At 42.5% G+C, this 288,358-nt stretch overlaps 1 protein-coding gene, 1 long non-coding RNA gene and 1 pseudogene across 2 annotated transcripts; 1 reads left to right on the forward strand and 2 right to left on the reverse strand.

Annotated features, from left to right (window-relative positions):
- Positions 1 to 28,459: 28,459 nt before the first annotated feature.
- LOC132658859 (uncharacterized) lies at positions 28,460 to 30,163 on the reverse strand. The gene is made up of 2 exons (XR_009598943.1): positions 29,711 to 30,163; positions 28,460 to 29,155 (listed from the first exon to the last, which is right to left on the reverse strand). It is a non-coding gene; the product is annotated as an uncharacterized LOC132658859 (long non-coding RNA).
- A 141-nt stretch (positions 30,164 to 30,304) lies between these two features.
- Positions 30,305 to 32,433, forward strand: SOX3 (SRY-box transcription factor 3). The gene has a single exon (XM_027963360.2). It carries the CDS (start codon positions 30,314 to 30,316, stop codon positions 31,667 to 31,669), a length of 1,356 nt encoding a protein of 451 aa, XP_027819161.1. The 5' UTR covers positions 30,305 to 30,313; the 3' UTR covers positions 31,670 to 32,433.
- A 10,176-nt stretch (positions 32,434 to 42,609) lies between these two features.
- On the reverse strand, positions 42,610 to 42,906 carry LOC101114684 (U6 snRNA-associated Sm-like protein LSm3; annotated as a pseudogene).
- Between the last annotated feature and the right edge of the window lie 245,452 nt (positions 42,907 to 288,358).

A 288,358-nucleotide genomic window follows, 5' to 3' on the forward strand; every position in this document is an offset into this window, starting at 1 on the left:
AAAAATACATGTGTGAAAGGTTAGCTGGGGAATTAGTAGAAAGCCACAAAAGTTAATGTTGGCTAATAAGTGTCTTAAAAAATGGGAAAATAAAGATTGCATGCCTGCATGTTCAGTCGTGTCTGACTCTTTGCGACCCCATGGACTGTAGCTGGCCAGGCTCCTCTGTCCATGGTATTTCCCAGGTAAGAATACTGGAGTGGGCTGCCATGCCCTCCTCCAGAGAATCTTCCTAACCCAAGGATCGAACCCGCATGTCTTGCATCTCCTGCATTGGCAGGCATATTCTTTACCACTAGTGCCACCTAGGAAAGCCCAAAATAAAGATTACTACTGGCTTCCCTGGTGTCTCAGATGGTAAAGACTCTGCCTGCAATGTGGGAGACCTGGGTTCGGTCCCTGGGCTGGGAAGATCCCATGGAGGAGGGCAGGGCAACCCACTCCAGTATTCTTGCCTGGAGAATCCCATGGACAGAGCCTAGTGGGCCACAGTCCATAGGGTCACAGAGTCAGACACGACTGAAGCGACTTAGCCTGCATGCGTATGAGGCAACAGATTTAGGAAGACTGAAATCCTCATATTTCATCTGTTGATGAAAAGAAAAATATGTGAGGATTTTAGTCTTGCTCTGCCACCAACTATGTGCTGTGTGACCTTAGGCAAACAGCTTGCCTTTTCTGCGCTTCGGTTTCTGCCCTTATTTTGAGATAGTCATATCAGATGAGTTCCTTCTAGTGTTCACAGTCCATGATTCTCTTTTATTCAGTCTGGAAATGGGAGCATGGTCAATGGGAAGGCCTGTAAGGGGACAAAAAACAGAATCAACTGAGAGATGTTTGGAGTAGGTGGGGATAGAGAGCCCGAAGAATAAAATAGCAGCAAAAAGTGAAACTTAACTCTTTTGGACTCATGCCAGCCATTCAGCTTAAAATAACAGGACTTCTGGAGTAAAAGAAGGTTGCAACAGTGAGCCACCCCACACACTGCAAACCAAAGTAGGAGGATGAGTGGTAGGATGATAATCAGAGAAGTTCACTCTCTAAAGAGGAAGGACAGTAAGTAGTACTTGGGTCCAGCCAAGAATGCAACATTCATTGAACTATGAGTGACTGCTGAGTACCAATGACTGCACTCAATGAGGATGTGTCATAAATATTATGAATTATGACTATGTACTCATTATTGTGCTTCCCTGGGGATCAGATGGTAAAGAATCTGCCTGCAATACAGGAGACCTAGGTTCGATCCCTGAGTCAGGAAGATCCCCTGGAGGAGGGCATGGCTACCCACTCCAGGATTCTTGCCTGAAGAATTCCATGGACAGAGGAACCTGGCGGGCTACAGTCCATGGGGTTGCAGAGTCAAATACAACTGAGCAACTAACACTTTCACTTTTTTCACTCATTATTAACAATACATTATGCAAAATAGAAATGAAATAAGTCATAGTCCTTTTGCTTAGCATCTAAATAAATCCGATAGATTAGATTCACAAAGGAGGGAGCTGGCCATCTTGCAGAAGGGGAAGACCCCCTATAAAAGCAGACTCCTGAGGCTTGATCTCAAGTTGTGTGCAAATGGACTAGACAGCTGTACCTGAGCTGAGCAAAAGAAAATGGAGAAAGCTCCTGGCAGGGAAGAAAGTCAAGGGCCAGGAAAGAGGAATCAGAGGAGAGGCCAAAGCAGGAGGCTGGAGAGACAGGAGGTAGGACCCCAAGTCTACAGCAGATATGAGAACCCAAGGTGATAGGAAAATAGGGTCTTTGCAGGAGACACAAGGTGGAAGTGTATGTTTGCTCAGTCGTGTCTGACTCAGCAGCTCCATGGACTATAGCCTCCCGGGCTCCTCTGTCCAATGGATTCTCCAGGCAAGAATACTAGAGTAGGTTGCCATTCTCTTCTCCAGGGGATCTTCCTGACCTAGGGATCGAACCAGGGTCTCTTGCATTTCCTGCATTGGCAGGTGGATTCTGTGCCACCTGGGAAGCCCCTGACATGAAAGTGGGACTTGAAAGTACAGAGACAGGAGGAAAGGGAACACGTGAGCCCAGATGGAGCAGCATGGGTGGGCCTCAGCAAGGCACTCCTGGGGGCCAGTGACTAAGTCCTGGGCTTCTCTGTCCTCACCACCGCCCCACCCCGCTCCAGGCATAGAAATGGAATAGACAGCGGAGGCAGCAGGCAGAAGCCATCACCGTGGAGGAGGGAAAAGTTCTAGGACGCTTTAAAGGTGAATTGCGGAAAGTTCACAGGCTCTGAACACTGAAAAGAAGTGAAATTCCTTTGGATACAAATGACAGGTAGCCATAGCGCAGGCGCCTACAAGGAGCGAGCAGGTGGAGGGGCGTGGAGCCGGTGTGAAGCACAGCCCTTACTATGCAAAGTGTGCTCCAGGGACCCACAGTGGGTATCACCTGGGAGCTGGTTAGATGCAGACTCTCAGATCAGGCCCCAGACCTGGTGAATCAGAATCTGCATTTGAAAAAGCTCCCCAGGGGATTCATATGCACATTAAAGTTGAAGAAGCGCTGCACTAAACAGGGGTGAGCAAACTTTCTGTTAAGGGCCTGATATGCTAGGCTTTTCAGCCACCTTCCGTTTTGGTCCCTGCTTCCTCCGCCTCCCTCTTCTTCTTCCTCCTCCTCCTTCTCCTTTACAAGCCTTCAAGTTGAGCCCACAGGCCTGGGTCCCCACCCTGCCACAGGGCTGAGCTTGAGGAGGGTAGTGTCAGGGACCGAAACCAAAGTAAATAGAGTTGAAATTCCCAGGGCAAAGTGTGAGCTGCCCATCTGTCTTAACCTCTCTGTGACTCAGTGTGCCCATGTGTAACACGGGGCTGCTGGGGCTACTAGGAGTAGAGCATCTCACAGAGCCCTTGAGGGTAAACAGTAATCAGTGTTAATGGACTTTACAAACTATAAGACTATCATCTTGATCATTTTTGGTTCATTCTAAGTGAAAGAAGAGCTGGCTGTCCTGGCATGCGGTGGGTTGGATGACAGCTGTTCTCCTCGACCCAGATCACCGATAGGGGGAGCTGGCTTGTCAGCTTGAGGTTCAAAAAGCTGAAGCAAAACCAAACAAATAAAACAATCAGACCTGAAGCTCACTTCATTTTTTGCTTTGGCATTATCCTCTTTTTTCCCTTCTGGCACATTCTAAAGTTCTTTTAAATTGGCATTTCCCTTGGATTCACCTACAACTAACTAATTCAACTTGGGCCTCAAATTCCCAACCGCCTGATCATCTGAGTTGGAGCTGATGTAATAATAACAGAAATAAAGTGCACAATAAATGTAATGTGCTTGAATCAACCTGAAACAATCCCCCACCCTGTCCGTGGGAAAACTGTCTTCCATGAAACCGGTCCCCAGTGCCAGAAAGTTTGGGGACCCCTGCTGTAGACCACAGAATGCCCTGCATCATGTTTAGGCTTCACCATATACTTTTCACTTGGGCTAAATGCTTTATATACATTAAAGTATTATCTTCATAACAACTCTGTTAAGTAGCTATTATCAGACATAATATTTTACAGATGAGAAGATAAAGTCAAAGAACTAACTAGTCCAAGGTCACACAGCTGTGAGATTCAAACTCTGCCGTCTAAGTCCAAACCCCATGATCTTAAGAGAAAAGACTTACAACTAAAGAAGAAAATGAATGTTAGGGTATAAAGATACTAAATAAACATGAGAACGGACTTTAGGGAAGTCTTTTTCAATACAACAATATCGTCTGTGCAGATTGTGAGTGGTCATAATGGTGTCTAGCATTTCTAACATACATGTGCAGAGGTGACAAAAGGCAGGAGTTTTTGGTTCTTTGGTTTTGGTTTTTTGTCCTTGTTGTTTGTTTTTTGCCATGCCATGAAGCTTGAGGGATCTTAGTTTCCCTGACCAGGGATTGAACCCAGCTGCCAAGCAGTGGAAGTACAGAGTCCTAACCACTAGATTGCCAGGGAATTCCCCACGATTTGTAAAAAGGAAAACGCACGTGTATAATGCATCTCACCTTTCTGCCTATGTGGCCTAAACTTTTCAAGCTCTAGGTGGTACATTTGTTCTATCTTGTATCCACTTTTCAAGCTCTAGGTGGTACATTTGTTCTATCTTGTATCCATCTCCCCAAGTCTAAGGCACTTAGGTTTTCTTGTCCAGAAGCTCAGAGGTGGCCAAGGCCCACACATCACGAGGTGTTCACGGGAGCAGGGCTACGGTGGAGAACCAGCAAAGCACACCAGGCCCAGGAAGCCACAGCACCCTCTCCCCATGGTTGGTCAAGGTTACTATTTTGCCTTTTTGACATACTATCAATTATGCTGCTGATAGAGATACTGGACCTTTAGTTTTCTTATAAAATAAGAAACTGAGTTTAATTAAACCATCAGTAACTTGGACCTAATTATTTCAGACAGTATTTAATTAATGTTTCATAGGTACCTAATGTAATTAAGGTTCCTTTAATAAGACCTTCTGTGACATTAAAATATATGACCTTTATCTTCCTTATCTACCCCATTCTGACAACCGAGATTTGTCATTTTCACTAAAAGGTATAGTTTGATTAAATAGAACAGACCATAAAATTAATCTGGCAAATTATACTTGTTTGTTTCTTTTTTCCTCCCCCCCTCGAGGCCTAATAAGTTAAGTCTTTTAATTAGCTGTGCAGATACAAGTGTTCATGCTACCATTCTACTTTTAATTTGCCAAAGTGTTTCTTTTGTACCTGAATTTTTGTGACCAAAGCAGATAACAACTATCATTTATTAATCATGGTGAAGGGTTCAATCTTTTAAGATATGAAAAATAATGAGCTGTTCTTTACTTTAACAATGACTGGTGATTGCTTTAAGATGTCCAGCCGTTAATAAAAGGGTTTAATTCCCGATACGAATAAGATACTCTAAATACAAAAACTCCTACTGGCATTGCAAACAAACTGCATCCTAAAATCTAAGGTGATTCAAAAGGTGCTCATGACCTCAAAAGTCAAAAGATCTTCATGACCCCACGACCAAAATTAGAGAGGTCTCCATGGCTTTCACCCCAAAAGATGCAAATATTCAAGACCTGATTGGGAAAGGGGAACAAGTTAGTCTCATATTGCCTAAGTATATAATTTGCTAAGAAATTATATTGTTGGACAAAAGCAGGGAAAGGTAGACTAAGAGAATTATAATTCAGGCAGGTATCCTAATATTGCCTTGCCACTTTCAAGACCCCCAAAGACTAGACTGCCTTCTATTTTAGCAACAAAGAGAACAAATTTCTTTTGAAAGACAAGACCTGCCCCCACCTTCAAAAAGAAGAGCCAAAGTTAGGAAAGGAAAAAGAAACAATGAGACACTGGCTGCTGCTGCTGCTGCTGCTGCTGCTGCTAAGTTGCTTCAGTCGTGTCCGACTCTATGCAACCCCATAGACGGCAGCCCACCAGGCTCCCCCGTCCCTGGGATTCTCCGGGCAAGAACACTGGAGTGGGTTGCCATTTCCTTCTCCAATGTATGAAAGTGAAAAGTGAAAGTTAGCGACCCCATGGACTGCAGCCCACCAGGCTCCTCTGTCCATGGGATTTTCCAGGCAAGAGTACTGGAGCAGGGTGCCATTGCCTTCTCCCGAGGCACTGGCTACAGAGTTGCAAAGTAGTAGACATAAGGAAGGAAGTGGGAGCCAAGCAGCAGCATCCTCAGAGGTCTGCAGAATCTGGGGTGCACCTCAGTCTGCTGAGTGAGATTCCTAGCACATAGCATGGAGGCTGTCACTGGTCTAGACCAGCAGGATCCAATAGAACTTTCTGCAATGACAGAAATGTTCTATATCTGCTCTGATCAATATGGTATCCATGGGCTATTGAACACTTAATCTGGGGTTACTGCAGAGGAGCAGCTGGTTTTTCAGTGTGACTTAATTTGAAGTAATTCACACTATAGTCACATGTGACTAGTGGCTACCTTATTGGACAGGGTGGCTCCAGATAATCTCCCTCCTGGCCCCACCCACTCACAGAAGGGCAGCCTCCTTTGCTGAGCACTGCAATATCTGCAAGTTCAGTTTATTTGCTCAGTTGTGTCCCACTCTTTGCGACCCCATGGACTATAGCACACAAGGCTTCCCTATCCATCACCAACTCCTGGAGCTTGTTCAAACTCGTGTCCATCGAGTTGGGGATGCCATCCAACCATCTCATCCTCTGTCATCCCCTTCTCCTCCTGCCTTCAAACTTTACCAGCATCAGGGTCTTTTCCAATGAGTCCATTCTTCACATCAGGTGGCCAAAGTATTGGAGCTTCAGCTTCAGCATCAGTCCTTCCAAAGAATATTCAGGACTGATTTCCTTTAGGATGGACTGGTTGGTTCTCCTTGCTATCCAAGGGACTTTCAAGAGTCTTCTCCAACACCATGGTTCAAGAGCATCAATTCTTCAGCACTCAACTTCCTTTATGGTCCATCTCTCACATCCATACATGACTACTGGAAAAACCATAACTGACTAGACAGACCTTTGTTGGCAAAGTAATGGCTCTGCTTTTTAATATGCTGTCTAGGTTGGTCATAGCTTTTCTTGCAAGGAGCAAGCGTCTTTTAATTTCATGGCTGCAGTCACCATCTGCAGTGAGTTTGGAGCCCAAGAAAATAAAGTCTTTCCCTGTTTCCACTGTTTCCCCATCTATTTGGCATGAAATGACGGGACCAGATGCCATGATCTTCATTTTTTGAATGTTGAGTTTTAAGCCAGCTTTTTCACTTTCTTCTTTCACTTTCATCAAGAGGCTCTTTAGTTCCTGTTTGCTTTCTGCCGTAGGGGTGGTGTCATCTGGATATCTGAGGTTATTGATATTTCTCCCAGCAATATCTACGAATCAGCTCACAAATCCCCAGCTACTCTTCTGAGCCTGAGTATATTGCCTCACTTTGACACTGCTTCCAGTCCATACTAACTCTTTCCTTCCACAGTGGCTCTGGGATAATGTCCCTATGGAAGGACTTGCCCTCATGCTGCCACTGCCATGTCTCACTGGTTCAACAGATGATCAAACTACTACGCCTTGTGAGGTAGAAAGGGGACGCAGAGAAATAGCAATGCCTAGAGGCCACTATCCTGCAGAAAACAAAATATAAAGGTAGAAAGGGGACGCAGAGAAATAGCAATGCCTAGAGGCCACTATCCTGCAGAAAACAAAATATAAAGGGAGAAAGGATAGCATTTTGGAACATGAGGACACGATTCTGTAGGTTTTCCTGCTCTATTAAGTAGCTTGGAGGTCAGACAGATCTAAAGTAAAATTCAAATACCTCTACTTTTTGGCTGTGTGATCCTAAGCAAGTCATTTCACTCCCTGAGTTTTCGTACCCTCCTCAGTGAAAGGAGAATAGCCCAGGCCTTTCAGAGTGACTATGAAGACTCAAGAAATTAATGAGGAAGAAAATGCTCTAGAAAATGCTAAAGCATTAAATCAAACTACATATGGTTATATCTGCTTCCCTGGTGGCTCAGATGGTAAAGAATCTGGCTGCAGTGCAAGAGCCCCAGGTGTGATCCCTGGGTCAGGAAGATTCCCTGGAAGAGGAAATGGCAACCCACTCCAATATTTTTGCCTGGGAAATCCTATGGATAGAGGCTACAGTCCGTGGGATGGCAAAGAGTCGGACATGACTGAGAGACTGACACTTTCATTTTGTTAACCAGTTTAACACTGTGCCCAGGATCATGGGTGAAAATGGTTCTTTTTGCTCTTTTCCCAGATCCCGGATTGAAACTTAGAAGGCTGGGCTGAGACCTGGGAATCCTGGCCCTCAGGCCATTGCTCTGCTTACCAGCAGGTCCTCTGGACTTGGACTCTACAGTCTAAGAGTCAGAGGATAATAGGCTATTTAGGAGCTCCAATTGCTTAAGAAAAGAGACTGCAGAAAAGTCACAGCAAATCCAAAAAATATATATATTTTGTCCCCCATCCCCATCTGGGTGGTGGCTGCATATCATTGTTCAGTGGCTCAGTTGTGTCTGACTCTGTGCAACCCCATGGACAATAGCCCACCAGGTTTTTCTGTCCATGGGATTCTCCAGCCAAGAATACTGGAGTGGGTTGCCACTTCCTCCTCCAGGGGAATCTTCCCAACTCAGGGATCGAACTGCAGCTCCTGCACTAGCCAGTAAGTCCTTTACCGCTGAGCCCATCTCCAGGTGGCAGCTGTGAGGGGAGAGATTTGAGGTTTCCTGGGCATCAGATTATTGGAATCCCTGAGGCTTATGACAAGAGAGTGGAGATGTTAAAGATGTGAGAGAGGAAAAGCTAGAACTTTAAGAAATAAATGGTAAAATTTCTTGCAACTCAGCTCCTGGCTCAAAAAAATGGCTGAAACCAAAATGTTTTGAACTCTCTGTAGGTTATCCTCGGCAAGTTGAATTACATAAAAATAGAAAAGGAGCAAGAAACGTAAAATCATAACAGAGGAACTCTGGTAACGACTGATGACTTTTTTTATCATCGCTGATTGAATTTCCATGAGAAATTGTGTTGATCAGAATGATTAATTTAAGAAAATAGTTATGGGACAAAGCTTACATGTAATAAAGCAGTTCTAAGACTCTGACATTAAATACAGAGAAAATATTTCCAAGATTTGGACTTACAAAGTGATCCTTTTCCCATGAATTCCTGAAATCAGAGAATATTTGCCATCTCAGTGGATTACCTGAAGAAACAAATAGCTGTTTTTGCTTATAACTTCTTTCTTTAAAAGCTTCTTCATTTTAAGAATGTGGGAGCAGGGCCACGATGGAAAACTGATCATCTTAAAAAATTAGGTAGGGATAGGAAACATAGACTCCCGTGTATGAATTAAAAAAAAAAGTCTAATAGCTACAATGGAATATTTCATCACCAACACAAATCAGGCATCGTTTTAATCAAATTGAATTTAGATTATAGACTTTCATGTAAAACCTAATTTACTTTGAATTCCCCGGTCATGACTTGTGCGCGCCTTACAGGACAAGGTTAAAGAGATTACATCAGGGTTCATGTCAGCAGCATCTGCTGGTTAGTTCTCTGCATGCTGATTTAATGAGAGGTTATGCACAGTCTGTCAGAAGGACTTCTGTTCCAGGCAGGTGCTTGAGAGAAATCTTCACTTCCATTACAATAACTAACGGGCTTTCAGAAATATGAACTGATGCATGCCTGCCCTCTGATGTATAATATAGTATGATATTTTCACCACTTAGCTAAAACTTACAAGCAGAAATTATGACCAGATCCATTTTTCTTTTGCAGTTCCAAAAGAAAGTAGCATTGTCACTCTGAAATGTAGCTTTTCAGAAAACCGATTTATGCTTATTTTCCTTAAAAGGACAGTCACCCTAAAGAGGTATATTTCTAGGCAACACAATGCTACACATAACTGTATAAATAGTATGCAGATTCTAGAAGGAAACTGCGTTAAAGACTGCTTATGAGCAGGGAGGGAACACACAAATCACTCCTCCTGAAATTTCTAATACGAATTTGTAAATAGTTTAAATTCATTAAAACATTTTCTATTTCAATTCAGAAGTTCTTAAGAGAAGAGCTTAAAGATGTTTCTGTAATTATTGTAACAGGAAGGTATTCTAGCCATTAAAATAATCTTTGGCAATTCAATGTGATTCTCCTTATTTATGCAGCATGCTTTTCTGAGTGTGTCAAAGTTCCCTTTTGCCTTTGCTCAAATGGTCACTTCTAAGCGGTGTATCACAAAGAGGTTCAAATTCCAAAATCAATCAAGTCATTTTGCCAAAGAAGAAGGATTTAGAATCGAGTAATCCGTAATCATATGGATGCCTTACAATAATTGTCTTCCTTTGGAGCATATATTTCTGACCAGGGGTGTCAGAAAAAGGGAGGGTGAGGATGGAGGTGGTTCTTGGTATTATATAAGGGTGAGACTGAAAAATCCCAAGCTTTTATCTTTATATTAAAACCTCTTTCTGCATATGCCCTACTCATCTACCATTGTGCCAGCCTAAGGACTGGACATAGCTCTTGACATATCACAGTTGAATATTCATTTTAAGTATGCACAAAAATTATAATAAGAAGATGGGCAGTTTTCTCAACAGACTTATCATAATCATGAGGAGAACTGATTATTCTTTGTAGGGGATACAGAATAAACAGGTGTTTGGGCTCAAGAGCATGCATTAATTTCTCCAATTTCAACAACTGGGATCTCTTCTGAAGATGAGAGAAGTTTTTTCTGGTGGCTGTGTACTGGACGGAAGCAGGCATGAGCACCCTAGGGTAAACTGGAGTTGTCCTGAGGCAGCTCCACACGTGGGTTTGCATCTGCTTTGATATGTATTGACTGGTGCTTGTTTCCCACTGACTCATTAGTGAATTGTAAACTTCTCATCAAGCTCCCCATCTCCGACACAGAGAATGTCACCAGAATCCTGGTGGCTAATACAAAGCTGGAGAGAAAACAGAAAGAAAATGGCCTCAGCCTCAAGGAATGTGAAGGATTAGGACGTTTAATGACTTAGAAGCTGAGTGATATTGACAATTCTCCTGGTATTTAATCACACACTGAAGAAAACTTGAAGAGTCAGACAGAGAGTAGTTTAATTTGAGGACAATAAAAGCAAACAAACTGTCTTGTCCAGACAAGTCAATTTCTGGTAGAGTGACAGCATGTCCGCGATAGTTTCTCCTACCCCACAGCTACAGTAGTGGATAGATTCAAACAGCCAGATGCTCAAATACACATTGGCCTGAGTTGATCCCTTGCCAGTTTGATAATATATGTAGTGAGAATGAATGACCTTAATGGAGATCTATGACTATCTTTTGGTCCTCACTGGTATGTACATTAACTATTAAGGCAGACTCATGATTATTTACATGTCTAAAATGTATCTTTTGTGATTTTCCTAGTACCTCTCTGGATGCTCACAGGATAAACTTGGGTAATAAACTCAATTACAAACAATGTTATGGAAACAAGGGCGAATGACTTTTCCTGTATAAGCAAGGATTTCTCGGTTTGGCGGAAGTCTCAGCTCTTTAGTCAGCCTACAGATCCACTGCTTGTTGGAATTCTGACCATTAGGGAAATTACAGGACAAAAATTTTAGAAACAGTTTTTCAAAGGTTTCCTCAGAGGTCACAGAGGTGAGTGGCGTAGGTAAAACCTAGGGTGAGCAACTTAGAATTTGCATGCCAATAGATGAGTTTACCATACATTAACACATTGGCGGGTAATGAACCATTGTTTATGTGTTAATGAAGACATTTTCCTGATGATGGGTATGCATTTTTGCATAACTCTCAGGTAGAAAGTTGGTGGAAAATTTGACTTTCCCTAAGCAGTGAGGGAAAGTAAAATGGTGATTTCCCCCAGTAAGGAATTGAAATATACCCAGAAGGTGGCCAAAGCAGAATAATCCAGCACGTTAATAACTAAATGGGCTTCTCTGGTAGCTCAGCTGGTAAAGAACCCGCCTGCAATGCAGGAGACCCCAGTTCAATTCCAGGGTCAGGAAGATCTGCTGGAGAAGGGATAGGCTACACACTCCAGTATCCTTGGGCTTCCCTGGTAGCTCAGCTGGTAAAGAATCCGCCTGCAATGCAGGAGACCTGGGTTCAATCCCTGAGTTGGGATGATCCCCTGGAGAAGGGAATGGCTACCCACTCCAGTATTCTTGCCTGGAGAATTCCATGGGCAGCGGAGCCTGACGGGCTACAGTCCCTGTGGTCCCAAAGAGTCGGACACGACTGAGCGACTAGTACTTTCACTTTCAATAACTAAAACGTCTCTATCAATCAATCAACCAGAAGGCTGGGGAAAAAATATTTTCTTCGGCTGTGGCATGAAACTGTGGTTTTCAAAGTTGGAAAGATGTGTCCTTCTGAGCACGAGGTTGTAGATTCAAACACGAATCCAGGCTCTTAGCACGTTAGGAAGGCGACTGCCTAGAAGATACTTCCAGGGACATGCCTTCCGGGCATAGGATGGGGCGGAGCGGGGTGGGGGTGTCGGGGGGCGGGGGTTGATAAGTAAACTAAGTACCTTGGACAGAGCTTTGAGCTTGTGCTCCAGAAACCCTAGTTCCCCCAAGGCCACATTCACCTAGACCTGAAGTAATGCTCTAAAAGTCTTTTGGGTGAAATGACAACTTCTTCCCTCCCTTCCTCAAATCTAAATAAGCATCTGTTGTCTGCAGGGCCCACCGCCAGGCACTGAGCACACATGCCATCAAGGGCTCACATTCTCAGGGAGGGGAAGAGGGGTGGGGAGGGAGCTGACAAATAGAAAAGGAACAGAAACCATGGCCACGAACCTGGTCTGAGATCAGGGGACTTGACACACCTCCTCTCCGGGTGACTTCATGTTTTGGGAGAGCTAAAATGTTATCTCTCTCAAAGCTGGAAGACACCTAAATTATATATGGGGGAGTTTTCACTCGGCAAGGGAGGCGGGAACAAGTAGAAAAGATGGGAACCAGGTGGAAGGGCGTCCACCCACCTACCCCCAAACTCCTTTCAAAGCATTAACAGAGTGGTGTGGCAGGGGGCTTTGCAAAGAAACCCAACTTTTGCCAAACTAGACGACAGGGTGCCTGTCTCTTTTGTTTAGACTGTTTTAATAGCGCTTTACACAGTATTTCTTACTTTAAAACACGGTATCCAAACATTTGCTTCTTTTTTCCCCAGTGGAATCCCCTTGCCTCCCACCCAAACAAAAGCTTCCGTAGAATCCCCAGAATAAAAGAGATGGGCAGGGCTGCTGCTGTGGAAGCCAGGAAAGGAGGAAAGGCATTCCAGGGCCACTCCTAAGGGTCTGTGGGCTCCACAGCCTGCACGTGACAACTTCTGTCCCCAGCAGTCTCCCGACTAGACTGTGAGACCCTCAAAACAGCAACCGTATAATATCTTCCTTATGTTCCTATTTCCAAGAACAACCACATTGCCCAGTAAATAGCATGAACTGAAGTGAACCAAAGTGAAAAGGAATGCAAGAGAAGGAGAAATAAATGGTGTGTGTCAGGAGACAAGGAGAGTAAGTTACTCATCATCCGATGTGGTGAAGAGAGGAAGAATAGAGTTGAGATACAAAAATGAATAATGCCTGTCTCTGGTAGCTCAAAACACAGCCCAGGGAGAGAAAAGCAAGCAAACCATCAGGAGACTATAATTACAGCAACATTGTATACAGAATCCACCAAGGCAGGAACATAGAACAACACCAGGTGTGCAGGGGATGGAGGAAGTAAAGCTTGAGCTAAAATGTAAATATCTGCTCACAGGACTGGGAGGGAAGGAAGAGAGAGGCAGGTAGGGACCAGATCAGGAAGTCCCTGAAATGCCACTTTCATGGGTCTAGCTTTACTCTACAGGAACTGGACAGCTGCTGAGTGATTCAAAACAGGTTAAGTGACAGGGTCACGTCTGGATATTAAAAAGCTTAGAGAAAAGGAGGTGGTGAGGCAGTGGTTTGGGTATGGAAAGGAGACCATGAATTTAAGAGCTATAAATCGAAAGAGCAGGAGGGCTAGAACTTGATAGCCCTCTCTGGTTATTTTTGGTTTCTGGAAAGCAGAGTGTCATTTCTAGCTGGATCTCCATCTCAGCAACAACTAGACACTCAGGGGCACTGGAGGACAGAGGGAGGAAGGACTGGGTCCAGGACATCTAATCTGCCTTTCTTCTCTGGGCCCTGTTCTACATTTTCCAAGTCCCTGCATCCTCCTCTCCTCCTTCTATACAATCTGAAGGCTGGGGCTTTCCCTTCTTACTGCTTCCAACTTGGACACGTGTGATACTTGTTATTGACAAGTATAATGGGAAAAAGCTAAAAGGTCCAACCACTCTCATAATTTCCTTAATATTGTCCTTCTCTAATGAAGGGGCACATGACTTCATCTTTTAAAACTGAGGGGTTTTGGGGGGCACCACCCCATGCACCTTGCAGTTCCCTGACCCAGGGGACCCACCAGACCACCAGGGAATTCCACAAAACTGAGGATTTTAATAGAGGGGCCCCTCTATTATATATGATAAAGCTTGACCACCAACCACATCACATCGATCTGCCTACTGCAGCAGCTAGTGAGAAAACTTCTTGAAAACAGTCGCATTTTGAGTCCACTGGGGACTGCTGATAAAACAATGTCACCAAAGGCAATGGAAGAGGAAACACTGCGAGCGCTTGATAAGATACTGCCAATCGGAAAGACATCAGCAATCCCCAACAAGGCCATTTCCCTCCCACTCTTACTTTTTCAGAAAGAAGGATTTCCTCAGTCAGACCCATTGCTTATGCTGAGAGCATGTGTTGAGGACATATATTTTCATTACTAAACTCCTTCCACCACTGGCCCTAGGCAGAAACGCTTGGCAGGAATCTCTTTTGAAATCCACCTTTATTGAAATGTTCTGTTCTTAATGAAAAACAGTTCTTTACTTACAGATAGTATCTGAGAGTTTACAAATGGATCTTCTCTATTAAATCGCTTGATTAACTGAACTATCTGAGAAGGCCATGGACATCCCCCTACCAGGGAGGAGCAGGCAGGCGCCCATAGAAGGGAAGTGACTTGTCCGAACTCAGACTCAGGTCTCAGGCTTTCGGGTGCAGTACCTCAAGCTTCTCCACACTGCTTCTCTTGTGCACTAAGGATTACCAAGACATTTTCTTTTTTGGATGGGGATCTCAGAAGAATTTTTTTTAAAGCCCCAATTTCTCCATTGCAAAGTTATAATTGATTTGGGGCATCATTATAATGATTACCATTTTGTCTAAAAATCACTGTATGTAAATCCTACCTGAGGTGGGCAAAGGGATGGGCTGGGGTGGGGACCACTGGTGCTTCATTGTACAGAGAATGAACTCAAAGTCTTCTGCTTGGCCTTCAATGTCTTCCACAATTCAACCCTAACTCCTTCCCCTCACCTTTACACTGTGCTTCCTTCCAGCTCTAAGCCACATGGATCTTACCATTTCCCAAACACATCTTGCACTAACATATTTAATGAGCTTTTGTGCTCATTGCTTCCTCATCAAGGATCTTTGCCCATCTGTGTCTTACAGTGCATAGTTCACAACACAGAGCCCACCTTCTCCAAGAATCCTTCTAAAATACCCCAGACAAAATGGCACCTTCTCTCCCCTCTACTCTTACAGCACTGGACACCTTTGTAAATGCCCTGAGGATACCCTGGCTTTTGTTTCAGCTGCTGCTGCTAAGTCGCTTCAGTCGTGTCCGACTCTGTGCAACCTCATAGACGGCAGCCCACCAGGCTCCCCCGTCCCTGGCATTCTCCAGGCAAGAACACTGGAGTGGGTTGCCATTTCCTTCTCCAATGCATGAAAGTGAAAAGTGAAAGTGAAGTCGTCAGTTGTGTCCAACTCTTAGTGACCCCATGGACTGCAGCCCACCAGGCTCCTCTGTCCATGGGATTTTCCAGGCAAGAGTACTGGAGTGGGTTGTCATTGCCTTCTCCATTATTTCAGCTACTCTTCTGATAGACTGAGTTCCTGGAGGGCAGCATCTACCTCTTCCACACTGTCCAAGATAGGGTAACTGATCTTTTAAAAATGGGCATTTACACTACAGAGAACAGTGTGGAGATTCCTTAAAACACTGGAAATAGAACTGCCATATGACCCAGCAATTCCACTGCTGGGCATACACACTGAGGAAACCAGAACTGAAAGAGACACGTGTACCCCAATGTTCACTGCAGCACTGTTTACAATAGCCAGGACATGGAAGCAACCTAGATGCTGATCAGCAGACGAATAGATAAGAAAGCTGTGGAACACATACACAGTGGAATATTACTCAGCCATTAAAAAGAATGCATTTGAATTAGTTCTAATGAGGTGTATGAAATTGGAGCCTATTATACAGAGTGAAGTAAGTCAGAAAGAAAAACACCAATATAGTATATTAACACATATATATGGAATTTAGAAAGATGGTAATGATGACCCTATATGCGAGACAGCAAAAGAGACACAGATGTATAACACAGTCTTTTGGACTCTATGGGAGAAGACGAGGGGAGTATGATTTGAGAGAATAGCATTGAAACATGTATATTATCATATGTGAAACAGATCATCAGTCTAGGTTCAATGCATGAGACAGGGGGCTCAGGGCTGGTGCACTGGGATGACCCTGAGGGATGGGATGGGGAGGGAGGAGGGTTCAGGATGGGGAACACATGTACACCCATGGCTGATTCATGTCAATGTATGGCAAAAACCACCATAATATTGTAAAGTAATTAGACTGCAATAAAAATAAAATAAAATAAAGAAAAATGGACATTTAACAAGACTAAGCATCAGCCTAGCTTCTTGACTTAATACAACTAAAATGGCTGAACAATCATTTATATTCTTCCTGCCAAAATGAAAGTTTATTGATGTCAGATAATATGCCTAATCTCTATCTGAACTTTGCATATGCCCGCCTTTGTTCAATGCCCTGTGGGGCCTCAAAAGTCAGAAGTAACTTTCCAAAATGAGGACAAAAGGTAACCGCAAAGCCGGTGTCTGCTTTCTCATGTACAGACTTCTTCCTGGAGCCCACTGCTATAACTGCCTCTTTTCAGAGAAAAGCATCATGGATTAAAAAAAAAAAACCCTAAATCAAATGAAAATTATGTCAGGTAGACAATATTAAAGTTCCAGTGACATAGACTGGAAGACAAACCAGGTTATCTGGTCATGGAGCAGAAAAAAAGAAGCAAAGAATGAATGAATGAACAACTAACAAATAAAACAAATAGATAACCTGCATTTTACAGCTGAGGAAACTGAGAACCAGGGGGAAGCAAGTGATACCTCTCAGGTCATAGGCACTTGAGCTGATCAGAAAGAACTGAACAACCAAAAGAAGAAGCATCTATCAGGTACTATCCAGTATATCAGAGGTTTTCAGAGATATTCAACACTCACAAGTCTCCTTGGCAGATATAGTCAGCAGCCAAGATGACATTCCAATGCACAAATCCAGATTGGCACTCCCCCACTAAAAAGTCTTCAAAGAGATTCACAAACTTTGGGAAGTGGCTTGGAGAAGTCTCTAACCTGGAGAGACTTCTATTAAATGAGTCAAAATTAGCAAAGATAAGTATTCAAAAACTCCAGGAGATCAAAGGCTTATAGCAAACTGAGACGCATTTATTCAACATGATCCCTTACCTTCGGAATCCAGAGCATTCAAGCAGATGCTGCCCCCACCCCCTGCCTTCCCCCTTCACACACACAGCGACTTTACAGATGTGAAAGTCAGATTCATATCATTTAAATGACACCTGAAAGGCCACTTGAGCCCAGAATAACTTGACTCCAATTTTATCACTGCCTCCTGACCCTGGGCATGAATGTTGGTCAGCTGAGAGGAGAGACTGCAGCCTGTATCTCTCTGTATTACTACAGGCACTCTGCCTGCTTTGCATCCCTAGTTTGGACATTCCCCATCTCATCAGCACAGAGAACACCTCTCTTGTATGGATCCAAAGACTGCTCCCACTTCTTTTGTGCTGGAAAATTGAGGACAGACCCACGATGACAGTGCCAGGCCTGAGAGCACTAATGCACACGAGTATCCACTCTTCTGCTCATCCTGGGGCCCAAAACATCGGGGCCACCAACTAGATCATACGACTCCTCTGTGCCAGTCAGAACAAGGCACCTCCTTGTGTGCAAGCAGCTTGTAGGTTCACGGCTTAGTGAGTGAAGAATGCCTTTGCAACAGAGGAAGAGAACCTCTCCCTCCACAGAGATGCAGGCCAGTGCCAGGGCACACAGGTCAGCAAGGAGAGCATGGAACGTATAGCCATACATGCTCCTGTCCCCTCTCATACTACCTTCATGGATAGAATTGGGAGGATGGCCAGAGTACCGGCCACATCAGGTGGGGGAGGAAAATCAATGTCACATTTCTGAAGGTGCCTCTTGCTCCATGCTTTCCCAGCGGTCTCCCTCAAGCAATGCCAGAGCTGATCCCCAGAGGCCCAGCTACTCCCTACGGAGCTGAGAGCTCGTTGGGGGCACGATCCAAATGTTTTTTGGCTCTATGAAATCTCATTTCGGTGTCTACTGTGGGTGGTCCTGATCATATGCTGTTGTCACACACTTTGTGCCCCCATAACCCTGGCTCTGGGCTAGGCGCTGAAAAAGCCAAAACAAAAGAAGAAAGTCCCTGCCCTCAAGGAGGTCACAGTTAAGGGATGAGGTGAACAGATAAACCATTGGTGGTTAAACAGTGTGGCAAGAGCTCTAAGAGAATAAACACATTGTGGGGTGGGGTGGGGGGGATCTTGGGAGCATCACGGAAAGGCACCCAATCCAGCCTGAATTGTGGGGCTGGGGGAGAATCAGGAAAGATGTTCTAAAAAACAGGCAACCTGGGCTGAATCTTGAGGACTGAGTAACATTTAATCATTTAACAGAAGGAGCAGGGGAGGGCAGTTAAGGAAGGAGTTCCAAGCAGATGAAGCAAATCTGTGAAGACGAAGGCCAAAGAGTAGAAACTGATCAAGAACACTAAGGAAGTGATTCCTTGTAGTGCATTAGAGGCAAGGCGAGGTGAGTCAAGAAAGATGAGGCTAAAGAGATGAGAAAGGGGCAGGCATGTGATCCCTGGCTTTCTCTACCTCCTGAAACCCACCCCAAGCTCCTGGAAGGTGTGGTAGGTAACTAGCAGTGGGTGACTGCTCCAGGTCACCTTGTTATCCTTGTACTCTTCCAACCTGTCTTGGTCAGTTCGGGCAGGCATAACAAAATACCATAAGAGACTGGGTGACTGAAAAGACAGAAGAGTATTTCTCACAGTTCTGGAGGCTGAGAAGCCCAAGATCAGGGAGCCAGCATGGCTGAGTTCTGCTAAGAGCAGGCTTCCTAGTTGAAGACTGCCCATTTATTGTATCCATCTTCAGCAGAAAGAGAACAGGCTAGCTCTCTGGCCTCTTCTTATAAAGCACTTACTCCCGTCCCCATGAGTGCTCCATGACCTTATCACCTCCCCAGAGCCCCACCTCCAAATGCCATCACTCAGGGGATGAGGCTTCAACATACAAACTGGAAAGGGACACAAACATTCAGTAACACAACTACACAGGCTCTCCTCCAGCCCCAGCCCACAGCAGATGGGGATGCCTTCTCTTGTGGATAAAGCTCTGGAACCTAGCTTCCTCAGCTTGGTTCTGCTTCTCCAAGAATTTGCTTGCTGTCAGAGGTGGTGGAGCTGATGGCTCTAACTAGTACACCTAAGAGAACTGCCATTTCAGAAGAAAATCCAAGACCACTTCCATTTACTTACTATTAAAAATGGCATCACATGGAAAGTTTTGGAATCTTCAAAATCTTTCAAGCGAAAGGGCCCTGAGAAAGCATCTAGTCCAATGCCCGCATTCCTCACATGGGGCAAATGAGATCCAGGGAGGATATTCTTTGTCTAAAATCACACAGTAAGGGAATCAGGCCCTCCTAGGGCAGTGTGGTGGAAAAAAGCCCATCATTTCAAGATAGAGATAAAATCTCAAAGCTTTGTTACTCTGTAAGGTAGCCTTAAACAGGTTGCTAGGATTAAACAAATACCATAACATCTGTAAAGACCATGTACAGTGTCAACCTATAGTGATCACCATCATTACAATTTTCTGGAATCTCTGGCAAACCTACCTTTGAATGTGTATGACATAAGCCAAGAGATTAACTTGAACCCTGGGCAAAGTGGGAGGCTGAGTCGGATGCTTTATCATCAGACTGCTTTGGTATGGCTTTCAATGTGAGGCCTACCTGACAGGGCTGACTAACAAAACACAGAATTGTTTTGACTCCTAAGCATGAAGGGAAATAGGCGTCGCCATGAGAGATTAGGGTGTACTCTCTGAGAAGCTCACACTGGCATAATGGTTTATCTATTTAATCCTGAATCTGACTCAGTGTCAGTTTTAATGTTTCTAATTTGAGTAGTTTGAGAACTGGTGGTGTCTCTCTGAAGCCCTCCTCTGCGGGAACAACCTAGGGCAGGTAGAGTCCCTCTTCATTCTTCCTCTGCCATTTGTCACTGTTCACTAAGACATCTGGGCATCATGAGGGGCTTTACTTAAATATACTTAAATATAGGAAGAAATGATATCCTTCTTAATATGGTACAACAGCACTGTAGGCTTTGCATTTTAATGAAAATAATACTCATTGACAAAGTGCAAGCAAACTATAATTTGGTGGATACGTAAATAGACAAGGAGTTAGGAGGGGTCCTTTCTATGGCTGCTTTTGGTTACAATACGCTCTGCCGTTTTGAACAGGACACTAATCCTTCTAAGCCTATTTCCTCATCTGTTAAAATATAAGTAAGTTTGTCCCTATCTGTGTATATAGCTCACAAGATTGCTGTGATGATGATAAACTAACATCTACTGAGTCCACACTGAGTTTGGTACTTTACTTACATAATCTTGTTTATTTTCCCCAATCATCTTAAGGTGTATAATCAATTCCCACTTTTATAGATGAAACTGAAGCTCAGAGAAGTTAGGTAACTTCTAGTAAGGGCCAGGGCAGGATTCAAACCAGGTCTGGGCTCTTGACCTTTCCTCTGGGCTGTACTTTTATCCAGCAGAGCCCTCCCTAGTCTTTCAGCAAAAGTTGTAACTAGGAGTCAATCAAGGTTTCATGCCAGATCTATTTCTTCAAATGCAACGAATGCCACAGACTAACTATAGAATTACTCTTAGTTTGAACTGAAGTCTCTCCAATTTATTTATTTTTAAAAAATGGTTTTGGTGATTCTCTAAGTCTTTTTAGAGGCTGCTGTAAGGAATGATAAGACTCTAATCTCTGCAGGTGATTAGAACTACTTTTCTTTCCTTGGCTTGGTCGACTGTGCCTATTTCTGAGACCTCAGAGAAAACATAAAAGCTATGAAATCAGAACAAGGCTCTTGCTTCAACACGACTCCTGATGCAATCTGTTGAAAGAATATCCTTTCTATTGAGCTCTGAAGGAAAAAAATTAAAACTTACATTTTAGGCAAAAATAAAGGATGTAAGACCCATGTGACACTAATTGTACATTTTTAACAGGAGGCATGTCTCTACTATTAAGGATATTTTATGTTATCTCAGAATTAAACACAAGAGGCCCCTCTGTCACAAACCAAAGCCCCCCTCATGTCAGTGAGTGCTCTCTAGACGGCCCTGACGGAAACAATCTCAAGTGATGGGCTGAATGTGGGAGACTGAGATGCCGAATTGGAACCATGGAGTAATTAGTTCATTTTTTTCCTCTCATTCAAAAAGGACTTCCTCAAGGACTATGATTCATTCCAGAAACATCTGTGCATAGCCATGTAAGGGGGAAGAAAAGTGACATGGGCCCCTCTCCCCCACACTAGAGGAATTTTCAATCCTGTTTCACAGGAATAAGAAAGCCCAGTTGAAAAACAAAATAACTCTTAATTGAGGGTGCTCTGTGCTAGACAGAATGCCAGATGCTTTCAGTTGTATTATCTCACTGAATCTCTACCCTAAGCCACTGAAGAAGGCCTGACTACCCACTTCTTTCAGATGAGACAACTGAAGTTCGGGAAGAATAATAAATGTGCCCGCTACAGTTAATAATACTGTATTGTGTATTTGAAAGTTGCTGAGAATAGATCCTGAAAGTCCCCATCACAAGAAAAAAAAAAGTACCTATGTATGGGCATGGATATTAACTGAACTTACTGCAGTGATCATTTTGGAATACACATAAATATTTAATAAATCATGTACAGTGAAACTAATATAATAGTATACGTCAATTATCTCTCAAAAAAAAAAAAGAAAGAAAGAAAGAAAAGAAAACAATCTGCTGAACTCATTCAGAAAAGTGTAAACACCCAGGCTCCACCTCATGTCAACATCCAGAGAAACATTTCTTTCTATATTCCCCTTCTGAATATATTGTCCCATTCCAAAGCTACTGTAGACAGACCTTCAGGCCTCTCTGCAGACAGTTTTTGTACTTTCCCCCAAACTTCAGCTCAACTGCCCACAACATCACACACCTGAATCTTTCTTCAAAATAAAAGCCAAGTGCTGTAATATAGAGTTGGACCCATCAAAATAATCATGCAGCTCTTGGTCTGGACAACTTTCAGTTACCGATCTGTGATCACACATTGCTGACCTCTGCCACAAAACCTCGCCTTGGCAAGTTGATGATTTCCAACCTGTGGAATTCTTTCTGAAAACAGACACCATCTCATGGTCTCACGGATTCAAGGGACTTTATGGCCAAGAAAGAGTCCTTTCTTCAGCATGCATGCGTGCATGCTCAGTGGCTCAGTTGTATCTGACTCTTTGTGATCCCATGGACTGTAGCCAGCCAGGCTCCTCTGTCCATGGGATTTCCCAGGCAGGAATACTGGAGTGGGCTGCCATTTCCTCCTCCAGGGGATCTTCTCAATGACATGGCAACTCTGTGCTCCTTGGCAAAATGCTTCTGGTAACTCTATTCTGACATCCATTTGAACAAAGTAGCAAAGAAGCAAATGCTCAAGAGTCAAAGCAAACATAATAAATAATTTCCTTGATACAAAAAATATGGTAGAAAACCATTGAATAGAAGCATACTCAATAAGGAATACAAGGAAACAGGAGCATAAACCATTTGGGTACCATTTTTTGTAGTTGCTCTTTGGAAACACTTTGAATAATCATCCTAGTGGCTCTACTCTTGTCCATTCCTTCCTTCTACATTGGCAGACTATCTCTAGGTTGTTTAAAGGATAAAGGGAATGACATCCTTCACGGACAAGTTCATGGTTATTGTGTTATTTTGTTTAAATGATTTTATAGTTAGGTAAAAAACATTAGTTTTACTGTGAGCAAATCAATCCTCTTTGAATTTTTAAAAATAATTTTAAGTCCTTTTATGAACACAACACAAATCTGCAAGTTCCCAGACTAACCCTATAGTATTGCCCTATTATTTAGTTCTCCAGAGAATTTACATAGTGATTCACAAAGATCAGATGATAAGTATTTTACTTTCAAGGGAAGCAAAGCCTTCCCAACCCATGACTCTGCTTTGATGTTTCTAGAACATGCAGCCAAAGGCTTATTAAGACTCTTTGGTATTATTACCAAATATTTTTCTCATATTTTTGGTTTATGTATGTTGAAGATTTTATTTTGTAGCACATCCTACAAATGGGATTTTTTTCTTCCTGCCGACTAGATAATTTCATCCAAATGGTGGAGACGTCATAATTTTTTTTTAATGAAATTATATCTAATGACACCAAACCAATGGGGTTGGCAAATTTCAAGATGCATATTTTAAAAACACAAAGATGTATAAACCAAATTATGGTCTACAGGGCACAGAAAAATGATCTGGAGATGGATTTAGCTCTCTGAACAATTAGAAACAATCCTGAAAGCTGCTCATTTATGTCCCTCCCCTGTCATCACCTCGTCTGGGTCTTTCAATAATGGGCTAAGAAATATAGGAAAAAAAAACAAAGCAGGGTTTTCAATATGGTTTTTCTTTGAGGAACAATAAAAACATTAAACTTTATACATTTAAGTGTCTGTGCACCGAATGGTAGCCCTTTCATGGGAGTCCAGCTTGGGTTTTGTCTGGGTGGGGAAGGGGGAAGAGAGTCTGTGAATACCCTCAGAGTCATTTAAAATATATAGTATTAGCTAATTGATGAGAGGACTAAAAACAATAGTAAGTAGGTAGCCTGGCTGCATGCCAGGAGCAAGGCTTTATGGTGAAAGCGAGTTTACATTAGAGGCCTGTTTTTCCCCTTTCCTTATATGAAATGAACAGCTGTAATTGAAAAGCAAGGAGCTCTATGGTTTATAGAAATAGGTGTTGTGAAGAGCCTTGGCCGTCTAATTTTCTTCCTATTGCAGGGCAGGCTTCCATTGTCTGTTTTTTAGAGCTAATTTCTTTTCTGATCAAAAGGCCCACGTCGTTGAAAAGGTAGTAATGACTATTCATTTGGCTGAAGCCGCCATTCTCCAGACTGCAAGCTTTATTTAGAAATGGCTATTTCTTTCTAAAAGGAAAAGCTCATTTATGTCCTCTATAATGTCAATTAAAGTAGAATATATTTTAATTATTTATCCTGAGGAGAAACCTTTTAGGAACTTAATTTAGTATGCCTATGCTATGCAGACACTACAATATGTGAATGTGGAATGATATCTAGGCACATGGGTTTTATTTTATTTTACCACTAATGAATAGTTTATTTGCAACTAATTAACAAGTTAAATCGGCACAATTAGTATCGGATTTCTTTAATAATATAACTCATAAAGGGATAGCCATTGGAACTAGAAAATAAGGTTGGTTGTTGGCTTTGTAAAGAAACCATTCCACAAAAGGGGCAGTTTTTTTCCCATTAGGAAGGGTTATCGCGACGTTCGGCCCGTTGCTTGTTCAAATGCGAGCCCGGCTGGGCTGGGGGAAGAAAGATGTTGGGAAACGAGGGGAGACGGTGTTAATGACACAAACATCACCTTTGCCCAGCCTCGGGGTCGTAACCCGGCGACGCTTTCCCGAGAAATGGAATCGGGGTGACCGCAACCGGGGCGCCAAAACGCCGGCGCGGCCGGGCCTCGCCGCAGACCTCGCCCTGTCGCACCGTCTGACAGCCAACCCGCGCGTCAACGGGGCGGCCCGAGGCTCGGCGGCCTCCGTACCTGGCAGGCGGCGGCCCGCTCGCCGTTCCCGGACCGCGCGTCCTCCGCCCGGCTCTCCGTCGCCAGCAGCCGCCCCGGAGCCTCGCTCGCCCGCCACTCGGACGACGGCGCCAGAGCTCCCGGCCCACGGGCGCTTCTGCGTCTCAGCCGCTCGGGCCACGCGGCTCCGCGCCGCGGAGGGGAAAGCGCGCGCGGGGTGGGACGAGCGTGGCCCTCGGCGGCCGGGGCGCGCCGCGGTCCCCAGCCCTCCGGGCGCTCCCCCGGGCCGCCGCCGCTCTCCGCTGAAGGACGCGGAAGTGGGGGGCGGGGTGGGGCGGTGGTCTGCTCCCGCGCCGGGCAGCGCCGGGTAGCCCATAGTAGGTTGTGCGGCCGAGGTTTAGTGCCAAGAAAAGCAATGACGGCCGGCAAGGCAGGGGAAGAGAACGGAGAGATTCCGCGCATCGAATTCCACAGCTCTCCTCTCTCTTGAAAGAAAGTGAAAAGGCGAAAAAGAAAAGGAAAAGGCGGTGGGGGGAAGGAAAACAGCTGTCTGCTGTCTTGAGATTTAAAATTTGCTCCAGGGCGCGCTCTCCCCAAACCCCCAGCCCCGCTATCCCGCGCCCCCTAGGGCTGGGGCCGACGGGCCGGCCGGGTCCCACGGGAGGTGCCGGGAGGTCCCGTGACCAGACGGGCATCCTTCCCCGGGAAGCACCGCCCGCTCGATGGAGCCGCGCCACCACCTCCTCCCCGCAGGTCTCGATAAGCGTGTAGATGAGATACGGGGAAGTGGAATAACTCCAGCCACGTTCCATACAGATAACGATTTTTTGATTGTTTCCCCAGGCCCGATTTCTGGCAGGCCACCTCGCCGCCGGAGAGGGCCGTGCCTTTGCAGCCACAGAAGGAAGGAAGGAAGGCGACTGGCCCAGCGGGAGGGCAGGGTAGGGTGCTGGGTGCCGGGAGGCTGCTCCGCGGGGGGCGGGTCCCCGCAGCTCAGAGGGCTGAGCGCGTGTAGGGGTTGGGGGCGAGGCCGGCAGATCGACTACAGTGACCCGGAAGACGCTCCGCCAGTGGGACCCAGTTCCCGGGCAGATCCTCCTTTCCCACGGGGGAGGTGGCTGTATTCGGGTGGCGTTTGGCAGTGCTCGCGTTTTGAGGTCGGCAGAGAGGGAGCTGAAGGTAGAGATTGCCAAATTCCTGGCAGTGGCTCGACACCTAGTGAAAACGGCTGGCATCCTCGTCGTCACACCCTGCAGGTGGACAGGACTCTGCAACTGAGCGCCAAGGTCTGGGCCAAGGGGATTCCCCGTACCCACCGACCGCAGCTCAGCTAACTCAGGGAAGCCAATTCGGAAACTCTTTTAAAAGTACACCCTCACTCCTAAAAAGCGCTACATCAAAGTGCGATAGAATACAGTTGGCCCGCCCACTGGAGACTTTTTGGTACCCTGAGGACCGTGTCACCGCACACCTTGGTGGCTCCTAGTAAGCTTTCCTTGGAGAGCGTCAACTAGGCTATTACTGCAAACTGCACCGCCAGCCTAGGACCGTCAGCTCCTTCCCAGATTCTGAAGGACGAGAGCTTTATTGGGAGCTGCAGGGGGGGGGGGGGGGGGGGGGGGATGAGAGGTGCTGCGGGTATCAGACTGAGACCTCGACAGCTGCGAGGTGCTCGGCTGTCTCTTCGAGCCTCGTTGGAGATCTGGTGACCTTTGCGACCTTTTGCGGGAGATGATTCTACAACAGACCTAAGCTCCGGATTTCGTGGTCAAGGCCCTCGATCTGGGGCCTAAATACACCCTCTTGGCCAGGAGCCAGAGCAAATAATGAAGGGTTGTTCTCAAGGAAGAAATAAGAAAAAAGACTGTCTCTAGACCGGCAAACTTCCCCCACCCCTTGCTGGCAAGCAAAGCTTCTCTGAGGGTCTTCGGGATAAGTTTTTCGCACTTCCTCAAAGCTGGACCCCTCGCTGGGCTCGACTGCACTTGAAAAAAGGCGAACACTTGACTCTATTGTCAGGCCGCAGCTCCCGGAGCGGACACTGATACACACCCATTCCATCCCACCCAGCACGCAAAGGGCACCTCTTCTAAGAGGCGGGGTCCTAATTGAGCCGAAGACTCGGGGAAAAAAGCCCGCCTTGAGCAGTGGCGGAGCAGGGTTCCACGGGGGCACCCCCGCGCGAGCCCTGGGACAGCCCCTCCCCTGCTCGACTAGTAGCTCTCAGGCCAAGTGCTAAGGAGTTCACTTTGCAGATACGACGCTCCTGGGACACTGGATTTCCGCAAACCGCAGGAAGGCAGAGTTGGAAACGCCCTAGGCACCCGGAGCCTGCAGGGCCACCCACACTAGAGCCTACCCCACCCCCCCGAGTTTTGCCATCACCAGCCCTCTAAGGAGAGTCCCACTTCTGCCCGCAGCGATGCAGCTGCCTCTCCTTGGAGGGTTGGGGCGACCTCGAAGCCCCGTAGGGAGAGAAGGGGCGCCTATAGGTGAAGTTTCCAACTGAAGCCAACAAACGGCGCTGTTGCCACGCCCTGGGTCCTGGAATCCCCAGGCCCAGCCCCAGTCCGAGAGAGCCAGAGCTCTCTCCAGAGGGTGGGGAGAATGGGGACGGCGTGCTTGGCCGAGTTCTCTACCCGCCGTCCGGGGGGCTCTGTTTGCCGCCCAAGGGCTCCCGGAGGCCCCGAGGGAGAGAGAGCTACCGAACACGCTCTCCTCCAGCAAAGAGTGGAAGGGACTCTTCCCGAATCACGCTGTGTCCCTCTGCTTTCCTCGCGGGGTGCAGGTGCGGGTCGGAGACACCGGTTGGGGCTCCACCGGACGTCTAGCTTCCCCGCGGGCAGCGCCTGTACCGAGCACCCTCGGGCGGTAGTACCTGCCGTGAAGCTTCTCCCGACCCGAAAGGAAAGTCGTCGCTTGGCCGGTGCCTGCGCCGGTACTGCTAAGAGAACTGTTTCCTTCTGCCTTCCCTCCATCTCCCCACCCCCATGATGGTAATCTCGCTTGATTACTGAAATGGTAGTATGGGCTGAGAACGTGTCCTCTAAAATGTTTCGAAGGTACGTCGGTGTGACACTTGACTTGGGGCTGGGCAGACAACCCCAGAGCTACCAGGCACAGAGATCGGTTTAATCGTCACCTCCGAGGGAAGCCAGGAGTGTGGGAGAGGGTGTCTGATCCTAGCAAGATTGCCATAAATCTGGAAGAAGGACCTTAATGTGAGAAGGAGCTTACCTAAACCGCGGGATGGGTGTGAGCAAGCGACAAACAGCTGGGAGCAGTGACTAGTTCCCCCAGATAACCTGCTGCGGCGAGAAGCGCCGGCCGGGCACCGCACCCCTTGCCTAGGCAAGTAGGCAGCCCAGGCGCTGTCACCACAACGGCTTACTTGGGTCCTAAAACTTGGAAAGAATCCTGACATCTGTCAGGCTACTGGACGCCAGGCTGCGCGTCGGTTGGGTAGTTTCCTAAAACGCGCTTCACTTAGCAACAGCCTCAGAGGCCCAGAGAACCTGAGAGAGCTTCTGGAAAGGCGGCCAGAAGGGCAGGGCTACTGCACAGTGACTTCTTGGGGAGAAGGTGGGTTTGCCCAGGAAATTTTGTCTGTGTCACCCAGTCTGGCAAGAAAACAGTTGCAGGTGGAGACTGTCGAATCACTTCTGTTTTCTGAAACATGCCTTCCAGTCCATGTCAACTTAAGTGCACATACCCGTGCGCGCGTGCGCGGGCGTGCACACACGCGCACACACACAGGACTCATACACAGAACCATTCCACATAGTTTACTTCAAAAGCCTAAATGCGTAGAACCATTCAAACGATCGCAGCAGCCCTTGACTGTATACGTTCGCTTCCTTCCGCCCAGAAGAGCAACAGAACCAAGTGGAACCCAAACTTAAGAGGCGGGTTTCGAGACCCCAAACTTCCAGGAGACGTTGTTGCTGGGAGCCAGGATTCTGGTGCTAGCGGTCCGTGGGCCCCAGGGCGGGCTGGCCTGCTCTGCGTCCCCCAAGTCACAGCGGGTTACTTTATAATTTGTGCAAGAAACGGGGAAGCAAGCTCCTGGCACACAGGCTTCCCAGGATCGCTGGGTCTTGCATTATAAGGAGCTAAAAACCTCGGTTTGGAGCTTTTTTTTTTTTTTTTTCCCACACTTAGGATATACGCCTTTCTTTGGGTTCCACATCTTTCCACGAGGCTAGGGGGGGTTGGTGGGCCACACAGTGGGAACACTTATTTCAGTCTCTGCCACCTCTGCCCGGGGTTGGCTTTTCCTTCCCACCGGTCGCCTCGGGCGTCTCCGGGAGTTGCAAACGCTGAGCCACTAGCTTGGGCTGGAGGCGACGATAGTCGGGGTGCCAGCTACCCGCTGCCGGGCTTCCCCGCGCCGCTATTCTTCGGCAGACAACCCCGACAAGCGGTTGAATGTGGCGCTCCGAGTCTCGAGGCTCCGGTCCGGAAGGCTATTTAAAAAAAAAAAAGAAGAAGGAGGAGGATGGCATCCGTTAGCAGCGCCTGCTCCCCGGGGAGGCGGCGCGGCTGCGCGGCGAGAGCAGCGCTCAGTGGTCCCGGCAGGTGCGCGGCCGGTGGAGGGGGCGCCCCAGGACGGCCTCGGCTCCTCTCGGGCCACCATCCCCCCCCTTCAAGAAACTTTTCTTTCACTTAGAGAGGCTCTGTGTTGCCATGAAAACGGATTTTCCAAGGGGCCCGACCCTCCCCCTCAGGGGCATCGGACTGGAAAAACCGAAATGGCCAGAGAGCAGAGACAAAAAGGGGCCGCTAAACGGGGGCCGGGAGAAGAGAGCTGAGGCCGGTTCACTCCTCCGCCCCCAGCCCCAAGCACTCCCCGCACCACCGCATGGGAGCGTCTCGGCCCGGCCCGGGCGCCGGGCAATCCACCGAAAGCTCGCAGCCCCAGTGTGCCCCGCGGTCCCGAAGCCTGTCTCCCGAGCCCCGCTCCCTGACCCCCGCCCAGCGCTGGGCGCGCTGGCCCGGGGCTTCCCGGCGGAGTGTCCTACCGAAACGGGGCCGATTCCAGGGAGGGCTTCTCGGAGCCCAGCACCGGAGTACCTCCACTGCGCCCCGAGTCTCCAAGGCCGCCTGGGTAGCTGGCCATGTCCTGTGTCCCTTAGCGCTGGCAGCAGAAGCGGTCGGAGTACCTCCGCGCAGACAGCGGGAAGCTGTGCAGGGTGGCCCTGGGACCGGACGCCCCCGGCCTTGACACAGTTGTTTTCGGAACCCCGTGGGCGCCCCCTGCCCCCTCCCCCCAAACCGGCTCGCGCCCCCTCCCCCCTCCGTCACCTCCTCGAGTTTCGTTCTTTCAAACTTTTTGAGACCCTAATTGGTGGTCCCTGAGCGGCTGTCCGGGACTCCCGCCTTCTGAATAACTCTCAACACGTCACCAGGCCTCAGAGAGGCGTGGGGGTGAACGAAAGGACTCCCCGAACTTTTTTTTTTTTCCAGCCTGGCCGAACAAGGGCTCCGTGATGATTGGCCAGGGCGCATCACTGCAAGCCTGTCAATCACCGGGCCTCCGGGTGGCGAGGGGCGGACCGAGCCCCAACCCCGGGGGATCCGAGCAGGTATATAAGAGGCCCGGCGAGCGCCCGACCAGACTGCGAATGCGACCTGCCCGAGACCACGCATCAGGTGCCAGCAGCCTGCTGGGTCCCGCTGACTTGGCGCGGACCACTGCGGCCAGCCTGCCCTTCCCGCCCGACCCGCGGGCCCAGCGGCCCCCAAGCGCCCCTCCGACGGAGTCCCCAGGCCTTTTCACCGTGGCCGCTCCAGCGCCGGGAGCGCCTTCTCCTCCCGCCACCCTGGCGCACCTTCTTCCCGCCCCGGCCATGTACAGCCTGCTGGAGACTGAACTCAAGAATCCCGTGGGGCCACCCACCCCAGCGGCAGGCGCGGGCGGCCCGGCAGCCCCGGGCGGCGCAGGCAAGAGTAGTGCGAACGCCGGCGGCGGCGCGAACGCAGGCGGCGGCAGCAGCGGGGGCGCGAGCGCCGGGGGCGGCGGCGGAGGCGGCGGCGGCGGCGGCGGGGGCAGCGATCAGGACCGCGTGAAGCGGCCCATGAATGCCTTCATGGTGTGGTCCCGCGGGCAGCGGCGCAAGATGGCCTTGGAGAACCCCAAGATGCACAACTCCGAGATCAGTAAGCGCTTGGGCGCCGATTGGAAACTGCTGACGGACGCCGAGAAGCGGCCGTTCATCGACGAGGCCAAGCGGCTGCGCGCGGTGCATATGAAAGAGTACCCGGACTACAAGTACCGGCCGCGCCGCAAGACCAAGACGCTGCTCAAGAAGGACAAGTACTCCCTGCCTGGCGGCCTGCTGCCCCCCGGCGCCGCGGCCGCCGCGGCCGCCGCCGCCGCCGCCGCGGCCGCCAGCAGCCCGGTGGGCGTGGGCCAGCGCCTGGACACGTACACACACGTGAACGGCTGGGCCAACGGCGCGTACTCGCTGGTGCAGGAGCAGCTGGGCTACGCGCCGCCCGCGACCATGAGCAGCCCGCCGCCGCCGCCCGCGCTGCCGCAGATGCACCGCTACGACATGGCCGGCCTGCAGTACAGCCCCATGATGCCGCCCGGCGCCCAGAGCTACATGAACGCCGCGGCCGCCGCCGCCGCCGCCTCGGGCTACGGGAGCATGGCGCCCTCCGCCGCCGCCGCCGCCGCCGCAGCCTACGGGCAGCAGCCCGCGGCGGCCGCCGCCGCCGCCGCCGCCATGAGCCTGGGCCCCATGGGCACGGTGGTGAAGACGGAGCCCAGCTCGCCGCCGCCCGCCATCGCGTCGCACTCGCAGCGCGCGTGCCTCGGCGACCTGCGCGACATGATCAGCATGTACCTGCCGCCCGGCGGGGACGCGGCAGACGCCGCCTCGCCGCTGCCGGGCGGCCGCCTGCACAGCGTGCACCAGCACTACCAGGGCGCCGGGACTGCCGTCAACGGCACGGTGCCACTGACCCACATCTGAGCGCCCGCCGGCGCTCGCCGCCCCTCCGCCCCACCCCGCCCCTGCACCCCCGAGTGGGGACGCCTTGTTGTTTAGCTTTGCTTGCCTGGGACTGTTGCCTTGTTCCGATGGTGGGGAGGACGGAAAGTTTGGCTGTAGCTGTCGGGGTTTGTACGAAAGCTGAAAGGAGTCCGGAGCGGCGGAAATGGGACTTTCTCGAGCTCGCCGTCCCCTCGCCGCCTTCCCTCCCTTCCCCTTCTGTAGGCTGGGAATCCGCTGTGTTGTTTGCTAAGAAAAAGCCTCCCCCCACCTCCACCTCCTCCTCCTGGGTTACTGGGTTTTTCTGTTGCGTTTGAAAATGTTGTCGCGTTAGTTTGCTGTTAGCCGAGGAGTGAGTGAATGGGGCAAACGGACTTGGGTGAGGCTGGCCTGAGAACTGCAACGCCTCCTCCCCCAGTCGCGTTGCATCTGTTTTCCTCGTGGGCTCGGGGTGGGGGGGTGGGAACTGACCGCCGCGGCGCGGCAGCCAAGGCCGATGTTAATTTATAGCCAGGTGTGCGTATGTCTCCCGCCTCGCCGCCCCTGGCCGTGGGACAGCTTTCTGTCCAGTCCGCATTTAAGCTGTTGAGTTGGTGATTTCTGCCGTGATCTGTTTGATATTTCGTCGCGCTAATGTATGTGGATTTCGTTTGGGTGGTAGGGCTAAGGGGCTATTTTGTTTCAGGGTTTTCAAGGTTTTACTCAGTTCCTAAATGAGAGATCAATAAATTTTATAACCAACATAATGGAGTCGTGGTAATTTTGCGGGCCTGAAACTTTAGGTGCGGGTTAGGGAGGGAACCAGTCCTCGGTACTGCGACCGTGGTCGGGTCCCGGGGCCGGGGGTGGGGGGCCTGGGGGGAGGCGAGCGTGATCTGGAACGGTTTCTTCTGTAACTACTGGTGATCGCAAACACGGCGTCTCCCGGTATTTTCAACTGAAACTCCAAGGAGAAAGCGATTTGTCTTTCCGGGAGCGAGCACACTCAGGCGGAGTCTAGCACCCCGCGGCCACGCACTTGTTGATCGCGGCGGCGGCAGCGGCCACGCGGGGCGGGGAGGGGCGGCCGCGGAAACTGGCCCCGAAAGGGGGCACATTTACCTTTGTGCACTGGGGCGGGAAGACATTAGAGTCAAGCCAAATGATTTACAAAACGAAAACCCTTCAGAAATCTCAGCCTATTAAACAGAAATAGTTCAGGACTTCCTAGCAGGAAACGAGTACATTTCAACCGAGGTTGGCTGAAGCGGCGGAGCCAGCATTCAACGCTGGAAGCTGTGGTTTTCAGTAGTCCACCTTAGATCTTTGCAAAGATCTCTGAGACTCCTCCGATGGCTTTCTCTTTTTGACTTGTCACTCCGGCCCACTGACTGGTTTTTTAGAAGAGGCTCCCTCTCAACCCGAGCCTCTAGCTAGTTTTCGACTCCCTCCCTCCCCCCACTCTGCCTCCATCCCTGACCCTTGGGATTTCCACTGTGCCCCCCGAAAGGCCTTTGGTTTCGCTCCTGGCCACTCGGCCCCAGTGAATCTGTTTGAGGCCTAGGAAGAAAACAAATAGAACCAGTGTTTTTTTACCCCCTCCTCATCTGTTTGAGGTGATTTCCTTAATCCCTCTAATCCTGTTACCTCGCTATCCCAGAATAACTAAACTCGGGCTTTCCAGTAAGCGCGGCCTGGTGAACTGTGTTTTATCCTCTTCCACTCCTGACCACAGGTTTCTTTGCTTGAGGTCTGCTGGACTCGGGGCGACAGGAACTCCCGTTAAATTGGTCCGAATTCCACATTTCCAGCCGGCTTCCTTTGTGCGGGCTGACCATTCACCTGCGAGCCGGGGCGGGCTTCGCGGGGGGTGGGGGGTGGGGTGGAGGAGGGGCGGGGGCTTTCTGCGGCTTCGGGGGTCGTGCCCGCTTTTTACACCTCACTGCGGATCCCGGAGACTTAAGCTCACCACGCCTCTTGGAGAATGGTCGGGTCTCCCTGGAAGGCGGCACAACCCCTCCCCCGCAGGCGCTGGCACTGGCCTCCCCCGACGGTACCGCACAGGGTAGGAGGGCTCCTGGTCGTGATGCACCGACCCCGGCTCATCGCCCTCCACCGGGTGCTCCTCCCCGGCGCCTGCTGCGTCCGGTGTGGCGAGGCCTCACTACCTCTCGCTCCCCTTCCCGTCCCACGGATCCCGGGCCCCGCCAAGTGGGTTGGCGCTGCCAGTCTTGCTGCAGTGACTGGAGAGCAGGGTCCCAGGCTACCAGGTTCTCCGCCACCCGCGATCCGCGTCCAGCGGGGAGGGGGTGGGGCGGGAGGCAACTCTCTGGTCATATCCACCCCCTATTTGTATCTTTCACAGTGTTTGGGCGTCCGTAAAAATACCTGTCCGTCGGTTACTCTGGGTTCAAATTGCTACCAATTGTGGACCCAAGTTTGGTCTGAAAGATTCCGGGCAAGGGAGGGTTGAAAACAAGCAATTCCGCCCCACTGAGGGGGCGGTGCCAACGCGGGAATAAATTGACACCGCTTCTTTCCAAGAGTCCATTGTGCTGCTGCCTTCTTAGAAGTGCCAGGGTCACCCTTTCAACCGGTCTCACACGCTACTGGCCCCCCCTCTCTAAACATCCACGGCTTTGTGCGCTACTTTGTCCGATTTCCAAATTGCCTTTAAGAGAAAGGATTTCATCAATCAGCACATCGGAGGATTTAAATATAGATGAAAGATAATTGTTTTTTAACTTCAGCCACAGGGAAGAGAACTACACTGGAGTGCAACTTCCATCCCCTGGGCCAGAGTTTCCAGACTAGCGCAACCCCCACCCCCGCCCCCACCTCTTCCACTGCTCCCCCACGTCTATGGGGACAGTTGCCCCGCAATCTGTTTTCTAGCTTAGGGTTCTGGTCAAATTTCACTTGAAATAAGGGTTCTGAGGCTGAAATGGCAACAATAACAAAGTCTGGTCAAGCCCCAACTCCTGCCTTTGGGGGCTTGTTTTACACATGAGAAAACTGGCCCCTGCAGGGGAAGTGACAGCGCTCAAGGTTGTTTAGCTGGTCTCTGGCTGCACGGGGGAACCGGACTCCCAGGCCTGGTGGACGCCTGACTCTGCCACAAGATGGAGAGCAACTGATGAAATTCCAGCTCCAGCTGCCTCTCAAGCCCTTAATCTAGTGGGGTCTCTATAGAAAAGATGTAATTCCTGACATACAGACACCTAGTGGCCAATGCTTGGCGAATGGTGAAGTGATGGCTGCATCAGGTCCTTACAGAGGGAGAAACACAGTCCATCTTTAGCGTCTCCTGACAGGAGCAGAGTTATCTTTTGATGGGAATTATCCCAGGAACAGGGGAGCCTGGTGGGCTGCCGTCTCTGGGGTCGCACAGAGTCGGACACGACTGAAGCAACTTAGCAGTAGCAGCAGCAGCATCCTACATGAAGATGTTCTTTCCTGGCTTGTCTGTATCTCTCCCCTCATTAATCTCCTGTCTAGAAATCTACAGGGGGAGAGGGCATCCAAAACGCAGGTATAGATTTATAAACAAAGACTTTCATCACAGACCTGCTTGCGATAGTAAAAGTTATACCCAACCCAACTGTTCAACAGATAGGAAAAGGTTATGTAAAATACCTTTCCCCCCAAAAGACTACTTTGCAGATATTAAAATTGTGCTGGGAGAGATCACAATGACAAGAAAATGCTTAAAACAGATCTAAAAGAGCAAGACGTGCAAAAGTATATTCAGTACGTGTGACCTATTGAAGTATATATGAGTCGAAAAACATACAAAAATGCAGGGTACTAATATGAATACTGGTTAGTGTTCCTTCTATTTATTCGTACTTCAATTTTCTCTGATAGGATTGTATCCCTGCTATCATCAGAAAAATCAGCTTTAAAATATATTCTCTCCCAGTCACAAATACGGAAGTGTTTCTCCTTGTGGAAGAAGAAAGTTCAAGCTTTCCCTTCATTTGTTTGAGGTAAGGGGGGTCAGGAGCCCCAGCAGCAGTAATTCCCCAGCTCTCCTCCAGATTGGGGGCTGCAGAGAACACAGCAGAGCAACCCCCTGCCAAGTGCCCTCATCAGTCAGCGGGAGCAGGAGCAGATTAGTGACGGCTCTGTCATTCTTCGGACCCACTCACTGGAGAAAAAGACCTCCTTGGGAGCCAAGCTGAACAGCTTGGACCGCGGGAAGCAGGGGCCATTGAGGAACCAGAAAGTGCACAAACCCAGGAGCCTGCAACTCACTGCCCTCTTGGGAGGCGGGGTTCGGAGCAAGCCCATGGGATGTGTCCTGGGCCAGGAGAGGAGGGACTAGATGAGCACCCAACTCGCACCCACACAGCCGAATGAACAAACACGGTCGGTTGTGTCCCTTCTCCCCGTCACTGCCTGCTGGACCACTGCCATGGCCTCCTACCTGTTTTCCCTGCATCCACTGTGCTCCTCACCAATCCACTCTCCCCGGAGTATCCCATCAACTTTTCAAACAGAAATCCTATCAGTGTCACTTCCTTTCTTCATAACCTTCTGGTGACTTCTTATTGTCTGATCAATGCTGTGTCCTTCTATGCCTCTCTCCTCCAACCCCCACCTCCCCTACTCCCACCTCAGGATCCCCCTGAGAAATGTTTGTTAAATAAATCATGGTTCTGGATGGTTTCATATCTAAATAAAGTTTGAAGTCCAGTAATTTTCCCAGATACAGATTATTATGCACTGTGCTGTGCTTAGTCTCTCAGTCGTGTCTGACTTTTTGCGACCCCATGGACTGTAGCCTGCCCAGTTCCTCAGTCCATGGGGATTCTCGAGGCAGGAATACTGGAGTGGGTTGCCATGCCCTCCTCCAGGGGATCTTCCCAACCCAGGGATCGAACCCAGGTCTCCCATACTGCAAGCAGATTCTTTACTGTATGAGCCACCAGGGAAGCCCTTACTATGCACAGTGCACATTTCTTCTTGCATCGGCAAGATTCCCCCAAATCTCCATATCAAGCACAGATTTCTTGGTGATTAAAAAAATCTACTAGCAAAAGTACATAAATTCTTCCCTGCCCCAGTGCTTTTGAATGTGCTGTTCCTTTTTCCTGGAATGTTCTGCCCCAAGCTCTTCCCTCAAATGGTCCAATGTTGTCTGCAAGGTCTCAGCTCAAACATCTCTTCTGGTGAAGGTGTCCATGAAGCTCTCCTCCAGAACAAGACAGGTGTCCTGTTTTAAACTCTCGCAACACTGGACCCTCTTCCTAGCCCTGATACCAGTGGTCATTTTACATTTATTTGTGTCTCACTCCTAGTCTGTAAGTTCCTTGAGGACAAAGACAGTGCCTGGTTTGTTCACGAATACTGAGCACAATGCCTATTCCATATTAGGCCCTCAAAAATACATGTGGAGTGTTTACTGTGTGTTTAAGGAACAGGGGCTCTGAGGACTTGATACTAACAGGATGAGTGCAAGCCTGTGGAAATCATCAAGAATGAACCTGTCACCTTGGCTCCATCCCTTACCAGCTGTAGGCTGTTGAGGACACCATTTACATGGAGCTTCAAGTGGGAACAATAATGTCTCTGGTTTGTTCTGAGGGTTCAAAAAAAAAAAAGATGCTTTGAGTGCTGAGCACAGTGTCTGGCACTCAGTCTTGTGCAGTATGTGTTATCAAGTTAGTGATGATTGTCACTTTCCTTAGCAGCCTCTATTGACTCTTCAGGGAGGAGCTAGTGCTTTCTGGTCAAACTCTGTATTTCCCACCATCACAAGGGATGTTTCTCATTGCTGAGGCCAGTTCTTGCTACAGAAAGAAGGCAAAATAAAAGATCACCATTAAAAATGAATGGATCCTATGACACCAAAAGCATAAGCACAAAAGAAAATAATGAGCTGGACTTCATAAAGATTAAACAGTTTTGCTTGCAAGGGCACCATCAGCAAAGTGAAGAGAAAACCCACAGAATAGGAAGAAATATGTACCAATCATATATCTGATAAAGGAATTATATCTAGACTGTATAAAGTCTTAAAACTCAATAATAAAAAAATGAAATTACCTAATTAAAAATGGGCAAAGGAAGTGAATAGTTTTTTCCAAAGGGAATATACAAATAGGCGACAAGCGCATAGAAAGATGCTCAACATCATTAGTCACTGAGGGCATCAAATCAAAACCACGATGAGATACTACTTCATGTCAACTAGGATGGCTGTCATAATTCTTTAAAGATAGGCACTAACAAGTGTTGCCAAGGATGTGGAGAATTTGAATCCTTATATAATGCTGGAGGGAATGTAAAGTGGTAAAGCCACTTTAAAAAACAGACTGACAGTTCTTCAAAAAGTTAAACATCAAGTTACAATATGACCCAGAAATTCTACTCCTAGGGCTAACATAAACATAGGTTCACACAAAAATGTGTGCCCTAATGTTCACAGAGGCATTATTCATAATAGCCCCAAAGTGGAAACAACCTAATTGCCTCTGAACTGATTAATGGATGAATAAAATGTAGTATATCTATGCAATGGAATATTATTCTACAAATAAAAAGGAATAGAGTACTGAGACTTCCATGGTGGTTCAGTGGCTATGACTCCATGCTCCCAGTACAGGGGGCCCAGGTTTGGTCTTGGTTAAGGAACTAGATCTGATATACTGCAACTAAGAGTTTGAATTCTGCAACTAAAGATCCCACATGCTGCAACAAAGACTGAGTGCAGCCAAATAAATAACAAATAACTATTAGAACGGAGAAGGCAATGGCACCCGACTCCAGTACTCTTGCCTGGAAAATCCCATGGATGGAGGAGCCTGGGAGGCTGCAGTCCATGGGGTCACTAAGAGTCTGACAGGACTGAGCGACTCCACTTTCACTTTTCACTTTCATGCATTGGAGAAGGAAATGGCAACCCACTCCAGTGTTCTTGCCTGGAGAATCTCAGGGACAGGGGAGCCTGGTGGGCTGCCATCTCTGGGGTCACACAGAGTTGGATACGACTGAAGTGACTTAGCAGTAGCAGCAACTATTAGAATTTTTTAAAAAAAATGAGTACTCATATCAATATATATACAAGGTTAGTATTCACACATGTATTACCTAGTTCTGCCAGCAGTGAGTAGGCCCAGAAACAATGACATCTCAGTAACAACGAACACATCTAAGTATCCAGGTCTTGGTTTCTAATATCATTCTTCAGTGAAAGGAAGTGGGGATCTTTGGGAAAGTGGCTGATTCTAGAACTGGGGCCAGAAATATACAAAGTGAGTCTAGAGCATCCTGCAGTGCCAAAAGGTAAGGAAAGGTAAGAAAGAAGGCAAAGAAGGAAGAGAGAAAGGGAGGAAGGAAGGAAAGATGAAGCCCAATAATGGAAGTGAGTCAAAAGGACATATTGTTTGTTTGTTAGCTGCTTAGTCATGTTTGACTCTATGCGACCCCATAGATGATAGCCCACCAGGCTCTTCTGTTCATGTGATTTCCCAGGCAAGAATACTGGAATGGGTAGCCATTCCCTTCTCCAGGGGATCTTCCCAACCCAGGCTTCGAACCTGGGTCTCCTGCACCGCAGGCAGACTCTTTATGGTATGAGCCACCAGGGAAGCCTCAAAAGGACATAGGAGCCACCTAAAACAGTTTCCAATGACCAAATCTGAATAAGTTTGAGCAACAAAATGAATAAAGTAGTACTGCATTATAATGCGGAGAAGGCAATGGCACCCCACTCCAGTACTCTTGCCTGGAAAATCCCATGGGCAGAGGAGCCTGGTAGGCTGCAGCCCATGGGGTCGCTAAGAGTCGGACATGACTGAGCGACTTCACTTTCGCTTTTCACTTTCATGCATTGGAGAAGGAAATGGCAACCCACTCCAGCGTTCTTGCCTGGAGAATCCCAGGGACGGGGGAGCCTGGTGGGCTGCCATCTATGGAGTCGCACAGAGTCAGACACGACTGAAGCAGCTTAGCAGCAGCAGCAGCAGAATTATAACCCAAAGATACAACAAATAGGCATCATCCACACTGATATAAATAAATAAGCAGGGACTTCCCTGGTGGTCCAGTGACTAAGATTCCATGCTCCCAAATAAATTAATATTTTTAAAATAAATAAATAAGTAAATACATGAATGAGGGAAGGGGAGGAGACAAATCTGTGCATAACTCCCCACACCTTAAGCGTGGGTTAGTCATAGTGACTACCTTCCAAAGAGAGCAGTATGGAAAGGGGGAAAAGAGTTAACATTGCAGCTGAGAAACTGAACAAACACTACCTTAGCCAAAAGATTAAAGTCAACATTGGCAATTACAAGTCATGTTGACAGTATGTACCTTGACATGATGTGACAAAAATGGCACTTTTCTGCTGTGGCCCCAACCCCATAATCAATCTAATGATTAGGGAAACATCTGACAAATCCTGACTGACGATGTTATTATTGTTTAGTTGCTTAGTTGTGTCCGACTCTCTTGTAACCCTGTGTATGGTAGCCCGCCAGGCTCCTCTGTCCTTGGGATTTCCCAGGCAAGAACACTGGAGCGGGTTGCCATTTCCTTCTCCAGGGGACCTTCCCGACTCTGGAATTGAACCTGTTCACCTGCATTGGCAAGCACATTCTTTACCACTGTGCCACCAGGAAAGTCCCAACTGAGGATACTGTACCATATATCTGACCAGCAATCCTCAAAACTGTCAAGGTCATAAAAAACAAGGAAAGTCTGAGAACCTGCCATAGCCAAGAGTAGCCTAAGGTGACATGATGATTCAACATAATATATGATGATTTAAAGTAATATAAATGTAACATGGTATTCTGGATAGGATCCTGGAACACTCAAATGACTTTAGGGAAAAACTGAAGAAATCTTAATAAAGCATGGGTTTATTTAGTAATAATGTATCATTGTTGGTTCATCAATGTCAAGCATGTACTATACTATTGTAAGCTGGTAATTGAGGAAACTGGGTACGGTATATGGAGAGTCTCTACTACAGCCTCAATTTTTCTGTAAATCTAAAACTGTTCTAAAAAGTGAAGTTCATTTTTAAAAAAGAAATGAAGTATTGATACATACTACCACATGAATGAACCCTGAAAACATTATGCTAACTGAAAAAGGCCAGTCAAGAAAAACTACACATTGTATGACTCCATTTATGAGTATCCAGAATAGGCACAACCACAGGGACAGAAAGTAGATTATGAACTGCCTAGGGTGAACTGTGATATTGGAGAAGACTCTTGAGAGTCCCCTGGACAGCAAGGAGATCAAACCAGTCAATCCTAAAGGAAATCAACCCTGAATATTCATTGGAAGGACTAAAGCTAAAGCTCCAATACTTTTTGGCTATCTGATGTGAAGAGCTGACTCATTGGATAAGACCTTGATGCTGGGAAAGATTGAGGACAGGAGGAAAAGGGGAGGACAGAGGATGAGATGGTTGGATGGCATCACTGACTCGATGGACATGAGTTTGAGCAAACTCTGGGAGATGGTGAAGGACAGGAAAGCCTGGCATGCTGAGTCCATGGGGTTGCAAAGAGTCACACATGATTGAGCAACTGAACAACAACAAGGTCAGGAGGGATTGAGAAGAACTGAGGAGTGACTGTTAATGGGCACAGGGCTTCATTTTGGCATGATGAAAAAGTTCTAAAATCAATTGTGATGATGGGTGCACAACTCTGAATATGCTAAAACCCACTGAATTGTACATTTTGCACAGATGAGTTTTATAGTATTGAATTATATCTCAACAAAGCAGCTATTTAAAACAACAAAAACAAAATGTTCTGGTGGATGACAGTAGGAGAGGTGTTTGGCAGGCAGCATGTCCAGTCCTAGGGGCTGCCATAAACACCAGGTGCAACCTCAAAGTCAAATGTACTCTCCGAACCAAAGCTGTTAGGGCAGGAAGAGTACTCAGTCTGGTGTTCTCATTTTATTGCTCCATCAAATTTAATTTGGGTTTGTATAGTAATAAAAGCCAATTCCATCTACTAATATTGCTAAAAGAATTCTCTCTGTTCACTGCTTTATTAATTGCTCAATTGAAATACCATGGATTATTTACAAGCACACAGTTTGAAACACTCAGAATTAGCCTGTGCACTCTATTGTAAAGCGACCTCCAAGGTGCCTTCTACCTTAAAGAATCTTGTACGAGTTTCTCAGTGCAGGAACGGGATATCTGTAATGTCAAAAGCCCCAAGCAGCTCAGCAAAATTGGAATGGTAACAAGCTTCTGTGCTCACACCCTGGGTAGGATAGTAGTGTCAACACCTCCAGCAGAGCTGATAGAGCTGTCTTTCAGTCTGTCTGCAGGCTCTGTTTACATTCTGCAGGTTAGCTGGAAACACTCTCACCACCTCCACCCCCTGAAAAAGATCTCTGGGTCAACTTGACATCTCCTAGACGCTCCATGTACTATATTTCTTCCTGTTACAAGCTCTCCTGCTATGTTGCTTTATATGATTTCTTTGCAAAGAATAAATTAGGCTGAGTGTGTAAACAACATATAAACTCTAGAGATGTTGCCAATAATTACAAGCAATGGAAATCACCAGCAGATGTGCATAGCAGTCTCTCAACTGGAGCTTGTCCTATTTGGAGAGGCTCAGGTACACCTGAAAGGTGGAAGGGCACGGACATTTGGAATCTTCAGTGAGGTGAAACTGGGTTGCAAATATGGCTGCAAAGTGAAGGGAAAGTATTTTATTTTTCTGCATCTTGGTGATCACATTTATTGGAAGGGGTAGAGGAAAAGTAAAAATGCCATATAGCTTAAGATTTTGTGAGTTATCTGCAAATCAGTTTATTTCAGGAGTGGAAGAATTCTTGGTTATTCCTTAATATAAAAATGTAGACAGTTTCTCTTTTGAATATCTTCTATGTTTAAAGTGGCAATCATACAAAATCTCCTGCTTTCCACCCTGGATAAATTCTTTGTTTCAGTCAACTGTAAATGGTGGGACCACTAGCACAACACCATCTCCCCAGACAAAGAGCATCAGAATTTTCCATTTTGTTTACTTATGTATCCCTTGAAATGCTTCTCCTTCACTTTCTATAGTTGCCACATTTCCCAATATTGTTCTTAAATATTGATCATAAGCATGTAACCTGCCTCAAAGTTCTCTGTTGTTTCTCCTTTTCACATAGATTCTTTCATCCAGGCTGAGCCTGAGAAGATCCAGGGGCTCTTCTATGGTGTTGGTAGTTTGTTGCCAGTCCATGCGGTCTGCCATGTTTGAAACCTGGAAAAGTATTTTGGAATGAGAGACAACTGCTTGGGAGAAGAATACATAGACGAAACACATACACACTCACCAACAGTTTTGTGATGATACAGGACAGTCTTTTAACTGCTGAACATCTCTAGGGTCTTGGCCTTGGTCTCTGCACGTTTAAGAGTCACCTCTCCATTGATCTTCCCAAAAGTTCAGTCTGTATTGTTTTCCTAAGCCTCAGATCTTTAGACCCAACTGCCTCTTGACTGTAGTACTGTGTACAGTCCATCAAACTTTGACTGGACCAAACTAACTTATCATTTTCCTCCCCAAACCAGCACTTCTCTATTTTCCATCTTGATTAAACAGAACCCCTGTCTGCCTAGACATTTCTTTCCCCCTCACACTCTATATTCCAACCAGTTCTGGAATCCATCTGTTCTTTATTCTCATTCTCTTAGTTGAGGCTTGGTGTTACTTATCTGTTGCTGTGTAAGAAACAACCCGAAATGTTAGCAGTATAAAACAACAGATAGTAACTACTCACCATTTCTGTGGCCAGGAATCCAGGCCCGGCTTAGTGGGCTCCAGGTTTCTCACAGGCTGCAGTCAAGGTGGTGGTTGGGAGGAGAGCTGGCTCCAGGCTCCAGTGGGGAAGGATGTGCTTCCAACGTCACTGACATGGCTGTTGTTGGCCTGCCTCAGAAACTCCGCTTCCCAGTTAACTCAAGTGGCTGCACATCAGCCTCTGGTCCCCACTGGCTTTGACCACAGACATCAGTGATTTGCCATCTGGGCCCCTCCATAGGACAGTTCATCACATGGCAACTGGCTTCAGAAGTCACAGTCTTTCTGTAATCTGATCTTGGAAGCAATATCCATCATCTTTGCTGTACTGTCGTAATTGGTCTCACTAGGGCTAGCCCGCAACCGAGGGAAGGGATTCCACAGGGCCTGAGTATCAGGAGGTGGACAGCATCATCCGCCAGAGGGCCATTGTCCTTTGTCTGGACTCTCCCTTGTGAACGAGCATCCTAACTCCTCTCCAGGCCTGTAGGGTCTCCTGCACTAGATCATCCTCCCCACTGAGACTTGGGTGACAGTCCCACAAAAGCCATCTGATTCTGCAATCTCATTTCTAAACAACCCTTGTTGGCAAACTGTGCTGCCATAGGACAAAGTCCAAACTCCTTGACCAGCCATTTGAGGCCTCATTCCTCACCACCACGCACATCCCGACAGAAATACCCAACTTCCTGTGGCTCCCAGGTTCCCAGAAATGAGCCAGGTTCCTTTTGACTCTTTCACAATTTCAGGTGATTCAGAAGAGCGTGTGGGCCTCTCGCTGCCTGCTCTTGTTTTCTGCCGCTCATCCTCCTCAGCACAGCTTCAGAGGCACCTCCTCTGATACGCCCGCCTGGACTTTCCCTGTCTTTGTGGTCCCCAAGCCCTTTGGCTGTAGCTTTACTTGAGGAACTTGCATAGTGACAGGCACATACGATGGGCACTTGATGAAGGCTTGTCATTTTCTTCAATGAAATCAAATAACACTAGAGCTGTAAGCACTATTAAAAAGGAAAAAAAAGAGCATATAGCACTGAAGTTCAAATGAAGAAGGACTCAAAGGGCCTGAGAAGGGAAAGGAGAGGACTAGTCCAAGGCCAAGCAGAGCTGGAATAACCAACTTGCTTAGCCAGACCTGCTCACTTCGACTCGAGGGCATTTCTACTTCTCCCAAGTACCTTCACTGTTTCAGGCTCCCTGCCTCCACCCAAAAACTCCAATTCTCTGAAGATGTTTAATAATAACTGCAGGTAATGTTTCTCCAGCCGTCTTTGGGTCCACATACGTCTTAGGGCCATCTCAAGCTTGTGTGAACATGAACTTTCTTTATAGGAAGAGAGTTAGAATCAAACCCTAATCTTAAGTAAAGAAATTTGAGGCAGTTGCATGCTTTCAGTTTTTTAGTGGCAGGGCTGACTTGGTGGCAGATGCTGGGAGGGATTGGGGGCAGGAGGAGAAGGGGACGACAGAGGATGAGATGGCTGGATGGCATCACGGACTCGATGGACGTGAGTCTGAGTGAACTCCGGGAGTTGGTGACGGACAGGGAGGCCTGGCGTGCTGCGATTCATGGGGTCGCAAAGAGTCGGACATGACTGAGCGACTGAACTGAACTGAACTGAACTGAGGACCACACTGGAGCTTCCCTGGTGCTCAGGCAGTGAAGAATCTTCCTGCAGTGTGGGAGAGCTGGGTTTGATCCCTGGGTTGAGAAGATCCCTTAGAGGAAGGCATGGCAACCCTCTCCAGCATTCTTGACTGAAGAATCCCCATGGACAGAGGAGTCTGGCAGGCTACAGTCCATGGGGTCGCGAAGAGTCAGATATGACTGAGTGACTAAGCACAGCACAGCACAGGACCATGCTGGTCTTCCCTGGTGGCTCAGATGGTAAAGAATCTGCCTGAAATGAGGGGGACCTGCGTTCCATCCCTGGGTTGGGAAGGTCCCCTGGAGAAGGGAATGGCAACCCACTCCAGTATTCTTGCCTAGAGAATCCCATAGACAGAGGAGCCTGGTGGGCTACAGTCCATATGGTTGCAAAGAGTTGGACATGATTTAGTGACTAAACAACAACAAAGGACAACGCCTGGGCCTCTCCCAGTGTTGCATTCGTCTCCATTTTCAGTGGGTTCACTCAACACTCTCCTGGCTGGGTATGTGGATTTCCATGTCCAGAGATACCAATGCCAGGATACACACAGGGAGAAGTACACGTACTGGCCACAGAAGGTTTTTGGTTCCTTCTTATTTTTCGACTGAATAAATCCTTAACATACCAGAAAGAGCAGTCCCAGAGATAACAGGGACTTCCAGCATGTGCTGCCTGAGTAGCCACAGCAGCCAGGGCCAGTCCAGTGACAGTCCAGTCCCCGACATCAGCAAGAATGAGGCATCTGACAGGAGGTGCTGAACAGGAATATGCTGCAACAGCTCAAGAGGTGCTGATGGGGGGAGGGCCGGGGCAGGGCAGCTGGTTGTGTTTTAAAATCCTAAAGATATGGCTGGGTCCTTGCTAGAGACTGTGTACTTTCAGTCGGCAGAGGAGAGAACTGAGACTCAAACTACAAATCCAACCAGTTAAGTCCTCCAGAGCTTGGTTGTTCTAATCAGACAAACTTCAGAGCTCAGCTCCTCTCCAGGTCCCTACATTAATAAAACTTTCCTCAAAAATGTTGTGCTAATGTCTCTGAGACTCAAGTGACTCATCTGTAAAATGGAAATAAAGCAGTACTTATGTTATAGTATTAAGTTTAACTAGGATAATGCATGTAAAGGGCTTATCATTCAATGCATAGAAAATCTGACCTTTATTATTATAGACCTAAGAACCAAAATGTCCACATTCTAAATGCATGTTATACCGTACAGCCTCTAATATATCAACTCATGGAGCTTCTCAAGCCAGCTACTCCGCTTATTAGCTGTGTGGCCTCGGGCATGTTTCTTAACCTCTCTGAGCCTCCAATTTCCTTATCTGTAAAATGGGGATAATAATTGCATTGACTTTACAGAGTCGTAAAAAAATTCAGTAAAGAACTTAGCACAGTGTCTGGTATATAGCATGAGGATTATTCTATACATAATAAGCTTCATCAAACCTGGGTTTATTCTACTGCTGCACAGGCTTATTATCAGGCAGATGTTAAATTTATTTATTTTGTTGTTGTTGTTTGGTTCTTTTTGGCCAAGCCATGTGGCATGTGGGATCTTAGTTCCCCGACCAGGGATCAAACCTGCGTCCTCTGCAGTGGAAGCATGGAGTCTTAACTGCTGGACCATCTGGGAAGTCCCTTCCCGAGATATTTAGAATGTAGATTCCAGAGCCCCAGAGCCTGGGATTCGCCCCAGCTCCATCACTTACTAGCTGTATAATCTTGGGTAGGAACTTTAACTAGAAGTCAAAGATTCATCTCAGAACCTTTGCTTATTAATACATTTCAACTGCACACTCTGGACATAGAACATTCTTAGGCAGGTTGGAATGAAAATCTTAGCAGTGTGTTTATTTTCAGGAGTGCTTTCTGTAATTGTGTAAGCTTTTTACAGTCCCTGTGCATGACTTTGACCTCCCTGTTCCTCAGTTTCCTCATCAGTAACATGCTGATGATAACAGCAGACACCTCAGAGTTGTGCTGTGGTCTTCTACCCAAAGTTTGGTCCCAATATCAAGACTGATGTTGTTAAACACACATACAGAGGGTGTGAAAAGGGTTATTAATTATATAATGGGGTTTTCTAGGGAAAGCAGGGCAGGGTTCCCAAGCTGGTCCAAACATGGCTTGGGAAAGCAGGGAAAGAAGGGGTTTTACCTCTGATTAGGGGGTTGGCAGAAGTGAAGGTTCCCACAGGTGTACAGAGCCTTGTGTGATTGAACTCTCCTGCTGGGCACTAAATGTCGGAACACCCAAGCTTTCTTATCAGCTTGCCCAGATGTGGGGAACAATGGCAAGGGGAGGAGGCTGAAAAAGCTGTCAGGAAAGTGAGGGGTCGGACTAGATGTTCTTACAAGCTCCCCACGGGTCTAACAGTGTCTGAGAGCCATGGTGGTTGGCCCACTCATAAAGTGATACTGCTACAGAATGAAGAATCATCTTTTTCAGCCCACTTTCTACCATATTCCAGATGTTGTTACACCCCTTGCTATTTGTGCCTTTAAGACAGAGTTAAACTGACAGGGTGAAAAAATTAACCAAAAATAGAGACTGATAAGACTAATTCCAGCTTAAGTCCCAAAAGATCTACTATTGTTTCTCAACTATCAGAAAAAAATGCTACATGTCACCCTTGTCTGAAAGAACCCAATTTCACCATTTTACAAAGCATTCTGTCTTTACTCTAAAGACATGTCCACTGAAAAAATAATTCATTTGGAATGAAAAAGGATGGAAGAGATGGGAAAAGAAAAGTTCTAGAGTAATAGAAAAATTTTAAAAGCCATTCCCAGAAATTAAACATTACCTGTCACCAGCATAAATGACTATTTCTGTCCAAAGAATGTTTCTACTGGTGAGCGAGCTAGCACTCCCATGTATGGAGTGGGTACCAGTTTACAGGACAAGACACAGAATGGCAGCAAGTCTTCGATGGCCATTTCTCAGGGACAAATGAGGTTCAAAGACGACTTCCCAGGAGGAGCTTGTTCACTCATCCCAGTTCCTGATGTCTCAACACTCAGATGTCTAACCCTCAACTCAGCCACGCAGAAGAACACTCTTGTCAACAGTAAGTTTCAATCAACTTTTGGTCACTTTCTTCAACTGCACTTCATCCGGGGAGGATGAAAGGACCTAGACTATGGAAGGGCACAGCTGACAAGGAGGTAAGCCACTCTCAAGAAGGCATCATTTGGGATCGTGCTTGCTAAAGAAATGGTGACCATGTGGACTTTACTCAGGACCACTCCATCTTCTTTGGATGAGATTGTCACAGGATGTCTCTGTGTCCTTTGGAGAAGAAGATGTACACTGTACAAGTTTTCCACATTTTTTCCTGAACCTCTCACTTGAGATATATGACTATATCTACACATCTACAGAACTGTGTAGGTGCCCTGGACCAGACACTCTACTCTTTCCACATGTTGAAGAGCGTCATGTGTCATGTGCCATGCGCCATGGATCTCAGGGCCCCGTGCATGTGATATTTGAATCTCCTCTTCAGCATCCCAGCCAAATGGATGGCCAGCTTGAATACCTCCGGGGATGAATGGATTGCTATCATGTGGGGCAACCTGTCTTCTCTTTGGAAAGCTCTCATTGTTCTATACTGCACCTTTCATCCACTCCTCCTGGTTGGGTCTTACCGAGGTCACTCCCCATGTGTTCTGGGGCAGCCCTGTGCACCAAGGCTGTTTATCTCCAGGCCACTCACTCTCCTATCAACTTTTTCTCATTTGGAAGGCTCTAGGCTGGATGGCATCACCGACTCAATGGATGTGAGTTTGAGTGAACTCCGGGAGTTGGTGATGGACAGGAAGGCCTGGTGTGCTACGATTCATGGGGTCGCAGAGTCACACACGACTGAGCAACTGAACTGAACTGAACTGAACTGAACTGAGGTGTTCCTTAGAACTCTCGTCAGAAAATTTTGCAATATGTATTTCTCTGTTCGACAGCCCAGGGTAGCAGCCAGATGCCCCTGGGTGGAGTGTGACTCGTACGTGGCAGTGCAGAGCTCACTCACTTCCCCACTCAGAGAGCAAGTTTCACCTAACCGGAAGTCCACAGACATGCTTGTTGCACTGTTGACCCACCTTCAACTTCATGTTCATTAATTTAGCTACTCAGTCCAGCTTTCATTGTCAGGTCCTACTTCTGTCATGCAACATAGCCTTCCCAGCTGTTATTCTGTGGAGGTAGCTTTGCCTATATATATATATAAAATATGTATAGGATACGTATTTATCACAACATGTATCCATTTGTTGGCTTCCCTGGTGATTCAGCAGTAAAGAATCTGCCTGCCAATGCAGGAGACATAGGAGACTTCAGTTGATCCTTGGTTCGGGAAGATCCCTTGGAGCAGGGCATGGCAACCCACTCCAATATTCTTGCCTGGAGAATCCTGCAGACAGAGGAGCCTGGCAGACTACAGTCCATAAGGTTGCAAAGAGCCAGACATGACTGAAGCGCCTGAGCACACATGCTTGCACGTATATATTTATACATATACATACATACACGCATATACATATTACACTGAGATTGCCACTCAGAATCAAAACATTAAAGAAAGCTAATTCTGGAACTTCCCTGGTGGTCCAGTGGTTAAAACTCTGCTTTTCAATGCAAAGGGTATGGGTTCAATCCCTGGTTGGGGGACGAAGATCCCAAATGATTCACAGCCAAGAAAGAAAACAAAAATAGGGGGAGAAAAGCTATTTCTGGCCCCTGGGTAAGAAGTATCTATTTATATCTTGATTTATCTTATTTTGACAATGGAGTGAAGGAGACACTGGCTTCTAATCAGATTCACCTTTTAAGTTTGTGTATGTGTGTAAGCTGCCTCTGGACCCATTCAATTCCTGGCATGTCACCAGGAGCCCATCCTTCCCACTCTGTGCTGTGCTGTGCTTAGTCACTCAGTCCGACTCTTTGTGACCCCATGGACTATAGCCTCCCCAAGATCCTCTGTCCATGGGATTCTCCCGGCAAGAATACTGGAGTGGGTTGTCATGCTCTCCTCCAGGGGATCTTCCCAACCCACCCAGGGATCGAACTTAGGTCTCCCGCATTGCAGACAGATTCTATACCACCTGAGCCACCAGGGAAACCCAAGAATACTGCAGTGGGTATCTGATCCCTTCTCCCGGAGATCTTCCCCACCTAGAAGTTGAACAGGGATCTCCTGCATTGCAGGCAGATTCTTTACCAGCTGAGCTACCAGGGAAACCCCATCCTTCCCATATCCATACCAAACTCTCCACCTGCACTGAAGTCAAGGGACCACCACTCTGGACTCTTAGGCCCCAGGCCCAAGGATTTCAGTTCGAACACTCACCCAGAGGAATTGTGTTGGAGAAGTGACAGGGAGAGTGAGGGCTGTGCAGATTCTCATGGAAGTTCTCTTCAGGAAGGAATCTAGAAGGAAGGAAAGAATCAAATTCTTACACACACCTAGACCCTAGAGAGCTACTAGAAAATAAGAGAAGAATAAGAATAATCCCGCCAGCTGTGTTGCCTCTAAGCCGTGACCCCCCACCTAGTTCAGAGCCACTGGCCTATTTAATAACTCAGGGCCAGATTGAAATCATAACAGACATGGCCGCATGTCATAGATTATGATTTTAAAATCTGGCAAGTCCATGAAATTCCAGAATCTGATTTTCAGAGGGGCTGTTAAATGGAACAATCTACAATACTTTTGGTCCCAAATATTAGCAACAGCCTCCAGGCTCGAGTAAACAGGGAAACTACTTGCTAAAACCGTTGCTTCTCAGCACATCTTTTGAATCTAACAGTAGCTGCCAAATTCCAAGAGCCTCTACTCTTGTGATTCACTGACCATGTAATTGACCATGGAATTTATTCAGCCTTTTCTTTTACTTGTATCTCAACATATAGGAAAGAACGTTTCTTTAGCCGTGCCGAGATTAAATGTAACTGTTTGGCTTATATGCTCTAAGGGATAAAGCATTTTTATTTCCCAAAGTAGATAAATAAGACACACACACACATTTATAGCATTCTATGGAAGGGCCAGAGATGTCATATTCTAGTTGAAACCCCTCCTCTTACGTGAGAAATAGAGTCCCAGCAAGGAAAGGGATTTCATCAAGGCCACACCAGGAGTTGGTGGTGGAATGTGCACGACAATTTAGGGCTTTTAACTGCCAGCTCAGAGTTCTTGCCTCCATTCAGTGCTAAAAATTAATTCAAAAATAAATATATATCTTTGTTGATGACTGAAGGGAACTCTGCTAAGGAATATTGACACTTCATCCAGAGTAAGAAACACCACTTTCTTTTTCCTTCCTTTCTTTGGGAAAAAACTAAATATTCTTCAGAATTCATTTTGAGATATATTTATTCACTTATAAAAATTAACTCCTGAAAATTTTAAAATGTATTTTAAAATGAAATATGGATGCATAGTGGGTACTCAAGAAATACCACAATACGTATAGAAATATAATAGCATGTATAATTCTGATCCTGAATTCAAATGCTCACTATGCCCATAAGTACATTTGCATTTGACAGACAGTGAATTCTAACTTTTGCTTCAAATCTGTGGTTATCATTTACATACCTTTATATTATGATTAATATAATCCATATAACATGATAATGTTATCTAGTGAAAGTTAAAAGAATTAAAACGCTTGGCCCAGATCTTCATCTTAGCAGAAGTGAGAAGTGGTGTTAAATTCTCTGGTTTTGTTTTCAACTTCTTTCTTTGCATGCTTTTTCTCAATTAAGGGTGTTTACTGACCCCAAATTGGCCCTGGACATCTACCCATACGTTGGCAGAAAGAAATACAAATGACCAGAAAAAGTTTAACAGACAGCCAGAGGTCCTTCTCATTAGAGAAGTAAGGAAACTAAAAAAGTCATTTTTCCTCATGTTGCTCGGAGAAGGAAATAGAAACCCACTCCAGTATTCTTGCCTGGAAAATCCCATGGACAGAGGAGCCTGGTAGGCTACAGTCCATGGGGTTTCAAAGAATCGGATATGACTGAGTGACTAACATTCATGTTACTTAGTCTCTTATCAGCAGCCACCGAGCACAGTTGAATTCTGACTCCATAACTGCCCATTTTCTAGTTGGATTTTTATTATTACTGTCATTACTATTATTATTTTGCTGTTGAGTTTTGAGAGTTCTAGATAGTAGTCTTTTGTCAGATATCTGGTTTGCAAATAGCTTCTCTGAGTCTGTAGCTTGTCATTTCACCTTCTAAACTGGGTCTTTCTCAAAGCAGAACTTATTGGTTTTGATGGGGTTCAATTTATCAATTTTTCCTTTTATGAGTTTTGCTTTAGTTATCAAGGCCAAAACTCTTCATCAAACCCTAGATTCGAAAGATTTTCTACTGTGCTTCTTCTAAAAGTTTTACAATTAAGCTTGTGATTCATTTGCATTAATGGCAGCATAATGTTCTGTGAGGCTAAGGGAGATTTAATTTTTTTTGTCAATGGATGTCTCATTACTTCAACATCATTTGTTGAAAATGGTTTTTGTTGAATTGCTTTTGTAGCTTTGTCAAAAATAACTTAGGCTTATTTGTTTGAGTCCATTTCTGGATTCTCTATTTGCTCAGTGTATCCATGCCTCTGCCAACTTCACACTGGCATGACTGCAGCTTTTTTAAATTGGAAGTACAGTTGATTTACATTATTGTGTTAGTTTCAGGTGTGCAGCATAGTGACTCGATATTTTTGCGAATTACATTCCATCATAGGTTGCTACAAGATAATAATTTCTGCCTTCCCCCTTCTTCTCCCCTTTGGTAATCTCAAGCTTGTTTTCTATATCTGTGAGTCTGTTTCTGTTTTGCATATAGATTCACTTGTATTATTTTTTAGATTCCACAAAAAAGTGATATCATATAGCTGAGGCCATCGATTTGAGACTTTTCTAATACAGGCATTTAGTACTATAAATCTCCCCCAGGACTACTTTCTTAGCAGCTTTCCACAAGTTTTGTTATGTTGTATTTTCATTTGCATTCAATTCAAATTACTTCCTAATTTTACTTTTGAATTTTCTTTAACCCACAGCTCATTAAAAATATTATTTGGTGTTTAAATATTTAGAGAATTTCTGGAGATCTTTCCATCATTGATATTTATTTTAATTTTTTAAACTTTTATTTATTTATGGTTGCGCTGGGTCTTTGTTGCTGTGCATGGGCTTTCTCTAGTTGTAGCAAGCAGGGGCTACTCTCTAGTTGTAGTGCACAGGCTTCTTATTGCATTGGCTCCTCTTGTTGTGGGCTTCCCTAGTAGCTCAGATGGTAAAGCATTTGACTGCAATGCAGGAGACCTGGGTTCTATCCCTGGGTTGGGAAGATCCCCTGGAGAAGGAAATGGCAACTCACTCCAGTATCTTTGCCTGGAAAATCCCATGGACAGAAGAGCCTGGCAGGCTGTACAGTCCATGGCGTCACAAAGAGTTGGACACGACTGAGCGACTAACACACACTCTCTTGCTGCTCACAGGCTCCAGAGCATGCAGGCTCAGTAGCTGTGGCTCTTGCACTTAGTTGCCCTGAAGCATGTGGGATTTTCCCAGGCCAGGGATCAAACCTGTGCCCCCTACATTGGCAGGCAGATTCTTAACTACTGGACCACCAGGGAAGTCACTCTATCATTGATTTTTTATTTAATTCTCTGGTCACAGAGCAGATTTTGTATGACTTGAATCTTTCTAAATGTATTGAGATTTATTTTATGGTTCTAAATTTGTCTGCCCTGGTTCATGTTTCATGTGTACCTGAAAAAAAATGTGTAGTTAATGGCTGTTGGGTGACATGCTCTATAAAGATCAGTAGGTCAAGTTCATTAATAGAAATGTTCAGATGCAGTTTTTCTGTTCATTTATTCTATGAAGATTGAAATTCACATCTAAGTCTTACCCATTCTTAGAGCTGAGCCAAAATGATCACACATACGAGACCTGTACAGACTTAAGTTCAAATCATGGTTCTACCACTCATTCTTTGTGTGCCCTTCAGTTCAGTTCAGTCACTCAGTTGTGTCCAACTCTTTGTGACCCCATGGACTGTAGCATGCCAGGCTTCCCTGTCCATTACCAACTCCCAGAGCTTACTCAAACTCATGTCCATTGAGTCAGTAATGCCATCCAACCATCTCCTCCTCTGTCGTTCCGTTCTCCTCCTGCCTTCAATCTTTCCCAGTATCAAGGTCTTTTCCAGTGAGTCTGTTCTTCGCATTAGGTGGCCAAAGTATTGGAGCTTCAGCTTTAGCATCAGTCCTTCCAATGAATATTCAGAACTGATTTCCTTTAGGATTGACTGGTTTGATCTCCTTGCAGGCCAAGGGATTCTCAGGAGTCTTCTGTAACACCACAGTTCAAAAGCAATAATTCTTCGGCACTCAGCTTTCTTTATGGTCCAACTCTCACATCCGTAGATGACTACTGGAAAAACCAGAGCTTTGATTAGACGGACCTGTGTTGGTAAAGTAATGTCTCTGCTTTTTTAATATGCTGTCTAGGTTTGTCATAGTTTTTCTTCCAAGGAGCAAGCATCTTTTAATTTCATGGCTGCTGTCACCATCTTCGGTGATTTTGGAGCCCAAGAAAATAAAGTTTCTCACTGTTTCCCCACCTATTTGCAATGAAGTGATGGGACTGGATGCCATGATCTTCATTTTTTGACTGTTGACTTTTAAGCCAGCTTTTTCACTCTCTTCTTTCTCTTTCATCAAGAGACTAGTTCCTCCTCAGTTCCTGCCATTAGGGTGGTGTCATCTGTATATCTGAGGTTATTGATATTTCTCCCAGCAATCTTGATCCCAGCTTGTGCTTCATCCAGCCAGGCATTTTGCATGATGTATTCTGCATATAAGTTAAATAAGCAAGGTGACAATATACAGCCTTCATGTACTCTTTTCCCAATTTGGAACCAGTCCATTGTTCCATGTCCAGTTCTAACTGTTGCTTCTTGACCTGCATACAGATTTCTCAGGAGGCAGGTAAGGTGGTCTGTTATTCCCATCTCTTTAAGAGTTTTCCACAGTTTGTTGTAATCCACATAGTCAAAGGCGTTGGTGTTGTCAATAAAGCAGAAATAGATGTTTTTCTGGAATTCTCTTGCTTTTTCTATGAGCTAATGGGTGTTGGCAATTTGATCTCTGGTTCCTCTGCCTTTTCTACATCCAGCTTGAACGTCTGGCAGTTCTTGGTTCATGTACTACTAAAGCCTAGCTTGGAGAATTTTGAGCATTACTTTGCTAGCATGTGAGATGAGTACAATTATGTGATAGTTTGCACATTCTTCAGCATTGCCTTTCTTTGGGATTGGAATGAAAACTGACCTTTTCCCATCTTGTGGCCACTGCTGAGTTTTCCAAATTTGCTGGCATATTGAGTGCAGCACTTTCACAGCATAGTCTTTTATGATTTGAAAGAGCTCAACTGGAATTCCATCACCTCCACTAGCAGTGTTCATAGTGATGCTTCCTAAGGCCCACTTGACTTCACACTCCAGGTTGTCTGGCTCTAGGTGAGTGATCACACCATTGTGATTATCTGGGTCATTCAGATCCTTTTTGTATAGTTCTTCTGTGTATACTTGCCACCTCTTCTTAATATCTTCTGCTTCTGTTAGGTCCATACCATTTCTGTCCTTTATTGTGCCCATCTTTGCATGAAATGTTCTCTTGGTATCTTAGATTTTCTTGAAGAGATCTCTAGTCTTTCCCATTCTATTGTTTTCCTCTATTTCTTTGCACTGATCACTTAGGAAGACTTTCTTATCTCTCCTTGCTATTCTTTCAAACTCTGCATTCAGATGGATATATCTTTCCTTTTCTCCTTTCCCTTTCTTTTCTTTTCTCAGTTATTTGTAAGGCCTCCTCAGACAAGTCATTTCACCCCCGAGCTTCAGTTTCTTTATCTGTAGAATGGGCTTAATTACTGTGGGATTGTGTGAGAAAGTATCAGAGAGCTAGCTACATTTCATGTGGAGTGTCAAGGGTTAGGAATTGCTTCCCACAAATTTTCTTATTATTTGAAAAGTTAGTGGGGTCATGAAAGTACTTGTCAGTTTTCAATTTATTCTGCCCATCTTTGTTTAAGATTGTTTTTTATCTGGCCATGTAGTCATCAACAATTTAACCAAAAAGGCTGTAGTTTGGGTGTTAAATGTTTGTAGAGCAACAATTATCTATAATATGAATAGATTTGAAATAAAGAATAGTTGGCCATTAATAGCTCTCCTCTATCTCTAGCCCCACCCAAAAAGATTCAGAAATAATGGGTTTAATAAAAAGAAATGCAGACATCACAAAGAACTCAATGATTGTGCTGTTTTGTTATTGCTTACTTTCCATTCTGGCTATTACAGACATATCCTGGCAACAAGTTATCCATTGCAACTTAGGTCAGAGTGCATTCGAATGAAAAAAACCAACAAACAAGCAGAGACCTTTCAAGTGGGCTTTCAAAAACCAAACTAATGAGAAATTGCAGATAAAAGATAGTCACTCTCTCTCTCTACTGAAAAATAGCCTCTCAAACAGATCATCATTTTCTGGCATCCAGGGAAAGTCTGTTCAATGCAGCGTAGTGAGGGTGCCTTTGAGCATGAACTTTAAAATCAGAAATAAATGGAACTGAATTCCATACTTCACAGTGCACCATTGATATGACCTGACTTAGGCAGATCTCATATGTAAAAAATGGAGCTAGTGATACTCAGCTCCCTGGGTTGTGGTGGGGTTGCCTGAACTGATATTATCTAGAGCCTAGCTCTCTGCTTTAGAAAGGAGGCCCTTAAGCTTTCTAAGCCTTCTTTTTATTAACATCTGTTACTAATGTAATACTCTTGCTTGGGTTCTTAGGCCTTCTGCTTCTATGCAACATATATCCTTTCAACTTTTTTTTTTTGTCACTTCTATATATAGTTTCTTCCAGAGAAAGATCATACAATTGTATAGACTTGTGAATTACAAGATCATCTGGGCCCACAATCCCAGCCTGAAATCCCCTGGCTTTTGATCAACTTTCTATCCTGCTTAACTTTTCAAAACCTCACCACACAAACACAAGCCCTGTCCCTACTGCCATGTCTGTGATTCAGGACAGTAGCATGAATACACTCTTCTTTCTGGGACCTGATGGAGACTGTGACCAGTAGGTCCTCCTTTTCTTGTAAGTAGTGGCATTTCCTGGCAGTAGATTACAGTTCTCTCAGACAGGGCATACATACAAATGCCAAGAGAGATTTGCTATAAGCTGAAGTGGAGCTGCCAGGGCAGTTCTCTAAGTTCAAGCAGTTCAAATCTGATCCTTCCTGAGTGGATTCTTAGAACTATGTCCTTATAGTGTGGGCTTTCCCACACAAGGCTTAAGCCAACAGCTCCAATTTGGAGACTGATGGACAGACCTATTCTCTAGGTGGAAGTGGCCATATCCTACTTTAATAAGGGATTTACCTATTCCTTATGTGCAAACCAGGAATCCTGCATTATTTTCTCAGCAAACATTTTCAGGCCTGAGTGAAAAATTTCCCAGCATTTCAGGGTTGCCCAAAAAATATCTTGGGAAGAATTATAATGGCATCACAGGGCAGAAGGGCCTGATTCCTTAGTTCCTGCCAATTCCCTGAGTAAATCTTACTGGAAGCAGATCATTTGGGCTGGGGACCAAAACACTCTTTCCCAGTCATTGTATACCCTCATTTAGAAGTAATAAAAACTAAATATTAATTTCTCCAGCTTTCCCTGAAGTTAGGGCCACCACATACAATTCTAGCCAATGAGTTATAAGCTTCAATCTGATGGGAGATTCTGGGGAAATTTTTGCTTTCCTGAGAGCAATCTCTTTTCACCTTCTAACTTCCTTCAACATGGACGTGATACTGGAGCCATGTGGCCATGTTGGGACTATGAAGCAATAAGCATAGAGATGAAAGTGAACACAATCAGGATGATGACTATAAAAGACAGAGCCTGAGCTCCAAGAGCACTGTTGACCTTCTGAACCAAAGCCAGAAACTGCTTTCTTCAGACTTCTTGTTATAGCGAGAAAAAAATATTATTAGCAAATTGTCTGCTACTTATAGCTGATGTATTCCTAACCAGTACTCCTTACATGGTTCCCTGCACCCTCAGGAAAAGATCCACTCCTTAACATGATAAATAAGACCCCACTTGATTTAGCCCGCTGCTTATGTGCCACGCCTTGTCCCTCCCACATTTGCCCTTTGCTTATAGGATCTACTTCTGTTGCCCTAAGCATGCCTTGCTGTCTCAGCCTCCTAGCTTTATCTTTGCTGACAGGATACAAGCAAGAACTGTCTTCCTCATCTGGGGATCCCCAAAGTGTAGCACAGTGACATATAATAAAGAACTGCAGCAAAACACTACTGCCTGACTCTCTTTTGATAATAAAATAATAATTTGAAGGCACTTGTACATTTTATGCATCATTTAATATTTCCACATCTCCTCATGTACGCAAAGGAGAGTGCCAGGCTGATGTACTGACATCAACCGATCTTATAGCATAGTGTTAATTTAATAAAAGAAACCTCAGAAGAACACACCTAGTATGAGCCATCAGTGTAAAAAACAAAACCCAATGGAACTATGTTTATCTATCTGTGTGGACGTGTGTATATAATATAGCTAGCTAGCTATATGTGTATAGTACAAGCACGGAATGAGCCTTGGAAATACAGATAACAAAATGTTGACAGTGATACGCCACAGGAGCACCAAAGCCAGGGGAATTACACTTAAACAAATTGTTTATTTATTTATTTTTGGCTACACTGGATCTTCGTTGCTTTGCACAGGCATTCTCTAGCTGTGGAGAGCAGTACCTATTGCTCTTTGCAGTACATGGGCTTCTTCTTGTGGTGACTTCTCTTGTTGTGAAGCACAGGATCTAGGCATGAGGGCTTCAGTAGTTGCAGCTCGCCAGCTCTATCACACAGGCTCAGTAGTTGTGGTGCACAGGCTTACTTGCTCCACAACATGTGGGATCTTCCCAGACCAGGGATTTAACCCGTGTCTCCTGCATTGGCAGGTGGATCCTCATCTACTGTGCCACCAGGGAAGTCCCCTACACTTTTTACTGCATAAAAATCTTTATGGCTTGAATTTTTACAGCATGGATATGCTCGCACATAATTAGTGAAGTTAAAAAAGTAAACTTAGAAAGGCAGAAAGAGGCATACCAAAGTATATGGGAGATGAAATTGAACAAATTTAGACTCAAATCCCTACTCTGCCACCAAGTAGCTGTGTTGCCTCGAATGATACACTTTACCTCTGTGAGCCTCAGTTTCTCATCTGTGAAATGGTGATTCACTCACTCATTCTTTCATTTACTCAATAAACATTTGTTGAGCGCTTACTTACATGTCAAGCACTGTTGTGGGAACTGGGGATCCAATGATGAATATGTGAATCTCTGTCCTCATGGAGGTACTATTTAGTGGGACAGGTAGAGAGAAATCAAACACGTAGACAAATCAGTGCAAAATTGTATATGTGAAAGGAAAAATCTAGAAAATCCAAATAAGAATTTGATCTAATCCAGAAGATCAGAGAAGTGGGTGGTAAATTTTAATAAATGACACAGATTGGCTTGAAGTAGGTGAAGAATAAGATTTCAGGAAAGGGGAAAAGCATGTAAAAAGGTCTTATCATGGCAAGAACACGACTGGCTTAAGATTCTAAAATAAAGCTAGTGTGACTGGTGTGTGTGTGTGTGTATGTGTGTTGGGGTGGTAAGGGAGGCAATACCAGTATGAAATAAGACTAGAGAAGGAGGTTGGTATCAGACCGTATGGATCATGAGTCTGGCCTCTAACCTACCAGGAAGAACTTGAGAGTTATGTGATGCCATGGGAAGCTTTAAGCAAGATAAGAGCATTCTGAAATTTGAGTTTGAAAAAGGTAACTCTAGGTGCTGTGAGGAGAACAGATTAGATGGGGGCCAGGGCAGAAGCAGGGACACCAGTTAGGAGGCCACTGCATTGGTCCAGGTAACAGATGATGTAGGCGTGGACCTCAGCAGCAGTAACGGAGATGGGGAAGCACATGGCCTCATGAGTAGGAAATAGAAGACAGATGCAGCAGAACTTGGTAATGGATTAGACCTGGTGATAAGGGTGTGGGGGAGGGAGAGAGAGTTCAGAGTCAGGGATGACTCCTATGTTTCTGACTTGCATCCAGTCAATAGATGGTAGGGTCATTTCTTCAGCTTGAGATCACTGGACAAGGATTAGGTTTTCAGGAGGCAGTCATAGGTTGGATTTTGAACTTGTTGATCTGGAGGTATTTTAGAGGCCCACCTCTCCTCCTCCACCTCCTTCACCTCCCCAATTCAAACACCATCATCAACAAGGCCTTCTCTCCACCCCCAACCTAAAAGTTCAGCATCTCTCCAATATTTGATATCAGACTTCCCTGGTGACTCAGATGGTAAAGCATCTTCCTACAATGCGGGAGACCCAGGTTAAATCCCTGGGTTGGGAAGATCCTCTGGAGAAGCAAATGGCAACCCACTCCAGTACTTTTGCCTGGAAAATCCCATGGACAGAGGAGCGTGGTAGGCTACAATCCATGGGGTCGCAAAGAGTCAGACACGACTGAGCGATTTCACTTTCACTTTCTATTTTATTTATTTATTTTTTTACCTTACCTCTTCTCACTATCTAGATATCGTTCTTTTCTTTCTTACCCACTAGAATGTAAGCTTCAGGAGAAAGGGAATTTGGTCTTTTTTTCTTTTTCTGTGCTTCAAGGCATGGGTGATCTTAGTTCCCAAACCATGGATCAAACTTGTGGCCCCTGCAGTGGAAGCACAGAGTCTTAACTACTGAACTGCTAGGAAAGTCCCTACTTTCTAAATCCTTAGCATCTAGAACAGTGCTTAATACATAATAGGTGCTCAACAAATATTTACCAAGTGAACACACGAATAAATTCAAGAAGTCAAGTAGGCAAGCAGAAATCCTACTCTGGAGTGCCCAGAGAAGTCTGGGCTATGGAAAGATGCTTGTCACCCCCTGGAAGAGAGGTCCTACCTGCAGCTATGGGTGTGGCTGAGATTACACAGCACAGGGAATGAAGTAAGGGAGCAGAAGAGTACCCGCCTCAGAGGATTATTGTGAGGATGAAATGAAATAATGAAAGTCAAGGATTTAACATGGTACCTGGCACCTGGAATGCTTCCCTGGTGACTCAGATGGTAAAGAATCTGGCTGCAATGCGGGACACCTGGGTTCGACCTCTAGGGGTGAAAAGATCCCCTGGAGAAAGCAATAGCAACCCACTCCAGTACTCTTGCCTGGAGAATTCCATGGACAGAGGAGACTGATGGGCTACAGTCCATAGGGTGGCAAAGAGTCAGACATGACTGAGTGACTAACACACACACACTGGCACCTGGAAGGTGGGCAACCATTGCTAGCTCTTCTTAGTTTTGTTATTACAGAACCATGGACTTGAAGGGTGGCAGACTGAGTGGGTGGCAGGAGGTGGCCTCTAACACTCTCACTGGTGAGCTCTCTATTTTGCTAAGTGGGAGTCAAAGGAGTCCCATCTGGGGCAGAATTCAGGTTCTGTTACTTGCTCTGCTGTATGAGTCCATCAAATTACCTAAGCTTTGTGAGCCTCACATTCCTCACGGTTAGATGACTCCTCACAGGCCTAAGAGAATGTGTGGGGCACCATGTCAATTCCCAGTCCCCAGTGCATTGCCCAGTGTCACTGGCACATAGTCCAGGCTCAACAGGTCACCACTGGTGGGAAGTGCACTGGGCTTGGAGTCAGAAGATACTTAAAAGCTCTTTGATTTTGCCCAAGCCACATACTCTCTGAAGGACATCATATCTAAGGAATGTTGTGAGCATCAAGTGAGGTTGGTGTATGGCAAAACCAATACAGTATTGTAAGGTAAAATAAAGTAAAAATAAAAATTAAAAAAATATATTATTTATTTATACTGTACATCATTTGGAAAAAAAAAGATTTGTAATGGCTCACAGAGGTATAGCAACTTCAACAGGAGGGGGAAAAAATGGATGAGAAAGCCGAGGCAGAGATAAAACAAGTGTGGGAAAGTAAGAAGGAATCAGAGCTAAGAACAATATATAAAGTCTATTCCAGGGGAATTCAAGTCTAATAAAATCATGTGACGAGTCACAGCCCATAGCAGTGGCTGTCCCTCTCCAGTTTGCCTCCCCCACCCCAACTCAATACAGACCTGCTGGAGAGACTCAGGTGGTGTTTAAAATAAACCCACCCTAGCCCCACCCCGTTTCTTGCCAAGATCCCTGAGGGTTTTCAGCAGAAGGCTAGGGTTGACCCTCTATGTCTGCCCTCTCCCTAGTGGCTCCTTAGGCTGTTCCCAGCAGATCTCAGTGGCCCACTTCCTCTCTCATATCTGCTTGATGTCTGGAGTGTGCTTTTAACCAGCTCCTGTGCATGTCACGTGGCTGCTCTCATACCCCAGCTATTCCACTAGTTCCACTAGTTGTAACACCGAGGATTCCACCCCTGAAAAAAAAAAAAAGCCCCTTTCAAACATACACTCACCACAGCTCAACCCTCGAGGGGGACCCCCAACTCAAGGGGCTGTTTGGTAACAGTAGACCTTGTAGGGTCTGAAGCTGTTGGGGCATTGTTGCAACTGAGATTGGCACCCTGAACTCTGGAGCACCCAGAGTGGCCCCAGGATCTTCAAGGAAAGGATTCAAGATAGTCTGATCCAACTTCATTGAGCACTTGCCATGTGCTCGTCACTAAAATGAAAAGATGCAATACCAAGATTAACTACACTCCCTGGCCTGCCATAGCTCACAACCTAGGGTGTTACAAAAAGAGTTATAATTTATTGAGTGCCTACGATGTGTCAGGCACTATGCTTTCCATGGATTGTCTCATATCATCCTAAAAATAACTGCTAAGCAGATGCTATTATTATTTCCAGTATAGAGATGATGAACTTAAGGCTCAAAGGGTGAGTAGCTTTGCCTAAGCTCACAGAGGTGGTACGTTTTTCTCAGTCTGGTCTCCTAACTCCCCCAAAGTGTCCTTGGCATAAAAGGAAAGGAGAGCTCGAGTCTCTCTGGTGGCATGGAGATAGCGACAGTGGACATGCCCCAGGACTCAGGATTATTGCAGGAGCACTTTGACCCTCACCAGTTGATTGGACTAGGTCAAAGGCAGACCTGAGGAAGGTCCCTGTGGGGGGTGGTACTGCTCCTAGAAAGGCACAGAGGCAGGAAAATATGGGGCATGTGTAGTGAAGTGGGTAGAGAGCAAGACGGAAGCTAGGGAAAGCAAGCAGATAATGGCAGTGACATTGGAAAGGGACACTGGGGCCAGATGTGAGAGTGTGTCCTTTTCTTGAATGCCCAAAGTAAAAAAAGATGAACATTAACTGCCCTAGGCCTCAAAGAAGACACTCACCTGGCTGACTGCCTCACACAGACAAGGCCCCTCTTGGCATCTAGACAGGTCCAGGTTGCCACAACCAAGTGCTTTCTCTTGGGCCACCTGTTTCAGGGCCTGTGCCCCAGGCAAGTTCCTTGACTTCCTTCAGAAGCCAGATGGCACCTCTAGTGGTGAGGAGAGCTGCTCACACCTGATGGGTACCGCTGCTGTTCCTTTTGGACCATCCTCTGAGCTACCCCCTCCAGTATTCTTGGTTTTCCCATGTGGCTCAACAAATAAAGAATCCGCCTGCAATGCAGGAGACCTCATTCGATCCTGGGTTGGGAAGATCTCCTGGAGAAGGGAAAGGCTACCCCACGTCCAAGGAGCAGTGGCTGCATGTGTGCAGGAGGGCCGAGAGGAGCTACTCCACATTCAAGATCAGGAGAGGTGGCTGTGAGGAGATACCCCTTATCCAAGGTAAGGAGCAGCAGCTGCGCTTTGCTGGAGCAGCTGTGAAGAGATACCCCATGTCCAAGGTAAGAGAAACCCAAGCAAGACGGTAGGTGTTGTGAGAGGGCATCAGAGGGCAGACACACAAACTATAATCACAGAAAACTAGTCAATCTGATCACACTAGGACCACAGCCTTGTCTAACTCAATGAAACTAAGCCATGCCCTGTGTGGCCACCCAAGATGGGCGGGTCATGGTGGAGAGGTCTGACAGAATGTGGTCCACTGTAGAAGGGAATAGCAAACCACTTCAGTATTCTTGCCTTGAGAACCCCATGAACAGTATGAAAAGACAAAATGATAAGATACTGAAAGAGGAACTCCCCAGGTCACTAGGTGCCCAATATACTAATATGCTACTGGAGATCAGTGGAGATATAACTCCAGAAAGAATGAAGGGATGGAGCCAAAGCAAAAACAATCCCCAGCTGTGGATGTGAGTGGTGATAGAAGGAAGGTCCGATGCTGTAAAGAGCAATATTGCGTAGGAACCTGGAATGTCAGATCCATGAATCAAGGCAAATTGGAAGTGGTCAAACAGGAGATGGCAAGAGTGAACGTTGACTTTCTAGGAATCAGTGAACTAAAATGGATTGGAATGGATGGATTTAACTCAGATGACCATTATATCTACTACTGTGGGCAGGAATCCCTTAGAAGAAATGGAGTAGCCATCATGGTCAACAAGAGTCTGAAATGCAGTACTTGGATGCAATCTCAAAAATGACAGAATGATCTCTGTTCGTTTCCAAGGCAAACCATTTAATATCACAGTAATCCAAGTCTATGCTCCAACCAGTAACACTGAAGAAGCTGAAGTTGAACGGTTCTATGGAGACCAACAAGACCTTTTAGAAATAACACCCCAAAAGATGTCCTTTTCATAATAGGGGACTGGAACGCAAAAGTAGGAAGTCAAGAAACACCTGGGGTAACAGGAAAATTTGGCCTTGGAATATGGAATGAAGCAAGGCAAAGGCTAATAGAGTTTTGCCAATAGAATGCTCTGGTCATAGCAAACACCCTCTTCCAAAAACACAAGAGAAGACTCGATACATGGATATCACCAGATGGTCAACACCGAAATCAGATTGATTATGTTCTTTGCAGCCAAAGATGGAGAAGCTCTATACAGTCAGCAAAAACAAGACTGGGAGCTGACTGTGGCTCAGATCATGAACTCCTTATTGGCAAATTCAGACTGAAATTGAAGAAAGTAGGAAAAATCACTAGACCATTCAGGTATGACCTAAATCAAATCCCTTATGATTATACAGTGGAAGTGAGAAATAGATTTAAGGGACTAGATCTGATGGACAGAGTGCTTGATGAAACGATGGATGGAGGTTCGTGACATTGTACAGGAGACAGGGATCAACACCATCCCCATGGAAAAGAAATGTAAAAAAGCAAAATGGCTGTCTGAGGATGCCTTACAAATAGCTGTGAGAAGAAGAGAGGTGAAAAGCAAAGGAGAAAAGGAAAGATATAAGCATCTGAATGCAGAGTTCGAAAGAATAGCAAGAAGAGAAAAGAAAGCCTTCGTCAGCGATCAATGCAAAGAAATAGAGGAAAACAACAGAATGGGAAAGACTAGAGATCTCTTCAAGAAAATTAGCGATACCAAGGGAACAGTTCATGCAAAGATGGGCTCAACAAAGGACAGACATGGTATGGACCTAACAGAAGCAGAAGATATTAAGAATAAGTGGCAAGAATACACAGAAGAACTGTACAAAAAAGATCTTCAAGACCTGGATAATCACGATGGTGTGATCACTCACCTAGAGCCAGACATCCTGGAATGTGAAGTCAAGTGGGCCTTAGAAAGCATCACTACAAACAAAGCTAGTGGAGGTGATGGATTTCCAGGTGAGCTGTTTCAAATCCTGAAAGATGATGCTGTGAAAGTGCTGCACTCAATATGCCAGCAAATTTGGAAAACTTAGCAGCGGCCACAGGACTGGAAAAGGACAGTTTTCATTCCAATCACAAAGAAAGGCAATGCCAAAGAATGCCCAAACTACCGCACAATTGCACTCATCTCACATGCTAGTAAAGTAATGCTCAAAATTCTACAAGCCAGGCTTCAGCAGTACGTGAACTGTGAACTTCCTGATGTTCAAGCTGGTTTTAGAAAAGGCAGAGGAACCAGAGATCAAATTGCCAACATCTGCTGGATCATTGAAAAGCAAGAGAATTCCAGAAAAACATCTATTTCTGCTTTATTGACTATGCCAAAGCCTTTGACTGTGTGGATCACAATAAACTGTGGAAAATTCTGAAAGAGATGGGAATACCAGACCATCTGACCTGCCTGTTGAGAAATCTGTGTACAGGTCAGGAAGCAACAGTTAGAACTGGACATGGAACAACAGACTGGTTCCAAATAGGAAAAGGAGTACGTCAGGCTGTATATTGTCACCCTGCTTATTGAATTTATAGGCAGAGTACATCATGAGAAACGCTGGGCTGGAAGAAGCACAAACTGGAATCAAGATTGCCAGGAGAAATGTCAATAACCTCAGATATGCAGATGACACCACCCTTATGGCAGAAAGTGAAGAGGAACTAAAAGCCTCTTGATGAAAGTGAAAGAGGAGAGTGAAAAAGTTGGCTTAAAGCTCAACATTCAGAAAACGAAGATCATGGCATCTGGTCCCATCACTTCATGGGAAATAGATGGGGAAACAGTGGAAACAGGGTCAGACTTTATTATTTTGGGCTCCAAAATCACTGTAGATGGTGACTGCAGCCATGAAATTAAAAGATGCTTACTCCTTGGAAGGAAAGTTATGACCAACCTAGATAGCATATTGAAAAGCAGAGACATTACTTTGCCAACAAAGGTCCGTCTAGTCAAGGCTATGGTTTTTCCAGTGGTCATGTCTGGATGTGAGAGTTGGACTATGAAGAAAGCTAAGCACCAAAGAACTGATGCTTTTGAACTGTGGTGTTGGAGAAGACTCTTGAGAGTCCCTTGGACTGCAAGGAGATCCAACCAGTCCATTCTGAAGGAGATCAGCCCTAGGTGTTCTTCGGAAGAACTGATGCTAAAGCTGAAACTCCAGTACTTTGGCCACCTAATGCGAAGAGTTGACTCATTGGAAAAGACTCTGATGCTGGGGCGGGGGGGGTTGGGGGCAGGAGGAGAAGGGGACGACAGAGGACGAGATGGCTGGATGGCATCACCGACACGATGGACAAGTGAACTCTGGGAGTTGGTGATGGACAGGGAGGCCTGGCATGCTGCGATTCATGGGGTTGCAAAGAGTTGGACATGAATGAGGGACTGAACTCACTGACTGACCCACTCCAGTATTCTGGCTTGGAGAATTCCATGGAGTTACAGACCATGGGGTCACAAAGAGTCAGACACCCCAGCGACTTTCACTTTTACTTTCTGAGCACTGGGCATTCTGACTGCCTGGCACGCCCAGTGCCACCCCTCACTGTTCCTCCAGGGCAGGGTCCCAGGTGCATTCATCTCTGAGTCCCAATAGCCCAGCACACTTGAAGGTTCAACACCCTGCTCTGGAAGGAAGGAACACATGGGAAAGTCTCTCATCCTGATAGCCTCTACCATGACTCTTAACAGTGAAGACCACAGGGGCATGTGGCCATCCTCCCGACTCTGCACCCACTGTGTTTCATGGTTAACAACATCCCCAACAATCAAACCCGCTTTAATTCAATGAGCAGTTCCAGACTGCTATAGGGCTAGACAGACACAATTTGGGCTGGGGGCGGGGGCCGGTGGTAGAGGGACACAGCACTCACCCAAGTAGACTCTGGGGATCAGATACATGCAAGGCTGTGAAAAACTGGGCTCTCCGGCTGCCAGTGCCCAGCTGGCTCACCCTGGACAGCTCAGCCTTGCCCTTGTCTCTGTTCCCAACTCTCTGTAGGCAGCCACACACACTTGTGGGGCACAGTGGCTGTTCGAGTGGCAGTGGGCAGGCGGGGCGTGCCTTCCCTCCCACAAGTGTTCCAGCGACACAAAGAGAATTGGTGATGACTCACTCCCTGCTTCCCTTGACTCTTCTTCCCAGCCTTTCACGGCTCAGAAACAAGGCCCAGGAAAAGTGGCTGCAGTCAGGGGGGGCCACTCCCCCCTCCTCCATCAAGACTCTCCCCGCTAAGGGGAAGGGGCTCAGGGCTGAGGTTGAAGTAGGACACATGAGTCCCTGGAGTTCTCACAGAACATTTGCCTTCGCTAAAGCATTCTCCCTGCTACAGAGGGGGAGGAAACAGAGCTTCAGAAAGAGGAAGGTCATCCGTTACGTGAGGGAGGATCTGAACTTGTCAGGCTCCTGGCTCCAGCAGTGCGGCCCCGAGCCTCGGTCTATACCCCTGGCCATAGCTGCAGGCTTAGCGGATGCTCTCCACTGTACTCTGAAGTCCGGTACCCACACTGGTGAGGAAGCTGAGGGCCAGGCCACCGACTAACCTGCTCTAAAAGGGGAGAATGGCCTATAGAAGATGAGGAACTTGGTTCTGCTCCCTTTTTGTTCTCACAGTCATTGCCTGAACCCCACACTCCCCTGCCAGCCCACTCAGGACCCTGTCCCCCAGCAGGGAGTACTGAGAATGATGGGCAGCCGGTTGCAGTCAGAAGGGTACGGCCTTATTTTCATCTTGATTTTTTCAAAGTTAAAATGGCTTTTTTCCTCGGATGAGTCAAGTCATGCACTTAGCTGTAAAAACACACGAACAAAAAAACTATAGAAGATGACAGAAGAATAACAACAAAAATCCCTCCTAAGCTCACCGTTAATGGCCACGGTCAACATTTTGGGCTATACTTTCACAGGCATTTTTCTAAACACAATAACATGTTTGCAAAAATGGGATTATACCATTCATAACATTTGTAGCCTGCCTCATCAAAAATTTCACAATGCATGTATTATTTCATCTATTCCTTACAACAACCCTGTGTGGTGGATATCACTGTCCTCCTTATTAACTGAAAGGGATGTAAGGCCTGGAGAAGCCATGCAACTGCTACCTGGTACAGCTAGAATTTGAACTTGCTGCCTATTCCTAAAACCCATTTTCTCATTCATTAAAAAGTACAGTTTAGCACACATTACAACCCTGAAATGATTAAAACACGGTGGCACAGGTGTCAGAGTCACCAGACTTCTTCCAGTCATTTGTATCCTAGGAATGGTTATTGGGCACCTCCTAGATGCCAGGCCGTATCCCAAACCCTGGAGAGAAAGCAGCAAACAAGACAGGGACCGTCCTCCCTGAGGCAGGCAGGGAAAAAACCCTGAAGTAGATGCGCCATGTAACATCAAGAAGTGGGGCAGGGGGGTGGTGCCTTGAAGACATATACATTTAAGGGGACACAGTCACAAGGGGGGCTCTCTTGTCCCCTCAGAGAGGGAAGACCTCTTTGAGGAGGTGATAGCAGAGCAGTAACCAGACTGAGTGAAGAGAGCAAGCTCTGTAGCTATCTGGGAGTAGACGGTGGTTGCAGGAAAATGGAATAGCCCATGTGAAGACCCTGAGACAGGAGTATGGTTGGCCTGTTTGAGGACCAGCAAGGAAAGCAGCAGGTCTGGAAGGTGGCTAACAAGGAGAAGAGCAGGACAAGATGGATGATGGAGGGGATGCAGGCAGAGAATCAGGTCAGGCAGGGCCCTGCAGGCTATGGTCAGCCTTCTAATTCTGTTCCAAGTCTCAACCAGCGTAGGGTTTGGAGCAGAGGAGTGACATGACCTGAATTCCTTTATGAGAAGGCCACTCTAGCTGCAGACTAGAGACAGTAAGACAGAAGAGAAACTCAGAGGCAAGTGATGAGGTGTCTGGTGTGGGAAACATCAGCTCTACATCTAACAAGTGACTGAATTGGATATGGCTGCACTGTGAAGGGGAGAAGGCAAAGGCACCCCACTCCAGTACTCTTGCCTGGAAAAATCCCATGGATGGAGGAGCCTGGTAGGCTGCAGTCCATGGGGTCGCTAGGAGTCAGACATAACTGAAATGACTTAGCAGCAGCAGCAGCAGCAGCAGTGCTGTGAAGACAAGTACTACATGGCTGCTGCCCCTGCCCAGCTCACCGGGGAGGAGACGAGGCCAGCCATGCCACACGGGCCAGCTCAGACCACTTCTATACAAGGAGTGCTGGAAACTTCAGGAGAGAGTGCTTCCTTTTGCCTGGGGTCCGAGGTGAGGGAAGCCTTCACACGGGAGGCTGGATTCGGGAAGAATCCTGAAGGCCACACAGGAGATGGGCAGGAAGGAAGAGAGGAGGTGGATCCAGGTAGAAGGATTGAATCAGCGAAGGCTCAGAGGGACACACTCCCCAGTTCACCTTTCAGGGTTATGCCCAATCTGCTCAGTTTGACTATAAGCAAACAATCAAGTCAGCCAGTCTACTGACTTTATTTTCCTCTCCTGTCCAGGGACTTTAAACATGGTAGAACACTTTAAATCACAAACCACCAGCTAGTGCAAGGGTTGGCAAACTTCTTCTGTAAATATGTGAGGCTTTGTGAGCCATATGGCCTCTTTTGCAACTACTCTGCCATTGTAGGAGGAAAGCAGTTGAGGGAGCTATGTAGTGAATGGGCATGGCTGTGTTCCAATAAAACTTCAATTACCAAATCAGGCGCTGGGCCAGCTTTGGTCCAGGGGCTGTAGTCTGGCAATCCCTGAGTTGTGCTCAATGTCCCCCGCCCTTACACCACAGGTGCCTGTTGAAGGGACGGGTGGCCTGACCTACAGTCATTCATTCTGAGGAGCAGACAGTTATCAGTCCCTTCTGGAGGTTACTGATGCCACTCAATCAGTTTTAAAGAAAAAGGTGCAAATGGGGGTATTTTATGCCAAAGAGGATGTTAATGCTTATAACAGGAGACTGGGCTAAGATATTGGCCCTAAGAACCGCGTCTCAAATAAACTAACCATTATTATCAGGTAGATGAATCAGGAGATAAAAGGCACATACTTCTCCTTTGATATTTAATCTGGAATCTACATACAACCCTGACAATGTCTTTCTGTCTCTCTGTCTCTATTTTAAAGTTTCAACGTAATTTCAAAGAAATTTCTTAAAGTACAGTATTGAAATAGGATCACTCCAGTAACTGCCTATCTATCTATCCAGTTCATTTCCCAACTATTAAGGAAGACAGAAGAAAGAAATATTTATAGAGCAATGTTGATTTCAGGGCACTAATCTTTGTAATTCCCAACATGATCATAACAAAACCCAGTTCTGCCCACAAAAAGGCAGGCTCTGCAAAAGCCAGACCTTGCTCTTGAAATGGACTGTTAGCTTCCATACTGGGCCATGTATTGATTAGTTGCCATAGTTTATTTGTCATTTTCCTTTTAATTTCATCCTAGAGCATCACCCTTGGCTAAATGTCTTGAATGGCATCACTTGATCAGACATGCTGTCAGTTCCAAGATTTCCAGGGACTTGATGCCCAGAACAGCGGATTTGTCTTTTCTCACATTGGTCATGTTGAAGACCAATGGCTTTGCATTGGAGACATTTTCTTCACGGTCTTGCCACAATGCCTCTCTGAGGAAAGGATGGCTATTTTTGAGGAAATCTGAAAGAATTCATTTGGGCAGAATGAGAACTTTCACACAAGGACAAAGCTCCAAACTGACATCATCATCTTTGTCATCACTCTCACTTATAGGTGCTTACTCTGTGCCAAGCACAGCTCTATGCGTCTTCATATCTTTCCATTCATTAAAGTCTTACAACAACCCAGAAGGTATTAACCTCATTCTGCTGAGACATGAAAAGGTTACGTGATTTGCCCATGCTCTGACAGCTCAAAGGTGGTTGCCAGGCTCTGAACCCAAGCAGTCAGGCACAAGTCCACGCACTTCACTGCTAAACCAACCAACACTGCCTTTGGTTGAGTTTTAGAGAGGATAAATCTTAGTTTTGATTTATTATCCAAACTTATACTAAAAATAATATTATTAAGTTCCTTGTGATGTCTTGAAGTTTTTCATGTAGTTAAAACTCAGTTAGGCAAAAAGCAGGTTTTCTTTTTCCTAAGGGAGAGGTATACCTTCTCTATAAAATTTCAGGACATGTGAAACCTCCCCTAGATTTCCAGGTCTTATTTCTCATAAATTCTATGAAGAATTTTCATGTAAGTTATCTCAGTTGATACAGACCACATGTAGGTGAGGTAACTGATGCCCAGAGCAGTTAAATAACTTGACCATAATCACAAGTCAGTAGGTAACCAGGCCACACTTTTCCTTCTACTTGACTGGCTCCCTCCTTGGGCTCAAGTTGATTTAGAATGTACCAGAAGTGTCCTGTTCAAGTGATTGGACTTGATTGATTTTACTACATTTGTGAAAATTACAATGCTGGTATCTTTGAAAAGGACTATAGTTTTAAATGTGTAAAATTATCCCAAATTACTGTAGGATTCAATTATTATTTATGCTTCAGTGCATAAAGGGGATCATCATCCAGGTTGGAACTTGGTCATCTGTGAGATCACATCTTGTGTTTTCCAGGAACCATGAAAACCAATGTAGCCTGCATGATTTTTTAATTTATTAAACATTTTATTATGGAAAATTTAAAACAAAGCTACAGAAAATAGTATAATTGAATCCCCTTAATCACCTAGTATAATAATTGTGAAAATGTTTTCAATCTTGTTTTATTTACATGTCCCTTCACTTGTTTATATGCTGGTGAGTATTTATTTCTTATCGAAGTATAGTTGACATAGAATATTACGTTACTTTATCCATTATTCTCTTTTCAAATTTTTATTTACCTTTAATTGAAAAAATTAAGATGATTAATATACAACATTATATTAGTTTCCAGTGTACAACTTATTGATTCAATTTTGTCTGCATTGTGAAACAATCACCTTAATAAGCCTAGTTAACATCCATCAACACACACAGTTACACTTTTTTTTTCTTTTCTTGTGATGAGAACTTTTATGATCAACTCTTGGACCTCCCTTGTTGTCCAGTGGTAAAGAATCTGCCTGCCAATGCAGGGGACATGGGTTCGATCCCTGGTCCTAGATGATTTCATATGCCACAGGGCAACTAAGCCAGTGCATCACAACTACTGAGCCCATGCTCTAGAGCCCATGGTCTGCAACAAGAGAAGCTACGGCAGTGAGAAGCCACCACACCACAAGTAGAGAGGAGCCTCTGTTCTCCAAAACTGGAGAAAGCCTGCAATAAGGACCCAGCACAGCCAAAAATAAATAAATTAAATCATAAAATCTACTCTTTTAGTAAGTTTCAAACATGCAGTACAGTATTATTAACTGTGGTCACTATGCTGTATATTACATCCCCATGACTTACTTATTTTATAACTGGAACTTTGTATGTTTTAATCACCTTCACCCATTTTGCTCACCCTCTGCCTCTGACAGTCACCGACCTCTTTGCTATTCCATGAGTTTTGTTTGTTTGTTTTAAGATTCCACACATAAGTGAGATCATATGGTATTTGTCTTTGTCTGTCTGACTTGTTTCACTTAGCATAATGCCTTCAAAGTCCATCCATGTTGTTGCAAATGGAAAGGTTTTCTTCTTTTTTATGGTCAATAATATTCCTTTGGATATACGTACCACATTTTTTCTTTCCTTTTTTTTTACATATGAAATTTATATGTACATCAGCTATATCGCAAGTAAAAAGCAAACAAAAGAATAGCCTCTTATATAATCATAGTATAAAAATTAAATTTCAGGAAATTTAATACCCATACAATGCTTTTATCAAATCTACAATCCACAATCCAATTTCATCAACTGTCCTGTAATGTTCTTCATAGCATCCTTTCCTTTCCAGCACAAGATCCATCCAGAGTCACTACTGAATTCCATTGTCATACCTCTTTAGTTCCCTTTCATCCAGAACACTTCCTCTAGCTTTGTCTTTCATGACACTGAGATTTTTGAAGAATACCAGTCATTATTTTACATATAGGCCCTGAATTTGGATTTGTTGATGTTTCCTCATGATTGTTGTTGTTTAGTCGCTAAGTCATGTCCAACTCTTTTGCAATCCCATGGACTGTAGCCTGCCAGACTCCTCTGTCTAGGGGATTTCCCAGGGAAGAACACTGGAGTGGGTTTCCATTTCCTCCTCTAGGGGATCTTCCCGACCTAGGGATTGAACCTGTGCCTCCTACATTGGCAGATGGGTTCTTTACCACTGAGCCACCTGGGAAGCCCCTCCTTGTGATTACATAAAGGTTATATATCTTTGGCAGGAACACCGCAAAAGCATTGCAGTGTCCTCCTCAGCCAGTCATACCTGGAGTCACATGATATTGGTGTGCTCCTCATGGTGATATCTATTTTGATCACCCTGTCAAGATGTTGTCTGGTTTCCCCATCATTCTAGGGGCCATAAAAATGCACAACTCAGATCTCTGGATGGGAGGAACCTAACTGAGGACCGTCCCACCTGTTGTGCTCAGAATCCATTTTCATGGAGACCACATTGACTGCTCTGGCCAATAAGTAAACACAGCAATGATCATAAGGCAGGCTCATTTCTGCTAGACTGGTAGCCCTCTGATGGAGTCCCACCAGCCAGGCTGATTCCTCTTAGAACTGGGCTACATCTAAGACTCCCCTACCTAACACTTCGTCTTCTCCTCCCTACTTCATGAGGTCAGACCGGCATTGTCTGACAGCCCTCCCTGCCTCCTCTGGCTCACTCCCCTTTTTCCCTCACAGAAGCCCCCTCTACCCTCATATTCTCTTGTGTTTCTCTTCTTGTCTTGGCACCTGCCTCTTGGAGGGTCTGAACTAACATAAAGTGATATTGAAAAAAGTGGTTGAAAACAGGTGGTAAGATGAACTGGTTAACTCATCACTGGTGAAAGAGGATACCGTCTTGAATGGTAGGTGGGGCACACGGTCTCTGATACAAGGTGGTGGCCCAGTTGCCAAAGATTTTACTGTCAGTGACCTGGGAATGCATCCTGACCACATTTTCTTTATCCATTCATACACCAATGGGCACTGAGGCAGCTTCCATGTCTTGGCTATCATATTAATAAATAATACTGTGGTGAACATGGGAATGCAGATGTTTTTTCAAGCTAGTGTTTTTGTTTCCTTTGGATAAATACCCAGAATTGAAATTGTTGGAGCATATGGTAATTCTATTCTGAATTTTTCTGAGGAACGTCCATACTGTGTTTCATGGTGGCTACACTAACAGTGGAAAAGGGTTCCCTTTACTCCATAGCATCCCTGGTACATGTTATTTCTTGTCTTTTTGATGATGGCCATTCTGAGAGGTTTGAATTGATATCTCACTGTGGTTTTGATTTGCATTTGCCTGATGATTAGGGGTACTGAGCACTTTGTCATGTGCTTGTATGTCTTCTTGGGGAAAATGTCTATTCAAATGCTCAGATTATTTGTTTTTCTGTTATTGAGTTGATGAGTCCTTTATATATTTTGGAGAGAATGCTAGGGTCCTGATCACCTTCACCCACCACCAGCTTGTAGGGCACAGGTTACACACTGGGAGGGGGAAACTGAGAAGACTTGGGGGGGGGTTCGGTCCAAAAGAACACATAGTTCTGAAGTGCCCCCCAAAGGACTGTCTCATTCTTCTGCCCCATAGTACTAACCAGATGGAGCACGAAGACACTGGCTGTGTCACTCCAGCAGAAGTCTCATGAATACAAACACAAGCCCAGAGAAATGGAGGAGCCTACTAGCAGTGATCACCAGCTTAGCTCAGACCAGAGGTGTAGTACTCAGCTTTCAATATCGTTCAGTTGTCACTACTGAAAGCTCTAGGAAGGGGTTTTCTTCCTTAGCAATGAATGAAGAAGTAAGAGTAAAGATAGAATCTAGACAGAGAAAGTCAAACTGTTTCAGAGGGCTGTGCCAAGAACTGGACTAATCAATGCAGGACAGCCATCAATTGTAACCAACTTCTAGATAGCATATTCAAAAGCAGAGACATTACTTTGCCGACTAAGGTCCGTCTAGTCAAGGCCATGGTTTTTCCAGTAGTCATGTATGGATGTGAGAGTTGGACTGTGAAGAAGACTGAGTGCTGAAGAATTGATGCTTTTGAACTGTGGTGTTGGAGAAGACTCTTTGAGAGTCCCTTGGACTGCAAGGAGATCCAACCAGTCCATTCTGAAGGAGATCAACCCTGGGATTTCTTTGGAAGGAAGGATGCTAAAGCTGAAACTCCAGTACTTTGGCCACCTCATGCGAAGAGTTGACTCATGGGAAAATACTTTGATGCTGGGAGGGATTGGGGCCAGGAGAAGAAGGGGACGACAGAGGATGAGATGGCTGGATGGCATCACTAACTCGATGGACGTGCGTCTGAGTGAACTCTGGGAGTTGGTGATTCACAGGGAGGCCTGGCGTGCTGCAATTCATGGGGTCGCAAAGAGTCGGACACGACTGAGCGACTGAACTAAACTGAACTCACTTTAAACACAGAATTTTAAAGGAGCATCTCTGTGGTCAAACAGAGATTAAACCTCAGAATCTTGATAGAGCACCTGCATCCAGGTATTAATAAAGTGTAAAAATGCCTCCTCTCTTGCACCCCGTCTTTCATACATGCCTCTCTCCTCTGTTAAGACCCAAGTTTCAGACCACAAGCACCAGCAGAATTATTGGTGTCCCTTTGAAAAACCAATGGGAAAAAGGTTGACCACTTTTGGTCAACTGCTAGTGTGAAGATACAAAGACTTACCGAAATAGTTGTCAGTGTGGGGTTAGGTGGGTCTGCCCACACAAAGGTAGGCAAACTTGGTCATTCCTCACCAATGAGCCAATGGCCAAGGGAAATGCTGCTTATTTGAGCAGGCCCATGTTACTGTCACTATGACCAAAAGATGCTGTCCAATGTCTCAGTGCAGATTATTACTGAAAAAAAAAAAAAAAAAAAAAAAAAAAAGCTCTGCCAGAGAATAAATTCCTTTGTAGTTTGGATTCTGGGATGCTGGAATTGATTATTCATCCATCCTATCACTCACCTCCTCCATGTTCTAATATTGATTTCTAAAGTGAAGGTTGAATAAATTTATTTTTGTTTGGGAACTTTCTTGAGATTTCCTATGATGATCACTGATACTGTAAAGTGAGGTGGAGTCCTGATCTGGGTTTCACGTTTTTGGAAGAAGGGAAAGTGTGCAAACGTTTGCTGACTGTCCCCATGTGAATCAGAAACTGAGCTATGCACTTCATATGGGCTCTTTCCATTAAGCCTTGAAATAACCCTGTTTTCCAAATAAAGCCATCAAGGCTCCAGAAGAGTCACAAGGTCACCAGGCCATCACTGATAGAACTAGAATGCAGTCCCGGCTCTGGTTCGCCCTAAAAGCAGGCTCTTGCTCACTATCCCACCACACTGTTCTCTTAGTGACTAGATGCTTAAGAGAAACAAATCTAGCCAAAGGTGGCCTGTGGCTTCTCCAGGTCAATATTCTGGAAGGTCATTGATTCAGGCAGCAATTGTTTCAAAACAGCTTTTAAATTTGCAATGCAGTTGTAACTGGATTTCCCACTAACCAGAAAAGAATGGCACATTATATGCACTACTTTAATTATCACAATGCGTGAAGTAAATACTACATAATTTCAACACCTTTCCTTATATCTCAAAACAGAGAGATAGTGATGCACTAATGGAGTATATTACATCAAGGCCCATTTAGGCTTTTACCAAATTCATTGAATTATAAGTCAAACACTGAATGGAAGGACTTAGGGAAACACAGTAAAAATGCATAGCTTTCCTGACAGGTGGATGTTCATAAGTACATGTGCAGGTGCTATTAATTTTTAATTTATCATCTATAGAGTTTGTACCTCCAAAGAACATGTTTGGAGTTTCTAATTGGGAAGTGTTCCAGGATGAGTATTGGGGTGAGATAGATATTCCAAACCCATACCTGTTCAGATAAATGGAAATATCATTAGCAAAAAGAAGTAAGTGATCATGGCTTCTCTCATGGTTTTTTTTTTTAATATAAATTATACTAAATAACCATAATGCTGCAATTTAGTGGTCCAAAGTTCATTCTATTCAGCAGGCCATCCATAGTCAACAGTTTAAAGAAAAGGGACCTGCTGAGAAAATAGTGGTCTAATCAGATGCCTTAAAATCGAGCTGATGAGATGAGTCCCATTTCTTTTTTTGTAAGGGGATTCTAATGAAGCAATGCTTGAAGGGGATTCATAACTTTGGGCCCCCTGTTTCATTATTCAGGTCAGCTGCACCCAGTTCCAAATGAAGCTAGGGAATCTTAATTCCACAGACAATTCATAGATCTGCTGGCTTGTGCAGGCGACTTACTAAATCCCAAATTCCTTGCTGCCAAATTGTATACATTGTCTTGGTTCCTATAAGGATTATGGGAAAGCTTTGAAAAGGGGGACAAATCAAAGGGAACAGTAATCAAATTAGAAGTACCTAAGGATGGTGCCTCGAAAACTAATTCATAGATGTTGAAACTGGGAGACAAGAGGGCTCCATTTGTGTACAGGACCATAAGAGCTCTCACAATGAGGTAATACCTCCGAGGCTCAGGTGGGCAAACACAGGCTGGTTCAAGAGGGAAGTTTCCACAACACATTGAGTACACCTTCCTCTTTGGAAAGAGCCTGTGGAGGGAGGGTAGTGCAGGGTGACCATCTATTAATACCCACTGCCAGTTAGGCCCATGGACCTTGAGACTTCATCCCCCTGTCACATCAGGGACATGAAAAGTGCCCAACCGGTAGTTCGTAAATTTATCCATTAATACTTTCCCACTGGAATATAATTTCTCACAGTAATTATATTTAAAGCAACTCCAACAATGTGGTAAGTAGGAAATGGGTATACTTCCTTTTGGCAGCACTGACTAGATTTGGGATGTATTTTTAATGTCCACTTTCGGTACTAGAAGCCTGACAGTGGAACTGACTGCTGCTTCCTCAGATTCCTGCCCTCAAACACTGGGCTGTGTCTCACTTTCTTCCAGGAGAAACTGAGGCCCAGGAGAGAAAAGAGCTCAAGCTGTTATTAAGATTAAAGGAGGCAATGCATGCAAAGCTCTTAGCAAGTGCTTGGTATATATTTAATATGCACTCAATAAATGATTGCTAATATTATTACTGCTATTAATGTTATTATTACTATGACCATCATAGGAGGAAGGAGATCACATTTTTATTCATTTTAATATTTATTTTTATTTTATTTTATTGTGGGAAGAACACGTAACATGAGATCTACATTTTAACAAAATTTAAGGGTACAACATATTATTGTTGACTATAGGTGCAATATTTTACAGCAGACCTCTAGAAGTTATTCATCTTGCTTGAATGAAATGTTATGCCCATTTGATTAGTTAAGTCCCCATTCCCTCTCCTCCCAGCTGCTAGAAAATACCACTTACCTCTTTGATTCTATGGATTTGATTATTTTAGATACCTCATATAAATGTAATCATTGCAATATTTGTCTTTCTGTGACTGGCTCATTTCACTTATTATAATGTTCTCAATGGTCACCCTGTTGTCAAATATTGCAGAATTTCCTTCTCTTTTCAAAGATAAATAGTCTTCCATTATTGGTATATACCACAGTTTCTTTATTCATTTATCTGTCAACGGACATTTAGTCTGTTTCCACATCATGGTTACTGTGAATAGTGCTACAATGAACATAGGAGTCTTAGTATCTCTTCAAGCTACTGATTTCAATTCTTTTGGATAAATATCCAGAAGCAGGATGGCCAGATCATTTGGTAGTTCTATTTTTTTTTGGCGGGGGGGGGGAGGGGAACTCCATACTGTAGTGGCTGTATCACTTTGCATTTCCACCAACAGTGTACAAGGGCTCCAGTTTCTCCACATTCTTCTTCTTCTTCTTTTTTAAATAAGAGACATCCTGATAGGGGGTATCTCATTGTGGTTTTGATTTATATTCCCCTGATGACCACTGACATTTAGCATCTTTCATATATCTGCTGGCCATTTGCATGGTCTTTTTTAAAGAAATGTTTATTTCAAGTGCTTAGCCCATTTTTAAATTGGGTTACTAGGGTGTGTTGGGTTTTGTTTCACTACTAATTTGTAGACATAGTCAAAAGAAATCACTAACACTGCTCCTGGGTCTGACTTCACCCAGAGGATGAGGCAAAACATGGAAAGAAATTCCATGAAACTACTTCCACCATTACACTGACCCATCTGAAGGTGATGTTAAATATGTCACATGTGACCCCCAAGACTATGGAAGTGAGGAGGGGACACTTTCGATTGCCTTCCCTGGTGACTCATAATTAGACATCATTCCAGCATATATTTATTGAGCTCCTACTATATTCCAGGGGATACACAGTGGTCCCTGCTCCTGGAGCTTACATTCTGTGACTAGCCTATCACCAGCTAATGGTGGTGATCTCATATTTTGTAGAATATGCTGTGCACAGTGGAAAGAGATAGTTAAATAAAGATGGAGGTAGACTGGAATTGTATGCCAGGCATAAAGAGCAACAAATGCAAAGGCCTGGAGACAAGAACAAGCTTGGAGCATATAAGTGACAGAGAAGAGGCCAATGGGATAGGAGCCTGGTGAGTGAGGGAGAGATTTGTGGCAGAGGAGGACAGAAAGTTTTCTAGCTTGTTTACCTGAATATATGGTGGCATCATTCACTAGGAAAGGGACCATGGAAGGAAGAGGTCATAATAAGCTGCCACGGTTCTCTGCTCACTGTACAATTTCACCACATGACTATCCTAGGCTTGAGGTCACTAAAATCATTCCCAGCTTAAGAACAGGCAAGTCTTCAAAGTCTATTTGTAAAACAACTGTTCAAAACCCAGAGTTTGTTGTCCTATGAAGTTATATGTAGCCAATAGATGGGCTGTTGTGTTGGAAATTTCATTTTCTTGGGCCCAAGTGTATGGCTGGAGTAAACCCAGACTAAATATTGTTTGTGGAGGGGATCTGTCAGCATCAAGGCCCTGAAGAAGCTATTGACATCACCTCAATAGTGCCTGTAGCTCAATAGCTGTTGTTGTTGTTCAGTCTCTAAGTCATGTGTGACTCTTTGCAACCCCAGGGACTGCAGCACGCCAGGCTTCCCTGTCCTTCACTATCTCTCAGAGTTTGCTCAGACTCACGTCTATTGAGTTGGTGATGCCATCCAACCATCTCGTCCTCTGTTGCCCCCTTCTCCTCCTGCCCTCAATCTTTCCCAATATCAAAGTCTTTTCCAATGAGTCGGCTCTTTGCATCAGGTGGCCAAAGTATTGGAGTTTCAACTTCAGCATCAGTCCTTCCAATGAATATTCAGGACTGATTTCCATTAGGATTGACTAGCTTGATCTTGCAGTCCAAGGGACTCTTAAGAGTCTTCTCCAACACCACAGTTCAAAAGCATCAATTCTTCGGTGTTCAGCTTTGTTTATGGTCCAACTCTCATATCCATACATGGCTACTGGAAAAACCATAACTTTGACTATATGGACCTTTGTTGGCAAAGTGATGCTTATGCTTTTTAATAGTGTCTAGGTTTGTCATTGGAGAAGACAATGGCACCCCACTCCAGTACTCTTGCCTGGGAAATCCCATGGATGGAGGAGCCTGGTAGGCTGCAGGGCATGGGGTCACTAAGAGTTGGACATGACTGAGCGACTTCCCCTTCTCTTTTCCCTTTCATGCATTGGAGAAGGAAATGGCAACCCACTCCAGTGTTCTTGCCTGGAGAATGCCAGGGACGGCGGAGCCTGGTGGGCTGCCGTCTATGGGGTCGCACAGAGTCGGACACGACTGAAGTGACTTAGCAGCAGCAGGTTTGTCGTAGCTTTCTTTCCAAGGAGCAAGCGTCTTTTCATTTCATGGATAGCTCAATAATTGTTCATCAGATATTGATGTGCTCCCCTCATTTCCCAGCCCCCTTTTAGTTGTGCAGGATCATGTGATTAGGTCAGGCCAATGGACCATGAGCAGAAGCAATATCAGTCAACTCTTGACCAGATTATTTAATGGCTGGTAAGCAACTCTCTTCACAGATGGCAACCAGAGGCCATGTGTTCCAGATGATGTAGCCATAAGATGGAGGAGGTTCTGTCAGTCTAGGTTTCTAAGTGACAATGTGGCCTCCTCTACTCCCTGGCCACACAGCCTGGCTTTTAATAACTGCTCCCCACTGCCTACTCAGCTTCATGACATATTTGCATGCTCTTCTCTGGCTTATTGACTTTCAGTCTATTTGCTTCTCCTCTCTGACCACTCTCTTGGTTTGTGCGTCTTTGAAGCTATATCCAGGATACTCTCATCCTCTGCTCCCAAACCTCACTGAGCCCCCTCCCAGTGAAAACTTAGACAATAGTAAAGAAGGTAACCAATGGATTTTACTGGAGAAGCGATACTGAACATGAGGTATATAAGGCAAAGCTGACCCAATGAGATATGAGGTCAGAAGCCAGGAGGACTGGGAACCAGTGCAGAGTGTGAAATGGCTCAAGATCAAGCCACTGAATGGTGCCTGGCTGACTGAGATAAACTCCCCAACCCACTTCTTCATGTGGTTCCAGCTGTATGGTGTAGGGGTATGCCTACAGCTTAAAAACAAACAAACAGAAAAGGTAGAATCTGATATCTGTAACACTCAAGATACCAGATAACATGATTTCTATGAGAAAATGTTTCTAGAGTTGTAGCCTGGCTTGACAAGAGTACACCTCTGCCCTGCTGCTCTGGTAGATGCATGGGGAACAGTTCCACCCCAACAAGCTGAAAAAGCAGGAACCCCTGGCGAGAACTTCTACAGCTGATAGCAGGTGCCATTATTGGGACCTGCATTAAAGTCTTGAAACTTTTTTTCCCCGTCTCTAGTCCACTGTGTTTGTATCTAAGCTAGTTTGGGGTCAGAGCATACACACCAAAGTTGTGGGCCTTCTCATGTACAATGTCTTGATGACTTTTGCATAGGGAGCTTTTCTTCTCTGTTGAAGACAGATACTAAGCAAGACAGTGAAAAAGGAAATGGATAGTCTTGGGACCAGAAACAAAGGACACCAAGAGATACTAGCTTCAGACTGGAAAGATAAACATCTCTAGGTCTAAACTGTCATCTCTCATTTCCTAACACAACCACTTTCCCTGTCATAGATGTATGACCTAACTTCTTTGCAGGAGGAGCAAAAGCCACTGTATCTTTTTAAAAATTAATCAATTTATTTGGCTCTGCCATGTCTTAGCTGCAGCATGTGGGATCTTTACTTGCATCATGTGGGATCTAGTTCCCCGGCCAGGGACTGAACTGGGGCCCCTTGCATTAGGAGAGTGGAGTCTTAGCCACTGGATCACCAGGGAAGTCGCATCACTGGATCTTTTTTCCTTCTACTCTATCTCACCATAGCACTCTGCATGTAGTAGTTGCTGAATAACATTTGTTGCCCTGAGATTTTTCCATCTGAAGAGCAACCAACCAAGTGCATTTCCTTCGCCAATGTGTTTTTCTTTCTTTCCACCAGCCCTAGAAATCCCAGAACACTGCCTATACAGTGATAGTACTATGATTTCAGAAGGAATATATGCTTGCTGTCTTCCTCCGTAGAGACTCATCAGGACCAAGGGGAAGAGTCAGTTAGTCAACTAACAATTATCTACTGGACACCTACAGTATGCCAAGCAGGCCGCCACTGCACAGTAGTTATAGTTCCTTGGAGAAAGCTCCAAACCCAAGAGGATATTGCCATTGATAGTTTCCAATGTCATTTGCTTTCCCCCTATGTTAAAGTGCTGCTGCTTCTAATTACTCAGCATGTCATCCTTGCTGTCAGCTTTATGTTTCTCTGTCTTCATAGACAAAGCTAGTCTAGACATTATAGCAGGTAACAGGCTAAGAAAATTCAATTTATTCTGATTATCTATCATTTGTTGAACAATTTCAAGATTTTATAAAGGATATGCACAGCGCTTTCCTGTAGGGTCCAGTGCCAAGTACCTGACAAGCCACAATATATTGAAACACAGCAAACTATGGCCCATGGGCCAAATCTTACCTACTTGTTTTTATCAATAAAGTTTTATTAGAATACAGCTAGGCCTTTTTTTTTTTTTTAACATCTTGTCTATAGCTGTTTTCATGTAGGATAGCGGTGCATGGAATAGTTTCCCTGTCTCATGGGCCCAATATTTGCCATGGTTGTCACGTTCATTATTTCACATGATCCATACAACCCTTCCGACGTAATAATAGCTGACATTTATTGTGTTAATCAGTTGTGTGCTTTATCTGATGCCCATATGTTAAGTTGGGAAAAGATTACGGGTTCCATTCACCTGTAACTGAAATCAAGCATTCCTTCCACTGTGAATATAGATAACAAATCAAAGTCCTACTAGCCACACCTGTGCCTTCATCACCATCCGCAAGATCTCAGGTACTTGTCCAGCACACGGCAGTCACTGAGTTCTCACAATACCATTTCCATTCATTATTACCTTGAAATAGTGGTAGATATAAGACAGACTCTAAAGCTGTTATTTATTTCAGATTTAGAGGTGTATGTGCAAGCACATATACCACAAATCTGTTTTAAAAAATGTCAACAACTTTATTTCATTAGAACTCGTTTCCCCTTTGTAATCTATAAGTACTGGATTTCTGCATTTAAGAGTATTACTCTGAGAAGGGGGCCCAGAGGCTTTGACAAACTGCCAAAGGAAACCGTGTGCAAGAAGGTTAGGTAGCTCTATGCCAAGTGCATGGTGAGTACTTTCACCACCTGGGCCACGGGTGCTATAATCAGCCCCTGCCCCACCTCCTTTCATGGGAGTATGGTGGGGCAGTGGGGAGAGAGCAAATACAGTGCCTGAAATCACACAGCTAGTAGTAGGGCTGAGATTGGAAACCAGACAGTTTGAGCCCAGTGTCTATGCTCTTCTTTGTCAATATCCTATACGAACTACCTTCATTGATTAAGTGTCATTATTCCCATTTTACAGGTGAGCAAACTGATCCTTTTTCTAAACGCTGAAGGTGATGGATATTGTGAGTCTTCAGTTCAGTTCAGTCGCTCAGTCGTGTCCGACTCTTTGCGACCCCATGAATCGCAGCATGCCAGGCCTCCCTGTTCATCACCATCTCCCAGAGTTCACTCAGACTCACGTCCATCGAGTCCGTGATGACATCCAGCCATCTCATCCTCTGTCGTCCCCTTCTCCTCCTGCCCCCAATCCCTCCCAGCATCAGAGTTTTCTCCAATGAGTCAACTCTTCTCATGAGGTGGCCAAAGTACTGGAGTTTCAGCTTCAGCATCATTCCTTCCAAAGAAATCCCAGGGTTGATCTCCTTCAGAATGGACTGGTTGGATCTCATTGTGAGTCTTAGAAAGTAGTAAAAAGCATTTCTTGAGCACCTACTGTGCTAGGTGCTTTTCAAACACCTTTCATTTTACCCTCTTAATAGCTATCCTCAGGGTTTTGACTGATGAGTGAACGGAGAACTGGGGAGGATAAGCAACTCGATCACCATTGCGCTGCTGGGGGTCATGGAGACCATGTCTGCTCACTTCCAGAGTGCCTCTGTCTCTGTCTCTCTTTCTCAACTACACTGTGCTTACTAATTAGTATGTAAATTATCTCAGGCAATCCTGAGGTCTTATTTCATTCATCGGTTTTTCAGTTAGGGAAAAACTATTGCAAGGAAATGTTCTTGCCCTCTTTCCTACTAAAGCCAAAACAATTTTTCATCAAAATGGATGGGTTAAATCAGGATGGATTTGCGTGGTGGATTTTTAAGGAAAATATTTCAAGTGAGGTTTAAGAATTCCACAAAACCACATGTAAGAACTAAATTGAAAAATAAAGTGGTAGATTGATATGCATTATTATGATGGATGTTTCAAAATAATATCGGCAAAGGTTACTTCCAAGCAATCCTCATAAAGACCTTTTTTTAAGGAATTTCAAGAAATTCTGGTGCAAACCTGTTTTAAGGGTTTCGCATAAAATGGCTTAAACAATACTGACTTAACCTCAAAAAGTATACTCTTACTTAATTACTTGGCCTGATAACCTCAGTACACTTCAAATCATGGCAAAGTTTCAAGTATTTTGTATCAATCCCAATTTAAAAGTCACGGAAAGCAGCTACGGATGGGGAAATTCTTTTCCTGGGTAAGAGCTGCTTTGCTTGGATCTGAACTGTTTATACTCACAAATCACAGTGTCGTTCAGACAGGGCCTAAGCTTTTCCTTGGCAATAATGCTTAAGTCGGCCCTAAGAGAATGCAGAAACCCCGCCCCAGAAAGCCGTTTCATTAGCAGCCTGGCTCTTCCTGCTAGGAGAGCTGCGTTTCCCAAGGCTCTCTGTGGTCGCAAACCACGTTTCTAATGCAACTAAAAGATTCCTCTTCACGGACACTTAATGATGCCGAGTGTGTCATTACGACAAAAACAAACAAAACCTTGTGTCTTCAGAAAGGAAATCTAGGGCCTCATAGTCCAGCAATGAACACAGAGGAGTGAAATGAAATAGCCCGTGTTTGAAGAAGCCCTTCAGGATTCTATGGGGCGTAGGAGAAGGAGGCCCCGCATTTGCATTTGGCAGAGTTCAGTCCTGGCAGAGCGACGCTCAGCCCCTCTGAACCTCAGCCACTTCATTTGCTCAGTGGCACGGGATGCCACCAGCGCCACATCCAGCCATGTATTTATTCAACTCCGTGTGACAGGTCCTGAGCTAAGCATGGGGTGGTCGCGGTGATTGATACATGGGACCTAGGTGTGGGAGAACAGTCGGCTACTGGGATCGCGTGAGACTCGCATCAGTGTTACGGTATCACCGTCTCAGTGTCTCTGAAGCCTCTCCTCTTCAGTCTGTTTCATTTCTATTGTGAACCGTGTTTGTTGAGAGTTTCCCTAATAACAGAAATGATTTGTGACCGTGTTCAATGATAAAGAAAACACTCTCAAAACAAAGGGAAAATATAAAAATATCCATCGTCATGTTCAAATGAGACAACGCCACCTGGTCCCATGAATTCCTTGGACGAGAACTAAGGAAGCCGAAACCCAGCGGGCTGAGCCACCCGTGTCTGCACGTGTCCTTGCCACCGTCCCTCCGATCCACGGTGCCGGGCCCCGCGTCGGTGCTAGGCATTCCGCATCCCCTGACCCACTGGATGCAGGGGGCGGGCGGGGTGGAGTTGGGGCGACCGATCAGGGACCGCCCGGGCGCTCCTCCATCTTTGCCAGAAGAGGAAGAGAGGACGGCTTTGTCGCGGCCGCTCCCCACGGGAGACATTCCTCGCCCGGCCCCTCGGCTTCCAGGGCACGCTCCACGTGGAGGGCCTCAGCTCCCGCGGGCCGGGAGAGCACTCGGTTTCTAAGAAAAGCGCCTCCCCTGCGCCAGCCGGCCCCCCGCCCCTCAGCAGCCTCCCGCTCGGCCGCTCGGGGCACGGATCAATGCGGCGGAGCGCTCGGAGCCGGGCCTGCATGCCCTGAGCTCTCCCAGCCCGGGGCCTCGGGGGCCGAGCGTCTCAATTCAGGCCCACTGAACTGTATTTCCCCGGCCCGGCCCGCCCCCGGCCTTTGTGCCGAGCCCGGCCCGCCCCCTTTGCTCACTCTCCCTTCATGCTTTGTTTGGCAAACACAAAACGCCCGGCCCGGCGGCGGGCCCTTTTCAAGCTTCGCAGGCAGCCCTTGAACACGCCGCGAGGCTCGAGTACCTGGGAACACCTCCAGGGGCCGGGCCGGGTAGACGCTGAGGGGCCCCGGCCCCCGCCGCGCGCGGCCCCGCACCCCCAGACGGCCGGGCTTCCCCAGCGCGCCACCCCGGATGCCCCGGGCACCGCGACTTCTTGCAGGCGCCGGCGTTCCTTTTGAAAAATCCGGGGCACTTCGGAGCGGTTGGGGGTGGGGGGTGGGGGGCCTTCGCCTCGCCTTTGTGTTTTAAATGGCCCCGAATTTCACTTGACACAGCATTTAGAAGCCTGAGAACCGGTTTGGACGCTGCAGCCCGCCCAGGCCACCGAGGACTGCAGAGACTCTGGCTGGACAATCAGTAAGAACAGCAGAGACTAAGAGCAGCTATCGTTTACTGAGCGCTTACTCTGTGCCAGGCGCCAAGCTAAGCGCTTCCCAAGCTTGATGACAGTTAGACTTCCTTTACAACCTGGGGATGTGGAGATTGGGGCTTCCAGCACTGACTAGGAAGCTAGGGATCAGAGGGGCTGAGAAGCGCCCTCCTGAACACCCAACGCATACTTCCTCAGTGGACTGTTCTTCTTCCTTCCCTGGTGGCTCAGTGGTAAAGAATCTGCCTGCAGTGCAGGAGAGCCGGGTTCGATCCCTTGGTCGTGAAGATCCCCTGGAGGAGGGCATGGCAACCCACTCCAGTATTGTCTGGAGAATCCCCATGGACAGAGGAGCCTGGCGGGCTACAGTCCATAGGGTCACAAAGAGTTGGATACAACTGAGCGACTAACACTCAAGATTTTCACTTTCACACCCCAGTACTGGCATACTTCCTCAGTCTATTCTCTTTACTTAAATAGTGGAATCTATTGACATCTTTTGGCTCCCAAGGAGAAATTATTTTTTCCCTTCCTGAATATACCATGCTCTGTTGTGTTTTTGCCAGTTGCCTTCGTAGCCTGAGTTGAAGAAAGTTTTTACGTGTTGTCACATAATCATTACCAGGGTGGCCACACTTCGCTGAAGATTTCTGGTGTGCCAGGTACTTAACTAAGTAATTAAATACACCCTATCATTGGATCCTCACGACCATTATCTGGGGGTGGGTTCTGCTAGTTTCTCCTTTTACAGAAGGGAAAAATCAGTAAACTGAAGTAACTTAGCCATGGTCACACAGCCAGTGAGGACCCAGCAGAACCAAGGCTTGTCTGAAACAAATGCTTGTCCTCTAAATATGACCTTGTCTTCAACTACTACTAGTTATGTTTTGATTTCCACAGTTCTTCAAAAGATAGCATTTTGTTTTCCAAAACTTGCCTTTCTAGTAAATTAATCAGCAGTCAGTTGCTTCATGTTACTTTATGTCTCTTTGGAATTAGTTTTTCCTTGAAGAGACTAAAATAGCTTTAAACTGGAATAACACTGGAGGGAAGAAAGGGGACTGCGGCTTCTTACTTGGGTAAGTGCAGCCATCAACAGGTGTCTGCTGGAGGCATGCCAAACTCAAAAGTGTTAGAACTTACCATCTCATTTTTAGAGCTGGAGCAGAGTCTCAATAAAAATGGTGGCGCTAGCCACTTGCCTCTCAGTGCTAGAATTATCTAGCACTGGAAGAAACTTCAGAGATCAGCTGGTTCAACTCTTTCATTGTACCAGTGGGGAAGCTGGAACTCAGAGAAGAGTGGGACTTTCTCAAACTTAAAGAGCCCCTACTGGAATTCAGATACACTGACTCCTTGATATATTAATTCCTGCATGGAGTCACCAGGTATTTATCAAGCTTATAGTGTACCAGGTACCAAGGTCAGGTAGAGTGTTTAACAAGATCCCCACCCTCACGGAACTTCCATTCTAATGAAAGAGACAGACAATTAAGAAAATAAATCAGTAGCAAATCACAGTTCTCAGTGTGGAGAACTTATTGGGAAGCCTAGTAGATCTTGCAAAACAACTGATAAACTATTGTAGTTGTCCAAGCAAGAGACTAAGGATGGTGACAGTGATTTTCCACCAACTTGTTGTTTGCCCAGGGGCTGTCCATGTAACTTCTAGGGTCCTCAGTCTCTTCAGCTGTCTACCTCAGAGAGGTGTTATGAGGGTCAATCAAGAAAGCACTATCCAGGGCTTCCCTGGTGGCTCAGTGGTAAGGAATCTGCCTGCCAATGCAGGAGACTCAGGTTCCATCCTTGATCTGAGAAGATCCCACATGCCACTGGGCAGCTGAGTCTGTGCTCTAGAGCCCGGGATCCCACATGCCACAGCTATTGAAGCCCACACTCCCTAGAGACTGTGCTCTGCAACAAGTGAAGCCACTGCAATGAGAAGCCTGAACACTGTAACTAGAGAAAAGCCTGTGCAGCAATGAAGACCCAGCATAGCCAATAAACGAAAAAGAAAGCACTATGCAAACATACCTGGGTTTTCCAGGTGGTGCTAGTGGTAAAGAACCTGCCTGCCAATGCGGGAGAGCTGGGTTAGATCCCTGGGTCGGGAAGATGCCCTGGAGGAGGACATGAAAACCCACTCCAGTATTTTTGCCTGGTGAATCCCATGGACAGAGGAGCCTGGTGGGCTCCAGTCCATGGGGTCACAAAGAGTCAGACATGACTGAAGCAACTTAGCACACACACATACAAATGTAAGCCATCTATTTGCTTTAACAATACTCCAGGTTTAGTGAGTTTCAATCTTAATGAAATAATATCCAGCACTTTTAATCATGTGATGACAAGGCAGAGCTGTGCCTTTTTTTTTTACCTGGCTGTTAAATATACAAGGAACACCTGAAAAAGTTCTCCCTATAAAGACTCAAACCATTCTAGATAAGGCTAAAGTCTCCCTTCGGAGAAGGCTATGGCATCCCACTCCAGTACTCTTGCCTGGAAAATCCCATGGATGGAGGAGCCTGGTAGGCTGCAGTCCATGGGGTCGCTAGGAGTCAGACACGACTTCACTTTCACTTTCACTTTTCACTTTCATGAATTGGAGAAGGAACTGGCAACCCACTCCAGTATTCTTGCCTGGAGAATCTCAGGGATGAGGGAGCCTGGTGGGCTGCCGTCTATGGGGTCACACAGAGTCGGACACGACTGAAGCGACTTAGCAGCAGCAGCAGCAGCAATGTCTCCCTTGACTTCCATCCTGTATCCTGGTTCCTACTTCTTTCTTCACAGGAAAGTTTAAAGTGCTGAAATGTGAACTTCAGAGATACAGAATGATAATACAGACCAGTCATGTGTAGCTGAATACATCTAGAAGCATAATGTTGGAGTCACCTGGCAACACCTAAACAAAGGCCTCTGTCTATTGGGGGCACCAGCTTTATAACGGACAGCTGTGTTCACACTTCCTCTAACCACTGTGGTCAAAGATGAGGTGAATCTCTGCAGGGTGGAATGTCCCCAAATTGTACTTTAAAACAAAGTGTGACTTTTTTTTATATGTCATATATCACTGCAAAGATGGTTGTGTTCAAGTACAAATATTCTGTTTCTTGAACTCGATCATACACTGAAACCAACACCCAAGTCAAAGCCAGGGATTCTCTGGTGGCTCAGCTGGTAAAGAATCCGCCTGCAATGCAGGAGACCTGGGTTCAATCCCTAGGTTGGGAAGATTCCCTGGAGAAGGAAAAGGCTACCCACTCCAGTATTCTGGCCTGGAAAATTCCATGGACTGTATAGTCCATGGGGTCGCAAAAGAGTTGGACACGACTGAGCGACTTTCACTACCAGCAGCTCCAAAGCCTTCTCTGTGACTACTCCTCCTCCAAGGCAACCACTGTCCTGACTTCTACCATCATAGATTAGTGTTGCCTGTTTTGAACTTTATATAAATGAAATAATACAAGATGATCTTTTTGTGGCTGGTCTTTTTTGCTGAACATTAGGCTTGGGAGATCCATCCATGTTCTCTGCATATGGCAGTAATTCATTTGTTAAACATGTCCTATAGTTTTCCACTGTGCAAATATACCTCAGTCTGTATCCATTCCACTGTTGATGGACGTTTGAGTTATTCCCAATTTGGTGTCACTTGGTTCTACTTTATATATATAATTTTTAAATTACACCTGAACAGGGTTTTCTGCTTTAAACTTATACTGACATGAGAATGGTATACTCACAAAACAAAGCTGATCATTCCACCCTCTGAAAATGAAATTTCTATGTGCAATGCACCCCCCCCCAAAGAATATTTATTCCCTCAGAATAAAACCTGAATTCCTCAGGACATCATTCAAGGCCTCACCACCTGTATCCCAAATTAAATCATGAGCCTCCCCTCACCACCAAGCTTCAGCTACTCACTTCTCATTGTTCCCCAGACACCCCCGCCCTCTCCTGACCCCTGGGCTCCTGCTGTGGCATGTGGGTGCTTTCTTCTATACCTGGAAACCTTGGACTATTCCTTCAAGATTCTGCTCCGATTAATTGGTAGGATTGAGTGTCACCTTTCTCTGGGTTCCCCACTACAATCAATCCCCGTATTGATTTTGTTCTAATTTAACAAACACACAGTATTTAGTGCATGCCAGCCACTGTTCTAAGCACTAAAAATACTAACTCAGTGAATCCTCTGGAGAAGGTGATGGCACCCCACTCCAGTACTCTTGCCTGGAAAATCCCATGGATGGAGGAGCCTAGAGGACTGCAGTCCATGGGGTCGCCAAGAGTCGGACATGACTGAGCGACTTCACTTTCACTTTTCACTTTCATGCATTGAAGAAGGAAATGGCAACCCACTCCAGTGTTCTTGCCTGGAGAATCCCAGGGACGGCGGAGCCTGGTGGGCTGCCGACTCTGGGGTCGCACAGAGTTGGACACGACTGAAGCAACTTAGCAGCAGTGAATCCTCTGAACAACACCTATGAGATAGGTACTATCAAAAAAGTACTCTCGCTCTTTGAAGAAATTGAGACAGAGAAGGTAAAAAATGGGAGGTTGCTGTAGATGTAGAAAGTTCCACAGCCTAGATCCAATCCCAGTCCAGCCCCAGAGCCCACACTCTTCCCCACTCTGTCACCCTGCCAGGCTTACTGAGGTGGTACCACCCACCCTGAGCTGGGACAGACCCACTGGTGGACACCCACTCAACTCTGTTTGTCCTGTGCAAGTTCCTGTCTCTTTCTCCTCCGTGTCCTGAGACTTGCTGAGAGTGCTCAATAAAATGAATTATTTCCAGAACACAAATAATTTAATAATTAACAGAACAGAATGTGTTCTATTATAGAAAGAGAAACACGTGTAGAAACAAAAAGAAACAGTATGATTGGTTTCATGAAGATGAGTGGTTCAAAAGAAACTGGGGATTGCTAAGTGTGAAATGCAAATAGGTTTACCAAGTAATTAACTCAACACGTTAGCCCAGGTATAAGGGTTAAAGGCTTACACAAGATAATAGGTGTAAAGCGATTAACATAGTGCCTGGAACATGGCAAGTGCATGTAAATGTTACTTGGCACCACACTAACAAGAACAACAGCTCACTTTTAACAAGCAATTACCACGTACTGGGTGCTGCTCTAAGTGGTTTAACTCATTTAATCCTCATGATAACACTATAAGTTCTATTGTCCCCACTGCATCAGTCAGGGTCTAAGCTGTAAAACGGAAACCACTTCAAGTGTAAACAACGAGGAATTTAGTGGAAGGAACTGGTGACATAGGTGAGTGATGAGCTGAGGAACCAATAGGATGAAGAAGCAGGCTGGGCCTCAGCAAGGAAGCCGAAGGGACCGAGGGAAGGGAGAGGGCTTTGGAGCCAAGGTCATCCAGTAGAAGCTGGGACCACAGTGACTGTCTTTGGGACTGGGGAGGGAGGGGTCCTCCAGCAAGAACTGGAGCCACAGAAGAGAGAAACTGCTTGAAGCAGAGATGGAGGGACCAGCCATCCTGGGTTTCCCAGAAATACAGGGTTTACTGAGATGCCGGACTTTCAGTGCTGAAACCAGGAGAGATCTGGACAAATTGGGACCAGCTGGTTACCCCGGGACATGGAGAAAGAGGCAGCAGAAATTTCTTGGCTTCTCCCTTCCTCTTTCTTCTTTATCTCCAGCCAGTACCACCCACTGGCTGGAGCAGGTATGAGGTCATTTTGGGAAATATCCTGCAGGGGTCAGACCCACTGTCGTATAGAGCAAAGCAAGCAAAAAGCTAGAGATGGACTTGTGGGATGGTGGGCCCAGGACTGGCACAGCCATGTTACAGGTGGAAAAACTTGGGTAAAAGGGCAACAAACCATTGCAGCCTGGCTCTTTGTGTAGCCCCAATCTCCAGGGTGGCGCTTGGGCAGCCAAGAACTAGCTTGGGCTGCATAAGGCCATTTTCACCCCAAAGGGCTGTGACTATTCCGTGACTGTGTTACTTGCGACTCCAGCCTCTATTGTGACACAGTCCTCTTGCCCTGGAGGCTCAGCTCGGTCCTGCATTAGGTCTAGCCTGATGCTGAACAGCCATGACGACCAGGGCTGCTGGGCACAGGGATGGCACTGAGTTAGAGAGTTTGTGCCAGTGTAAATTGATGGCATCACTAAGCATGCTGTTTAGTTCAGCTGATAATTTATTTGCATAGCAAGACCATTTCAATGAAGCAAGCAGCACACTGATTTCCATTATGGCACTAGCTCCTTATATTGTCACGAACCCGTGACAAAGAGTTCTAGGACCCCACTGCCACCAGTCCTTGGGCCACCCTATTGGTGGTGTCCTCTTTGGAGAAGCTGCTGCTGCTGCTAAGTCACTTCAGTCGCGTCTGACTCTGTGAGACCCCATAGACGGCAGCCCACCAGGCTCCCCCGTCCCTGGGATTCTCCAGGCAAGAACACTGGAATGGGTTGCCATTTCCTTCTCCAGCGCATGAAAGTGAAAAGTGAAAGTGAAGTCACTCAGTCGTGTCCGACTCTTTGCGACCCCATGGACTGCAATCCTCCAGGCTCCTCCATCCATTGGATTTTCCAGGCAAGAGTACTGGAGTGGGGTGCCATTGCCTTCTCCCTTTGGAGAAGCAATGTAGTATAAAAGTAGAGAAGAAAAAGCACTGGAAAAGTAGCTTGATAGCTACTGTGCTCTCTGTGTGGGTAAATCACTTACCCGCTCTCTTAGATCAGTTTCCTCCTCTGAAATGTACCAACCCAAGCTGCCCTGTTGTCCACACCAAGCAATTTTGAGGCACTCAGGCAGGCAAGGAATCCTACACGTCTGAAGATTGTTTCCTTTATAGTAGGGCTGAATCAACGATTGGTTGGGAGAGGGGCAATTGTATCCTAAATCTGCCATGATGGCTTGGAGTGTGGAGGCACAGGACTACAGGGGAACAGCTAAGCTCAGTGACAGAGGGCACTGAGGAATAAAAATAGCTCCCAAAGAGATGTCACAAAACACAACCCAGCAACACTGGTTTTATGACAAACTGTGTGAGTGTGTGTGCATGTACACGTAGGTGGGTGAATGTACTGGGAGACCGGCGGTAGGGTCATGTGTAGAGGGAAGAGGAGAGGATTGAAGAGACAGGAGTGGGCTGCTGCGCCTGCGAGAGCTGTCCAAGGGAAGGAACGAACAGATGATGTGAGTACAAGGGGAAGGGCTCAAAGATCCTTGAGGAGAACTGCCTCTGTGGGGGGTGTACCCACTGGTAGATGTCATGTGTAAGCCACTGGTGTTTCATGCCAAGGGTTCAGTGGAAGGGGTGAGAAGGCAGTGCCTGCCGGGGCTCACATCCTAGAAGAGGCGCAAGGTCGGGAGCCGGACTGGCATGCCCTCCAAAAATGTGGGCAGGGCCTCTGGGGCCTGGCCTGCAGCCCTCACCTTGGCCAGGAGTGCAGATGAGGGGCAGAGCCCCCCCCACACCATGTGCACCTGTGTGTTCGCTCACGACAGCTGGGACACCCCTTTAAGGGCAGCCTTGTATTCCTCTGGTCAGAGGCCAATCTGCCAGCTGCTCTGCTGGGAAGGGACTTAAGCCATTAGTTAGGACAGAAGGAGACAAAGGGGACCCTCTTGTGTCTCCAGCTCCTGCGGCTCCCTAGCTGTTCCGACGGGCACAGATGTCTGCAGGCTCTGTGAACCTTGTCTGATAGCCAAGGAGGGCAGTGGGCCAGGTCAGGGAACCGGGACTCCAGCCAGCACTGTCTGCTCTGGAAGACTGCCCAGTCTGGGTCCTTTCTGCCAGAATCGACACCAAGGGAATGTCCAGTGGCAGATTCAAGGATCTCAGGCTCTCCAGGCCCATGATGTCTTCATAGAAAAAAACACTATGCGTATTTTGAGAGGGCCTGGTATCTTGTACTAAGGCCAGATGTTAGAAGCTGGCATCTGGAAGCTGCGGCTAGAGAAGAGTGTGCTTGGGGAGCCCAGAGCCCATCTGGGGACAAGGAACATGCTTAAAGCCCTGGGGAGTTCTGGGGACAGCTCCAGGCTTAACCAAGTGTGACTGGGCAGCTCCCAGAAAGGACAGTGAGGTATGAGGGGCACAGACCCTGGGTTTGCAAAGAAGCCTGGGTATACCGCTTACTACTTTGGGCAGGTCAGGCAAACTATCAATATTTAACTCTAAGGTTCTTCAGCTGTTATGCAGAGACACAAATAGTACCCATCTCATAGGATTGTTGTGAAAAATGCATGAGAAAGTGAAAGCGTTAGTCATTTCCGACTCTTTGTGACCCCATGGACTGTAGCCTGCCAGGCTCTACTGTCCATGGGAATTCTCCAGGCAAGAATACTGAGTTGCCATTTCCTTCTTCAGGGGATCCTCCCATTTCATAGGATTGTTGTGAAAACTGCATGAGAAGAAGCAAGTAAAATGCTTACTTAGCCCACTGCCTGGCACATTAAAAGCGCACAGTAAGGGATGGCTATTATTACTATTATTGCTGAGGTTGTATTAATATATGTATAGCTCTACAAGCTTACATTAAGTTTTGTCTTCTGATGAAGCTTTGTTTGAATGCCCTAATTGAATGATTTTTCTTTCCTCCTGCAGCCCAGCCCCTGGCAATTATATGTTGTCTTCTGAGTTGTTTCAGGTGTGTGTCCCCTTTTCCCTAGGTGACTGAAAGTTCTATGAAGACATGGGTTATGTCGTTATTTTGCTATAACCTGCATAGCAGCTAAACACAGTGTAGGCCCTTTGCAGATGCCGAGTTACTGTTAACTAATTGATTGACTTAGATCAGCAGGGATTCAGGGGTGGTGAGGAGTGTTCATCTGTGTGTCCAGCCTTTGAATTATCTCAACTTATGGGATCGATTTTTTAAAATTAATTTATTTGTTTTAATTGTAGGTTAATTACTTTACAATATTGTAGTGGTTTTGCCATGCATTGACATGAATCAGCCATGGGTGTACATGTGTCCCCCATCCTGAAACCCCCTCCCATCTCCCTCCGCATCCCATCCCTCAGGGTTGTCCCAGTGCACTGGCTTTGAGTGCCTTGTTTCATGCATCAAACTTGGACTGGTGATCTATTTCACATATGGTAATATATATGTTTCAGTGCTATTCTCTCAAATCATCCCACCCTCGCCTTCTCCCACAGAGATCTAGCTATATGCTTGGTATCACTTTTCAAAAGCAATAGCGTTGGGACTTCCCTGGTGGTCCAGTGGCTAAGATTCTGTGCTCCCAGTGCAGGGGGCCAGGGTTCAATCCCTGGTCAGGGAACTAGGTCCCACATACCGCAGCTAAGACTTGAGACCATCAAATGAATAAACAAATAAATAAATATTTTAAAAAAGCAATAGTGTTTCATTGAGTATTGTTTAGGGCTTCCCTGGTGGCTGAAATGATAAAGAATCCACCTGCAATGCAGGAGACCTGGGTTCGACCCCTGGGTTGGGAAGATCCCCTGGAGAAGGGAATGGTTACCCACTCCAGTATTCTTGCCTGGAGAATTTAAATCATCTAACTACCACACTATGTACACACACTGCAGTAAATAACGTTCTATTGCAAACGGGCTAGATTAGATCATATTTAAGTGTTAAACTGATTCTGAAGATTAAAACATGCCCTGAGTGGGTGGATAGGAGAAATGAACTTAAAGGTGCATTTAGAATCAGACTGTGAAGGGAACTGTGGTCCGTTCATGCTAAGGATTTGAGACTATGTCTCATAGGCCTGGGGGGCCCCCAGTAGAAGCCAGAAGATTCTGCTGCTACTGCAGCTTCTCTGGTGAGTTCACTTTCCCAGCCTCATTAGTAGAGGGCCTGTAGGCAGCATCGTTTTTCTAGCTGTTAATTGCTGGTTCCAACCACTACTCTACCCTGCCATTTTTCTTTCATCAGTCAACCTCTTGGTTACTCTTCAACATCATGGGAGATTGTAAGCCCTGATCCTTTGGTGACAACCCACCCACCTATGCCTCTCATTCTCCTGCCATTATCTACAGGGGCCTTTGCTCCCCTCCACCCAAGCCATGCACCTAAGGCCACAGCTTAGTCTGTGGGCTTTGTTTGCCTTTTTTTTTTTTTTCCTAGTTCTTTGCGATGTAAAATCAGGTTGCCTGAGATCTTTCTTTTTTCTTCATATGGGCATTTTTTGCTATAAACTTCCCATATAGAACTGCTTTTGCTGTATCCCATCACTTTTGGTATGTTATATTTCCATTTTCAGTTGTCTCAAGATATTTTTTAATTTCCCATTTGATTTATTCTGTGGTCCATTGGTTGTTCAGGGAGTGTGTAAATTTTTGTGAATTTTATAATCTTCCTCCTCTTGATTTCTAGTTTCATACTGTTGTGGTCATAAAAAATACTTGATATATACTTTCTACTTTCTTGAAATTATTGAGACTTGTTTTACAGTCCAACATATGGTCTATGTTGGAGAATGTCCCACTACACTTTAGAAGAATATGTAGATTCTGCTGCTGTTGGATAGAATTTTCTTTATATGTCTGTTAAATCCAGTTGGTATAAAGCATATTTCAAGTCCATTATTTCCTAATTGGTTCTTATTGTCTGGATGATCTGTCCATTGTTTAAATTAGGGTATTGTATTCCCCTATTATTATTGTAATTTGTCTATTTCTCCCTTCAAATCTGTTAGTGTTTCCTTAGTATATTTAGGTGCTCTGATGTAGGATGCATATGTATTTATAATTGTTATATCCTTTTAATGAATTGACACTTTTATCATTAAATAATGACCTTTTTGTCTTCTGTTAGTTTTTGACTTAAAGCCTATTTTGTCTGATGTAAGTATAGCTGCCCCTACTCTCTTTTGGTTTCCATTTGCGTAGAATATCATTTTCCATCTTTTCAGTATCAGCCTATATGTTCTTAGAACTGAAGTGAGGCTTTTGTATATCATATAGTTGAGTCTTGTTTTCTTGTTTTTTTTTTTTAAATCCATTCAACTACTGTATGCCTTTTGATTGGAGAACGTAATCCATTTACATTTAAAGTAATTATCAATAGGTAAGGACTGTGAACTCCGGGAGTTGGTGATGGACAGGGAGACCTGGCGTGCTGCAATTCATGGGGTTGCAAAGAGTCGGACACAACTGAGCAACTGAACTGACTGACTGACTGAAGGACTTACCAATGCTATCTTATTGTTTTATAGCCTGTTAATATTTCCTTTGTTCCTTTCTTCCTCTCTTGCTGTCTTCCATTCTGAATTGATGATTTTGCATAGTGGTATGCTTTGATTCCCTTCTCTTTATCTTTTCCATATCTACTGTAGGTTTCTGCTTTGTGTTTATAATGAAGCTCACATAAAATATAACATTCTATTTTAAGCAAATAACAATATAACTTCAATCACATACAAAAACTCCATGCTTTTACTTCCCCCTGCCTCACATTTGGCTTCCCTGATAGCTCAGTTGGTAAAGAATCCGCCTGCAATGCAGGAGACCTTGGTTCAGTTCCTGGGTTGGGAAAATCCACTGGAGAAAGGATAGGCTTCCCTTGTGGCTCAGCTGGTAAAGAATCTGCCTGCAATGCGAGAGACCTGGGTTTGATCCCTGGGTTGGGAAGATCCCCTAGAGTAGGGAAAGGCTACCCACTCCAACATTCTGGCCTGGAGAATTCCATGGACTGTATAGTCCGTGCGAAGAAGGCAATGGCACCCCACTCCAGTACTCTTGCCTGGAAAATTCCATGGATGGAGGAGCCTGGTGGGCTGCAGTCCATGGGGTTGTGAAGAGTCAGACACGACTGAGCGACTTCACTTTTACTTTTCACTTTCATGCATTGGAGAAGGAAATGGCAACCCACTCCAATGTTCTTGCCTGGAGAATCCCAGGGACGGGGGAGCCTGGTGGGCTGCTGTCTATGGGGTGGTACAGGGTTAGACACGACTGAAGCGACTTAGCAGCAGCAGCAGTATAGTCCATGGGGTCGCAAAGAGTTGGAAACGACTGAGCGACTTTCACAGCCACACATTTTATGCTGTTGATGTCACATTTTACATCTTTTTATATTGTGTATCCATTGACAAAGTATTGTTTTAATACTTACATCTTTTAACTTTTATACTAGAGTTAAAAGTGATTTACATACCACCATCATAGTATTAAGTTTCTGGATTTGACTAATCTACTTACCTTTATCAATGACTTTTATACTTTCATATTTTTTCATGCTATTGCTTAGCATTCTTTTGTTTCAAATAGAACTCCTCTAGCATTTCTTGCATGCCAGGTCTAGTGTTGATGAACTCCCTTAGCTTTTTGTTTTCTGGAAATATCTTTATCTCTGAAGAACAGCTTTGCTCAGTATAGTATTCTTGGTTGGTAGTTTTAGCACTTTGAATATATCATTCCACTACCTCTTGGCTTGCAAGGTTTCTGTTTAGAGATCCACAGATAGATTTATGAGGATTCCCTTGTAAATGAAGAGTTTCTTTCCTCTTGCTAGTTTGAAAATTCTCTCCTTTTCTTCGACTTTTGACAATTTGATTATAATGAGTCTCAGGGCTAGTTCAAGATCTGCAGTCAGACAGAGATCAATAGGTCTGCTTTGAGGGCACTGATGTATGTGTCTCCTGCTCTGACCCTGGGTGGGCAGGACTGCACCTGGACTGCAGCCGGGAGGGGCTAGAGCTGCATTACAGGGTCTTTTGGGGGAACTTCAGTGGGGCAGAAGTTAACAGGTATACCTCCAGGGGCTTGGACAGACATAACTCTTGGTGGTTTCCTGGGAGGGCAAGACTACTTTCAGTCTGCAGCTGAATTCCTCAAAGCTCTCACAAAAGCACTTTTGTCCATGTATGCTGCCAAATTCTTGTCACTGAACAGGAAGATGAACAGGGGACCTCCTATTTTGCCATCTTGCTGACTATCTTTCAGCATTTTCTTTATGACTACTATCCTATTACCTCCACTATCATTCTCCCTCACCCTCAGTCTTTCTAATTTACGAAAAAAAAAAAAAAGAGCAATCAGGTAGAACTTCCTCAACCCTATTCCTTTCCTCCCCACCACACACAGTATTTATGTTTAGCTACACCACTCCTTTCTATCTCATGGAAGAAGTATGTCCTATTATTCTTAAGGCTACTTTCTTCCCTTGTGCCCCGAATTCTTTCTCTGCTCTATGACAATATTTCCTCTCTTTCCTATTTTCTCCAACATCTCCCTGAATAACCTGTAAATATATTTATTTACCATATTAAAACAATAATCCCACATCCCTCCCAAGAATACCAATTTCTCTCATTCTCTTTTCCTGATAATGGTAATGGTTTTTGTTGATATGTTTTATGGTTATATATATATATATATATATATAGCCTATCCATACTGCCCAATAATGGATATATACATACATACATGCATACATACATACATATATATATATATATATATATATATATATATATATATGTATGTATAAGCTTCCCTGGTGGCTCAGATGATAAAGAATCTGCCTGCAATGCAAGAGACCCAGGAAGATTCACTGGAGAAGGGAATGGCTATGCCCTCCAGTATTCTTGCCAGGAGAATTCCATGAACAGAGGAGCCTGGTGAGCTACAGTCCATGGCGTTGCAAAGAGTCAGACATGACTGAGCGACTAAGCACTAGCATATAAATATATATATATATATATATTTGTATTTATATATATTGCACACACTCACATATGTATGTATGTTTTCCTTTCCTAGTAACAAAGACCATCCTGGGTAAATGACTGTCTATCTAGTTCCTTTACTACATTGAGTTCCTGAGTTACATGGGAGCAATCTTCAAAGGTCTCTGCCATATTTTAATTGCCAGTTAACTTTTCCTTGGTTAGAATTAAGTCCTTCTGCTGCTGCTACTGCTGCTAAGTCGCTTCAGTCGTGTTTGACTCTGTGCGACCCCATAGATGGCAGCCCACCAGGCTCCCTTGTCCTTGGGATTCTCCAGGCAAGAACACTGGAGTGGGTTGCCATTTCCTTCTCCAATGCATGAAAGTGAAAAGTAAAAGTGAAGTCACTCAGTCGTGTCCGACTCTTGGCGACCCCATGGACTGCAGCCTACCAGGCTCCTCCATCCATGGGATTTTCCAGGCAAGAGTACTGGAGTGGGGTGCCATTTCTACTCAAGGAAAATTGTACTCTACTCAAAAGAACATTTTACCAGATGCTTTCTTGTTAGTCAACTAGTATTCCTGGCAGCCTCTTGCCATCAATAGCTCAGTTAAAGAAATATTTTCTGAATGCATAGTACATGTCAGGCATGGTTTGTAGATTCTCTCTCACAGTTTTGTGATCTGTACTGGGAAAATACTTTTCATGGCCTCTTTCTGGTCAGTCTATAGTCCATATCCGCAAGGATAATAATAGCTTTATCAGATGATCCTAATGCCTTGCAGTATATCTATTTATCTAACTTAAACATGTAGGAGAGTTAGTGCCCTTGTCGGATGGGAACCAGGTATATAAATGTCCCTTCCTCTCTGTGCTCTGATGGGACACTTCAGAGGCATGTCACATTAGTCTTCTCAAAGGGAATTCCCAAATAGGATTCTGCCCCACTTGTCCACGGTGGTAACCTGCCCATTAGTGCACATATTATTGTTTTTTTTCCCTTCCTGCCTCACTACTCCCAACTCATCGCCCATGCTACCTCCTAAATAAATCACCTGCAATGTTCTTGCCTGGAGAATCCCTACTACTGCTACCTAGTAGTCCTGATTTTAGGCAGAGCACAAACTGAAAGAGTGACTAACACTAAATGAGCACTTACTATGGGCCAGGTATTGTAATATTTCCTTCATATTCCTTAAGATAGTAGTTGGGAGTGAGATTAAATTAGTTAAAATATATAAAATGCTTATAATAGGACCTAGCAAATAGTAGGTAATCAATAAACATTATATAGTATACAATACTATATAGTATATCAGTCAGGGTCCATCAGAGACAGAGACCATACCAGTTTTACAAACAGAGAGAATTTAGTATAAAGAATTCATAACTAGGGATGAAAAAGTTGTTTCTTCAGTTCAGTTCAGTTCAGTTCAGTCGCTCAGTCGTGTCCGACTCTTTGCAACCCCATGGATTGCAGCACACCAGGCCTTCCTATCCATCGCCAACTGCTGGAGTTCACTCAGACTCAGGTCCATCGAGTCCGTGATGCCATCCAGCCATCTCATCCTCTGTCGTCCCCTTCTCTTCCTGCCCGCAATCCCTCCCAACATCAGAGTCTTTTCCAATGAGTCAACTCTTCGCATGAGGTGGCCAAAGTACTGGAGTTTCAGCTTCAGCATCATTCCCTCCAAAGAAACCCCAGGGCTGATCTCCTTCAGAATGGACTGGTTGTATCTCCTTGCAGTCCAAGGGACTCTCAAGAGTCTTCTCCAACACCACAATTCAAAAGCATCAATTCTTCAGAGCTCAGTCTTCTTCACAGTCCAACTCTCACATCCATACATGACCACTGGAAAAACCATAGCCTTGACTAGACGGACCTTTGTTGGCAAAGTAATGTCTCTGCTTTTCAATATGCTATCTAGGTTGGTCATAACTTTTCTTCCAAGGAGTTATTTCTTAGGTAACTGAAAAGGTAAAAAAAGAACTCAAGTATCAAAAAGATAGCAACTGCAGAAAGTAGCAACTACCCCTGGGAAGACAGAGAAGAGGCTGAAATGATTAAAACTTAGAGTCTTGGTGCAGGGCCCCCTTGGAACTGAAACTCAGACCTCTGAAAGGAGAGCACTGCTCGGATGGGGCTGCTGACTTCAAGCTTGGAGGGCCAACCTGGTGAAGCTGCGACACAGAGCTCCAACGAGGCTAGAGTTAGTATCTCTGAGAGGAGTGTGATAAGGCTGGTTTTACAAGTGCTAGAAAAATGAAAAAACTAGATTCAGCTACTGCTTCTGGTAGAAACTGCAGCTGCTGGAATGAAGAAGATTTGTTAGAATAATAAATTATGAAGAGGCTGTGGAGAAAAGGGAACCCTCCTACACTGTTGGTGGGAATGTAAATTGATACAGCCACTATGGAAAACAGTATGCAGGTTCCTTAAAAAGCTAAAGATAGAGTTGCCATTTGATCCAGCAATCCCACTTCTGGTCATATACCCAGACAAAGCTCTAATTAAAAAAGATACATACACCCCAATGTTCATAGCAACACTATTCATAATAGCCAGGACATGGAAACAACCTACATATTCATCAGTACATGAATGGATACACACACACACAATGGAATATTACTCAGCCATAAAAAGCAAGAAATAATGCCATTTGCAGCAACATCAATGAACCTAGAGATTATCATATTAAGCAAAGTAAGTCAGAAAGAGAAAGACAAATATCACATGATATCACTGACACGTGGAATATAAAACATGACACAAATGAACATATCCATGAATCAGAAACACACTCACAGACATAGAGAACAGACTGGTGGTTGCCAAGGAGGAGGAGAGTAGAGGAGGGAAGGATTGGGATTTTGGAATTAGCAGATGCAAACTATTATATAGAGGATGGATAAACAACAAGGTCCTACTGTATAGCAGTGAAAGAAAGTGAAGGTGAAAGTCGCTCAGTTGTGTCAAACTCTTTTGCCCCATGGATTTTACAGTCGGTGGAATTCTCCAGGCCAGCATAATGGAGTGGGTAGCCTTTCCCTTTTCCAGGGGATCTTCCCACCCCAGGGATTGAACCCAGGTCTCCCATATTGCAGGAGGATTCTTTACCAGCTAAGCCACAAGGGAAGCCCAAGAATACTGGAGTGGGTAGCCTATCCCTTCTCCAGGGTATCTTCCTAAGTCAGGAATTGAACCAGGGTCTCCTGCATTGCAGGTGGATTCTTTACCAACTGAGCTATTAGGGAAGCCACTGTATAGCAAAGGAAACTATATTCAATATCCTCTGATAAATGATAATGGGAAAGAATATGAAAAAGAATATATATATGTATAACTGAGTCACTTTGCTGTACAGCAGAAATTAACACAACACTTTAAATTAACTATACTTCAATAAAATTGGAAAAAAAAAGTGTTGTTAGGGTGAAATATATATATGAAACCCACAGGAAGCACCAAGGTAGAAGCAAGTCCCTTCTTCCTCCTCCAGCCCTGCAGTCAGTCTTCCTCTGGTGTCTCCATTGGCAGAGCCTAACGGGAAGCCAGCTGGCAGAAGAGAAATGCAGTTTGTGAGTCCCTGTTCCAGTATCACAAAACAGACTATGGATGGATGGGTTTCAAGCTGCGAGACAATAGTTGAATAACTGACATGTGTGGTCTCCACAACAATCCTTTGAAGATATCCTTGAGTTTAGCTCTTAATAGATTTTATTTTTTAGAGCAAAATTGCGTGAAGAGTTATTATTCCTGAGTTTTGATGAGGAAACTTGGACTGAGAGTTACTGGTCCAAGATCATACAGCTGGTCAGTGGTGACGTCAGGATGACAGTCCAGGACCTCAGCTTCCAGAGCCCACACTCATACCCACTCCCCACCTAAACAAATCTTCATTTCTTTCTCCTTTCATCCAACCGCACATGCTCTTCAGTATCATTCAATATTCTAGAACTTTAACCTTTTATTCATTTAGTTAGGACAACCCTCTCTTCCCTCCCCCGCTCCCCATCTTTTTCTAAGTTAGTGGCTGTTTTCTACACTCTGGGATCACAGCAAATGAGGTGTTTATCAGGACAATACTCAGAACATCAAATAGTTTTGATGACCTTGGTGTTCTGTTGGTTCTATTGACAAGCACGACACACTGGTGATACTGTTTAAATATTTGTTTGCACCCAGTTGGCACTTTCCCTAATGTAGTAGGCAGAAGATGAAATTAGTGATCATGAGATGCTGCTTGCAACATCTGGTAAGGAGGAACAATCCAGTCATATCTAGTTTTCACCCCTGAGATAGAAACCAGCTGATTTTCCTTCTTGGACCAAGCTCCCTCATGACAAACAGCTTGTTCTCTGTTGATACTATCTTTCTCTAGATCCAATTTCTCCTTCTCATCATTCCTAGTTATTATGCTAGGTTCAGAAACACTGGGATTGAGTTTGAAGGGTAGGTGTGAGGTCACCAGAGGGTCACTAATACCTCTCAGCAAGTTGGGGAATTTTGAGACAAGTGATTGTCCAATTGTGAAACCAACACCTGATAGCCTTCATGCTAGAGGGTAGAGATCTCTACAAGGAAAACTGCAGCTGGAATCCTTCTCAGGGGCTGCCCTTCAACAGGAAGTCTGGTTTCACTCAGCACAGCAGTGTTGACTCTGGTCTGGACAACTCATGTGTGACCACATTTTAGAGACAACAGTTATCACCATTGTCTAAAGTTGTGATATTTCATGGTGCAGAAGTTCTTCCTTCCTTCCCAAGAGGTAGGAAGCTTTCTACTTGCCCAAATCCCCAAGGAAGAAATTTCTAATATTACCTTATAGACAGACTTAAGCTTGGCATGAGACAGACTTTACTCTAAGGATGTGCTTTGTAGGGCAAGAGCCTCAGTTCAGTTCAGTTCAGTTCAGTCACTCAGTTGTGTCTGACTCTTTGTGACCCCATGAATCACAGCACGCCAGGCCTCCCTGTCCATCATGAACTTCCGGAGTTCACTCAAACTCAGGTCCATCGAGTTGGTGATGCCATCCGGCCATCTCATCCTCTGTCATCCCCTTCTCCTCCTGCCCCCAATCCCTCCCAGCATCAGGGTCTTTTCCAATGAGTCAACTCTTCTCATGAGGTGGCCAAAATATTGGAGTTTCAGCTTTAGCATCAGTCCTTCCAGTGAACACCCAGGAGAGAGCCTAGATGTCATAATTAAGGCTGTCTAGAGATACTCAGTGATATGTGACTGACATTCTAAGTTTCCTAATTGTGATGAGGATTTAATGAAATTTATGTCTAGGACAATATTTTCCCATCATGGTAATCAGCAAGCTGGGCCATCCAGACCTTCTCAAGCTGTGGCCACTAGTCAACTACAGACATTTCATGGTGATGGCTCCCATCTTTAGCAGCCCACTATTAGTGCAATGTAGTTATGTAGACTAATGATTCATGAACAAGAGAAGTGAATGATAAACTCACACACCTATGGTCACCTAATCTATGACAAAGGAGGCAAGAATATATAATGGAGAAAAGACAGTCTCTTCAGTAAGTGGTACTGGGAAAACTGGACAGCTCCATGTAAAAGAATGAATTAGAACACTGCCTAACACCATACACAAAAATAAACTCAAAATGGATCAAAGACCTAAATGTAAGACTGGATACTACAACACCCTTAGAGGGAAACATAAGCAGAATGCTCTTTGACATAGATCGCAGCAAGATCTTTTTGAATTCACTTCCTAGAGTAAGGAAAATAAAAACAAAAATAAACAAATGGGACCCTATTAAACTTGAAAACCTTTGCACAGCAAAGGAAACCATAAACAAGATGAAAAGACAACCTCCAGAATGGGAGAATATATTTACAAATGAACTGACTGACAAGGGATTAATCATCCAAATATACAAAGAACTCATGAAGTTCAGTATCAAAGAAACAACCCAATCCAAAAACAGACAGAAGATCTAAATGGACATTTCTCCAAAGAAGACATACAGATGGCCAAAAAGCATGTGAAAAGATGCTCAATATCACTAATTATCAGAGAAATGCAAACCTAAATTAAACTCACACCAGTCAGAATGGCCATCATCAAAAAGCCTACAAATGATAAATGCTGGAGAGGGTGTGGAGAAAAAGGTCCCTCCTACACTGTTGGTGGAATATAAGTTGGTACAGTTACTATGGGGAACACTATGGAGGATCCTCAAGAAACTAAAGACAGAGCTACCATATGATCCAGTAATCCTACTCCTGGGCATATATCTGGAGAAAACCATAATTCAAAAAGATACATGTACTCCAGTATTCATTGCAACACTATTCACAATAGCCCTGACATGGAAGCAACCTAAATGTCCATTGACAGATGAATGGATAAAGAAGATGTGGTATACATATACAATAGAATATTACTTAGCAATAAAAAGAATGAAATAATGCCATTTGCAGCAACATGGATGGACCTAGAGATTGTCATACTGAGTGAAGCAAGTCAGACAGAGAAGGAGAAATATCACATGATATCACTTATATGTGGAATCTAAAAAATAGTGCAATGAACTTATGTACAAAGCAGAAATAGAGTTACAGACGTAGAAAACAAACTCTTGGTTACCAAGGGGTCGAGGGGAGGGAAGGATAGATTGGGAGATTAGGATTGACATATACACATTACTATGTATAAAATAGACAACTAATAAGGACATACTTCCCCGGTGGCTCAGTGGTAAAGAATCTGCCTGCTATGCAAGAGACCCGGTTTCTATCCCTGGGTTGGGAAGATCCCCTAGAGAATGGAATGGCAACCCACTCCAGTATTCTTGCCTGGAGAATTCCATGGACAGAAGAGCCAGGTAGGTTACAGTCCACGGGGTGGCAAAGAATCGGACACGACTGAGTGACTAACACTATATAGCACAGGGACCTCTATCCAATACTCTGTAATGACCAATATGGGAAAAGAATCTGAAAAAGAGTGAATGAATGTATGCATATGTATGTATATGTATGATTCACTTTGCTGTACACCTGAAACTAACACAACACTGTAAATCAACTCTACTCCAATAAAAATTATAAAGAAAATAAGAGAGATGACAATTTGTATTGTCTTCCACTCTGAGGAGAATATCAGTTCCCAGTACCTTCTATCCCTTCTCAATATTATCCCAAATCCTAACTCACTTGGTCAGGATTTAATCTTTCAGCTCACTCCAGATGGAAATTTCTGGAGCACCACACAATTTCTGATATGTTAATAGGACCTAGATATATCACAGGACCTAGGTGGACTCATGCCGCAGTTTCAATTCCAGGGTCCAAAACTGAGGGAGAACACCATATTCATGAAATCGAGGAACAGAAAAAAAGAGGATAACTGCAAACTACAGCCATTGGAGAACATCAGGAGCCAGGAGCTAGGAGGAACTTGAACAGAACAGAAGCTAAGTGGGGAATCAAGTCAGAAGAATCAGGAGATGGTACAAAACAGATCTAAAGTATCTGCATTTACGTGCCACTGTCTGAACATGGCATGGATAGGGTGGGCTGGCTTAAGGTACAGAGTCAGAGCAAGTAGCAGTGAACATGTAGGAGTAAGGAATTTCAGTCAATACGGCCCATAATCCATTTTAATCCATAGGCTGCTCATTTGTAGGCTGAAGTTTGAAAAAAATTACATAGAGCAGCCTCTAGGTTATATCATGAATGAATTTACTGATGACATTGATGTCTTCCCTGAAATAAGGACATTATTTCATTAATTTTAGTGAAGTTTTACAGGTGGCAGCAGGAGGAACAGGTGTTCCATAGAGGTGTTGGATCCACCAGAGTCTTTCACGGACCGAGTGGGAATAACTTTCATCTGCATTGCCAACCTCCTCGACCAACACCAACAACATCAACCTTGAAAGATTCAGCGTCCCTCTGAAATTCTAACATGCTTGCTCTATTTGTTGTTGTTGTGATTTTGGTGTTCCAAATATAGTTCTTCAGAAGGTAACTTTTGTAATGGCACACTTCCTAGCTTAATCCCTTACCACAGAAATAGTGGAAACTAATATTCAGTTGTCGCTTTGTTGCCACTGAAGGTTTGTAATGATATGTTACTCTTGGAAGGAAAATAAAAGATGTTCTCACAAAGACTGGGTATTTTATTTCAGTGAGAGAGGAACATAAAATATCTTCTCAACTTTACCTGTTTGACTACAGTTGACTGAAGTAGTATAAGATATTTACCAAAGTTCTACCATTACTGAGGAATATAAAATCACTACTATACATACAATGGCCAGTTTCTAGGAAGGAGGTCCAGCAATTACAGTCTCTCCTTTCATCCATAGATATTTGATTTGAATTGCTGTAGTTGTAGGCGTATCCTAGTTGTAACACACCTCCATATCCAGGTCAGTTTTTAAAGACTTACTTAGCAGCCACAAGGTATTTCTTGGAAAGAAAAATAAATCTCAAATATTTAGAAGCCATTGAATAAAAAGGAGAGTTTACCCTCAGTTGGTTTCTACAGTTTGGCTAATTACTGTAAAAATTATTATTATTATTTACAAATTTAACACTTTAAATGTATTATGTGACATAACATGACATGACTCTCATACTTGAAATATTATACCATTTTCATTCCAAAATCTGAAGATGCCTGACCAGCAATACATAATTGCTTAGGCAAATTTCCAAGTGTACTGCAGAGATGAATAATAATAGTGAATATTTAAGTACAAGTATTATCATCCCATTCTACAGATAAAGGCATGAACCTATAGAGATGTTAAAACATCAATACAAGGGCACATATGTACAAATAGCATAGCTGAGCTTCAAATCCAAGGCAAAACCCTTAGACAAAGCCTAAGACTTTAACCATGCTCAGTTGAGTTCAGTTCAGTCACTCAGTTGTGTCCGACTCTTTGCAACCCCATGAATCGCAGCACACCAGGCCTCCCTGTCCATCACCAACTCCTGGAGTTCACTCAGACTCACGTCCATTGAGTCAGTGATGCCATCCAGCCATCTCATCCTCTGTCGTCCCTTTCTCTATAGAACTGTAAATTGCATTTTGATCAAAGTCATCTCACGCTTTGAAATTACAGGTCTAGAAATCCTTTCAATAATTTAGATATCTACTCCAGTATTCTTGGGCTTCCCTGGTGGCTCAGACAGTAAAGAATCCATCTGCAATGTGGGAGGCCTGGATTCTATTCCTGGGTTGGGAAGATCCCTCGGAGAGTGAAATGGCAACCCACTCCAGTATTCTTGCCTGGAGAATCCCCAAGCATAGAGGAGCCTGGTGGGCTACAGTGCATGGGGTCACAAAGAGTTGGACACTACTGAGCAACTAAGCACAGCAATTTATACAGTTAGTTTATGAAACAAGTAAAAACAAGCAAAAAGTGTCTCTATCAACCAATATTTACTGAGTGCTTCCTCTTAGTCTTCTATGTTTCAAACTCAAGAGATCACCATATCCAAAGCACCTTTCAACATATGTTTTCTTATTGTACATCCAGACTACTCGATCCCAGTGTGGCGTCAAGGCAGTTTCTAGGCTTATCCTCTGTCAGTAGGTGAAGAAAATGAGAGCTGAGATAGCTCTCTCAAGGTACCACAAGCAGTCAAAGGCTAAGCCAAGATTGGAAACCAGCTCCCCCAGTTCCAAATCCTGGGCTCTGCCCTCAGCCCAGTGAGAACACGCTGCATATCCTTTGACTTCTTGCCTGGAAAGGTGTGTACGTGCAACAATTTAGTCGAGTCTATGTCCCCACTATGCCACAAAAGAACTTTTCTGGGTTGCATTCTGACTTTCACGCTTCCTAGGTATTTTTGCCTTTGTGGGCACCTTTTTTTCATAAAAAAAAATCAAAACATATTTTACTACTGCATTGATGTCAAAATGAATATGTTACAGTATTTTTTTGTGTCATAGTTCAATTTTCTTCTGATTTGAGAAATTGAAGACATTATCCTTGGATTTCTGAAGCACTGTAGGTGCGTAGGTGCCCAGGCTACGCGCCTCCTGGGCCTAATGGAGATGATGGCCCTGGATGTGTTTCTGGGGAATGAGAGGAAGCAAGAGAAGGAGGACTTCCTAGACTAGGAGTTCTTAATCTGAGGTAAATGGACTCCTATAACTGAACCCAATTAAGTGACACAGAAAATTCTGGACATATGTAAAGGCATGCACTTTTCTGAGGAGGGGGTGCAGAGTTTACATTAGATTCTCAAGGGGATCTGTGATCCAAAGACAGATTCAGAAGGAGACTGTCCGTTGTAATAAAGGTGCACAGAGGAATCCATCGCAAGGCTGTCTTGAGAGAATCTCTATGTCTGAGGATTACAGAAGCAGTTGCATAGGTTTTGATGCTCCTTGACTCAAGCATAGATACCGCCCCTTTCCCCATGACACACAGTCATGGTCAAATCTGGAACTCTGTACTAAGACAACCCTGAGGGAACGGTCAGGTGAGTACTCTAGCATCTGAAGCTGGCCTCCAGGATCCCAGGATTAAACCTCCAGTCTACTCCCTCCTCCACCAACTTCTGAGGACAGTGCTGTGAATCAGGAGGACATTTACTCTGAAGCAAGAAAGATTCAAAGGCTGTGAGCTTTGGCTGGGGGACAGTGGCTGATTGTTGGCAGAGTAAGATGTCAGGTGGTGTCACTGGAATGCCCTCAAGCCAGCCCTTGGCAACGGGTCCCAAATTCCTCAACAGAAGGCTCCGTCAACTAAAGGAGCCACAACACCCTTTAGGAAGCTAATAAAGAGCCGCAAACATTGGCAGAGAGAGAACTCACCCACACATTGGCAAGAGCCACAGCCGTGGCCAGGAAAGGCCTACAAAGGCTGATGAGCAGGAGCACAGATGTGGCAGCTGCTAGTCGGGGCCGGCAAGAGGCTGACGGAAGTGACTTTGCTGCTGGCTGCAGAAGAAGGCAAGAATGCCCGCTGTTACAAGACAAGGGGACAGGCTGGAGAGCCTGGGGGCTCCCAACTCTCTGAAGATGTGAGGGCTCCGAGCCCCACCCCCACCTCCACCACAGGGGACTATCCAAGTGGAGCAGGCAGGGTGGGAGTGGGCAGCTCCACAGGAAGAAGCATCTTCTCAGTGACATTCCCTAGAATGGTTAGGACACAATGAACATGAAAAGCAGATCCACTTTTCCTCAGTTTTATGATTGCTTTTCAATTCACCACAGGCAATGTACCCTGTCTTCCCGTTACTGCCTGCCCATCACCCGTCCCTCTTTGGTACACCACTGTCCCAGTCCCTGAGGCTGAGCAAGAATGAGGATGAAATGAGCCTACTACTCTTAAGGAACTGCAAAAGAACTCTGACGCTCCCAGAGGGAAGGCCCGGCCATTTGTAGTTCCTCCCACGTTAGGTCACAGGAGGTGAGTGGGCAGAGGCAGAACATGCTGGGTCAAGCCCTGGCTGGAACCATGGCAGCCAGCAGCCCACAGACAGGGAGAGCTCCTTTCTGCTCCCTTCTCATCACTCACTTCAGACACAAAGGACATCAATCCATGTGGGCTGCAGAAAACACTCACATTCGGGCACAGTACCAGATGCTTGGTTCTTCGAGAGCTTACACTGAATGGAAAAATACGAGCAGACCTTTCATCAAGTCCCATTCCAATTATCTCGCCATTGAGGGGGTCGGGGGGCAGGCAAAATCTGCCTTCTTAGCATCCTAATAAAGATCTCCTGTAGAAGTTTCTTCTAATGACTGGGAGAAGTATCTGCCTACTTTCTTTGCATTTTTCTGCTCTCAACTTGTATTCCCCCCTGTTTTTATACTGCTTTTCTCCTCTAGCCTCTCCTTGGAAATACAAGTTTCCATTGGAGTGTCTATTTGAATGGATGCTGTATCTCTTTAACTCATACACTAGAAACTTAGAAATCTCTTTTGTTTTTTTTTTTTTTTTCATTTCAGGAGGATATTTTGGGAAGAGTGGAAGGGGTGGGGGGAGGAGGACATTTATTCACTTGTCAATCAAATGTGTATTTGCAAATACTTGGTTCGTATCAAACAGTACAGACTTGGATGGGAAACAAATGTATTATACTCATTAATTTTTTTTTTTTTACAAAAAGATGTGCCAGAGAAAACATATGCATTCATGTGTGTTCAGCTACTTTTATTTTTATGATATGATTTATTCTTTTCTTTTGAAAAATATCCTTTACCTTCGAGCTTATAAAAATAATAAATTATTTCTTTCCATGTCCAAGTTGATTCCCTACTGTTTGATTACTGTTACACAAAAAGGAGAATAAATACAATGTGTGTCATTAAAGTAATTTAGTGCAAATTGGGCATAACACAAAATTACATTATTAACAGCTGTTAAATGACTATAAAATGTAATTAGACACACTCAATTCACTACTCATGAACTGGACCTGATTTCTAAAATATCGATTTGGAACTTTGATGATTCACGACAAAAGAGAACATATTCAGATTCTAAGTTTAAATTCCTGGTAATGGATGTATCCCCCTAAGACCTTTATTGTGATTCCAAATAGGAGGAGGAAACAGTTTTTATGCGCAGAAGGAAGGGGATGTTGAGTTATCACAGAGGTGCCGGCCGAGGCCGAATTCCCACTGAATCTCTGCCAGCTGCAGTGAGGCATGAGTTCCTTGGTTAAATTTTAACTCTCGGCTTACAAAGAAGCAACAAAGCCCAGCACAGATAGTTCTCCTATAGCTGTTTATGACCATTGCTCTTCTCAGCTTCCTCCCTTTCTTGGCTGCCTTTTCAAGCCATTTTGTTCGTCTGTTTAATACAAAATAATATAATAAAATAAAGTAAAAGAAAGCCAGCAAAACAATATGGAGATGTTCATATCTGCCCTTTGCTTCTTTAAGGCAGAATGAAAGCAGGGTGACACGATGTCTAATAAATGCTTTGGGATCTTCAAGTAAAACATAGCGGGTGCTCATTCAGAACTCCTTACTCAGTCATCCTGGTCCCTCGTATTCTGTCCCTGACCTATCTTCTCAGTCTGATCTCTAGCTTCTCCTCTCCCCAACCAGGATGCCTGCTGTTTAACCAGATGTTCCTGGGCTCGATGACTCTTCCCTTTTCACAGTTCACTCTTCCCTTCAAGGTACGGTTCCACCTGCATCTACCTTGCCTCCCTAGAGCTTGATTAAATCCCCCGCTGGAGGTCTGCTTTTCCTCCTCAAATTCTTTGTAGCCCTCAGTCTGGGTTTCTTTTATGATCACGGTGATACTGTGTTCTTGGATGAGACAGTAGGATGGTTCAGTGGTTAAGGGCATGGACTCTGGAGTCAAGACAAAACTGCCTTTCAATCCTGTTGCTTCCCATTCCTGGTGGTGAAATTACAGGAAAGTTGCATCCCTTTTCTGAGCTTCACTCTCAGTGTTTATAAAATGGACACCATCATGGTATAGTTTCCTTATCCCTAAATCCTGATGCCGTGAGTTTTGGAATTCAGAAATTTGGGGATTTTAGAAAGTACAGTACACACTTTGTGTCCTACAAAACACCCCCCACCATGGGTTCTGGGGTAGGGCTTAAAAGCAAACATTTTAGTATTTTAACAGTGAAACAAATGAATAATTACACAAAGTGGAAAAAAATTACAAATAGCCTCATGTCAGTTCATGAAAAAGTTCAGGTCTGCTTTTGCTGTCAAATTAAGTATGAAAAAATCATATGACTCAACTCTGGGTTTTTAAAGTGTTGTATTTTAGATTTGAGGGTAAAGGACTGTGGACCCAAGAGAATTAAATGAAATATGTATAACATTATGGCACCAGCACATACTAAATGCTATGTGAAAGTCACCTATCATTAGCAATCATTCATGCACTTGGTTTTAACGCCTTACTGGCAGCGAGGTCTTGGAGAGGCAGAGGTTGTGTCTCAAATATCCAATGCTTCACACTGCACTGTAGTTTGTAGGAGCTTAATAAATGACGTCTGACTGCATGAAAGACATCACCTCAATGCTTGAATACATTTCTGGTCACAGAAATGTCTAACTTTATACAAGGATGAACAATCCAAAGACTAGGCCCAAATTCCTCTAAATGAAGTTGACAGTCTGGATCACCAAGCAGCGAAAGAGAGCAAAATGAAGCCACATGGATTTTTTTTCCAGGAAAGGCTGGATTGCGTCATTTGTCATGACATCAAACCACATGACCAGCTTTCACAGAGAGTGGGAAAAGAATGCCGTTGGGATGAAGGGCATGATCCACACCCTGGCAGGGGAGTGAAAGCCCAGGCCAGAGAGAGGCATTTGACCCAGGGGTCATGCGAAGCCGGGGTGGGAACTGAGAGGGAAAGCAGCTGACTCCTGGGTGGGATGAGCGCTTCAGTGGCACGAGTTGGTGGTCTGAGGGCAGTTCCTTTCCAAAGGCAGCCGGCACAATCCAGACTAATTGGTCTTTGTTGGCAGCCTCAGTGCAGGCCCCCCATTTGAATAGGCCTCCTTCTCTCAGGCTGACACCCCTAAGAGGATTCAGCACTTGTGAGTAAGTTGACCAAGCTTAACTTGAAGCAATAAAAGCTTCGGAGCCCTTCCAAGTTCTTTCCACAAGGAAGAAAGATCTTGCCAACAGGTTAGAGGGGTCTGTCTTCCCTCCACAGGGGGAAAGGCCTCAGCAAACCATATGTGAGATATTCATACAGAGGAAGGAAGAAGAGATCCCTGTGGAGAAAAATGAGCTAGCTTCTATATCAGCTGAGATATGGTTTATTGAATGGCAGGTCACTTCGCCTGGATGATCAGCCATTTGTCATATGTGACTAGAGGCCCCTGGGAATCAGAGCCTGGGAATATGAAAGGAAGCAAAGGGAGCTCTGGCCCAGGGAAACCTTTTCCAGCACAAATTCATTCATTAATTCCTTGAAAGCATGCTTTTGTCTTCTAACCTCAAGGCCACCTCTGAGTTCAAGATGGCCCCAAAGCTTGAACCAGTCCTGTTAACAGGACAAAGGCCTACCAAGAACTAGCTGGTAGAGGGTCATTTCTCCTACAATACTCCGCACAAAAGTAGTCATACTCGAAGAGGTTCTGTATGTACATGAGACTCTGTAAGTACATATTTGAAGAGACTCTGTAAGTTCATGTGGCTTCATTCTGCTCTTTCACTGCTTGGTGATCCAGACTGTCAACTTAGAAGGACTATTTGGAGTCCTTCCAAAGTGAAGATCTTGTAGCTAAAGCTATACCTGGAAAGTCATGAGCCCAGATGCTGCTGTTGTCATTTTAGCAAATGTATATTAATTAAGCTAATCCACGTGGTTCTAGCCACTTAGCTCAGTGATGTTGTCACTATCAAAACCACTTTTGAATCCCCTTCTGGGGGAGTATTTCCAGTTTGCACCATATACTTAAGAATCTCTACAATGGTGACAAACCTGTGTATTTGGAATTTGATTTTTGGATAGAAACCATATATTACCCAAAGACAAAGGTGAAGTAGGTAGTACAGGAAATTCCATTTGAAAACAGAATAATGAAGAAGCAATGCCTTTCTTGAGTGACTAACCCTATAGAGAGAAGAATGAATGTTTACTAAGCTCCCACCATGTGACAGGTATCTTTATATGGCCTAAATCTCATTTCTTTTTAAAATAACCACCTTGAGGCAAGTATCATTACTTTCATGTAGAAATTGAGACTCAGAGAACTCAAATAACTCGTGCAAGGTCACACAGCATATCAGTAGGAAAGCCAAGATTGATGGCCCTTTCTTCTATTTATCTATAAACTAGTGGGTGCTCTTCCTGTTATAGTCATTAATATAGGTGAAAAGGAGTAGGCCTTTCAACTTTGATACACTCGCAGAATGTCTTTATCATTTTTTACATCCTGAGAATTCTTTGATAAATGTGATAATTCTCATGGAAATGACTTATTTTCCTGAATTAATTTGTATTTTAACTTCCAAGTACACCTCACAGTGCTAGTGGTCCTCAGAGAGTTTTCATTCTAGTTGGGAAGAGAGACCCACCCTCCCCCATAACCACACACACACCAAAATCAAATAAACTGATGAAAAGCAAGTAAACAGATACTATAAGTTGTGATGAGACCTGTGAAGAAAACAGCTAAGAGGCTGAGATATAAGGGTGCCTAATTTTTAGGCTTCTCTAAAGCTGACAGGCTGAAAGGACAGACATACAAAGCATGAAAATAAAGAGCATTCCAGAAAAAGGCAATAGCATTTGCAAAGGCCCTGAGGCAGGAAAGAGCTTGGTATGTTCAATGGACAGCAAAAAGATCAATATTATGCGAGTATGGTAAATAAAAGGAAGCAGTGGCACAAGATAAGGCGAAAGGGAAAATTAGAAGCAGATTATGCAGAATTTTCTAAAGTGATAAAGACTGAATTCTATCTCAGATGAAGTAGGGAGCCATAGGAGAGTTTGGGGCAGAGGGATGACATGATATGATATTCACTGAAAACAAGTAACTGGCTGAAGTTGTAGAGACGGAATTGGACAGAAGCAAGAGTGGAAGTGGGAAGCCCTTCATAGCAGGTGTAAAGGAAAGTGATCCTTGTGACTTGGACTAGGAGGGGATCACAGTAGATACGGAGAAAGGGGGATGAATTGGGGAATAAATTTAGAAAAGGATGCAATGGACTTCCTAATGAAATGGATGTGGGGCCTAAGGGAAAGAGGCTTGCATTACTCGGTGAATGAATGGTATCCACCGAGCCAGTGAGGACTGGAAAAGGAGCAACAGCATGTTGAGGGAAAATCAACACTTCACTCTCAGACATGCTATGTTTGCAAAGGCTTTTAAATATCTACATGGAAATGCCAGTTAGGCAGTTGAAGATGTGAATCTAGCCTAAAAATATAAATTTGGGAATCATCAGCATATGTTTTTGTTTATAATCACGGGTCTTGATGAGATTACCTAGGGAGAGCATGTACACAGTAAAAAGAAGATGGAAACTGACCAAACCGGGAGGTTTTCCAACTTTAAGAGGCTGAGCAGAGGAAGGGAGTCAGCAAAGGAGACCGGGATCACAAAGGAGACTGGGAAGAGGAAAGAGCCATAATTTCTGACCTCCTAAACTCTAGGACTCCAGAATTCTAGGATAAGGTGGATGGGAGCTGTTACCTACCCTTACAGCACATGGACCTCAATGGTTACTATAAAGTAACAGTGCCTGGTTTTCGTGCTTGATAATCAGTATGGGGTCCTGGCCTCAAACTGTTTCTTGGGGTCAGCTCCTCTGCCAAAATATCTGAGAAGCTCTCTGTATGGTTAGTGTACTTTCCTGGTGCCTTGAGCGTTAGTGAGCCAGGGCAGGAAGTGGCTCACAGGCAACATTGTTAAGTATTGCCAAAGCCACGGCTTTGGGACTTACAAGCATCCACAGGGAGGTAGCACAGAACGTGAATATTCAAAAGATCTAACAAGAACTTGCCCTCTAATGTCCTTAAGAATTCCTCATGCCCACTGGCTGCATCTGCTGGTTGACAGGCCCTGCCCCATACAGGCTGAGCTGATTGTGAAGTGGGGAAGGAGCACGAGCAACTAAGACAAACCCATCCTAATGTTCACAGCCAAGTATGAATACAAGCGCTGGACTAGCGTCTAACATTGGCAAACTTGGCCTCAGGCCATGTGGGTGTATAGGCTGACCTCCCCAGAACTGTGTTATACTCACTTATTGTCTGTCTCATGTACTAAACATGTCCCCTTGAAGCAGGAATCGTGTTCTGACATGTTCCCCACTTACCCCCCATGTCTAGCACAGGGCCTGCTCGTGCTGATGACGTGACTTATGACATGACCCCCGCTTATCACAGCAGTGGGGGCTTGGAGTGGGTTGATAGTTGGGCCTGATGGAGAAGGAGGCCAAGTCTATAAATTCCTGGCTTCCCAGAGACCACTAATATTGGGGTTCTCTAGGTGGGCACCAGCTCCAGCGGCTCTACAGGCAGCCTGAACAAATTTATTCACAATGTTTAGCGAAAGCGAGGTAAGCTATAGACCTGAGACTGGGGGCTGTCCCATGACCATGAGGCCTGACTGTTTTCCAGTGGGGGATAGTCAGCCTGTACACCTACTCAGCCTGAGGCCAAGTTTGCCAATGTTAGACACTAGTCTAGCGCTTGTATTCACACTTGGGTGTGAACATTAGGATGGGCTTGTCTTAGTTACTTGTACTCCTTCCCTGCTTCACAATCAGGCCAGCCTGTATGGGGCAGGGCCTGTCAACCAGCAGATGTGGCTAACGGGCAGCCCACTTGGGATGCATGGACAGTAGGCCACAAGTTAGCCTTAGATGCCTCTCTGTTAAAGGAGAACAGCTCCGTCCAAAGTAGGGACTGCATGGGACCCATCTCAAAGCAAGGGGCTCTGACCAAGAGGATCCACAAACATCCTCACTCCAGGCCCAGGCTCTGCTTGACAGTCCGGGGCTAACCTCTTCCTGGCAGAGGAGTCAGCAGCTCCTAGGGGTCAGCAGCTCCCAGGGGGCACTTATACACCCTGAGAGAGATCTGCATGCCTGTTGGGCTTTCCTGAGGGCACTACCTGGCAGCCTATGTGGAATTCCTTTTCTCCACGCTACAGTCACTTAAGAAACTGAAAGTGCCATTCAATCCACCTAACACAAGAATAACTAGTTGCTGTGGTCATAAGAGTGTCTAAATATGTGAAGAAGTTAGATAGCAGCACCTAGCAGTTAATAGCATGGGCTTCGGTGCGAGATGGAACTGGGTTAAAATCTCAATTCTACTCTCAGTCAGGCTCTGAGCTACTTATTTTATAACATTTCTACTTTCAATGACCATGGTGGGGCAACAGGAGCAGGGACCTCCCAAAGTTGTTGGGAAGCTGAATGTCATAACATACATACAGTACTTTACCTGCCACACAGTAAATGCTGTAAATACTTTGAATGCTGTAAATAGCTATGATTATCACTATTATAAAAGCAGCAATAGGCAAAATGGTCAGCAGTCAGTCCAGCACCAGTCTAACCCAGAATGAAACCCTGGCTGTGCTCTTTTTTTTTCACTAGATGACCTTGGGCAAGTCATTTAGCCTCTCTGAGTCTCAGTTTTCCTATCTATAATGTAAGGGTAATAAATGTTCTTATCTCGAGTTCAACTGTTCTATGCAGATTTAAATATTAATAGGTATGGATGGGTTGGGGGAAAACAAAAGAAGGAAAAACAGAAAAAGGAAAATAAGTTTCAAAATCACTGTATACTATTCATCCCTAGAGAGTTGCAATGCACCTAACAAAGGACTAAGGGCTCTTAACAAGTCTTGCAGCAAAGCAAGCCATTCAGGGTTACATAATTCCCATGTTTCTCCAAATTATGTGATCTAGAACCCCCTTTCATGACACGTATATTAATGCCTGGTAGACTAATACCCAGAGACTACTTAGAAAAATACCCACTACCAAATAATGTTTCAATCAGTTCAGTTCAGTCATGTCCGACTCTCTGCGACCCCATGAATCGCAGCACGCCAGGCCTCCCTGTCCATCACCATCTCCCGGAGTTCACTCAGACTCACGTCCATCGAGTCCATGATGACATCCAGCCATCTCATCCCCGGTCGTCCCCTTCTCCTCCTGCCCCCAATCCCTCCCAGCATCAGAGTCTTTTCCAGTGAGTCAACTCTTCGCATGAGGTGGCCAACGTATTGGAGCTTCAGCTTTAGCATCATTCCTTCCAAAGAAATCCCAGGGTTGATCTCCTTCACAATGGACTGGTTGGATTTCCTTGCAGTCCAAGGGACCCTCAAGAGTCTTCTCCAACACCACAGTTCAAAAGCATCAATTCTTCAGCACTCAGCCTTCTTCACAATCCAACTCTCACATCCATACATGACCACAGGAAAAACCATAGCCTTGACTAGACGGACCTTAGTCGGCAAAGTAATGTCTCTGCTTTTGAATATACTATCTAGGTTGGTCATAACTTTTCTTCCAGGGAGTAAGCATTTTTTAATTTCGTGGCTGCAGTCACCATCTACAGTGATTTTGGAGCCCAAAAAAATAAAGTCTGACACAGTTTCTACTGTTTCCCCATCTACTTCCCATGAAGTGATGGGACCAGATGCCATGATCTTCGTTTTCTGAATGTTGAGCTTTAAGCCAACTTTTTCACTCTCCTCTTTCACTTTCATCAAGAGGCTTTTTAGTTCCTCTTCACTTTCTGCCATAAGGGTGGTGTCATCTGCATATCTGAGGTTATTGATATTTCTCCTGGCAATCTTGATTCCAGCTTGTGTTTCTTCCAGTCCCCAAAAATATTTAATAATATGCATTAATTCACTTGGAATTAATGTGGTGCCACCAATGTGGTGGGTGGCAGGGTCTTTGATTTTCTCTGCTTGGGTTTTCTTTAGTAGGTAGGCATCTCCAAGGTGCAAGGGGAGGGTCGCTGGGTCTCGAAATTGCTTTTCCTTGTAGTCACTGGAGTGAACACTTTGTGGACCACCACGTAAGTCACGCATAAATCAGAGACCTTAGAAGCTTACGCCTCTTTTCCTTAACTCTCTATTATCCAGGGTTTGAAGCACCAGTAACTCTCATCCAAGGTCAATGGAAAAGATACCAAGGCTAGCAGTGTACCCACCTCACATTCCTGCTTGAGGGTTGTTGTTATTTAGTTGCTCAGTTGTGTCCAACTCCTTGCGACCCCATGAGTTGCAGCACGCCAGGCTTCCCTGTCCTTCACCATCTCCCAGAGCTTGCATAAACTCATGTCCATTGGGTCAGTGATGCCATTTGACCATCTCATTTTCTGTCACCCCCTTCTCCTCCTGCCCTCAGTCTTTCCCAGCATGAGAGTTTTTTCCAGTGAATCAGTTCTTTGCATCAGGTGGCCCAAGGGCTCAACTGTTATTCCTTTACCCCCACCCACCCCATCCATCCACACAAAGTACCCAGTCACCCCATATCCTCACCCCAGCAGGACAGTCAGTGAATACCCAGTAGAGGGTACCTGTACCCAACCACTGGCCTGGGAGTTGAGAGACCAGGCTTTTCCTCTGGTATGGCCACTAATTGGCCCTGTAACCTTAGAAAAAATCCTAGCAGAGCCCACATCTGTAGGCTTAGACTTCAGACCAGCAAAGTTGAGACGCTGACTTAGATAGTTTCAAAACTTCTGTGTATCTTCAGCCTTAGCATTCGAGATATACTCTGCCTTAAGACATCCTCCAAACAGGTTAATTTCCTGGCCTGCATTTATCCTTTATGTTGTTCATCGTTTTCTATGTTGGGTCCTTCCTTATTTTCTTCGTTTTTCTTAATAGGCACTGTATGTTTTTTCTCACCTATTACCTAATTTCCCCTTCCTTTTGAGACCACAAAAACAGATCTCCATGCTGTTACAAGGTGGGTCTTTGGCTTGGGTTTCACACCTGAAATTGAACAGCTTTCCTTTCTGATCCTTTGACCAGGAGCCTCAATTTCTCTAAGGTAGTGGTTCTGTAACTTGAGTGTGCATTCACAATCACCTGGAAGGCTTAGTGGAAAACATTACTGGGCCCTACCCCACAGTTCCTGATTTTTACAAGCTCCAAGGTGATGCTACTACTGATGGTCCAGGGTCTACCCTTAATAAAAGAGTTCCAAGCTGCCACCTTGATGTTCTCACCATCACAGCTTAGTGTCCATGTGGGCCTCAGCTCTAAAGAAGCCCATTGATTTGAATCAGAAACAACAATCAAAAATGCCATTTATTTGGGGAAACCCCATCCAAAAGTGATTTTGATCACGCTGATTGACAGGCAACGTTTTCATGGCACACTACCAATTCCAAAGCTAACGAGTACACTGGAGTGCCAGTAATGAGACAGTGATGGGAGTGAATAAGCACAGCCTTGCTTTTGCAGATGACACCTAGAAAAGGTTCCTGTGGCATTTTTCTACTCTCCGATCAAGAATATGCCTTGTTGTCTGGTTTGTGGTTTCCTTTCAAATCACTGAGGACCAAAGTGCATGGAGAGGGAGTGTGTGAGATGTGTGCTAGGAAGGAGGTCTAGGGATTTGCAGAAGCCAAGTTTCAGTCCTGGCTCTGCCAGTATCCAGCTACAGGAATGTGGCCAGTCCTTTCCTTTCTGGGCCATGCTCTTCCAGCTCTGCAATGAACTCACCGGAAGCATATATTCCATGTAGATATTAAGAAATGTGGCAAGTTTGGGGAGGAAAAAAAATAACAAAACAATTCAGTAATTAAGATATGTTTGAGACTCACTTCATTTTCTATGCCCTTCTTAGAATGTCACCATGGACCTTGACATAAGGCACCAGTATACCCTAGGTTCATCCACCTCATTAACACTCAGAAGCTTTCCTTTTTATGGCTGAGTAATATTCCATTCTATATATGTACCACAGCTTCAGAGTGAAGTAAGTCAGAAACAGAACAACAAATATTGTATGTTAATGCATATATAAAGCATCTGCCTGCAATGTGGGAGACCTGGGTTCGATTCCTGGCTCAGGAAGATCCCCTGGAGAAGGAAATGGCAATCCACTCCAGCACTCTTGCCTAGAAAATCCCTTGGATGGAGGAGCCTGATAGGCTACAGTCCATGGGGTCGCAAAGAGTCGGATACGACTGAGCGACTTCACTTTCATTTTCATATACATATATATGGAATCTGGAAAGATGGTGCTGATGAGCCTGTCTGCAGGGCAGCAGTGGAGACACAGACATAGAGAACAGACTTGTGGACACAGTGGGGGTGGAGGGGGTGGGACGAATGGAGAAAGTAGCATGGAAACATAAACACTACCATATGTAAAACAGATAGGCAGTGGGAATTTGCTATATGACTCAGGGACCTCAAACTGGGGCTCTGTGACAATGTAGAGGGGTGGGATGGGGTGGGAGGTGGGAGGGAGGTTTGGCGGTGGGGGCATCTGTATACCTATGGCTGATTCATGTTGATATATGGCAGAAACCAACACAATATTGTAAAGCAATTATCATTCAATTAAAAAAAAAAAAGGGCACCAGTAATCTCTGGGTGATCTCTCAACTTGAAAATGCATGACATCACAGAGATTGGGGAATGCCTGTGACAGCAGGGGCTCATACCACTCCAAGCAGGGCTCTCTCAGTCTCTGCAACTTAGACAAGGCCTTCTGTAGGTGTGTCTTTCCTCACAGTGAAGACTATGTCCATGGAGGCCTAGATCCCACATGGTGAGATGCGGTAGTAGCTTTCTGGGGGTTTTAGAAATGGCCTCAGACTCACACTTTCACTTGGTGCTAAAGAGGCATGGGCTACCTCCTGCTGGTAGATGACCCTTCACTGTGACCTCATCTATTGCACCTGGGGTTTTCCCACTCACTCTGTACCTTGGCTGTGGTGTCTGCCCATTTCTCACAGGCCCATCAACTCTATGCAGCTTCAGTGTTCTCCACCCCTCTAGCATGAGTGACTTTGCTATTTCATCCAGCTGATCTCTTAGAAGCATCACTGTGTCCACAGGAAAAAAAAAACAGACATTTTCTTCTCCACATAAATAAGTGCAGTTTGGGACACATGCTATTGTAGTTAGTTCAGTATCCATCTCCTCCTAACAAGCTGTAGCAGTCCTGAGGATTGAGAGCATATTTTATCCATTTTCTGAGGAAGACTATTCTGGACTAAGTGCTGTGGAGCCTGCAAGTAAAAAGATGAGGAGTATGAAGAGTCTAAAAAGTGGTACAAATGAACTTATTTACAAAACAAAAATAGAAGTCATAGATGTAAAAACCAAACTATGGTTATGGGGAGGGGAAGCAGCAGAAGGATAAACTGGGAGATTGAGATTGACATATACATACTACTATATATAAAATGGTAGCTTGGTGGCAAAGAATCTGCCTGCCATTGTAGGAGACACAGGAAATGCTGGTTTGATCCCTGGGTCAGGAAGATCCTCTGGAGCAGGAAATAGCAACCCACTCCAGTATTCTTGCCTAGAGAATCTCATGGACAGAAGAGCCTGGGGGGCTACAGTCTATGGGGTTGCAAAAAGTCAGACATGACTGAGCATGCATGCATCCATGAAGGACCTACTGTATAGCACAAGGAACTCTACTCAACCCTCTGTAATCGCCTATGTGGGAAAAGAATCTAGAAGAGAGTGGAGATATATATATATCACCTGAACTAACATTTTAAATCAAATAAACCGCAATAAAAATTCATTGAAAAAAAAAGACGAGGAAGACAGTCAAGAGAGAAATCTGGAGCAGTAAGGAGACAATCACATTGCAGTGTGACATGGATTGGGCAAGAGGGAAGCACACAGTGCTGTTGGAGAATTTGATTGTTCTGGGGTGGGCGGAGAGGTGTTAGGAGTTGGGAAGGCTTTGCAGAGGATGTTCCCTTTGTATTAGAAGCATCTGTACTGGATGTAGGGAGGACAAATGGCAATAATACTCTAGTAGAAGCAAAGGTCCAGAGGTCTGTAAGTGGAGAGTATGTAGCTGGAGGGGATCTCAGTCTAAGCACAAGTGGAAATAAAAAGCTAAATAGCAAAACTTCAAAATTTATGACACATGCTAATTCCTGATTTCCTGGAGTGTTGTGCTAGCGATGATTGTTCAAAATTGAGATATAATTCATATACCATAAAATTCACCCTTTTAAAGTATGCAACATGTATAGTGCTAGTGTTTTCACAGAGTTGCGCATCTATCACCAGGATCTAATTTTAGGACACTTTAACCACCACCACCCCCTCCAAAACCCCCTATTCATTAAGTAGTTACTCCCCATTTTCCTCTCATCCCAGCCCCTGGCATCCACCAGTGCCCCTTCTGACGCTATGCACTTGCCTCTTTCAGAAATTTCACATAGACAGACTCACACTACGTGATCTGTCTCTGACTTCTTTCACTCGGTGTAATGTTCTCAAGGTTCATCCATGTTGTATTGGTACTTCACTCTTTTTTACAGCTGAATGATATTCCATTGTGTGGGCATACCACATTTTGTTTATTCATCATGAATTCTGAGGAGGATCTGAGGCCAACTCAAGAGCAGCAGGGACAGAGCTGTGGCTGTGGATGTCTGCCAAGGCGCTGGGTGAAAGAGGGTGACAGGCCTTCCCACGGGCCACAGATTTTTTTCATCCTGCTAACAGAGGATTGGTTTATTTGCAACTACTGTCTGATACCCAGTATGATTCAAGAAGTCTAACAAACTGATAAAATTGCATGCTTTAGGAAACATGGTACTGAATAGAGTATCTTCAAAGAGATTTCCAGATATGTTCAAGGTCCTAAGAAGTCAGAGTTAGAAGAGAAGGGCGGCCAGGGATCATCTGAGCTCTCCTTTTTGCTTGCTTTTTAAAATAATCAGGGGACTTCCCTGGTGGTCCAGTGGCTAAGACTCTGCATTCCCAATGCAGGGGGCCCACGTTTGATCCCTGGTCAGGGAACTAGATCCCACATGCCACCACCGAGAATTCCCATGCCGCAACTAAAAAATCTTATGTGCTGCAACTAAGAACTGGTACAACCAAATAAATTAATAAATAGAAAAAACATAGTTTTAGGGGTTTAAAAATAAATTAAAATAAATACAATTTTTAAAAGTAACCAATGCCACCAATAGCCTTTCTAAAATGACATCATTTCTGTTTTACATAATAGCCTGGAGACTTCTGAACACAGACAGATATTTTAAACAAACCAGGGGAGAATGCCTAAAAAACCCTATGACAAGTAGAGATCCAAGTAGATGTGCCAGGAAATGCCAAGGCAAGACAACAGCAAAAGAAGGATGGCCTGGCTTCCTGGTGGCTCTTCACTTCCTGTCCCAGAGTTCTGTGAGGCTCCTGTAACCCTTACAATGCTAAATCATGAGTGTTTCTATTATTTGCAGCAAGACATCCGAAACTCCTGGGAAAGTTTTTCCAGCCCACATTATTCGGGCTCAGGAAAGCTCTGTAGACTCAAGCCTGTGTTCATGCAAATGACCCCTGGGGACCAGGATTCAGATACAAATTCAGAGATGCTCATTTATCACTGGTATGTAGAGAATGCTATTCCCCACTTAAAAGATCCAGAAATCCTGCTTAAAGATCCACGTACCCATCACTGAACATCCTTAACTTTCTCTTGGAGGGCTCATGATGAATAGACATTTTATAATACTTGGATGGAGGAAAGTGAGAATAATACAAACTTGTTGTTTGAAGAGCTAAACTATAAGTTAATCCAAAGATGAAAATGATATACAGATTTGGAAATGCAAAATACTAAACAACCAGGAAAACAGTGAGAAAAGTAATCTCCATGCAAAAAGCCCCAGTTCAAGTGGCCTCAAAGGAAAACCCTATAAAATGATCCTGGTTGTGTGCCTCAAACTAAGATGTAAATAAAGACACATAGAAACATACATTGACCTCTTAAAAATAGACTAAATGTGGTGAAAAGAAAACTACATTAAAAAGAAATAATCTCTTTCTTAGTGCCGATAAACTTAGTTTTATTTTACCCGCAGCATTTCCAAATGAGGGTGGGAATAGGGCAAAACCTAGGCGAACTTTTTCAAAAACAAAACATGCAGAGGCCTTCTCTTCTTTGAAAAAAGAATCAGTGCTGACTCTATGCAGACACCTGCTACCTGGCACTCAGCCAACTTGCTAACCAATGCTGTTTCAGTCTAATTAGCCAAGCACGCGTCATCCAGAATGCATTAATTATTCCTGGTGATTTTGCAGAGTATCTGGCGGGATTATTCAAGGAAAGGTGAACATAACCTTCTTTCACAAGGATCTTTACTAAGGAAACCTCTTGTATGCATTCTTGAAAATCCCAGGGACATCTGTACAAATGCATAATGTATGTTTACAGAAGTTTATGGATGTACAATGTACGTTTATCAAACTCTAGAAGGAACCTTCGAGAGTCTCATTATCCATGCCCCTCATCAAGGGGAGAAAACAGGGTGCTCCACAAAGCTTCCAACAAGCTATGAGTAGAGAGAAGATAAATGCAAAAATGAAAATCGTTTAAATGAAGTTATTATTTCAGACACACTGCAAGGATGGAAGATACTTGTCATGGAAGTTTTGAAAATTAAGTGATAAGAACTCACTTATTACTTTGGTACTGGATACAAAATGGCAGAATTAGAGGTGACAGAAACTGATAGTGTCAAAACCTTGCCTGTCATTCCTTCTTAGAATCATTCTTGTACCTCAATGTCTCCATCTGTAAAGTGGGCAGCAGGGAACATTGTGAGTTTGATATGAAGTCATCATGATTACAAACATAGGAGCTCTCAATCTGTCTTTGCTTTGGATATGAAGGTGCATTTAGTAGGAGCACGTGGCTGGCTTTTTCCAATGTCAAGTCCCAAAGATTAGTAATATGCTTCACAATTGCCTAATTTTCCTCCCTAACATAAAGGGATCAGATATTAGATAATGACAGCCAAACAATTAGAAAAAACAAGCACAATATTTTATTCTGATTTTCTTTTCTAAATATTAATACTGGTTGTTATTTATTGAGCACCTATAAGTAAAAGATAATGGGTGAAGCACATTCCCTACTTTATTTCATTGATCCTCCCAGCCACCCAATCGGGTAAATTCTAGAATGATTTCTATCTTAGAGATGAAGAAATGACTTGCCCAGGGCCACTCATCTGAGTGGTAGAACTGGCTGAACTTTTTCCAAAATTTACAATTCGTTGTTCTGGATTTAATGTAAGACTTCTTGAGATCTCTAAAATATGACATTTAATTATAAGGCATAACACAGAATATTAGTTCAGCAAAATTCAGAATATCTGGAGTGTTACCATTACTTCCCAAACTAGACTGAAGGTAGATTGAGGTTCAGGGCTTATATGTAATGAAGAAAGAAAATGAGTCTCCCATTTATTTATTCCTTAGGTACTAGGCTCCCCTTCATGGACCACAGCCTTGTCATGGTAAAGGGACTTTCATAACTCAGTGAAGCCAAGAGTCATGCCGTGCAGAGCCACCCAAGATGGACAGGTCATAGTGAAGAGCTCTGACAAACTGTGGTCCACTGGAGGAGGGAATGGCAAACCACTCCAGTATTCTTGCCTCCAGAATCCCATGAACAGTATGAAAAGGCAAAAAGATGACACCAGAAGATGAGCCCCCCAGGTTAGAAGGTGTCCAATATGCTACTGGGGAAGAGGGGAGGGTAATTACTAATAGCCCCATAACTTATATGGAGAGGACATCATGTGAAATGCTGGGCTGGATGAATCACAAGCTGCAATCAAGATTGCTGGGAGAAATATCAACAACCTTAGATATGCAGATGATACCACTCTAATGGCAGAAAGCGAAGAGGAACTAAAGAGCCTCTTGATGAGAGTGAAAGAGGAGAGTGAAAAAGCTGACTTAAAACTCAACATTCAAAAATTTACAATCCTGGCATCTGGTCCCATCATTTCATGGCAAATAGAAGGGGAAAAAGTGGAAGCAGAGACAGATTTTATTTTCTGGGTCTCCAAAATCACAGCAGATGGTGACTGCATCCATGAAATTAAAAGACACTTGCTCCTTGGAAGGAAAGCTATGACGAACCTCGACAGTGTATTAAAAGGCAGAGACATCACCTAGCCAACACAGGTCCACCTTGTCAAAGCTATGGTTTTTCCAGTAGTCATGTACAGATGTGAGAGCTGGATCATAAAAAAGGCTGAGTGCCAAAGAATTGATGTTTTCGAACTGTGTTGCTGGAGAAGACTCTTGAGAGTCCCTTGGACTACAAGAAGATCCAACCAGTCCATCCTAAAGGAAATCAACCCTGAATATTCATTGGAAGGACTGATGCTAAAGCTGAAACTCTAATACTTGGCCACCCGATGTGAAAAGCCGACTCATTGGAAAAGACCCTGATGTTGGGAAAGATTGAGGGCAGGAGGAGAAGAGGGTGTCAGAGGATGAGATGGCTGGATGGCATCACCAATGCAATGGACATGAACTTAGGCAAACTCCGGGAGATAGTGAAGGACAAGGAAGCCTGTTGTGCTGTAGTCCATGGGGTTGCAAAGAGTTGGACAGGACTTAATGACTGAACAAGAACAACAGCTAGGCTACAGGCATGCCCCCAGGAGATTTGAGGGGCTCTCATGTGCATTATCTCACTTAGTCACCAGGAAAACCATAAAAAGTGTCATGATTTAAATGTGCAGATGAAGAAACAGGATAAGAGAGTTCACGTAACCTGTCTGAGGTCACACACCAAGTAAAAGGCCCAGTGGTTACTGGAACCCAGATTTGTGATTCCAAGTTCATATTCTTTCCACGATACCATGTTGCCTTTTCATACACTCATGTGAACCTCATGTAATGTATCATATGCCCTGAAGCATTGCCTACACATATTAGGTATTTAATCCAGTGGCTGCTTGAATATAGCATGAACAATTACTGTGACATAGGGAGTGTTTTAAGGTTTCTTTACAGGTTTCAAACACTTTTTGTCTCACAACAATCCTGTGAGGTTGGTTCTATTATTTTAATTTTACAAATGAGGAAAAGAAGGCTTACACTGGAAGAACAACTTCCCCAAAGTCATTCAAACAGGAATTTGTTTATCTTCTTCCAAATTCTGACTCTTAATTTTTGGTGATCTCTGCAGGTAATGAAAAGGAGTCTCTTTTCCTTTGGCATCCTGCTGATGGTCAGAAGGAAGACAAGAAGAAGGAGGAGCCAGTAAATACAAAAGACGTAGTTCTGCTCTTAATGGAATGGAGGGTGAGGGTGGACAAGGGTGGAAGGAGAGGACACTCAGTACCTAGAAGTCAAGTCAGTCAAACCAGAGTTCCATAGAGAGCACCTCAGTAGCACACTAGAGACTGTGCAAACTTTCACCAGCCACAGATGGTGGTTTTGTCCAACTGCACCCTTTTTTGTGGCAGTCACTGCTAACTTTAGCAAAGAGAAATTAGGAGAGTGGAGGGTCTGTTCCTTCAAGTTAATCTGGATTTCAGCAAAAGGCATATGTGAAGTGCCTTCCCAGGTAGTAGATTTGTTACATAGAGTGCCTGTGATTCAAAAACTCATTCGTTCTTTTAAAGTTATGCCCCTCGGCATTCTTATCACTTCCTTCAATTCCATTCTTGTCCCTCTACAATTTCCATAGAAAATTCTGTTGCCAATGAAAGTCAGCATGATGGGAAAAGAGAGTTGCTCTACAGATCTTGAAGGCAACAGACAACACTGTGCTTGTCAAACTGATCAAAATGTTAGATTTAATTACACAAATGTAACAACTTAGTGGCCTTTCATAGTACTCTCTCCCCAAGGACTGTTGGGTCGGAGGGCCAATTCATTCTGTCAGCTTGACTGCTTTCAACTATTAGAAACGGTTCCCTTGGGAAGAGCAGGAAATCAGTTATGATCTTTTGTCTCTAATCTGAGGTCCAGAAAAGTCACTATTCTAGTGACTGAGCCACAGATTTTCCCCTGATTTCACTCTCAATTCCTCAATTAGGTCACTATTACCCATGAAAGCTGCTGAGACTTAACAGATGGAGGCTGTCCTCAGAAGTGGCTGAGGGATGACAGAGGCTCATCAGTGATGGCACTGCCCCCATAACATCTGGATGAGCAGTTAGCTCCTAATTCTTATCATGGACCAGCTCCCCCTTGGGTCTCTGGCCAGGAACCAACGCGAGAGTGTGGCTTCTGGAAAAACAGAGATGTTCATTGGACTCTAATAACCCTCTCCCAATGGCTGGTCATGGACACTTCTGTTTCCCCATCTACAAAGATGACAGCCACCTCTTGCATAATGAACCATCCCTACTGTGTGCCTAATTCATACACAGCTCTGCAGATGTGATCTGCTTGTATCCACTAACTAAATGGGGCTAAGGGCGCCAAGGAAATGTACAGACATCCTCTTTTGCCCCTAGAGACCAGGCATGCAGTCTGAGAGCTGCATGGTCTTGGAGGGAGGGCGGGCGAGGCTGCACAGGAGGAAGGGTTCTTTTCTCTCTGTGTCTCATATTCCTCCATGGGAGAGCAGAAGGCTCATTTCTTTTTAAAATTGTTTTAGCTTTCATGTATTCTTCAGTGATGTTTAATACATTGACAGGGTTGTACAGTCATCACCACAATTCGAGAACCGTCTGTCAGCCTCGAAATATCTCTTGCTCCCATTTTCCCTATTCCCACTCCCTGCTTTTCTTTCTCTATGGATTTGCTGTTTCTAAACATTTCCCATAAATAGAATCATAAAACATGTGGTCTTTCCTCACTGGTTTTCTTCCCTTAGTATAATATGTGAAGGTTGTAGCATATATATGAGTGGTTCATTTCTTTTAACCACTGAGTAGTCTTTGAAAGCTATTTCTTAGCGCCTTCCCCCTCAATTTCCTCAACTAAATAAGGCCCAGAGGTGCGGCCCTGCCCAATCCAGCTGCTGCTCACTTCTTCATCTCTTACCACTCCCACTCCCCACGCCACAAGCATGTGCTATGTGTGCCATACTTAGTCGCTCAGTTGTGTCCAACTCTTTGCGACCCCAAGGACTGTAGCCCGCCAGGCTCCTCTGTCCATGGGATTCTCTAGGCAAGAATACTGGAGTGGGTTGCCATGCCCTCCTCCAGGGGATCTTCCCCACCCAGGTATTTAACCCAGGTCTCCCACATTGCAGGCGGATCCTTTACCATCTGAGCCATCAGGGAAGCCACAAGCATCCCGACCCTCTTTTAGGTCCTCACACGTACCATGTCTAGTCTACTGCAGGACTATGGGAAATGCAGTCCCATTGCCCTAAACACTAGCCCCTTCAACATGCACACACATACCTCACTTGATTAATTCCTACTCATCCTTCAGATCTCTGTTTAAAATGTATTCCCTCAGAAAATCCTGCCCTAACCCTTCAGCCTGGGTCTGACTTTTACATGCTTTCTTAGCATCTCCATCAGAGCTCTTATTTTCCGTGTACTTGGTTCACGCCATGTGTAATTACTTCTCTAAGACCTGTCCTGTGCCCACCCCCACACCTTCTGCACTTCCACTCAAGTCCCCCTCCCCTTCCACTGAGCTATAAATGTAACCAGGGCTGGCATTACATCTGCTTTGGTTACCACCAGCCCAAGACCAGACACACAGCTGGTGTGCTGTAAATGTTCTCTCGCGCCTGCCTGCCTGAGTCTTTGCCTCTGGCGCTGCAGATACTAAATCTTCTCTCTTCATGTCTAAATCTCTCATCACAGCAGGAAGAATCCGTACTTTATAAGCTATGGAGTTCCTAAATGTGTCAGTCTATAAAGATGGGCTGTTTTCGACGGGTACCATCAACAGGCGGAAGATAAAGTCAACCTGACAGCTAGAATGTAGTCGGTACAAAGTGTCCCGGAGGCCCACTGCCCACTGTGGAATGGAGGGAATGTCCCCAAGTGATGAGAACTCCTGAACACTTCTCAGCTTTTCAAGTAGCTCCTGGGGAAGACCCGGGGGGCAGCCTTGTTCTGCGAGCCGCTCACTCAGGCTTTCATGTAAGGCCCATTCCAGCACACCAAGCGGCACTTTGACTGGCTGTCTGTTTGACTCTACTTTCAACACCTCTCTCCAAAATATGACATATGTCAGAATGAATCCAAGTAGCCTTCCAGCCAGCTTTTGAGGCCACACAAAGCTCTCCACCCATTGGACACACTGAAAGACACTTGATGCTGTTTGAGAACACTCCTCTTAATCTGCTGATAACCTTTTCTGTCTGGCTGGCCAGACCTAAGAAAACATGGCTTTTCATTTGGGCCGATTTAAACTAAAACCACCCCGAACCATCAACTGCTAAAAAACATGTCTTTGTACTTGGGCGCCTTTGCTTTTGAGTCTTGGCAGGAGATTCTTAAAGGGCAAATGGATTAAATAAATGAATGCCAATCACAACAACAGCAGCAAAGAGTAATAATTCAATTCAACCAGCAGTTACTGAGTCCTTACCATGTGCAGGTCCCTGCTCGCAGTCCCTGGGGGGTAGAGATGAATAAACTGTGGTTTCTGCCCTCCAGGAGCTCATGATCTGGAAGAGAGGATAGGAGTGCCCATAAATAATGCTAATAAGGATGGTGCTTGGGAACTCTGGGGGAGAAGTGCAAGCAAGGGGCTCTGGGAGTGCAAGGGCTCTGGGAGTGCAAGGAGGGAAAATTAATTTCAACTGAGACCAGGAGAGCTTTCTTGGCAGAGGAAGGAATAAATATGACACACTTTTATTCTCACAACATCAGAAGAAAAGACTTTTGACTATTCCGCTTGGATCTAGATAGGGCCCCTGGACTGCCTTGGAAGTGCAAGTTCCACTTGAATGCAGTTCATTGGTTCCAGGGGAGGAAGGTAGAAAGCATCTCCCTGACCATCAGACCCCAGAAGAAGCAGTTCCACTTTACCCATCAGCCCAAAGATCCTGCTCCAACTCCCTGATGCCCCGTCACCAGCCACAAAGGCACACAGCCTTCTAGACATGACTCTGGTCCCCTGTTGCTGAACTGAAGTCACCTCCTCTGTGTAAGCTGCCTTAGTCCCACCTGATGGCAGGGATGCACACCAGTGAAGGAGCAGGTGGTCCTGGCGGGGTCAGCCTGCTTCCAAGGTTCCTGTGGTCTCTGGTACAATTAGGACATCATTCCCTATGTATACCTTTCCTAGCAAAAGGTCACTCACATCCCCTAGGATTGCAAAGATCTGACAGCATCGATGTTAGGGGCAGCTGCATTTCAACAGGATTCTAAGCCTTTACCACTGGGAGCATGGGGACCTGACAGGCTGGGCTTTCCCTAAACCTGGGTTGACTCTGCTTATCTGACCTGAGGGTAGAAAATAGTTTGCAGCTTGGTGTGAAACAGTGGGTGCCCTATTTAGGGGAAAAAAAAAAAACCTTTTAAGGTTTAAGGATGAAAGCATTTGACAAGCTGGGAACAACAGCTAATCAACATTTCAAAGAGGTGAGTAACAGGTAATAAATACTGTGAAGCCCAGAGCCCCCGAATGTGGCCTCTGATGAACACTCTCCACTTGACCTTGTCAGGGCAGCAGAAGGATACAGGGTCACAAGGGTTGGGAGTCCAGGTGGACTCCAGGTGGAAGGAAATGGCTACAGCACCCGCCAACTAAAGAGCTGAATCTGGGCAAGTGACTTCAACCCTTTGAGCCTCACACTCTTCACCTGGAAACTGGATCCAGTGATTGCTCCCTCACAGAATTGTGGGGAGGTTCATTATTTAGCTGATGATGTTGTGTATATATTGGCCTAGCACAGTACTTGGTATACAGTAGGAGTATAATGAGTCCCCACCTTTTCCTCTGCTTCTCCTACCCTCTTGTGTCTCTTTCCCCTCTAAAACCAGCCGTTAGATGCTAGTGAAGCATAATCTTAGTATTTTCTGTGGTTATTCACCGACGTTAGTGAGTTAGTTGAACAGTTCAGTTTCTCGAAGGTGCTTTTCTGTGAGGTGGGTTGCAAAGTGTTCCCTCTAGAGGTCATGAGTCCTCAACAACAAACAAAAGAGCTTCCCACTCCCAGGTGAATTAAGGGAATGATTGGGCGATTTCGCCAGCATCTAAGGGAGCTCCTATGTGTCGGTGGTAAGAGACTTTCTCAGGACCTCAGAATTCATCCCTTGGAAGAAAAGGCTGCTTGCTCTAGCTGTATTCAATACCACAGCCTTATGGATTTTGTCAGATGAAGGTCAAAGGAGTAGAGATACTCTGCTCTGAAGGCCAGAGGTCTCTGAGCAGACCATATTGAAAAGGTGCAATGAGACATGCCAGGTGCAAGGGATGCACATTCGAGCCAGGCAGGGGACCAGGGAGGGGAATGGAGGTCGAAGAAAAGCCTAATTAACAGCCCTGTTCACTTGTTTCTCTAGTCATCTGGATTGAAATACCATCCATATGCTGAGAACTCCGAAATTTTATGTCTAACCAAGACCATTCTCTAAATTTCACACACCAACAGAACATTTCATACCTCCAACAGAACATCTCCACTTGAATATCTAACAGCTGCCTTAAACTCAGTATGTCCACAACTTCATGTTGAACCCTGCCCTCCAAGACATGTTCCTCCCTCAACTGTTCCCATCTCCATAAATGAGATCACCATTCATCTACTTGCTCAGACCAAACATCTTCAGGTTACCCCTGACTTGTCTCTTTTTTCCTAACATCTTTCGTCTCAGTTCAGTTCAGTTCAGTCGCTCAGTCATGTTCAACTCTTTGCGACCCCATGGACTGCAGCACTCCAGGCCTCCCTATCCATCACCAACTCCTGGATCCTACTCAAACTCATGTCCATTGCATCGGTGATGCCATCCAACTATCTCATCCTCTGTTGTTCCCTTCTCCTGCCTTCAGTCTTTCCCAGCATCAGGATCTTTCCAAATGAGTCATTTCTTCGCATCAGGTGGCCACAGTATTGGAGTTTCAGCTTCAGCATCAGTCTGTCCAATGAATATTCAGGACTGATTTCCTTTAGTATGGACTGGTTGGATCTCCTTGCAATCCAAGGGACTCTCAAGAGTCTTCTCCAACACCACAGTTCAAAAGCATCAATTCTTTGGCGCTCAGTGTTCTTTATAGTCCAACTCTCACATCCATACATGACTACTTTCTTTCTAGCCCATCAGAAATCTTAGCCCATCAGAAATCTTATCGACTCTTCCTTCAGCATACATTCACAATGTAACCCTGTCTCCCTAGCCCTGTCACTGGCCCTCCAGTTTAAACAACTCACATCTCTCACCTGTATTTCTGGACTAACCTCCCAAAATATCCCTCTTGCTTATTCCTGGTCCTCATGTTGTCTGCTAAGCATGGTAGCTGGAGCAGTCCTGAGTAGTGGTCAGTTCATTTCGCCTCTGCTCAAAACCTCTCCTTAACAATCCATCTCAGAATAAAATTCCAAGTTTTGCTTAGAGCCATGAGGCCCTATACGATTGGGCTCCCCTCTATCTTTCTGAGTTCATATCCCACCACTCCTCCCACACTAGGAACCAGCTCCATTCATTTCCCTGCTATTCTTTAAAAATGCCTAGCGTATCTCCACATCAGAGCCTTGGGATTTTCAGAACTCTTTGCCTGGGATGCTCAGGTATTTGCAGATCTTGTCCTTGCACTTGATTTAGGTCTCTTCCCAATCGTCCCTTTGGCACCACAACAAAAGAAAGCGCACACACGCTCCTGTTGGTTACCACCTGCCCCTGACCCTGCTTTCATCTTCTTATCAACTATGACCATCTGGCATTTCTTTGGTTATCATCTCCCCTCCCTGCACTAGACAAAAAGCTTCTTTTCATTTCAAAATTCATATTTTAAAATCTGAGTTTCTCTGATTTCCCTCTACAAATTCTCTGCCTTCCTTAAGAATCCTCCCACATATTCCTCCACCCAGTGGCAGTCAGGGTGGCATTTCAGAGAGCTTCTCAACCCTTTTGAATTGTCTTCTCTTGTAGAGTCTCATGCTATGGACTTGGACTTCAGACTTGCCTCAGCCATCCCCCTTCCAGAGGGCAAAGACTGTGGTTTTTTAACTCACTCCTTCTTTAGGGTTTTATCACTTCTGCCTCCCAAATGATTCCCTCTGTTGGTCAGAATTAGGTTTAAAGCCACAGTCCCTCTAGTTGTTTTCTCTAGGAATCTGTCAGCACAATTTTGATAACTTTTCAGCTGCTCACTTGTCAGGTGCACTATAATAACCCCCATAGAGTACCTATAATATCTATGATCAAAGAGTTGCAAGCCCATGCATTCTTTGCAAACAATAGCATGCACATGGTATAAAATCAACTAGTATAAACACAAAATACACGAAGACTAACTATCCCTTCTTTACCAGTTCTCCAGTTACTCTCCATGGCAACCACTTCCCCCAGATCCCTGTGGACCCTTTGAAAGAGGACTCCGTTATTTTGTGGAAATGATCTATACCCATTGTTTTAAAGGAAAATCAAATCTTTCAGAAAGAGTTCATAGCAGCACTATCTACAATAGCCAAGACATGGAAACAACCTAAATGTCCATCGACAGAGGAATGGATAAAGAAGATGTTGTACATATATACAATGGAATATTGCTGTTTAGTTGCTAAGTCATGTCTGACTCCTGCATTAAAGGTGAATTCTTTACCACTGAGCCACCTGGGAACTCCACAATGGAATATTACTCAGCCATAAAAAAGAATGAAATAATGCTATTTGAAGCAACATAGATAGACCTAGAGATTGTCATATTAAGCGAAGTAAGTCAGACAGAGACAAATATCATATATGATATTGCTTAAACATGGACTCTAAAAAATGATACAAATGAGCTTATCTATGAAAGAGACTCAGAGACAGAATAGATTCTATAGAACAAACTTGTGGTTGCCAAGGGGGAGGGGATGGGGAAGGAATTGAGTAGAGATTTGGACTTAGCAAGTGCAAACTATTATGTATTGAATGGATAAACAACAAGGTCCTACTGTAGAGCACAGCGAGGTATATTCAATATCCTGTGACATAAATTTGGTATAAAAACCAACAGAAGGGTTTTTCTTTAAATCATTTCTACTTCCTGTGATAAACCATAATGAAAAAGAATAGAATCATAGGAGCCCCAGAAGAAGAAGACAAGAAGAAAGACCATGAGAAAATACTTGAGGAGATAATAGTTGAAAACTTCCCTAAAATGGGGAAGGGAATAATCACCCAAGTCCAAGAAACCCAGAGAGTCCCAAACAGGATAAACCCAAGGCAAAATACCCCAAGACACATATTAATCAAATTAACAAAGATCAAACACAAATAATACATATATATATAACTGAATCATTTTGCTGTACAGCAGAAATTAATACACTGTAAGTCAACCATACTTCAAGAAAATAAATTTTAAAAAATCACTCAGAAACAAAAAGATTTTAAAAATAATCTAGACTAAAATGACACTATTCAGAGAAAACAATATTAATATTTTAATATATCCCATTATACTCTCTCTCTCCCCACATCCTCTAACTGCATATAAGGAGAACCATAGTGTGCATGTTATGTATTTTCTACCTTTTCACTTAACATAATGTCACAGACTACTTTCCATATCAACACCTGTATATCTAAGTGAATGTCAGTTCAGTATACTGTATGACTTCACCCTCTCTCCTAGCAGATAAGCTCCTTTGAGATAGGGCAGCCCCTTCTGCCTCCCACTGAATTCAGGCTGGTCCCACTGAATTCCAGTGAGTACTATGATCCCATGCGTGTTGTCCTGCATTAGACCTTCAGGCTGGCTTTGCATATCACATAGACCAAGTCATAAAAATTCCAGGATCTAAATTTTGTTTTCCAGTCACTTTCTAATCACTGTTCTCATGACAGTGTTACTTGTTGTTAGGACCTTCAAAGTCATTTTCAAGGTTGAAAAATTACATGTAGGTCTCATGGGACAGTGTTCTAAGAAAATTATGTAAGTAAGTAAGTGTTAGTCGCTCAGTCATGCCCGACTCTTTGCGACCCCATGGACTGCAGCCCACCAGGCTCCTCTGTCCGTGAGATTTTCCAGGCAAGGATACTGGAGTGGATTGCCATTTCTTTCTCCAAGGGATCTTCCCAACCCAGGGGTCGAACCCGGGTCTCCTGCACTGCAGGCTGATTTTTACTGACTGAGCTATAAGTGAAGCCCCAAGAAAACTATATAGCCATCATTAATTTTTAACAATTGTCATTGTTATTAATAACAATATTCATTGAGCATTTATTCTGTAACAAGCACCGTTGTAGCAATTAACAAAAACAAAAATTCTTGTCCTTGTGCAATTTATTTTCTAGTGGGACAAGACAGACAGTAACCAAAACAATATATCAGATGGTGATAATTGTTGAGAAGAAAAACAGAGCAAGATAAGGGGCAGTGAGTGACCACAGGGGTGGGTATGTGTGTGTTGTTGCACCCACAGAACCAGTGATGACTTCTCTGATGAGGAGACAATTGGGAAGAGATCCATATGAAATGAGGGGCAAGTTCTGCAAATATCTAGGTAAAGAGCATTCCTGGCTGAGGGTTCAGGAAATGCCAAGGCCTTAATTTGAGGATATGCTTTGCATCTTTAAGGAACAGCATGAGGCTTCATTCTGTTCTGAGCAAGAACAAAGTCAGGGGAGAGGTATGCTGCTAGAGATTGAAGGAGGATTGCTGATGGAATTCAAGAACAGCAGAACTCCAAATGTTTTGTTTTCTCTGAAAAAAGCAATGAGCTTCAGCTGAAGGTTAGAAAAGAACTTTAGTTAAGAGTCAGTGGAAGACCAAAATTGAGATGAGAGTGTAAGAGAACACAGAGGAGTTATAGAAAAGAGTTTAAAAGTCCTTACTCAGATGACAGTGTCCCTAAAAGAGAGAGCTTAGAAAAAAAGAAAACACACACACACACACACACACACACACACACACACGGAGTGCTATTATGCTATCATGCCAGAGTCTGAGGAATCAGAGAAAATAGGAGAGGATTTGAAATCAAGAAAATAGATACCTATTCTGATTTTTGAAAGTGGCAAAGATGAGATGATTCTGGACATTACAAATTCATGAGTTGGATGTTAATATTAAATAAAGTGAACCAAATGAAATGTTAAATGTATGGTTTACGTATATCTAATAGAATTTGTAGTGGTTGCCAAGGCCATAAATGCTTATTGGGACCCAAAACAGGTTCACTAGGAACAAGACATATCTGATTAACATTAACTCCTTCCTTGGCAGGGTTTCTAGACTGGTAACCCTGAAAATATGGTAGGCAGAAAATCTGGAAGCATCAAGGCATCTGGAAGTGCTGTTACTTGGGTACTGAGCCAGAAGTAATCTGCTGGTGGTGTGCTATTGAGGCCAGTCTTGGTCAGTGATTTTTTTCTTTTTTTCTGTGCTGGGTCCTCATTGTGGTGTACAGGCTCTTCACTGCAGTGCACAGACTTCTCTAGTTGTGGTGTGTAGGCTTAGTTGCCCCCTGGCATGTGCAATCTTAGTTCCCCAACCAGCGATCAAACCCACATCCCCTGCATTGGAAGGTGAATTCTTAACCACTGGGTCACCAAGGAAGTCCCCGTGATCAGTGACTTTATTGAAAACTTGCATCAATAGAAGGCCACTTAATAGATCTGGATATGCCACAAAGCTAGAAAGGCTAGTAAATATCTCGGTTGACTGAAAGGGGATCCCAAAATAATGCAATTTAGAAGAATGATGGACAGAATTTAGACCAATAAAATTTAATAGATTAAATACATGATTTTGCATTTGAGCACAAAAAGCACTCATGATAAGAGCTTCAAGTTTTTTAAAAAATTAATTTGTTTATTTTAATTGGAGGCTAATTACAATAGTGTGGTGATTTTTGCCATACATTGACATGAATTAGCCACAGGTGTACATGTGTCTCCTCATCCTCAACCCTCCTCCCGCCCCCCTCCCCATCCCATCCCTCTGGGTCATCCCAGTGCACCAACTTTGGGTGCCCTGTTTCATGCATTGAACTTGGACTGGTCATCTGTTTCACCTAAGGTAATATACATGTCTCAATGCTATTCTCTCAAATTAACCTGCTCTCGCCTTCTCCCACAGAGTCCAAAAGTCTGTTTTTTTATATTTGTGTCTCTTTTGCTGTCTCTCATATAGGGTCATTGTTGCCATCTTTCTAAATTCCATATATATATGTGTTAATATACTGTATTGGTGTTTTTCTTTCTGACTTACTTCACTCTGTATAATAGGCTCCAGGTTCATTCACCTCATTAGAACTGATTCAGATGTGTTCTTTTTAATAGCTGAGTAATATTCCATTATGTATATGTACCACAACTTTCTTATCTATTCATCTGCCAATGGACATCTAGGTTGCTTCCGTGTCCTATCTATTATAAACAGTGCTGTGATGAACATTGGGGTACACATGTCTCTTTCAACTCTGGTTTCCTCGGTGTGTATGCCCAGCAGTGGCATTGCTGGGTCATATGGCAGTTCTATTTCCAGTTTTTAAGGAATCTCCACACTGTTCTCCATAGTGGCTGCACTAGTTTGCATTCCCACCAACAGTGTAAGAGGGTTCCCTTTTCTCCAGCATTTATTGTTTGTAAGCTTTTTGATAGCAGCCATTCTGACCGGTGTGAGATGGTACCTCATCGTGGTTTTGGTTTGCATTTCTCTGATAATGAGTGATGTTGAGCATCTTTTCATGTGTTTGTTAGAAGAGCTTCAAGTTTTAACTGACTGTAAATTCTCTGCTGTGATATGTAATATGGCTACGAAAGAGCAAATGTTACCTTAAGGCTTCATCATCCTAGAAGGACATCTTTAAGATACTGGACAATGAGTTCTCTGGATGCAGGGACCCTGTTGAGCTTGTTCATGGTCAAAGCTATGGTTTTTCCAGTAGTTATGTATGGATGTGACAGTTGGACCATAAAGAAAGCTGAGCATCAAAGAATTGATGCTTTTGAACTGTGGTGTTAGAGAAGATTCTTGAGTCTCTTGGACTGCAGGGAAATCAAACCAGTCAGTCCTAAAGGTAATCAATCCTGAATATTCATTAGAAAGACTGATGCTGAAGCTGAAGCTCCAATACTTTGGCCACCTGATGCAAAGAACTGACTCATTAGAAAAGACCCTGATGCTGTGAAAGATTGAAGGCAGGAGAAGGAGACAAGGATGAAATGGTTGGATGGCATCACTGACAAAATAGACATGAGTTTGAGCAAACTCCAGGAGACGGTGAAGGACAGGGAAGCCTGGCATGCTGCAGTCCATGGGTTGCAAAGAGTCAGACAAGACTGAGCGACTGAACAACAATACTTTCATGACCTAGCATGATAGCTGCTGCACAGTATATACTCATGGACTGAATAATGGGCTGGTCCTGCTTTATTTTGCCTTGGTCACCTCATGGCTCAATTTCTGTCAGTTCTGTCTACTGCATTTTGATGGGGATACTGACAACCTGCTAAGAAATTAGCAGGATGGTGAAAGGAATAAAAACCATAGCTGGGACTTCCCTGGTGATCCAGTGGCTAAGATTCCATGTTCCCAATGCAAGGGGCCCAGGTTTGATCCCTGGTTAGGTAACCATATCCCACATGCTGCAACTAAAAGATCCTGCATGCCACAACTAAGACTCAATGTAGCCAGAGAAATAAATATTTTTAAAAACCCACCATATCCTATTGAGTCAATCAATGACTATATACTAAGCGCTAAATAAAACATGCCCAGTCCCTGCCCTCATGGTGCTTACATTTAATGGGAGAGACAGATAAACCTATAAACAGATACCTAATCATTTTTTGGGGAGTGATGTATGCTATGAAGAAAAATATATGGGGGGCAGATCATGATGGAGATGGGAACGGGGTTTCTTTTTGAGACAATGGTCAGGGAAGGCCTCTCTGAGAAGCTGATATTTAGGCAAAATGAAAGAAATAAACAAACCTGGCTGCTACCTGAGGGAAGAGCGTTTCTGGTAGCAGGAAGAAAAAGTATAAAGGCACTGAGACAAGAAAATGCTGTACATGTTTCAGGGACAGAAGGAAGCCATGTGGCACAGGCAAGGAGCAAGAGATTAGGCTACAGGAGAAGCCAGGGTCTCCTCCCGAGAAAAGTCACAAAAGCTGGGAACATTCAAACTGAATGGTAGGGGAGGGTAAGAGGGTGTAGCTACAGAAAGGGAACAGGCTATCTTCAAATATATACAGGTCTGTGGTGTGTAAGAGAGATCAAATGTGTTCTGGAAGACACCACTGTATTCCCATTGGATAGATGGGTTGAATCTACTGGGAGAAAAATTTCTCTTCAACAAGAACTTTGTATCTGTCAGAGTTCTTTTCAGATGAATTGGGCTATTTCATAGAACAATGATCACCATGTCACTGGAGAGATCTCCAGTTGAATTGAATTGAGCTGAGGTGACCTCCCCCCTTGGAGGGGCAGGAGGAGACCTGGAAGGGATATTCAAGGCTCAGGTGGGATTAGATTCAATGCACTTTAAGGCCTGAGAGCATAGGAGTCTAGATCTGTTTCCTGAAAAGACACTCCCTGGATATGGATTACGGTTGAGGTAAATGCTTGCCAGTGGAGCCAAGATTACACACAATGCCTAAGCTACATTTAAGAGTTAAGTCACTGAATCAAAATGTCAGAAAGCATTTGCTGGTCTTTTAATGTAATACATGAGTGAAAAGCTTCTAGGACAGACCAGATTTACTGAAGTTAATACTATGTTTGACCATGGAAATGTCCTTAAGCCGAGGTTACTGGTGATAACCAAGGACAGGGTAGTCCCCTCCACTCCATGTCTCTTTTCTTTGGACAACTGAAGTACCATTTAGGAGAAATGGAACTAAACTAAATGGTCACTAAGCCAGACTTTATCAGTTTGGGCTGGCCCTTCTGCTACTCAACAATTGGCATGTTACTGGTGTAAAGGAAAAATGGAAACAAGGAAGCTTAGGAAAGGGTAACCTTTGTCACCCTGGACTCTGCAACGGTCACCCTCAGCTCCAATCACAGGAGCATCTCTAGCCATTCTTGCTTAGATTCCCTGGATGACAGCACTGTAAATAATTATCACTGTTTGCCTCTGTTTCAAAACATGTCCTCCTCACAGTTCCAAGACTCATTCTTCTTCAACACTGAGCCTTCAGGGGTTGTGCAATTATGAGGTCATTCTGAAAGAATTCTGAAACAAACAAACAAAAAAATGCATCTGCCTCTGCCTGAACGGTTAGAATGGGTGGTTAGAATGGGCCTGAATATATCAAATAACTGAAATTCTCCACTCCCTTCTGGATTGACCTCAAAGGCGGCTTTTTTTAAAACTATAGAACCAGAACTATGAGTTAAATTTTCAAAGTTTTAGACTTCAGTGACTTAGACAAATGTATAAGAGGTCCATGGTGAATTTGAAGTCATCAAATAGCATCTCCTAATTGGGGAGGTCCAGGGAATGAAAGGAGAATCATTTTAATACTAAGTAGAGATAAAGCAGAATTAAACAATTAAATTTATTTCCTTTTCTCCTGTTTCCCACAAACTCATAACAAAATACACGTATTTAAATTTTCCCTTCTTTTGGATTGAGTAAATGCTTTCTTCTGATACTATTGTTGATAAAGAGTAAATCACAAGGTTACTTAAAGAATATAAAATATTCATCTCTTTTTAAATATAGTGAAGTATAAAATAAAAAAGAACTCACAGAAAAGAACGTGAGCTAGCAATTCACAGATGAGGAAATGCAAATGACCTATATACATATGAAAAGATGCTCAACCTCAATAGTGATCAGAGAAATGCAAATTATAACCCTAATGAGATATCATATTGCCTAATAGGTAAGTTAATTTTTACAGACTGATAATATGCAGAGTGTATGAAGTTCTGGGGGAAAAGGCATTCTTGTATATTGATAAACTAGTACAATTTTTTTGGAGGGGAAATCAGAAATAGCCATCAATATTCTTAAGGTATATAACTTTGACTCAACAATTTCACTTCTAGGAATCTGTCCTACAAAAATATTCATGTAAGTATAAAAATCTAGATATAAGGTCAGAATCATTGCAACATTATTTGTCATGGTGAGACATTTGAGAGTAAATGTAATGCTGAGAAATTTGAGAGTAAACTAAGTATTCACTAGTAAGGAATCAGTAAAATAATATAGTGCATGAACTCTGGAGGCTATCATTACAAAAAAATTAGTAGATCTACATTACTGACATACAAGGATGTCCACAATATATTTATTTTTCTGTGTGGTGTAAGGGAGGGGAACACACATTTTTAAGGCTTTTGTCCCCTATTGCCACACTTATTTTTACTTTTTCTAAAAAGACGCCCTTTCTGGAACCTCAATGTCCCTTTATATTTTACTTTTTCTAAAAAGATTCCTTTTTCTGAAGTTTGGATCAGCTTACACCATTTTATCCCTTATACTTTCAATATTGTGAAATATCTCTGAGAGTTCCTTCAGTGTAAACGTTTTGCTGGTGTCACTCCCTCGGGGATATTGATTCTTTATGTTACAGCTTTCTCGTTTGTATTAAAAAAGTTCACCTTCACTGAGTTTCCCTGGCTGCATAGCATGGGTCTGTCAAACGGGGGCAGTGTCAACATGGCTACTGCTTTAAAAAATTTTTTTTTAAATTTGTTTTTGGTTGTGCTGGGTCTTTGTAGCTGCTTGGGTTTTTCTCTAGTTGCAGAGAGCAGGGTCTTCTCTCCCTTGCTGTGCTTGGGCTTCTCATTGAAGCGACTCTTCTTGTTGTGGAGCTTGGGCTCTAGGGTGCACGGGCTTCATTAGTTGCAACATGTCAGCTCTTGAGCACTAGCTTAGTTGCTTCACAGCATATGGGATCTTCCTGGACCAGGGATCGAACCTGTGGCTCCTGTATTCATATACCTATGATTCAAATCATACCTATGATCCGAATTTCACTTTCAGCTCTATAATTTTTCATTTCTTTGCTGCACTTTCACTTTGTTGACTGATTTCTGCTTTTTTGATGATTTGTTTTGGTAAAAGGTCATCTGGGTTGACCACTGCGAATCAAGGAGGTGACACAGGTACACATCTTGCTGTCTATGCATAAACTGAATAACATGTATCACCAATATCAACAACAGACTTTAAAAGAAGTCAAGTGATAGCTCACTGATGGTGATGCACATGTTATTTATGTAGTAATTTGTGGACTGTAAAGAGCAACCACCACAATCTGTACTTTATGAAATTACTCAGTCAATATGTGCTGATAACTGAAATGTGAAGTACGTTATTAGGGATGCTATTATTTAACTAAACTCTGGTAATCACATTTGTGGATATCAGAGCTATGCACCCCAGAACCATGCATGTTTATTTTAAACATGTTAGACAGAGAAATCTTGTAAAAGCAGCAATCAGATCTGGCTCTCTCCTTCTACTACTCTTTTTCTGGTGGGGGCAGGGGTGGAGGCTGGGGGAAGGTTGTGCCCTATGGAATGTGGGATCCTTAGTTTCCTGACCAAGAATCAAAGCCTCATCCCCTGCAGTAGAAGCACGAAGTCTTTAACCACTGGACCGCCAGGGAAGTACCCTCTTCTACTACTCTTAATCTCACTTCCTCCTCTCCAATTACACTGGCCTCCTTGCTGTTCTTTGCATTCAAAGCATTCTTCTGTCTCACTGCCTTTCCATTGACTGTCCCCTTGGCCTAGGACTCCCTCCCCCAAGATGTCCACCTGGGTAACTTCCTGATTTCTTTTAAGTCTTTGAACAAAGTTCAGTTTTTCATAGAGGCCCATGCTAACCATCCTACTTAATCCTGCAACCTGCTTCCTACTCCTTGATCCAGGATGCTCAGTTCACCTTGCCTGGGTCTGCCTTTTCTTTTCCCAATAGCACCTATTACCATTTAATGGGGATCCCTGGTAGTTCAGCTGGTAAAGAATCCACCTGCAATGCAGGAGACCTGGATTCAATCCCTGAGTTGGGAAGATCCCCTGGAGAAGGGAAAGGCTCAGTTCAGTTCAGTTCAGTCATGTTTGACTCTTTGTGACCCCATGGACTGCAGCATGCCAGGCTTCTCTGTCCATCACCAACTCCTGGAGCTTGCTCAAACTCATGTCCATTGCATTAGTGATGCCATCCAACCATCTCATCCACTGTTATCCCCTTCTCCTCCAACCTTCAACCTTTCCAAGCATCAGGGTCTTTTCAAATGAGTCAGTTCTTCGCATCAGGTGGCCAAAGTATTGGAGTTTCAGCTTCAGCATCAGTCCTTCAATGAATATTCAGGACTGATTTCCTTTAGGATGGACTGGTTGGATCTCCCTGCAGTCCAAAGGACTCTCAAGAGTCTTCTCCGATACCATAGTTCAAAAGCATCAATTCCACTCCAGTATTCTGGCCTGGAGAATTCCATGTACTGTATAGTCCATGGGGTTGCAAAGAGGTGGGCACGACTGAGTGACTTTCATTTTCACCATCTAATGTACTATACAGTTTACTTAAAAAAATATTTATTTATTCTTTTGATTCCAGCAGATCTTATTTGTTACGTACAAGTTCTTTTTAGCTGTGCATGCAAACTCTTAGTTGCGACATGTAGGATCTAGTTCACTGACCAGGGATCGAACCCAGGCCCCCTGCATTGGGAGTTTGAAGTCTTAGCCCCTGGACCACCAGGGAAGTGCCTACTTACTTTAAAATATCTATTGATTATATTCTTTCTCCCCTCACAATAAAGTAAGTTCCATGAAGGCAGGGAACTCTGTATGTTTGATTCACTGTTTTCCAAGTAGTTAGAATAGTGTTTGGCTTAGAGTAGGTGCAGAGTGAATAACTATTGGATGAATAAATGGAATAATCCATACCACTATTTCTGAATGTGTTCTTCTCAAACCAGATGTTACAAATCTTTTTCAGAAAATAAGGTCACTCTAGGAATATGGCACAAGGGTTGATTTGGGAGAAAAATCCCAAACAGACAAAATATGTCAAGCTGTGTATCTTGCAGAAAAGCCTGAGAAGGTTAATCCTGGGGAACTCATTCAATTAGGTGAGAACATGAAACTTGCTACAGTTGCTTTTCAGAATATACCAAAGTGTAGAGCTCATTAATCTCTCTCTACTAAGAGGCCCAGCCATTTCCTGAAGAAATATACCTGTGATTTAAATCTTTCACCAGTTAAAACAGATTCAGGAAAGAGATTTGAATCATTTCTCAAGCTTTATCTAGGAGTCAAATCCCCAAAGGCTTCTACAGTTCCGTTCCAGTTGACCTTAGCCCTTAGTGAAGGCCACAGACACTACCAAGATGTTTAAAAAGAAGATTCTTTGATTATCACTCTGCTTCCACACATAAACAGGTTCCTTTTTCATCTTAAACAAAGGGAATTGTAATCGTCTTCCATTGCTTAATGTTCTAATTGTCAGATACCGTGTCCTCAGTCACCATCTACCTGCGAGTTAAGGTCACTTATTTTCTCTTCCTCCTACAGAGATGAACTGATCTTCATCTTGATTCATATATTCAACTCTAATTCATTCTTTTCATCCTCATACTGAATAACACCAATCTACTTCACTTGTTATGAAGAACAAATAGATCTTATTTTCTAGCCCTTTCAAATGTTTTTTTTTTTTTTTTTAAAAAAAAGGGCTCTATACACTGGGCGGGATGACCTCTTTGATGCAGGCCAGGCTGTGTTCACTCACTAAGCTGATTTCTGGCAGTAGTAGTACTTCCCAGCTTGCTCAAGTACTGTGATGCAGACTGTCTCTACTTCCTGGGCACCAGTCTAGTCATTCTTCAGGAATGCCTATTTTATCTTGGATCAAATTCTTACCTTCACTGTGTTAAACTCCTAGTTTTACACCTAAAATATACCCTGGAAACATATATACTGAAGTACAGTGTTTGCCCCACTTGTGATTCCAAAAATGATCCTGGGAGAATATGAGGTCTCTGTGAGAATATTTTAATCTTTGTGCTTTTATTTTGATGTTTATCTTAAAACGACCTTTATGGAGGCATGCTATGAATCATCTCAATGGCCACCTTACAACAGAGGATTGGTATATAATTCCTGGGCTTTTTTTTTATGTGCACTATTTTTAAAGTCTTTATTGAATTTGTTACAATCTTGCTTCTGTTTTAAACAGGTGGTTTTGGCCATGAGGTATGTGGGATCTTAGTTTCCTGACCAGGGATTGAATTCACACCTCCTGCATTAGAAGGTGAAGTCTTAACCACTGGACCACCAGGGAAGGCCCTGTTTCCTGGGTTTGACTCAGCTTTTGATTTAAGATCAAGGAGGGTCTAAGCAGTGATACCTGAAGTGTAATGGGCTAATTGGTAAGGATGAGAAGCAGAGGCCAGAAGTGTGCTGTAAAGAAAAAGTTTCACCATCTGTCTTGAAAAATATATATTCAGTATATGTTGAATTTTTACAGGTAATAAGGTGATCAGCTAGATAGCCCATAAATTGGACATGTATTTTTGAATAACAGCCTGCGAAATTTGACTTTAGTATATGGAATTCTATGGTGCTAAGATAATTTGCACATTGGTATACACTTATTCTTTGAGCAATTGACCATGTGTATTTATTATAAAGAACAAAGAACACATCAGGTAACTAAATTCTAATTAAAAAATTAAAAAAATCTTAGACCAGCAGAAAGACATCAGAAGTTTTACAGTAGTTACAATGGAATTAAAAGAGGGACGACCGAGTCACCTCTTTGTAGCATAAGCATCCTTTTTTTAATTTAAAGTAGTAAAACTACTTTAAAGTACTTTTACTTTAAATTGAATTCCTGCCATTTAACAACCAAAGGAGTCTAGACAATTGCAAGTTCTAAATAAAATGTGTAAAAGTTTAGAAATAGACCAAAAAATAGTAAAGACTGGAAATCATTCAATAGTTTATCAGACAGAATGCGTGGGCTTCCCTGGTGGCTCAGGGGTAAAGAACCCGCCTGCCAATGCAGGAAACACAGGTTCGACCCCTGATCCAGGAAGATTCCACATGTCACAGAGCAACTAAGCCCAAGCACCGTAACTATTGAGTCTGTGCTCTAGAGCCCAGGAACCACAACTACTGAGCCTGTGTGTCCTAAAGACCATGCTCCACAAAGAAGCCACCACAATGAGAACCCCACACACCGCAACTGGAGAGTAGCCCCCACTCACCACAATGAGAGAAAAGCCCACACAGCAACGAAGACCCAGCACAACCAAAAATAAATAATTCAAAAAATCAAAATGTGTGAAATAAACAATGACAGGTACGTTCCCACTGTAGGGCTCTCATCCTCTGATACATTGATATAGAACAAGCTCCAGGATATACTGTAAGTGATAAGTGCATGGTGCAAAGTAGTATGTATAGTATATTGCCATTTGTACAAGAAAGTGGTAAAAAATGTAGATATTTGCTTTTGTTTTCATAAAAAAAAATCACTATCTATAGGGTTTAGGGCAGGTAAATAGTACTATATATGAGAGTAAGACTCTTCTGTGGATTCCTTGTTATATTAGTTTGACTTCTGAACTATGTAAATATGCTACCTATTCAAAACCCAGATTCCCAGGTGGTGCTAGTGGTAAACCCACTGGCCAATACAGGTGATATAAGAAACACAGGTTTGATCCCTGGATTGGGAAAATCCCCTGGAAAAGGAAATGGCAATCCACTCCAGTATTCTTGCCTGGGAAACCCCATAGACAGAGGAGCCTGGTGGATTACAGTCCATGGGGTCACAAAGAGTCAGACACGACTGAAGCCACTGAGCACGCACATGCAGGCTGCTATTCAGAACCATAATAACAGCAAATATATCTACAGATTATTAGTGGGAGGCATCTGTTTCCAGTGAGCTAGGTATAACCCCTCATTAAACTTTTCCCTTAGACATTCTCCTCTATGATCTATTTCTAGCATTCGGTATTTTTTTCTTTGCAACTGAACACAGCTATCCACCTGAGAATGCCCAGAGCAGCTGGTAGCCTCAGCAAACTTGTCTCTTTGAACTGTTTGAGTAAATCCAACCAGAAAGTCAATTATGCATGTTTTTGAACTTCAGTTGGAATTCGAGTGAATTGGAGCATTTAGATAAAATTTCAATCCTATTAGTCCAAAAGAAAAAACAATTACATTTTATTTCTACTAACCTCTCACTAAAATGAAGCAGTGCCTTTTCGTTATAGTATAAACAACAGACTGAAGCAGTATCAATAGCAGCTATGACCTTGTCATCTATACAAATCAGATATTCTCATATCACATTATAATTGTTGTAGATATCTCAAAGTATTATCATGCTCTTCACTACTCTAAAGTTATAATGGTTATTAAACCCACCAATGTGCTTTGTGCTTAGTCTCTCAGTCATGTCTGAGTCTTTGCAACCCCATGGACTGTAGCCCACCAGTTTCCTCTGTCCATGGAATTCTCCAGGCAAGAATACTGGAGTGGGTTGCCATACCCTCCTCCAGGGGATCTTCCCAACCCAGAGACTGAACCCAGGTCTCCTACATTGCAGGCAGATTCTTTGCCATCTGAACTACCAGGGAAACCCACTACTAGATCTTATTATTTCTAAGTTTGTAAAGATATACCTATGTCTATATCTATCTATGTAAAATTATACTGCCATTTTTGTTCAGTAGCTAAGTCATATCCAACTCTGTGACCCCATTACAAACTTTCAAATAGTTGGATAACTTTTTCCATGTGATTGGTTTCTTGATAATCCTATATATTTTAGTTTTGAGGTGGTAAAACTATAAAACTCTTAGAAGAAAAAACACAGATGTAAATCTCCACTTGCTATTTGCTACTTGCTACTTGCCATTTGCTAGGATCTTCCCAATCCAGGGATGGAACTCATGTTTCTTGTGTCTCCTGCATTGGCAGGTGGATTCTTTACCGCTAGCACCACCTGAGATGCCCAAAGGAAACTCAAATCAAAACCACAGTGAGATACTACTTTACACACACTAGGATGACCATAATTTTTTTAAAAAATTAATAGCAAGTGTTGGTAAGGTAAGGATGACAAAAATTGGAAGCTTCCCACATTGTTGGTGGGAGCCACTCTGGAAAACAGTTTGACAGTTCCTCAAAAGGTTAAACATAGTGTTACCATGTAACCTAGCAATTTCACTCCTATGCATATGCCCAAAAGGAACGAAACCACGTCTACACAAAAAGTTGCACACCAATGTTCATGGCAGTATTATTCATAATAACGAAAAAGCAAAATCAATTCAAATATCCATCAACTGGTGAACAGGTAAACAAATTGCGGTATATCTATGCACTAAAATATGATTCAGTCAAGTAAGCCAGACACAAAAAGACAAATATTATATGGTTGTGTTTATGTCAGGTAACTACAACTGTTCTGTCTGTGATAGTTTCTGTCATAGAGACAGAAAGTAGAATAGTGGTTACCAGGGACTGGGGGACGAGGAATGGGACATTATTATTTAATAGAAACAGATAATGAAAAATTCTAGAGATGGATAGCAGTGATGATTGCACACCAAAGTGAATGTATTTAGTGCCACTGAACTGTACACTTTAAAAGGTTAAGGACATCCCTGGTGGTCCAGTGGTTAAGACTCTGCACTTCCACTGGAGAGGGCAAAGTTTTGATCCCTGATTTTACCTACTAAGTCAATTTAATTGTGTCCGACTCTGTGTCTGACTCTATGGACTGTAGACTGCTAGGTTCCTATGTCCATAGGACTCTCCAGGCAATAAAACTGGAGTGAGTTTCCATGCCCTTCTCCAGGAGATCTTCACAACCCAGGGGTTGAACCCATATCTCTTATATCTCCTGCATTGACAGGTGTTTTTTTTTTTAATTTTTTTAAATTTACTGCTAGTGCCACCTGGACCCCTGGTTGGAAATTTCGAAATGCTGCTAGGTGCATCAACAAAAAAAGAATTCAAAGGCCAATTTTAAGTTTATACATATTTTACTACATTAAAAGAAGAATGAATCATTGGCATGTACTGCAGCATGGATGAGCCTTGAAAATATTATGTTAAGTGAAAGATACAAGACACGAAACCCACATATCCTATCATCCCATTGCAGGTTATATACACACAAAACAATAAAAAGTAGATTAGTGGTTGCCCAGGGTTGGGAGAGGTGGGGAGGATGGAGATTTACTGCTAATGGGTACAAGATTTCCTTTGGGGATCATAATATTTTATAATTCAATATTGTTGACTTTTTTTTTTTTTTGCTGTGGTACACAGCATGAAGGATCTTAGCTCCCCCATCAGGGATTAAACCTGTGCCTCCTCAGTGGAAGTACAGAGTTCTAACCATTGAACTGCCAGGGAATTCCCAATATTGTCAATTCTTGCACAGCCCTGTAAATATACCCCAAACCCATTGATTATATACTATAAATGGGTAAGATTTATGGTGGATAAAATATATCTAAACAAAATTGTTTAAAAAACTGGCATGATGCAAAATTATCATTATTTGTAGATTCTTTGATTGTATACCAGGCAAGTCCAGCAAAATGAACAGAAAAACCACTATAAACAATATGATGCAGTAGAGTGAATGGGTAGCAAAATGACATAAAAACACATTTCCATGTGTAAGCCACAACTATTTAGCATACAGGAAAGACAGACCCCATTTACAAGAGAAAAATGGTATATGACCTATGTATAAAGTTATCAAGCAAAATACAATATGTAGATGAAAAATTGTAAATGCAACTAAGGCACATAAAGGAATAATTATAATAGAAAGGCATACTTTATGCCTGCCTAGAAACACTTAATATTATAAAGATGTCGATTTTCCCTAAATTAATTCTGGTATTTAACATGGTCACAATAAACATACAAATATACAAAGGATTTGAGGGTGAGAACAAATAAACTGAGTCAAAGATTCTTATGGAAAAATATAATAGCCAGAAGAACTCTGAAGGAGAAAAGCAATGAGAGGGGATAGACTTAACTCATATACAGCACATTATAAAATCTTCATTAATTAAGGCCATTTGGAACAGGCCCACAGTTAGACAGAAAAATCAATGGAAAACAGATCCAAGTACACATATGGGAATTTAGTATATGATATATTTGGTATTTTAAATTAGTAAGGAAAATTACTCTATTTTAAATGGTAGTAGGATGACTTTAACAAGGCCTTTCAAAACCTGACATAAACCTCAAAGTCATAAAAAGATTTATAGATCTCACTACATAAAAGTAAAAATTTCTGCATAGAGAAAAAATAATGAAAGACAGACACTAATGCCCTACAGAATCTAGCCTTAGGCTCTGTGTACTTGCTGTTCTGTCTCACCCAAGTATTCTTTTCCCCAATGGATACAGGCACATTCTCTCTTTACCTCTGCGAGTACTCATTCTTAGGTTCCCTTACTGCCTCTTCTTCATCTCTCAACCCCAGGTCTCAGGCTCTCTCTCTTCAGTATCTACATTCACTACTTCCTTAGTGATTCCATTTTGTCTCATAGCTTTAAATTGCAAAGTTGCATTTGTTTGTAGTCAAACCAAATATATATATATCCCAGACCTCTCTGGAGCATACCAGTTTAGAACACATCCAACTTTCCACTTGACACCATCACTTAGTTGTCCTGTAAACAGCTTATGCACACAACTGAATTCTTGATCTTCCCACACCCTTCCAAAACTTCTTTAATCACAAACTTTCCCATCTCAGTTGATGGCAACTCCATCAATTCAGTGTTAGGGCCAAAAATCTTGGAGTCATCCTTGACTCCTCTCCTGTCATCCCCGACATTCAATATTTCAGGAAATGCTTTTCTCTCTACCTTTAAAATATAACCAGGGGACTTCCTTGGTGGCATGGTGGTAAAGAATCCCCCTGCCAATACAGGGGACATGGGTTCAAACCCTGGTCCAGGAGAATTCCACGTTGCTGCAGAGCAACTAAAACCGTGTACCACAACTGCTAAGCATGTGCTCTCAAGCCCACACAATGCAACTACTGAGCCTGTGTGTCACAACTACTGAAACCTGAATGCTCTAGAGCCAGCAAGTCACAACTACTGAAACCCATGTGCCTAGAGACTTTGCTCCACAATGAGAGAAGCCACTGCAATAAGAAGCTCACACACTGCAACCAGAGAGTAGTTCCTGCTGTCCTCAACTCGAAAAAGTTCGTATGTAGCAACAAAGACCCAAGCACAGCCAAAAATGAATAAATAAAGCAGTGTGTACATTTCCAAAAAATGGTTAAAATATAACCAGAATTCAATCACTGTCATCCTCACCATTGCTGACACCATTGTCCCTTGACTGGGTGATGACAAGAGCCTTTTAATGATTCTCTTTACTTTTATCTTTCCTTCATACAGTTCATTTTCAATATAGCAGTCATATTGATCCTTCAAAAATGGAAGTTATGTCACATCACTGTTCCATACAAAACTCTCCTGTGGCTCCAGTGGCTTTCAGAGTAAAAGTCAAAATCCATTCAATGGTCGACAAGGCCCTTCATGATCTAGACCTTCTTTACCCCCATGATGTCATCTATTTAAACTTGAAAACTCTGGATCTGGTGCTCTTGATCCCTCTTAGCCTACTCTACTTTTTCTTTTATCCATAGCACATATCACCTAGTACACAATGAATTTCTTACTACCTTTATTGCTTGTTTCTGTCTTCTTCCACTTGACTGTGTGAACCACAGGGGCGAGATTTTTTTTTTTTGTCTGTTGTTTGCTGCTGTAACCCAAGAGTCTAGAACTGTGCTTGACACAGAGTAAGCACTTCAGTTCAGCTCAGTTCAGTTCAGTCGTTCAGTGTGTCTGGCTCTTTGTGACCCCATGGACTGCAGCACACCAGGCTTCCCTGTCCATCACCAACTCCCGGAGCTTGCTCAAACTAAAATAATAATAATAATAAATAAATAAATAAATAAATAATTTTTAAAAAGTTAAAAATAATTAAACAGCTGACTGTGGAATTAAAAAAAAAACTCATGTCCATTGAGTTGGTACTTAATGAATATTTTTGAAATGAATGAACATCTACATGTCTTACCTCCTAATTTCCTTCAGGTTTATGCCTAAATGTCACCTTATAAGAAAGCCCTTCCCTGATCATTATGTATAAAATAGCAACTCTACCATGTTAGGCATTTCTTAGTTCTTTTAAATGCTTTATTATTTTATTCTACTTAGCATCACCTGGCATATTATTTTTTTATTGCCTGTCTCCCTCTCCATTAAAACATAAGGTCTAATGAGGTCAGGGGCTTTGCTTTGTTCACTGCTGTTCCTACTTAATAGTAGGCACTCAGTAAATATCTAATGAAAGACTGAACAGACATAACAGACAAATTAGGGGATTTTGTTAATATTAATTAAAGAGTAATTCCCTCCTTTGACAAAGGAGGGAAGAATATACAATGGGAAAAAGATAGTCTCTTCAGTGAATGGTATTGGAGAAGCTGGACAGTTGCATATAAATCAATGAAGTTAGAACACACCCTCACACCATACACAACAATAAACTCAAAATGGCTTAAAAACTTATTATAAGACATGACACCATAAAACTTCTAGAAGAGAATATAGGCAAGAATATTCTTTGACATAAATCATAGCAATTTTTCTTAGGTCAGTCTCCCAAGGCAATAGAAATAAAAGCAAAAACAAACAAATGGGACATAATCAAACATATAAGCTTTTGCACAGCAAAGGAAACCATAAACAAAACAAAAAGATAATCTATAATCTATGTAACGGGAGAAAATATCTGCAAATGATGTAACCAATAAGGACTTAGTTTGCAAAATATACAAAGAGCTCATACAACTCAATATAAAACAAAACAAAACAAAACAACCCAATCAAAATATTGGCAAAAGACCTAAACAGGTGTTTCTCCAAAGAAGACATACAGATGGCCAAAAGCACATGAAAAGATGCTCAACATCACTCATTATCAGAGAAATGCAAATCCAAACTACAGTGAGGTATCATCTCACTCCCATCAGAATGTGTGCATGCATTTGAAGTTGCTTCAGTGATGTCTGACCCTTTGTGACCCAATGGACTGCAGCCTGCCAGGCTCTTCTGTCCATGGGATTCTCCAGATAAGAATACTGGAGTGGGTTGCCATGCCCTCCTCCAGGGGATCTTCTCCTGCATTGGCAGGTGGTTCTTTACCCTGAGTGCCACCTGGGGGCCCTCCCATCAGAATGCCCATCATCAAAAAAGTCTACAAATAATAAATGCTGGAGAAGGTGTGAAGCAAAGGGAGCCCTCCCACACTGCTGGTGGGAATATTAACTGGAGTAGTCACTATGGAGGTTTCTTTAAAAACTAAAAATAGTACTACCACATGATCCAGCAATCCCACTCCTGGGCATATATGCAGATGAAACTATAATTAGAAAAGATACATGCACCCCTATGTTCATAGCAACACTATTTACGATAGCCAAGATATGGAAGCAACCTAAATGTCCATTGATAGATAAATGGACAAAGAAGATGTGGTACATATATGTGATAGAATATGCCTCAGCCATAAAAAAGAATAAAAAAATGCCATTTGCAGCAACACATGGAGGCAGAGATTGCCATATTGAGTGAAGTAAGTCAGACAGAGAAGAAAAAATATATGATAATGCTTCTGCTTGAAATCTAATTTTTTAAAGTGATATAAATGAACTTATTTACAAAACAGAAACAGTCACAGATTTCAGAAATGAGCTTATGTTTACTAAAGAGGAAATATGTATGTTGGGGGGACAAATTAGGAGTTTGGGATGAACATACAAACACCATTATATATAAAATAGATAACCAATAAGGACTTATATTCAATATCTCGTAATAACTAATAATGGAAAATAACTTATAAAAATAACATATATAATGTATTACACAATCACTTTACCGTACACGTTAAACTAACACAATATTGTAACTCAACTATACTTCAATTTTTTAAAAAAGAAATAATGCCTTCAAGTTTAACCCATATAGTCACAAATAGAATTGTCTTCTTTATAATGGTTGAATGATATTCTATTTTATATATACTACATTTCCTTTATCCATTCATCTGTTGAGGGACACTTAGATTGTTTCAATGTCTTGGCTATATGCTTCAATGAACATAGGGGTGCCACTACCTTGATTTCAATTTCTTCGAATATACACCCAAACTAGTAAATGGTGGTACCTGGAGACTGTAATAAGTCACAAAACTATATTGTAATATTCAGAGTGACCACTAAGAAAAGTACAAAAAGAGACAGGCTCTAAAACACTTTAAATGAATCAATAAATAATCCTAAAAAGTGTTCAAGAATCTCACAGAAAGTTAAGAAAAGAGAAGAAGAGGAACAAGAACCAGAGGAAACAAACCAAAAGGGACAGAGTTCTAACATATCAATAGTTACCTTAGGGTAGTGAAAAACGGAGTGGAGTCTGACTACTGCAGTCATAGGGTGCTCCAGCTCATGGTATGTGGAGAGATTTGCTGCATTTCTAAAGAATCTCAGAAAATAGCTGCATTTCAGAACCTAAACCAGCGTTTGCTTTTCTTCATTCTGAGGGAACACATAGGTCATAAGTTCTACAGTCCACATATAGCAGGTATGTCATAAATTCCTGTTGAATGAATGAATCAATGAAGATGGTAGTGCCTGGCATCAAAGAGATCAAGCCCTGAGCCTTTGGAGTGGGAGCATGGACTCCAAGACCCTAGATTACCAGAGAACTAACACTAAGGAGTATCAAATAGTGAGAACTCACACAAAGGAAACCACTTGATTACAAGACCCAGTTCAGTCCAGTGGCTCAGTCATGTCCAACTCTTTGCGACCCCATGAATCGCAGCGTGCCAGGCCTCCCTGTCCATCACCATCTCCCAGAGTTCACAAAGACTCACGTCCATCGAGTCAGTGATGCCATCCAGCCATCTCATCCTCTGTTATCCCCTTCTCCTCCTGCCCCCAATCCCTCCCAGCATCAGAGTCTTTTCCAATGAGTCAACTCTTCACATGAGGTGGCCAAAGACTGGAGCTTCAGCTTTAGCATCATTCCTTCCAAAGAACACCTAGGACTGATCTCCTTCAGAATGGACTGGCTGGATCTCCTTGAGTCCAAGGGACTCTCAAGAGTCTTCTCCAACACCACAGTTCAAAAGCATCAATTCTTCGGCGTTCAGCTTTCTTCACAGTCCAACACTCACATCCATACATGACCACAGGAAAAACCATAGCCTTGACTAGACGGACCTTAGTTGGCAAAGTAATGTCTCTGCTTTTGAATATATTATCTAGGTTGGTCATAACTTTTCTTCCAAGGAGTAAGCATCTTTTAATTTCATGGCTGCAGTCACCATCTGCAGTGATTTTGGAGCCCCCCAAAATAAAGTCTGACACTGTTTCCACTGTTTCCCCATCTATTTCCTATGAAGTGATGGGACCGGATGCCATGATCTTCATTTTCTGAATGTTGAGCTTTAAGCCAACTTTTTCGCTCTCCTCTTTCACTTTCATCAAGAGGCTTTTTAGCTCCTCTTCACTTTCTGCCATAAGGGTGGTGTCATCTGCATATCTGAGGTTATTGATATTTCTCCCGGCAATCTTGATTCCAGCTTGTATTTCTTCCAGTCCAGCGTTTCTCGTAATGTACTCTGCATAGAAGTGAAACAAGCAGGGTGACATTATACAGCCTTGACATACTCCTTTTCCTATTTGGAACCAATCTGTTGTTCCATATCCAGTTCTAACTGTTGCTTCCTGACCTGCATACAGATTTCTCAAGAGGCAGGTCAGGTGGTCTGTATTCCTATCTCTTTAAGAATTTTCCACAGTTTATTGTGATCCACACAGTCAAAGGCTTTGGCATAGTCAATAAAGCAGAAATAGATGTTTTTCTGGAACTCTCTCACTTTTTCCATGATCCAGCAGATGTTAGCAATTTGATCTCTGGTTCCTCTGACTTTTCTAAAACCAGCTTGAACATCAAGGAGTTCACGGTTCACATATTGCTGAAGCCTGGCTTGGAGAATTTTGAGCATTACTTTACTAGCATGTGAGATGAGTGCAATTGTGCAGTAGTTTGAGCATTCTTTGGGATTGGAATGAAAACTGACCTTTTCCAGTCCTGTGGCCACTGCTGAGTTTTCCAAATTTGCTGGCATATTGAATGCAGCACTTTCACAGCATCATCTTTCAGGATTTGAAGCAGCTCAACTGGAATGCCATCACCTCCACTAGCTTTGTTCGTAGTGATGCTTTCTAAGGCCCACTTGACTTCACTTTCCAAGATGTCTGGCTCTAGATTAGTGACCACATCATCATGATTATCTGGGTCGTGAAGATCTTTTTTGTACAGTTCTTCCGTATATTCTTGCCACCTCTTCTTAATATCTTCTGCTTCTGTTAGGTCCAGGCCATTTCTGTCCTTTATCGAGCCCATCCTTGCATAAAATGTTCCCTCGGTATCTCTAATTTTCTTGAAGAGATCTCTAGTCTTTCCCATTCTGTTGTTTTCCTCTATTTTTTTGCATTGATCACTGAAGAAGGCTTTCTCATCTCTCCTTGCTATTCTTTGAAACTCTGCATTCAGACGCTTATATCTTTCCTTTTCTCCTTTGTTTTTTGCCTCTCTTCTTTCCACAGCTATTTATAAGGCCTCCCCAGACAGCCATTTTGCTTTTTTGCATTTCTTTTCCATGGGGATGGTCTTGATCCCTGTCTCCTGTACAATGTCACGAACCTCATTCCATAGTTCATCAGGCACTCTATCTGTCAGATCTAGGCCCTTAGAAAAACCTAAAGACAGTATCAGAAAATTACTAGAGTTAATCAGGGAATTTAGCAAAGTTGCAGGATACAAAATCAATACACAGAAATCATGTGCATGTCTATATACTAACAATGAAAATCAGAAAGAGAAATAAAGGAACCAATCCCATTCACCACTGCAACAAAAAGAATTAAATATCTAGGAATAAACTTACCTAAGGAGACAAAAGAACTGTACACAGAAAATTATAAGACACTAATGAAAGAAATCAAAGATGAAATATACAGATGGAGAGATATTCCATGTTCCTGGGTAGGAAGAATCACTATTGTGAAAACGACTATACTACCAAATGCAATCTACAGATCAATGCGATCCCTATCAAATTACCAATGCCATTTTCCATAAAACTAGGGAAAAAAAAAAAAACACAACGGAGTAGCCATCATAGTCAACAGAAGAGTCCAAAATGCAGTATTTGGATGCAGTCTCAAAAACGACAGAATGATTTCTGTTTGTTTCCAAAGAAAATCATTCAATATCACAGTAATCCAAGTCTATGACTCTACCATTAATGCTGAAGAAGCTGAAGTTGAATGGTTCTATGAAGACCTACCAGACCTTCTAGAAATAACATTCAAAAAAAGATGTCCTTTTCATTATAGGGGACTGGAATGCAAAAGTAGGAAGTCAAGAAATACCTGGAGTAACAGGGAAATTTGGCCTTGGAGTACAGAATTAAGCAGGGCAAAGGCTAATAGAGTTTTGCCAATAGAGTGCATTGGTCATAGCAAACACCCTCTTCCAACAACACAAGAGAAGACTCTACACATGGACATCACTAGATGGTCAACACTGAAATCAGATTGATTATATTCTTTGCAGCCAAAGATGGAGAAGCTCTATACAGTCAGCAAAAAGAAGACCGGGAGGTGACTGTGGCTCAGATCATGAACTCCTTATTGCCAAATGCAGACTTAAATTGAAGAAAGTAGGGAAAGCCACTAGATCATGACCTAAATCAAATCCCTTTCGATTACATAGCAGAAGTGGCAAATAGATTCAAGGGTTTAGATCTGATAGAGTGCCTGAAGAACTATGGATGGAGGTTAGTGACATTGTACAGGAGACAGGAATCAAGACCATCCTCAAGAAAAAGAAATGAAAAAAGGCAAAATGGTTTTCTGAGGAGGTCTTACAAATAGCTGTGAAAAGAAGAGAAGCAAAAGACAAAGGAGAAAAGGAAAGATATACCCATTTGAATGCAGAGTTCCAAAGAATAGCAAGGAGAGATAAGAAAGCCTTCCTCAGTAATCAGTGCAAAGAAATAGAGGAAAACAACAGAATGGGAAAAACTAGAGATGTCTTCAAGAAAATTAGAGATACCAAGGGAACATTTCATGCAAAGATGGGCACAATAAAGGACAGAAATGGTATGGACCTAACAGAAGCAGAAGATATTAAGAAGAGGTGGCACAGAAGAACTGTACAAAAAAGAGCTTCATGACCCAGAAAGCCACAATGGTGTGGTTACTCACCTAGAACCAGATATCATGGAATGCAAAGTCAAGTGGGCCTTAGGAAGCATCACTATGAACAAAGCTAGTGGAGGTGATGGAATTCCAGTTGAGCTATTTCAAATCCTAAAAGATGATGCTGTGAAAGTGTTGTGCTCAATATGCCAGCAAATTTGGAAAACTCAGCAGTGGCCACAGGACTGGAAAAGGTCAGTTTTCATTCCAATCCTGAAGAAAGGCAACGCTAAAGAATTCCCAACCTACCACACAATTGCACTCATCTCACATGCTAGCAAAGTAATGCTCAAAATTCTCCAAGCTAGGCCTCAACAATACATGAACCGTGAACTTCCAGATGTTCAAGCTGGATTTAGAAAAGACAGAGTAACCAGAGATCAAATTGCCAACATCCACTGGATCACCGAAAAGGCAAGAGAGTTCCAGAAAATCATCTACTTCTGCTTTATTGACTATGCCAAAGCCTTTGACTAGATCACAACAACTGGAAAATTCTTAAAGAGATGGGAATACCAGATTACCTGACCTGTCCCTTGAGAAATCTGTATGCCAGTCAAAAAGCAACAGTTAGAAATGTACATGGAACAACAGACTGGTTCCAAATCAGGGAAAGGAGTATGTCAAGGATGTATATTGTCAACCTGCTTATTGAACTTATATGGAGAGTACATCATGAGAAATGCTGGACTGGATGAAGCACAAGTGGTCATCAAGATTGCCAGGAGAAATATCAATAACCTCACATTTGCAGATGACACCACCTTTATGGCAGAAAGCAAAGAAGAACTAAAGAGCCTCTTGATGAAAATGAAAGAGGAGAATGAAAAAGGTGGCTTAAAACTCAACATTCAGAAAACTAAGATCATGGCATCTGGTCCCATCATTTCACGGCAAATAGATGGGGAAGCAATGGAAACAGTGACAGACTTTATCTTTTTGGGCACCAAAATCACTGTAGAGGTGACTGCAGCCATGGAATTAAAAGATGCTTGCTCCTTGGAAGAAAAGTTAAGACCAACCTAGACAGCATTTTAAAAAGCAGAGTCATTACTTTGTCAACAAACGTCTGTCTAGTCAAAGTTGTGGTTTTTCCAGTAGTCATGTATGGCTGTGAGAGCTGGAATATAAAGAAAGCTGAGCTCCGAAGAAATGATCCTTTTGTTTTTTTTTTTTTTTTTCTCCTTTTATTTTTTTTTTTTTTTATCATTTTTTTTTTAATTTTAAAAACTTTAATTCTTACATGCATTCCCAAACATGAACCCCCCTCCCACCTCCCTCCCCATAACATCCTTCTGGGTCATCCCCATGCACCAGCCCCAAGCATGCTGCATCCTGCATCAGACATAGACTGGCAATTCAATTCACATGATAGTATACATGTTAGAATGTCATTCTCCCAAATCATCCCACCCTCTCCCTCTCCCTCTGAGTCCAAAAGTCCGTTATACACATCTGTGTCTCTTTCCCTGTCTTGCATACAGGGTCGTCATTGCCATCTTCCTAAATTCCATATATATGTGTTAGTATACTGTATTGGTGTTTTTCTTTCTGGCTTACTTCACTCTGTATAATCGGCTCCAGATTCATCCATCTCATCAGAACTGATTCAAATGAATTCTTTTTAACAGCTGAGTAATACTCCATTGTGTATATGTACCACAGCTTTCTTATCCATTCATCTGCTGATGGACATCTAGGTTGTTTCCATGTCCTGGCTATTATAAACAGTGCTGCGATGAACATTGGGGTGCATGTGTCTCTTTCAATTCTGGTTTCCTCGGTGTGTATGCCCAGAAGTGGGATTGCTGGGTCATAAGGTAGTTCTATTTGCAATTTTTAAGGAATCTCCACACTGTTCTCCATAGTGGCTGTACTAGTTTGCATTCCCACCAACAGTGTAGGAGGGTTCCCTTTTCTCCACACCCTCTCCAGCATTTATTGCTTGCAGATTTTTGGATCGCAGCCATTCTGACTGGTGTGAAGTGGTACCTCATTGTGGTTTTGATTTGCATTTCTCTAATAATGAGTGATGTTGAGCATCTTTTCATTTGTTTGTTAGCCATCCGTATGTCTTCTTTGGAGAAATGTCTATTTAGTTCTTTGGCCCATTTTTTGATAGGGTCGTTTATTTTTCTGGAGTTGAGCTGCATAAGTTGCTTGTATATTTTTGAGATTAGTTGTTTGTCAGTTGCTTCATTTGCTATTATTTTCTCCCATTCAGAAGGCTGTCTTTTCACCTTGCTTATATTTTCCTTTGTTGTGCAGAAGCTTTTAATTTTAATTAGATCCCATTTGTTTATTTTTGCTTTTATTTCCAGCATTCTGGGAGGTGGATCATAGAGGATCCTGCTGTGATTTATGTCTGAGAGTGTTTTGCCTATGTTCTCCTCTAGGAGTTTTATAGTTAATTCAATGCAATCCCTATCAAGCTACCAGCCACATTTTTCACAGAACTAGAACAAATAATTTCAAGATTTGTATGGAAATACAAAAAACCTCGAATAGCCAAAGCAATCTTGAGAAAGAAGAATGGAACTGGAGGAATCAACTTGCCTGACTTCAGGCTCTACTACAAAGCCACAGTCATCAAGACAGTATGGTACTGGCACAAAGACAGACATACAGATCAATGGAACAAAATAGAAAGCCCAGAGATAAATCCACACACATATGGACACCTTATCTTTGACAAAGGAGGCAAGAATATACAATGGAGTAAAGACAATCTCTTTAACAAGTGGTGCTGGGAAAACTGGTCAACCACTTGTAAAAGAATGAAACTAGATCACTTTCTAACACCGCACACAAAAATAAACTCAAAATGGATTAAAGATCTAAATGTAAGATCAGAAATGATCCTTTTGAACTGTAGTTTTGGAAAAGACTCTCGAGAGTCCCTTGGACAGCAAGGAGTTCCAACCAGCCCATCCTAAAGGAAATCAATCCTGAATATTCATTGGAAGGACTGATGCTGAAGCTGAAACTCCAATACATTGGCCACCTGATGTGAAGAACTGACTCACTGGAAAATACCCTGATGCTTGGAAAGATTGAAGGAAGGAGGAGAAGGGGCTGCCAGAGGATGCGATGGTTGTATGGCATCACCAACTCAATGGACATGAGTTTGAGTAAGATCCAGGAGTCGGTGGTGGACAGGGAAGCCTGGTGTGCTGCCGTCTATGGGGTCACAAAGAGTTGGACATGACTGAGCGACTGAACTAAACTGAGAACAAAAAATTTCACAATTCATATGGGTACACAAAAGACCCCAAATAGCCAAAGCAGTCTTGAGAAAGAATGGAGCTGGAGGAATCAACCTTCCTGACTTCAGATTATACTACAAAGCTACAGTCATCAGGACAGTATGGTACAGGAACAAAAATAGAAATATAAACCAATGGAAGAAGACAGAAAGCTCAGAAATAATCCCATGCACCTATGGGTACATTATTTTTTACAAAGGAGGCAAGAACATCCAATGTGGCAAAGACAGCTTCTTCAATAAATGGTGCTGGGAAAACTGGACAGCTACATGTAAAAGAATGAAATTAGAATGCTTCCTAACACCATACACAAAGATAAACTCAAAATAGATTAAAGACCTAAATGTAAGGCCAGAAACTATAAAACTCTTACAGGGAAACATAGGCAGAACACTCGATGACATAAATCAAAGCAAGATCCTCTATGACCCACCTCCTAGAGGAATGGAAATAAAAACAAAAGTAAACAAATGGCACCTGATTAAACTTAAAAGCTTTTGCACAGCAAAGGAAACTAAAAGCGAGGTGAAAAGACAGTCCTCAGAATGGGAGAAAATAATAGCAAATAAAACAACTGACAAAAGATTAATTTCCAAAATATACAAGCAGCTCATACAACTCAATACCAGAAAAACAAACAACCCGACCAAAAAGTGGGAAAAAGATCTAAACAGGCATTTCTCCAAAGAAGACATACAGATGGCTAACAAGCACATGCAAAGATGCTCAACATCACTCATTATTAGAGAAATGCAAATCAAAACCACAATGAGATCTCACCTCACATCAGGCAGAATGCCCGTCATCAAAAAGTCTACAAACAATAAATGCTGGAGAGGGTGTGGAGAAAAGGGAATGCTCTTACACTCTTGGTGGGAATGTAAATTGATACAGCCACTATGGAAGCTGGCATGGAGATTCCTTAAAAAACTAGGAATAGAATCACCATATGACCCAGCAATCCTACTCCTAGGCATAAACCTGAGGAAACCAAAATTGAAAGAGACACATGTATTCCATTGTTCATTGCAGCACTATTTACAATACCTAGAACATGGAAGCAACCTAGATGTCCATAGACAGATGAATGAATAAAGAAGCTGTGGTACATAGACACAATGGAATATTACTCAACCATAAAAAGGGACACATTTGAGTCAGTTCTGATGATCTGGATAAACCTAGAACCTATTATACAGAGTGAAATGAGTCAGAAAGAGAAAGATAAATATCGTATTCTAATGCATATTTACAGAATCTAGAAAAATGGGACTGAAGAATTTATTTACAGGGTAGCAATGGAGAAACAGACATAGAGAATAGATTTATGGACGTGAGGAGAGGGGAGGAGAGGGTGAGATGTATGGAAAGAGTAACATGGAAATTTACATTACCATATGTCAAATAGATAGCCAACAGGAATTTGCTGTATGGCTCAGGAAACTCAAACAGGGGCTTTCTATCAATCTAGAGGGGTGGGATGGGGTGGGAGATGGGAGGGTGGTTCAGAAGGGAGGGGATATATGTATACCTATGGCTGATTCATGTTGATGTTTGACAGAAAACAACAAAACTCTGTAAAGCAATTATCCTTCAATAATTAAAAAAAAATTAAAAAAATAGTTACCTTAAATTTAAATGGCTCAAATATACCACCTAAAAGACAAAAATTGTCCTGGATACTGGTCTGGCACATACAAAGCTTGAGGGCTGCCACTCTGTCCTAATGATAAGTAAAAAAGCTGAACAAACTGAAAAATCAACAACTCTTTTTAGATCTGTAAGATAAGTGAGAGAATGGGGCAAATCACTGTCCCCAAACTGGAGAGACCAACAGGTGAATGCAGAGACTCACAACTTACTGGAGAAGAAATCTCCATGGGAACTAATGTGGAGTAAGAAAATTTGAACTGTAATTGATGGATTTCTGGAGGCTCAATGTGAACAAGTCTGTGAGTTAAGAACTCCAGGGTACCCAGGCGTGGGTGCATGCAGGGTGGGTGGAATTCCCACACTTTCAGGAGTTTTACCTTCTAGAGCTCAACTAGGCTCTTACAGTGAGTACTGAAGTAAAAATCCCCTCAGGCTTCCACGGATTTGCTCCTGGGCCAGTATAGCTTATTTTTCAGCCAGCGTTTGGTCAGAGACTGTGCTTTATTCTCCAGTACCAATGAGGCTTCCACTCTAGGTGGATGGGTCTGTCTGCAACTGGGGGAATGTTTTCAAGTCTACTTCAGCCTAGTGCATGCTTTCAGCCTTTTGGGGCCCCAAGGCTCTTATCTCTCTCCTTGATTCTGTGTTTAAGTTCTAGGTAGTTTCACTTGCTGCTACTAATCTCACATAGCTACCAGTCTTCTCTTAAGAGCTTGCCAGAAAGATTTCCATTGTTTTAAATAACACCTTCTATCAGTTTTAGAATCCTTCATATTTACAGTCCACTTCTCTCCATGGGCAGAATCTCCACACTATCATCCTGGAGCCCGAGGGTGGATCAGTGGTCTGTATCTCTGAGTGACACTCACGTTCTACAATCAGGTGGTGTAGGGGAGATCAAAGCCCCTGATTGTTTTGCTTGCTTGCTCTCCAAGCATAGAACCTGTGACCTCTGAGTGAGCTGGGGCAGTAGAGATTGGAACTTCAGTATTCTCAGCCTGTGAGGATTGGGACAGAGACCTTGCCCTGCAAATGGCAGCTCATTAGAGGCAAGGAACACTTGTCCTCATGGCTGTACTTCCCCAAATGGTAGTTCTTCTTAGCCACAACTGGCTGGAATAGAACTCCCATCACTGACCTGGAGTAGGACAGGGGTTGGGAGAATGTTTGGCTTACATGCCACAGACTCTGATCGTATTACCAAGATTTAGTAGGTTTTCTTGAATAAATGCTCCTCCACGTTCTTTATGTCTTGAGTCAATTTCCAGAGACTTTAAAGATTTGTGTGTTTTTTCAAAACAATTTTCGCCCACTAAATGGTTGTTTTGCTGGGGAGAATGTCTGCCAAGCTCTTCATACTGCCATTCTAGAAGTCTCTCTTCCAATTTTTTTAATCTCTTATTTTTCTCTTGTCTAATTATACTAGCCTGTGTATATTCGGAATAATGTCAAGTAGGAATAGTGGACCTCCAGGTCTTGTTCCATACTTTAAAGAGAATAGGAGGGTTAATTTTAATGACTGTTAAGTAATTAAGGCATAATTATATCAAAAAGTCCTAAGGAACAGAATTTTGAGTCCCCTGCCTTGGGGAACCACACTCAGAGCTGAGAGTCTCTAAATTATGTCTTGTATCACATACACACACAGAAGATTATCTCCTTACTTGGGGTAGTTTGTTCACATGGATAGGCAAACAGCTCCAATAGGATTACTGGCTTCTAGTTTGACCTCAGGTGACTTCTCTCAAACATTAGGTCATCCTCAAATGCATCTTTAGAGTGACCATAGACTGGGGCTGCATAGGCATAGCTTAATAGGGACTCCTTTACAAATGTGACCTCTCTCTTCTGCATTATCAGTCTATTCCTCTCCACTGGAATTATTCCCTTGGTATACATCATGCTCAGGTTTTAAGTAGCCTGAAATAGTCTTCCCTTATACCAGTTATTCTTCTGGATTACTATCACCTCTACCCTTCTTGTTGCACAGCCCATGTTGAAAGACTTACCTTTTCTTTACTGTCTCTGCTGCTCCACTTTCTTATTTAATTCATTCATAATGCTCTTCTTTGCAGCCAAAGATGGAGAAGCTCTATACAGTCAGCAAAAACAAGACTGGGAGAGGACTGTGGCTCAGATCATGAACTCCTTATTGGCAAATTCAGACTTAAATTGAAGAAAGTAGGGAAAACCACTAGGCCATTCAGGTAAGACCTAAATCAAATCCCTGATGATTATACAGTGGAAGTGAGAAATATATTTAAGGGACTAGATCTGATAGACAGAGTGCCTGAAGAACAATGGATGGAGGTTCGTGACATTGTACAGGAGACAGGGATCAAGACCATCCCCATGGAAAATAAATGAAAAAAAAGCAAAATGGCTGTCTGGGGAGGCCTTACTGTGAAAGAAGAGAAGTGAAAGGCAAAGGAGAAAAGGAAAGATATAAGCATCTGAATGCAGAGTTCCAAAGAATAGCAAGGAGAGATAAGAAAGCCTTCCTCAGCGATCAATGCAAAGAAATAGAGGAAAACAACAGAATGGGAAAGACTAGAGATCTCTTCAAGAAAATTAGGATACCAAGGGAATATTTCATGCAAAGATGGGCACAATAAAGACAGAAATGGTATGGACATAACAGAAGCAGAAGATATTAAGAAGGGGTGGCAAGAATACACAGAAGAACCGTACAAAAAAGAGCTTCACAACCCAGATAATCACGATGGTGTGATCACTCACCTAGAGCCAGACATCTTGGAATGTGATGTCTGGGAGCAATAGGAAGCATCACTACGAACAAAGCTAGTGGAGGTGATGGAATTCCAGTTGAGCTATTTCAAATTCTAAAAGATGATGCTGTGAAAGTGCTATACTCATTTGTCAGCAAATTTGGAAAACTCAGCAGTGGCCACAGGACTGGAAATGGTCAGTTCATTCCAATCCCAAAGAAAGGCAATGCCAAAGAATGCTCAAACTACAGCACAATTGCACTCATCTCACATGTTAGTAAAGTAATGCTCAAAATTCTACAAGCCAGGCAATACATCAACTGCGAACTTCCAGGTGTTCAAGCTGGTTTTAGAAAAGGCAGAAGAACCAGAGATCAAAGTGCTAACATCTGCTGGATCATGGAAAAAGCAAGAGAGTTCCAGAAAAACATCTATTTCTACTTTATTGACTATGTCAAAACATTTGACTGTGTGGATCACAATAAACTGAGGAAAATTCTGAAAGAGATGGGAATACAGACCACCTGACCTGCCTCTTGAGAAATCTATATGCAGGTCAGGAAGCAACAGTTTGAACTGGATGTGGAACAACAGACTGGTTCCAAATAGGAAAAGGAGTACATCAAGGCTGTGTATTCTCACTCAGCTTATTGAACTTATATGCAGAGTACATCATGAGAAACACTGGGCTGGAAGAAGCACAAGCTGGAATCAAGATTGCTGGGAGAAATATTAATAACCTCTGATATGCAGATGACATCACCCTTATGGCAGAAAGTGAAGAGGAACTAAAAAGCCTGTTGATGAAAGTAAAAGATGAGAGTGAAAAAGTTGGCTTAAAGCTCAACATTCAGAAAACGAAGATCATGGCATCCGGTCCCATCACTTCATGGGAAATAGATGGGGGAACAGTGGAAACAGAGTCAGACTTTATTTTTTTGGGCTCCAAAATCACTGCAGATGGTGACTGTAGCCATGAAATTAAAAGACGCTTACTCCTTGGAAGGAAAGTTATGACCAACCTAGATAGCATATTCAAATCAGACATTATTTTGCCAACAAAGGTCCATCTAGTCAAAGCTATGGTTTTGCCAGTAGTCATGTATGGATGTGAGAGTTGGACTGTGAAGAAAGCTGAGTGCTGAAGAATTGATGCTTTTGAACTGTGGTGTTGGAGAAGACTCTTGAGAGTCCCTTGGACTGCAAGGAGATCAAACCAGTCCATCCTAAAGGAGATCAGTCCTGAGTGTTCTTTGGAAGGAATGATGGTAAAGCTGAAACTCCAGTACTTTGGCCACCTCATGTGAAGAGTTGACTCATTGGAAAAGACTGTGATGCTGGGAGCGATTGGGGGCAGGAGGAGAAGGGGACGACAAAGGATGAGATGGCTGGATGGCATCACTAACTCAATGGACGTGAGTTTGAGTGAACTCTGGGAGTTGGTGATGGACAGGGAGGCCTGGCCTGCTGTGATTCATGGGGTCACAAAGAGTCGGACACGACTGAGCGACTGAACTGAACTGAACTGAATGCTCTTCTGTCTGTAATAGTGACTTCCAAAATGGCCTCATCTCTGTCTTCATTTTCTAGATCTTTTTACTGTATTTGACCCATGAACCAAACTTTCCACTTTCAAATTATTTTGCCTCCCTTGGTTTCATTGACAGTGTGTTCTCTATGTCCTCTGTCCATTCCTGCAAGTTCTTTTGCTGGAGTCCTTCCCAAATTCTCAGTAAGTGTGGCTTCTCCTGTATTTTACTCTTCATCCTCCCAGAAACCCTGGGAATGTATTATCAGTGTTTTACAGTTAGATCCCAAAAATACAGCTTGGGATCTTTCATCTCTTGGGCTTCCCTTGTAGCTCATTGGTAAAGAATCTGCCTGCAATGCAGGAGACCTGGGTTCGATTCCTGGGTCAGGAAGATCCCCTGGAGAAATGGCAACCCACTCCAGTATTCTTGCCTGGAGAATCCCATGGACAGAGGAGCTTGGCAGGCTATAGTCCATGGGGTCGGACATGACTTAGTGACTAAACCACCCATTGACATTGTTCCTGAATTCTTCTTTATTTCTTAACTGCCTCTTCTTAAATATTTCTGTCTCTATGCTTCCTCCAGGGAAGAGTAATAAGTACTTGCCAATTGTTAGATAGTATGTGAGGCACTTTATATACATCCTCCCATTTAATCTTCTCACTAATAAGGCAGATAGCATCACCCCAGATCTACAGATGTGGAAACTGAGAGTCAAAGGAAAAATTCCTTACCAAAAGCCACACAGTGTAAAGAAGTTAGTATTTAAGGCCAAGTGTTTCTAATTTCTATTGTCATTCTCTTTTTGAAAATGCAACACTACAAGTTATGGTCAAAATGTCTAGACCCAAACTTATGATTCAGCCCTACTTCAAAACCAATTCTTCCTCCAGACTTCTATATTTCTGCTAATGATGCCATCATTGCCCCATTCAGGCACACTGGGGATTTCAGACTCATCTTCAACTTTTTGCTTCTTTTCTGCCCACATACAACCAGTGGTCCTGTCTGGCACTGTCTTTTCATCCTCTCACATCTACCATTCTCCCTTGTAGATCAATTTTTACCACCCTAATTTAGGCACCTTGATTTGCTACTGAAATTGTTTTGCGGTCTCTAGTCTTACCCACCTTCCACAAGTACTGTCCAATCAATTTATCCATTTTCCTCTAAGGCAAGTTCCATCCCTCTCTAGCCTTGATTTCCCCATCTGTAACTGAAATAATGGGTTGGATTATAATAAAGCCTCCTGTTTCACCAGGCATGACCCCTTTTGTTTCATTTTTAACCTATGTAGCCTATGATTAGAAAATTTTCTATAATGTTAAAATTTTCATGTGTTAAGAAACTATTATCTTATTTCCCCACTTAAAAAAATTGATCAAAATTTCATAACTGCCCATTAGTGCTTCTGATCAGTGTCCCAGTTTGATTGATTCCAGCCTACAACAAATAATATTGACTTTGTAGTTGCCCTGCACAGATTTATTATGGAGAAGTACACGGTTCCCTTTAATCTTTCTGAATTTTTTTTAATTTTATTTTTGACTGAAGAATGATTGATTTACAATGTTGTGTTAGTTTCAGGTGTACAACAAAGTGATTCAGTTATGCATATATATATATATATATATATATATATATATTTCAGATTCTTTTCCCTTATAGGTTATTACAAAATATTGAGTGTAGTTATCCGTAATCTTGACAATCACTCCAGAACTTCCAGTGTAGTTGCCAGTGCCTCCTGGCTGGTGGCTATTTGGTGATTAATCTCTAAGGAATATTCCAGCCCTGGCAGTCTGTTATTCCTAAAGTACAGCACTGATCATGTATCATCCCTGTTGATTATTCTGTAAGGGCTCCCCATTGCCTCCTAAATTAACTAGAAACTACTTAGCCTGGAATTCAAAGCCTGCCACGCTCCAGCCTTTAACACAATGTTTTTTTCAAATCGTGAGCTGACAGCCGTGCTTGCATGAGCAACAAACTATTAAGCACTAGCATACATGCAGAGTTTACTGTTCTAATGACAAATAAAACTGACAACAAAGTTAATCTGACACATATTTAATGATATACCTAATGGTTATTGTGTTGGGTGGTAATTAGTCATAAATGGTAAGCAGTTCGCATAAATGATTGTAATTAGTATTACTTTTCCACACTCAGACCAATTTTTCCAGTTTCCTTCCATACTATTAGTTCTTCAGCATCCCTAATCAGCATCCATGCTAACAATTTTCGCTGATACCATGTACCGTTTAATCATCATCATCACATACATACACACACTCTTCCATACATTATGAGACAAAAGGTCCTGGCTGTTGCTCTCCAGCAGCTGAGGTTTTGCTGTGCCCCCAGCCCACTGCCTCCCACCACCTGGGACTGAGGTCCCTCTGTGACAGGGTCACTGCTTTGTCTCTTTCTTTCTGCCCAGCCCCCAAGCCCAAGCCCAAAGCCCCTTCTACTCATCCTTGTACTTGGGATGCTCTGAGTGGCTCATTTCCATTTCAACGCCAGAAGGCTTCACGCGGCAGAAATTCAGTCCCTTACCACTATATTGCTTCAGAGAGAGAAGGAGGAGCTACAGCAAGTTCCTGGGTTGTGTCAGTGGAAGGAGGAAGGCCAATAAGAGAAGAGTCTTTTCAGGTTGTCAGTACTGGATAGAAAGCATCCTAAAGGGAGGTGGCAGACACTGGGGGCTCAGAGAGGAGAGATGTATTTACATCAGAATGTGCAAACCTGTATGGAAAGTCGCTTCGGGTCGTGTCTAATTCTTTGCAACTCTGTGGACTATATCCTGCCAGGCTTCTGTGTCCATGGGATTCTCCAAGCCAGAATACTGGAGTGGGTTTCCATGCCCTCTTCCAGGGGATATTCCCGACCCATGGATTAAACCCACGTCTCCTACATTGACAGGTGACATTAGAATATGATCATGGCTAAAACTTTATCCTTCTAACCACAGGTATTAAAATGAGGGCAAATAATACAACTAGAGATTATCATACTAAGTGAAGTAAGTCAGAAAGAGAAAGACAAATATCATATGATATCACTTATATATGGACTCTAAAACAGGGCACAAATGAACCTATCTACAAAACAGAAACAGACTCACAGACTTGTAGTTGCCAAGAAGGAGAGGGAGAGGGATGGATTGGGAGTTTAGGGTTGGTGGATAAAAACCAGGTCCTGTATAGCACAGGGAACTATATTGAATCTCCTGGGATAGGCCATAATGGAAAAGAATATTAAAAAAATAATGTATATATGTGTATAACTGAGTCACTTTGCTGTACAGCAGAGATTGACACAACTTTGTACATCACCTATCAGTTCAGTTCAGTTCAGTCGCTCAGTCATGTCCGACTCTTTGCAACCCCATGAATCCCAGCACGCCAGGCCTCCCTGTCCATCACCAACTCCCGGAGTTCACCCAGACTCACGTCCATCTAGTCAGTGATGCCATCCAGCAATCTCATCCTCGGTCATCCCCTTCTCCTCTTGCCCCCAATCCCTCCCAGCATCAAAGTCTTTTCCAATGAGTCAACTCTTCGCATGAGGTGGCCAAAGTACTGGAGCTTCAGCTTTAGCATCATTCCTTCCAAAGAAATCCCAGGGTTAATCTTGAGAACCCCATGAATATCACCTATACTTCAGTTAAAAAAATAAAATAAAGGCAAATAAGAAACCAATTACAGAGACTTCTTTGGTGGTCCAATGGCTAAGACTCCACACTTCCAATGCAGGGTGTCTAGGTTCCATCCCAGGTCAGGGAACTAGATCCCATGTGTCAAGATGAAGTTCACATGCCACAGTGAAAAGATTCTGCATGCCACAACAAAGACAGAAGATCCTGTGTGCCACAACTAAGACCTGGCACAGCCAGATAATATTTTAAAAGACAGACTAAATCATATGCATTTTTTTAAAAAAAGAAACCAATTATGCAGTTATTTGAAAACATTCTAGTGATTTAAGTCACTACTCGTATTTGCTGTATCATATGTGAAGTCGGGACAGCAGGAGAGCAGCACTGGCATATTTCCCTTACTGGCTCACTATGTGACAGCAGGCTAGCCAATGGCATCCAGTTTTGTATCTGTAAAATAGGCTTTAATCCCAATGGTGTTGTGGTATGCCTTGGCACCCGGCCTCCAAACCTTGGAGACATCTTCACTGTCAGTTATACACTCTTCATCTTGCTGGCTACCAAGTCATATGCATCAGTCAGTTCAGTCTCTCAGTCATGTCCGACTCTGCCACCCCATGGACTGCAGCATGCCAGGCTGCCCTGTCCATCACCAACTCCCAGAGTTTACCCAAACTCATGTCAATTGAGTTGGTGATGCCACCCAACCATCTCATCCTGTGTGGTCCCCTTCTCTTCCTGCCTTCAATCTTTCACAGCATCAGGGTCTTTTCAAATAAGTCAGCACATTCCATCAGGTAGCCAAAGTATTGGAGTTTCAGCTTCAACATCAGTCCTTCCAATAAATATTCAGGACTGATTTCCTTTAGAATGGACTCGTTGGATCTCCTTGCAGTTCAAGGGACTCTCAAGAGTCTTCTCCAACACCACAGGTCAAAAGCATCAATTCTGTGGTGCTCAGCTTTCTTTATAGTCCAGCTCTCACATCCATACATGACTACTGGAAAAACCATAGCTTTGATTAGATGGACCTCTGTTGGCAAACTAATGTCTCTGCTTTTTAATATGCTGTCTAGGCTGGTCATAACTTTTCTTCCAAGAAGTAACTGTATTTTAATTTCATGGCTGCAGTCACCATCTGCAGTGACTTTGGAGCCCCCAAAAATAAAATCTGACACTGTTTCCCCATCTATTTCCCATGAAGTGACGGGATTGGATGCCATGATCTTCGTTTTCTGAATGTTGAGCTTTAAGCCAACTTTTTCCACTCTCCTCTTTCACTTTCATCAAGAGGCTCTTTAGTTCTTCTTCACTTTCTTCCATAATGGTGGTGTCATCTGCATATCAGAGTTTATTGATATTTCTCCCAGCAATCTTGATTCCAGCTTGTGCTTCTTCCAGCCCAGCGTTTCTCATGATGTACTCTGCATATAAGTTTAATAAGCAGAGTTACAATATACAGCCTTGAGTAATCCTTTCGCTATTTGGAACCAGTCTGTTGTTTCATGTCCATTTCTAACTGTTGCTTCCTGACCTGCATACAGGTTTCTCAAGGGACAGGTCAGGTGGTCTGGTATTCCCATCTCTTTCAGAATTTTCCACAGTTTATTGTGATCCACACAGTCAAAGCCTTTGGCATAGTCAATAAAGCAGAAATAGATGTTTTTCTGGAACTCTCTTGCTTTTACGATGATCCAGCAGATGCTGGCAATCTGATCTCTGGTTCCTCTGACTTTTCCAGAACCAGCCTGAACATCTGGAAGTTCACGGTTCATGTATTGTTGAAGCCTGGCTTGAAGAATTCTGAATATTACTTTACTAGAGTGTGAAATGAGTGCAATTGTGTGGTAGGTTGAGCATTCTTTGGCATGGCCTTTCTTTGGGATTGGAATGAAAACTGACCTTTTCCAGTCCTGTGGCCACTGCTGAGTTTTCCAAATTTGCTGGCATATTGAGTACAACTCTTTCACAGCATCATCTTTTAGGATTTGAAATAGCTCAACTGGAATTCCATCACCTCCACTAGCTTTGTAGTGATGCTTCCTAAGGCCCATTAGACTTCATGTTCCAAGATGTCTGGCTCTAGGTGAGTGATCACACCATCATGATTATCTGGATCGTGAAGCTCTTTTTTGTACAGTTCTTCCATGTATTCTTGCCACCTCTTCTTAATATCTTCTGCTTCTGTTATGTCCATACCATTTCTGTCTTTATTGTGCCCATCTTTACATGAAATGTTCCCTTGGTATCTCTAATTTTCTTGAAGACATCTCTAGTCTTTCCCATTCTATTGTTTTCCTCTATTTCTTTACATTGATTGCGGAGGAAGACTTTCTTATCTCTCCTTGCTATTCTTTGTAACTCTGCATTCAAATGTGTATATCATTCCTTTTCTCCTCTGCTTTTCACTTCACTTCTTTTCACAGCTATTTGTAAGGCCTCCCCAGACAGCCATTTTGCTTTTTTGCATTTCTTTTTCTTGGGGATGGTCTTGATCCCTGTCTCCTGTACAATGTCATGAGCCTCCATCCTTAGTTCATCAAGCACTCTATCTATCAGATCTAGTCCCTTAAATCTATTTCTCACTTCCACTGTATAATCATAAAGGATTTGATTTAAGTCATACCTGAATGGTCTAGTGGTTTTCCCTACTTTCTTCAATTTAAGTCTGAATTTGGCAATAAGGAGTTCATGATCTGAGCCACAGTCAGCTCCTGGTCTTGTTTTTGCTGACTGTATAGAATTTCTCCTTCTTTGGCTGCAAAGAATATAATCAATCTGATTTCAGTGTTGACCATCTGGTGATGTCCATGTGTATAGTCTTCTCTTGTGTTGTTGGAAGAGGGTCTTTGCTATGACCAGTGCATTTTCTTGGAAAAACTCTATTAGCCTTTGCCCTGCTTCATTCTGTACTCCAAGGCCAAGTTTGCCTGTTACTCCAGGTATTTCTCGACTTCCTACTTTTGTATTCCAGTCCCCTATAATGAAAAGAACATTTTTGGGGGGTGTTAGTTTTAGAAGGTCTTGTAGGTCTTCATAGAACCGTTCAACTTCAGCTTCCTCAGCATTATTGGTAGGGGCATAGACTTGGATTACTGTGATATTGAATGGTTTGCCCTGGAAACAAACAGCCGTTTTTGAGATTGCATCCAAGTACTGCATTTCGGACTCTTTTGTCGACTATGATGGTTACTCCATTTCTTCTAAGGGATTCTTGCCCACAGTAGTAGATATAATGGTCATCTGAGTCAAATTCACCCATTCCATTCCATTTAGTTCGCTGATTCCTAAAATGTCCATGTTCACTCTTGCCATCTCCTGTTTGACCACTTCCAATTTGCCTTGATTCATGGACATAACATTCCAGGTTCCTATGCAATATTGCTCCTTACAGCATTGGACCTTGCTTCCATCACCAGTCACATCCACAACTGGGTGTTGTGTTTGCTTTGGCTCCGTCTTTTCATTCTTTCTAGAGTTATTTCTCCCCTGATCTCCAGTAGCATATTGGGCACCTACCGACCTGGGGAGTTTTTCTTTCAGTGTCTTATCTTTTTGCCTTTTCATAGTGTTCATGGGGTACTCAAGGCAAGAATGCTGAAGTGGTTTGTCATTCCCTTCTCCAATGGACCACATTTTGTCAGAACTCTCCACCATGACCCGTCCGTCTTGGGTGGCTTTACACGGCATGGCTCATAGTTTCATTGAGTTAGACAAGGCTTTGGTCCATGTGATTAGATTGGTTTATTTTCTGTGATTGTGGTTTTCAGTCTGTCTACCCTCTGATGGAGAGGGATAAGAGGTTTATGAAAGCTTCCTGATGGGATAGACTGACATTGGGGGAAACTGGGTCTTGTTCTGTGGGCAGGGCCATGCTCAGTAAATCTTTAATGCAATTTTCTGTTGATGGGTGGTTCTGTGTTCCCTCCCTGCTGTTCATGCAGGGCCAAACTATGGTGGAGGTAATGAAGATAACGGTGACCTCCTTCAAAAGATCCCACTAATGCACTGCCACATTCAGTGCTCCCAACCCTGCAGCAGGCTAGCACCAACACACACCCATGCTGGAGACTCCCAGATACCTACAGGCAAGTCTGGGCCAGTCTCTTGTGGGGTCACTGCTCCCCTCTCCTGGGTCCTGTTGGACAAAGTTCTTTTTGTTCCCTCCAAGTGTCTATTTCCCAGTCCTGTGTAAGTTCTGGCAGCTCTATGGTGGGCTTAATGGCCACCTCCTCCAAGAGGGCTTATGCTAAACCCAAGTCTGCTGCATCCAGAGCCCCTGCCCTTGTGGCAGTCCACTGCTGACCTGTACCTCCACAGGAGATGCTCAAACACAGTTCTTTCTCAGTCTCTGTGGGGTCCCTGGGTGTGCACAAGGTTTGTTTGAGCACTCTGAGCGTCTCTGACGTGAATGGGGTTTGATTCTAAATGTGAATTTGCCCCTCCGACCAACCTAGGTAGCATATTCAAAAGCAGAGACATTACTTTGCCAACTAAGGTCCGTCTAGTCAAGACTATGGTTTTTCCTGTGGTCATGTATGGATGTGAGAGTTGGACTGTGAAGAAGGCTGAGCACCGAAGAATTGATGCTTTTGAAATGTGGTGTTGGAGAAGACTCTTGAGAGTCCCTTGGACTGCAAGGAGATCCAACCAGTCCATTCTGAAGGAGATAAGCCCTGGGATTTCTTTGGAAGGAATGATGCTAAAGCTGAAGCTCCAAAATTTTGGACACCTCATGTGAAGAGTTGACTCATTGGAAAAGACTTTGATGCTGGGAGGGATTGGGGGCAGGAGGAGAAGGGGACGACCAAGGATGAGATGGCTGGATGGCATCACGGACTCGACGGATGTGAATCTGGGTGAACTCCAGGAGTTGGTGATGGACAGGGAGGCCTGGCGTGCTGCGATTCATGGGGTCACTAAGAGTCGGACACGACTGAGCGACTGAACTGAACTGAACGGTCTTGCTGGGGCTTCTCCTTTGTCCTTGGACGTGGGGTATCTCCTCACAGCCACTGTTCCTGACCTTGGACGTGGCATACTGGTTTCTAAATAAACTAATTTGCCTCTCTTCATTCTTACTGCTAGCACCTTAATTCAGGCTACTGTCATCTCTCATCTGGACCACTGTGATAGCCTCTAAGTGTCTCATCCCCATTCATGCTATTTTTAAATCCAGTCTCCTCATGACAGCTAGAGTGATCACTTTTAGATTTATGTGAAAATTGTATAACATAAAATTAAGCACTTTATGCAATTCAAAAGTGTTAAGTACAGTCTCAATATTGTGCAACCATCATCTCTAACACCAAAATATTTTCATCTTTCCAAAAGAAAGCTCCATACCCATTGAGCAGTCACCTCCCAACCTCCCTCCCACATTCCCTAGAAATAATTAGATCCGCTAATTCTAGATATTTCATATAAACTGAATCACATATGAGTTTTTGCAAGGTGGAGGAAGGAGAATAAGAAGGTTTCTTGCTTCTTATTTTCTTTCACTTAGCATAATATTTTTGAGTTTCATCCATGTTATAAATCCCTTCATGGTTCCCAGCCTTGACATAGTGAAGGTGCTTGCATAACTCAATGAAGCCATGAGCCATGCCTTGCAGGACCACCCAAGATGAATGGGTCACGGTGAAAAGTTCTGGAAAAACGTGGCCCATTGGAAAAGGGAAAGGCAAACCACTCCAGTATTCTTGCCATGAGAACTTCATGAACAGGATTAATACTATAAAAGGCAAAAAGCTATGACACTGGAAGATGAGCCCCTAGGTTGGAAGATGTCCAATATACTACCGGTGAACTGGAGAGCAATTACTAATAGCTCCAGAAAGAACAAAGCCATTAGGCCAAAGCAGAAATGACACTCTGTTATAGATGTGTCTGGTGGTGAAAGTAAAGTCTGATGCTGCAAGAACAATGCTGCGTAGGAACCTGGAATGTCAGGTCCATGAATCAAGGTAAATTGGACCTAGGAAAGCAGGAGATGGCAAGAGTGAACATCGACATTTTAGGAATCAGTGAACTAAATGGACAGGAATGGGTGAATTTAATTCAGATGACTACCATATCTACTACTGTGGGCAAGAATCCCTTAGAAGAAATGCAGTACTTGGGTGCGATCTCAAAACAATAGAATGATCTTGGTTCATTTCCAAGATCACAGTAATCCAAGTCTATGCCCCAACCACTGATGCCTAAGAAGTTGACCAGTTCTATGAAGACTGATAAGATCTTCTAGAATTAACACCAAAAAAGATGTCCTTTTCATCATAGGGGACTGGAATGCAAAGTAGAAGGTCAAGAGATACATGCAGTAACAGGCAAGTTTAGCCTTGGAGTACAAAATGAAGCAGGACAAAGGCTCACAGAGTTCTGTCAAGAGAATACAGTGGTAGTAGCAAACAGCTTTTTCCAAAACCCAAGAGACATGATAAAGGACAGAAATGGCAAGAACTGAACAGAAGCAGAAGAGATTAAGAAGAGGTGGCAAGAATACACAGAAAAACTATACAAAAAGGTCTTGACCTGGATAACCACAATGGTGTGATCATTCACCTAGAGCCAGACATCCTGGATTGTGAAGTCAAGTAGGAAAGATTACTATGAACAAAGCTAGAGGTGATAGAACTCCAGATAAGCTATTTAAAATCCAAAAGATGATACTGTTAAAGTGTTGCACTCAATATGTCAGCAAATTTGGAAAATTCAGCAGTGGGGCCACAGAACTGAAACAGGTAATATTCATTCCAATCCCAAAGAAGTACAATGCCAAAGAATGTTCAAATTACTGTACAGTCCTGCTTATTTCACATGCTATTAAGGTTATGCTCAAAATCCTTCAAGCTAGGCTTCAGCAGTACGTGAACTGAGAACTTCAAGATATATATATACAAGCTGGGCTTAGAAAAGTCAGAGGAACCAGAGATCAAATTGCCAGCATTCGTTGGATCATAGAGAAAGCAAGGGAATTTCAGAAAAAATATCTACTTCTGCCTCATTGAAAAGCTAAAGCCTTTGACTCTGTGGATCACAACAAACTGGAAAATTGTTAAAGAGATGGGAATACCAGACCACCTTACCTGCCTCCTGAGAAACCTGTTTGCTGGTTAAGAAGCAACAGTTAGAACTGGACATGGAACAATGGACTGGTTCAAAATAGGGAAAGGTGTACAACAAGGCTATATATTGTCACCCTGCTTATTTAACTTCTATGAAGAATACATCATGTGAAATGCTGGGCTGGATGAAGCAAAAGCTGGAATCAAGATTGCTGGGGAAATATCAATAACCTCAGATATTCAGATGACACCACCCTAAACTTTGATTCAAAAAACTAAGGTCATGGCATATGATTCCATCACTTCATGGCAAATAGAAGGGTAAAAGTGAAAGCAGTGACCGATTTTATTTTCTTGGGCTCCAAAATCACTGTGGATGGTGACTGCAGCCATGAAATTAAAAGACTCTTGCTCCTTGGAAGAAAAGCTATGACAAATCTAGACAGCATATTAAAAAGCAGAGACATCACTTTGCCGACAAAGGTCTGTATGGTCAAAGCTATGGTTTTTCCGGTAGTCATGTATGGATGTGATAGTTGGATCATAAAGAAGGCTGAGTGCCAAAGAATTGATGCTTTTGAACTGTGGTGTTGGAGAAGACTCTTAAGAGTCCCTTGGACTGCAAGGAGATCAAACCAGTCAGTCCTAAAGGAAATCAACCCTGAACACTCATTGGAAGGACTGATGCCAAAGCTGAAGTTTTAACACTTTGGCTACCTGATGTGAACCTAATTTGCCTCTAATTTGTTGGCATACAAATGTTCACAGTATTCTCTTATAATCCTGTTTCTGTAAGGTCTAAAGTAATAATGCCACTTTCATTTATGATTTTAGTAATTTGATTCTTCTCTTTTTTTCCTGGTTAGCCAACTCACTGGAAAAAACCCTGATGTTGGGAAAGACTGAAGGCAGAAGGAGAAGAGGGCGACAGAGGATGAGATGGTCGGATGGCATCACTGATTCAGTGGACCTGAACTTGGGCAAACTCCAGGAAATGGTGAGGGACAGGGAGGCCTGGCATGTTGCAGTCCGTGGGGCACAACGTGGCGACTGAACACACGCACAACATGAGTTTTTCATATAGGGCCATTACCATGTTGACTAACTTCTATTTCTTATTTGTGTTTTGTCATGGAATAATGATGGGTTTTGTGAAATGATTTTTCTATATTGAGACATGAGTTTTTTCCTTTGTCTATTGATGTGCTGTATTATATTGAATGATTTTCATATATTGAAGCATCTTTGCATTCTTAAGCTAAATCCCATCTGATTATGGTGTATAATCTTTTCAAGATGCTGATGGATTCAATTTTCTGGTATTAAGGATTTTTACATTTATATACAAATGAGGTATTGGTGTATTCCTTTTCTTGTGCTGTCTTTGTATGGCTTTGGTATCAGGGTAATGCTGGCTTTATAGAATGAGTTAGGAAGTTTTAGCCTCTCACCTAAAGAGTTGAGAACCACTGATGTTAATTTTTCTTTCAGTATTTGGTAGAATTCACCAAAAGTCTTTTGGTCCTGGGCCTTTCTTTGTTGAGATGGTTACTGATTCAATCTCCTTACTTGTTATATCTTTCACATTTTGTATTTATTCTGAAGTCAGTTTGGTAGTTTGAGTGCTACTAGGAATTTGTCCATTTCATATAGGTTATATAATTTGTTGGCATACAAGTGCTCATAGTATTCTCTTATAATCCTTTCTGTTTCTGTAAGGTCTAAAGTAATAATACTACTTTCATTTATGATTTTAGTAATTTGAGTCTTCTCTCTTTTTTCCTGGTTAGTTTCACTAAACAATTTTCAGTTTTATTGATCTCTCCAAAGAACCAAGTTTTGGTTTCACTTATTCTTTCTATTGTTTTTATATTCTCTATTTTAATTATCTCCACTTTAATCTTTACTATTTATTTCCTTTGGGTAGCTTTTTATTTAGCTTGCTCTTCTTTATCTCATTCCTTAAGGCGCAAAGTTAAGTTATTAATTTGGGATCTTTCTTTCTTTATAATATATAAATTCATAGCTATAAATATCCCTCTGAGCACTATTTTCTTGCACCTCATACATGTCAATATGTTGTGTTTTGTTCTCATTCATGTCAAAGTATTTTCTAATTTCACTTGCATTTTTTTTCTTCAACTTGATTGTTTAACTGTGTACTGTTTAATTTCAATATTAAAAATTTGTGTATTCCTCCTGTTATTGACTTCTAGTTTCATTTCATTATGATTAGATTCTTTATATGATTTAAATTTTGAAAACTTTTTTGAAACTTGTTTTGTGTCTTAACATATGGTCTGTCCTACAGAATGCTTCATTCACGCTTGAGAAGAATTCACATTTTGTTGTCAGGTCATATGTTCTGTATCTCCATTAAGTCTAATTTGTTTTATAGTGCTGTTCAAGTCCCCTGATTCTTTATTCATTTTCTGTCTACTTGTTCTATCCATTATTTGAAATGAGATATTTAAGAGTCCAACTATTATTTCACAAATGTCTACTTCTCTTTTCAGTTCTGTCAGTTTTTCCATGTATTTTGGGGCTCTGTTATTAAATTCATATATCTTTATAATTGCCATATCTTCCTGATGGATTATTCCTTTGATCAATATATAATGTCATCCTTTATCTCTTGTCACAATTTTTTTGTCTTAAAGTCTATTTTTCTGATATTACTATAGCCATATCAGCTTTTTTGGCTACTATTTGCATAGAATATCTTTTCCCTTCTTTTACTTTCAGGCTATTTGTGTATTTGGATCTAAATTTAGTCTTCTGTAAGTGGATAGTTGAACCATGTGTAATTATTAATTTTGCCAATGTCTGCCTTTTAATTAGAGAGTTTAAAAATCATTTTATCTAAAGTGATTACTAAAAGGAAAGGAGTTAAGTTTTGCCATTTTATGACCTGTTTTTCATATGTCATACCTTTTTTCACCTTTACTTTCTCCATTACTGCTTTCTGTTGTGAATAATTTTTTTTCTAGTGTACCACTTTGATTCCCTCTCAGTTATTTTCTTGTATATGTTTTTTTAGGCTTTTTTCTTAGTAGCTACCCTAGAGATTATAAATAATATTAATATCCTAACTTTATAACAAGTGAATTTAAATTAAGAACATCTGCCTTTCAATATATGCAAAGTTCTGCCCCTTTACAGCTCCTTCCACCTTTTATATTGTTATTGTCACACATTACATATCTACATAAATGTATGTCCATAAACAAAAACACATAATTTATGATTTTAAGCATTTGTCTTTTAAATCACATAGAAAATATGAGGATACATGAAATAGAGAGTGCAAAAAACAATAGAAAAGATCAATGAAATTAAAAACTGGTTCTTTGGAAAGATATACAAAATTTATAAAACAAAAAAACTTTTTAGCCAAAATCATCAAGAAAAAAAGAGAGAGGGCCCAAATCGATAAAATTAGAAATGAAAAAGAAGTTACAACTGACACCACAGAAATACAAAGAATTATAAGAGACTACTACGAGCAACTATATGCCAATAAAAAGGACAACCTAGACGAAATGGACAAATTCTCAGAAAAGTACAATTTCCCAAGACTGAACCAGCAAGAAATAGAAATATGAACAGATCAATTACCAGCACTGAAATTGAGTCAGTAATTTAAAAACTCCCAAAAGGCCAAAGTCTACGAACAGATGACTTTACAGGTGAATTCTACCAAACATTTAGAGAAGAGTTAACACCTATACTTCCCAGATGCAGAGGAAGATATACCTCTAAATTTATTCTATGAGGCCACCATCATCCTGGTACCAGAACCAGACAAAGACAGCATACAAAAAAAGAAAATTACAGGACAATATCACTGAAGAACATAGATGCAAAAATCCTCAACAAAATACTAACAAATTGAATCCAACAATACATTAAAAGGATCGTACACCATGGTCAAGGAGGATTTATCTCAGGGATGCACGGATTTTACAATATCCACAAATCAATCAATGTGATACAGCTCATTGACAAAATGAAGAAAAAACCCATATGATCATCTCAATAGAGGCAGAAAAAGGCTTTTGATAAGATTAAATATCCATTTATGATAAAAATAACTCTCAAGAAAGTGGGTATTAATAAAGGCTATATATGTGACAAACCCATAGCTAACATCATACACAACAGTCAAAACTCAAAAGCATTTCCTCTAAGATAACCAATAAGAGAATGATGCTCACTCTTGCTGCTTTCATTCAATAAAGTTTTGGAAATCCTAGCCACAGCAGTCAGGCAAGAAAAATAAATAAAAGGAATTTAAATTAAAAATAAAGTTGTAAAACTGTCTGTTTGCAGATGACATGATGTGATACATAGAGAAACCTAAAGATTCTAGTATAAAACCACTAGAGTCCATCAAGAAATTTGGAATGTTTTGCATTTCTATACACTAACAACAAAGTATCAGAGAAATTAAGAAAACAATCCCATTTACAATCACTTCAAAAAGAATAAAATACCAAGGGATAAATCTAATGAAGGAGTGTCAAGACCTGTACTAAGAAAACTGTAAGACACTGATGAAAGAAACTGAAAATGATACAAAGAGATAGAAAGATACATTGTGTTCTTGGATTGGAAGAATCAATATGGTTAAAATGACCATACTACTCAGGGTGGACTTCCCTGGTGGCTCAGATGGTAAAGCATCTGCCTACAATGTGGGAGACCCAGGTTTGATCCCTGGGTCGGGAAGATCCCCTGGAGAAGGAAATGGCAACCCACTCCAGTACTCTTGCCTGGAAAATCCCATGGATGGAGGAGCCTGATAGGCTACAGTTCATGGGGTCACAAAGAGTCAGACACGACTGAGTGACTTCACTACTTCACTACTACCCAGGGTACAGATTCAATGCAATCCCTATCAAATTACCAATGGCATTTTTCACAGAACCATAACAAAAATTTTTAAATTTTTATGGAAATCCCCCAAAACAAATAGTCAAAAGCATCTTGAGAAAGAAGAATAAAACTGAAAGAATCATGTTTCCTGATTTCAGACAGTACTACAAATCTGCAGTCATTGAAAAAATATGGTACTGGCACAAAAACAGACATATAGATCAATGGAACAAGATAAAAACCCCAGAGATAAACCCACACACTTACAGTCAGTTAATCTACAACAAAGAAGGCAAGAATATACAATGGAGAAAAGATAGTCTTTTCAATAAGTGGTTCTGGGAAAACTGGACAGCTACTTGTAAAGGAATGAAATTAGAACATTTTCTAACATCATATACAAAAATAAACTCAAAATGGATCAAAGACTTAAATGTAAGACTAGATACTATAAAATTCCTAGAGGAAAATCTAGGCAAAACACTCTTTGACAGAAATCACAGCAATATTGTTTTAGATCTATCTCTTAGAGTAATGGAAATAGAAACAAAAACAGATAGGGCTTAATTAAACTTAACATCTTTTGCACAGTTAAAGGAAACCAGAAAGAAGACAAAAAGATAACCCATTTACAAATAATGTGACTGACAAGGGAGTAAGTTCGGAAATATACAAATAGCTCATAGAGCTTAGTGTCAAAAAGAAACAACCCAATCAAAACAAATGGACAGAAGACCTAGATATTTCTCTAAAGAAGACATACAGATGGCCAATAGGCATACGATGCTTAATATTGCTAATTATTCAGTTCAGTTCAGTTCAGTTCAGTTCAGTCGCTCAGTCGTGTCCGACTCTTTGCGACCCCATGAACTGCAGCACACCAGGCCTCCCTGTCCATCACCAACTCCTGGAGTTCACTGACTCATGTCCATCGAGTCAGTGATGCCATCTAGCCATCTCATCCTCTGTCATCCCCTTCTCTTCCTGCCCCCAATCCCTCCCAGCATCAGTCTTTTCCAATGAGTCAACTCTTCACATGAGGTGGCCAAAGTACTGGAGTTTCAGCTTTAGCATTATTCCTTCCAAAGAAATCCCAGGGCTGATCTCCTTCAGAATGGACTGGTTGGATCTCTTTGCAGTCCAACGGACTCTCAAGAGTCTTCTCCAATACCACAGTTCAAAAGCATCAGTTTTTTGGCACTCAACTTTCTTCACAGACCAAATCTCACATCCATACATGACCCCTGGAAAAGCCATAGCCTTGACTAGATGGACCTTTGCTGGCTAAGTAACGTCTCTGCTTTTCAATATGCTATCTAGGTTGGTCATAACTTTTCTTCCAAGGAGTAAACGTCTTTTAATTTCATGGCCGCAGCCACCATCTGCAGTGATTTTGGAGCCCCCCAAAATAAAGTCTGACACTGTTTCCACTGCTTCCCCATCTATTTCCCGTGAAGTGATGGGACCAGATGCCATGATCTTCGTTTTCTGAATGTTGAGCTTTAAGCCAACTTTTTCACTCTCCATTTTCACTTTCATCAAGAGGCTTTTTAGTCCACTTTCATCAAGAGGCTAATTATTAGAGAAATGCAAATCAAAACTGCAATGAGGTATCACTTCACACCAGTCAGAAAGGCCATCATTAAAAAGTCTACAAATAATAAATGCTGGAAAGGTTGTGGAAAAAAGGGAACCCTCTTACACTGTTGATGAGAATGTAAATTGGTACAACCAGTATGGAGGTTCCTTAAAAGGCTAAAGATAGAACTACCATATGATTCAATAATCCTACTCCTGGATGTATACACAGACAAAACTTTAATTAGAAAAGACACATGCACCCCTATGTTCATAAAAGCAGCCTAAATGTCCATTGACAGATGAATGGATGAAGACAATGTGGTATACAGACACACACACACACACACACACACACACATATATATATATACAGTGGAATATTACTCACATAAAAAGAAGGAGATAATGCCATTTGCAGCAACATGGAAGAACCTAGAGATTATCATATTAAGGGAAGTAAGGAAGATAAAGAAAATATCATATGGCATCACAAATATCACTTATATGTGGAATTTAAAAATGATACAAATGAACTTATTTACAAAACAGAAATAGACTCATAGACATAGAAGCAAATTTATGGTTAGCAATGATAGCAGGGTGGGGGGAGATAAATTAGGAGTTTTGGATTAACATATATTCACTACTGTATATAAAATAGGTAAACAATAAGGACCTACTGTACAGCATAGGGAACTATATTCAAAACCTTGTAATAACCTATAATGGAAGAGAATTTGATAAACAATATATACCTATATATATATAAAGAATATATATATGAAACTGAATCACTGTGTTGTACACTTGAAATTAACACATTGTAAATTAACAATACTTCAATTTTTAAAAGTGCTTAGAAAAAAGAAAAAAAACAAAGCAAAAAAGATCTGCAATTCTATTTTAGGACATTTGATACCAGATATGTGAGAGTTGGACTGTGAAGAAGGCTGAGCGCTGAAGAATTGATGCTTTTGAACTGTGGTGTTGGAGAAGACTCTTGAGAGTTGCTTGGACTGCAAGGAGATCCAACCAGTCCATTCTGAAGGAGATCAGCCCTGGGATTTCTTTGGAAGGAATAATGCTAAAGCTGAAACTCCAGTACTTTGGCCACCTCATGCAAAGAGTTGACTCACTGGAAAAGACTCTGATGCTGGGAGGGATTGAGGGCAGGAGGAGAAGGGGATAACAGAGGATGAGATGGCTGGATGGCATCACTGACTCGATGGACGTGAGTCTGAGTGAACTCCGGGAGTTGGTGATGGACAGGGAGGCCTGGTGTGCTGCAGTTCATGGGGTTGCAAAGAGTCGGACACGACTGAGCGACTGACCTGAACTGAACCAATTACTAATTTTAGCTTGTCCAATATTAACATTAGCGGGCTAGTGAACAATTAACCTCATTCAATACAAGCAAACATTTATAATGTTCACCAAGGTGCCAAATTTCATTGGAATCTATTTCCTAACTGCTAAAAAACTGTCTATTGAAAAATACTAAGATCTACTGGATTGCAAGGTTGAGATCTGAAGAAATCAATGATAAGTTGTACTTTCACATCATTGAAGAGAATACCAAATTTGGTTAAAACAAACAAACAAACAAACAAAACTAGTATGCATCTAGATATGGTGACCAAGGAAGCTAGGGGCTTCCCTGATAGCTCAACTGGTCAAGAATCTGTCTGCAGTGCAGGAGACCCTGGTTCAATTCCTGGGTCGAGAAGATCTGCTGGAGAAGGGATAGGCTACCCACTCCAGTATTCTTGGGCTTCCCTTGTGGCTCAGCTGGTAAAGAATCTGCCTACAAGGCGGGAGACCTGGGTTCCATCCCTGTGTTAGGAAGATCCCTTGGAGAAGGGAAAGGCTACCCAACTCCAGTATCCTGGCTTAAAGAATTCCATGAACTGTATATAGTCCATGGGGTGGCAAAAGTCAGACACAACTGAACGACTTTCAGTGGTGACTAAACAGACATGGTGACTACCTATGATCAGTGAATCTGTATTCCTGAATATACCAACTGAGGGTAATGAGACATAATTAAGAGAAACCAATGTGGAATTACAACCAACCTCAGAAACCCCATAAAACTTGCTTGGAATTACTTGTTCAGTGATTGTTTTCTCCACTAGAAGGCTCATTTGCCATTGGATCCCAACCACTAGTCTGGTCCCTGGCACATAGCATATGCCGAAAAAATATCTGTTAATGGAATGAGGTATTGAATAAACATAGAACTCAGACCTGCCCATAAACATTTTACATACTGTCAGTAAGGTAGACTGGTAGATGGTAGTGAAGCTGGTATGAAGAAGGGATACTTTTTCAATATTGTTTAATTACTGTCACATAGAATTCACAGCACAGAGGTCTACCCAGAGTGACCATGCCATTCAATGGACAACAATAAATTTCAATTCATACACAAATTGTTTATGGTTGAATGTCTCTTCTGGAGTATGTGAACTTACTTTCTTTTAAGGTTAAACTCATCTTATACCATCCATCCATACCATCTCTCTAAAAGAAACTGTCAAACCAGTAAGTTGTTTGCTTGGTAAACTGTGGTTCACAGTGAGAGCAAAGGGAACAGTGCACCCAATCCCTAAATGATCACAAAGCTCATATTAATGAGATCAGATAACTGAGGTTTGCCTAACTTGAAAGGGGGTGGCTACAAGGTTCTGGCAAGCGACCTAGGTGGCAGTGGAGAAAGGAGGAGATGTCAGTGGGCAGTACTCTCCAAGGAGGCTCTGGCAGGATGGATTTGACACGGTGAGGCTGCAGGGCAAAAAAAACTAGGATGACAGTTCCTACAATGAGATAAATGAAGACACCCACGCGAGAGGCAACAACAATGGCCCCTGCCCAGGGCGGCTGCAGCCTGCCCACTGGCCAGGAGGAGTGCCTGACTAATTGCATCACTGTCGGTCTCTATATAGCACCGTTTTGTTTACTGAAGGTCCTTTTCTTTGTCCTGAACAAATTGACCCATTTGCTTCACTTTGCGCATTTAATTTTCATCTGTACATTTGCAAAATACCCCATCGCTGTTCATTATGGTAAATTAATATTGGTGTTTCTGTAAGACAACCATCAGCCCTCATTTTCACTAACTCTTTCCTACCTCTCCGTGCACCCCCTCCCCATCCCTTGACTAATAGATATCATTTCAACAGTTTGACTAACTGCCGTGTTATAGAAAAGGCCGTAATTTATACTGATGTAATGGCTGTGATAAAAATCATTTGTGTGCTGATTTTATAAATTAGGGTGGAAATGTGAGTGCCTCTGAAAAATGAACTGCTACCACACAGATTCCACTGTTGCTAATGCTTCATACCTTTCTGCTTCATTAAACCAATTTCACGGGGAGATGAGTTAGAGGAAGAAGCTGTGCTGCTTATGAGATGCAACAATGGTTTATTGAAAGAAATGGGGCTAAGATTAAATTAAGTGCTACTCGAGAAATATGGAAATACAAAAATATTCAGGCCTCTAGATGAGTAATTCAAAAATATGATAAGTTAGCTCTTTCATCCTCCCCAAATTGGCTCATCATAATTGCACAGAACTGAATTCACAGTCTACTAATTAATATTGAAGAGCTCCTTGAAACTACCTTTATGAGTGGGAGAACCCAAGAATGAACTTACTCCCTTCCCATTTTGAAATCACGTCAACTCAAAATTTTCTTTTGGGTCAATTGCGATAGAGTTTGGTCTTTGAACGCTTCCTCAATGGTTTACTCATTCTGGAGAGGTAAATGCCAATTTTAGATGAAAGAGGAGGGAGTGAGGTGAAGGCACATGGCAGAGCAGAGGCCATTCATGGACAACTGGCAATTACCAAACCTCACTAGTTGTTCCGTTCCCTCGTCTCCTGATTTCAGGTGAGCATCTAACCAACTGAATACAGATTTATGCTGAGAAGCATCTTGCTACCCCTTTATGGATAATGCCCTAAACGGAAGGTGGAGAACACAAAAATAAAGCATTGGTTGGCATGTCCTTAGGAGCAGGTACCAAGAAACTGGGATGGAGCCATTTTCACTGTTTTCATCTAAATTGCCTCCTATTTCCCCCATTCTGAGGAGCTTGAAGTTTTCACTTTCTAGCAACTAAACCCTATTTGTTCCCTGAGTTGTGAGGGATGTAAACACAAAGGGATTCATTGATTAAATAAGAGGCTTATGAATACTTAGTGTTTTTTTTAATGCAGAATTTCAAAGTGCAGCTGAGGAGCAGCCATTTTCCTCTCCCCTCACAATGAGATCTCTGTGTGTAAGTGACCCAAGTCCTGCGGTTGAGTCCAGCTCTCAGATTAGCACAGAAAACACGTACAGATGCAACTTTCAACCCGCCCCCTCCCAATGATGATAAAAAGAGTTACTCAAAAAGTGTGCCTCCGGTATGGGAGAGAAGGATGTCAAGATGACAGTCCTGAGGACCATGTGCCAAGAGTCAGAGCCACATCCCCACTCAAATGGGAATGACATCCATGTGGTGTCTGTTACTACCATCCTAGAGATCGGAGTTCAACCAATTGGAGGCTTGGTTCAGACAGCTAATGTAGCATGTCCACAGTGATAGCGAACACTGTTCATCACACTGTTGGAGAGGGATCACAGGCAATTCCCTTCCAAGACACATCACTGCTACTAGCTAATGGGCATGTTCACTATCATCAGGAAGGGAAGCTTGCAGCCCAAATGCCCCTCAGCCTGATGGAGACTTGCAAAGCCAGTGTCACTGTTTTGAGCATTACAAAAGGTATATACAGCTGATAATATTGGGACTTTTACTATGGAACAAGAAAGGTGCCTGAGACATTAACCTAAACAACTACATAACCCCTTGCTATTTAATGTATGGTCTCTGGCTGGCTGCATTAGCATCACCTTGGAACATTTTAGAAACACAAGTGCTTGGGCCCATCCCAGACTGGCTGACTTATCAGGTGATTTGTATGGCAATTAAAATCTAAGAAGTGCTAGTCTGCTCCCTTAGCTCCTGAAAAAAGACTTCTCATTTAACCAGAGTTGTTGGATCCAGAAAACAAAAAATGTAGGATGCTCAGTTAAATTTGAATATCAGATAAATAATATTTAATATAGTCTTTTCCACACAGTAATGGCACCTCACATTTTATTTGGCAAACTTCCAGTTGCTTGGACTCAATGGTTGATACTACAAAGATACATATATCAGTTTCCCTTTGGGACTACAACTGTTTTTCTCTTGCATTTCATGTACTCGAAGACATTCCACAGAGACAGCTATTCTGGTACAGACTGGGTCCTGGGTCCCAAGCCTTACACAGGGTCTAGAGGTCAAGCAGTCGTTCTAGGCTCACTCAAGCCTCACAAACACCTACTGGTTAGCCCTAATGTCATCTCCAATGCTTCCTATCTTTGGAGTTGTTTTATGCCTTAGCCAAATGTGGCTAAAGAAATTGCATCCCTTCCAGTTCTGCCTAACTCTTTTATTACCTGGGCTCCTTCTATACTCCTTACAACGTGTGGCTTGGTCCAGACTAATAATACAGCATCAAGACCACTGCATTGTTTGGAGACTTATACATTAATTGCAGAGATTTCATAGTTTCTATGTTCTCAGTCATTCCATCTTATTAATAGAATGTTAGAATCATCTTAGTTCTGCAAAGCTAGCTGTCCTAGTTCCCAATTGGCTAGTGTTACAGACCTGTACAAAATAGAACCTTAAAGAAGACTGTTCCATCTGTGAAATGCCTGAAGCTTCCTATCTAGGTACACACACACACACACACACACACACACACACACATTGTCTCTTGTGAACACGCTTCTTGGTATGCTCAGTGCAGATAGGAAGTAACATATAGACCATTCAAGTCTGTGGATAAGAAAAGAAACACTCTCCAAGTTGGCCACACCTGACAAAGCCACTTCAGTAGGCACTCAGTGACTATGCTATTTCCTAGAGCATAAAGTCAGATATGTGTGTTTCATTTCTTCATCCATTTGTCTAGGCAGTTCCAAATATCTTTTGGAAGGAGATGATATGCCTCCCTCCCCCCAAATATACCTTCCCATATGCCAGATTCCCAGATGGCTCAGTGGTAAAGATTCTATCTACCAAGCAAGAGACTTGGGTTCGATTATTAGGTTAGGAAGATCCCTTGGAGAAGAGAATGGCAACCCACTCCAGTATTCTTGCCTGGAGAATTCCATGGACAGAGGATCCTCGTGGGTTACAGTCCATGGGGTCCCAAAGTCAGACAAAGTCAGACACGACTTAGTGAGTAAACAACAACATTGTTTATATACAGTTTCAGAGAACTCTGAAGTCTATCCACGAGGTCCGTGGTGTCTAGGTCAAAAACATTTGTACTACGCGATGGACAGGGACTGTGGTTCCTAGGAAACACTAGTATCATTTTATTTATCATAGTAATATAATAATTCCGTATGTTTGTATAATGCTCAATGGTGAAAACACTTTCAGACCCATTATTTCAGTGTCATGACAAATCTTTGGGGTAGATATTTTCATCACTCTTATATAGATATATTAATGGCATAGACCTATGTTAAGTGACTTAGCCATTATATTATTAGTTTACTACTCTATCAACTTAGGTCAAGAAATGAAACTTCAGTCAAACCAATTATTTGACATTGTGTGGCTGAGAAAATCCATATTATCTGAATTAAGACTTTAAAAATTAAATGTCAAATAGATATAGGCACATAAACACTATCATAGAAGAGCAGTGGCAAGAGAAGTATTGGATAACTGGTTGCTTTTCTAGGACACAGTCCCATACTATGCTCCATTCCTCAGGTCCTTATCAGTTTTCTCACTTGTGACTCTAGTGGAAAGAGTTTTGGAGATGGAAGGACTCAGATTCAAATCCCACTTGAGCTAAGTGAAATCAGGCAAGTCACTTAAACTCTCTGGGCTTGGGTTATTTAAAATGAAGTTTATAATAGCAGCAGCCACAAAGGGTTATTGAGAGGATTAGATGAAATTATGTATATAAAGCACTCAGTGAGGGTGTGAGTGAGTGGTAGGTATTCAAGAATTGATAACCACCTGTGCCCCAACAAAAGAACTGTGCATCTCTTCATGAAGTACTCTGCTCTCCAAATGCCTCAAATATAGAAAAATACTATCTCACTCAGTTTTCCAACAGTATGAGCAATTTAAAAGAATTTAAATCATTCAGAGTATGTTCTCTGACTGCAATGGGATCTAACTAGAAATCAATAACAAAAAGACAACTGAAAATCTCTAAACATTAGGAAATTAAACAACACACTTAACTCATGGATCAAAGAAGAAGTTTCAAATGTTTTAAAATATAGAGAACTAAATGAAAATGAAAATACACCTGTCAAAATCTGTGGGATTCAGCCACAGCAGTGTGAAAAGGGAAATTTATAGCACTAAATGCTAACATTAGGAAAGAAGAAAAATCTAAAATCAATAATCTAAGTTCCTACCTCAGGAAATTAGAAACAGGAAAGCAAAATAAACTCAAAGCAAGGAGAATGAAGGAAGGAAATGATAAAGGTGTAAGCAGAAATCAATAAAACTGAAAAAAAGAAAAGCAGTAGAGAAAAAAATCAATGAAACAAAGCACTGGTTCCTTGAAAAAAATCAATGGAAGACTGACAATGATAAAAAGAAAGAAGACCCAAATAAACAACATCAGGCATGAAGCAGTGGATATTACTTGCAGAGCATGCATCCACTAGAGGAAAAATAAGAGAACACTACAAGCAACTCGAGGCTCATAAATCTTACAACTTAGAAGAAATAGAAACAATTCCTTGAAAACCACAAACTACCAAAACTCAACCAAGTTGAGACAGGCACCCCAAAAAGGTCTTATACCATTAAAGAAATTGAATTTGTAATTAAAACTCCTCCCAAAAGAAAATATCCAGGCTCAGATGGCTTCACTGGAGAATTCTACCAAACATTTATAGAATTAACACCAGTCTTGTGTAAATTCTTTCAGAAAATACAAGAGGAAACTCTTCCCAACTCATTTTCTGGGGGAAGTAGTACCTTGATACTACAACCTGACACAGTATCGAAAAAAAAAAAAAAATGAAGGACAAAAAGGAAACTGCAGAATCTTAAGAACTTTGAACTTAAGTACTCAAGGACTTTGATTAAAATCCTCAAAAAATTAGCCACTCAAATTCAGCAATGCATAAAAACAATTATAAACAATGACCAAGTGGGATTTATTTAGTTAAGGCTGGTTCAATATTCAAAAATCAATCAATTAAAAACCAATCAATATAACCTTCATATCAACAGGGAAAAGAAGAAAAATCATATGATCATGTTCATTCAGAATAAGTATTAACAAAACTCAACAACCATTCATAATTTAAAACACAAAAACTCTCAGGAAATTAACAATAAAAGAAAAATACCTCACCTTAATAAAGAGCTTCTACAAAAACTACACCTAAAATCATTTATATGATGAATGGTGAAAAGCTGAATTATTTCCCCTTAAAATCCAAAACAAAGCAATGACAGCAGCTTTCACTACTCTTATTCAACATAGTACTGGAAGTTCTAGTCCTGAAACAAGAAAGAAAAAGCAATAAATACATGGCCTATGGATTGAAAAGGAAGAAATAAAACCATCCCTCAGTCCAGTTCAGTTCAGTCGCTCAGTCGTGTCCGACTCTTAGTGACCCCAATGAATTGCAGCATGCCAGGCCTCCCTGTCCATCACCAACTCCCGGAGTTCACGCAGACTCACGTCCATCTAGTCAGTTATGCCATCCAGCCATCTCATCCTCTGTCATTCCCTTCTCCACCTGCCCCCAATCCCTCCCAGCATGAGTCTTTTCCAATGAGTCAACTCTTCGCATGAGGTGGCCAAAGTACTGGAGTTTCAGCTTTAGCATTATTCCTTCCAAAGAACACCCAGGACTGATCTCCTTTAGAATGGACTGGTTGGATCTCCTTGCAGTCCAAGGGACTCTCAAGAATCTTCTCCAACACCATAGTTCAAAAGCATCAATTCTTTGGTGCTCAGCTTTCTTCACAGTCCAACTCTCACATCCATACATGACTACTGGAAAAACTATAGCCTTGACTAGATGGACCTTAGTCGGCAAAGTAATGTCTCTGCTTTTGAATATGCTATCTAGGTTGGTCATAACTTTCCTTCCAAGGAGTAAGCATCTTTTAATTTCATGGCTGCAATCCCCATCTGCAGTGATTTTAGAGCCCCCTAAAATAAAGTCTGACACTATTTCCACTGTTTCCCATCTATTTCCCATGAAGTGATGGGACCAGATGCCATGATCTTCGTTTTCTGAATGTTGACCTTTAAGCCAACTTTTTCACTCTCCTCTTTCACTTTCATCAACAGGTTTTTTAGTTCTTTTTAGTTCCTCTTCACTTTCTGCCATAAGGGTGCTGTCATCTGCATATCTGAGGTTATTGATATTTCTCCCGGCAATCTTGATTCCAGCTTGTGATTCTTCCAGCCCAGCGTTTCTCATGATGTACTCTACATATAAGTTCAATAAGCAGGGTGACAATATACAGCCTTGACATACTCCTTTTCCTATTTGGAACCAGTCTGTTGTTCCATGTCCAGTTCTAACTGTTGCTTCCTGACCTGCATATAGGTTTCTCAAGAGGCAGGTCAAGTGGTCTGGTATTCCCATCTCTTTCAGAACTTTCCACAGTTTATTGTGATCCACACAGTCAAAGGCTTTGGGATAGTCACTATTTGCCAACAAAACGACTGTAAAACTAGAAAATCTCAAGGAATTCACAGGAAAACTCCTACTTACAAATGAATTCATCAAAGTCTTAGGATATAAGATAAATATATAAATATCTATTGCATTCCTTATGCTAACAATGAACATTTGGAAATCAAAATAAAGCCAATGTAATTTACAATCACTTTAAGGAAAATGAAATAGGTTCAAACCTAGCAAAATACGTACAGGACTTATGTGCTTAGAATCACCAAACTTTGATGAAAGAAATTAAGGAACAACTAAATAAATGGAACAATGTATTGTGTTCACTGACTGAACTTATCCTAGTCAAGATGTCAATTCTTCCCCAACTGATCTATAGGTTTAATGCAATTCCTATGCAAAATGCATAGGAAATGCAAAATGCAAAATTTTAGATATAGACAAGTTAATTCCAAAATTTATATAGAAAGTTATAGACCCTAAAGTAGTTAAACAATATTGAAGAAAAAGAAGAAAAAATGGGAGGAATCATGCCACTTGTTATTACGGGTTACTTTACCTACAATACTCAAGACTGTGTGGTACTGGCTAAAAGACAGACACATAGATCAGTGGAATGGAAAAGAGAACTCAGGAATAGATTCACACCAACATGCCCAACTGATGTTTCTCAAAGGTGCAAAAGCAGTTCAGTGGAGGTATTGATAATACCGTCTTTTCAGCAAGTGATGCTGCAGCACCTAGACATTTGTAGGCAAAAGAATGAACCTGGACCTGAGTCTCATACCTTATACAAAAACTAATTCAAAATGGGTCACAGACATAAATGTAAAATACATGACTTTCAGGAAAAAAAAAAAACACATGGGAAAAATCTTTGAGATCAGGGGTTTTTATATTTGACACTGGAAACACAAACCATAAAAGAAAAAAATGAAAAATGGGACTTTGTTGGGATTAAAGATACCTTGCTCTCAAAATGCTATGCTGCTGCTGCTAAGTCCCTTTAGTCATGTCTGACTCTGTGCAACCCCATAGACAGCAGCCTACCAGGCTTTCCCATCTCTGGGATTCTCCAGGTAAGAACACTGGAGTGAGTTGCCATTTCCTTCTCCAATGCATGAAAGTGAAAACGAAGTCGCTCAGTCATGTCCGAATCAGTCAAGCGACCCCATGGACTGCAGCCTACCAGGCTCCTTCGTCCATGGGATTTTCCAGGCAAGAGTACTGGAGTAGGGTGCCATTGCCTTCGCCGCTCAAAATAATATGAGCTAGGTTAAAACATCATTCTCATATTAAAAAATAAGCAAAACGTGAATGTGATCAAATATTTCCAGATGTGGTGAATAGAAACTTTGGTTTAGTTTCTGTGGAGTGGTGAGTCCACTGGCCAACTTTCCTCAGAGGCCAAGTGTGCAGATGTGCTATTGTAGGGCCTGAGTCACCTCCAGGGCGTGCATTTCCTATGGCTGTGACTTTTCTAAAGGGTAAGTCAGCTGGAAACAACATATAATGAACATGCACATAGAGTGCCTGTCTTCGCAAAAGAAATACATTTGGGTAAAATTAAGTAAAGGACTTTACAGCAGCCTCACTTTTCCCAATACTGACCGTAGAGTTGGTTGCAATTTTAAAAACACATATAAAAATGTTCCTGGGTATTTTAAACCCACTGATATAAAAGAAAGAGCTGGCTTCAATTTCAACTGCACAGAAATCTCCCATTGCACTCAAGGAAGGGAGCAACACAGTGGCCCAATTTGAAACCCAAGGCTGGCCTCTTTATGATAGACAAAGTTGATTGCAGTGAACATTCTTGGCACCAGCTCAAAAAGTTTTGAGTTTCTAGATCCTGAAAGGGAAATTCTCTTAGGAGCCCTTCAGCTTTTCAGATCACTGATGGGATGGGGGTGCAGTGCAGTGGGGGACACTAAGGGGAGAGGAGCTGCTGCCTCTGGAGTTGGCCATAACTAGCACTGATTAAATCTCTGATAGCAGGTGTGTTGACTAGTTTTTTAAAGAGTAAACGCACGATGATAAGTTGAAATTCAGAGAAGGGAACTCACACCTAGTGAGTGCTTATTAAATGTACTGGGCACTCTGCTATGCACTTTATTCCTCAGAACAACACTGTAAGACAGATACTATGATCAGTGCCGTTTTACAGATGAAGTAGCAGAGACTTAGAAGGGTGAAAACACTTGCTGTCTCTTCTGTCAGTCCTATATAGACCCGCCTTGGGTTCTCTCTCATTCTGTGTGTGTGTGTGTGTGTGTGTGTGTGAGTGTGTGATGCATCCTGCAACACAAATACCCCTCGATACAAATATTCCCCAAGAATCAACATATTGTGGTTGAAAAAAAAGGCTGAGCAGCTATGAAGCATCCACCAAGGGCAACGGCTAGACCTGGTGGTGGTTCCGGGAGGCCCGGTGACAGGGCTTGCCGGAGCAGGGAAAGCAGCGTGAGACTGGCACAGTGTCAAGGGTGAGGGAAAGGAGGACAGAACCCAAACCCTAACTGGCATTTTGGGCCCCCGGGGCATGCAGCGGGAAACTCGCCTTCTCTTCAATGGAAGCTGCTCTTGGCAGGGGGAGGGGTAGCCTGTGCACAAAAGGTCCCCTGGCTGGTGCACTCCCAGCCCTTGACCTCGGGCCTTTCACTCCATCCATCTCTGCAACTGCCAAGGGGGCTGGCCTGGGGCCAGGGCGAGGCTTCCAACAGAGACCAGAGAGGTGGTGGGAGAAAAATGTGGTGCCCTCTAAATTTCTGTGCCCCGGTGACCCCGCCCTAGCCAGGGCTCTGGAAAGAACAGAACAGAATGTTGAGCTAGGAAGGGAGGTGAGGGGAGTCAGAAGGGAACTGACTGCAACAATAGGGAGAGGTCAGAGGGCCATCAGTCACGGCGAAAGATGGAAAGTTTTGGTAACTGGAAGGCATTTCAGAGTTCAAGATCTGAGAGGGGGAACAGTGATAGCAGTGGCTGATGAAGTTGACCAAAGGCTCCAATCACAAGGTCAAGGGGGTTAATGAAATGGGAGATCTAGTATTTGATGTCACAAGCTTTGACTGAGCACCTACTATGTGTCAGACTCTGGGTGAGGCACTTGAGATACAGAAGTGAACAAGACACTGGTTTTCATGGTTCTCCTCTTCTTCAGTTTCGGGGCACTGATGGGGAGATGGGTGAATGACAAGCAGACAAATACAATGTATGTAGAGGTTCTCTAGGGCCTATGAGATGCCTAAGACATGGCTCTTGTGCTTGAGAAATTTTTGGTTTACAGAGATCTGCTTTACTTCCAAGAGGAAAGATGATGTAAGGACACTAGTACAAGCAAGTATATTTGGAACATGGAAAAGAAAATATTCACTCCAGTTTCTGAGGAAGAGGGTGGAAAAGAAAAATCGAGAAGGGTTTTATGAAGGCATGACACGTGACTATAAGCAGGGTGTTTATTATTTTTCAATTTACTTTTTTTCAAATTTATTTAATTGGAGGCTAATTACTTTACAATATTGTAGTGGTTTTGTCATACATTGACATGAATCCACCACATGTGTATATGTGTTCCCCATCCTGAATCCCCCTCCCACCTCCCTCCCCATCCCATCCCTTAGGGTCATCCCAGTGCACCAGCCCTGAGCCCCCTGTCTCATGCATCGAACCTGGACTGGAGATCTATTTCACATATGATAATATACATGTTTCAATGCTATTCTCTCAAATCATCCCACTCTTGCCTTCTCCCACAGAGTCCAAAAGACTGTTCTATACATCTGTGTCTCTTTGCTGTCTCACATATAGGGTTATCACCACCATCTTTCTAAATTCCATATATATGCATTAGTATACTGTATTGGTGTTTTTCTTTCTGGCTTACTTAACTCTGTATAATAGGCTCCAGTTTCATCCACCCCATTAGAACTGATTCAAATGTATTCTTTTTAATGGCTGAATAATATTCCAAAGCAGGGTGTTTAAAGATGGACGTGGGATGAGGAGAGAATTGTAGGCTGGAGGAACAATGTGAGTACACGTGGAAACAGAAAATCAGAGAATATATCTGGGGAATGGGGGAGTAACTGGGTGTGTCTAGGGGTGAAGCTGGTAATGGTGTTAGTGATGTAAGAAGGTGTGGTAGGAAAGTGGGAGAGTTGAGCATTGATAGTGACTAGAAATGTGACTAGCAGGATCCCTTGTGATCAGAGGATACAGAGTCTTCAATTAGTCTTCAGAGTTTGGTCAGGATCCTTTAAGCAATAAACACACAAACAGGATTTTTCTTTTTTTAAAGAAGAAAATGACATGATTTCTCTTCCTTGTGGTTTAAAAGGGATTTCCTGGTTCAAGTTCTAGGTAATGGCAGTGGGAGAGGAGAGATAGAAAGATCTGTTTAGAGGCTATTATAGAGGCTCGAGTGCAAGCTGAGGTCCAGATGTAGGACAATGGGAGTGGAAAAGGAACGGAACCGGTGGATACTGAGGTGGGGCTCTCAGGACTCATCTACTTAATCGCCATGGGAGGAACCAGAGAAGACAGATCCATGCCGTACCCTTCTTTCCAGCTCAAAATTTCATCTTATTGACTTTGGAGTTAAAAGAGAAGCCACCTTCCTCATTTAAATACATAAGAAAACGGAGAGATAAAGAGGTGCAGTAAGACTGAAAACCAGCAACTTAGCCCAAACATCATTCCAGGGAGTCTAATATATGGCTTAGTGATTATAGTTACTGATGCTGATTGTATATTTGAAAGCTAAGAGAGTAGATCTTAAAAGAGCTCATCACAAGGAAAAAATTTTATAAGCATGTGTAGTAATGAACGACTTATGGTGGATCATTTTGCAATATACACATATATTGAAATCACGTTCTACATCTGAAACTAATATAATTTATACATCAATAATTTCTCAATAAAAATATCACAAAATAACAATGACATACTAATACTTGATATATATACTTGACATAGATTGTTCTTTCTGCTAACTCTCAGGGGGGTGCTTGATATGCAATATCTCACTTAATGGTCTTCCCTAGTGGCTCAGTGGTAAAGAATCCACGTGAAGTGCAGGAGACCCAGGCTCGACTCCTGAGTCAGGAAGATCCCCTGGAGGAGGGCATGGTAACCCACTCCAGTATTCTTGCCTGCAGAATTCCATGGTCAGAGGAGCCTGGCAGGCTATATATAGTCCATGGGGTCACAAAGAATCGGACACTCATGCACGCATCTCACTTAATCCTTCTAATAATTTCATGTGGCAGATACTATTGTTTCCAATTCCCAAGGAGAAAACAGGTTCAGTGAAGTTTATATCACAGAGCGAGTATGTGGCTATTGGAGATTAGAACTCAGTGATGTGCTATGCCACCAAGATAGGCTTTAGAAACAAGCCTATTGAGCTATGACGTCAGAAACAAGGACCCATCTCCAAAGCAGAAGAGGAGAAGCAACTCTCTGAGTTAGCCAGAGCTTTTTTCCACACCGCCTGAGCCACAATTCCCAGAGACGGGCACCAAATGAATAGAGAACATGTTAGAAATAGTAAGAACTTAAAGTATTCAGATCCTAAGTAAAAGTACAAAAAGCAAGAGCTTCCTTATCTATCAGAAGTATCCTCTCTGAAAATAATAGAAATGAATCCCATTCCCAGCAGTGACAATAAATTTAGAACATCTAAGAATAGTTTTAAGAAATGTACATCTGAGACAGGCTATATGAAGAAAATTATAATAAAAGCAAGGTAGGGCACAGCTGTAAAGACAACCAGAAATGCTGGAATTACAGAAACCAATCTTAATAATCCATGGGGGAAATTATGATTGTTCTGTGACCTTTAAAATTTTTTTGTCAAAAGACTAAAAATTATCTTAGTATCCTTTCCCTTATAAATACACAAGAGAATGAAAAATTATAAAATTATTATTTATTTAATGCACATTTACATTAGAAACATTGAAAATTAAAGTGCTGTGTCAGACTTCCCTGGTGATACAGGACATGGGAATCCACCTGCCAGTGCAAGGATCAGGTTTGATCCCTGGTCCTGGAAGATCCCACATGCTAGGGAGTAACTAAGCCCGTGCACCACAACGACTGAGCCCGTTTGCTGCAACTACTGAAGCCAGCGTGCCTAGACCCCATGCTCCATGACAAGAGACACCACTGCAATGAGAAGCCCATGCACCACAACTAGAGAGGAGCCTCTGTTTGCTGCAACTAGAGAATACCTGTGTGAACCAATGAAGACCCAGTACAGCCAAAAAAAGGTGTTGTATTACTTTGTAAAAAATATCCATGTTGGTTTTAACAGTGCTTGCCATCTTCTCCTCGTATCACTTACAATACATGCAAGCATATTTTCTATGCCTTGACAAATTATCATACTCCTTTTAAAGTGCTGGATCAGCATTCAAAATTTTTTCCTTTGCATTTTCAATATCATGAAATATCTCCAAGAGTCCCTTCACTGGGTAGGTTTTTGCTGGCATTGCTGTCTCTGGGACATCTTCATCCTTTTCATCAGAACAACTTTTCATAATGACATTTAGGTCGATAATTTCACCCTCACTAAATTCCTTTGACCACATTTCTAGGATGTCTAGAATTTTAGCAGTGACAAAATTCCCACAGTTAGCTATTTCTTTCTCCTTTTTTGTAAGTTGAACATGTACATCATAATAATATAAATTACACACATTAGGAAATGATTTCCATAATAAGTTTAGTGAACAACATCATCTCATAGATATGACATTAAAGAAACAGAAAAAAAAAAATGTTTCCCTTGTGATGAGAACTAAGAATTTACTGTCTTAACAACTTTCACAGATAACATACAGAAGGGTTCATTATATTCATCATGTTATACATTACATCTCTAGTACTTTTCTTCTAACTGGAAGTTTATACATTTAACTCCCTTCATCCAATTTCCTCTCTCCCCATCCCCACATCTAGTAACCCCGAATGCTATTTTTTTCTAAAACAGTGTTTGTTTTTGAAGTTCAGTTCAGTTCAATTCAGTCACTCAGTTGTGTTTGACTCTTTGTGACCCCATGAACTGCAGCCCACCAGGCCTCCCTGTCCATCACCAACATCTCAAGTTTACTCAAACTCATGTCCATTGAGTCGGTGATGCCATCCAACCATCTCATTCTCTGTCGTCCCATTCTCCTCCAGCCTTCAATCTTTCCCAGCATCAGGGTCTTTTCAAATGATCTCTGGAGTCAATAAGGCAAGGTTCCAAGCTCCAGTCCTGCTCCTTGTTAGATGTGTGACTTTGAGCTGGTAACAATCTCTCTGAGCCTCAGTTTCCTCCTCTGTCTTGTAGGATTGTTGCAAGGATGCAGTGAGATCAGCCATATAAAGCAGTGAGCCCACTGCCTTTCACAGAGGAAGCAATCAACAGTGGATCGTGCTACATCATTATTCATGGTGAGAGTACTAAGAGAAATTTGATGTGAGTTCCTTGTCTGGAATAGTCTTGATTGTTTAATGGAGAAAGTCTACCACTAGAGCCTGTATTTGGGATCCTCCATATTCTATTTTCCTCTTCTTCCCTCTGTACCATCCATGCAGTCCCATTCTCAGATTCTTCCTTCATACTCAGATATAAAGGGTCAACAGCATAAGACATTTCTCTCACTGGGTTTTGTATTTTTCGAGGGAGCAAAATTCTAAGCTGGAAGAAGGAAGCCCTAATGGTACAGCCATGCTAACTAGCAGTGTTTTTTGGTCTCGGCAGTCTTAAAATTTGGGGCTGGATAATTATGGTGGGGGGCTTTCCTGTGCACAGTAGCATGTTTAATAGCATCTCTGGCTTCAACTCATTGGAGAACAGTAGCGGAACAAGCCCCTTCTTAGTTATGATGACTAAAAATATCTGGAGGCATTGCCAAATGTCTGCTGGGAAGAAAGATTGTCCGTAATTAAGAAATCTTGGTTTGGGGATTCTGTGGAGGAGATGAGGCCTTTTCAGTTCAGTTCAGTTCAGTTCAGTTCAGTGGCTCAGTTGTGTCCTATTCTTTGTGACCCCATGGACTGCAACACGTTAGGCCTCCCTGTCCATCACCAACTCCCAGAGTTTACTCAAACTTGTCCGTTGAGTCAGTGATACCATCCAACCATCTCATCTTCTGTCATCCCCTTCTCCAGCCTTCAATCTTTCCCAGCATCAGGGTCTTTTCAAATGAGTCGGTTCTTCGCATCACGTGGCCAAAGTATTGGAGTTTCAGCTTCAGCATCAGTCCTTCCAATGAATATTCAGGACTGATTTCCTTTAGAATGGACTGATTGGATCTCCTTGCAGTCCAAGGGACTCTCAAGAGTCTTCTCCAACACTACAGTTCAAAAGCACCAATTCTTCTGCCCTCAGCTTTCTTTACAGTCCAACTCTCACATCCATACATGAACACTGGAAAAACCATAGCTTTGACTAGACGGACCTTTGTTGGCAAAGTAATGCCTCTGCTTTTGAATATGCTGTCTAGGTTAGTCAAAACTTTTCTTCTAAGGAGCAAGCATCTTTTAATTTCATGGCTGCAGTCACCATCTGCAGTGATTTTGGAGCCCCCCAAAATAAAGTCTGTCACTGTTTCCTTTGTTTCCCAATCTATTTGCCATGAAGTGATGGGACCAGATGCCATGATCTTAGTTTTCTGAATGTTGATTTTTAAGCCAACTTTTTCACTTTCCTCTTTCACTTTAATCATTTTTGAAGTATCATTGACCTATTCCATGGTTAGCTATTTCTTTAACTTCATTTATATTTAATTCCAACTTCACTTCTAGCAATATCACTTTTTGTTCCTCTTCTGCACTTTCATCTTTGTTGGCCAATTCACTCTTTGGATTACCTGTTTCTGTAACATGTTATAGAGTTTATCACTGAGAGACAAATGGGCAGCACAACTACACATTTTGCACAGTGGCTGATCACCAACAGATGTTGAAAGAAGTGATGTGTTTGTTCACTAGTCACTTGGTGTTTCCATAATTTATGTCGTAAATTTGTGGACGAACGAGATAGCATCAAAATTTGTACTTTATGCAATTTCTCATAGTTATAGGAATTATTCATAATATACCGTGGTGACTGAAATTCCAACTGTGTCGTTGGAGGAATGGCATTATCTACTAAGTCACAGTAATAGAAACTCATGAATATTGGAACCATTCAAAGAGAGGACTGTCCATACTTTACTTTATGCAGGGGCCCTAACATACTTTAATTAATAAAAAGATACCAAACTTAATTTTTACTTAGTGCTTACTATGTTTCATGTGCTGTTCTAAGTTCCTCTTTACATGGATTAATGTACTTAATCTATATACAAACCTTATGAAGTAGGTATTATTAGTACTTCCATTTAACAGTTAGAGAAATAGGAGCACAGAAAGATTTAAGTAACTTTCTAGAAGTCACACAGCTAGGAAGTACCAAGGCCAGGCACTGAACTTAAGCACTGTCAAGGCTGAGCGCTTTGCCAAAACTGTGTGCTGCCTCATATACCAGCATGCCAAGATGCTTATATTCCCATAGTAAGTTACAAGTTTAGTGCTATTCCCATAACCATTCCAGCAGAACTTTTGAAAATAGAAAGGAGAGGTTCTGAGTTCATGTACAAAGCAATGGACTGGAAAAACTAATAATTATCTTATATTAAAACACAATTTAAAGCTACAGTAATTAAAACAATGCAGTTTTAGAAGTAGAGTTGAAAGACAGATCATAGTAATGCAGTAAGTAGCCCAGAAAAAAACTGTCATTATCTTTGACTTTTTTTTTCAGTATAAATTTTACTCCAAATCAGAGAGAAAATGAAACAAAGTGTGCAAATGGTGTTGGGTAATTTGGTTAACTCTGGTAAAATAAAGTTGGATCCTTTCTTCGTATTTTCCACCAAAATAAAATTTTGTGATTTAGAGAGAGAGTGGAGAAAAGGAAAGCATAAATGCATAGATTAAAATAAAGTGAAAATTTAAAATATCTTGGTGCTGGAGAAAGACTTTATAAACATAAAATCAATAGGAAAAAAAAAAGAGAGAGAGAGAAACATAATAGAGTAATAAACATATTCAAATTGAAAACTTTTGTAGGTGAAACCTGCAATGAACAAAATTAAAAGACCAACCAAAAATGAAGATTTTTGTTTTGAAACAATATAGTGAAGTGTTGATAGGTATTCTGATTTTGTAAAAGTGAAAGTCGCATCGGACTCTTTGTGACCCCACGGACTGTACAGTCCATGGAATTCTCCAGGCCACAATACTGGAGTGGGTAGCCTTTCCCTTCTCCAGGGGATCTTCCCAGCCTGGGGATCGAACCCAGGTTTCCCACATTGCTGCTGCTGCTGAGTCGCTTCAATCGTGTCTGACTCTGTGTGACTCCATAGACGGCAGCCCACCAGGCTCCCCCGTCCCTGGGATTCTCCAGGCAAGAACACTGGAGTGGGTTGCCATTTCCTTCTCAAATGCATGAAAGTGAAAAGTAAAAGTGAAGTCGCTCAGTCATGTCCGATTCTCAGCCATGGCCTACATTGCAGGGAGATTCTTTACCAGCTGAGCCACTAGGGAAGCCCAAGATTACTGGAGTGGATACCCTACCCCTTTTCCAGCGGATCTTCCTGACCCAGGAATCGAACCGGGGTCTCCTGCATTGCAGGCAGATTCTTTACCAACTGAGCTACTAGGGAAGCCCCCTGATTATGTAAGGAAATTATTAAAAAAAAAAAAAGTAGGGAAAGCGTCCAACCCACTAGAAAAACATGGAAAAGACCATATATACGAGAACCTACTGTGTAGCACAGGGAATTCTACTCAGTGCTCTGTGGTGACCTAGATGGGAAGAAAACCTAAAAAAAGAGGGGATATGCATATAACTGATTCACTTTGCTATACAACAGAAATTAACACAATATTTTGTGTTAAATATTTTGAGTAAAGCAACTATACTCCAATAAAAATTAATTTTAAATAAGACCATAAATAGATGATATACAAATGAAATATAAAACCTAATCAAGATATTTAAAATGCTAAATACTATATGTAATACTAAGAATATAAATTAAAATAATATATATTTTTGGCTTAGTAATTAGAAAGACTTGTGTGCATGTTTTGTTACAACGTCCACATTTGGTGAAGATAGAATGAAACAGTTGACCCTTCATCCTACTGGGAATATACCTTGATACACTTTTCCGGGGAAGCCATCTATTGAGTATTTTTGATTCACGATTTTACTTGCTAATGTATCTTCTGGGAATTCTTCCTAAGAATACTAGTGTTGCTTATAATATTGACAAACCACTCACAACAGAACTGCTCACTAAGACAAACAGGGGTAAACAAAACATGCCACGGCCTTTCAGTTGTGCCAGTTAATAGTGGTGTTTTCCAAGAATATCTCTGGGAATGGGGAAGGGCTCAAGTACATTAAGCAAAAAACAAAGCAAGGCCATTTAAATTTAATCAGTATGATCCCAATTTTTCAGATAAAAGTAAATGCTTGCATAGAAAAAAAAAACAGATGGAAATATAACTAAATGTTATCCATGGTGACAGGAGGACAGGTTACTTTCATCTTCTTTTTAACATTCTGCACTTTCCAACTTTTCTACCACAGACATGTATCATGTTCATAATCTAAAAGAATCATGGACAGACTTCCAATGTTTTTGCAGGCATCCATCCATCTACCCCTCTACTACCTACTCATTCCCTTTCTTCTCTTTCTTTCAAAAATACCTCTATTCTTGCTCGTGTCCTAGGTTTCCTTCCACTGTTGCAAGGTCAATTTCAGTTGACCTTTGAATAGCATGGGTTTGAACTGTGCAGGTCCACTTATACACTTTTTTTCTATGAATACATCCTACAGTACCACACAGTCCATGGTTGGTTGACACCACAGATGTGAAACCGCAGATAGGAGGGTCCACTCTAAAGTTATATGTGGATTTTTGACTGCGCAGGGCTCAGCACCCTGAACCTCTGGCCTTGTTCAAGGGTCAACAGTAATTATCTCCTTTGAAAGCTCTGTTTCTCTCCCTTCTCATGGGCTCTTTTATCTCTGCCCTTACACACGGTCACATGCTTACTGGCTCCATCACTTTCACTGAATCTTGCATTCCTGCCACTCCTGTCCTCCTTCCACCAAGAGCATCTTCCAAGTGTGATCTACATTTCCTTCCTCTGCTTCTTTACCAACTACTCCTTAAACCTCACAATTTGCCTTGGAAATCAACCCTGCCACCACTTTCAATTGCCTACTCCAAGTGTTTCCTGCCAGTCCTTAACATCTTCACCCCCCAGGTAGTATGTGCCAGGGCCCATCAAGCTCTATCATGAAACCATAGCTGCAGTAACAGACATTGCCCCATTCTACTTCCAGCTTCCCTCCCTCATCTCTCCCAACACCTTTGTCTTTTTCTGGCCTTCTTCTTCCACCTCTCTCAGACCTTACCTCTCTCCTAAATTCACATCTCAAATCTCCAAGTCCCCACCCAACTTTGACATCCCTATGCCTAGCCTGGGACACCTGTGCACCTCTTACCTCCCCAAACCTACTCTTCTTGCAGACTTGTCTGTTTCTATACATAGTACCACCTGTGTGTGTGTGTGTGTGTGTGTGTGTGTGTGTGTCTGCACTTAGTCACTCAGTCATGTCCAATACTTTGTGACACCATGGAGCTCTCCAGGCTCCTCCGTCCATGGAATTTCCCAGGCAAGAATACTGGAGTGGGTTGCTGTTTCCTTCTCCAGGGGATCTTCCTGACCCTGGGATCACACTCACATCTCCTAAGTCTCCTGCTCTGCAGGCAGATTCTTTACCCACTGAGCCACTGGTTAAAGACAGTACCACCTAAGTTCCACCTAATACTCAGGTGACTTTGAGAAGTAGACTGTCTTTTCCATACCCATTGCCAAAGCCTCAGCTCAGACTTTTGTCTTTTTTTTTTTTTTTTTTTTTTTTTGCCTGGAGAGATGAAGAAGGCTGCACTGTACATCTTTACATCGGATTGATCTTTGGGTGGGATGAGCCTCCTCCTTGGCTGTAGGAAACAGGAGTGAGAAGTTTCCCTTTAACCACAGCAAGCCCCTTATTAACAAAGCAGCACAGATATCATAGAACTCTTGCAGGGTACATTGTCTTACTTTAGTTTTATTTAAAAGACAGCCCGCACAGTTTCCAGAAGCCTATCGTTAGCCAGAGGAAATTTGAGGAAACAGATTGCTAGAGGTCAGAGTAATTCTGGCACAGAGGCAGAGAGGAACAACCCTCAAGTCAATTTCATAATTCATGAGGTGACCCAGAGATGGGTTATACTGCAACGAGTAGAAGGACATCAGGAGAGTGTCCCATTTTAGCTATCAAGTCTTGCTAACTAGGAGTTAAGCTTTGAAAGCATTATTATTCATTTTAAATTGTGGCTGAGCACTGGGTCATAGCTGCAACGCTTGGGCTTCTTTCGTTGCTCTACAGCACATGGGCCCAGTAGTTGTGGTGCATGGGCTTGGTTGCCCCACGGCATGTGGGATCTTAGTCCCTTGACCAGAGATCGAACCTGAGTCCCCTGTGTTGGGCATGGAAGGTGGATTCTTAACCACTGGACCATCAGGGAAGTCCATGAAAAGCATTATGTAAGGTTGATGCACCCTCTGACTTTTAGTGGTCTCAGGCAAAAGCATAGTCTTAGCACTCTAGGGAAGGTTCCACTTCGCAGCAACTGGAATGTTGTTCCTCAGCAAGGGGGCTTGCCTTGCACACATACTGACAGCCGCAGTCACCAGCAATAGACCTAACAATGATAATTCCCTTGTTTAGGGCTCCACAGAAAAGAAGTTGCAGGGGAAAATTCCTAGATTTTTCTTGAAGGAGAACACACACATATGTGAAGTTTCTGTTTGGTGCCATCTTTTAATTTCCTCCCTTTTACATGGCTCACTCCTCTCCCCACATCTTTTATCCTCTGTCTCTCTCTCTCTATTCTACCCTTCTAACTTGTACCAACAACTCTATATGTGTCATTTCATATTTTTCATGACCAAATAATTATATACACATTACACACACTAGAATACATATTTTATTAAAAATGATTTATTTAACACATATTTCTGCATCTTATTTTCATACTAAACAATTTTTCATGGAAATCCTTCTAAATCCCCTGGTAGATTTCACTTTCATTCTTTTTGACTTATGCATAATACTCCACTGCCTTGATGCACTACCAATTTTTTCAAGTATCCTCCCATTTATAGCATTCTCTTTGTTTTCATCTCTCTCTATGCGTGTGTGTGCTGCAGTATACATGCTTGTATATAGACTTTTGTGTATTGCACTTTTATTTCCATGGGACATATTCTCAGGAGCAGGATTGCTGAAGTAAAACACCTTGAAGGATCTTTCAATATCTGTTCAGGAAGAGGTAGTATCACTTTTTTAAAAATTTGCCTATTTGATGGGTATAAGCTATAATCACCTTATTACTTTAGTTTGAGCCTCCTTGACCACTACTGAATTTGAGCATCTTGTCATCTTATCCAGTAAGCCCCTCTTTTTTTTTTCTAAAATCTGAGAGCATCTAGTCTGGTCCCCTGTCTTATATGTGTAGTCTTCAGGAATTTCCTACAAGATGTTTACTATTTTGCTTATATTTAAGTCTTCATCATAATTTATTTTAGTATACGATGCAAGATAGTGTTCATGCAATACAATTTTCCTCTTGAAAGATGTCAGATGTATTAGCATTTATTAAACCATATTTTTCCTCAATAAGTAAAATTATCATTTTGTAGTACCAGATATCCACTTTTTTTTCAGTTTTCTTTATTATTTTTTTACTTTACAATATTGTATTGGTTTTGCCATACATTGATATGAATCCACCATGGGTGTACATGTGTTCCCCATCCTGAACCCCCCTCCCACCTCCCTCCCCATCCCATCCCTCTGGGTCACCCCAGTGCACCAGCCCTGAGCACCCTGTATCATGCATCGAACCTGGACTGGCGATTCGTTTCACATGTGATAATTTATATGTTTCAATGCCATTCTTCCATATCATCCCGCCCTTGCCCTCTCCCACAGAGTCCAAAAGACTGTTCTATACATCTGTGTCTCTTTTGCTGTCTCGCATACAGGGTTATCGTGACCATCTTTCTAAATTCCATATATATGCATTATGAATTCCATATATATATACAGTATACTGTATTGGTATTTTTCTTTCTGGCTTACTTCACTTTGTATAATAGGCTCCAGTGTCATCCACCTCATTAGAACTGATTCAAATGTATTCTTTTTAATGGCTGAGTAATACTCCATTGTGTATATGTACCACAGCTTTCTTATCCATTCATCTGCTGATGGACATCTAGGTTGCTTCCATGTCCTGGCTATTATAAACAGGGCTGTGATGAACATTGGGGTACATGTGTCTCTTTCAATTCTGGTTTCCTCTGTGTGTATGCCCAGCAGTGGGATTGCTGGGTCTTACGGCAGTTCTATTTCCAGTTTTTAAAGGAATCTCCACACTGTTCTCCATAGTGGCTGCACTAGTTTGCATTCCCACCAACAGTGTAAGAGGGTTCCCTTTTCTCCACACCCTCTCCAGCATTTATTGCTTGTAGACTTTTGGCCAGATATCTAAACACTTTAAAAAGTTACTGCACTCTAATTAAATCAGCATACTATTAGCATTGGACTAGACAAATTAGATAAATGGTGCAGAAAAGAGAATCATATACTTGCTGCATTGAAAAACAATTTTTCTCTCCGTCCTTTAAGACCCTCAAAGAAGAACATGGGTAACTTCAAAAGGATATTGTGAGGATAACACACTACTATATATAAAATAGAGAATCAACAAGGACCTACTGTATACATATAGCACAGGGAATTCTACTCAATACTCTGTAATAACATAAATGGGAAAAGAATCTGAAAAAGAATGGATACATGTATATGCATAACTAACTCACTTTGCTGTACTGCTGAAACTAATGCTGTGACTGTTGCTTAGTCTCTCAGTCGTGTCCAACTCTTTGTGACCCCATGGACTGCAGCCTGCCAGGCTCCTCTGTCCATGGGATTCTCCAGGCAAGAGGACTGTAGTGGGTTACCATGCCCCCGCTCCAGGGGATCTTCCTGACTCAGGGATTGAACCCACATCTCTTACCTCTCCTGCACTGGCAGGCTGATTCTTTATCACTAGCAATACCTGGGAAATTAACTATGCTCCAGTACAAAATAAAAATTAAATTTTAAAAAAGGGTATTGTGAGGATACAGGAAACAAGGCATGGAAAGCACCAGCACAGTGCCTGGCACATAGCACACCTATTAATAAAAGGTAGCTGCTGTTTCATCTGCTCTCTTGACGCTTATCTTTCTGTCACGTATGTGCTGTGTGAGCCTTTTCTCACCCTACTGTGAGCTCCTGGAGGGCAGTAATAGTGCCTCGGCTTCCTCAGTACCTAGATGGCCCTTAATAAAGGGTTAACCAGAACTCGTCCTTACAGACAATAGTCATGTGCTTTGGCAGTTCTAAGTTGTTTTACTTTGCAGAATCTAGACTGAGTCTTCAGTCTTCCAGGATGGACCCCTACTACTGATTGCAAGGGGCTGATCCTGTGTGTCTCTCCTTTGCTAGAACACAGCTATTATTCACTGAGTATCCTGCACTGGGCACTTTCATGGACACATTCACCTTGCTTTGTCTCTCTTAACACTTAGCAGTCTTTGGCACAGTATTGGGCACATAGTGAATTATTCTAAGTAACTTTTCTTTATTGCATCAGTCTAGTACTGGAATAGTAGTATTTTTGAGTTATTTCAAGATTACTTTTAAATAGGTTAGTATTTTTAATTATTAATTTTATCAAAATTTTGAAAAATATCTATCCTGTGCCACCGGTTGAACAAAAGAAAAGTAGACTCTTCTAAATTAGTTGAAAAACTTCATCTTATATGGAAAAGTAAAACTTTAATTCATTTGAACTCTAATAACTAAACCTTTGATGAATCAATTTCTCTCTGCTCTAAACTTTGGAGGTGAGGGGGAAGTAGAAAAGAGCAAACATCAAAAACCTCAAGGTCACGTCAATAATTCCTTTAAAAGTAAGGCTTCCAGATATAATATAGAATTTCCAGCTAATGGGAATGTCAGATACACAATGAGTATATTTAGTGTATGTCCCCAATACTGTATGAAACATACTTAAATAATTTATTTTTCCAAAACTTATATTAAACTAAGTGCCTTGTGTTTTTATATGCTAAATCTGGCAACCCTATTAAAAATGTATGTTTAACATGTCACTTGGGGAATCAAGCCAAAACCTTAAGGACTTCCTGTATACACAGTTGGTGTTCAATAAATGTTTGTTGAACTGATTACATAATGGTGATTATTAATAGTTACTTTTTGGTCACTGAGTTGTTTAAATGCATGAATAAGGGCCAATGTAAACTTAGAAAGAATTTTGACAATAAGGCAGCTACAAAAAGGGAGATTTTGATTAACCCTTTAGTAACCAAACTGGGAGAGCACGGCATGGTGCTGCTGAAAGAAGGCGCTTAAAAATTATCCTGACTTACATACAAAATGTTTCTAATTTTTGGCTTGGAGCTTGAATATTACCACTTGTATGTGTGTGTGTCTGTCTGTGTGTATGTGTGTATACCCATGTGTGGGGGGATGGTTAGAGGCAGAGGGCAGAAGAGGCAAGACAAGAAATGTAAGGCCAATGAATGGAACACAAAACACTTGAAAACTTTTCTTCCTGCTCCATTTCATGGAGAGTTAATGGCTTTTTTAAAGTACTTTCAAAATCAGAATTAGTCAGAGCAGAGTAGCAGGCACAAATATGGCCTCTAGTGTTCTATTAATGACAGGATCAAATGAAGAAGCTCTTCTACATGCTCTTTATGAAAGAGCAGGAGAACCAATGTGATGTTTAGTTTCTTGGAGGAAACCGAAAAAAAAAAAATAATCCCATATTACCACAATACAGCATGAGTTCAATGCAAATGGAAAAGACTGGTGGCTTATTAATAGGCTCTCCCTGTAGCAAGCTGGCCTTCCCGGCTTCAGTTTGAAATTGATTATTTTAATACAGAATTCCTGAATGAAAGAGGTTCTTGGCCTTTTCCTGGGCTGTTGAATAATGTATGTGGGAGAAAGCAAATAGCAGCAGAGGGTCTCAGCTGCGGGAACAATGGCGCACACCCAGAGCTGAGGGGGCACGTTAGTTTATCATCGCCTTGTCAATCCTCCTAGCCTGGGAATCGCAGGGCAGCCTGGAAAGCAGCAGCTGCCCGACGTGTGGTGAACTGACCGGGGCACTTTAAAGAGACGACTCCATTTACCCATCTGAAAACAAGATATTGATTTTCCTCCAGCTCTGGAGAGAAAAGAGCCGTCCTGAAAATATATGGAGACCACCATTTATCCAGGCTCCTCCCCCAACAATCACACCACCCCAACTGTTTTCTTGGCTTCCTCTCCACAAAGTTCCATTTTGTCCTTCCTCACCTGGGGTGAGAAGAAAGCCACCCCCCTTTTCTGCCTTCTGTGAATACACTGCTCAGAGTACTTTTAAGCTGAAACTGGAAAAGTACGTAATGACCGGCATCTGGGGATACACTTTATGAATTAGAAATCAATTTTTTCCATCCACATGGAAATAACATATTACAGTCAACTTCAGACTGGCACTTTACAGCTCTCCCATCTCAAGCTGTGTGCATCTTAAGTCGTTAGGGCAAACCTTGTAGCATCCTAGAACAATGACAACCTTCTACTCCTTAGATGTCCTTACCATGAGATTTTTTTTTCCTTCATGCATAAAAACCCAGAAGATCTTAGGATACAGATCAGATGGGGGGAAATGCAACTTGTTTTGCCATAAGAGGCATCCATAAGTACTTCTGAGACCAGCAGGAATTTAAAATCAACGTGCTAAGAGCATGAGAAGTGTAGCTCAGAACTGAGGCAGCCAGAAGGCCAGGCTCCTGGGATGTGACTTGAACTACTCCACAGGCTTTGGGAGACCAGAAGTGTGCTATTTGAGGTCAATCTCAATTTCTTTAATGGCTCATATCCTCACGTGCTCAAAGTCCTACCACACTGAGAAGACTAGATGGTCAAGGCAGCATACTTTCCTGCTGATCCAAAGGATTGGTTCAGTGAGGGGTGACTCTCCAATTTTCACCAAGATTCAGTTACCAAAAACTGAGATTAGGCCAGGACTCCCAATCCTGGATTTTCTAGGTGGCACTTTTTTTCTGGAAAATTTCTTCTCCCCATCGCCACCATGGGAAGTCTTATAGAAATCTAGGGAAGCCCAAGGGAAAGGACGAGTGGAAAAGGAATAAAGGGGGAGAGGAAAAGCCACGCTTGAAAAGCAAAAAGGAAAACCCATCCCTAATTGCTGTGAAGGTAGGTCAGAGATGGCAAGTGCTGGCCTTAACCCTCTGTGTTTACCCCACCAGGATCCAGAAATGCAAGCTGAACCCTGTGAGCGGCCCCAGTGGTTGAGCTCTCTGTTATGCTAAACAAGCACCGGAGGTGGACTGGCCCAACCATCTGCTAGAGACACGCATAAATCGAGGGAATGTAGAGCAGTACAGCGTGTGTATAATGCGGAGTACATGGGAAAAGGCAAAAGCACGTCATTAAAAAGCAGCAGAAAGCAACTGGAGAACAGAACACGGTGAGCAGAGATTAGTGTTCCAATTATGATGAATGTTAATAACCACACGCGGGGAACTCCAGGTTCTCTGGTTATTCAGCAGACAGGACACCTCCAACAGCGCAGGGATGGGGAGGGCTAGCTTAGCCACGGGAATCTGTATCTGCAATTTCTTTTCACGACACCTTCCCTACCTGGACAAGTCCCACATGGCCTCAAGCCCTCCTCTCAAGTGTTGTCTTTTCCAAGTATAACTGTAACCTTTTGTTTCATGTGGAAAAGCAAAAACGGGGAAGGATAAATCCACCCGGGCACAATCCCCGTTCACATTTTGATGTGAACACATTTTTCAGGTGTCCTTTGGGGGATTTTCTTTTCTGCCTTATGATTCTTGCATGGTATTATCCTTTCCACTTAACATTGTCCTTTCCACTTAACATACTGACAGTTTCAAATGACTGAATACTGTGTGGAATTTGTCCATTCCAAAGTTATAGTGGGATTTTAAATATTTTTGTTTTGGGATGACCTAATACACCTTGGGGCTTCCCTGATGGCTCAGCAGTAAAGAATCTGCCTGACAATGCAGGAGTTGCAGAAGATGCAGTTTCAATCCCTGGGTCAGGAAGATCCCCTGGAGGAGGGCATGGCAACTCACTCCAGTATTCTTGCCTGGAGAATCCCATGGGCAGAGGAGCCTGGCGGGCTATAATCGCAAAGAGTTGGACACAACTGAAGCGACTTAGCATGGATACAATATGACTTGATGACTTAGGGATATCCCAATTTGGAAGGCAGGAAAGGGAGGAAGGAAAGAGCAGAAATTGAGGTGGGGAGTAAAGAGCCCCAAAGAAGAGCACATAAGCCATCTTGAGAGACAGCCTGCATCTGGAACTTCAAACTGAGAGCTGACTGTAACTCTCGCTTGTACTTCGTCTGGCTCACAGAGAGCTTCTTGTGCCTTCTAAATGCCTTTAGATACGTCATGCACTCCTCAATTTGCCACAAGCACCACTGTTCCTTATTGTATTTTACTCCCTTGATTTTTTTTCCATCTCTGCTTGGCCTTGGAAGGCATTTACACTTATGACCCCTGGTATGATTTTAAAAGATATCCTAAAAGGCCATGCCAAAGAATCTCAAACTACCGCACAATTGCACTCATCTCACATGCTAGTAAAATAATGCTCAAAATTCTCCAAGCCAGGCTTCAACAGTATGTGAACCATGAACTTCCAGATGTTCAAGATGGATTTAGAAAAGGCAGAGGGTTGAACCAGAGATTAAATTGCCAACATCCGCTGGATCATCAAAAAAAGCAAGAGAGTTCCAGAAAAACATATTATTTCTGCTTTATTAACTATGCCTTTGACTGTGTGGATAACAAAAAAGCTATGGAAAATTCTTAAAGAAATGGGAATACCAGACCCCCTGACCTTCCTCTTGAGAAATCTATATGCAGGTCGGAAAGCAACAGTTAGAATTGGACATGCAACAAAACACTGGTTCCAAATAGGGAAAAGGCTGTATATTGTCACTCTGCTTATTTAACGTATATACAGAGTACATCATGAGAAACGCTGGGCTGGATGAGGCGCAGGCCGGAATCAAGATTGCTTGGAGAAATATTAATAACCTCAGATATGCAGATGATACCACTCTTATAGCAGAAAGCAAAGAGCTAAAAAGCCTCTTGATGAAAGTGAAAGAAGAGAGTGAAAAAGTTGGCTTAAAACTCAACATTCAGAAAACTAAGATCATGGCATCTGCTCCCATCACGTCATGGTAAAGAGATGGAGAGACAGTGGAAACAGTGACAGACTTTATTTTGGGGGGCTCTAAAATCACTGTAGATGGTGACTGCAGCCATGAAATTAAAAGACACTTGCTCCTTGGAAGAAAAGTTATGACCAACCTAGATAGCATATTCAAAAGCAGAGGCATTACTTTGCCAACAAAGGTCCATCTAGTCAAAGCTATGGTTTTTCCAGTAGTCATGTATGGATGTGAGAGTTGGACTGTAAAGAAAGCTGAGGGCAGAAGAATTGATGCTTTTGAACTGTGGTGTTGGAGAAGACTCTTGAGAGTCCCTTGGACTGCAAGGAGATCCAATCAGTCCATTCTAAAGGAAATCAGTCCTGAATATTCATTGGAAGGACTGATGCTGAAGCTGAAACTCCAATACTTTGGCCACGTGATGCGAAGTTGGCCACCGACTCATTTGAAAAGACTGTGATGCTGGGAAAGATTGAAGGCTGGAGAAGGGGATGACAGAAGATGAGATGGTTGGATGGTATCACTGACTCAACGGACAAAAGTCTGAGTAAACTCTGGGAGTTGGTGATGGGACAGGGCAGCCTGGCGTGTTGCAGTCCATGAGGTCGCAAAGAGTCGGACACAACTGAGCCACTGAAATGAACTGAACTGAACTGAACTGAACTGAAAAGGCCTCATCTCCTCCACAGAATCCCCAAACCAAGATTTCTTAATTACGGACAATTTTTCTTCCCAGCAGACATTTGGCAATGCCTCCAGATATTTTTAGTCATCATAACTAAGAAGGGGCTTGTTCCGCTACTGTTCTCCAATGAGTTGAAGCCAGAGATGCTATTAAACATGCTACTGTGCACAGGAAAGCCCCCCACCATAATTATCCAGCCCCAAATTTTAAGACTGCCGAGACCAAAAAACACTGCTAGTTAGCATGGCTGTACCATTAGGGCTTCCTTCTTCCAGCTTAGAATTTTGCTCCCTCGAAAAATACAAAACCCAGTGAGAGAAATGTCTTATGCTGTTGACCCTTTATATCTGAGTATGAAGGAAAAAATCTGAGAATGGGATTGCATGGATGGTACAGAGGGAAGAAGAGGAAAATAGAATATGGAGGATCCCAAATACAGGCTCTAGTGGTAGACTTTCTCCATTAAACAATCAAGACTGTTCCAGACAAGGAACTCACATCAAATTTCTCTTAGTACTCTCACCATGAATAATGATGCAGCACGATCCACTGTTGATTACTTCCTCTGTGAAAGGCAGTGGGCGCACTGCTTTATATGGCTGATCTCACTGCATCCTTGCAACAATCCTACAAGACAGGGAAGGAAACTGAGGCTCAAAGAGATTAAGTAACCAGCTCAAAGTCATACATCTAACAAGGAACAGAACTGGAGCTTGGAACCTTGCCTTACTGACTCCAGAGATCAAGCTCTTAGCCTAAAGTAAAGGTCAACTTTTCCTGGAAAATTTACCATGAGCTAGACACTACCTTGGAGAAGTAAATGGCAACCCACTCCAGTATTCTTGCCTAGGGAATCCCATGGACGGAGGAGCTTGGTGGGCTACAGTCCATGGGTCGCAAAGAGTCGGACACAACTGAGCGACTTCACTTTCACTTTCAGATACTACCTTAAGTGCTTTACCCACATTATATCACTTGATCCTCACAAGATCTTACGGGGTATGTATTATTATCATTGCCATCAAAAAAGTGAGGAAACTGAGGATTAGAGAAGGCTCACAATTAGACTAACACTATGGCTGCTGAACTTCCAAGTCTAAATAAAATTAGTCAAAGTATGGAACTTCATTCCCTCAGGCTCTAACTTATACAGAACACACAAAGCACTGAACTAAGCCAAGAGAACCTTCTCTGAAGTCCTGGCTGAACCACAGTCTTAATGGGTGACCTCAGTCAAGTCCCAGGAACCAGGATTCATGCACAACTCTCATGGTTAGCTTTAGCATATATACAGAAAGTGCCTATGCCTGAAGACAGAACAATGAAGAAATCTGTTCAGTCTAGTAAAGGCACTTTCAATCAAAGGGGATGAACTAGAAAGACTGAGCTGCTCCACCTGAAAGGGCAGACATGAGACCTCAGTGCTTTTCCTTGTTATTATTAATGAGAAAATCTTCTAGATCTTTTTACCAAAACTAAAAGGGCTTCCTCAGTCAGTTCAGGCTGAAGATAAGTTGAATTGTAATAGGGTGTTTTTTAGACGATTCAACAAGGTCATTTGATAGTTTATCATAGCAACTGCCAAAAACCCAAATTTGCCAAGATATAACATCATTGAAATGAATATATCATAAAATAATGTTGAAACTATGAACCACCCTGACTTAGTAGCTTTTGCAATAGATTGCTAGCATCACTACATTTGCCTTCAAATTTTAAATTATCCTCCAGTGCCTCTGCACAACTTGGTGCACAGTTCGGGAACAACAGATGTATTATGAAAATTACATGTCCCTCCAATTTCAGACCTCATTTCTGTTTCTCATGGGTACACAGTATTAATGCTTCTTATGTATAGTTCCTGAAAATTTCTATGCATAATCAAAAGGAAACATAACTATTGTTCTGATCTGTGTAGCTTTCTGCTTAATAAACCCTGGAGATAATTTGTTAGAAGCTCATAAAGTTTTAAACAGTGGCATGGTGTATGGTAATTTATACAAGCTTTCTATTGATGTACACTTAGTTGTATATCATTCCTAACAGCATTGTAATGACTACCCTTCTACATTTATCTTTGTCCACCTGCAGGATGAATTCTAGAAATAGAATTTCTGGATGAAGTATTACATACATTAAAAATTTTGAGAGATATTACACTTGTCGTAATTAGTTTCAATTAATTAGTACCCACAGACCCCTACATTTTAGGCAAAAGAGAAGAAACTTCCAGCTGGCATCTTAGGAAAGGCTTGCCGCTGATGGCATGTCCCACAGGACATCAGGAAACAGAATGACCTAGGGTGGGGAGGCTACTTAAACAGGAAAATGAAAGACAGGGGACTCTAGCAAAGAATGGGTCTATATCAGGGTTTTGTAACCTTGGGGTTTTTGTGGATAGAATGCAGGGAGCTTGGGTAATTTAGGAGAGGGAAAATCTAAACCTTTATCTTCTGCTGGTGAGGGTGTGAAGAAAAGGGAACCTTCCTACATTGTTGATGGGAATGTAAATTGGTGCAGCAACTATGGAGAACAGTTTGGAGGTTCCTTAAAAAACTAAAAGTAGAGTTACCATATGATCCAGCAATCCCACTCTGGGCATATATCCATAAAACATGAAAACTCTAATTTGAAAAAATATATACACCCCAATGTTCATAGCAACAGTATTTAACGATAGCCAAGACATGAAAGCAACCTAAATGTCCATCAATAGATGAATGGATAAAGAAGATGTAGTATATACAATGGAATATTACTAAGCCATAAAAAGAATGAAATAATGCAATTTGCAGCCACATGCATGGACCTAGAGATTATCAAACAAAGTGAAGTAAGTCAGAAAGAGAAAGACAAATGCCATATATGATATCACTTATATGTGGAATTTAAAATGACACAGAAGAACTTATATACAAAACAGAAACACACAGACATATTAATAGAAAACAAACTTATGGTTACCAAAGGGCAAGGGGGTAGGGGAGGGATAAATTAGGAGTTTGAGATTATCAGAAACATACTACATATATAAAATAGATGAGCAACAAGGTTCTACTATATAGCAAAGGGAACTATATTCAGTTTAAATCATACTCCTTCATGGATCACAGCCTTGTCATGGCAAAGGGGCTCACATACCTCAATGAAGCTATGAGCCATGCTGTGCAGGGCCACCCAAGACAGATGGGTCATAATGGAGAGTTCTGACAAAACGTGGTTCACTGGAGGAGGAAATGACAAACCACTCCTGTATTCTAGCCTCTAGAGTCCCATGAACATTATGAAAAGGCAAAAAGATGTGATGCCAAAAGATAAGCTCCCCGGGTTGGAAGGGGTTCCCAATATGCTACTGGGGAAAAGTGGAGGGCAACTACTAATAGCTCAAGAAAGAATGAAGCACCAGGACCAAAGGAGGAAGGACATTCATTGTGGATATGTTTGGTAGGAAAAGTCTGATGCTGTAGAGAACAATATTGCATAGGAACCTAGAATGTTAGGTCCATGAATCAAGGTAAATAGGACATGGTCAAGTAGGAGATAGCAAAAGTGAACATAGACATCTCAGGAGTTAGTGAACTAAAATGGATGGGAATGGGCAAATTTAATTCAGATCACCATTATATCTAATACTTTGGGTAAGAATCCCTTAGAAGCAATGGAGTAGCCCTCACGGTCAACAAAAGAGTTTGAAATACAGATATACTCAACTGAATGCAGAATCCCAGAGAACAGCAAGGAGAGATAAGAAGGGCCACTTGAATGAACAATGCAAAGAAATAGAGGAAAACAAGAATGGGAATGATGAGAGTTCTCTTCAAGAAAATTGGAGATATGAAAGGAATATTTCATTCAAGGATGGGCGCAATAAAGGACAGAAATGGTAAGGATCTAACAGAAGCAGAAGAGATTAAAAAGAGGTGGCAAGAATATACAGAAGAACTGTACAATAAAGGGCTTGATAAGCCAGATAACCTTGATGGTGTGGTCACTCACCTAGACCCAGACATCCTGGAGTGTGAAGTCAAGTGGGACTTAGGAAGCATTACTATGAACAAAGCTAGTAGAGGTGATGGAATTCCAGTTGAGCTATTTAAAATCCTAAAAGATGATGCTGTTAAAGTGTTGCACTTGATATGTCAGGAAATTTTGAAAACTCAGCAGTGGCCAAAGGATAGGAAAACATCAGTTTTCATTACAATCCCAAAGAAAGGCAATGCCAAAGAATGCTCAAATTATTGTACAGCTGTGCTCATTTCACATGCTAGCAACATTATGCTCAAATTTCAAGCTAGGCTTCAGCAGTATGTAAACTGAGAAATTCCAGGTGTACAAGTTGGGTTCCAAAGAGGCAGAGGAACCAGAGATCAAATTGCCAACATTCACTGGATCATGGAGAAAGCAAGGGAATTCCAGAAAAACATCTATTTCTGCTTCACTGACTATGCTAAAGCCTTTGACTGTGTGAATCACAATAAACTGGAAAATTCTTAAAGAGATGGGAATACCAGACTACCTTGTCTGCCTCTTGAGAAACCTGTATGTATTTCAAGAAGCAACAGTTAGAACCTTTTATGGAACAATGGACTTGTTCAAAATTGGAAAGGGAGTACAACAAGGCTATATATTTTCACCCTGCTTATTTAACTTCTATGCAGAGTGCATGCATGCATGCTAAGTCGCTTCAGTTGTGTTTGACTCTTTGCAACACTATGGACATGTAGTCTGCCAGGTTCCTCTGTCCATGGAAATATCCAGGCAAGAATACCAGAGTGGGTTGCCATGCCCTTTTCCAGGGGTTAATACCAACCCAGGGGTTGAACCTGAGTCTCTTGAGTCTCCTGCATTTCCAGACATGTTCTTTACCATTAGCACCACCTGGGAAGCCTTTCTATGCAGAGTACAGCATACAAAATGCTGGGCTAGATGAATCACAAGTTGGAATCAAGATGGCCAGCAGAAATATCAATAAATTCAGATATGCAGATGACACCACTCTAATGGCAGAAAGTGAAGAGGAACTAAAGAGCCTCTAGATGAACATGAAAGAGGAGAGTGAAAAAGCTGGCTTAAAATTTAACATTCAAAAAATGAAGATTATGGCATCCAGTCCCATCACTTCAGGCCAAGCAGATAGGGAAAAAATGGTAACGGTGACAGACTTTATTTTCTTGGGCTCCAAAATCGCTGTGGACGGTGACTGAAGCCATGAAATTAAAAGACACTTGCTCCTTGGAAGGAAAGGTATGACAAGCCTTAAGACAGTGTATTAAAAAGCAGAGACATCACTTTGCTGACAAAGGTCTGTATAGTCAAAGTTGTGTTTTTTCCAGTAGTCATGTATGGATATGAGAGGTGGACCATAAATAAAGCTGATCACTGAAGAATTGATGCTTTCAAATTGTGGTGCTGGAGAAGACTCTTAAGAACCCCTTGGACTGCAAGGAGATCAGACTAATTAATCCTAAAGGAAATTAACCCTGAATATTCATTGGAAGAACTGTTGCTGAAGCTGAAGCTCCAATACTTTGGCCACCTGATGTGAAGAGCCAACTCGTTGGAAAAGACATTGATGCTGGGAAAGACTGAAGGCAAAAGGAGAAGGAGGTGCAGAGGATAAGGTGATTAGATAGCATTAACAACTCAATAGAGATGAATTAGAGCAAATTCCAGGAGATAGTGGAGGACAGAGAAGCCTGACATGCTGCAGTCCATGGGTCACAAAGAATTGGACATGACTTAGTGACTGAACAACAACAACAATAAGCCATCAGTCAGTCAGTCAGTCAGTTCAGCCACTCAAACAAAACCTTGTGCGCACCAGGACCCAGAGACCCCACGGAGACTGAGCCAGATCTTTGTTTGCGTGTCTCCTGAAGAGGTACAGGTCAGCAGTGTGAATCATCCAGCTTGATATTTTGCATGATGTACTCTGCATATAAGTTAAATAATCAAGGTGACAATATACACCCTTGATGTACTCCTTTCCCAACTTGGAACCAGTCCATTGTTCCATGTATGGTTCAAACTGTTGCTCCTTGACCTGAATACAGGTTTCTCAGGAGGCAGGTAAGGTGGTCTGGTATTCCCATCTCTTTAAGAATTTTCCACAGTTTGTTGTGATCCACACAGTCAAAGGCTTTAGTGTAGTCAATGAAGCAGAAATAGATGTTTTTCTGAAATTCTCTTGCCTTTTCCATGATCCAACCAATGTTAGCAATTTGCTCTCTGTTCCTCTGCCTTTTCTAAATCCAGCTTGAACATCTGAAAGTTCTTGGTTCATGTACTATTGAAGCCTCACGTGGAGAATTTTGAGCATTACTTCGCTATCATGTGAGATGAGTGCAATTGTGCAGTAGTTTGAACATTCTTCGACATTCAGCACTTCACTGGTGGCTCATACGGTAAAAAATCTGCCTGCAATGTGAGAGACCGGGATTCTATCCCTGGGTTGGGAAGATCCCCTGGAGAAAGGAACAATTGCCCACTCCAGTATTCTGGCCTGGAGAATTCCATGGACAGAGGAGCCTGGCAGCCTATAGTCCATGGGGTTACAAAGACACAGCTGAGCAACTTTCACTTCATTTCACATAGGCAAATGAAGCAAATTAGAAAGGTGAAAAAGCTCGATAAATGGGTGTCTCGTGAGCTGACCAAAAATCAAAAAAAAATCATTGTTTTGAAGTGTCGTCATCTCTTATTCTGTGCAACAATAATGAACCATTTCTCAATCGGATTGTGATGTGCCACAAAAAGTGAATTTTATACGACAACCAGCAATGACCAGCTCAGTGGTTGGACTGAGAAGAAGCTCCAAAGCACTTCCCAAAGTCAAACTTACACCAAAAATAAAAAAGGTCTTGGTCACTGTCCAGTGGTCTGATGCTGGTCTAATCCACTACAGCTTGCTGAATCCCAGTGAAACCATTACGTCTGAGAAGTATGCTCAGCTTGCTCAGCAATGAGCATACTTCAATGAGATGCACCAAAAACTGCAACACCTGCAGTCAGCATTTTTCAACAGAATGGGCCCCATTCTTCCCCATGACAATGCCCAACTGCGCAGTACACAACCAAAGCTTCAAAAGTCGAACAAGTTGGGCTACAAAGTTTTGCCTCATCTGCTATATTTACCTGACCTCTTGCCAACCAACTACCACTTCTTCAAGCATCTTGACCACGTTTTGTAGGGAAAAGACTTCCACAACTAGCAGGAGGCAGAAAATGCTTTCCAAGAATTCGTTGAATCCCAAACCACAAATTTTTATGCTACAGAAATAAACAAACTTCTTTCTTGTTGGCAAAAATGTGTTGGTTGTAATGGTTCCTATTTTGATTAATAAAGATGTGTGTGAGCCTATTTATGATGATTTAAAATTCACAATCTGAAACCGAAATTACGTTTGCACCAACCTAATACATGACTATGTGAGTGGCCTAGAATAGCCAAAATGGGTCATGTAGAAAAAGAGTAAAATTAATCTACACTGGCTTATTTTAGGGCTTATAAAATTTCAGTAATCAAGATAGGGTGGTATTGGCATAAAGACAGGCAAATAGATGGAACAGAATGGTGGAGGAGTTGACAATTTTTTTTTTTTGTTAAGGAACAGATAATAGTTTATGTGTTGCTGGCTGTACAGTCTTTTAATTATTTATTTATTTTAATTAAATTTTTTTTATTGAACGATAAATGCTTTACAGAATTTTGCTGTTTTTTGTCAAACCTCAACATGAATCAGCCATAGGTATACATATATCCCCTCCCTTTTGGAACTCCCTCCCATCTCCCTCCCCATCCCACCCCTCTAGATTGATGCAGAGCCCCTGTTTGAGTTTCCTGAGCCATACAGCAAATTCCCATTGGCTATCTGTTTGACATATGGTAAGTTTCCATGTTACTCTTTCCATACATCTCACCCTCTCCTCCCTTCTCCCAACGTCCGTAAGTCTATTCTCTATGCCTGTTTCTCCATTGCTGCCCTGTAAATAAATTCTTCAGTACCGTTTTTCTAGATTTCGTATATATGCATTAGAATATGGTATTTATCTTTCTTTTTCTGACTCACTTTACTCTGTATAATAGGTTCTAGGTTCATCCACCTCATTAGAACAGACTCAAATGTGTTCCTTTTTATGGTTGAGTAATATTCCATTGCGTGTATATACCACAACTTCTTTATCCATTCATCTGTCGATGGACGTCTAGGTTTCTTCTGTGTTCTAACTATTGCAAATAGTGCTGCAATGAACAATGGAATACATGTGTCTCTTTCAATTTTGGTTTCCTCAGGGCATATGCCTAGGAGTAGGATTGCTGGGTCATATGGTGATTCTATTCCTAGTTTTTTTAAGGAATCTCCATGCCGGCTTCCATAGTGGCTATATCAATTTACATTCCCACCAACAGTGTAAGAGCATTCCCTTTTCTCCACACCTTCTCCAGCATTTATTGTTTGTAGACTTTTTGATGATGGCCATTCTGACTGGTGTGAGGTGAGATCTCATTGTGGTTTTGATTTGCATTTCTCTAATAATGAGTGATGTTGAGCATCTTTTCATGTGTTTGTTAGCCATCTGTATGTCTTCTTTGGAGAAATGTCTGTTTAGGTCTTCTTCCCACTTTTTGATTGGGTTGTTTGTTTTTCTGGTATTGAGTTGTATGAGCCGGTTGCATATTTTGGAAATTAATCCTTTGTCAGTTGTTTCATTTGCGATTATTTTCTCCCATTCTGAGGGTTGTCTTTTCACCTTGCTTATAGTTTCCTTTGCTGTGCAAAAGCTTTTAAGTTTAATCAGGTGCAACTTGTTTACTTTTGTTTTTATTTCCATTCCTCTAGGAGGTGGGTCATAGAGGATCGTGCTGTGATTTAAGTCATCGAGTGTTCTGCCTAAGAGTGTTCCTCTAAGAGTTTTATAGTTTCTGGTCTTACCTTTAGTTCCTTAATCCATTCCGAGTTTATCTTTGTGTATGGTGTTAGGAAGTGTTCTAATTTCATTCTTTTATATATAGCTGCCCAGTTTTCCCAGCACCATTTATTGAAAAGGCTGTCTTTGCCCCATTGTATATTATTGCCTCCTTTGTCAAAAATAAGGTACCCGTAGGTGCATGGGTTTATTTCTGGGCTTTCTATCCTGTTCCATTGGTCTATATTTCTTTTTTTGTGCCTGTACCATACTGTCTTGATAACTGTAGCTTTGTAGTATAACCTGAAGTCAGGAAGGTTGATTCCTCCAGCTCTATTCTTCTTTCTCAAGAATGCTTTGGCTATTTGGGGTCTTTTGTGTTTCCATATGAATTATGAAATTTTTTGTTCTAGTTCTGTGAAAAATGCCATTGGTAATTTAATAGGGATTGCATTAAATCTGTAGATTGCATTTGGTAATATAGTCATTTTCACAATATTGATTCTTCCTACCGAGGAACATGGAATATCTCTCCGCCTGTTTATGTTATCTTTGATTTCTTTCATTAGTGTCTTATAATTTTCTGTGTACAGTTCTTTTGTCTTCTTAGGTAAGTTTATTCCTAGATACTGAATTCTTTTCATTGCAATGGTGAATGGGATTGATTCCTTAATTTCTTTTTCTGATTTTCATTGTTAGTATATAGAAATGCAAGTGATTTCTGTGTATTGATGTTGTATCCTGCAACTTTGCTAAATTCACTGATTAGCTCTATAATATTCTGATACTATCTTTAGGGTTTTCTAGGTATAGTATAATGTCATCTGCAAACAGTGAGAGCTTTATTCTATGTATAGTATATGTCATCTGCAAACAGTGAGAGCTTTACTTCTTCTTTTCTGATCTGGATTCCTTTTATCTCTTTTTCTTCTCTGATTGCTATAGCTAGGACTCACATAACTATGTTGAATAATAGTGGCAAAAGTGGACACCCTTATCTTGTTCCTGATCTTAGGGGGAATGCTTTCAGTTTTTCACCACTGAGAATGTTTGCTATAGGCTTATCCCAAAGAAAGGCAATGCCAAAGAATGCTCAAACTACCACACAATTACACTCATCTCACATGCTAGTAAAGTGATGCTTAAAATTCTCCAACCCAGGCTCCAGCAATGCGTGAACTGTGAACTTCCAAATGTTCAAGCTGGTTTTAGAAAAAGCAGAGGAACCAGAGATCAAATTGCCAACATCTGCTGGATCATTGAAAAAGCAAGAGAGTTCCAGAAAAACATTTATTTCTGCTTTATTGACTATACCAAAGCCTTTGACTCTGTGGATCACAATAAACTGTGGACAATTCTGAAAGAAATGGGAATACCAGACCACCTGACCTGTCCCTTGAGGAATCTGTATGCAGGTCAGGAAGCAACAGTTAGAACTGGCCATGGAACAACAGACTGGTTCCAAATAGGAAAAGGAGTACATCAAGGCTGTCTATTGTCATCCTACTTATTTAATTTATATACAGAGTACATCATGAGAAACGCTGGGCTGGAGGAAGCACAAGCTGGAATCAAGATTGCCAGGAGAAATATCAATAACCTCAGATATGCAGATGATACCACCCTTATGGCAGAAAGTGAAGAAGAACTAAAGAGCCTCCTGATGAAAGTAAAAGAGGAGAGTGAAAAAGTTGGCTTAAAGCTCAACATTTAGAAAACTAAGATCATGGCATCTGGTCCCATCACTTCATGGCAAATGGATGGGGAAACAGTGGAAATAGTTGCTGACTTTATTTATCTGGGCTCCAAAATCACTATAGATGGTGATTGCAGCCATGAAATTAAAAGACGCTTACTCCTTGGAAGGAAAGTTATGGCCAACCTAGACAGCATATTAAGGAGCAGAGATGTTACCTTGCCAATGAAGGTCCTTCTAGTCAAGGCTATGTTTTTTCCAGTGGTCATGTATCGACGTGACAGTTGGACTATAAAGAAAGCTGAGTGCAAAAGAATTGATGCTTTTGAACTGTGGTGTTGGAGAAGACTCTTGAGAGTCCCTTGGACTGCAAGGAGATCCAACCAGTCCATCCTAAAGGAGATCAGTCCTGGGTGTTCATTGGAAGGACTGATGCTGAAGCTGAAACTCCAGTACCACCTGATGTGAAGAGCTGACTCATTGGAAAAGACCCTGGTGCTGGGAAAGATTGAGGGCAGGAGAAGAAGAGTACGGCAGAGGATGAGATGGTTGGATGGCATCACTGACTCAATGGACATGTGTTTGGGTGGACTCTGGGAGTTTGTGATGGACAGGGTGGCCTGGTGTGCTGTGGTTCATGGGGTCTCAAAGAGTCAGATATCACTGAGTGACTGAACTGAATTGAACTGATAGGCTTATCCTATATAGCCTTTACTATGTTGAGGTAGGTTCCTTCTATGCCCATTTTTTGAAGAGTTTTAATCATAAATAGGTGGTGGTTAATTTTATCAAAGGCTTTTTCTGCATCTATTGAAATGATCATATGGTTTTTATCTTTCAATTTGTTAGTATGGTGTATCACATTGATTGATTTCTGTATATTGAAGAATCCTTGCATCCCTGGAATAAATCCAACTTGATCATGGTGTATGAGCATTTTAATGTGTTGCTGAAGAAAAACTCCACAGAACTGCAAAACCCAATGTAGAGGCAGAGGTTTATAACAATAATAGAAAGTGTGACTGAATATAAACAAATATATGTACACCCATAAGCAAAATCAAAACAGTTTAACAAAAATTAAGTACAATAAATTGACCCAGCAAACAAAGGAAACTAAAAATTATATCTACCCGAACAAAACTAATTAAAGCACAAACTGGAAAACAAAACTAAAGCAAGGTGCCAGTTGGGGAATAATGCAATGAAAATAAAACTAACAATAGCTAGGACATGGAAGGAACCTAGATGTCCATTGGCAAACGAATGGATAAGAAAGCTGTGGCACATATACACAATGGAATATTATTCAGCTATTAAAAAGAATGCATTTGAATCAGTTTTAATAGGTGGATGAAACTGGAGCCTATTATACATAGTGAAGTAAGTCAGAAAGAAAAATACCAATACAGCATATTAATGCATATATATGGAATTTAGAAAGATGGTAATGATGACACTATATGTAATATAGCAAAAGAGACACAGATGTAAAGAACAGACTTTTGGATGCTGTGGGAGAAGGCGAGGGTGGAATGATATGTAAGAATAGCATTGAAACATGTATATTACCATATGTGAAATAGATCGCCAGTCCAGATTCGATGCATGAGACAGGGTGCTCAGGGCTGGTGCACTGGGATGACCCTGAGGGATGGGATGGGGAAGGAGGTGGGAGGAGGGTTCAGGATGGGGGACACATGTACACCTGTGACTGATTCATGTCAATGTATGGCAAAAACCACTACAACATTGTAAAGTAATTAGCCTCCAATTAAAATTAATTAATTAATTAAAAATGTTTTGAAGAAAAAACTAACAAATATGCTGAGAGGAAAGGAGAGAAGGAAAAGAAAGAAAGAATAGATATGCAAAGCGAAACAGAGGTAGATAAAGAAGATTTATATATGTTAAAGATTAACTGCAAGGGGAAAAGAATAGCAGGAAAAGCAAACAAAGGAATAAATATAGAAAAAATAATAATAGGTTTAAAAAATTAAAATTAGAAAAAGAAGAAAACTCCACAGAACTGCAATAGCCCAACGTAGAGGCCGAGGTTTATGACAATAAAAAAAAATGTGACTGAGGAAAAAGGAAAAAAAAAAAAAAGCTCAAAAGCTTAATTGGATTTCTTAGTACCAATAAAATCAACAACTACAACGGGGTGGGGGGAGGGATCCAAAAGAATCTACAGAACAAGTCAAAAAATAAGAATAATAAATGTTTTTCTTGTGTCACTGCTTTCCTGTGCTGGGAATCACAGTCCATCTTACCTCCCTAGGATGCCCTCCAATACTGTTACTGATCTCTGGACATGCTGTAGGGGCTGCTCAGATTCTAATCTGGTCCTATTCCTGTGTGTTCTTGCCTCCAATGTCCACAGCTGTCAGAGTTAGTGTGTTTTCTTTTGTGGGAGCTCTCAATGACCTTTTATATATTCCATAGACACAGAGTCTGCTTAGTTGATCGTGTGGATTTAATTTGCAGCTTGTACAGCTGGTGGGAAGGTTTTGGGTCTTCTTTCTTAGCCATACTGCCGCTGGGTTTTGATTGTGGTTTTATTTCCACCTCTACATGTGGGTCGTCCACTGGGGTTTCATTCCTGAGGCTGCCCTGGAGGGCTTGGGTTTGCCCCTGTGAGGCTCAGGTGTGGAAGTGGTGCAACTGCTTGGGTCGCAGGGGTTCTGGCAGCACCAGGTACTGAGGGGGGTTGGTGGCTAGGGAAGCAGGAAATATAGTGCTCTAGAAGGGTATGGCAATGAGTATAGGCCAATATGCTCCAGTATTCTTGCCTGGAGAACCCCTTCTCTGACAGAGAAGCCCGGCAGGCCACAGTCTACAGGGTCACATAGAGTCTGACAGGACCGAAGTGGCTCTGCGGGCATAAACACAAGACCTTTGTTTGTTTGTTTGTTTGTTTGTTTTGCCTATGGCAGCTCTGCCCAGTGTGAGTTGAGCGTGAAGGTGGTGCAGCTGCTTGGCTTGCAGGGACCCTGGTGGCGCCAAGTGTTCAGGGACACAAACTGCCTCTGCAGCAGGAGTTATGGCCCTCTCAGAGTCTTTTTTCAAGCCTCTTGTAGCTGGTGATCAGAAAACCTCTTTGGCCAGTCTTTCTCTGTAGCTCCCCCCATTCAGGCACTTAAGAGGGATCCCTTGCCTGGGGTCCTTCCCTGTTGTTCTGCGAGTCAGGCACATAGAGGGGCCCCCCTGACTGAGGTCCTACTCTGTAGATCAGTGCATTAGGCATTTAAAGGGGCATGCAGGGTGGGGTCCTACTCTATAGTTCAGTGTGTTAGGCGTTTGATGGGCCAGCCTCTCTGTTGTTCAGCTTCTGGTGCTGAAGTGTGAAGACAGAGAGGCTATGGTGATGGCTCCACCCGCTATGCGTGACTCAGCAGTATCCCCTTGCCTCCATGGCTGCCTGGCTTTCCTCCACAGGCATTTCCCACCACAATCTCCTACCTCATATGCCCCCGATCTGTCCCTCCACAGTCAACAGCAGCCAATGCACTGGGATTGCTCCACAATCCCTAAATTCCAGCTCCCAGCCGCTTCACCTTCCAGGAGATCCGCGTTCCTGCCCAGCATATCTATGGCTGCCACAAGGACTGTCTGATTCTTATTCCATTTAGACTGCCACAGATCAGCTGTTTCACTCTCAGCCTTAAATGTTTCTCCTCTGACTCGGACAATTGCCCTGCTGTGGGGATCAGACCCCTGCTTCAGTTCCCCCACCTGCTGAGGATAGGTCCAGTCCTACTAATACTCCTGTTTTTCCCCCCTAGTTTCTTTGTCCTACCGAATTTTTCATGGTTCTATATACTCTTCTCCACTGGTCAGGTAATCCTGTCCGCTCTCAGCTGGTGTTCTGCATGCACTTCTGTGTCTGAAGGTGTATTCCTGATGTATCCATGGAGAGAGATGTACTCTGCATCCACCTACTCCTCTGCCATCTTGTATGGCTGTGCAGTCTTTATCACAGCTACTCAAATCTGTGGTAGGTGAAAACAACCAGAAAATACTTAAATGAGTGAGTGTATCTATATTCTAATACAACTTTTATGGGCACTAAAAGGTGCATTTCATATAATTTTTATGTCATGAAATATTCTTCAATTTTTGTCTCAATCATTTAAAAATATAGAGTGACTTCCCTGGTGATCCAGTGGCTAAGACTCTGCACTCTCAATGCAGGGGGCCTGGGTTTGATACCTGGTCAGGGGACAAGATCCCACATGTCACAACTAAAGATCTCACATACTGCAAGGAAGATTGAATTATCCCACATGCCGCAACTAAGACAGTGCACCAAATGCAGTGCAGCCAAATAAGTATTTATAAATAAATAAAGATGTAGAAGCAAACGATACTTTCTTCCTTCATGGGCCATACAGAGGCACAAGAGGGAACTTTGCTGGAGGGAAGTGGAATCATTTGCATATCCCTGGAGAATTAAATAAGGTCACATTATGTTGGAGGGATATTAGGTAAGACATCCACGATGATAGCTTATAGTAAATGATGGCAGAGAACAGAATGAACCACTGAATGGGGGTGGCTGTGTGGAAATGTCTTGGAGAAAACACTCTCTCCTTGCCATGAGACCCACCACAAATGAAGATGGGGAAATGAGGAGGGGTAGTAAGTCACATTGGCATGGATATTTAGAGGGTACTGAGGAAATATCCCTTTTTTTCCAACCACAGCATCTTGTCCTCCCCCCCTCCCTGCACAGAGGTGCCAGGAGTGGGGCTCTGTGAGGTACAAGCCACCTCAAGGCTATTATTAGCTCAGAGAGCCCCTTGATGAGCAAACAAAGCTGAAGGGTGTGGCTCCCCTTTGCCTAGGGGAGAGTATATATAAAGAGAGGTCAGGAGCCCTGGGATAGACACCACTAGAAGTTTAACTATGGCTGATGAGATCTGCACACCAGAGGAGCCTACCATAAATGCGGAAAACACAAACACAGAACAGTTAGCCCCAAGAATCGAAAAGAAGGAACAACGGACTTCTCGTCAATCAAAGACCAAGGTCAGATGACCCTACCCATGCTCCTTTCCTCCCCATAGATCTCCCCAAGACTCCTATCCTATCCTTGCCAGGCACAAATGCCTGCCTTAAGTCACATCTCTACCCATGAAGCCCCCTTTCCTATAACATTCCCATCCTCCTTTCCCAAACCAAAGTCCTGCTGACTTGGCCTGTTGCCTTTCCAGGTGCAGAAAAACGTGAGCATAAGAAGGACCCTTCAAAATAAATCAAGAAAACAATCTCAATCATTCCCCTCTTATCCAAGAGTATCTAACAGAAGGATAAGGCCTACAACATTCATCTGTTACCATAGACTGAAAAACAATTCATATAAGCACAAGCTGAGTAGTTATAAGAAGCAATGGAAAATCCAACCATTCAAAGTAACTTCCTGTGCAAACAGTAAATGCAGAGCCTGGGCCAAAGCACTAGAACAAGCTGTGTCTATGGAAGCAGCTATGAAGAAACGGTCAAAGACATAGAGACAATTTTGAGACCGTCATGGTATATGGATGCTGAATACAATAAAATCAGCAAGTTGGAAAAAGGAGATGTGTGAGTCTGTGGGCGGGAGGAAAGAAAGGAAGGGAAGAAGTAGGCATGTGAGGAGGGAGGGAGGTGAGGTTCTGGAGGGCTGGGGGCCAGACTGGCAGGATAGCCAGACATTGGAGGATAAGGACCGGCTAAAGACCAAGAAATGAAGATCAGCTTCCTCAACACTTTGTCCCAAGGACAAGAAGAAAAAGGGATTTGGTGGTTCCATGTGTGTTTGGGGTGGAGGGGAAGAGCAATTTCAGAGCTGAGTTTGCCAGACTCTAGATGGGAGGAGGGTTTAATGTGTGGTGGGTGATAATGACGCTCCCCCCCAACCCCCGCGACCCTGACCAAAAGGCAGGTGACAAGACCAACATCTCCAGCTCACCTATGTCATTGTGATGTATACTGTGCCCCACCCAATGCTGTAAGCAACTAAAGGCCCCCAGAAGGGCAAAAAGGCTCACTGTACAGAAAGTCACCAACAGCAATTAATACTAAAATAATGATGTTTGGAGGCCACAAACTCAATAGCAATTAGGCCACTTGTTAAGAAGCTTGCAGTGGAGTATACACATTGCTATATTCAAAATGGACAACTGACAAGGTCCTACTGTACAGCACAGGGAACTCTGCTCAATACTCTGTAATAACTTTATGGTTACTGGGGGAGGGGGGGAAGGATGAGGGGAAGGGTTAGTTAGGGAGTTTGGGATGGACAAGTACACACTGCTATATTTAAAATGGATAACCAACAAGTTCCTAGTGTATAGTACAGAGAACTCTGCTCAATGTCATGAGTCAGCCTGGATGGAAGGGGAGTTTGGAGGAGAATGGATACATGTATATGTATGGCTGAGTCCCTTTGCTGTCCACCTGAAATTATAACAGCATTGTTTATGGGCTCTACCCCAATACAAAATTTAAAAGTGTTTTTTTTTTTTTTTTTTAAATAAGAAGCTTGCAGTATAGCAGTAACCTACCTAGGGTGGGGTGGTAGGGGTACTCTGCTGACCTGTAGCAATAAAAGAATACAGTATCAGCAGAGAATTTTGATATTAGAACAATAAAACCCAGTAAAAGTCAGTCTTGTTTTTATTAGCACCATAACCAAGCATTTCTAAATTTTCCCCTCTAAATTTTCTTCTTTGGTCTAAGTTCTAAAAGACTGCTGTGGTTAATGTTAAGTTGTAATATATAGTGAGTGAGTGAAAGTCGTGTCTGACTCTTTTGTGACCCAATGGACTATATAGTCCATGGGATTCTCCAGGCCAGAATACTGGAATGGATAGCCTTTCCCTTCTCTAAGCGATCTTCCCAACCCAGGGATCAAACCCAGGTTTCCCGCATTCCAGGCGGATTCTTTACCAGCTGAACCACAAGGGAAGCCCTGTAATATATAAGTAACGTCAAAATTGGCCAACTTTTAGTATTCATGTTTTAATTATTTTATTCTACAGGGAAGTTAATTTAGATATATTCTTTTAAAATAGTTGGCCCCAGACTCAGGCTGTTCTTTTCTAAAGTAAGTCCTTAACAATTTAGAATTTTTGCGTTTGCTTTGAGCACACTTTTGGATTGCAATACTTGTGGCAATATACAATAAACATACTCGATGTTTAAAAAAATAGATTCTAATTAAATATTATAGCACAGTGATTATAAAGACAAGGAACAACTTGAATTACTTCAGCTCTGATTCTACATCATTACTTGTTTGCATTAATGTCTGAAAACAAGTAGGAAATTTGAAGAGTAGAATTTGGAGCATAGTGAAGCCTTTACTACATATGAAAATAAATATTTTCACTGAATTTGAGCAATACCTTTAAACATGAAATGTATCATTTAATTCTTCATCATTTTAATACTACATAAATATCAAAATAACAAAATAACTGCTTTACACAGTTGTATAACTGTTGTTTGCCTAAATTGTACCTTTTCCACATGCTTTGGTCTTCTTAAAATTTCCTTATAATTTTTTACTGTGGTAATTGTACACAAAATGTTGTATCAAAGAAAATTATACTACATTTTCTTTCAGATTATAATTACTCATTTTAATTCATGCATATTTCTATTAATAAAAATACAACTCAGTGAATACATTAAAAATCATTGAATTATGCCATTAAATGGTTAATTGTACATTAAATGGTTGAATTGTATGTAGATAATATCTTAATATAACTGTTTTAAAAAATTACACCTCAGACTTCCCTGGTTGTCCAGTGGTTAAGAATCTGCGTGCCAACGCAGAGCATGTGGTTTAGTCCCTGGTTTGGGAAGATTCCACATGCTGAGGAGCGACTAAACTCACAAGTCACAACTACTAACCCTGCATGCCTAGAGCCCCATGCTCTGCAACAAGAGAAGCCACCACAGTGAGAAGCCCATGCACTGCAGTGACGAGTAGTCCCCATTCGCTGCAACTAGAGAAAGCCCTTGCACAGCCTCAAAGGCCCACTGTAGCCTAAATAAATACATAAATAATTTAAAAATATTATGCCCCTCCTGATGTCAAATATACTAACTAGCTGTGCCATAGGAGGAAGACATTTTATCATCTAAAGTCCGTTATAATTTGGCCCTAGTCTTTGGGCCTTTTGTTTCTATTTTTGCTTTGAACAGCTTTACTAAGGTACAAGTGACTCACAACAGCCACCCATGTTTAAAGTATGCAATTTGATAAGTTTTAACATACATATACATCTGGTACACCATAAATTTGAATCCAAATAGTGAACATATCCATTCATAATCTCCTCATGTTTCCTTATGCCCCTTGGTAATCCCTCCTTCCTCCTCCTTGCCATTGCCAAGCAACCATTAAACTGTATTCTCTCACTTATAGGTTACTTTACATTTTCTACAGTTTTATATAAATGGAATCCCAGGTCATGTACTCTTCTCTGTCTACCTTCTTTCATTGAGCCTAGTTATTTTGAGAGTCATTCACATAGTGTTTATCAGAAGCGCATTCCTTTTTATTGCTGAGTAGTATTCCACAATTTTTCTTCCATAAACTACTGGCCCACTCACTTGTTGAAACACAGGCAGTTGCTTCCCTTCACTATTACAAATAAAGGTGCTAGAAACATTCATGTACAAGTCTTTGTTTGGACACATGCTTTCTTTTCTCCTAGGTAAATCCCTAGGCATGGAATTGTTAGAACACATGTAGGTGAGTGTTTAACTTTTTAAGAGACTGCAAAGGACTGCTGCTGAAGCTGAAGCTCCAATACACTAGCCACCTGATGTGAAGAGCCAACTCATTGGAAAAGACCCTGATGCTGGGAAAGACTGATGGCAGGAGGAGAAGCAGGCAACAGAGGATGAGATGATGCAATGGACATGAGTTTGAGCAAACTCTGGAAGATAGTGAAGGACAGGGAAGCCTGGCATGCTACAGTCCATGGGGTCACAAAGAATCAGACATGACTTAGCAACTGAACAACAAACCACTATTTACCAGGACATGGAAGCAATCTAGATGTGCATTGACAGATGAATGGATAAAGAAGCTGTGGTACATATATACAATGGAATATTACTCAGTCATAAAAAGAATGAAATTGAGTCAGTTGTAGTGAGGTGAATGAAGCTAGAGCTTGTTATACAGAGTGAAGTAAGTCAGAAAGAGAAAAACAAATATTGCATATTAATACATATATATATGGAATCTAGAAATATGATACTGATGAACTTACTTGTAGGGTGGGAATAGAGACACAGACATAGAGAGTGGACTTTTGAACACAATGAGGGAAGGAGAGGGTGGGACAAATTAAGAGTAGCATTAACATATATACATTCCATGTGTAAAATAGATAGCTAGTGGGAAGCTGCTGTGTAACATAGGGAGCTCAACTCAGTGTGATGGCCTAGAGAGGTGGGATTGGGGGTGGGTGGGAGGCATCAGGAGGGAGGGGATATATATATATATACACATATACATATATATAAAGTTAATAAATAAAGAATAGAAAAAAAAGCAAACCTTTTCTTCCAAAGTGATTGTTCTGCCAACATTATATGAGAGTGCCAGTTCCTCTACATTCTCACCACTTGAGATGACCAATCTTTTAAAATTTTACCCATTTTAATGTATGTGTCATGGTGTCCTATTGTGGTTTTAACTTACATTTCTGTAATGGCCAATACCCTTATTTGCCATACATGGTATGGCAATCCACTCCAATATTCCTGCCTGAAGAACCCCCATGGACAGAGGAGCCTGGCAGGCTGCAGTCCATGGGGTCACAGACAGTCGGACACAACTGAGGGACTAAGCATGCATATGTTCTTTCATAAAGTTTCTCTTAAAATATTTTGCCCTTTTTTATAAAATTGGCTTATTTGTTTCCTTATTATTTGGTTTTTAAGAGTTCTTTAACTTTTAAAGAGAAAAGTTATGACCAACCTAGACAGCATATTAAAAAGCAGAGATGTTACTTTGCCAACAAAGGTCCATCTACTCAAGGCTATGGTTTTTCCAGTAGTCATGTATGGATGTGAGAGTTGGACTGTGAAGAAAGCTGAGCACCGAAGAATTGATGCTTTTGAACTGTGGTGTTGGAGAAGACTCTTGAGAGTCCCTTGGACTGCAAGGAGATCCAACCAGTCCATCCTAAAGGAAATCAGTCCTGAATATTCATTGGAAGGACTGATGTTGAAGCTGAAACTCCTATACTTAGGCTACCTGATGCAAAGAGCTGACTCATTTGAAAAGGCCCCGATGCTGGGAAAGATTGAAGGTGGGATGATTGGATGGCATCACTGACTCAGTGGACATGAGTTTCTGTAAATTTCGGGAGTTGGTGATGGACAGGGAGGCCTGGCATGCTGCAGTCCATGGGGTCGCAAAGAGTCAGACACGACTGAGTGACTGAACTGAACTGAACTGAAGAGTTCTTTACATATACTGGCTACAAGTTCTTTGTTGGATATGTGACTTGCAAATATTTTCTCCCAAGCTGTAGTGTCTTTCTCATAGCCAACACTTTTAACTTTGATGAAGCCTAATTTGTCATTTTTTACCTTTATGAATAGTGCTAGAGGTTCTCTGAATTTTTATAATCTCTCGGTTTACGTCTTTCATCAAATTTGGAAAGTTTTCAGTCACTATTTCTTCAAATATGCTTCCTGCCTCACATATTCCTCACCTCTTGGGACTCAGATTACAGAAATATTAAACTTTTTGGCATTGGTCCACAAATCCCTGAAGCCTCGTTCAGTTTTCTTACAATCTTTTTTTTTTCCCTGTGTTGCTCAGAGTATTATTCCTATTGATTTCTCTTCAAGAACACTGACTGTTTACACTATCATCTCCATTCTTTTCAATCCAGGCAGTGAATTTTTAAATTTTGGTAATTGTATTCTTCAGCTCAATATTTCCATCTGTAAAATTAATTAATTAATCTCCCATTTACTTCTCCTTTACATTTTTCTTTCCTGAGAGTTTTTTGTCTTCCCATTTATTTCAAAAACATCTGCCCTTACTTATCAGAGCATTTTAAAGCTGCTTTAAAACTGTCATCAGATAATTTCACCAACTACATGATCTTGTATTTGGCATCTGTTGATTACCTTTTCCCATGTAACTTCAAGTTTTTTCTGATTCTTAACGTGCTGAATGATTTTGGAATCTCTTCTGGAAAGTTATACCAATTGATTATTCCTGGTTTGAAGAGAGGTATGCTAAAATCTCTCACTATAATTATGAATTTGCTAAATTCTCCCTGTATATCTAGCAGTTTTACTGTACCCATTTCAAGGTTATGTTGTTAGGGGCATACAAATCCATGGTTATTATATTTAATTGCTGTATTTTAATGCAACATTCTTCTTTATATTTATTAACATGTTTTCTCTCAGATTCTATTTTATCTGATATTGTTTTGCTTCACTAGCCTTTCTTTGGTTAGCATTAACATGGCATATTTTTGTTTTATTTATCTAATTTCAACATTCTTGATTTGGTTTTAGGTACATATCTTGCACACAGCATATTAGCTTGACTTTTTTGATAAATAATCTGACAATCTCTTCTTCCACTTAGATAAACTGAATCTGTTCACATGGTGATTATTGACATTTTTAGAAATATTTTTGTCATCTTTTTTGTGATTTCTGTTTAGCACCATTTTCCTTGTTTCAGTTTTCTCCTTTTCTGCTTTCAGTTGGAGTTACAAAATTTTCTATTTTTCTTTGCATATTTTGTAGCTATACACACTACTTTTAGCTTTTTAAAACCAGTTACCCTTAATATTTTAAGAACATACAAAACTGCACCTTTTTCTGACACAGTCTACAGTTACTTAGAATTTTAAATCACCTACTCAATATGACATAGGTTTTAGCATAACTACAAATTGAACACCCCAACATTACAGATTTTCTCTACAGCATGTTTAATTTTACATTTTGTTAACCATAAAAAGCAGTTTTTACATGCAATTAATTAAATATATCAATGTTGTTGTTTTAGTTGCTAAGTTGTAACTTTTTGCAACCCCATGAAGTGTAGCCCACCAGGGTCCTCTGTCCATGGAATTCTCCAGGCAAGAATACTGGAGTGGGTTGCCACTCCAGGGGATCTTCTTGACCCAGGAATTGAACCCATGTCTCCTGTAGTGGCACACAGAATTTTTACCACTGAGCCACCTGGGAAGTCCAAATTTATCAATACATGTTACCTATTTCTGTTTTAATCATTTTCCTGTATCTTAAATTTTCCCTTTCTTCCTAGTAAGTATATCTTTTACGAGTTTCTCTAGTGAGACGATTATTTCTTGTTTCTAAATTTGCCAAGTCTTTGCATACCTAAAATTTATTTTATTTTACGCTTAATCGTGAGAATTACTTTTTTTTAGCACTTTGAAGGTAATGCCTTTTTTTTTTTTTTTTTTTTTTTTACCATGAGTCTAACTGCTGTTACTTCAAAAGTAATCAGTTTTTTTCTTTCTGGTAGTTTTTAAAGTGTTAATCCTTTATGTTCTACAGAATTACTTTGATGTGTCTAGCTATGTATTTATTTTTCATTTATACTGCTTAACACCTGAAGTATACTCCAGAACTGAGGACTCAGATGTTTCTTCAGTACTGAAATTTTTGTGTTATTGTATCAGCAAATAGATTATTTTTCATAAATCCTCTTCACCATCTCACAAAATCCTGCAGGATATTTGTTGAAGTCTTTCAATCTCTTTTCACTGTTATATTTTTAAAATAACCTCTCTTTCCACATTACATTTATAATTCCTCAGTATAGTCTTTCACTTTGCTATTTTCTCTGTGTCCAATCCCAAGTTTATACTCTCTTTATTTTATTTATGTTTTAAAATTGATTTTTATTAAAGTATAGTCAATTTACAATGTTGTGTTAATTTCAGGTGTACAGCAAAGTGAATCCATTATACATATACAAATATCCCCTCTTTTTTAGATTCTTTTTCCATATAGATCATTACAGAGTACTGGGTAGTGTTCCTTGTGCTATACAATAGTTTCTTATTAATTAAATGACTTTATTTTTCTTTCCACAACTTCTAATTGGTTCTTTCATATCCACTGGGCCTCATTTTCATTAATTTAATTTCTTCTTGTTTCACAATTTTCTATTTTTGAATAAAATTGTATAGCTCTTCGACCATCATCAACACACTTTAAAAAAAATCTTTGACATGCCTTTTCATTAAATCATTTCCTCCTGGATGAATTCATATTCTGATTGTTTATTTCCCTTGTGTTATTACTTAGTGTAGATTTTTTTTAGTGTGTTTTGAAATTTTGGTGTGGAGACTCATTTTGAATAGAATATAATTTCGTTCCTCTCCCACACTCTTTAGGTTCCATATTGCCTTTTATTGATATTTTGTGTTGATCCTACACGGTTCCCAAGACTGTAGTCCAGAACCAGGTCTTACTACAGATTCTAAAGATTTCTGTTATTTAGTGATATTGAATATATAGCACAGCCAGTGGCAGCTTGATTTAGTTCCTCATAACAAAAGTTGATCGTTGGTCTTTCTACCACCCTAGGCTAATAGCTTCCTATAATGTTCTAGGCCCTAGCACTGAGAGAAAGTGTAGCAGTTAAATTTTCCTGAGCTCTAGATTCATATATCAACTACCTAACTGACCTCTCCTTGGTATATTTGATAAGCATCTCAAACTTTATGTGCCTAAAATTAAACCCTTGATTTTTTTTTTGTTCTCACTTCAATCTTTCCCCAGTGTTCCTCATCACAATAAATGCCACCATCGTTTACCCAGTTGCTCAGGCAAAAAAGGCTTGGAGTCATCTTAAACCTTAAACTATCTTAAACCATGTACCACCCTACATCTAATCCAAGAGCCAAGAACTGTCAACCCTTTCTTCTTCACAATATACTCAGAATCTAGGCACTTCTTACCACTCCCATCATTATCTCTATGGTCAAAGATACCAGTCTCTTTTGTCTGGATCATTTAAATAACCTCCTTACTGATTTCCATGCTTCTGCTCCTAACCCTTTTCTGTCCATACTCTATTGGTCAACCAGAGGATTTGCATTATGGTGTAAATCAGACTGCATCATTCCTTAGCTCCAAACCCTCCAATGACATTGTTTAGAATTCTTAATAAAATCTAAATTCCTGCTATGGCCAAAAAGTTCCTATCTGATCTGGTTCTTGTTTATTCCTTCAAATCATCTCCTATCACTCTCCACCAATCTTACAATATTTCATGAAGAATAAATGTTCTCATGTCTGTAACATGTCTACCATAGACTTTGACACGTGTTCATTGCCAAACATATGCCTAATAATGATCACAGCTGTCCAATGATGTTGAGAATTGGGCCTGGCCTAGAATGGGGACATGAGCAGAGAACAATACAAGTAAAATCACAGAAAGCAGGACACAGTGAGATAATGTTTGGAGGGTCTAAGAAGAGAAGGTCTGTAAAGGAATTTGCTGCAGTTACTTTCCATTCCTTGTTGCCAAACACACACACACACACCCCTAATTTCCACTAAATTTGTAACCCATTTTAGTCATGTGGGTTGAGTAACCTTGTCAGCCAATTCATGTAAGAATCAACTGTTAGCCTGCAGATGCTTACAGATTTTGATGCTTTATTTAATAAGTTAGTTTTCTCTGTATTTCTATAAGAGTCAAATAATGATGGCCAGTTGCAAAACACAACCAATCCTTATACCAATCTGTTTCCTTCAACTGAAGTTATTTCATAGAGGAGTTTAAATGTAACTTTTGAAGGCAAAATACTGGAGGTGGATTCCTCCCCTGTAATAATGTGTCCTGTCATGACGAAGTTACTGAGTACCAGTCAAGAGACGTGGGTTCGATCCTTGTGTCAGGAAGAACCCCTGGAAGAGGGCGTGGCAATCAGTATTCTTGCCTGGAGAATCCACATTGACAGAGGAGCCTGGCGGGCTACAGTCTGTAGGGTCCCATAGAGTTGGACACAACTGAAGCAACTTAGCACACACACACACAGAGTCATTTATCAACAATTCACTTGCATTCTTAAAAATACTGCTGATTTTGGTATATAATTTATAGTTTATAAATCCTTCAGAAGAGAGTTCTCTCTGTTTTTTTTTTAAAATTCATGAATAGATATAATTTTCATTTTAATGGACTTGAATCATATCTTTTTATTGAAAGAAAGATTCTTTTCACTTGTTGCTGCTTTCGAATTTTTTTTTAATTTCATGCATGAGATTTCAAATAATCCCATAGTAACACTTTTACCCCCTAACTATATTGCCCATCCTGCATCCCCCTCCCCATTGGTTTGTTGTCTGTATCTCTGAGTCTGCTTATTTTTTGCTCTATTCACTGCTGCTAAGTCACTTCAGTCATGTCCGACTCTGTGCAACCCCATAGACGGCAGCCCACCAGGCTCCCCTGCCCCTGGGATTCTCCAGGGAAGAACACTGGAGTGGGTTGTCATTTCCTTCTCCAATGCATGAAAGTGAAAAGTGAAAGTGAAGTCACTCAGTCATGTCTGACTGTTAGTGACCCCATGGATAGCAGCCTACCAGGCTCCTCCATCCATAGGATTTGCCAGGCAAGAGTACTGGAGTGGGGTGCCATTGCCTTCTCCAGCTCTATTCACTAGTTTGTTGTATGTTTTAGATTCTGAATATATTAATAAGTGATATCATACACTGTTTGTCTTTCTCTGACTTATTTCACTTAGCATAATGCCCTCCAAGTCCATCCATGCTACTGTATATGGCAAAGTTTCCTTATTTTTTTATGACTGAGTTAGTATTGCATTGTACATACATACCACATCTTTATCCACTCATCTGCTGATAGACACTTAGGTTTCTTCCATACCTTGGCAATTGTAAATAATGCTGCTATGAACATTGGGGTATATGTATCTTTTCAAGTTAGTGTCTTTATTTTTGGATATATACCCAGAAGTGGAATTGCTGGGTCATTTGATGGTTATATTTTTCATTTTTTGAGAGACCTCCATACTGTTTTCCACAGTGGCTGTACTAATGTACATTCCCACCAACAGTGTATGAGGGTTCCCTTTTCTCCACATCCTTTCCAACATTTGTTATTTGTGTTCTTTTTGATGACAGCCATTCTGACAGGTGTGAGGTGATATTCACTGTAGTTTTGATTTACATTTCCTTGATTATTCGTGATATTGAGCATCTTTTCATGTGCCATCTGCATGTCCTCTTTGGAAAAATGTCTATTTAGGTCTTCTTTCCAGTTTTTAATTGGGTCATTTGTGTTTTTGATATTGTGCTGTATGAGCTGTTTATATACATTGAAATATTAACCCCTTATCATTTGAAATATCATTTGCAAATATCTTCTACCATTCAGTAGGTTGTCTTTTCACTTTGTTGATGGTTTCCTTTGCTGTGCAAAAGCTTTTAAGTTTAATTAAGTCCCATTTGTTTATTTTTGCTTTTGTTTCATTTGCTTTAGGAGACAGATCACGCTGGTACCAAAACCAGACAAAGAAATCACACAAAAAGAAAATGACAGGCCAATACAACTGATGAACATACATGCAAAAATCCTCAATGAAATATTAACAAACCCAATTCAACATTACGTTAAAAGGATCATATAGCAGGATTAAGTGGGATCTATCCCAGGGATGCAAGGATATACGCAAATCAATCACTGTGACACACCACATTAAAAAATTGAAGAATAAAAATCATCTGATCATCTCAATGGAGGCAGAAAAAGCTTTTGATAAAGTTCAACATCAATTTATGATCAATTTATACTCCAGAAAGTGGGCACAGAGGGAACATACTTCAACATAATAAAGGTCATTTATTACAAACCCATGACTAACATCGTACTCAGTGGTAAAAAACTGAAAACATTTCTTCTAAGATCAGGAGAGTTTTCTTTTGATTCTACTAAAAATAAGAACAAACTGATTCTTGCTCATTGGTACTATTGACTCCTACATAGCAATCTATTGTTCATCAGTTCTTATAAAAGAAGATTTACACAGAGAACTGTAAATCTCGAGCAAAATCTGTTGGTATTATTTGATTTCTAAAGCCTTTCATATTATAAATTGGCCACATCAGTTATGTAAGAGACGAAAGTCTCCAAAAAGCAGGTTTTCAAAACATTCTTCTCAGTATTATTCCTGGAAGAATAAGCATCAGAGTTAAAGAAGCTCCAATATATTTTGGCTTGAAAAACTATAATAATACCAAGCTAACTTGAAGGGAAATATTTGCCAGCATTTCTAGAGAGGATGTTGTTGTTAGAAAGTGGGCAAGTATCAAAGTCCCTGACCCAGTTCACCCCCAGACATATCATTAAAGCAGATAATTGCACAGCCTACTTCACTGGAGTGAACAAGCCTTAGAATAGAATCCTTCCAACCAAAAATGACTGCTTGAAGACATCTCCTATTTTGTCTAGTCAACATTCAGCATGACAAGTAAGAGAACATTGCTGCATTGTTGTTGCTCAGTCACTAAGTCATGCCCGACTCTCTGCAACGCCATGGACTGCAGCACTCCAGGCTTCCCTGTCTTTCACTATCTCCCAGAGTTTGTTCAAACTCATGTCCATTGAGTCAGTGATGCCATCCAACCATTTCATCCTCTCTCATCCCCTTCTCCTCCTGCCTTCTGTGTTTCCCAGAATCAGGGTCTTTTCCAATGACCTGGCTGTTTGCATCAGGTGTTCAAAGTATTGGAGTTTCAGCATCAGTCCTTCCAATGAATATGCAGGGTTGATTTCCTTTAGGACTGACTGACTTGATCTCCTTGCTGTCCAAGTGACAAGTCTTCTCCAGCACTACAGTTTGAAATCATCAATTTTTCAGCACAGCCTTCTTTATGGTCCAACTCGCACATCCATACATAACTACTGGAAAAAGCAAAGCTTTGACTATACATAGGAAGAACCATAGCTTTGTTGCTGTATTAATATGGAGTACATTATGAGAAATGCTGGGCTGAAAGAAGCACAAGCTAGAATCAAGATTGCCGGGAGAAATATCAATAACCTCAGATATGCAGATGACACCACTCTTATAGGAGAAAGTGAAGAGGAACTAAAAAGCCTCTTGATGAAAGTGAAAGAGGAGAGTGAAAAAGTTGGCTTAAAGCTTAACATTCAGAAAACTAAGATCATGGCATCTGGTCCCATCACTTCATGGGAAATAGATGGGGAAGCGGTGGAAATAGTGTCAGACTTTATTTTCTGAAGCTCCGAAATCACTGCAGATGGTGACTGTGGCCATGAAAGTAAAAGATGCTTACTCCTTGGAAGGAAAATTATGACCAACCTAGATGGCATATTAAAAAGCAGAGACATTACTTTGCTAACAAAGGTCCATCTAGTCAAGGCTATGGTTTTTCCAGTAGTCATGTATGGATGTGAGAGTTGAACTCTGAAGAAAGCTGATCGCTGAAGAATTGATGCTTTTGAACTGTGGTGTTGGAGAAAACTCTTGAGAGTCCCTTGGACTATAAGGACGTCCAATCAGTCCATCCTAAAGGAGATCAGTCTTGGGTGTACATTGGAAGGATTGATGCTAAAGCTGAAACTCCAATACTTTGGCCACCTCATGCAAAGAGTTGACTCATTGGAAAAGACCCTGATGCTGGGAGGGATTGGGGGCAGGAGGAGAAGGAGACAACAGAGGATGAGATGGCTGGATGGCATCACCGACTCGATGGACATGAGTTTGAATAAACTCTGGGAGTTGGTGATGGACAGGGAGGACTGGCGTGCTGCAATTCATGGGGTCGCAAAGAGTCAGACATGACTGAGCGACTCAGCTGAACTGAATTTTTACAAAACTGATTAAAATTAAAGAAAAAATGCTAAGCTCAATTTCCATGAAGACATAAAAAGGGCACAGTTAGTGGGACTCCTTGCAAAGCTGGACTCTGGGAGTTTGTGGAAAGAGGGTAAGGACCTTTATTTTTTTCTTAGTAACAAGACAGACTTCTTTCTCTAAGACCTAGGAGAGGGTAATATTTAGGGCTGACTGCTGAGGTCAGGGAGGAGCTAGTTTGTTTGTCTCTTAGCTAAATGTGTAGGAGGGCATGAGAAGGAAGGGAAACTGGGATACTATCCAATGGATTCTTACTCTCAAAATTTTAAGTTTACATTGCCTCTGCTGATATTGAAAGCCACAATTCTCTAATTTGATTCCAGTTAAGCAATGCCCAGGTGGCGCTAGTGGTAAAGAAGTCGCTTGCCAGTCCAGGAGATGTAAGAGATATGGGTCTGATCACTGGGTAGGGAAGATCCCCTGGAGGAGGGCATCGCTACCCACTCTGGTATTTTTGCCTGGGGAATCCCTTGGGCAGAGGAGCTTGGGGGGCTACAGTCTACAAGGTGCCAAAGAGTCAGACACAACTGAAGCGACTTAGCACAAGCAATGCCCAAACAATTCTCACCTCAGATTTTTAAATATAGGAACCATTTACTTCAAATAAATACTATTCCTTGTTTGAAGGAATCAATCAATCCATTAACAAAATACTAACCACACTTGGGTTGTGTATGGGTTCACCTTTCTTTGTGTGAAATGGTGAACACACAAGCCCTGAGACAAATGCAACATACATCATAATCGATCAGAGCCATTCCCTTCCCACAAGGAGCTCAAAAGATATTGAGGAGAGGGACAGTGTCATTTAAATAATGCACAATAGTGCAGTGATAAAGGAATGCATGTGTGCCGTGGAAGCACAGATGAAGATCATGTAACCTAGACTGGAGATGTCAGGGAATATTTCCTAGAGGGGTCAAATCAGAGTAACAGCATAAACCAGGGCCCTGAAATGACAACTAGCAGGGTAATTTTAAGGTGAGATCAGAGCAGTTTGATGTTCCTAAAGTACAAATTTTAGCGAGAAGTGGGCCTTCCTGACCAGGGAGACTGGCTATAGATGCTAGGCAACTGCAGAGCTCATCCTATAGCCCCACCTGGGCAGAGAGCCAAGCCAAAAGCCCTAAAGAACTGCAGATCATAAGCTCCCACCCCACCTGAGCAGAAAGCCCGAAGAGTGAGCCTAGGCATCTTCAGAGCCCAGCCTACAGGCCCCTCCAGCAGCAAAGCTTGATCAATTGCTGAGCAAAGCCCATGCCCTCATCTAACCAGGAAGTCTGCGAAGCAGCCCCACCCAACCATGAAACAGACTCTCCAGTGGCACCCAACTTCTAGGTACAATTGGAGGCCCCATCTAACCAGGAAACTCAAACTGCAAACTCAATCAACAGTGGAGCATGGACAGCTACCTGCATAACTGCAGAGCCCAGTCTGCAGACTCGCCCAAATTCAGGGCACAGACTTTGGCCCCACTTGATTGCGTATCACAGACTGAGACCCCATCCAATCACAAAACCCTGTCTGCAGCCCCATCTGGCCATGCTGCCAGTAAAACTACCCTTTCAGGAAACACAGCCTGAAACCCTAGCTGATCAGAGCACAACTGCAGAGCCCGGCCAGTAACCAGACTCCACCAGGGAAACCAGCAAGCAGCCCCATTTGAAGGCAAAGCCCAACCAGCAGGAGCGTGTGACCATGGAGCCCAACAACTGCCACCACCCGACCTCAGAATACAGGCAGTAGCCTCATCCAATTAGAGACCTGGACAGAAAATCCCACCAGATGACCCAGGCAGAACTGAAGGTAAGCTAACTGCTGAAGTTATTTCCCTACTGAAATGATCGTGCAACAGCTGGAAGAAGAGACCACTTCCTCAGATGCACAGACACCAATGTAAGGATAATAAGGATCATGAAAAATCAGGTAAACCAAAGAAACTAATACATCAGATTGTTTATAAATAAAAATCAGATACCACCAAAGGAAACTAATAAATGGCCAATAATTGACCCTGAAGAAGTGAAGATCTATAAATAGTGTGATAAAGAGTTCAGAATAATCCTCCTCAACTTAAAGAAGTTCAGCAAATTACAAGAACACAAAAGATAACTAAACAAAATTAGTAAAACAATGCATAAACAAATGATAATCCACCAAGTAGAAACCATTTAAAAAAAAAAGAAAAAACAGAACACCTAGAGCTGAAGAATTGAAGAATACAATGACTGAACAGAAAAATTTGAGACCTTCAACAGCAGACTCAATCAAGCAGAAGAAAGAATCAATGGACTCAAAAATAGGTCATCTGAAATTATCCAGGGGAACAAAAAATAAGAAGAATGAAAAAGAGTGAAGAAACCCTATGGGACTTATGGGACAGCATCAAGAGAAACATATGAACTTCGGGAATCCTGGAGAAGAAGAGAGAGAGAACAGAACAGAAAGACTATTTTTAAAAATAGGGATATAACATACAACATGATAAATATAGTTAACACTGCTGCATGTTAATTATTTTTAATTTTTAGGCTGCACCAAGTGGCATGTGGGATCTTAATTCCCCTACCAGGGATCGAATCTGTGTCCTCTGCATTGGGAGTGCACAGTCTTAACCACTGGACTGCCAGGGAAGTGCCTGGTGCACGTTATATGAGAAAGTTGTGAAGAGAGTAAATTCTAAGAGTTTTCTTCCTTCCTGATATTCTGAAATACTTTCTTTTATCATTTCTTTCTGTTTAGAAAACTTTCTTATATGCTGGCAACAAATGTTCTGTTTTCCTTCATCTGACAATGTCTTGATTTCCCATTCATTCATGAAGGATACTAATTCTCTATGTAAATCCTTGATCAACAGTATGTTTCTTTCAGCACTGAAAAATGCAATCTTACATCCTTTTGTCCTCCAGAGTTCAGATAAGAAATCCACTGTTATTAAAGTTGCTTTCCCTTATAGTGAACATAGTTTTTTCTCTCACTGCTTTCAAGGTACTCTGTCTTTAGTTTTCAGAAATTTGACTATAATATATCTTGGTGTCAGTTTCATTGGGCTTATCTTGTTTGGGACTTAGCATCTTGAATCTATCATTTTATTTTTGAATCTGTAATTGTGATATTGGTAAACACAAGTGTGTGTGTGAGAGAGAGAGAGGGAGAAAGAAAGGAGAGAAAAAGGGGGGCTCTCTGTCTTCTTCTTATAAGGGCACTAATCCCTTTGTGAGGGTCCCATCCTCATGACCTCATCTAGTCCTAGGCTCATCTCCAAATACCATAACATTGGAGGTTAGGACAACATATTTAGGAGTGGCCCAAATTCAACAATTTAGAGGAGACACCAATATTCAGTCCATAACAGTGTCCATCAGTCTCTTAGTTAGGATCTGCCATACCTGTCTACCATTAAAATAAACTAGGAAACTTTTTTTTTTAAATTTAAACATATTGTTTTTTTTTATTTTTATTTTTTAAATTTTAAAATCTTTAATTCTTACATGCGTTCCCAAACATGAACTCTCCTCCCACCTCCCTCCCCATAACATCTCTCTGGGTCATCCCCATGCACCAGCCCCAAGCATGCTGTATCCTGCGTCAGACATAGACTGGCGATTCGATTCTTACATGATAGTATACATGTTAGAATGCCATTCTCCCAAATCATCCTACCCTCTCCCTCTCCCTCTGAGTTCAAAAGTCCGTTATACACATCTGTGTCTTTTTTCCTGTCTTGCATACAGGGTCGTCATTGCCATCTTCCTAAATTCCATATATATGTGTTAGTATACCGTATTGGTGTTTTTCTTTCTGGCTTACTTCACTCTGTATAATCGGCTCCAGTTTCATCCATCTCATCAGAACTGATTCAAATGAATTCTTTTTAACGGCTGAGTAATACTCCATTGTGTATATGTACCACAGCTTTCTTATCCATTCATCTGCTGATGGACATCTAGGTTGTTTCCATGTCCTGGCTATTATAAACAGTGCTGCGATGAACATTGGGGTACATGTGTCTCTTTCCATTCTGGTTTCCTTGGTGTGTATGCCCAGCAGTGGGATTGCTGGGAAACTTTTTTAAAATTCTGAGACCCCAGGTCAATGAAATCAAATTCTCTAGGGGGAGAGAACAAGGCCCATTTGACTCAACTGTAAATGGGCTCAACAATGGCATCTATCTCATTAAGATTATGATAAATTCCAATGAGATAATGTATACAAATCACCTTTCACTTAATGGGTGCCTAGTGAATGATATGGAGAAGGAAATGGCAACCCACTCCAGTGTTCTTGCCTGGAGAATCCCAGGGACGGGGGACCCTGGCAGGCTGCCATCTATGGGGTCACACAGAGTCAGACACGACTGAAGCAACTTAGCAGCAGCAGCAGCAGTGAATGATAGCTTGCTCTCAAAGCTTCCCACATGATTCAAGTATTTGGTCAGGTCTGAGTACAATTAATTATTCTAAATGGCAGGCATTTCAGGCAGAATAGGCAAGGAGAACTAGAGCTCAGTAGGCAGAACAGGCTGAGGTTAAGTCTCACTTTAAAGGCAAAGTTTGGGGGCCTTAGTCCTTGACTCTAATATGAAAAAGACTGGTTGAGGACATGTGTATTCAGACTCTGATCACCTCTTACATTCATGTGAGCTCATAAAGGTTTTGCATCTTCTATTATGCAAGGGCACACAGCTGACAAATGGGAGAGCTGGGATTTCTAGAGATTGTGTTTTGAAAATTTTCTTCCCACTTCCCACCACTACACTGTAAATTATTCCATGGTTAATACTGCTTTTCACCACAGAAAGAATCTCCCTTGAGGACTTTGGTCAACAGATCTGTCAGTCTAATTTCTATAATGTTCCTTGGGGCTTACAGACAAGATGTAATGGCTAAGTATGTTTTATACTTCATAAGACTCAGACACAAGACCCATCTGTGATGAGCTACAGTCGTCTTTGTAAATAACATGAAGCACACAGTTTTGTTCCATAGAGGGAAACTTTACTTCTAGAGATGGAGTTCAGTTCAGTTTAGTTCAGTCCCTCAGTCGTGTCTGACTCTTTGCGACCCCATGGACTGTAGCACACCAGGCTTCCCTGTCCATCACCAACTCCCAGAGATTGCCCAAACTCATGTCCATTGAGTCAGTGATGCCATCCAACCATCTCATCCTCTGTCGTCCCCTTTTCCTCCTGCCTTCAGTCCTTCCAAGGATCAGGGTCTTTTCCAAGGAGTCAGTTCTTTGCATCAGGTGGCCAAAGTATTGAAGTTTCAGCTTCAGCATCTGTCCTTCCAATGAATATTCAGAAATGATTTCCTTTAGGATGGACTTGTTTGATTTCCTTGCAGTCCAAGGGACTCTCAATTGTTTTCTCCAACACCACAGCTCAAAAGCATCAATCCTTTTGAGAGATGGAGTCAGTGAGTCAGTTCAGTCACTCAGTCATGTCTGACTCTTTGCAACCCCATGAACCACAGCACACCAGGCCTCCCTGCCCATCACCAACTCGCAGAATTTACCCAAACTCATGTCCATTGAGTCTGTGATGCCATCCAATCATCTCATCCTCTGTCGTCCCCTTCTCCTCCTGCCCTCAATCTTTCCCAGCATCAGGATCTTTTCAAATGAGTCAGCTCTTCACATCAGGTGGCCAAAGTATTGGAGCTTCAACATCAGTCCTACCAATGAACACCCAGGACTAATCTCCTTTAGGATGGACTGGCTGGATCTCTTTGCCATCCAAAAGACTCTCAAGCGTCTTCTCCAACACCACAGTTCAAAAGCATCAATTCTTCTGCCCTAAGCTTTCTTTACAGTCCAACTCTCACATCCATATATGACTACTGGAAAACCATAGCCTTGACTAGATGGACCTTTGTTGACAAAGTAATGTCTTTGCTTTTTAATATGCTGTCTAGATTGGTCATAACTTTTCTTCCAAGGAGTAAGCGTCTTTTAATTTCATGACTGCAGTCACCATCTGCAGTGATTTTGGAGCCCCCAAAATAAAGTCAGCCACTGTTTCTGCTGTTTCCCCATCTATTTGCCATGAAATGATGGAACCAGATGCCATGATCTTAGTTTTCTGAATGTTGAGCTTTAAGCCAACTTTTTCACTCTCCTCTTTCACTTTCATCAACAGGCTTTTTAGTTCCTCTTCACTTTCTGCCCTAAGCGTGGTGTCATCTGCATATCTGAGGTTATTGATATTTCTCCCGGCAATCTTGATTCCAGCTTGTGCTTCATCCAGCCCAGCGTTTCTCATGATGTACTCTGGCATATAAGTTAAATAACCAGGGTGACAATATACAGCCTTGACATACTTCTTTTCCTATTTGGAACCAGTGTGTTGTTCCATGTCCAGTTCTAACTGTTGCTTCCTGACCTGCATACAGGTTTCTCAACAGGCAGGTCAGGTGGTCTGGTATTCCCATCTGGGAGTAATAGAGAACAAAGAACAAAGAGCACAGGTTTTGGAGTCATGCAGACTGAATAGGATAGATATGAAGTGCTTAGATCATCACAGGTCTTAAATATATGGAAAATGTTGTCATTATGAATGTCTGATGATGCTTGGACACAGTTGTCCAAGAAAAGGGATGCTTCCATAAGTCTGAGCAGGCTAGGGGGGAGGGGGAGGCTAAGGATGGCTAAGACACTCATGGTTTCCAATCTCAGCTTCTATTGCTTACTCACTATAAGATCTTAGACAGAAAGCCACTTAACCTCCCCAAGCCCTAACTGATCCATCTGCAAAATGGTCACAGTAATGGTACCTACCTCTTTAGGGTTGTGGTAAAAATCAAATGAAATAATGTATATGGATCAACTGCCATTTACTGGGTGCTCAATAAATAAATGATTGTTACTTTGATTACCCTTTCTTGGTGAAACAATTTCCAGCCAAAGCATTAATATCAGTGATTCTCTTTGTTTGATGGCCAATCTGCACCTGATTAACTCTTTATATGTATCTCTTGTGGTAGAATTGTAATGTGTCCTTCACTATCTCTCATGAGGAGTATTTGGCTGAGATTTGGTGCCAAGGAAATAATGGCCTCTGTGAATCTATTTGTATAAGTATTTGTACTATCACAGTGACATTAAAGAATGCATCATGATCTGGTCTTGATGGCACAGAAACAACTGCAGGGATGAAAACATACTCAAAGCTTGGAGACTGGTTGCTCTAAGACTTTTTCCCCAGAAGTCTGCCTTGTTTTGTTAAGATAGGCTGGAAAAATTGAGGCCACAACATGGCCATGAAGGAAGAGCACCTAAGGAAAAATAACCAGTTTCTGAATGACACCAATTCTGCCCAGGGACAGGAGATAAAAATCCAGCCTCCCAATTCCTGCTGCACCCTTTGGCTCCAGCCTCTCATCCTGGGACCATGATCTCCCTAGGCTGGGGGATGCTCTGTGCCCCTGAGGCGGGGCTTTACCTTCTCATAGTCTGCAAGACAGAGCAATCCACATCCAGTTGCCCCAGTGCAAATATGGGGTACTTGGGACCTTGGATGTATCCCCAGTTCACTCTTCACTGTGTTATAAAGGGCAAAAGAGCACCCTTACAAATATCAGGCCTAGCTTCAAGCTCCAATAGCCCAAAGGTATACACACCAAAGTCTAGTGACACCGTATTTGAGAGTCCCATGCTGCACTTAGATGTATTTTGTCACCTCCTGGTTGTATAACCTTTGTATGTTTCTCAACTGCACTGTGCTTACATTTCTTCATTTGTAAAATGGAAGGAATAAGTGTTTCCCAATAGTTCTAAGGTTTAAATTAGTGCTATGTTAAAGCTGGATGCCACGGAAGCTCTTAGCAATTGGTAGCTATCATGTTGATGACTAGTCCAAGCTGCACAAAGGTAAAATTGATAAAATCAAAGCAATTTTTCTACACAGGGCTCTGGCTTAGAAGATGAGTCTACTCAAATATTTTCTGTGTTCAAACTATCTCACAATCTGAGCCAACAAATAGCTGATAACAAATTGAAGGGTCATCCTAAATTTGTTTTTTACCAAAGTGAATGCTGAAATGTTGGAGAAAGTGTACTCTTTTATACTGCTGGTGGAAAAATGAATCCTTACAGCTCATCTGGAGGAGAATTGGTATTATCTACTAAAATTAAAAATATAGATACATTTCAACCTAGCAATGCCACTCTTGGGAATCTAGTCTACAGGAATAAAAGCATTGGAAATGGAAGGAATGTTTGTGAATTGTACATCCAAACCATGGCCTTTTATACCAACACTTAACAGAACGATGTGGTTTCCATGGTGTATTGTTAAATGAGAAAAGCAAGATGTAATAGCACATATACTAGGATGCCACTGTTGTAAAGTAAAATGTCCAAAACATCTCTTATGTGTGTGGAATGTAAATTCTAGATAACTATGCAAGCATGGAAGGAGGCATTGAAAGGTATGTACTGGGTTGTTCAAATCGGTTACCTTTGTGGGGGTGGTATGGCATGTAAAAAAACAAGCTCTATATTTTTCAAATAAAAGTGTCCACAGTAGAAACTTGCATTCTGTAGTCTCATTTAGGTAAAATGGTGTACACAAAGAAGTCAGATAGGATGGTCAGTAAGCTGTTTACTGGAGTATATATCAAGGGGAGTGAAAAGTAGAAAACCATTTGTTTACTTATTTATTGTGCATTTATTTTGTACAAGCAGAACCTGAAAACTTCCTGCAGGAGGAAATGTTTGCCTAAGAACAAGTGGCAAAAGGAAGAGAACTGGGTTGGAAGCTGCAGAATTGAGTGGTAAGGGGAGGGATAAGTTAGGACTTTGGGATTAACAGGTAGTAGTATATATATATAGTAGATAAACAAGGTCCTATTGTATAGCAGAGGGAACTATATTCAATATCTTCTGATAAACCATAATGGAAAAGAATATATATATGTATAACTGAATCAATAACTTTGCTGTACACCAGAAATGAACACAATGTTGTAAATCAATGTACATCAATAAAAACTTTAATTTTAAAATAAAAAAGGTGTCTTCATACTCACAAATTATGAATGATCAGTCTAATAAAGTTCTGAAGTTCTAATACAGTCTCTCTCTCCCCCATACACACACATACACACAGAGGTGAGCATTTGGCACGTATTAGCAAGCAGGTACGCTCCTTATGACAGAGAACAGCTGCAAACTTACCACCCCTGCTCCCATCTCTCAAAGCTAGCTAGGAGTGAGGGGAAAGGAAGACCACCAGCACTGCATGCACACTGTGGGTTAGTATCTGATCCAGTTTGCAAAAGTGCTCTGCTGCATGGAATGGGGAAATGCTCCACTTTTTAGCCTAGGAACCTCATGCGAAGAGTTGACTCACTGGAAAAGACTCTGATGCTGGGAGGGATTGGGGGCAGGGGGAGAAGGGGATGACAGAGGATGAGATGGCTGGGTGGCACCACTGACTCAATGGATGTGAATCTGAGTGAACTCTGAGAGTTGGTGATGGACAGGGAGGCCTGGCGTGCTGCAATTCATGGGGTCGCAAGGAGTCAGACATGACTGAGTGACTGAACTGAACTGAACTGAGGGGCCTAGGATTCACAGCTGTGTGCTTGGTCCCCTGCTGACTCTGCAGGGGATACAGAAGGAACAGACAGTTCAATCTGTGCCCTCAGAAAGCCTAAAACATAGCTAGGAGTCATGACTTGCTCATAGGAGAAATACAGCTGATTTTATTTATCTGGACTTACAGCGGAAGCAGAACTTCCATATGAATTAATTTTCCAATTAATTGATATTTTCAGTGAAGTGTTCATCCTGTTTGTTCGGATCATCCTCACTGGAAAGTCTTCGTGGATTACGAATTTGTTTTATTCAGTGGAACATTCTGGGCATAATTTAACCTTTTCCCGATGACTCAGGGTCATCAATATGAAGATCGTTCATTGTACCTCGCTTGCTTTTGCATTATTCTGAATTCTCTTTCTTTGCACATCTGGCTGTCAGCTGTCACTGCTCACCCACAGTTAATGAGCTTGCCTCTTCCAACTCTCTCTGCTCTTGACTAATCACTGATAATAACAGCAAAAACTGCATTGATTCCCTGCTCATGCCAGGCCCCACACTAAGTGTTTTCCATGGATTAATTAATTAAATCCCCAGAGTAACCCTTGAGGCAGGTACAATTATTATCCCCAAATTATAGATGGGGTAACCAAGGCCCAGAAGGGTCAAGTCATTTGCTGAAGGTTACACAGCAAGCCTGTAGCAGAACTCGGACACCACCAAATCAGTGTGCCTTTCAAACATTTTGGATAGTGAGACATAATCAGAAATATATTTTTATCCAGTAGACACAAACATATATAATAAAATCAAAACTGCCAACAGCAACACATTACATGGAACATATTCCGATATTCTATTCTATCATTATCATTATAGCACCATGACTAATATTGGATGTGGCTCACTGAAATGACTTCCCAACTCATTCATGGGTCACAACTCATGATTTGAAAAATACTGCAGCACAGTTTATGGTTAATTGGCGATGGATACAGGGCCACCCCTGGCCAGATGCCACCTTGGTGTAAGCTAGAAAAAGATGCCTCTTCCTCAAGATGCTTAATCCTATTTGTTAAAAAATTGTCAAGATAAGTTGCATTTGTTAGAGTAAGACACGCCACTGCTATCTGCCAGGAAATGGTTATTTATAAATCTTAAAAAGCAGAGACATTACTTTGCCAACAAAGGTCCGTCTAGTCCAGGCTATGGTTTTTCCTGTGGTCATGTATGGATGTGAGAGTTGGACTGTGAAGAAAGCTGAGTGCCGAAGAATTGATGCTTTTGAACTGTGGTGTTGGAGAAGACTCTTGAGAGTCCCTTGGACTGCAAGGAGATCCAACCAGTCCATTCTAAAGGAGATCAGTCCTGGGTGTTCTTTGGAAGGAATGATGCTAAAGCTGAAACTCCAGGACTTTGGCCAGCTCATTCATGTGAAGAGTTGATTCATTGGAAAAGACTCTGATGCTGGGAGGGATTGAGGGCAGGAGGAAAAGGGGACAACAGAGGATGAGATGGCTGGATGGCATCACCAACTCAATGGATGTGGATTTGGGTGAACTCCGGGAGTTGGTGATGGACAGGGAGGCCTGGCGTGCTGCAATTCATGGGATCGCAAAGAGTCGGACACGACTGAGTGACTGAGCTGAACTGAACTGAACTGAATATCAACAGAGTGTATGGTGCCCCCAAGACAAAACGATGCTGGGAGCGCCCAGTACACACGTGTACACATTGGCCCTGGTAGCAGAGAAACCAAATGACAATGTGGGTTAAAAGGTACTGGTTAAATGAGTCAATTGTCTCAGAGTATTTGTATGCCCATGATTTGTCACAGTTCTTTTGCCCTCTCTACTTCCCTGGTGGCTCAGACAGTAAAGCATCTGCCTACAATGCAGGAGACCCAGGTTCAATCTGTGGGTCGGGAAGATCCTCTGGAGAAGGAAATGGCAACCCACCCCAGTACTCTTGGCTAGAAAATCCCATGGGCAGAGGAGCCTAGTAGGCTACAGTTCATGGCAAAGAGTCGGACATGACTGAGCGACCTCAATTTCACTTTCACTTTTTGCCCTCTCAGGGCCTTTCTTGTCAATTTCCAATTAGGGTTGCCAAATAAATATGGGACACCCATGGAAATGGGAATTCCAGAAAAACAATAAACAATTATCAAGTATAAGTACATACAGTATGTGGGATATTGTTGCTTTCGTTGTCGCTAAGCCATGTCCGACTCTGTGACCCCGTGGACTGCAGCATACCAGGCTTCCCTGTCCTTCACCATCTCCTGGAGTTTGTTCAAACTCAAGTCCATTGAGTTGGTGATGCCATCCAACCATTTCATCCTCTGTCGTCCCCTTTTCCTCCTGCCTTCAATCTTTCCCAGCATCAGGGTCTTTTCCAATGAGCCGGCTCCTTGCATCAAGGGGCCAAAGTATCAGAGCTTCAGCTTCAGCGTCAGTCCTTCAAATGAATATGCAGGATTGATTTCCTTTAGGATTGACTGGTTTGATGTGAGAGTTGGACTGTAAAGAAGGCTGAGTGCAAAGAATTGATGCTTTTGAATTGTGGTGCTGGAGGAGACTCTTGAGATGTGGGTTATATACACACTAAAATATTATTTGTTGTTTGTGTGAAATGCGAATTTAACTGGGAATCCTGTATTCTTATTCACTAAATCTGGCAAACCAATTGTTGTAGGCCTTGCTGCAGTCTTGGGAATCTGGAGCCCTTATCATAAGACACAGGGGTTAGATGGCAATTCTGCTGTAACAGCTTTAGATCTGTCACAGTTTAGGGCCAAGTGAATGATCTAAGGAGAAACAGGAGTTGAATTGCTGGAGAACATCAGCTATGTGGGTGTTCGCAAGCCCTGTAGGCTGGGGTGATCAGGAAAGGCTCCCTAGAGAAGACAGGCTGGGAAGGACGAGAATGGAGAAAAACTTCAGAAGCTGTTTCATGAGAAAGAGCTGAAGTTGAGATGAACTAGACAGTGTGTATTGTGTTCAGCGGATGAGTTTTTATCAGAATAGGACCATTTTAAAGATCAGTCCGAGAGGGGCACACTAGAGTAGACAGGGGGTCCTTTTGAAAGCATTTCTGTAAAATTTCCAGAGAGAACTAGACCAATCCAGGAAAATCAGGAGATACTAACCTTACCCTAAGTGCCAGGCAGTGTAAGATGCATTTCCTAGGTATCGTCCCAATTGAGGCTCACAGCAAAACCCCAAATTAGGCACATCATCGTTCGCATCTTACAGCTAGAGGAATGGAGGCAGGGGAGTGGATTTCATGAAACATGCCCAGGATCACATAGTATGTGAGTAGCAGTTCTGGGCTTTGAACCCAGACAGACCTGTCAGACCTGAAAACCAACACTCATGACCACCAGGATCTGTCAGACTCCAGAGCCTACACTCTTCACCACCAGCATTATGGGGCTAAACATGGTGATTGGGGGGGAAACGAACATGGTTGAGCCCAGTTTCTGAGGCACTTAAGGCATGGTGTGGTGTCAGGGACAAAGACAGGAATGGATGTGAGTAGCCACCCTCAGATGAATGCAGTGTCCTACACTCTCTGTCCTTGCTACTTTGTCAAGGCAGAAAGCAAAACATGCTGTAGCAAAGTGGTGTGTCTATGCCATCCCTAAGGGTCCTAAATCCTGTATTTCTTTGGCCCTCTTTTTCACTCTTCTCCAAAACTTTCCAGAGTGACCAACCATACTCTGACTAAGGAAGAAAAATCTAGACATGCCACCCCCAATTGTTGGTATTGCACCGCAGGTTTAAAGTTTCATGATAAACAGAACAAACAAGGGGCTCACAGGAGACATTCTATAGGCAGGCATTCTTTCTCTGACAGAAGCAACAAAAATCCCTGAAAAGCCAAAGCACCCATGGGGGACTTTTGAGACTCTTCTTATTGCTGGCTTTGCTACCCATCTGTAATCTATTCAATCTGAAACTTGTTTCTAGGTTAACAGATAGTTCAGTTCAGTTCAGTCGCTCAGTTGTGTCTGACTCTATGTGACCCCATGGACTGCAGCACACCAGGCCTCCCTGTCCATCATCAACTCCCAGAGTTTACTCAAACTCATGTCCATTGAGTCGGTGATGCCATGCAACCATCTCATCCTCTGCCATCCCCTTCTCCTCCCTTTAAATAAATTAAATAAATTATCCTTTAAATAAATTAAAGCTGTGTTATTCAGGTTAACAGATAACACAGCTTTAATTTATTTGCCAAAACACTTGGCTTCTAAAACCTTATTATTATTTATTTACCCATCATTGTTCAGAAACAATGCCTGCACTTTGTGATAGGAGCATTAGCCACAAATGGATCTATGTTATCAGCCTTTGAGGACTGGTTGTTAACTGATTATTTGTTGTCAGTTTCTTTTCTCCCTTCCATCCCCCTTCATCAGGCCAGCTGAACCAGGCCAAGTGAAGCCAGGGAGTGAGCTAAGGAGCTCTGTGTGATATGCTAGTAAGCCAGCTCTCTAGGAGAGAGAGAAAAGAAAACAAAACATCCCCTAGATGGAACATTTGCCAATTTCCATGGTGTAAATACACCCACCATGCCTGATTTCGAGCTACCCATGTGACTCCACTGAATGTGAATTTGGGAAGAGATACTAACAATAGCTCTCCAGACCCAGCACAAGCCAAGCAGGAAAATCTGTACAGAGCAACAAAAAGGAATTGGGCCTGTCAAGAGAGGAGTGGCCCAGTGGCTAATACTCCACGCTTTTTATGCAAGGGCCCCAGGTTCAATCCCTGGTCAGGGAACTAGATCCCATATGGTACAACTAAAGAGCCCACGTGTCACAACTGAGACCTGGAGCAGCCAAATGAATAACTATGTAATTTTAAAAACAGAGAGAGGAGTAGTTAAACAAATGACGGTTTACCCATACAATGGGCTACAAAGCTGTTGTCAAAAATACTGACATGGATCGATGATTATTTATTCATAAATTTTCTTCTCTTTTGAAATAGATCTATATTTATTGACATGGAAAATATCTGCAATATGCTATTAAGGTTTTTAAAGTCATAAAACAATATTAGTATCATCCCACTGTAATTTTTCAAAGGTATGTGTATACTCACAAACACAGAAAAATTATTTAAGCATATTCACCAAAATATTAGTGGTAGTTACCTATGAGTGGCAGAATTATGGACAAATTTTACTTTCTTCTTTTCAAAACTTCTGTGTCACAATTTTTTTTAAAAACAAGTACATATTACTTCTGTATTCATATATATACATATATATACACACACACATGTCTGTGTATATACATATATGTATATTTCTATTTTTAATTTGAAAAACAGGAACTTGAATACTTGTTATTTCTCAAGCCCTCTTCCATTCCTTCATCCCCTTCTCCAGATAACACTGGTGCATCCAGGATGGGGCAGGACATCAGATGGAATAGAAGCAAGGCCAGCAGCACATCCTCCCATGGATCTGACTTCACTTTGCTGAGAGCCTCTCATGGAACAAATATCACTGGTCCAATATGCTAGAGCCAGTGAGTGACAGTGCCCTGGCCATAGAACGCTCAAGGCCAGAGGCTGAGGCCAGGTCTCCTCACAGCAGCTGTCTCATTGATGGCACAACACCAGATTATTCCAGTTTAGTCCTTTCAAATGAGGAATGATAGGGGCAAATCAAGTTTGCAGAATTTGCTACTAGGTAGATTGAGTTCCTCAATATAAATCATAGCACCAATCTCAATTCCTTACCAGTATCTTCTGAGAAATATGGGTCTCACTCCTATCTCTGATTTGTTACGCTAACTAACAACACTGTTTCCCATCAATTATGCCATAATTTACACATACTTGAAGCCAACACATGGTGTCATTGACAAGCTAGCCTAAGAAACTAACCATCATAAATGATATTGCTTCTGTGGGAAAACATGCTCCAGGTTCCCAATTGCCTTACATACTAATGTCTGGAAGATGACATGATTCAGCTATAAATTGGAGGCTGCCAACTGGGGACCAGGTGGTCTGATCTAAACAGATCAAAGCCTTATGCTTCTCATATGGATATGTCTTTACAGATGTGCTATTGTGATCAATGAATAATTTTAAAGAATTTGGGAGATGTTAATTATTGATCCTTGCTTACCTGACCAAAGCAGGTCTGCAAAATGCCGCACGAATTCAACCTGGTCTCTGCATCACCAAATAACCCTGCTGGTTGTCCTTTCTCTGGCTGGTTTAGTCACAGTGTCAGGTTGATTCAAGGAGAGCTCAGATAAAATCAGGAATCAAATGCTGTTAATCAGAATATGTATCAGTTCAGTTTAGTCGCTCAGTTGTGTCTGACTCTTTGCGACCGCATGGACTGCAGCACACCGGGCTTCCCTGTCTATCACTGTCTTCCAGAGCTTCCTCAAACTCATTTCCATTGAGTCGGTGATGCCATCCAACCATCTCATCCTCTGTTGTCCCCTTCTCCTGCCTTCAATTTTCCCCAGCGTCAAGGTCTTTTCCAACAAGTCAGTTCTTCACATCAGGTGGCCAAAGTATTGGAGCTTCAGCCTCAGCATCAGTCCCTCCAGGGAATATTCAGGACTGATTTCCTTTAGCATTGACTGGTTTGATCTCCTTGCAGTCCAAGGAACTCTCAAGAGTCTTCTCTAACACCACAGTTGAAAAGCATCAGTTCCTCATTGCTCAGCTTTCTTCATGGTCCAACTCTCATATCCATACATGACCACTGGAAAAAACCATAGCTCTGACTAGATGCACCTTTGTCTGCAAAGTAATGTCTCTGCTTTTTAATATGCTGTCTAGGTTGGTCATAACTTTTCTTCCAAGGAGCAAGAGTCTTTTAATTTCCTGGCTGCAGTCACCATCAGCAGTAATTTTGGTGCCCAAGCAAATAAAGTCTGTCACTATTTCCATTGTTTCCCCATCTATTTCCCATGAAGTGATGGGCCTGGATACCATGATCTTCATTTTTTGAATGTTGAGTTTTAAGCCAGTTTTTTCACTCTCTTCTTTCACTTTCATCAAGAGGCTCTTTAGTTCCTCTTCACTTTCTGCCATAAGGGTGGTGTCATCTGCATACCTGAGGTTATTGATATTTCTCTTGGCAATCTTGATTCCACCTTGTGCTTCATCCAGCCCAGTATTTCGCATGATGTACTCTGCATATAAGACCCACACCAAGTCTCCAGAATACATATAAAAGATTATAATTGCATTCAAAGAGAAATCCATCTTTCTCTTTCTCTATCAATGGAAGTGACAAGAATATTATAATTTCCCAGCTGCAACGCCACTTGTACCCTGCTATTACTGTACCTCCAGCCCCAGTTCTTCAGTTTCTTCCAATGACTCCAAAACCCACTTTTAAAAAGATGTTGGTAACTATACTCCAGTTCAGTTCAGTTCAATCGCTCGGTCGTGTCCGACTCTTTGCGATCCCATGAACTGCAGCACGCCAGGCCTCCCTGTCCATCACGAACTCCCGGAGTCCACCCAAACCCATGTCCATTGAGTCGGTGATGCCATCCAACCATCTCATCCTCTGTTGTCCCCTTCTCCTCCTGCTCTCAATCTTTCCCAGGATCAGGGTCTTTTCAAATGAATCAGCTCTTTGCATCAGGTGGCCAAAGGATTGGAGTTTCAGCTTCAGTATCAGTCTTTCCAATGAACACCCAGGACTGATCTCCTTTAGGATGGACTGGTTGGATCTCCTAGCAGTCCAAGGGACTCTCAAGAGTCTTCTCCAACACCACAGTTCAAAAGCATCAATTCTTCAGCACTCAGCTTTCTTTATAGTCCAACTCTCACACCCATACATGACCACTGGAAAAACCATAGCCCTGACTAGATGGACGTTTGTTGACAAAGTAATATCTCTGCTTTTTAATATGCTGTCTAGGTTGGTCATAACTTTTCTTCCAAGGAGTAAGCATCTTTTAATTTCATGGCTGCAATCACCATCTGCAGTGATTTTGGAGCCCAGAAAAATAATGTCAGTCACTATTTCCACTGTTCCCATCTATTTGTCATGAAGTGATGGGACCAGATGCCATGATCTTAGTTTTCTGAATGTTGAGCTTTAAGCCAACTTTTTCACTCTCCTCTTTCACTTTCATCAAGGGGCCCTTCAGTTCTTCTTTACTTTCTCCCATAAGGATGGTGTCATCTCCATATCTGAGGTCATTGATCTTTCTCCCAGCAATCTTGATTCCAGCTTGTGGTTCCTCCAGCCCAGCGTTTCTCATGATGTACTCTGCATATAAGTTAAATAAGCAGGGTGACAATATACAGCCTTGACGTACTTCTTTTCCTATTTGGAACCAGTCTGTTGTTCCATGTCCAGTATTAATTAATAAAAGCTTTAAAATAGAATAGATAACCAATAAAAACTACTATATAGCACAGGAAACTATATTCGATATCTTTTAATAGCCAAGAATGGAAAATATCTGAAAAATATATTTGTATATATAACTGATTCACTTTGCTATACACCTGAAACTATACAACATTGTAAATCAACTATACTCCAATAAAAACTTTAAAAGAAAAAAAAAAGATGCTTCCCTGGGAGTCATAACAGGCCAGCAACTGCTTTGCTTTGGTGGGGAGGGGTTGTCATTCTAATTAATGCTGCAAATATATGTCTTTGGCTATGAAAGCTCTCTAACCAGAAAGATTGTGTAATTTATTTCATGACTCTCACCAGGCATGCTTCTGCTCTTGGTAACTGATGGTTATATTCCATTAAAGACTCTGTGGATTCTGTTTCTTGAACCAAGAATAGACTGTGAGGATCCACACCAAGTCTGAAGGTAGTACAAAGCTTCACAGTACGAGTCCAAGACTTTGAGTCTAGTAATCAGAAGACCCAGGTTGTGGTCTTGCCTCTAACAAATAGCTAGCCAGCTGTGTTTCCTATAGTAAGTCCCTTCCCTTCTCTAAGCCTCAGTTGATTGCCTCATCCAGAAAGTGAGAGTTCTTCCAACTCCATGGAATTTCACCGAGATGAGTAAGGAAGACAGGAGCCAGCACACCGTGAATGTAACCTCATGGGAAGGCCATTTGGTGGAGTGAGATTATCCATCAAGAGGCTCATGTTCCCACCTGAGAGCAGGTGACAAAAGGGGGCATCCAGTTCTTTCTGGAAGGGAGGGGAGCCCAGAGAGTGCTAACACACTGAGCTCAGAGGTAAAGTAGAAAAGAGAGAAGAGATCCCTGCCCTCATCTTGTGAAAGAGAAAACTTCTGGTCATTTCTGAATTGGGGAAGGGATGGGTGGAAATGGAATCATTTTTTTGTTTTTCTTCTTGTTTCAGGTTGTGTTGGAACAGATTTAATCTCTGGATTTCTTCCAAGTCTTTGAGAGGAAGACTTTATCCAACTTTTGTTTTACCTATCTTTCTCCTAGGCCAAATGAGATTCCTCAAGGGCAAGAGTCAATGCTCTAGAGTAGATGCTCTAAAAAGGGTTTGCTAAATAAATGACTGAGTAGCACATTGCCAGCAAAACTAAAATCTGATCTTAACTGAAAATCAATTAGCACAAAAGTTGACAAGGTGCCTGGAATCCTTTCTGGAATGATGTATAAAATAAAATTAATAAGATTGATGAGATTAATTTCTTCTCAACAGTCTCTTGATTCTTAAAGTATCGATACAATATCCTTAAACTGATCTTATACTGAAAGTGAGTTCTGAAAACCTGAGGCAGGATTTTCCACTATTACTAACCTGTGATGTTTAACTAACCTGTGAAAGCATTACATGTAATCTGAGATACTTCTGCATGAAGTTAGCCATTTATACAAGAAATTCAGCAGAGTCATTAAGAACTTCAACCTAAGTTAGAATTCTAGCTCTGTCAAGAAACTTTGGGTAAATTATACAACCTTTAAGATTCACCATCTTAAAAAGGAGAGTAACTGTGAAACCTCATGGAGTCAATCTGAGGAGTCAATGAAAAAAGACACTAAAAGTACAGAGCCTGTGCCTTTTGGCCTACTGTACTCAATATCTTGTAATAACCTAAATGGGAAAAGAATCTGAAAAAGAATATATATATATATATATATATATATATATATATATATCTGACTCACTTTGCTATACTCCTGAAACTAACACAACATTGTCAATCAACTGTTCAATAAAAAAAAAAAATAGAGAGAGCCTGCCATATAGTTAGCCCTTAAGTTATTGCCTCAGATGATAATAATCACAGTAACAATAACATAATAAGTAATAACAACAAAGCAAAGATACATCAAATAGTTAGGTCTCTTTAGGTATCAGCAACCTCCTTCCATTGTTACCTATACATGAGAAGATGATGTACAGGATGATCTACTAGAAAAAGCATGGACTCTGGAGTTACCTGGAGTCCAACAGGGAGTCAGGAGCCCTCCACAGTGCCTGGTCCATAGTCAGCCTTCAACAAATAGCAAGTGTGCTGCTGCTGCTGCTGCTGCTGCTGCTGCTGCTGCTGCTGCTGCTGCTGCTGCTGCTGCTGCTGCTACTGCTCTCATTATTAATTTCTCCTTTCATAGAATAATCTGAAAATCTTTACACTGAAAGCAGATCAAGGAACACTCTCAATGTTTTTGCTACTGACTGAAGCAGTCGAGTATTCTGAACTAATCAACTTTACAGGTCTGTAGTTTTTCCTAATAGCAGCAAAAGAAACCCAAGCATATGCCTCATAAGTTCCTACAATTTTTCCTAGTTACTATCTGGCTTTCTATCACAGTGGGAGGACACATTGTCCCAATATCTCCTCTGCTACTACATGGTTAATTACAACACTGAATCACTGAACTCAGAGAATGAATAAAAGCATATACTTCTTTATGCACAATTCTAACATTATTTGTAAAATAGGCTAGCTAATAGACATTCTGATGAAACATACTCCTCTCCACTTGGTTGCCTGTTACTAACAGGTTTATTTCAATTGAGCTATGTGTTAAGAATGATTACTTTTTGATCTGATGGCTTCATATGATGGAGAAATAGGTGTAATTTAACCAGACTTACCAGATTGAGCAAATAAAAATACAAGATGCTCAGTTAAATCTGAATTATGGATGAACAATAAATATTTTTTGGGGGTAAGCAAGTTCCAAATATTTCATGGGACAGACTTCTACAAAAAATGATATGTTGTTTATCTGAAATTCAAATTTAACTGAGCACTCTGTATTTTAATCTGGAAACCCCATTTTTATATAGCTACTGATCTTTACTTATAACTTTCTAAATATATGAATCTGATGACATAAAGAATATTCATTTAGCACCTAGCCACTATTTTCTATCACAGAGTCAAATAATTATCTTTTTTCAGTTTCTGGAATAAACCCCATGTTTTAAGAAATCGCAATTAAATTTCAATCCTAAAGGAAATCAGTCCTGAATATTCATTGGAAGGACTGATGTTGAAGCTGAAACCCCAATACTCTGGCCGCCTGATGTGAAGAACTGACTCTGGAAAAGACCCTGATACTGGGAAAGATTGAAGGCAGGAGGAGAAGGGGACAACAGAGGATGGGATGGTTGGATGGCATCACCGACTCAATGGACATGAGTTTGAGCAAGCTCAGGGAGTTGGTAATGGACAGGGAGGCCTGGCATGCTGCAGTCCATGGGGTCGCAAAGAGTTGGACATGAATGAGCGACTGAACTGAACTGAATTAAGTTTCTTTAAGTCCAAGTAACATGACTTTCACCAACATTAGACATAACTACATCAACAAACCACCAGCAACTACCAACGAATCCATAGTTAAGTATAAAACTCTGACAAGGCCACTTTGAAATGAATCTCATGTTGGAAACCAAAGCTCCAAGCCAGCCATTGAGGAAGGTTTCCATCAGTTCTCAAAGGATATTTTCCTGTAGCTAGTGGCATTTTTGTCTTCATAGATAAGATACAACAAAGGAAAGTGTTCCATTCCAGGTGAGTGGGGAAGGGGGTAAGAAATAAGGAGATAACAGTTGTTTGGATCAGGTGGAAATGTATCAAGCAAACAGTTTACACTGTTACACACTCATTAACTGGCCCTAAGGCAACTATTTTTGTTGTTGTTTTTATTCATAAATCGACAATTTTTTTGTGTTATTCAGTTGCTCAGTTGTGTCTGACTCTCTGCGGCCCCATGGACTACAGCACACCAGGCTCCCCTGTCCCTCACTATCCCCTGGACTTTGCTCAGATTCATGTGCAACTATTATCACCCATTAAAATCCAAGTCCTCTTTCACTTAGATTTATAAACAGAAAATTCTGACTGCCAAAGTGCCATAACTTTCTTTTTTCAAAGCATGAGGGGGCTCAGTGAGGTTGGTGTTTATATTTAATGTTTACATACACTTCTGTTCAACAGTGCATCCTGGCTGTGTCCTCACTGCTGTCTTTACAGGAATCTGTAAGGGAGGTGTTAAAACAGTTATGAGACTCATGTCCTCCTGCTCATTGTGGAAAATCAGACAAGCAGTAGATTTGCAGCTGCAGCCACATGGCAGAAGGTAAATGAGAAAGTCAAACATGATCTTGTAAGAAAAATATCCTAGAACTATAAGCTGACCCCCCTTCAAGCTATTGCTGTACTTCCGGGGAAAATGAAAAATAAAAAAACTGTCAGATTTTTGTCAATCAAATCATTTCAAAATCATGTAATGGAACTCACTTTTTTTTAAAAAATTTTTATTTTTACTTTATTTTACTTTACAATACTGTATTGGTTTTGCCATACATTGACATGAATCCACCACGGGTGTACATGAGTTCCCAAACATGAACCCCCCTCCCACCTCCCACCCCATATCATCTCTCTGGATCATCCCCGTGCACCAGAACCAAGCACTTTTTAAAGTGAATTTCCCCAAAGCCAGCTGCCTAGATCTGCTGTCTGGATAAATCTAAATAAAACTGTGTATTAAAAAAAAATAACCTCTCGACGCCCTCCCCATTTTTTCAATGGGGGAGGGAGAAGAGGAAGGTGAGTAAATACTAATAAAGGTCTCCAAACAGCTTATCTGAATAGGCTCTATTTTTTTCTGCATGTCTCTCCTTAAAGCTCCAAAGTGTATTTTTTGATGCAATTGTGGGGAATCTTAACATGTCATTACCTGCGGTCACTCATTTACCAAACACTGGGCTGTGAAGTATCAACTTCCTTATCCGCTCTTGGCACAATTATCCCTACTTCGTTTGTCTAGTTCCCTTGAGACAAGATGCCACAGTATATTTAGCTTGGAGATTTTCTCACAACACATACCCACAAGAGAAGCAGTACATGTATCCTCAGGAAAGAATAGGATTTGGAGCCTCAAACCTAGATTTCAGTCCTGGCTTTGTGCCTGACCAGCTCAGTAACCCCAGACATGTTACTCACTCTCTCTTAAATGAAATGGGCTTCCCTGTAGAATGGATGGTTCTAATCCAATGAGAAAATGCACATGGAAGTGATCTGTAAATATAAGGGAGTATAAAAATAGTATTGATTGTTTTCATTCTAGAACTCAAAACGAGATGTCCCTTGTTCTCACTAAGGGTGGGAAGAGGCAAACGTGGCCTTTGAAGAGCCTTCTGGTGGTCTGCAGAAGGCCGTTGTCTGGAATGTTAAGCATCAGTCTGGCTTTAAGACTAAAGGACTGACCCTGCAACCCTTATTTACATGAATCCTTCAATGACTTTTCATGTGTCTAAACTAGAAAGTCAGCTCCTTTTTGCACAGAGCTCCTTCCTGAGGAGTCTGAACCTTTCCCTCTTCTGACAAAAGATGTGTCTTTCCCAAGAGGGGATGAGAAACACAGAAGGGAGGTTAATTTCATGTAGCCTGCATCTTCTGAACCACCAGAACCCACTGGCCAGACATTGGAGGCCACTGATGACTCATGCCAATTTCAAGAACATGTTGTTATAACTGTTTGCATCTTCCTCACTGAGTGAAGGTTTTAAATAGCTGAAAATCACCATCACACCTAGGAAATGAGGTTTTTCCCAGTTTGAATAACAGTTATGGGCAAAGTATACAATATTACTTGTGAGGTACGATGACATATTAGCTAATGTTAAAAAGTGAAAGACACCAATTACAAGAATGCAGTGGATATTTTTAAGCATTATTAGATTCATTCTGAATGTAATTTAGATGTGGAAATCTTATTATTTTTAAAAACACAATTACTAAAAGGACTAATGCATGTATCATTCCTTGTCCCCCCCTAGTAGTATTAATAGAACACAAAGAGCTAACTCCTGCTGCAGTCTCAAGAACTTGAGTAAGCATAAGGTTTATAAGTTTCTTCTATTTAGGAACTTGTAGGTACCTGAAATAAAACTGAAAGAAGTTCCAGTTGACCATGGGAGAGGTTCAGTAAGAAATTTTTTGAGGTGGTGATGGTGGTAATCCAATTAATGTTGACATGTTTCTATCTGGAATCAAGACAAGGCATTCAACACTATGATACATATGTTATATACTAATTGCCGTGATTATACCTGTGGACAAATTGAAGATATTAGAATTATATTTGATTTGGTTTCTTGACTTTCATCCCCAAAAGAAGAATAAGAAACTTGAAGGTGTGGAGAAAAGGGAACCCTTATACACTGTTGGTGAGAATGTAAATTGGCACAGCCACTATAGAAAATAGTATGGAGGTTCCTTCAAAAATAAAAATAGAGCTACCATATGATCCAGCAATCCCACTCCTGGATATATAGCTGGAAAAGATGAAAACTCTAACTTGAAAAGATACATGCACCCTAATGTTCACTGCAGCACTATTTACAATAGCCAAGACAAGGAAGCCACCTAAGTGTCCATTGACAGATGAATGAATAAAGAAGATGTGGTGCATATACACAGCGGAATATTTGTTGCTGTTGTTCAGTCACTGTAGGACATGTAGCACACCAGGCTCTTTTGTTCTCCACTATCTCCCAGAGTTTGCTCAAATTCATGTCCACTGTGCTGGTGATGCTATCTAACCATCTCATCCTCTGCCACTCCCTTTTCCTTTTACGTTCAATCTTTCCCAGCATCAGGATCTTTTCCAATGAGCTGGCTCTTCGAATCAGGTGGCCGAAGTATTGCAGCTTCAGTTTTAGCATCAGTCCTTCCAATGAATATTCAGGGTTGATCTCCTTTAGAATTGACTGGTTTGAAATCCTTGCTCTCTAAGGGACTCTCAAGAGTCTTCTCCAACACCACAGTTCAAAAGTATCAATTTTTCAGTGCTCAACGTTCTTTATGGTCCAACTCTAACATCTGTACATGACTACTGGAAAAACCATAGCTGTGACTATATGGACCTTTGTCAGCAAAGTAATGTCTCTACTTTTCAATATGTTGTCTAGGTATGTCATAGCTTTCCTTTCAAAGGGTAAGCATCTTTTAATTTCTTTTAATTTCATCTTTGGGTACTATCACTGTCTGCAGTGATTTTGGAGCCCAAGAAAAGAAAATCTGTCACTACTTCCACTTTTCCCCCTTCTATTTGCTATGAAGTGATGGGGCCAGATGCCATGATCTTTGTTTTTTGAATGCTGAGTTTTAAGCCAGCTTTTTCACTCCCCTCTGTCATATTACAATGGAATATTACTCAGCCATAAAAAACAATGAAACAATGCTATTTGCAGAAACATGGATAGACCTATAGAGCAGCATACTAAGTGAAGTAAGCCAAAGACAAATATCATATGATATCACTTATATGTGGAATCTAAAATATGATATAAGTGAATTTATATACAAAATAGAAATAGACTCATAGATACAGAAAATAAACTTATGGTTACCAAAGGGGAAAGGGTTGGGCATGAGATAAATTAGGATTTGGGATCAACAGATATCCACTATTATGTAAGATAGATGAACAGCAAAGACCTGCTGTATAGCACAGGGAAATATATTCAATATCTTGTAATAACCTATAATGGGAAAGAATATATGTGTGTGTATGTGTGTATGCGTGTGTGTGTGTGTGTGTGTGTGTGTATAGGATTTCTCTGGTGGCTCAGAGGTTAAAGCATCTGCCTGCAATGCAGGAGACCTGGGTTTGATCCCTGGGTCAGGAAGATTCCCTGGAGAAGGAAATGGTAACCCACTCCAGTATTCTTGCCTGGAGAATCCAGGCAATATAAATCCAGGCCATATATATATACATAAAACTGAATCATTTTGTTGTATACCTGGAACATGGTTAAAGTTACCATACTTCAATTTAAAAGAGAAAAATTTTTAAAGAAACTTGAATACATGTATTTTAATGTCCTTCTTAGTATTTGTAACCCCTTCCTTAATTGAGTATCTGTTAGATTGTCTTACTTGGCTCCCCTCTGTCTTCCTTTCCTGGGTACTGCCCCTCCCTCCTCAGTCCACATGATTTATAGGGGTGGCTATTGGCAGCTGTGTACAGTTTGTACAACATGACGTTCACTTCCTTGACCACAGGTGACTAGTCCAGGGGTGAGCAACCGTCCATGAATTTGGAATTGAGACTAAGAGAAAATTGGTCTCACTCTGGTTAGCTGGGCCTATAATACAAATGCAGGTGGGAGAAATAGTCATCTACTATCTGCAGACCAAGGAGCAGAGAAAGAAAGATTCAAGCTGACATGAAAAGAGAGGCAGAGACAGAAGGAGGGAAAGAAAATTCCTGACTGCTAACCCAGTGCCTGGTCCCAGGTCATTCCTGAAGCCTGGCTACATTCTTATCCCTGGATTCCTTGACAACCTCAGGGTCTGTAGAATAAATTCCTCCTTTTTGCCTAAACCAGCTAAAGTAGGCCTCTTGTCCTTACAAGCAAGAGTTCAAATGACTGTACTTTCAAACTTTAATTTTGGCATTCTTCACTTTTGAAAGAGATATACTTACTCTAAAGCAAAAGGAATTTGCACTCAAAGGTCTACCTAGGCAAGAATGATCCTGGCACACCACAGCATCTGGCATATACTTTGTAGTAAGTCCTCATAAAATGTGTGCCAAATGAATGGATAGAAGCATTTGTTCCAAATTACCATGCATGAGCTCTAGCTGAGATTCAGATAAGGCTCAGTACCCAGGAATTTATGACTCTCCATTTTCTAAATCTTACTGCTACTGCTACTGCTAAGTCGCTTCAGGCGTGTCCGACTCTGTGCGACCCCATAGATGGCAGCCCACCAGGCTCCCCCATCTGTGGGATTCTCCAGGCAAGAACACTGGAGTGAGTTGCCATTTCCTTCTCCAATGCAGGAAAGTGAAAAGTGAAGGTGAAGTCACCCAGTCGCGTCCAACTCTTAGCGACCCCATGGACTGCAGCCTACCAGGCTCCTCCATCCATGGGATTTTCCAGGCAAGAGTATTGAAGTGGGGTGCCATTGCCTTCTCCGAATCTTACTGCTAAAAAATAAAAATATTAAAACAGCTACACTTAACCATTATCCTACTACTTTCAAAGCTAGATGAAAGGTGCATGTGTGCTAAGTCGTGTCCAACCCTTTGCAACCCCATGGACTGCAGCCCACCAGGCTCCTCTGTCCATGGGGATTTTCCAGGTAAGAATATTAGAGTGGATTGCCATTTCCTTCTCCAGGGAATGCTCCTGACCCACAGATTGAACCTGTGTCTCCTGCATCTCCTGCATTGGCAGGCAGATTCTTTACCACCGAGCCACCTGGGAAGCCCAGACCTTCATGGTAGTTACAAGCAATGGCACTGGAATCAGATTGATTATATTTGAAACATATCCCTGCCCTCAGGCCTCTCTAGGTCTCAGTTTCCTCATCTATAAAATGGGAATAAGAGAAGTATATATCAGACATTTGCAGGATTACAGAAAGTTGTCCATGAACGGTGGTATACAGTAAGTGTTCAATCAATGTGAATGACTTAGGATGATCTGGGGTCAACTTTAAAAAAAATAAGAGCAATCTGTAGGAATTTCACTCAGTATACTCATTTTGATGAGCTGTTGTTCTTACCACTGATCCAACTCTTCTTTCTGACTTTCTGCAGGACAGCTTGGTGGTAGGCTTCTTCAGGCATACCCACCTGGGTACCAGCATCTTTGCCTCATCTAGTGACAATTCTCTGAGGACTCCCAAACATGCTGTTCTCTTCAGGCCCCTCTAATCAATTTTTCGGGTTTTAAAAGTCGGTGATGTAAAAAATGTGATATTTTCTCCCATCATAGGATTTTCGGCCATTCTCCAAATCTATTTAAAATGTTCTTGAAATCATGTTCCTTATGTGTGTTTTTTAGTCCTTACCTACTAAAGTATGTAGGGATAAAATAAGGTATCGTGAGTTTGCTTTAAAATAATAGTGAAGGAGGGTAAGTTAGGGTAGAGATGAACATGCATGGTCATGAAAACTAGGTGATTGGTACCTGAAGATATTAACCTGCTTTTCACATGTTGGAAATTTTCTGAGATAAAAATGATGCCTAAAAATGTTCTTAATCCTTCCCTCTGACACTTCTTCAGCCTGAGCTGTGTATAACTTTATTCATACAAAATGTAGGGTTTTTTGTCATGTATGTTGCTGCCATAAATGCCTTGAAATCACAAACTGCCTTCAAAAGAGCAGACGTACAGTGTTTGAACACAATTTAGATGCAAGTTTCGAAAAGATTTAAACTAGTTTTATTCCCATTTTGATACTAATGAAGGAAAAAGGTTAAAAAATGAAAGGGGAACTGCCTCTTTATTGGGGACTTTGGCAGATCATTTTCTGTTTATAAACAAAATGCTAAAATAAAGTATATGCTGCTCTTAACACAGGTGCAATGGGTTAGTGAAAGTGAAAGTCACTCAGTCATGTCCGACTCTTTGCAACCCCATGGACTATACAGTCCATGGAATTCTCCAGGCCAGAATATTGGAGTGGGTAGCTGTTCCCTTCTCCAGGGGATCTTCCCAACCCAGGGATCAAACCCAGGTCTTGCAGGCGGATTCTTTACCAGCTGAGCCAGAAAAGAAGCCCAAGAATACTGGAGTGAATAGCCTATCCCTTCTCCAGGGGATCTTCCAGACCCAGGAATTGAACCAGGGTCTCCTGCATTGCAGGTGGATTATTTACCAACTGAGCTATCAGGGAAGTCCAATGGGTTATTGAATGCCCAGTAAACAACACACATGCAACATAAATCAATCAAAAGCCATAGGAGAGACTGTCTCTACCTTTGATCAGGAGGATTTTTCATTTATGCCTTATTGTCATTGCTTGGAGAAGGGAATGGCAACCCACTCCAGTATTCTTGCCTGGAGAATTCCATGGACAGGGGAGCCAGGTAGGCTACAGTCCATAGGGTCACAAAGAGTCCGACATGACTGAGAAACTAACATTACAGTCAATGAGCCAAATTTATCATAGCAACAGTAATGGGATGTTACTAACAAGAGCCTTCTCCCAGTGTTTAACCTTGGTTGCAAGCTTTGCAGAAGGTTCCTGCCATGGCACTGCTGACAATAGCAGGCATCAGTTATGTGGCCTTAAATGACTAAGGACCAAGTTAGAGCATCAGGAAGTGGCTGCCACTCTCTAATGAGGGCATTCAGGAAGAGGAGATAAATTAGAAAGAAAATAATTATAAACTGGACTGTGATCAGCACCTTTATATAGCCATCAGTGCTAATCATCTGTTTTCAGGGCCCAGTGGAATTGGGGACTGGTTTTCATGGACAGTGCTTTTCATCCAAAGACACAGGCTTTCAGCTATGTTGCTGGTAGTGGGGTTCCACAGCCACCTTCTCCTTCTCACCCGCCCCCTAGTCCCTTAGAGCAAATGCATGTAGAAAACCAGCTGGTAGGGTTGAAAAAGCAGGGTAGGGCCAAAGAAGGGGGCAAAGCTAACTGCTCCCAATGGGATCCAGCCCTGACCTTGGCCTCATTAGCTTCAGGTTCCGACTGAACTAAATCAGCCCAGATGGCTTTAGGAATAAGGTAAAGATTGACTTCAGGAAAAAATGGAGAAATAAATTAACAGCTTGCTAGCCTTAAAGTGATCAGGAGGTATGGTAAGGAAAACATTCTAGTGGATTTTCATAGTGAAAACTTGCCAGATATTTCAAGTTCCAAATGTTTTACTGTTATTACTATTATTTTCAACTAAAGATGTGAAATTTAACTTATTTTCTCCAAAGAGAAGTACTAAAATTCTAAGAATTTTAGATTTTTTAAAAATAAGACCACTGAAGCCTTTCCTTTGAATAAAATGCATTTCTCCTGATACACTTTTCAAGGGAAGAAATAGAACTAATATTCATTGAGTATCAGTTCCCACTATCACCTTTCATTCTCAAGCTAATGTCTCAACCAGCAAGGTGTTATTATTGTCGGCCTTGAAACCTGAGGTCAAGAGAGGTTAAATAATTTGCCCAAGGTCATAAATATATCTATTAATAATTCAGTTCAGTTCAGTTCAGTTCAGTCACTCAGTCGTGTCTGACTCTTTGTGACCCCATGAATCGCAGCATGCAAGGCCTCCCTGTACATCAGGAACTCTCGGAGTTCACTCAAACTCATGTCCATCGAGTCAGTGATGCCATCCAGCCATCTCATTCTCCATCGTCCACTTTTCCTGCCCCCAATCCCTCCCATCATCAGGGTCTTTTCCAGTGAGTCAACTCTTCACTTGAGGTGGCCAAAGTATTGGCGTTTCAGCTTTAGCATCAGTCCTTCCAGTGAACACCCAGGACTGATCTCCTTTAGGATGGACTGGTTGGATCTCCTTGCAGTCCAAGGGACTCTCAGGAGTCTTCTCCAACATCACAGTTCAAATGCATCAATTCTTTGGTGCTCAGCTTTCTTCACAGTCCAACTCTCACATCCATACATGACTACTGGAAAAACCATAGCCTTGAGTAGATGGACCTTTGTTGGCAAAGTAATGTCTCTGCTTTTCAATATGCTATCTAGGTTGGTCATAACTTTTCTTCCAAGGAGTAAGTGTTTTTTAAATTTCATGGCTGCAGTCACCATCTGCAGTGATTTTGGAGCCCCCAAAAATAAAGTCTGACACTGTTTCCCCATCTATTTGTCATGAAGTGATGGGACCAGATGCCATGATCTTAGTTTTCTGAATGTTGAGCTTTAAGCCAACTTTTCGCTCTCCTCTTTCACTTTCATCAAGAGGCCCTTTAGTTCCTCTTCACTTTCTGCCATAAGGGTGGTGTCATCTGCATATCTGAGGTTATTGATATTTCTCCCAGCAATCTTGATTCCAGCTTGTGCTTCTTCCAGCCCAGCATTTCTCATGATGTACTCTGCATAGAAGTTAAATAAGCAGGTGACAATATACAGCCTTGACGTACTCCTTTTCTTATTTGGAACCAGTCTGTTGTTCCATGTCCAGTTCTAACTGTTGCTTCCTGACCTGCATATAGGTTTCTCAAGAAGCTGGTCAGGTGGTCTGGTATTCCCATCTCTTTCAGAATTTTCCACAGTTTATTGTGATCCACACATCAAAGGCTTTGGCATAGTCAGTAAAGCAGAAATAGATGTTTTTCTGGAACTCTCTTGGTTTTTCAATGATCCAGCAGATGTTGGCAATTTGATCTCTGGTTCCTCTGCCTTTTCTAAAACCAGCTTGAACATCTGGAAGTTCATGTTCACGTACTGCTGAAGAGGAATTTGAACTTCCTTCTGTCTCCCCGTGAAGCTCCCCCAGCTGTCTGCACTACCAAATCATTTACCATTGAGAGTACATAAAGTAATTACAGTGTTTGCTAAGAATTTCTGTGTGGTCCAAAACTAAGTCAATAGTCCTTATCAAATTATTAACTCATACCAGAAAAGATCCTCTGGAGCACTTGTATGGCAACAGCTGGTTTGTATCTTCCCGCAGCTCCCAAAGTTATATCAGTGAAAATATTGAGCTAAATGGCTCCCAAATTTATTAGAAGAAAACATGAAACATAGTTTTGATGTTGGAGGAAACAAAATACATTGTACGTGGATAGTTGGAGCATTATGGTACAGAGTTTTCTGTGACCCTATGCAAGTGCAGTTCAATGACCTAATTAATGGCTAGAATATGGCTTGGATGATGGAGGGCAGGGCAGCATAGTGCTTCCCAGGCTGGGTTTGGCAAAAAGATAGATCAACACCTGGGGCTTTTCTAGTGGCACAGTATCCAGGTGGTAAAGTATCTGCCTGCCAATGCAGGAGACACAGGAGAAGCAAGTTTGATCCCTGGGTTGGATGATCCCCTGAAGAAGGAAATGGCAACCCACTCCAGTATTCTTGCCTGGAGAATTCCATGGACGGGGAGCCTGGCAGGCTACAGTCCATGGGATCTCAAAGAGTTGGACACAACTGAGCACACATGCATACACACACAGATTAAGACCTGTGTAAGACAACACATGTTTAGCAGCACCTGGATTAGAGTACCAGCTTAGTATACAGTTAGAAGAGGGTGTCTGCTATGACCAGTGCTTTCTCTTGGCAAAATTCTATTAGCCTTTGCCCTGCTTCATTCTGTATTCCAAGGCCAAATGTGCCTGTTACTCCAGGTGTTTCTTGACATCCTACTTTGGCATTCCAGTCCCCTATAGTGAAAAGGACATCTTTTTTGGGTGTTAGCTCTAGAAGGTCTTGTAGGTCTTCATAGAACCATTGAACTTGAGCTTCTTCAGCATTACTGGTCAGAGCATAGACTTGAATTACCATGATATTGAATGGTTTGCCTTGGAAATGAACAGAGATCATACTGTCATTTTTGAGATTGCATCCAAGTACTGCATTTCAGACTCTTCTTTTTACTATGATGGCTACTCCATTTATTCTAAGGGATTCTTGCCCACAGTAGTAGATATAATGATCATCTGAGTTAAATTCACCCATTCCAGTCCATTTTAGTTCGCTGATTCCTAAAACGTCAATGTTCACTCTTGCCATCTCCTGTTTGACCACTTCCAATTTGCCTTGATTCATGGATCTAATATTCCAGGTTCCTATGCAATACTGCTCTTTACAGCATCGGATCTTGCTTCCATCACCAGTCACATCCACAACTGGGTGTTGTTTTTGCTTTGGCTCCATCTCTTCATTCTTTCTGGAGTTACTTCTCCACTGATCTCCAGTAGCATATTGGGCACCTACTGATCTGGGGAGTTCATCTTTCAGTGTCCTATCTTTTTGCCTTTTCATACTGTTCATGGGGTTCTCAAGGCAAGAATGCTGAAGTGGTTTGCCATTCCCTTCTCCAGTAGACCACATTTTGTCAGAACTCTCCACCATGACCCATCCGTCTTGCATGGCCTTACAGGGCATGGCTCATAGTTTCATTAAGTTAGACAAGGCTGTGGTTCATGTGATTAGATTGTTTAGTTTTCTGTGATTGCGGTTTTCAGTCTGATGGTTATCCCTCTGACAGAGAAGAATAAGAGGCTTATGGAAGCTTCCTGATGGGAGAGACTGACTGAGGGGAAACTGGGTCTTGTTCTGATGGGCGGGGCCATGCTCAGTAAATCTTTAATCCAATTTTCTGTTGATGGGTGGAGCTGTGTTCCCTTCCTGCTATTTACCTGGGGCCAAACTATGGTGGAGGTAATGAAGATAATGGTGATCTCCTTCAAAAGATCCCATGCACGTACTACTTCACTCAATGTCCCCAACCCTGCAGCAGGCCACCACCAACCCATGCCTCTGCTAGAGACTCCTGGAAACTCACAGGCAAGTCTGGGGGAGTCTCTTGTGGGGTCCCTACTCCTATCTCCCGAGTCCTGGTACACTAGGTTGTTTGTGCCCTCTATTTCCCAGTCCTGTGTAAATTCTGGCAGCTCTGTGGTGGGCTTAATGGCCACTTCTTCCTAGAGGGCTTATGCCAAACTGAAGTCTGCTGCACCCAGAGACCCTATCCTGTGGCAGTCCACTGCTGACCTGTACCTCCACAGGAGATGCTCAAACACAGTTCTTTCTCAGTGTTTGTGACGTCCCTGGGTCCTGGTGCACACAAGGTTTGTTTGAGCCCTCTGAGTGTCTCTGGGAGTAATGGGGTTTGATTCTAAATGCAAATTCACCCTCCTATTGTCTTGCTGGGGCTTCTCCTTTGCCCTTGAACTGGTCATAGCAAACACCCTCTTCCAACAACACAAGAGAAGACTCTACACATGGACATCACCCACCAGATGGTCAACATCAAAATCAGACTGATTATATTCTTTGCAACCAAAGATGGAGAAGCTCTATACAGTCAGCAAAAACAAGACCAGGAGCTGATTGTGACTCAAACCATGAAATCTTTATTGCAAAATTCAGACTTAAATTGAAGAAAGTAGGGAAAGACACTAGACCATTCAAGTATGACTTAAATCAAATCCCTTATGATTATACAGTGGAAGTGACAAATATATTTAAGGGACTAGATCTGAAAGAGTGCCTGATGAACTATGGATGGAGGTTCATGACATTGTACAGGAGACAGGGATCAAGACCATTCCCAAGAAAAAGAAATGCAAAAAAGCAAAATGGCTGTCTTTTCACAGCTTACAAATTGCTGTGAAAAGAAGAAAAGCAAAAAGCAGAGGAGAAAAGGAAAGATATACCCATTTGAATGCAGAGTTCCAAAGAATAGCAAGGAGAGAGAAGAAAGCCTTCCTCAGTGATCAGTGCAAAGAAATAGGGAAAAACAACAGAATGGGAAAGACTAGAGATCTCTTCAAGAAAATTAGAGATGCCAAGGGAACATTTCATGCAAAGATGGGCTCAATAAAGGACAGAAATGGTCTGGACCTAACAGAAGCAGAAGATTTTAAGAAGAGGTGACAAGAATACACAGAAGAACTATACAAAAAAGACCTTCATGATCCAAATAATCACAATGGTGTGATCATTCACCCAGAGCCAGGCATCCTGGAATGTAAAATCAAGTGGACCTTAGGAAGCATCACTATGAACAAAGCTAGTGGAGGTGATGGAATTTCAGTTGAGCTATTTCAAATCCTGAAGGATGATGCTGTGAAAGTGCTGCACTCAATACACTGGAAAATTTGGAAAACTCTGCAGGGGCCACAAGACTGGAAAAGGTCAGTTTTCATTCCAATCCCAAAGAAAGGCAATGCCAAAGAATGCTCAAACTACTGCACAATTGCACTCATCTCACATGCTAGTAAAGTAATACTTAAAATTCTCCAAGCAAGGCTTCAACAGTATATGAACTGTGAACTTCCAGATGGTCAAGCTGGTTTTAGAAAAGGCAGAGGAACCAGAGATCAAATTGCCAACATCCGCTGGATCATCGAAAAAGCAAGAGAGTTCCAGAAAAACATCTATTTCTGCTTTATTGATTATGCCAAAGCCTTTGACTGTGTGGATCACAATAAACTGTGGAAAATTCTGAAAGAGATGCAAATACCAGACCATCTGACCTGCCTCTTGAGAAACCTATATGCAGGTCAGGAAGCAACAGTCAGAACTGGACATGGAACAACAGACTGGTTCCAAATAGGAAAAGGAGTACGACAAGGCTGTATATTGTCACCCTGATTGTTTCACTTCTATGCAGAGTACATCATGAGAAACGCTGGGCTGGATGAAGCACAAGCTGGAATCAAGATTGCCAGGAGAAATATCAATAACCTCAGATATGCAGATGACACCACCCTTATGGCAGAAAGTGAAGAAGAACTAAAGGGCCTCTTGGTGAAAGTGAAAGAGGAGAGTGAAAAAGTTGGCTTAAAGCTCAACATTCAGAAAACTAAGACCATGGCATTTGGTCCCATCACTTCATGGCAAATAGATGGGGAAACAGTGGAAACAGTGGCTGACTTTATTTTTCTGGGCCCCAAAATCACTGAAGATGGTGATTGCAGCCATGAAATTAAAAGACAATTACTCCTTGGAAGGAAAGTTATGACCAACCCAGACAGCATATAGAAAAGTAGAGACATTACTTTGTCAACAAAGGTCCGTCTAGTCAAGGCTGTCGTTTTTCCAGTGGTCATGTATGGATGTGAGAGTTGGACTATAAAGAAAGCTGAGCGCCGAAGAATTGATGCTTTTGAACTGTGGTGTTGGAGAAGACGCTTGAGAGTCCCTTGGACTGTAAGGAGATCCAACTAGTCCATCCTAAAGGAGATCAGTCCTGGGTGTTCATTGTTAGGACTGATTTGAAGCTAAATCTCCAATCCTTTGGCCACCTGATGCAAAGAGCTGACTCATTTGAAAAGACACTGATGCTGGGAAAGATTGAGGGCAAGAGGAGAAGGGGACGACAGAGGATGAGATGGTTGGATGGCATCACTGACTCAATGGACATGGGTTTGGGTGAACTCTGGGAGTTTTGATGGACAGGGAGACCTGGCTTGCTGTGGTTCATGGGGTCGCAAAGAGTCAGACACAACTGAGCGACTGAACTAAACTGAACTGATGTATGGATGTGAGAGTTGGACCATAAACAAAGCTGAGGTCCAAAGAATTAATGCTTTTGAACTGTGGTGTTGGAGAATACTCTTGAGAGTCCCTTGGACTGTGAGGAGATCGAACAAGTCATTCCTAAAGGAAATCAGTCCTAAATATTCATTGGAAGGACTAATGTTGAAGCTGAAGCTCCAATATTTTGCCCACCTGATGTGAAAAGCAGACTCATTGGAAACGATCCTGATGCTGGGAAAGATTGAAGGCAGGAGGAGAAGTGGATGACAGAGGATGAGATGATTGGATGGCATCACCGACTCAATGGACATGAGTTTCAGCGAGCTCCAGGAGTTGGTGATGGATAGGGAAGCCTGGCATGCTGCAGTCCATGGGTTCGCAAAGAGTTTCGGACACGACTGAGTGACTAAAATGAGAACTGAGTGGATATAAGGGAATCTCTCATTGTGGTTTAGATTTGTATTTCCCCTACGACTAATGATGTTGAAAATCTTTTCATATACTTCTTGGGTATTTGCATATCTTCCTTGGAGAAGTCATGGTTTCATTTTGATTCTCCAAGAGGTGTGGGAAGCATTGTGTGGCAGGTAGGGCCATCTGGAATAGAAATAGTAACCCTGATAAAGTTGATATTAAATATCCCCCAAGCCCTTTGACCCCATTACAGAATTAAATAGCTTAATTTATAGGAAAAAGAAAATCCATTTTTCTAATGGCAACAAAAATTGTTCTATTCACGTGGCCTTAGCTGAGAATTAACAAGAACTATTTAATGGGGGAAGTTTGTTTAGCAGGAAGAACAACTTACTCATCCCTAAGCCTCAAAATTCCAGAACACCTTATTGGAACCCAGATTCTGCCAGGATCATTGGTGTGCACCCTTGTGTACATTGGAATAACAGCAAAAGTCTATCATAAATGTGCTCCTTATTTCTTTATTTCTCAACCTAATTGGGTGCATTCCACTGTGCTTTAGTTGACCCTA

The sequence above is a fragment of the Ovis aries genome, chromosome X (assembly GCF_016772045.2).
Source record: "Ovis aries strain OAR_USU_Benz2616 breed Rambouillet chromosome X, ARS-UI_Ramb_v3.0, whole genome shotgun sequence".
NCBI lineage: Eukaryota > Metazoa > Chordata > Mammalia > Artiodactyla > Bovidae > Ovis > Ovis aries.

Coding starts and splice junctions, on each gene's coding strand:
- SOX3 (XM_027963360.2), top strand. CDS start 30,314: ATGCGACCTGCCCGAGACCACGCATCAGGTGCCAGCAGCCTGCTGGGT.